The following is a 288,358-nucleotide window of genomic DNA, read 5'->3' as shown; positions in this document are numbered from 1 at the left end:
TGAGTGGCCCTGGCAGAACCCAAACTGAGCATCACTGAGCAGGTTATTGCTAAGCAAGTGCCACTTGATGGCACTGTTGATGACACCTTCCATCACTTTACTAATGATTGAGATTCGGCTGATGGGGCGGTAATTGGCCGGGTTGGACTTGTCCTGCTTTTTGTGTACAGGACATACCTGGGCAATTTTACACATTGCAGGGTAGATGCCAGTGTTGTAGCTGTTTTGGAACATCTTGGCTCGGGGCGCGGCAAGTTCTGGAGCACAGGTCTTCAGTACTATTGCCGGAATATTGTCAGGGCCCATAGCTTTTGCAGTATCCAGTGCCTTCAGTCGTTTCTTGATATCACGCGGAGTGAATCTAATTGGCTGAAGTCTGGCATCTGTGATGCTGGGGACTTCAGGAGGAGACCGAGATGGATCATCAACTCGGCACTTTTGGCTGCAGATTGTTGCAAATGCTTCAGCCTTATCTTTCGTACTGATGTCCTGGGCTCCCCCATCATTGAGGATGGCAATATTTGTGGAGCCACCTCCTCCAGTTAGTCGTTTAATTGTCCACCACCATTCACAGCTGGATGTGGCAAGACTGCAGAGCTTAGATCTTATCCATTGGTTATGGGATCGCTTAGCTCTGTCTATCACATGCTGCTTACGCAGTTTGGCATGCAAGTAGTTCTGGGTTGTAGCTTCACCAGGTTGACATCTCATTTTGAGGTCTGCCTGGTGCTGCTCCTGGCATGCCCTCCTGCACTCTTCATTGAACCAGGGTTGGTCTCCTGGCTTGATGGTAATGGTAGAGTGGGGGATATGCCGGGCCATGAGGTTACAGATTGTGGATGAGTACAATTCTGTTGCTGCTGATGGCCCACAGTGCCTCATGGATGCCCAGTTTTGCATTGCTAGATCTGTTCAAAATCTATCCCATTTAGCACGGTGATAATGCCACACAACACGATGGACGGGATCCTCGATGTGAAGGCGGGACTTCATTTCCACAAGTACTGTGCGGTGGTCACTCCTGCCAATGCTGTCATGGACAGAAGCGTCTTCGGCAGGCAGACTGGTGAGGACGAGGTCAAGTATGTTTTTCCCTCGTGTTGGTTTCCACACAACCTGCCACAGACCCAGTCTAGCAGCTATGTCCTTTAGGATTCGGTCGGCTCGGTCAGTAGTGGTGCTACCGAGCCATTCTTGGTGATGGACATTGAAGTCCCCCACCCAGAGTACATTTTGTGCCCTTGCCACCCTCAGTGCTTCCTCCAAGTTTGTTCAACATGGAGGAGTACTGAGTCATCAGCTGAGGGAGGGCGGTAGGTGGTAATCTGTAGGAGGTTACATTGCCCAGGTTTGACCTGATGCCATGAGACCTCATCGGGTCCAGAGTCGATGCTGAGGACTCCCAGGGAAACTCCCTCCCTACTGTATACCACTGTGCCACCACCTCTGGTGGGTCTGTCCTGCCGGTGGGACAGCACATACCCGGGGATGGTGATGGCAGTGTCTGGGACATTGTCTGTAATGTATGATTCCGTGAGTATATGTCAGGCTGTTGCTTGACTAGTCTGTGGGACAGCTCTCCCAACTTTGGCACAAGCCCCCAGATGTTAGTAAGGAGGACTTTGCAGGGTCGACAGGTGCCTAGGTCGCTGCCGGGTGGTCCGTCCAGTTTCATTCCTTTTTGTCGACTTTGCAGCGGTTAGGTACAACTGAGTGACTTGCTAGGCCATTTCAGAGGGCATGTAAGAGTTAACCACATTGCTGTGGGTCTGGAGTCACATGTAGGCCAGACCAGGTAAAGACAGCAGATTTCCTTCCCTAAAGGACATTAGTAAACCAGATGGGTTTTTACAACAATCGACAATGGTTTCATGGCCATCATTGGACTAGTTTTTAATTCCAGATTTATTAATTAAATTCAAATTCCACCTTCTGCTGTGGGATTCGAACCCATGTCCCCAGAGAAATACCCTGGGTCTCTGGGTTACTAGTCCAGGGCTAATACCACTACGCCACCGCCTACCCTATGCTGGGTCCCCTATTGTTTGTCATTATATAAACGACATAGATGACTATGTGGGAGGGTAGGATCAGTAAGTTCGCAGATGACACAAAGATTGGCCGAGTGGTTAACAGTGAGGTGGAGTGTCTTCAGTTACAGGAAGATGTAGACGGGATGATCAAATGGGCAGAAAAGTGGCAGATGGAATTTAACGCTGAAAAGTGAGGCGATACACTTTGGAAGGAGTAATGTGACACGGAAGTATTCAATGAATGGTCTAACACTGGGTAGTTCCAAGGAACCTTGGCCTGTTTGTCCATTGATCTCTAAATGCAGAAGGGCAGGTTAATAGGGTGGTGAAAAAGGCATATGGGGCACTTGCCTTTATCAATCGAGGCATGGATTACAAAAGCAGGGAGGTCATGTTGGAGTTGTGCAGAACTTTGGTAAGGTCACAGCTGGAGTACTGCGTGCAATTCTGGTCGCCACATTATCGGAAGGATGTGATTGCATTGGAGGGGGTGCAGAGGCGATTCACCAGGATGTTGCCTGGGATGGAACACTTATTCTATGAAGAGAGGTTGGATAGGCTTAGGTTGTTTTCACTGGAGCAGAGAAGACTGAGGGGTGACCTGATCGAGGTGTGCAAGATTGAGGGGCATGGACAGGGTGGATAGAGAGCAGCTGTTCCCCTTCGTTGAAGAGTCAGTTACGAGGGGTCACAAGTTTAAGGTGAGCGGCAGGAGGTTTAAGGGGGATTTGAGGAAGAACTTTTTTACCCAGAGGGTGGTGACGGTCTGGAATGCCCTGCCTGGGAGGGTGGTAGAGGCAGGTTGCCTCACATCCTTTAAAAAGTACCTGGATGGGCACTTGGCACGTCATAACATTCAAGGCTTTGGGCCAAGTGCTGGCAAATGGGATTAGGCAGACAGGTCAGGTGTTTTAATGCATCGGTGCAGACTCGATGGGCCGAAGGGCCTCTTCTGCACTGTATTCTGTTGCAGATAGTGACGAGGCTTGTCAGAGGATACAGCAGGATATAAATCGGTTGGAGACTTGGGCGGAGAAATGGCAGATGGAGTTTAATCCGGACAAATGTGAGGTAATGCATTTTGGAAGATCTAATACAGGTGGGAAGTATACAGTAAATGGCAGAACTCTTGGGAGTATTGACCAGCAGAGAGATGAGCGTACAGGTCCACAGGTCACTGAAAGTGGCAACGCAGGTGGATAAGGTAGTCAAGAAGGCATAGGGCATGCTTGCCTTCATCGGTTGGGGCATAGAGTATAAAAATTGGCAAGTCATGCTGCAGCTGTACAGAACCTTAGTTAGGCCACACTTGGAATATTGCGTGCAATTCTGGTCGCCACACTACCAGAAGGATGTGGAGGCTTTTGAGAGGGTACAGAAGAGGTTTATCAGGGTGTTTCCTGGTCTGGAGGGTATTAGCTATGAGGAGAGGTTGGATAAACTCGGATTGTTTTCACTGGAACGACGGAGGTAGAGGGGCGACATGATAAAGGTTCACAAAGTTATGAGTGGCATGGACAGAGTGGATCATCAGAAGATTTTTCCCAGGGTGGAAGAGTCAGTTACTCAGGGACTTTGGTTTAAGGTACAAGGGGAAAAGTTTAGAGGGGATGTGCGAGGCAGTTTTTTTTTTGCACCAAGGGTGGTGAGTGCCTGGAACATGCTGCCGGGGGAGGTGGTGGAAGCAGGTACGATAGCAACGTTTAAGAGGCATCTTGACAAATACATGAATAGGATGGGAATAGAGGGATATGGACCCTGGAAGTGCAGAAGGTTTTAGTTTAGACAGGCATCATGATCGACGTAGGCTTGGAGGGCTGAATGGCCTGTTCCTGTGCTGTACTGTTCTTTGTTCTTTGAGAGTTCGAACAGCACAGGAGGAGAGTCCTGACAGCATAGAAGGAGGCCATTCAGTCTATTGAGTCGATGCTGGCTCTCTGTGGAGCAATTCAGTCAGTCCCATTCACCCACTCGCTCTGGAGAGAGTACCGAGGAGATTACAAAAATGTTGCTAGGGCTCATAAGTTGCAGCTATGAGGAAAGATTGGATAGGCTAGGGTTGTTTTCCTTAGAACAGAGGAGACTGAGGGGTGACTTAATTGAGCTGTACAAAATTATGAGGGGCCTAGATAGAGTAGACAGTAAGGGCCTGTTTCCCCTAGTGGAGAGGTCAATTAGCAGGGGGCACAGATTTAAGGTGGCTGGTAGAAGAATTAGAGGGGACATGAGGAAAAACTTTTTCACCCAGAGGTTGGTGGGTGTCTGGAATTCACTGACATGAACGGTGGTGGAGGCAGAAACCCTCAATTCTTTTTAAAAGGTACCTGGAGATGCACCTCAAGTGCTGTAACCGGCAAGGCTATGGACCAGGTGCTGGAAGGTGGGATTAGATTGGGCAGTTAGTTTTTTTTTCCGGCTGGCATGGACACAATGGGCTGAACGGCCTCCTTCTGTGCCATAATTTTTCTATGGTTCTATCCCCAAAGCCCTCAAGTGCCTATCCAATTTCCTTTTGAAATCATTTCTTGTCTCCGCTTCCACCACCCTCATAGGCAGCAAATTCCAGATCATTGCCACCCACTGTTTAGTTTAGTTTAGTTTAGAGATACAGCACTGAAACAGGCCCTTCGGCCCACCAAGTCTGTGCCGACCATCAACCACCCGCTTATACTAATCCTACCCTAATTCCATATTCCTACCACATCCCCACCTGTCCCTATATTTCCCTACCACCTACCTATACTAGGGGCAATTTATAATGGCCAATTAACCTATCACCCTGCAAGTCTTTGGCATGTGGGAGGAAACCGGAGCACCCGGAGGAAACCCACGCAGACACAGGGAGAACTTGCAAACTCCACACAGGCAGTACCCAGATTTGAACCCGGGTCGCTGGAGCTGTGAGGCTGCGGTGCTAACCACTGCGCCACTGTGCCACTGTGTTCTTCCTCACATCCCCCTGCATCTCTTGCCCAAAATCTGCATTCCCTGGTCCTTGCACCATCAGCTAATGGGAACAGCTTCTCTTTGTTTGTCTTATCTAAACCTGTCATAATCTGCCCCGTTAAATCTCTCCTCAATCTCCTTTGCTCCAAGGAGAACAACCCCAACTCAACATTTAGCTAAAATCACTCATCCCTGGAACCATTCTGGTAAATCTCCTCTGCACCCTCTCATCCTTCCTAAAGTATAGTGACCAGAACTGGACGCAATACACTAGCTGTGGCCAAACCAGAGCTTTATAAAGGTTCAGCATAACTTCCCTAGTTGTACTCAATAGTTTATTTATGAAGCCCAACTACTCTCTCAATGTGTCTCGGCATCTTCACAGAGCTATGCACATGAACCCTCCCTCTGACCCCGCACACTCTAGGACTGTGCCATTAAGTCTAGTTTACCTCTCCCTGTCCTTTCTGCAAAAATATATCATCTCACACTTAAATGTATGAAATTCCACCTGCCACTTCTCTGTCCATTCTGCTAGCCTATATATGTCATGTTGCAGTCAATTGGTATCACCCTCACTTGCCACACCTCCAAGTTTGGTATCATTGCTAAATTTTGAACATTTACTCTGTATTCCAATATCCAAGTTATTTATATAGTCTGGGGCAGCGGCAGGCAGCGGTGGACCTGGAAGAAACCAGGACTGGAGGGGAGCTGTTAAATAAGAGTGGGGCTTGAGGCCCTTCACTAACCTGATGTCAGGGGCAGCGGCAGGCTCTCTGTCTGTCAGCGCGTGCTCTGTTTTGATAACTGGAAAAAAAACTAATAGTGACATAACTGTGGGCTGATTGGCCGGTGGGTGGTAGCTGTTATTGCCTGTGGATAGCAGAGATAAACCAGAGTTTTAAAAAAAAGTTCCTTTTAAAATAAAGCCCTAGGATAGTTACCTGTAAATTATTAGTAATTACTAACTGTACTTGTGCTGTTTGCACAGAGTGAGGCTGTAAGTCGAGTGTGGGTATTCTGGCTGGCTGGGGGCAGGGGTGGGAGGTAGGTGCTCTTCGGTCTCTTTCTTTTCTGCCTTCTCAGCCTCAAAGGTACAGGGGAAAGAACTGACTGCAAATCGCTGGTAAGTTATTACACTAGCAAAATTTCATTATAAAGTTTAGTAATGTCAAGGCAGCTTGGCCAGGCGGAATGTACCTCCTGTGCAATGTCGGAAGTCGTGGACGTGCCATGTGACCTTGGCGAACATGTCTACAGAAAGTGTCTCCGGTTGCAAAAGCCTGAGCTTTGAATTTCGGAGCTCAAACGGCGGCTGGAGTCACTGTGGCACATCGCGAGGTGGAAGACTATGTGGATGGCATATTTCAGGAGGTGGTCAACCCGGTGCCGAGACAAGCACAGTCAGGGGGTGACTGGATGGCTGCCAGATGGACAAAGAGGTTAGGGCAGGTAGCGCAGGAGTCCCCAGAGGACATCCCACTTTCTAACCAGTATTCAGTTCGGAGTACCGATGGGAATGAGGGTTCCTCTGGAGAATGCACTGAGAGTCATGACCGGAATGTCATGGTTGACTCAGCTGTGCTGTGATGGAGAAAAAGGGACAAGAGGGCAATAGTCATAGAGTCATAGAGAGATACAGCACTGAAACAGGCCCTTCAGCCCGCCGAGTCTGTGCCGACCATCAACCACCCATTTTTACTAATCCTACATGAATCCCATTTCCCTCTCGCATCCCCACCTTCCCTCAATTCTGCTATCACCTACCTACACTAGGGACAATTTATAATGGCCAATTTACCTATCAACCTGCAAGTCTTTGGCATGTGGGAGGAAACTGGAGCACCCAGAGGAAACCCACACAGGTCACAGGGAGAACTTGCAAACTCCGCACAGGCAGTACCCAGAACTGAACCCGGGTCGCTGGAGCTGTGAAGCTGTGATGCTAACCACTGCGCCACTGTGGTTGGGGATTCTATGGTTAGAGGAACAGATCGGTGTTTCCGTGGTTGCAGACGTGATTTAGAGGTTTAGAGGGGATTTGAGAAAAAAAAAATTCACCGAGGGTGGCTGGAATCTGGAACACACTGCCTAAAGGGGTGTTAGAGGCAGGAACCCTCACAACATTTAATGAAGTATTTAGATGAGAACTTGAAAACGCCATAGCATACAAGGCTACGGGCCAAGTGCAGGAAAATGGGATTAGATTGGATGGGTGTTTGATGGCCGGCGCAGGCGTGATGGGCCGAAGGGCCTATTTCTGTGCTGTATAACTCTGGCTCTATCTACCATCCTGCAGTCTGAAAGACAACCATTTACAAACAACCCATTGTTTTCTGTCCTGAAGCCAATTTTTTACCCAAGCTGACATTGACCCTCCTACTCAATGAGCCTCAATTTTGGTAACAGCTTTGAAGGAGGAATGGAAGAATTTGGCAAAGGGCTTTGCATAGTGGTTGGAGCCCGTTCTTTCCATTATGGAAGTGGTGGCTAACTTCATGACAGCACTTGGAAACCCAACCATGACGCAGTGTCTAATGGTCAATGATACAGCTTCCATTGCAGCACAAGCAGAAACCACCCAATGTCTGAATGCTGCAATGAAGCTCAGACTGAGGTTATAAAATCTCAGCTTGTTGCTACACAAGCACAACTTGCTGCCATCATGGGTGCAGATACCAGTGCTCAAGGGGTTTCCAGGGTCTCACAGTAGTCCAGTAATGTATCCTCCAGCAGATTACTAGGTTTGCTGAAATGCTGCCCTTAGCATTTATTAGCCAAGGCACAGCATTTATCCTCCTATCACTGCCACTGTACTAGTACCCTTGCTGTTGCCTGCCAGTCAGCCCAGACTACTGCCACCCATGGCGAGTTAGTGCAGGCCTTCTAGACCCAGAGGTGCTGCAGCCACTGGGGTAGCACTGCACAGCAGCACTAGGCCAGGCAAAGGCACTCACAAGGCAGGCACTAAAGGATTGCACAAGGGTGATTAGTTGACTTATATACAGAATATTGGACGGTTTGTTGGATAAAGTGGGTTTGGAATGGTTGTTTTGTGATGGCTTTTATTTCAGCATTGTGGTCAGGAGAATACTGTGATGGTCAATCAGAGGGAAGATTAAGACTGTAGCAGTATGGGATTTTAGGTTGTGCTCAGTGGAGATGTAGTCGAACGAGGTGATCAGACAGCCTGGCAGGAAAGGGGATGTGTTATTGCCTCCTCCCTGCCTCCTGCTTCTCTTCCTTCGCCCACTCCTCAGCTGCTCGATGTGTCCCAGGAGGCATGGGCTGTACCTCATGATGGTCTGTTAATGCAGAACACAACAGACCACGATAAATCAGGACACACACTCTGGCGAGTACTGCAGGGCTCCTCCAGAGTGGTTCATGCTTTCCTGTGGCAGCATGGCTCTCACTATACACATGCTGGCCACATATGGTTAGATTGCACAGAGCATGGTGGTCAACAGATAGAAAAGCAAAATACTGCAGATTCGGAATATATGAAATAAGAAAATAAATTTCTGGAAATACTCAGCAGGACTGGCAACATCTGTGGAGAGAGAGTTAACTTTTCAAGTCAATGACCTTTTATCAGATAGCCCTGGTCGCCCAGCAGCCATACTCTGGTTTGGTGTGGTGGCTCAATACGGAAAGAATAGCAGGCTGGCACAGAATAAGTACATCATGATTGGTGCCAGGATAGCGGGCCCACGCCTGCATGCTTTGCTGAACATTGTCCTGTACCAACTAAGCATTTGGAGAGTGAAACTCTGATACATCTCAACATTTAGATGCAACACCTGCAAAGCCACATGCATGCAGTTGATGGCCTGCTTTCCTGACAAAGCCACATGCACACTCCGTCTGCTTCTCTCTGGTCGGAAAGAAGGCAATGATCTCCCCTCTCCTGGCATCAAGAGCACCAGTCACCTCCTTAATGCCAGTGAACTGGAAGATATTAATATGTCTCCTCCTCCAGCCTGGAATGATCCTGACGCAAAGAAATTCAGGGCCATGGTCAAATTCACAGCTACTGGCAGCACCATCCTTGCTTTGAGGTTGCCAGTTTGCCTTCAAAAGGAAGCAGATTTCAGTGAACACTTCCTTTCTAAAACTGAATCGATAGACACACTGCTGCTGGTTTGGATAGAGGTCAGAGAAGTCCTCCTGGAAGATCCTGGGTGGGTACAGCCTCCTGCTCAAAGCCCTCCTTCTCCTCCCTCTGTGAGCAGTTTGCCCTCTTCTATGCTGCTTCAGCTCCATCTCTCTCATGCTGCAGGCTAAGAGATTGGTTACTGTAGAACCCTTGACTGGGAGCAAGTGGTTGGACGAGAACCCGTGAAGTCAAAATCAATGCCTTCTCCACCTGCAGTACCACTCCCTGTCAACTTTGCCAACTTTAAACAACTCTACAAATTACGAAGCACTTCTACAAACTCAGTCAGTGCCAGCAGAAATTAATCAGCAATTATCCTGAAGGGTCACTGACCTGAAACGTTAACTCTGCTTCTCTCTCCACAGATGCTGCCAGACCTGAGTATTTCCAGCATTTCTTGTTTTTATTTCAGGTTGCCAGCATTCGCAGTATTTTGCTTTTATTATCCAGAGTGCTTGATGATGCCTTTAAACAGCACTGGTGGTGGATGGCGGGGGGGTGGAGGGGTCAGGTCATTCCAGCTGGCCATGTGTAAGAGGAAAGATATTAGCTCTGATGTGGAATCTGTATGGGTAGAGCTGAAAAACACTAAGGGGCAAAAAACGTTAGTGTGGGGTTGTATATAGACCCCCAAACTGGAGCGGTGATGTTGGGAATGGCATTAAACAGGAAATTAGAGATGCACGCGATCAAGCAACATCTGTAATTATGGGTGACTTTAATCTGCATATTTGTTTATTTAGAGATACAGGGCAAATCAAATTAGTCACAATACCGTAGAGGAGGAATTCTTGAAGTGTATAATGGGATCACACGCAGCTTCCACAGTGCGGACTGTGACACCGACCACTCCCTGGTGTGCAGCAAGGTTAGCCTCAAACCAAAGAAGCTGCATCACTCCAAGCAGAAGGGCTGCCCGCGCATCAACACTAGCAGAATTTCTCGTCCACAGCTGTCACGCAAGTTTCTAAATTCACTTGAAAAAGCCCTCCTGCAGGTGATGCAGAGACCAAGTGGGCCCACATCAGAGACGCCATCTATGACTCAGCAATGACCACCTATGGAAATTGTGTGAAGCGGAATGCAGACTGGTTTCAATCTCACATTGAAGAGCTGGAACCTGTCATTGTCGCTAAGCGCATTGCACTGCTGAACTACAAGAAAGCCCCCAGCGAGTTAACATCCGTAGCACTTAAAGCAGCCAGAAGCACTGCACAAAGAACAGCCAGGCGCTGCGCAAATGACTACTGGCAACACATTTGCAGTCATATTCAGCTGGCCTCAGACACAGGAAATATCAGAGAAATGTATGATGGCATTAAGAGAGCTTTTGGGCCAACCATCAAGAAGATTGCCCCCCTCAAATCTAAATCAGGGGAAACAATCACTGACCAACGCAAGCAAATGGACCGCTGGTTGGAGCACTACCTAGAACTATACTCCAGGGAAAATGTTGTCACTGAGACCGCCCTCAATGCAACCCTGTCTCTGCCAGTCATGGATGAGCTGGACGGACAGCCAACAAAATCGGAACTCAGTGATGCCACTGATTCTCTAGCCAGCGGAAAAGCCCCTGGTAAGGACAGCATTATCCCTGAAATCATCAAGAGTGCCAAACCTGCTATACTTTCAGCTCTGCATGAACTGCTTTGCCTGTGCTGGGATGAGGGAGCAGTACCACAGGACATGCGCGATGCCAATATCATCACTCTCGATAAGAACAAGGGTGACCGCGGTGACTGCAACAACTACCGTGGAATCTCTCTGCTCAGCATTGTGGGGAAAGTCTTTGCTCGTGTTGCTTTAAACAGACTCCAGAAGCTGGCTGAGCGGGTCTATCCTGAGGCACAGTGTGGCGTTCGAGCAGAGAGATCCACCATTGACATGCTGTTCTCCCTTCGCCAGCGACAGGAGAAGTGCCGTGAACAGATGCCCCTCTATGTTGCTTTCATTGATCTCACCAAAGCCTTTGACCTCGTCAGCAGAAGTGGTCTCTTCAGACTACTAGAAAAGATTGGATGCCCACCAAAGCTACTAAGTATCATCACCTCATTCCATGACAATATGAAAGGCACAATTCAGCATAGCGGCACCTCATCAGACCCATTTCCAATCCTGAGCGGTGTGAAACAGGGCTGTGTTCTTGCACCTACACTGTTTGGGATCTTCTTCTCCTTGCTGCTCTCACATGCATTTAAGTCCTCAGAAGAAGGAATTTTCCTCCACACAAGATCAGGTGGCAGGTTGTTCAACCTTGCCCGTCTAAGAGCGAAGTCCAAAGTGCGGAAAGTCCTCATCAGGGAACTCCTCTTTGCTGACGATACTGCATTAACATCTCACACTGAAGAGTGTCTGCAGAGACTCATCAACAGGTTTGCAGCTGCCTGCAGTGAATTTGGCCTAACCATCAGCCTCAAGAAAACTATCATGTGACAGGACGTCAGAAATGCCCCATCTATCAATATCGGCGACCACACTCTCGAAGTGGTTCAAGAGTTCACCTACCTAGGCTCAACTATCACAAGTAACCTGTCTCTCGATGCAAAATTAAACAAGCGCATGGGAAAGGCTTCCTCTGCTATGACCAAACTGGCCAAGAAAGTGTGGAAAAATGGCGCACTGACACAGAACACAAAAGTCCAAATGTATCAAGCCTGTGTCCTCAGTACCTTGCTCTATGGCAGCGAGGCCTGGACAACGTACGTCAGCCAAGAGCGACGTCTCAATTCATTCCATCTTCTCTGCCTCCGGAGAATCCTTGGCATCAGGTGGCAGGACCGTATCTCCAACACAGAAGTCCTCGAGGCCAACATCCCCAGCATATACACCCTACTAAGCCAGCGGCGCCGGAGATGGCTTGGCCATGTGAGCCACATGGAAGATGGCAGGATCCCCAAGAACACACTGTACTGCGAGCTCGTCACTGGTACCAGATCCACCAGCCGTCCATGGCTCCGCTTTAAGGACGTCTGCAAACGCGACATGAAGTCCTGTGACATTGATCACAAGTCGTGGGAGTCAGTTGCCAGCGATCGCCAGAGCTGGCGGGCAACCATAAAGGCGGGGCTAAAGCGTGGCGAGTCGAAAAGACTTAGCAGTTGGCAGGAAAAAAGACAGAAGCGCAAGGAGAGAACCAACTGTGTAACAGCCCCGACAACCAATTTTATCTGCAGCACCTGTGGAAGAGTCGGTCACTCTAGAATTGGCCTTTATAGCCACTCCAGGCGCTGCTGCACAAACCACTGACCACCTCCAGGCGCTTACCATTGTCTCTCGAGACAAGGAGGCCAAAGAAGAAGAATAATGGGATGGTTTTCTGGACCAATACGTTGAGGAGCAAACTAGAGAACAGGCCATCCTAGACTGGGTATTGTGTCATGAGAGGGGAATAATTGACTATCTAGTGGTGAGAGACCCCTTGGGGACAAGCGACCATAATATGATAGAATTCTTCATCAAGATGGAGAGTGGCGTGTCGTTGATTCTGAGACAAGGGTCCTGAATCTTAGTAAAGGAAACTACGAAGGTATGATGTGCGAGTTGGCTATGATGGATTGGGAAATGTTACTTAAAGGGATGACGGTGGATAGGCAATGGCAAACATTTAAAAAGCGCATGGATAAACTGCAATAATTGTTTATCCCTGTCTGGCGCAAAAGTAAAACTGGAAAGGCAGCCAAACCATGGCTTACAAGGGAAATTCGAGATAGCATTAGATCCAAGGAAGAGGCATATAAATTTGCCAGAAAAAAAACGACAGACCTGAGGATTGGGAGCAGTTTAGAATTCAGCAAAGGAGGACAAAGGAATTGATTAAAAAGGGGAAAATAGAGTATGAGAGCAAACTTGCGGGGAACATAAAAACTGACTGTAAAAGCTTCTACAGTTATGTGAAGAAAAAAAAAGATTGGTGAAAACAAATGTAGGTCCCTTGCAGTCAGAAACAGGGGAATTTATTATGGGGAATAAAGAAATGGCTGACCAACTAAATGCATACTTTGGTTCAGTCTTCACAAAGGAAGACACAAATATCATACCAGAAATGTTGGGTAACACAGGGCTTAGTGAGAGAGAGGAACTGAAATAAATCAGTATTCGAGAAATAGTGTTGGGGAAATTGATGAGATTGAAGGCCGATAAATCCCCAGGGCCTGATGGTATGCATCCCAGAGTGGCCCTAGAAATAGTGGATGCATTGGTAGTCATCTTCCAAGATACTATAGACTCTGGAACAGTTCCTACAGATTGGAGGGTAGCTAATGTAACCCCACTATTTAAAAAGGGAGGTAGAGAGAAAGCCGGGAATTATAGACCAGTCAGCCTGACATCAGTAGTGGGGAAAGTTCTAGAATCCATAAAAGATTTTATAGCAGAGCACTTAGAACAGTGGTAGCATCAGATAGTCAGCATGGATTTACGAAAGGGAAATCACACTCGACAAATCTAGAATTTTTCAAGGATGTAACTAGTAGAGTTGATGAGGGCGAGCCAGTGGATGTGGTTTATTTGGACTTTCAGAAGGCTTTCGACAAAGTCCCACAAAAGAGATAATCGTGTAAAATTAAAGCGCATGGGATTGGGGGTAGTGTATTGCAATGGATAGAGAATTGGTTGGTTGGCGGACAGGAAACAGAGTAGGGATAAATAGGTCTTTTTCCGAATGGCAGGCAGTGACTCGTGGGGTACCGCAGGGATCGGTGCTAGGACCCCAGCAATTCACAATATACAGTCATGATTTAGATGAGGGAACTAAATGTAATATCTCCAAATTTGCAGATGACACAAAACTGGGTGGGAGGGTGAGTTGTGAAGAGGATGCAGAGAGGCTTCAGGGTGATTTGGAGAAGTTGAGTGAGTGGGCTAATGCATGGCAGATGCAGTATAATGTGGATAAATGTGAGGTTATCCACTTTGGTAGCAAAAACAGGAGGGCAAATTATCTGAACGGTATAAACAGAGGGGAATATGCAGTGAGACCTGGGTGTTCTCATACACCAGTCACTGAGGGTAAGCATGCAGGTGCAACAGGCAGTAAAAAAGGCAAATGGTATGTTGGCCTTCATAGAGAGAGGATTCGAGTACAGGAGCAGGGATGTCTTGCTGCAATGATACAGGGCCTTGGTGAGGCCACACCTGGAATATTGTGTGCAGTTTTGATCTCCTTATCTGAGGAAAGATATTCTTGCTTTCGAGAGTGCAGCGAAGGTTTACCAGACTGATTATTGGGATGTGGGACTGACGTATGAGGAGAGATTAAGTTGGTTAGGATTATATTCCCTGGAGTTGAGAAGAGTGAGGGGGGATCTCATAAAAACCTATAAAATTCTAACAGGACTTGACAGGGTAGATGCAGGAAGGATGTTCCTGATGGTGGGGGAGTCCAGAACCAGGGGTCATAGTCTAAGGATACGGGGTGAACCTTTCAGGACAGATATGAGGAGAAATTACTTCACCCAGAGAGTGGTGAGCCTGTGGAATTCGTTACCACAGAAAGCAGTTGAGGCTAAAACATTGTATGTTTTCAAGAAGGAATTAGATAAGCTCTTGGGGTGAAAGGGATCAAAGAATATGGGGGAAAGCAGGAACAGGTTACTGAGTTGAATGATCAGCCATGATCATAATGAATGGCAGAGCAGGTTTGAGGCCCAAGTGTCCTACTCCTGCTCCTATTTTCTATGTTTCTAAGAGGGAACATTAGTTGGAGTAGCAAGTTTGAAAACGGCAGTGCTAGCATTACAAGCTGGCTAACATCACAAATCTGCTTGCTCTGCATACTTCTGGCACATGCTCCTAACGCCCACACTACTGATCACACATACCTGATGGGCATGGACCACTTCATAACTGTGCATTGTACAGTGATTTGGGACCAAAATGGCATCAGTATCGCTGAAACAATAGCTGCTTCATGTTCTATTCCAGAAAGCCAGTTGGTATAAGATAAGATTAGAACTGGAGCCAATCTTGACACACTTTCACATTACAAGTGTATTCCTCCTTACCGAACAACTACAGTTTTAGTCAGTGTTTATTTTGACCTCATTTGGAGCAAACAGTAGGTTGTTAATAAGGAGGTACTAAGTGCCCTTTCTGAAAGAGGCACCACTAATATATTGCAACAAAAAACACCAAATTTTTTTCAAGGCAACTTAGCTAATCAAGCTAAAAAGTGACATTCCCAGGAGTGTTCCCTCTCCAGGGACACGCAGGCAGGGGATGCAGCTGCAGAAGAGGGGCACACAGACTGGTTGAACTGCCTGGACCAGTTGATGGCTCCCTTGGCCAGGCCCAGACCACACCAGGTGATCGACGATCAGGAACGTGAGACTGAAGTGCAGCCAGAACTTAAGGAGCAGCCCCCTCAAAATAGTCAAGCCCCCTCAAACATTACTGGCGGCCCTGGGATCTCTGAATTAACTTAACACCTTATTGCACAGGACGACTGCCTGCAACACCTTCCACAACAAATTCCCAATGGACAAAGGGAAGACTGCCACACAGAGTTCCTCCCACAAGGGGCTGCCTCCTCCTCTGGATAGCAGGACAGTGTGCCATGGCGTGTTTGGGCAGCCTGTACAGGAAACCCATCTGATTAGAGTGGAATGGCACAGAGGGGATTTCTGAGAGACAGCTTAGGTTGTGGGGCCAAAGTCCCCAAGGGAGATTTTGGGCCTGGCTCAACAAGGGTCAGCTCAGACAGGAGTGCTCCACACGCCTGAGCCATCTTGATACCATGAGTGCAGTCAGGGCTGAGTACTCTACATTTTTAAAACATTCTCAATGGCTTTGGCGCGAGCTGGATGGTACACAAGGACGCATGTCATGCCAGCTCTTCCAGCAACATCCAGCCCGTTCCTCCACCATCCACAACATCCCTGACTCTGGTCAACTTGGCAGCCACACCCTCTCCTCCGCCAGCCATGTGAACTCATACTGCTGGAGGTGCAGATTCCCGAGCACTGGCTCCTGGACGATCGCAGCCACTCCTGATGGGGAAGGACTCCGGCTGGAGGCAACCATGTTCCTGACCCTAATAACGGAGACCTCCCAGGTTTATAAACAGGATCTGCGTGTAGTAGTTGAGGCCATGCAACTGGCAGAAGAAATAATGTCGCCAGGACACACAATCTGGGAGGAAGCTCGACTTACAGTTTTCTCTGCGGGGTCTGAAGATGGAAAGTTGTCACCTGGGTGCAAAAACACACCAGCGCCTGACTGCCCTTGCTAAGCAGGAGACTCAGCACCGGGGCAGACAGCCAGTGCTGCTTTTTGTCCCAGAAGAAAATCAACTAGTTTCTTCTGTATGTTGGTGACAAACTCAGGGGGAGGGAACAAACTGACCAATCGGCACCACAGCATCACAGCCACCAGTTGTTGTGTAACCAACTGTAGGACAGCACTCGGAGTAGTCCTATCAAGCACCCAAGGGGAATGCTGATCTTGGCCTCTAGCTCTTGCCAGTTCATCAGCCAGTCTTCCTTGGCAGGGCTAAAATGGATTCCCTGGTAGAGGAGGTAGGTGGTGTCGCAAGCAAAAGGCCTGTGCTCCTCCAGCAGGGAGTCCAGCCGCAACTGCCCGCCAGGTGTCCAGAACATTTCTCCCAGTTGAATCTGGCAGAGGACGCTGACTGACACTCACGCATCCTCCACAGGTCACCAGCACGATGGAATCTTAGGATGCAGGGTGCAGTCCATACAGCTGACCTGTTGAAGGGACTGTTAGGTGCTATAACTTTGGAGTCAAAGCTTGTGCTTTTTTCGAAGACAGCCATTCACTCAAAATGAAACTGAAAGCTGGAGTTCTAGGAAAACAAGTCTGGTCCTAACCAGTTTGAAACACGATCAGAGGTATGCGACCGGAACTCAGGTTTCTGTTTAGAAGAACTCTGCACTGGATGGAAGTTCAAACAGCCAGCTGCTGTTTTAAATAGACAAGCTGGGAGCTGTTGATTTTAAAAACAAAGACTAATTCTGGAAGTAGGTCCTCGGATACGAGTTGCTAGAGCTGTTTTTGGTGACTTAAATAGTTACGTCAGGCAACACTGGTGGAGCTATGCTATCAGAACTGTTGTGGGAAACCATGCAATTTCCGGAAGGGTGCATGGAGACACTATCAATGGAGTTAGGATTGTAGGGCAACTGCCATTGAATGGAAATCGGCATTTGCATTTGAGAAAACAGGATTTGGAGATCTACTTGAGAAGTTCAAAGACATTAAGGACTTGGTGGTTGTAACTGGTGCTACATTTGCTGAGAGCAGTATCCAGAAAAATTGAGCATTATCTTTGTTGCATTTGATAATTAACGTATCATTAAGATATATATGTCAACTGTGATTTAACTGTTCATTCATGTTTGATTTATGTTGGTTTTGATTTGCATGTTGAAGTAAAATTTATAAAAGCACACTGGGAACTGATGACACACATCTCTCCCAAAGTGAAGTAGCACCATCAAAGACCTGTTAACCTTAATCGGACACACCGCTGCAACATACAGAAGTTGGAAAGCCCAAATAAGAGTTCTTTATACAAATGCACAGAGTGTAAGGAATAAACTAGATGAGCTACAGGTGCAAATTCAAATGGAAGATTATGATGTGGTGGCCATTGCCGAGACGTGGCTGCAGGATGGTCGGGACTGGGAACTAAATATACCTGGTTATAAAGTTTACAGGGAGGGACAGGGAAAATGGCAGATGTGTGGAGTAGCCTTACTGATTAGAAATAATATCACCTCATTGGTGAGGGAGGATATAATGAGGGGAAAGCATCCAGTGGAGACCTTATGGGTGGATTTGAGGAACAGAAAAGGAACTCAAACTGTAATAGGTGTTGTGTATAGACCCCCTGGTCGCAGTTCTGAGGTGTTAGATTGTATAACTGCACAAATTAGACAAGTATTTAAGAAAGGCAGAGTAGCATTAATGGGGGATTTTCACTCACACATAGGTGCTAGTCTGCCTCTTCCAATCTGTCAGAAAGGTAGTGAATTTCTGGAATGTGTCCGGGATAGTTTCCTACGGCAATATGTCCTAGATATAACAAGGGGACAGGCAATATTAGATTTAGTTATGAATAATGAGCCAAATTTAATTAGTAGCCTACTGTGCGTGAACATTTATCAAATAGTGATCATAACATGATCAAATTCAAGGTAGCGTCCGAAAGTGAAAAGCACAAATCAGCGACTGGAACTTTCGACTTGGGTAAGACTGACTTTACAGAGATGAGACAGAGACTGTCCACGGTAAACTGGGTAGATCTGTTAATGGGTCAAACGACTGAAGAACAGTGGAGAATATTTAAAGAAACATTTAACAAAATACAGAGCGAGTATATACCAGAGAGGAAAAAGCTCCACTTCACAGAAATAACAGCCATGGACAACTAAAGAGATTAGGGATGGCATAAAACAAAAAGGGCTTACAAAAATGCAAAACGCAACACAGATCCGGCTGAATGGGATCAATACAAAGACCAGCAAAGGGTCACAAAGCAGCTGAGAAGAGCCACTGAAAGAGATTAAGAAAGGAAACTTGCAAGGGACATCAAAATCAATAAGAAGAAATTTTATTTACATAAAGGAAAAGCGGATGGTCAAAAGCAATGTAGGCCCACTAAAAGCTGAAAATGGGGAAATGGCAGACATGTTGAACAATTACTTTACCTCAGTATTTACTGTTGAAAAGGAGGACAACTTGCCGGAAGTCGCGAGAAAATTAATAGCCGATAGGGGACAGGGACTTAATACAATTAACCAAACTAAAACATCAGTAACAGGAAATTAAAGGAACTAAAGAGTGAGAAAACCCCAGGACCTGACAGTTTCCATCCGAGGGTGTTAAAGGAAGTAGGGGAACACATTGTAGATGCCCTAACTATAGTCTTTCAGAGTTCCCTAGATTCAGGAGTGGTCCCTCTGGATTGGAAAGTTGCACATGTCACTCCACTTTTTAAGAAGGATGAAAGGGGGAACCAAGGAAATTACAGACCAGTTAGCCTGACATCTGTGGTGGGCAAGTTGCTGGAGTCTATAATCAAGGATAGGGTGACTGAACACCTAGAAAAATTTCAGCTAATCCGGGACAGACAGCCAGCATGGATTCATGACGGAAGGTCATGCCTGACAAATCTCATTGAATTTTTTGAAGCGGTGACTAAGGTAGTGGACAGGGGAGTATCAACGGATGTTATTTATATGGACTTCCAGAAGGCATTTGATGAAGTCCCACATGAGAGACTGTTAACTAAGGTAGAAGTCGATGGAGTTGAGGGCAAATTATTGACATGGTTCGGAAGTTTGCTGAGCGGTAGGCAACAGAGAGTGAGGATAATGGGTAAGTACTCCGATTGGCAGGATGTGATGAGTGGTGTCCCACAGGGATCGGTGTTGGGGCCTCAATTATTGACATTATTCATTAACGACTTGGATGATGGCATAGTAAGTCATATATCCAAATTTGCTGATGATACAAAGTTAGGCGGCATTGTAGATAGACAGTCTAGATGATAGCATAAAATTGCAAAGAGATATTGACAGACTAGGTGAGTGGGCAAAACTTTGGCAGGTGGATTTCAATGTGGGCAAGTGTGAGATTATCCATTTTGGACCAAAAAAGGATAGAGCAGGGTGCTTTCTAAATGGGAAGAGGTTAAGTACAGTGGATGTCCTAAGAGATTTGGGGGTTCAGGTGCATTGCTCTTTAAAATGCCACAAGCAAGTGCAGAAAATAATCAAAAAGATTAATGGAATGCAACCCTTTCTCTAGAGGATTGGAGTATAAAGACACAGAGGTTATGCTGCAGCTATACAAAACCCTGGTTAGACGCCACTTGGAGTACTGTGAGCAGTTCTGGGCACCACACCTTAGGAAGGAGGGAGTGCAACGTAGGTTTACAAGAATGATACCTGGACTACAGGGGTTAAGTTACGAGGAGAGATTACACAAATTAGGCCTGTTTTCGCTAGAATTTAGAAGGTTAAGGGGTGATCTGATTGAAGTCTTCAAGATATTAACAGGAAAAGACAGGCTAGATAAAGATAAACTATTTCCACTGGTTGAAGATTCTAAAACTAGGGGTCATAGTCTAAAAATTAGGACCAGACTGTTCAGGAGAGATGTTAGGAAGCACTTCTTCACGCAAACGGTGGTAGAGGTTTGGAACTCTCTCCCACAAACAGCAGTTGAAGCCAGAACAGTTGTTAATTTTAAATCGGAGATAGATAGATTTTTGTTAAGCAAAGATATTAAAGGGATATGGGCCAAAGGCAGGTACATGGAGTTAGCCGCGAATCAGCTGTGATCTCATTGAATGGCAGACAGGCTTGAGGGGCTGAATGGCCTACTCCTGTTCCTATCTTCCAATGTTCCTATGGATCAGAGTGACAAGACGCATCCCAAACAACTATTAGTGATCCAGGGAAAGGAAGGCAACCAACAGACCAGCCCTCTGGGAGTGGTGGATCAGGTCCCAGACCAGATGGATGTCGTCATGGATTGTCCAGCCCAGGACTGTGTAGAGTGGTCAGGATAGAATCATGTGGGCCAGAACAGTGCCAAGGCAAGCAGACATGGTCCTGGCAAAGATCTTGTGGTCCTTGCTGAGAAGGGACACCAGGCGCCAGGTCTTCAGCCAGCAGAGATCGCCCTTCTTGGGCAGCAGGGCAATGATGGCCCTGCGCCAAGAGAGGGGCATTCCCTCAGTTGCCAGACTTTCCCCCAGGACGCAGGCATAGTCGCCCACCAGGATGTCCCAGAACGGTTCCTGCACATTGGAAGGTAGCAAAAGCTGTGGAAGTGAGCAGAAAGGCATGGCACTATGCTTAATGGGAAATATAGCCAAGTTAGAAATAGTAGCTTTGCTGAGCTTTGATTTTAAGTGGCAGAAACCACAATGAAATAGTTAAAAGTAAAGGCAGAGCGTGTGAGACTGTAAAGACTAGCCGACACTGGTAATTGCAAGGACATCTGTTCTTTATGGCCTGATTGTGTGACTCCCTGTGGTTTGGAACAAATGGATTCCTGTGAATCAAATGATGTCCATCCCTGTGTGAGTGATAAGGAGTGCTAGGCCCCTCTTACCTTAGTGAGCTGCCACTACTTGTAGCTGCAGACTGCACGAAACACTCAGGAATGTAAACCTAATAGAGATAGCAGGATGCGCCGCAATTACTTGTCACAAGGTAGAAACAGAACTCATGATCCATGTAGGGAGTGAGACCAGAATGGTTATTGATAATTCCTATGCTCTTGCTAATTAGCTTGCTTGTCCGCTTTGTTTTACCTTGCTGGTACAAAACAATATTTTATTAGTAACAAGTATGTATTGAGAATGGAGTGTATTGTAACCTCAGTAACAGATGTACTGTATGTCACCACGTGGGTGAAGTCGAATTGTACCGCACTGATTGGTTAAACAAGGAGGTGTAGCATGAATCTTAATGTATAAACAGTAGTACCTGTATCAAAAAACTTCACTTACTCTAGTGGACCAGACAGACTCTGGGTGGAGTCAGCGTCGTTGCATTAGAGTAAGTCAGCCGGCTAAATGCGCAAATAAAGTAATTGATTTTACCTACACATCCGACTCGGTATATTTACTGAACCAGACTGAAGGCAAAAAGAACTCAGATTTACAAAGCCACACCACTACGAGGAAAGGCTGAGGGACTTGAGGTTGTTTTCGTTGGAGAGAAGGAGGAGGAGAGGTGACTTAATAGAGACATATAAGATAATCAGAGGGTTAGATAGGGTGGATAGTGAGAGTCTTTTTCCTCGGATGGTGATGGCAAACACGAGGGGACATAGCTTTAAGTTGAGGGATGATAGATATAGGACAGATGTCAGAGGTAGTTTCTTTACTCAGAGAGTAGTAGGGGCGTGGAACGCCCTGGCTGCAACAGTAGTAGACTCGCCAACTTTAAGGGCATTTAAGTGGTCATTGGATAGACATATGGATGAAAATGGAATAGTGTAGGTCAGATGGTTTCACAGGTCGGCGCAACATCGAGGGCCGAAGGGCCTGTACTGCGCTGTAATGTTCTAATTCTAATTCTAATAGTATACTTGGATTTTCAGAAGGCTTTTGATAAAGTCCCCCACAGGAGGTTGGTTAGCAAAATTAAAGCACATGGGATAGGAGGTAATATACTGGCATGGATTAAGGATTGGTTAACAGACAGAAAGCAGAGAGTAGGAATAAACGGGTCATTTTTGCATTGACAGGCTGTCACTAGTGGAGTACCGCAGGAATCAGTGCTTGGGCCCCAGCTGTTCACAATACATGTCAATGATTTGGATGTGGGGACCAAATGTAATATTACCAAGTTCGCAGTTGACACAAAACTAGGTGGGAATGAACGTTGTGAGGAAGGGCAAGAAAAATGTGAGGTTATCCACTTTGGTAAGAGGAACAGATGTGCAGAGTATTTCTTAAATGGAAAGAGATTAGAAAGAGTAGATGTACAAAGGGACCCGAGTGTCCTTGTTAAGAAATCACTGAAAGCCAACATGCAGATGCAGCAAGCACATACGAAGGCTAATGGTATGTTCGCCTTTATCACAAGAGAATTTGAGTACAGCAGTAGTGAAGTCTTGCTTCAATTGTATAGAATCTTCGTTAGACCACACCTGGAGTACTGTGTGCAGTTTTGATCCCCTTCCCTTCGGAAGGATATTATTGCCATAGAGGGAATGCAACGAAGGTTCACCAGACTTGTTCCCGGGATGGCGAGAAAGTCCTATGAAGAGAGATTGGGAAAACTGGGCCGGTCTTCTCTAGAGTTTCAAAGAATGAAACCTACAAAATACTTAAAGGGACAGACAGGGTAGATGCAGGTTAGATGTTTCCCCTGGTTTGGGAGTCTAGAACCAGAGGACACAATTTCAAAATAACAGAGAAATCACTTCGGACAGAGATGAAAAGAAATTTCTTTACTCAAAGGGTTGTGAATCTTTCAAATTCTCTACCCCAGAGGGCTGTGGAAGCTCAGTCATTGACAGAGATTGACAGATTTCTAAATGCCAAAGACATAAAAGGGATATGGGGATAGTGTGGGAAAATAGCACTGAAGTGGATGATCAGCCATGATCGTATTGAATGGCGGAGCAGGCTCGATGGGCTGAATGGCCTACTCACTAAGTTCGTAGACTCCCCGGGGAGTTGCCACTTAAGCTCCACTGAACTAAGCAGAGCATTGAGCCGCTCAGCATCCTCTTGGCTGACCTTCGGCAGGTCCTCCCACAAAACACTGTGAGCATCATCGCTGGACAGATCCGGAGAGAACAGAGCAGCAAAACAGGCATGGGCCTGAGTACCAATGCCTTTCGGATCCGAGACCAGGGATCCGTCAACAGCCAGCAGCCCAGGACTTATGGACCCCTGCCTTTCTCCAGCCAGTAGAAGAAAGGGATACCACATCCTGAAGGAACCAGATCTACAACCTCATGAACACACCTTGGGACCCAATAAGTTGCAGGTCCTTCAGTGCGCCCTTCTTCTCTTCGTACACTTCTGCAGGCCCTGGTCTTTGACAGCTTGACCGAGACAGGACTCCAGGTCAAGTACCTCCAGCTCCAACATCTTCACCCTGGTCGACCACCTTGCTGACACCTAACAGAAGAAGTGGACATGAGCCTCGCCCGCCAAGGTACGACAAAAGTTGGGCATGTGGGGGCAGCGATCTCTCTCCATTGTGGGGAAGAACCTGGTCATCAGGTGCGAGGCGCTCACGTTGTTGCTCTACGTGCCGCAGGTCTGGCCCATACCCCACTCCTGCGCCGTGGCAGTCACCCGAGCCATTTTCCGCTTCGTCTGGGGATCTAAAATGGACCGGGTCCGGAGGGACACGATGTTCAAATCTCTGGACATGGGCGGGAAAAATGTACCCAACGTGGCCCTCATCCTGATGACCACCTTCGTGTGCGGCTGCATCAAGCTATGTGTAGATCCCCAGTACGCAAACTCCAAGTGTCACTACGTGCTGAGGTTCTATCTGTCCCCGGTGTTGCGAAGGATGGGCCTGGTCACATTGCCGCGGAACGCACCATGCAGTTGGGCGGCGCCGTACCACCTATCCTTCGTGGAGCAGTTTCTGTGGAAAAACACCTTTGACCACCGGTCCATCAGGCAGTGGTCTGCACGGAATGTCCTCAAGGCCCTACGGGAAAAGGAAATGGTGGATCCTGTCGGATGGTTCCCCGAGCAGACCGTCAAAGTCATTTGGCGGAACGCCTCATCACCAGAACTTTCAAACAAGCACCAAGACGTAGCTTGGCTGGTGGTGAGAAGGGCCCTCCCCGTCAGATCCTTCATGCACACCCGAAGTCTCGCCCCCTCCGCACAGCGCCCCCGCGTTGGCTGTGGTGGGGAAGAGACGGTCGCCCACCTCCTCCTGGAATGTGCCTTTGCAAAGCAGGTGTGGAAAGAGATGCAGTGGTTTTTGTCAAGGTTCATCCCAAGCAGCTCTGTAACACAGGAGTCTGTGCTCTACGGGCTGTTCCCAGGGACGCACACCGAGACAAACATCAACTGCTGCTGGAGGACTATCAATTCGGTGAAAGACGCCCTTTGGTCTGCCCGAAACTTGCTGGTCTTCCAGCGCAAAGAGTTGTCCACCACCGAATGTTGCAGACTGGCACATTCCAAGGTCCAGGACTACGTGCTGAGGGACGCACTAAAGCTTGGGGCAGCCGCAGCAAAGGCTCAATGGGGAAAGACCACAGTGTAAGGTTCCCCCACCAAGCTGGACTGAGGGGCTGGATCCATGGGAAACCCCTCGAACTGTATCGTTAATATTCTCAATTGCTGTAAATGTAAAACTGTAATTGACATGACAATTGTGAAACGGAAGGGTTGGGAAGAAACTCATGACAGTATTGAAGGAAACTGATCTCCCTTGCAATGTTTGTATCTTTTGGTGCTGTTTGGAAACTGTCTGGCAATGTAAATTTTACAGATGTTTATGAATAAAGTATATTTTGGAAATAAAAAAAAAACATGAGCCTCACCCGCATCCCACCATAGCTTCAAGGAGTAGAAGACTCCTGCTTCCTTCTTCAGTCAGACCAGAGGCAACAGAACGAATCCCAAAACCCTTCATCTTCCAACAGCAGGTTGTTAAAATGCCAGTACGCAGATCCCACCCACACGCAGAATGGGGCTAGCTCCGTCCACACCAGGCACTGGAGCAAACGCGGCACCAGCCACACAGAAGACTCCAGGACACAGGAGGTGTACACCTGAGAAATGTAAAGGTGGTCGATTCTGGACACTCCTCCTCCAGACGTCACAAAGGTGAATAAAAGCAAAATACTGCGAAAGTCTGAAATTTGAAATAAAAACAAAGTGCTGGAAATACTCAGGTCGGCAGCATTTGCGGAGAAAGAAGCAGAGTTAACATTTCAGATCTGTGCCCTTTCATTAGAACACAAAGATGAACGTGCTGGAGTCGGGATGGAGATTTCACCAGATGTCCACCAAGCCTTACGACCCAACCAGATGTCTCAACTTCTCCATCGCAGCCTGGCAGTGCGGGGTCCAGGAGTGGTCCCTCGCTTCTGGGTACAATTGAAATCGCTGCCGAGGATAATGCACTCGCCAACTTCAATGGAGCCAAGATGAGCCGACACTTCTTCAACCTGGGATACAAACATGTTCCCGAAATGAAGCGACACATCCTCCACCAGACGGTAAGATGGAGCAAGCACATGAACAGGCTCCGTGCTTCCCACAATCTCCGGCTGAAAATGTAGGTCGAGAAGGTAGCTACCCAACCCGAATTCAGGCAAAGGTGGCTCATGCAGACCCCTCCGAGCTGCGTGGCTTTGTCTCCTGGAACAGTGTGGGTTACCTGCAGGAAGCACACTAAATACTTTCCCTCAAGGAGCAGGAAATTGAGAAATCTACGGTTTGCCTCTCTGCTGCTGTTGATGTTTTATTTATTTACTTCGAGATACAGCACTGAAACAGGCCCTTCGGCCCACCAAGTCTGTGCTGACCAACAACCACCCATTTATACTAACCCTACAGTAATCCCATATTCCCTGCACCTACCTACACGAGGGGCAATTTACAAAGCCAATTTACCTGTCACCTGCAAGTCTTTGGCTGTGGGAGGAAACCGGAGCACCCTGCGAAAACCCACACGGTCACAGGGAGAACTTGCAAACTCCGCACAGGCAGTACCCAGAAACGAACATGGGTTCCTGGAGCTGTGAGGCTACGGTGCTAACCACTGCGCCGCCCCATGGCTAGCTATGATTTTCTTCCTGGCAAGAGTTTGGTGCAACCATTCCTGACTCTCCACTCCCTCAGCAGCCCAGTGAGGAACGTCTTGAGTAGGCCCCACTTGAGTCAGTCCATGTCCTTCCTCATGTTCGCCGTCCGCTCTGTTGCGAAGCCGGACCCAACGAGCAGCGCCACCTCCAAGCATCGGTCAAGGGCCAGCTGGACTTTGGCACGGCGACCCAAATAGTCAGTTTGAAAATTCCAGAGATCCTCAAGGGTGTGGGAGTGGGAGGGGAATGAGGGGGACTCAGGAGGGGCGCAAGGCCATCCACGTCTCACAGGTGACAGACTTCAAATCATCTCCAGTGGCCCCACCCACCCAATCACCAAGTCACCGTCCTCCTCCAGGTCATCACCATTCATAACTGACACCCCCATCACACAGGGTGCAGCGGGCGGCTCAGCCATGCCAGCTGGCCCTACCTCTGCCACCATCTCCCCCCAGCATCTGTGGCAGCGGGGTCATCTTCGGGCTCCTCCAGGCCTTCTGGGCCAGGCACCAGGTTCTACGGAGATACTGCGATCAGCTCTCTCCAAAGCAACCCCAGCGTCAAAGTTAGAGACAGAGGGAGGGGGGCCTTCCCTCCCCCCCACTACCGCCCAGTGACCCAGGATGTGGGCTCTTTTTATCTGGATCCTCCACTGGGCTGAGCAAGTCCTGGAGGACTTCAGCATGTGGCTGGGCAGGTTCAATCTCATCGACTTCACTCGCGTCAGCCCCCGGGACACCCGACCTGGCAATAAGTGCTCAGTCTTTATTAATGGGATCATCACCCCATTCCCCAGGCAGGGGTCTCATCTCATCCCCAGGAGAGACAGGCTGGGCAGAAGCATCTGTCTCAGCCTTCTGACGGCCAGACAACTCCCACCCAAGGCATGTGCTGTACTCCCACCCAAGGCACACAGGGTTGCTCAGGATATCCGAGCTTGCGGGGAAGCTGGAGTCACTGTGGAGCATCAGGAAGGATGAGAGTTTCCTGGATCATAAGTTCCAGGAGGTGGCCACCTCCTGCAGTGAGAGTTCAGGACAGTAGGTAGGCCAGTCGGCATCTGTGTAGGAAGAGACCGGAAGTGCAGGAGTCTTTGAAGTATATGCCACTTCCAAACTCAGATTTGGAGACTGCTGGGACTGACGATACCCTGAAGGAGTGCAGTGTAGACCATGACACCAATGGGCAAGGGACTGTACAAGAGGGAACAGCAAAGTGTAGAAATGCATTTGTCAGGGGAACAAACAGGCATTTTTGTAACTGTTATCGCGAGTCCTACACGGTGTGTTGCCTCCCCAGTGCCAGAGTAAAGGACATCATGGAGAGGATGCAGAATATTCTGTAGGGGAAAAGGAGTGAGCCAGAAGTTGTGGTGCACATTGGTACCAACAAAATTGAGGGAGCAGCTATCGAGGTACAAAGGTCATATTTTCAGGAGCTAGGGAGGAAGTTAAAAACTTGGACCTCGAAGGTAGTAATCTCTGGATTACTCCAAATGCCATGTGCTAGCAAGAGTAGAAATAGGAAGATAGAGAGGATCAATGCATGACTTGAGGCATGGTGCAGGAAGGAGGGCTCAAGGTTTTGGGGCATTGGGACCAGTTCTGGGGCAGAAGGCCCCAATTCAAAAGGGACGGGTTGTACCTCAACAGGAACGAGATCAATGTCCTCTTAGGGAGATTCATTAGTGTGGGTGGGGGTTTAAACTGAATTTTCAGAGGGATGGGCACCAGCTTACAGAAGTAGAAAAGAGGTGCATAATGAGCGAGTGTTTTTACAGTACGAGAGAAGGAAGTAGTTCTATATTAGATAGCAGTGGACTGAGAAGGACGACACGGAATGCAAAGACAGGATTACATGTATATAAATGCAACAAGTATGGTTAATAACACTGGTGAGCTACAAGCACAAATAGCAGTATGGGAATATGACGTAGTGGCAATAACAGAAATCTGGTTTAAAAATGGTGAGGGAGAGAGCATACTATCCAAGTGATCAGAAAAGATACAGAAGGAAGAAAGGGAAGTAGGGTGGCAGTACTGATTCGGGAAGACATTATCGTGTTGGAAAGAGGGGAAGTCCTTGAGGGGGCAAGGACAGAATCCATTTGGTTAGAGTTGAGAAGCAAAATGGGTATGATCACGCTACTGGGGGTACTCTATAGGCCTCCAAATTGTGAGACACAGAAAAAAAAAAAGAGGAGCAAGTCTGCAGGGAAATCACAAAAATACTAATAGTGGTGATAATAAGGGACTTCAATTGCCCAAATATCGATTGGGATAATGTTAAAGGGTAAGGAGGGGGGAGGAATTTTTGAAATGTGTTCGAGGGAACATTCTTGACCAGCATGTTCTCAGTCCAACTAGAGACGGTGCTGGATCTGGTGTTCGAAATTGAGGTGGGTCAAGTGGACCACATGTCCATGGGGAGCACTTGGATAAGAGCGACCATCATATCATAAGATTTAGATTCGTAATGCAGAAAAGCAAAGAACGATAGAAGGTAGAATGTCTAGATTGAAAGAGGGCTAATTTCAATGTGATAAGAAGGGATCTAGCAGGGTAAAAGGGAAACATAAAAAAACTAACACAACAATGGGTTATCTTTAAGGAGCTGCTGCTTCAGATACAGGCTAAGTACATTCAAACATGGGCGAAAGGCAGTGGAAACAAAAAACAAGGCTCACTGGATGACAAGGGAGATAGAGATTATAATAAAACAAAACTGGAGGATGTTAGGCAGTGGTGTTCCCCAAGGGTCAGTCTGGGACCATTGCTTTTTTTGCTTTTTATAAATGATTTGGACCTTGGAAGACAGACAATAATAAAATTTGCCGATGACACCAAACTTGGAGGTGTGGTAGTGAGGATGATATGAACTGCCTGCAACAGGACATAGATAGGCCAGCAGAATGGGCAGAGAGATGGCAGATGAAATTTAATACTGATAAGTGTGAGGTGATGCATTTTGGCAGAAGGAATAGGGTGAGGTAATATATACTTAATGGCACAGTTCTAAAGAGTATGCAGGAACAGAAGGGTCTGGGAGTGCATGTGCAACAATCTTTGAAGGTGGCAGGACATATTGAGAGAGTGGTTAGTAAAACATATGGCATAGAGGCCCAGACTAGTGCTCTGGGGACGTAGGTTCAAATTCCAACATGGCAAATGGTGAAATTTGAACTCAATTAATAAATCTAGAATTAAAAAGCGAGTCGAACAGTCACCATGAAACCATTGAATTTTGTTGTAAAAACCCATCTGGTTCACTAATGTCCTTTACAAAGAACAGTACAGCACAGGAACAGGACATTCAGCCCTCCAAGCCTGCCTAAACTAAAACCTTCTGCACTTCCGGGGACCGTATCCCTCTATTCCCATCCTATTCATGTATTTGTCAAGATGCCTCTTAAACGTCGCTATTGTACCTGCTTCCACAACCTCCCCCGGCAGCAAGTTCCAGGCACTCACCACCCTCTGTGTAAAGAACTTGCCTCGCACATCTCCTCTAAACTTTGCCCCTCTCACCTTAAACCTATGTCCCCTAGTAACTGACTCTTCCACACTGGGAAAAAGCTTCTGACTATCCACTCTGTCCATGCCGCTCATAACTTTGTAAACCTCTATCATGTTGCCCCTCCACCTCCGTCGTTCCAGTGAAAACAATCCGAGTTTATCCAACCTCTCTTCATAACTAATGCCCTCCAGACCAGGCAACATCCTGGTAAACCTCTTCTGTACCCTCTCCAAAGCCTCCACATCCTTCTGGTCGTGTGGCGATCAGAATTGCACGCAATATTTTAAGTGTGGCCTAACTAAAGTTCTGTACAGCTGCAGCATGACTTGCAAATTTTTATACTCTATGCCCCGACCGATGAAGGCAAGCATGCCACATGCCTTCTTGACTACCTTATCCACCTGCGTTGCCACTTTCAGTGACCTGTGGACCTGTATGCCCAGATCTCTCTGCCTGTCAATACTCCTAAGGGTTCTGCCATTTCCTGTATACTTCCCACCTACATTAGACCTTCCAAAATGCATTATCTCACATTTGTCCGGATTAAACTCCATCTGCCATTTCCCCGCCCAAGTCTCCAACCGATCTATATCCTGCTGTATCCTCTGACAATCCTCAACACTATCCGCAACTCCACCAACCTTTGTGTCGTCCGCAAACTTACTGATCAGACCAGCTACATTTTCCTCCAAATCATTTATATATACTACAAACAGCAAAGGTCCCAGCACTGATCCCTGCGGAACACCACTAGTCACATCCCTCCATTCAGAAAAGCACCCTTCCACTGCTACCCTCTGTCTTCTATGACTGAGCTAGTTCTGTATCCATCTTGCCTGCTCGCCTCCGATCCCATGTGACTTCACCTTTTGTACCAGTCTGCCATGAGGGACCTTGTCAAAGGCTTTACTGAAGTCCATATAGACAACATCCACTGCCCTTCCTTCATCAATCATCTTTGTCACTTCCTCAAAAAACTCAATCAAATTCGTCAGACACGACCTCCCCTTCACAAAACCATGCTGTCTCTCGCTAATAAGTTTGTTTCCAAATGGGAGTAAATCCTGTCCCGAAGAATCCTCTCTAACAGTTTCCCTGCCACTGACGTAAGGCTCACCGGCCTATAATTTCCCGGATTATCCTTGCTACCCTTCTTAAACAAAGGAACAACATTGGCTATTCTCCAGTCCTCTGGGACCTCACCTGTAGCCAATGAGGATGCAAAGATTTCTGGCAAGGCCCCAGCAATTTCTTCCCTTGCCTCCATCAGTATTCTGGGGTAGATCCCATCAGGTCCTGGGGACTTATCTACCTTAATGCTTTGCAAGACACCCAACACCTCCTCCTTTTTGATAATGAGATGACTGAGACTATCTACACTCCCTTCCCTAGGCTCATCATCCACCAAGTCCTTCTCTTTGGTAAATACTGATGCAAAGTACTCATTTAGTACCTCACCCATTTCCTCTGGCTCCACACATAGATTCCCTTCTCTGTCCTTGAGTAGGCCAACCCTTTCCCTAGTTACCCTCTTGCTCTTTATATACGTAGAAAAAGCCTTGGGATTTTCCTTAATCCTGTTTGCCAATGACTTTTCATGACCGCTTTTAGCCCTCCTGACTCCTTGCTTAAGTTCCTTCCTACTGTCTTTCTATTCCTCAAAGGATTCGTCTGTCCCTAGACTTCCAGCCATTACGAATGCTTCCTTTCTCTTTTTGATTAGGCTCACAATATCCCGTGTTATCCAAGGTTCCCGAAACTTGCCAAACTTATCCTTCTTCCTCACAGGAACATGCTGGTCCTGGATTCTAATCAACTGACGTTTGAAAGACTCCCACATGTCAGATGTTGATTTACCCTCAAACAGCCGCCCCCAATCTAAATTCTTCAGTTCCTGCCTAATATTGTTATAATTTGCCTTCCCCCAATTTAGCACCTTCACCCGAGGACTACTCTTATCCTTATCCACAAGTACCTTAAAACTTACGGAATTATGGTCACTGTTCCACTTACGGAATTATGGTCACTCTCCATTTCTATTCTTCCTACCAAAGTGGATAACTTAACATTTTTCCACATTATATTACATCTGCCATGTTCTTGCCTACTCACTTAACCTGTCTAAATCCCCTTGAAGCCTCTTTGCATCCTCCTCACCACCTAGTTTTGTGTCATCAGCAAACTTTGAAATATTACATTTGGTCCCCACATCCAAATCATCGATATAGATTGTGACTAGCTGGGCTCAAGCACTGATCCTTCCGGTAGTCCGCTAGTCACAGGCTGCCAACATGAGAATGACCCATTTATTCCTATTACTCTGTTTTCTATCCGTTAACCAATCCGTAATCCATGCCAATATATTACCCCCAATCCCATGTGCTCTAATTCTGCTTACGAACCTCCTGTGTGGGAACTTATTGAATGCCTTCTGAAAATCCAAATACACCATACTCACTGGTTCCCCCTCTGTACTGTGCAAACATTCCAAAGCAGCTGAATTACTCATAGATAGATCCCATTGTAAATCAATAGTGTATAGATACCCCATTTAAACTTGATAGATCTTATCAGAAACTGTAGGTCAGATGGTTTCACAGGTCGGCGCAACATCGAGGGCCGAAGGGCCTGTACTGCGCTGTAGTGTTCTAATTCTAAAAAAAAAGCTGATTTTTTTTATAGAACAGGAAGGTGAAAAAAATGCTTTTTTCATCTTTGGGTGATAGGTCAACTTTCACATGTATGTTGACCACATGCAGCTTTACCCTTCCGCAACTGTCTTCACTCAATGACTATGATTATACTGTCTGACTGTCACTATTGCTGCATCCTTGGGTTAAAGCTCGTCCTCATCCATGGGATCCTTGCTGGTCTGTTAACTGGTGATAAATTGGTGAATGAGCCAGAACATTAGTAAATGCAATATTGATAAAACTGATGCCATCCTAATTAGATTCCACCCAAAATTCCAGCTTCTAGTCTCTACCACCACCCATTTCTTCTGCAGGCTGAACTGGACAGTATACAACCGTGGTATTCCATTTGGCCCAGGTTCCACATCTATCACAAAACAATCTACTTAGACTTCTGCAATATCACTTGCCTCTGACCTCACCTTACCTTCAGTGCTGCTGGGTTTCTGTCGTGGGGGTTGAACGCATGACCTTCTGACTCAGAAGTTAGAAGTGAGAATATTACCACTTAAGCAAGACTGACACCTATACAGACACACACACACACACACACACACACACACGTTGTCAGGGGTGGGGGGGGGGGTGGGGGGAGAGGTTAACACAACTATAGACTTTGCATGACTCATTTGCCATATAACTAGATTTCTAATAAATGTAAATTTACTTTGAGTTGTATTAATTTTTTTTTGGTTCTTGTTCTTTTAAAAATACAATGTCACATTATACCAGTGTTTTTCAGTAGTTGCATTGAAAAGGTCTTCAGAATTCAAATAAAGTAACAAAGTGGAAAAAAAACAAAGCTTGGATAAACTGCTGTTTCCATGGATACAGTTTTTTTCTGATGTGATGCCCTGCAGCAATAGCTTTCTGTTACGTTCATCTGCATTCTCACTGGACCATCCAAACTGCAAGTTTTGCAGATATATTGTGAACCTCCCAACACTGGATTAATTAGATCACAAGGAGAGATTCTTCTTATGTTCTTGACGGTACACGATTGTTGCACTTACAAATATTCTCCATGGATGCACCCGATTTGTATAGGAGATTTTTTGGAATGCTGGAGACCCACTGTGTTCTTACATCTACTCTGAAAGGCAGTAAGTACTACAATATCAGAGTGTTAAGTTCAAGCTCACAACAGTACTAAGATTTGTTTACATATAAGATTATTGCACAGAAGCAGTAATACACACAAGATACTGATGGTAAAAGCATTTAGAAAACAAAGAAGTAATAGCTCACAAAGGAGTTAAGTGCCTAGTCCAGAATGTAGTTTTTAGTCTGTTGCAATGGTAAGGCTTTAGGGTGAAAAATTTTCTGAGCACTCAACAGCATAATGTATTATATAATCAACAAATTCCTCATGCATCCTACAAAGTCCAAAGGCATTACTTCCTCTTCAGTTATTCCAGCATTATGTAGGCAGGAAATTGGATGGGCAACCATTCCACCAGATCCTTTTTCCTGTATTTGACACAAGAATCTTCTCGCGTTACTTCAGTGGATGCTTGAAGTGTCTTTCCAAATGTGGGTGGGTGCTTGCAACTGAGGCGGTAAGGATGGAGTGACATCCTGGGCAGAATTTTAACATGTGGAACCGTTTGCAGCGGGGGAGGCTGGTAGCAGATTTGGGAGGAGGCTTTGCCGTAGCTTTTTAAACTCAGCCCACGTATTAGCATCCCACCACCAGATTTCCCAACTAATCGGAGCGGGTGAGCGTGTTGACAACTCGCGCCTGACTGTCAAAGGATTTCTACTTAAAGGAACCCTGGCAGGGGTACAATTCAGCCATTCTCTAAGCGTCAGCACACAGGCAGGAACTTTGTTGATGATGTGCCAACATGGGAAGCTCACCACCAGCACCAATTTTCCCCCCCCCCCACCCCCACCTGCCACCACCCCACCCAGTTTTTGGACGCAACCCTGGGAGTAATGCTGCAGGCAATAAAGACCCACAGAGATGTGTTATTTCTGGCGGGTGGGAGGAAGAGGCCAGCATCGGCTAGCAAACAGACATGACTATTAAGTCGCGGAGGGGGTGAGCAGGAGCAGTGTGGTCCCATGATCCTGCATACAAAGCCGAAAGAGGTTCAATGATCTCATCAGGGTAGGAAAGGTGAGTGGCATCCACTTTCAAGAGCTAACCCCCTCACTCTGACATCCCCAGCCTTCTCCTGCACAGCACTCATCAGACCATCACACCTCGCAGGTTCACCCATTCCTCTTTCTCGAGGCATTTCTACACATTCCCATCTCAACAGCTACCACTGACGCTTACCCCCATTTTATTGACAGCTCACATCCAGCTTTCACCGTCACCCACCATAAATGATATCCTTCCATCCGCTCAACACATTCCTCATTTCTCACCTTCATGACTCCTTGCTCGAAGGTGGTAGAACTCCAGGGAGAGGCAGAGGCTCTCCTATCAGAGGAGGAGGATGCATTCGAAATCTTCCTAGTTGCAGAGTGCCTGGCCATTGGAGAGATGGGGGTCTCACACAGTAACCGAGGTCTGGAAATCTGCCGTCCTTACCTGGTCTGGCCAACATGTGACTCACAGCAATGTGGTCGACTCTCAAATTTCCTCTGAAATGGCCGAGCAAGCCTCTCAGTTCAAGGGCAGTTAGGGATGGGGAACAAATGCTGGCCTATACAGCGTGGCCCACATCCCATGAACGAATATTTTTTAAAAACTTGCATTTCATAAAGAGGTATTGAGTACAAAAACAGGGAAGTTATGCTGAACCTTTATGAAGCTCTGGTTAAGCCCCATCTAGAGTACTGCGTCTAGTTCTGGTCACCACACTTTAGAAAGGATGTGAGAATCCATGACAGGGTGCAGAGGAGATTTCCCCAAATAGTTCCTGGGATGAAGAATTTTAGTTACAAGGTTGGGCTGGAAAAACTGGGGTAGTTCTCCTTCGAAAAATGAGATTGAGGGGAGATTTAATAGAAGTGGCAGGCTTAGTTAAGTTCGACAAGGAAAAGCTGTTCCCATTCACTCATGATACAAAGACTAGGGAGCACCGATTGAAGGTTTTGGGCAAGAGACGCAGGGGGAATGTGAGGAAGAACCTTTTTTTAAAACGCAGCAGGTGGTGATGACCTGGAGCACGCTGCCCACGGGTGGTGGAAGTGGAGACAATCAATGACTTCAAAAGGAAATTGGATGGCCATTTGAAGGAGAGAGACTTGCAGGGCGACTGGGATCGAGCGGGGAGTGGGACTGATTGAATAGCTCCATAGACAGCCGTCATGGACTCAATGGGCCAAATGGCTGCCTTCTGTGCCATAAATGACTATGACTCTAATCTAAATCTGATCATACAATGATCTGACCCATGTGTTGTCCCACAGACACTTGGCCCACTTGGCCCACCTCATTCCCCAGCACCAGATCCAGCAATGCCTCCATCCTAGTTGTACCAAGTAGATACTGATCATGGAATTTCTCTTGTACACATTGCAGAAATTCCTTCCCCTCCTTTCCCTTTACTCTGTTGTTATCCCAATTGATATTTGGGTAACTGAAGTCCCCCAATATCACCATTCTCTATTATTCATTGCACATCTCTGATTTCTTTGTAGGTTTGTTCCTCTATCTCTCACGTACAATTTGGAGTCCCGTGGAATATCCCCAAGTCAGGTGATCATACCCTTTTTGCCTTTCAACTCTAACCAAATGGACCTTGTCTTTGCCTCTTTCCAACACTACAATGTCTTCCCTAATCAGTACTGCCAACCCAGCTCCCATTTTTCCTTCCTATCTTTTCTGAACACACAGTATCTGTGAATATTAAGAGCCCAATCCTCACCATTTTTAAGCCACATTTACGTTATTGCCATGACATCATATTCCCACGTCAATTTGTGCTTGCAGCTCATCAACCTTATTCACCACACTGTGTTTGCAATGCATGCATGCTAAACCTGTCTCCGCATTTGCTTTACTCGTACTATCCAACACACTCTCACTCCTTTATGCACCTTATTCCTTTTCTACTTCTATACGTTGGTGTCCATCCCCTTGCCAATTTACTTTAAACCCTCCCTCACCACACGAGTGAACCTCCCACGAGGTCATTGGACTCAGTCCTGTTAAAATACAGCCTGCCCCTTTTGATTAGGCGCCTCCTGCCCCAAAATTGGTCCCAATAATCTGAAATCCACTCTCCTGCCCATGCCTCAATCCACACATTGATCCTCCCTATCTTCCTATTTCTATTCTCACTACTGCATGGCAGTGGGAATAATCCAGAGATTACCACCTTCGAGATCCTACTTTTTACCTTCCTCCCTCGCTTCTGAAAATATGGCTTTTGAACTGCAATACCTGCCCTCTCAATGTCATTGGTACCAATGTGTATCAAAACTTCTGTCTCATTCCCTCCCCCCTGCAGAATATTCTGCACCCCCTCTGTGACGTCCTTTACCCTGGCACCAGAAAGCCAACACACCATGCAGGACTCACAACGATAGTTACAGAAGTGCCTGTCTGTCCCCCGAACTACAGAACCTCCTACAACAGCATTTCTACTCTTTGTGGTTTCCTCCTCTGCAATCCCTTGTCCATGGTCTGGACTGTATTCCTTCAAGGTGTTGTCACCCCTAGCAGTCTCCAATGCTGAGTACCGGTTTGAGTGTGGCACACCCCCTGAAGAATCCTGCACCGCCTGCCTCTTCCTATTCTTCCAGATGGCCACCATCGCTGCCTGTGATGTGATCACCTCCTGGAACATACAATCCAGGAAACTCTCATCCTCCTTGATGCTCTGCAATGACTTCAGCTGCCCCTCAAGCTCAGAAATCCTGAGCTCAAGCAGCTGGAGACACTTCCTACACATGTGGACCGGCAAGACACGTGAAGTGACCTGAAGTTCACACATGGCACAGGAATTGCAAACATCTCACTGTCCATCCAAGATCTAAATCATCTCTATTCTCTCTTTTAGAATCTAGTTAGTATCTTGTTGAAACTGTTAATTTTAATTAGTGTCTCTAGACCTGCCAATACTCTTATTATTAATTCTATTCCGGTCATACTTACCCTGCTTGTGCTGATAATACTTTTTTTTAAAAAAAAAAACCTTACTCCCTGCATTCACTCCACTCTGCTGCTCTGTCCCTGAAATAGAGCAATGCTACCCGACCCAAACCCGACAGGACCCAACGACGTGTCGGGTTCAGGTCAGGTCGCTCTTCCAGGTCCGGCATTCGGGCTCAGGTCGGACACACTGTCACCACCTCTGGTAAGTGGTTCCAATGATAATGTACTTTTTGGACTAGAAAGATTGTTTAGTTACAGTTTTTTAAAACTTGTGCAGGTAAGTAATAAAGTGAAAAACGGAAGCTTGGTCAACTGATGATAGGGTTGGGTTGGGTTGGGCGTGGGAAAAAAATTAAAGGACTCGGGCCGGGTCGGGTTTCATTTGCAGACCCGAGATGGCCTTTACCCTAAAATCCTTTAGCTACGCACACCTCACTTCCAGACTCTCTGAACAACCATCACCCACCTGCTGTCCTGTGATGTTACTATTGGTCTCTGTCTCTCCCCTACACTGCACTGCACTGCACCACCACCCCCCCACACCACTGCTGGCTCCCTGCTGCCACTTTCATTTGTGGGTCTCTAGCACTGTCTTTCTTCAGGGTCACTCTCTGACTCCTGCTGACTTTCTGCCACTATTTTTACTTGTGAGTTTCTGGCTGTGTTTCCCCTAAGGCTGTCACTTGCTCTGACTCCCGTTGACTCCCAGAGGCTCAATCTCTCTCACTTTGTGTAGGCATGGTTAGGCTTGAGATGATGAAATCTCATGCTCACATATCTAACCAACTATAACTGTCTGGTGAAGTTACTAAGCTGTCCTTACAAAATGTAGCAGAGGGGTAACCTCATGGGCAACAGGCTGGAATGGAAGTGGTAAACTTTGGGTAACTGTTCCTTGGTAATTGGACAGTAGAATGGGAAGATGTAATTCAATAAGTGATTAGCATGAGATACCCACCAGCCCCTAAAAATAAAGTATATGAATTGGCAACAAAGGAGGAAAAAAGCATCGAAGAAATCATTACTGCAGACAGCAGAAACCAAGCCATTCTCTTAGTCTAATCTGGGACAGATAAACCTTCTCTCCTGTCACGGGTCAGATCTCAACTATGTATATTCTGATATGGTGTTGCTTCTCAATGAAGCACTTGAAACTATACCGCTTGTAACTCCTCAACTATTTGAGTAACCTGTGATCCACGAACCAAATCTTACAGTAGTCTAATAGAGGCCTGCACTGAGTGTGAAGAAGGGAGCTTGGTAAGTGAGTGAATTTTAAGGGTTAATCTCTCAAGACTAGTTTTTGTTTTGTTTATATCTAGCAATTAATTGAAATTCCTGTTTCAGTTAAGAGGTAAGTTAGGTTTCTTGCAGTTTTAAACAGGGGCCTACTAACACTCTGAGAATAGCTGTAGCTAGTTAATTCAGCAGCTAGCTTAAACTGGTTTCTGAGCTGCAGCAGAGCTCTAGCAGAGCTGACACAGCATTGTTTTCAGAGTATAAATTCAGTGGACTCTCAGTGCTGCTTGTCTGCATTGAGTGCTGCTGGAGGGCACAGAATGTTAAGGGAGTTTGGTAATTAAGGGAGTTCAGTAAGGAGGGGATCATAATTAAGAAGAATATAAATTTGAGTGCACAAAGTATAAAGTGGGAGTTTGGTTTATAAGGGAGGGGCTCCTTTCTTTCTTCTACCTTTTTTCAGTCTCCAGAAGCTGCCTCTCTCTTTGGTACAGGGGAAGACGTTGATTGGTGAGTAACTGGCAAGTTATTTTACTTCTCATTGTAATAAAAAGTTTTTAAAGTTACGATATGGCAGGTCAGCTCAGCCAAGTGGAATGTACGTCCTGTTGTATGTGGGAAGTCATGGACACACCACGTGTCCTAGACGAACACATCTGCAGACTGTAGAAGCTCGAGCTCCGGATTTTGGAATTCGAGCAGAGGCTGGAGTCGCTGTTGTGCATCCGCGAGGCAGAGGACTACGTGGATAGCACGTTTAGGGAGGTGGTCACACCACAGGTTAGAAGCATGCAGGTGGAGAGGGAATGGGTGACCGCCAGGCAGTCTAAGAGAACCAGGCAGGCAATGCAGGAGTCCCCCGAGTCTATCTTGCTTGCTAATTGGTTTTCAATTTTGGATACTGGTGACAGCGATGGTTCCTCGAGGAGTGCAGCCAGAGCAAAGTCTGTGGCATGAGTGGCTCAGCTGCACAGGAGGGGAGGAAAAAGAGTGGAAGAGCAATAGTGATAGGGGATTTAATAGTCAGGGGATCAGACAGGCATTTCTGCAGCGGTAAACGTGACTCCAGGATGGTGTGTTGCCTCCCTGGTGCCAGAGTCAAGGATGACATGGAGTGACTGCAGGACATCCTCTGGGGGAGGGTGAACAGCCAGAGGTCATGGTCCACACTGACACAGCTAAGAAGGGGGATGAGGTCCTGAAAGCAGATTTTAGGGAGCTGGGAAGGAAATTGAAAAGCAGAACCTTTAAGCAGTAATCTCAGGATGACTCCCAGTGCCACGTGCTAGTGAGCATAGGAATAGGTGAATAGATCGATTGAACACGTACGTGGCTGGAGGACTGGTGCAGGAGGGAGGGCATCAGATTTCTGAGGCATTGGGACCAGTTTTGGGGCTGGTGTGACCTGGACAAGATGGATGGGCTACACCTTAACAGGACCAGAACTAAAATCCTTGCATGGAGATTTGTGAGTGCTGTTGGGGAGGGTTTAAACTAGCTCGTTGGGGAGATGGGAATCTGAGAGGTAGCTCAAACTGGAAGGAAGTAAGGCTGGTAACAGGAGGTAGAAAAGTAGCAGTGGCATTAGAAGGCAGGTGAAACAAAGGTGAGCATCAACTAGACTTAGAGCGCAGAATGTCAAGGCAAGGTGGTTCAGGGCACTCTACCTGAATGCACGCAGCCTTCCCAACAAGGTTGATGATTTAAAGGCCCAAATACATACGAACTAGGAACAGAGCATCAGGACCTGGGGAGTTGCAAACCCACAGCTCCAACAATTTGTTCATTACCACTTCCCTCGGGCCTGCTCCGCAATTCAATAGGCTTATGGCTGAACTGATATCTCCACATTACCACCTACCCCCGATAATCTTTTACCCCCTTGCTTATCAAGAATCGATGTACCTCTGCCTTAAACATATTCAAAGACTCTGCTTCCACCTGCTTTTGAGGAAGAAAGTTCCAAAGACACATGACTATTTCTTTCAGAGAAAGAATTTCTCCTCATCTCTGTCTGAAATGGGCGACCATTTTTAAACAATAACCCCTAGTACTAGATTCTCCCACAAGAGAAAACATCCTTTTCACATCCACCTTGTCAATACCCCTAAGAATCCTGTATGTTTCAATCAAGTTGCCGCTTACTCATCTAAATTCTAAAGCCTAGCCTATCCAATCCTTACTCATAAGATAGCTTGTCCATTCCAGGTATCGGTCCAGTAAACCTTCTTTGAACTGTATCCAACGCATTTACATCCTTCCTTAAATAAGGAGACCAGTACTGTGCACAGTACTTCAGATGTGGTTTCACCAATGCCCTGTATAACTGAAGCATAACCTCCCTACTTCTTCAATTCCCCTCGCGATAAACGATAACATTCGATTAGCTTTCCTAATTAAGTGCTGTACCTGCACACAAACCTTTTGCAATTCATGCAGGTCCCACCCCCCCCCAACACCCTGGAATTTTCCCTTCTCATTGGAGTGCATCTATTCTGTGTATTCTGAAATAACCCCTTAAATGTCTGCCACTGCATCTCTCCTGACCTATTCCTTAACCTAATTTGCCTGTTTACTTTAGCTAGCTCTGCTTTCATCCTATCATAATTGCCCTTATTTATGTTTAAAATACTCGTCTTGGACCCTCTCTTCTCTCCCTCAAACTGAATGTAAAATTCAACCATATTATGATCGCTGCTACCGAGGGGCACCTTAACTAAGAGGTCATTAAGTAATCCTATCTCATTGCACAATACCAGGTCTAGTATAGCCTGCTCTCTGGTTGGCTCCTGAACATACTGTTCCAAGAAATTATCCCGAAAACATTCTATGTACTCCTCATCTAGGCTACCTCAGCCCATCTGATTTTTCTAATCTATATGGTTAAAATCCCCCATGATTATCGGCATACCTTTCTGACAGGCTGCCATTATTTCTTCCTTTATACCCCATCCTACAGTGTGGTTAATGTTAGGTGGCCTGTACACGACTCCCACAAGTGACTTCTTGCCTTTGTGATTTATCATTTCTACCCAAACTGCTTCTATATCCTGGTTTCCTGAACTTAGGTCATCCCTCTCTATTGCACTAATACCGTCATTAATTAAGAGAGCTACCCCTCCACCTTTCCGAGCTTCCTGTCCTTTCTAAATGCCATGTACCCTTCAATATTCAGGTCTCAATCCATGTCATCCTGCAGCCATGTCTCTGTAATGGCTATCAGATCGTACGTATTTATTTCTATTTGCGCTCGCAGTTCGTCCGTTTTGTTGCAAATGCTACATGCATTCAATACAGATTCTTTAGTTTTGTCCTTCTACCATTTTTGTAATCTCTAGCCTTATCTGTTGATTTACTCTTAGATTTGTATGCTCTGTCCCTTCCTGTCATAGTCTGTTCATAATTTCCCATATTAATACCTTTCTCTCTTGCCTTGTCACTACTCCTCGATTTACCATATCTTCCCAAATTTGATCCCTTGGCCCCACTATTCAGTTTAAAAACCTCTCCACTTCCCTACTTATGCAGCTCACTAGAACTCCGGCCCCAGCAAGGTTCAGGTGTAGACCGCCCAACGGTACAGCCACCACGGTACAGTAGAAAAGTGTCAGTAGGGGAGCATTTCAGGGATAGTGACCATAGCTCTAAGATGTCAGGCAGTAATGGAAAAGGACAAAGATGGACCGGAAATAAAGGTACTGAATTGAGGGAAGGCCGATTTCAATGTGATCAAACAGGAACTGGCCAAAGTGGACTGGGAGCAGCTACTTGTAGGAAAGTCTACATCAGACCAGTGGGAGTCATTCAAAAAGGAAATAGTGAGGCTTCAGAACCAACACATTCCTGTAAAGGTGAAAGGTAGGACCAACAAGTCCAGGGAACCCTGGTTGTCAAGGGAGAAAGAAGATTGGATAAGGAAAAAAAAAAAAGAGGCTCATGGCAGATTCAGAGTGCTGTAAACAGCAGAGGTCCAAGAGGAGTATAGAAAGCGTTGGGGGGGCGGAGGGGGCGGGAGAGATACTTAAAAAAAGTAATTAGGAGAGCGAAGAAGGGGCATGAAAAAACACTGGCAGACAAGATAAAAGGAAAATCCCAAGGCGTTTAATAAGTATATTAAGGGAAAGTTGATAACGAGGGAAAGAGTAGGCCCCATTAGGGACCAAAGTGGCAATCGGTGTGTGGAGCCAGAGGACAAAGCTGAGGTTTTAAATGATTACTTTTCATTTGTGTTCACTATAGAGAAGGACAATGTAGGTGTAAACATCAGGGAGGGGGATTGTGATATATTTGAACAAATACGCATTGAAAGGGAGGAGGTATTAGCAGTTTTAGCGGGCTTAAAAGTGAATATATCCCCAGGCCCAATTGAGATGTATCCCAGGCTGTTATGTGAGGCAAGGGAGAAGATAGCAGGGGCTCTGACACAGATTTTCAAATCCTCTCTGGCCACAGGAGAGATGCTAGGGGACTAGAGGACAACGAATGTGGTACCAATATTCAAGAAGGGTAACAGGGATAAACCAGGTAATTACAGGCCAGTGAGTCTAACATCAGTGGAAGGGAAACGATTGGGAAAAATTCTGAGGGACAGGATTAATCTCCACTTGGAGGGGTAGGGATTTATCAAGGATAGTCAGCATGGCTTTGTTAGGGGGAAATCATATCTAACTAACTTGTTTGAATTTTTCGAGGAGGTGACTAGATGTGCAGATGAGGGTAAAGCAGTTGATGGACTTCAGTAAGATTTTTGATAAGGTCCCACATGGGAGATTGGTTAAGAAGGTAAGAGCCCATGGGATCCTGGGCAATTTGGATCCAAAATTGGCTTAGCGGCAGGAGGCAGAGGGTAATGGTCGAGGGTTGTTTTTGCGAGTGGAGGCCTGTGACCAGTGGTGTACAGCAGGGATCGGTGCTGGGACCCTCACTGTTTATAGTGTACATTAATGATTTAGACCTGAATATAGGAGGTATGATCAGTAAGTTCGCAGATGACACGAATTTAGTGGTGTCGTAAATAGTGAGGAGGAAAGCCTTAGATTACAAGACGATATAGATGAGCTGGTAAGATGGGCAGAGCAGTGGCAAATGGAATTTAATCCTGAGACGTGTGAGGTGATGCATTTTGGTAGGACTAACAAGGCAAGGGAATATACAGTGGATGGTAGAGCCCTAGGAAGGACCTTGGTGTACTTGTCCATAGATCACAGCAGCACAGGTAGATAAGGTGGTTAGAAAGGCATATGGGATACTTGCTTTTACAAGCCGAGGAACAGAATATAGGAGCAGGGAGGTTATGATGGAGCTGTATTAAACGCTAGTTAGGCCACAGTTGGAGTACTGTGTACAGTTCCGCCACACTATAGGAAGGATGTGATTGCACTGGAAAGGGTGCAGAAGAGATTCACCAGGATGTTGCCTGGGCTGGAGCATTTCAGCTATGAAAAGAGACTAGATAGGCTAGGGTTGTTTTCCTTAGAGCAGAGAAGGCTGAGGGGGGACCTGATTGAGGCATACAAAATTATGAGGGACATAGATAGTTTCTTAATTAAAAGCAAAATACTGCGGATGCTGGAAATCTGAAATAAAAACAAGTAAAGCTGGAACCACTCAGCAGGTCTGGCAGCATCTGTGAAAAGAGAAGCAGAGTTAACGTTTCGGGTCAGTGACCCTTCATCAGAACTGACAAATATTAGAAAAGTCACAGGTTATAAGCAAGTGAGGTGGGGGTGGGGCAAAAGATAACAAAGGAGAAGGTGTAGATTGGACAAGGCCACATAGCTGACCAAAAGGTCATGGAGCAAAGGCAAACAATATGTTAATGGTGTGTTGAAAGACAAAGCATTAGTACAGATTAGGTGTTAACGGACTGAATATTGAACAGCAGCAAGTGCAAACCTGAAAAAAAACAGTGGGTAAGCAAACTGAACAAACTAAGATGAAATGAAATAAATGCAATAAAAAAAATGGTAAAAAATGAAAAAAAGAAAAAAAGAAAAAGTAACGAAAAATGAAAGTAAAATGGTGGGCTGTCATGCCCTGAAATTATTGAACTCAATGTTCAGTCTGGCAGGCTGTAGTGTGCTTAATCGGTAGATGAGATGCTGTCCCTCGAGCTTGCGTTGATGTTCACTGGAACACTGCAGCAATCCCAGGACAGAGATGTGTGCAGGGGGGAGTGTTGAAATGGCAAGCAACCGAAAGCTCAGGGTCCTGCTTGCGGACTGAGCGGAGATGTTCCCCAAAGCGGTCACCCAGTCTGCGCTTGGTCTCCCCAGTGTAGAGGAGACCACATTGTGAGCAAAGAATACAGTATACTACATTGAAAGAAGTAAAAGTAAATCGCTGCTTCACCTGAAAGGAGTGTTTGGGGCCTGGGATAGTGAGGAGAGAGGAGGTAAATGGCCAGGTATTACACCTCCTGCGATTGCATAGATAGGTTCTTCCTATCTACCCTTTTTCGCTCAGTGGATAACCAGGGGACATAGATTTAAAGTAAAGGGAAGGAGGTTTCGAGGGAATTTGAGGAAAGACTTTTTCACCCAGAGGGTGGTTGGGGTCTGGAACACATTGCCTGAAGGGGTGTTAGAGGCAGGAACCCTCAACATTTAAGAAGTATTTAGATAAGAACTTGAAATTCTATAGCATACAGGCCACAGGCCAAGTGCTGGAAAATGGGATTAGAATAAAAGAACAAAGAACAGTACAGCACAGGAACAGGCCATTCAGCCCTCCAAGCCTGGGCCAATCTGGACGCCTGCCGAAACTAAAACCTTCTGCACTTCCGGGGTCCGTATCCCTCTATTCCCATCCTATTCATGTATTTGTCAAGATGCCTCTTAAAAGACTCGATGGTACCTGCTTCCACCACCTCCCCCGCAACATGTTCCAGGCACTCACCACCCTCTGTGTAAAGAGCTTGCCTCGCACATCCCCTCTAAACTTTGCCCCTCTCACCTTAAACCTATGTCCCTTTGTAACTGACTCTTCCACCCTGGGAAAAAGCTTCTGACTATCCACTCTGTCCATGCCGCTTATAACTTTGTAAACCTCTATCATGTCACCCCTCCACCTCCATCGTTCCAGTGAAAACAATCCCAGTTTATCCAACCTCTCCTCATAGCTAATACCCTCCAGACCAGGCAACATCCTGGTAAACCTCTTCTGTACCCTCTCCAAAGCCTCCACGTCCTTCTGGTAGTGTGGTGACCAGAATTGCATGCAATATTCTAAGTGTGGCCTAACTAAGGTTCTGTACAGCTGCAGCATGACTTGCAAATTTTTATACTCTATGCCCCGACCGATGAAGGCAAGCATGCCGTATGCCTTCTTCACTACCTTATCCACCTGCGTTGCCACTTGCAGTGACCTGTGGACCTGTTTGCCCAGATCTCTCTGCCTGTCAATACTCGTAAGGGTTTTGCCATTTACTGTATACTTACCACCTGCCTTAGACCTTCCAAAATGCATTACCTCACATTTGTCCGGATTAAACTCCATCTGCCATTTCTCCGCCCAAGTCTCCAACCGATCTATATCCTGCTGTATCCTCTGACAATCCTAATCACTGTCCGCAACTCCACCAACCTTTGTGTCGTCCGCAAACTTACTAATCAGACCAGCTACATTTTCCTCCAAATCATTTATATATACTACTAACAGCAAAAGTCCCAGCACTGATCCCTGCGAAACACCACTAGTCATATCCCTCCATTCAGAAAAGCACCCTTCCACTGCTACCCTCTGTCTTCTATGACTGAGCCAGTTCTATATCCACCTTGCCAGCTCCCCTCTGATCCCGTGTGACTTCATCTTTTGCAGCAGTCTGCCATGAGGAACCTTGTCAAAGACTTTACTGAAGCCCATATGGACAACATCCACTGCCCTTCCTTCATCAATCATCCTCGTCACTTCCTCAAAAAACTCAATCAAATTAGTCAGACACGACCTCACCTTCACAAAACCATGCTGCCTCTTGCTAATAAGTCCATTTGTTTCCAAATGGGAGTAAATCCTATCCCGAAGAATCCTCTCTAATAATTTCCCTACCACTGACGTAAGGCTCACCGGCCTATAATTTCCTGGATTATCCTTGCTACCCTTCTTAAACAAAGGAACAACATTGGCTATTCTCCAGTCCTCTGGGACCTCACCTGTAGCCAATGAGGATGCAAAGATTTCTGTCAAGGCCCCAGCAATTTCTTCCCTTGCCTCCCTCAGTAGTCTGGGGTAGATCCCATCAGGCCCTGGGGACTTATCTACCTTAATGCGTTGCAAGACATCCAACACCTCCTCCTTTTTAATAATGAGATAACTGAGACTATCTACCTCCCTTCCCTAGGCTCAACATCCACCAAGTCCTTCTCCTTGGTGAATACTGATGCAAAGTACTCATTTAGTACCTCGCCCATTTCCTCTGGCTCCACATATAGATTTTCTTCTCTGTCCTTGAGTGGGCCAACCCTTTCCCTGGTTACCCTCTTGCTCTTTATATACGTATAAAAAGCCTTGGGATTTTCCTTAATCCTGTTTGCCAATGACGTCTCATAACCTCTTTTCGCCCTCCTGACTCCTTGCTTAAGTTCCTTCCTACTGTCTTTATATTCCTCAAGGGATTCGTCTGTTCCTAGCCTTCCAGCCCTTATGAATGCTTCCTTTTTCTTTTTGACGAGGCTCACAATATCCCGCGTTATCCAAGGTACCCGAAACTTGCCAAACTTATCCTTCTTCCTCACAGGAACATGCCGGTCCTGGATTCTAATCAACTGACGTTTGAAAGACTCCCACATGTCAGATGTTGATTTACCCTCAAATAGCCGCCCCCAATCTCAATTCTTCAGATCCTGCCTAATATTGTTATAATTAGCCTTCCCCCAATTAAGCACCTTCACCCGAGGACTACTCTTTATCCTTATCCACAAGTACCTTAAAAACTTATGGAATTATGTTCACTGTTCCCGAAATGCTCCCCTACTGAAATTTCGACCACCTGGCCGGGCTCATTCCCCAATACCAGGTCCAGTACGGCCTCATCCCTAGTTGGACTATCTACGTATTGTTTCAAGAAGCCCTCCTGGATGCTCCTTACAAATTCTGCCCCATCCAAGCCCCTAGCACTAAGTGACTCCCAGTCAATATTGGGGAAGTTTAAAATCATCCACCACCACAACCCTGTTACCTTTACATCTTTCCAAAATCTGTCTACATATCTGCTCCTCTACCTCCCGCTGGCTGTTGGGAGGCCTGTAGAAAACCCCCAGCATCGTGACTGCACCCTTCCTATTCCTGAGCTCCACCCATATTGCCTCGCTGCATGACCCCTCCGAGGTGCCCTCCCGCTGTACAGCTGTGATATTCGCCTTAACCAGTAATGCAACACCCCCACCCCTTTTACAACCCCCTCTATCCCGCCTGAAGCTTCTAAATCCTGGAACATTTAGCTGCCAATCCTGTCCTTCCCTCAACCAAGTCTCTGTCATAGCAACCACATCATAGTTCCAAGTACTAATCCAAGCTCTAAGTTCATCTGCCTTACCTGTTATACTTCTCGCATTGAAACAAATGAACTTTAGACCACCAGTCCAGCTGTGCTCCGCAACATCTCCCTGCCTGCTCTTCCTCTTAGTCTTACTGGCCTTATTTACTAGTTCCCCCTCATTTATTTCACTTGCTGTCCTACTGCTCTGGTTCCCACCCCCCTGCCACACTAGTTTAAACCCTCCCAAGTGACGCTAGCAAACCTCACAGCCAGGATATTTGTGCCCCTCCAGTTTAGATGCAACCCGTCCTTCTTGTACAGGTCCCACCTGTCCCTGAAGAGAGCCCAATGGTCCAGATATCTGAAACCCTCCCTTCTACACCAGCTGTTCAGCCACGTGTTTAACTGCACTATCTTCCTATTTATAGCCGCACTGGCACGTGGCACAGGGAGTAATCCCGAGATTACAGCCCTAGAGGTCCTACCTTTTAACTTTCTATCTAACTCCCTAAACTCCCCCTGCAGGACCTCGTCACTCTTCCTGCCTATGTCGTTGGTACCGATGTGTACCACAACCTCTGGCTGTTCACCCTCCCCCTTCAGAACGCCCCCTGTCCGTTCAGAGACATTCTTGACTCTGGCACCAGGCAGGCAACATACCATCCTGGAGTCTCTTTCACGTCCACAGAGCGCCTATCTGTGCCTCTGACTATAGAGTCCCCTATAACACAGTGGCGCAGTGGTTAGCACCACAGCCTCACAGCTCCAGGGACCCGGGTTCAATTCTGGGTGCTGCCTGTGCGGAGTTTGCAAGTTCTCCCTGTGACTGCGTGGGTTTTCGCCGGATGCTCCGGTTTCCTCCCACAGCCAAAGGTAATAGGCAAATTAGCCATTGTAAATTGCCCATAGTGTAGGTAGGTGATAGGGAATATGGGATTACTGTAGGCTTAGTATATATGGGTGGTTGTTGGTCGGCACAGACTCGGTGGGCCGAAGGACCTGTTTCAGTGCTGTATCGCTAAATAAAAATAACTATTGCTCTTCTGCGCTTTGTCCTTCCCTGCTGAACAACAGTGCCAGCGTGGTGCCACTGCTCTGGCTGCTGCTGTTTTCCCCTGATAGGCCATCCCCCCCAACAGTATCCAAAACGGTATACTTGTTAGAGGGGGGGGGGGGGATAGCCACAGGGGATTTCTGCACTGACTGCCTGCCCGCCCCTTCGAGCAGTCACCCATCTATCTGCCTGCACCTTGGGTGTAACCACTTCTCTAAAACTCCTGTCTATGACACTCTCTGCCACCTACATGCTCCTAAGTGCATCCAGTTGCTGCTCCAATCCAGGTGATCTGCGAGGAGCTGCAACTGGGTACACTTCCTGCAGGTGTAGTCGGCCGGAACGCTGGAAGCGTCACGGACCTCCCACATCTCACAGGTGAAGAACCTCACCCCTCTGACTGACATTTCTAGCAGTATTTAATAAATAAAAATAAATACTTATTAAATCCTTACTAAAATTGTTATAATTAACGATATGGTCCCTAGTGCTAGATTCCTACTATAAATATTAAATGCTGACTAAATACAGTAATCTCCTCCCTCTGGTTTAGTTACTCTATTTATTTATTAATTAGTTAATTATGGTTTTAATCAATTTTTATTGATGTTTTATTTTCAAATTCAGTACAAATCCCCTACCAGCCAATCAGGTCACAGCTGATAGGTGCTTGACGGCCGGCACGGACACGATGGGTCGAACGACCTGCTTCTGTGCTATATAACTCTATGACTCTTTCCCCAGTACTGGTGCCATTTCCCCACGAAACAGAACCCACTTCTACCACACCAGTCTTTGAGCCATGCATTAATTTCTCTCATCTTATTTGCCCTAAGCCAATTTGCACGTGGCTCAGGTAATAATCCAGAGATTATTACCTTTGGAGGTTCTGTTCCTTAATTTAGTGCCTTATTCCACATACTGACTATGCAGAACCCCTTTCCTTGTCCTGCCTATGTCCTTGGTATCAACATAGACCACGACGACTGGATCCTCTCCCTCCCTCTCCAGCCTGGAGCAGATGTCCCGAAGCCTGGCAGTGGGCAGGGAACACAGTCGTCTGAACACTCGCTCTTTGCTGCAGAGAACAGTGTCAATCCCCCTAACTGTACTGTCGGCTACTACCACTACATTTCTTTTTTGTCCCTCCACTTAAATGGCTTCCTGTACCATGGTGCATGGTCAGGTTGCTGATCCGCCCTGCAGCCCCCACTCTCATCCAAACAAACTGAAAGAACCTCAAACCTGTTGGACAATCGCAAAGGCGGAGGCTCCTGCCCTCTGGGTCCCTTTACCTGCCTCAGCTGCAGCCACACTCACCTGTCCCTGACCACTGACAAAATCAGAAGATCCTATCCTCAGGGGTGTGACCATCTCCTGGTACAGTGTCCAGATAACTTTCTCCCTCCCTGATGTGTCGCAGTGTCTGCAGCTCAGCCTCCAGTTCAATGACTCTGAGCCGAAGCTCTTAGAACTGCAAATACTTCCGGCAGATGTGTTTGCCCTGGATCACACTGGCATCCAGGAGCTCCCACATGCTGCAGCCGTGACACATCACCTGTCCTGCCATCCTTAATGTGTTTCAATTAACTACTTATTTTTATTCAGTTATTTATTGAATTTTCCTTTTTTATATATTTTATTAAGTTTCTAGTTTCACTAATTTATAAATTTCTAAATTCACTTGAAAAAACCCTTCAAAACTCTCCCAAAGGGGATGCAGAGACCAAGTGGGCCCACATCAGAGACGCCATCTATGAGTCAGCCATGACCACCTATGGCAAACGTGTGAAGCAGGATGCAGACTGGTTTCAATCTCATTTTGAAGAGCTGGAACCTGTCTTTGCCGCTAAGCGCATTGCACTGCTGAACTGCAAAAAAGCCCCCAACGAGTTAACATCCGTAGCACTTAAAGCAGCCAGAAGCGCTGCACAAAGGACTACTGGCAACACCTATGCAGTCATATTCAGCTGGCCTCTGACACAGGAAAGAGGAATGTATGATGGCATGAAGAGAGCTTTTGGGCCAACCATCAAGAAGATTGCCCCCCTCAAATCTAAATCAGGGGACGCAATCACTGACCAACGCAAGCAAATGGACCGCTGGGTTGAGCACTACCTAGAACTGTACTCCTAAAACGGTCACTGAGACCGCCCTCAATGCAGCCCAGTCTCTGCCAGTCATGGTTGAGCTGAACATACAGCCAACAAAATCAGAACTCAGTGATGCCACTGATTCTCTAGCCAGCGGAAAAGGCCCTGGGGAGGACGGCATTACCCCTGAAATAATCAAGAGTGCTAAGCCTGCGATACTCTCAGCACTCTACGCACTGCTTTGCCTGTGCTGGGACGAGGGAGCAGTACCACAGGATATGCGCGATGCCAATATCATCATCCTCTCTAAAAACAAAGGTGACTGCGGTGACTGCAACAACTACCGTGGAATCTCCCTGCTCAGCATACTGGGGAAAGTCTTTGCTCGAGTCACTGTAAACAGGCTCCAAAAGCTGGCCAAGCATGTCTACCCTGAGGCACAGTGTGACTTTCGAGCAAAGAGATCGACCATTGATATGCTGTTCTCCCTTCGTCAGCTACAGGAGAAATGCCGCGAACAACAGAGACCCCTCTACGTTGCTTTAGTTGATCTCACCAAAGCCTTTGACCTAGTCAGCAGACGTGGTCTCTTCAGACTACTAGAAAAGATCGGATGTCCACCAAAGCTACTAAGTATCATCACCTCATTCCATGACAATATGAAAGGCACAATTCAGCATAGCGGCACCACATCAGACCCCTTTCCCATCCTGAGTGGCGTGAAACAGGGCTGTGTTCTCGCACCCACACTTTTTGGGATTTTCTTCTCCCTGCTGCTTTCACATGCGTTCAAGTCTTCAAAACAAGGAATTTTCCTCCACACAAGATCAGGTGGCAGGTTGTTCAACCTTGCCCGCCTAAGACGAAGACCAAAGTACGGAAAGTCCTCATCAGAGAACTCCTCTTTGCTGACGATGCTGCATTAACATCTCACACTGAAGAGTGTCTGCAGAGACTCATCAACAGGTTTGCAGCTGCCTGCAACGAATTTGGCCTAACCATCAGCCTCAAGAAAACGAACATCATGGGACAGGACGTCAGAAATGCTCCATCCGTCAATATCGGCGACCACGCTCTGGAAGTGGTTCAAGAGCTCACCTACCTAGGCTCAACTATCACAAGTAACCCATCTCTTGATGCTGAAATCAACAAGCGCATGGGAAAGGCTTCCACTGCTATGTCCAAACTGGCCAAGAGAGTGTGGGAAAATGGCACACTGACACAGAACACAAAAGTCTGAGTATATCAAGCCTGTGTCCTCAGTACCTTGCTCTACGGCAGCGAGGCCTGGACAACGTATGTCAGCCAACAGCGACGTCTCAATTCATTCCATCTTCGCTGCCTCCGGAGAATACTTGGCATCAGGTGGCAAGACCACATCTCCAACGCAGAAAACCTCGAGGCGGCCAACATCCCCAGCTTATACACACTACTGAGTCAGCGGCGCTTGAGATGGCTTGGCCATGTGAGCCGCATGGAAGATGGCAGGATCCCCAAGGACACATTGTACAGCGAGCTCACCACTGGTATCAGACCCACCGGCCGTCCATGTCTCCGCTTTAAAGACGTCTGCAAATGCGACATGAAGTCCTGTGACATTGATCACAAGTCATGGGAGTCAGTTGCCAGTGATCGCCAGAGCTGGCGGGCAGCCATAAAGAACAAAGAACAGTACAGCACAGGAACAGGCCATTCGGCCCTCCAAGCCTGCGCCGATCTTGATGCCTGCCTAAACTAACACATTCTGCACTTCCGGGGCCCATATCCCTCTATTCCCTTCCTATTCATGTATTTGTCTCTTAAACGTCGCTATCGTATCTGCTTCCACCACCTCCCGTGGCAGCAGGTTCCAGGCACTCACCACCCTCTGTGTAAAAAAAGGTGGAGCTAAAGTGTGGTGAGTCGAAGAGACTTAGAAGTTGGCAGGAAAAAAGACAGAAGCGCAAGGGGAGAGCCAACTGCATAACAGCCCCGACAACCAATTTTATCTGCAGCGCCTGTGGAAGAGTCTGTCACTCTAGTATTGGCCTTTACAGCCACTCCAGGCGCTGCTTCACAAACCACTGACCACCTCTAGGCACTTACCCATTGTCTCTCGAGACAAGGAGGCCAAAGAAGAAGACGACCACTAGTTCCTTTACTATTTTAAATGTTTGGTGAGGAGCTGTTCTAATCCTAACAGCTAGCTTCTTCCCCAACCAATCACCTACCTGCTTGCCTGTGATGTCACACTTGCTTTTCTTTGAAGGGCTCACTCCACTGAACTGGATAGACTTGAGGATCGGATAGAGGATAGGATATTGGATAAGCTCGTCTCTCCCACCACTCCACGCTCTTTTTGAACTGAAGCCTCTCCCAGCGTATCCGCTCTTTTTGAAGTGAAGCCTCTCACCGCACTCCCCGCTCTTTTTGAAGTGATGCCTCTCCCCGCACAAAGAGAGATAAATGGCTATGATCTAATTGCCATAACGGCCACATGGTGACCAAGACTGGGAACTGAATATTCAAGGATATTCAATATTTAGGAAGGAGAGGCAAAAAAGAAAAGGAGGTGGTGTTGCACTGATAATAAGGGATGGGATCCGAAGAACAAAAGGTGGAATCTGTTTTGGTGGAGCTAAGAAGCAGCAAGGGGCAGCAAACATTGGTAGGAGTTGTTTATAGGCCATCAAACAGTAGTGGTAGTATGGGGCATGGTATTAACCAGGAGATTAGAGAAGCATTTGGCATGGGTAATGTGAATTCAATGTGCCTATAGACTGGGTAAACCTAAAGAGCACTAATGCCGTGGAGGATGAGTTTCTGGAGTATGTTAGGGATGGGGGGTTTCTAGAGCAGTATGTTGAGGAACCAACTAGAGAACAGGCTATTTTAGATCAACTATTACGTAATGAGAAAGAGCCAATTAATAATCTTGTTGTAAAAGAACCTTTAGGGATCAGTGACCATAATATGATAGAATTTTACATTATATTTGAAAGTTTGTTGTTCAATCTGAAGCCAGGGTGTTAAATTTGAACAAAGGAAATTATGACGGTATGAGGGGCAAATTGGCTGAGGTGGATTGGGAAAATATACTAAAAAGTATGACTGTACATAGAAAATGGATAGTTTTTATTAATTACATAGTTTACAGCAACTATACATTCCTTCAAGGCACAAAAACCCCAAAAGTAAAGGCAGTCAACCATGGATAACAAAGGAAGTTAAGGATTGTACAAGATTAAAAGAAAAGGCCCATAAAGTTGCCAGAAATAGTAATAAACCTGAGGATAGGAAGGATTTTAGAATATAACAAAGGAGAACCAAGAAACTGATAAAGAAAGGGAGAATTGAATATGAATGTAAGCTAGCAAAAAATATAAAAAACGACTGTAAAAGCTTCGACAGGTAGGTAAAAAGGAAATGTTTGGCAAAGACAAATGTGGGCCCATTACAGGCAGAGTCAGGAGCAGTTATAATGGGGAATAGAGAAATGGCAGCAAAGCTAAATGATTACTTTGTGTCTGTCCTCACGGAGGAAGATACAAGAAATCTCCCAGAATTAGAGATCCAAGGGATTAGGAGGAATGATTAATTGAAGGAAATTAGTATTAGTAAGAAGGTTGTATTGGAGAAATTAATGAGACTGAAGGTTGATAAGTCCCAAGAACCTGATATTTTACATCCCAGAGTGTTGAAAGAGGTAGCTATGGAGATCGTGGATGGATCGGTGATGAGCTTCAAAGATTCTGGTGGTTCCTGCAGATTGGAAGGTAGCAAATGTCATCCCAATTTTTAAGGAGGGAGGGAGAGAGAAAACAGGGAATTTTAGACCTGTTCGCCTTACATCAGTCGTTGGGAAAATATGAGAATCTATTCTAAAGGATGTGATAAATGGATACTGGGATAATAATGATCTGATTGGGCATAGTCAACATGGATTTATGAATCGGAAATCATGTTGGAGTTTTTTTTGAGGATGTTACTCACAGAATTGATAAAGGGGAGTTGGTGGATGTCGTATATTTGGATTTTCAGAAGGCTTTTGATCAAGTCCCCCACAGGAGATTGGTTAGCAAAATTAAAGTATATGGGATAGGAGGTAATATGGGTTAAGGATTGACTAACAGGCAGAAAGCAGAGAGTAGGAATAAACGGGTCATTTTCACATTGGCAGGCTGTGACTAGTGGGGTACCGCAGGGATCAGTGCTTTGGCCCCAGTTGTTCACAATATATGTCTATGATTTGGATGTGGAGACCAAATGTAGTATTTCCACGTTCACGGATGACATAAAACTAGGTGGGAATGTGTGTTGCGAGGAAGATGCAAAGCGGCTTCAAGGGGATTTGGACAGACTTAGTGTGTGGGCAAAAACATGGCAGATGGAATATAATGTGGAAAATGTGAGGTTATCCACTTTGGTAGGAAGAACAGAGGTGCAGAGTATTTCTTAAATGCTAAGAGATTGGAAAGTGCAGATGTACAAAGGGACCAGAGTGTCCTTGTTAATGAGTCACTGAAAGCTAACATGCAGGTGCAGCAAGCAATTAGAAAGGCTTTATCACAAGAGGATGAGAGTACAGGAGTAGTGAAGTCTTGCTTCAATCGTATAGAGCCTTAGTTAGACTGCACCTGGAGTACTGCGTGCAGTTTTGGTCCCCTTACTTTAGGAAGGATATTATTGCCATAGAGGGAGTGCAACGAAGATTCACCAGACTTGTTCCCAGGATGGCGGGACTGTCCTATGAAGAGAGATTGGGGAAACTGGGCCTGTATTCTCTGGAGTGTCGAAGAATGAGGTGTGATCTCATTGAAACCCACAAAATATTTAAAGGGATAGACAGGGTAGATGCAGCCGAAGATGTTTCCCTTGGTTGGGGAGTCTAGAACCAGGGGACACAATTTCAAAATAAGGGGGAAGCTACTTAGGACCAAGACGAGGAGAAATTTTTTTAATCAGAGGGTTATAAATCTTTGGAATTCTCCACCCCAGAGGGCTGTGGAAGCTCAGTCATTGAGTATGTTTAAAGCAGAGATTGACAGATTTCTAAATACAAATGACATAAAGGAATATGGGGATAGTGTGGGAAAAAGGCATTGAAGTGGATGATCAGCCATGATCATATTGAGTGGCGGGGCAAGCTCGATGGGCTGAATGGTCAACCCCTGCTCCTATGTTCCTTGGCATGGATGGGCACCATAATCCCATCTAACGCACATCCTGTACCATGTGGGAACTCTAGGATGCTTCTTTGTCATAGACAAAAACATCGGCAGTAAGTGTCATAGTAACATACAAAATAGGAGCAAGAGTAGGCCATTCGGCCCTTCGAGCCTGCTCCACCATTCATTATGATCATGGCTGATCATCCAACTCAGTAACCTGTTCCAACCAAGCAGGTTGTACACGAGTCCCTGTAGTGCATCTAGCTGTCTAACTAGAATTCAATTCTGAATACTAGTGAGGGCGATGGTTCTGCTGGGGTGTACAGCTAGGTTCAAGTCCATGGCACCATGGGTGGTTCAACTGTATTGGGGAGGAGAAAAGGTCAGAAAAGCAATAGTGATAAGGGATTCTATAGTTAGGGGAACAGACAGGAATTTTTGCGACTGGAAGGCAGTTTCTAGTGGGGTTCCACAGGGCTCAGTACTAGGTCCCTTGCTTTTCCTGGTATATACCAATCATTTAGACTTGACATTAGACATATTAAGAAGTTTGCAAAGATACAAAAATTAAGCATGTGGTTGATAGTGAAGAACAAAGCTGTAGACTGCAGGAACATATCAAAGAACTAGCCAGGTGGGTAGAAAATTAGCAAATAAAAATTAAATTATGAAAAATGTGAGGTAACGCATTTGGGGAAGGCATCAAGGCCAGGGAATACACAATAAGTGATAGAATGCTGAGAAGTGTAGAGGAAAGAGAGACTATGGAATGCATGTCCAAAGATCCCTGAAGGTAGCAGGATGTGTAGATAAGGTGGTTAAGAAGGCATAAGGGATACTTTCCTTTATTAGCCTAAGTACAGAATACAAGAACAAGAATGTTACATTAGATCTGTATGAAAGCACTCATTTGACCAGCTTAGTGCATACCATTCTGGTCACATTATGGAAAGGACACGATTGCACTACAGAGTGCAGAGAAGATTTATGAGGATGTTTGCGATGACTGGAGAATTTTAGCTATGAGGAAAGATTGGATAGGTTGGGGTTGCTTTCTTTGGAACAGAGGAGACTGAGGGGAGATTTAATTGAAGTGTATAAAATTACCAGGAGCCTAGATAGAATGGATAGGAAAGCCCTATTTTCTTTAGTAGTGATATCAATAGCCTGGGTCATGGGTTTAACATTATTGCAGAAGGATTAGAAGGGAGTTGAGGAAAAATATTTTCATCAAAAGGGTGGTGGGAATCTAGAGCTCACTGCTGAAAAGGGTAGTAGAGGCAGAAACCAACACCATATTTAAAAAAGGTCTGCGTTTGCTGGCAACACAACTACGAGGTGGTGCAGCATTGGCACATGCACAAATGTTGTCTCATCAACAGAAACGTCACAGTCTGTGGCAGCTGCCAGTAATAAAGATGCTGCTGCTCAACTTAACACAAAAAATGATTTGGACCCAAACCATCAATGGCTGTGATCGCTGCCTCCACCCACCCCCAACATTCCCTTCTCGCGATCGCTGCTTCTGTTCCCCGTTCCCTCCTGCAAGCACCGCATTCAGTTTCCTGCTCCCTCCTGCGCCCACCTTCTTGCTGCTCCATCCTGCCATTCTCTCCCACGGCCAATTGGTCGCCATTCCCTCCAACGCTCACTGCCTGGAGAAGCAGCGGGTTGGGGGACAGAGGGAGCAGGGTGCTGGTGAGCAATGGGATGAAGCGGCGACCAGTCAGGAGCGGCAAAATGGAGCAGTGAGCAGACAGGCATGGGAGAGAACAGGAGGAGGGAGCGGAGAAGAGAAGCAGCGATTGAATCTGCTGTCCAAAACTCGCGCTTGAGGCTGATGTCCCTTTGCGTGATGAAGTATTTGTGTGCATTAGTCCTGGCAGGCTGGCAAAGCTCAGGTGCATTTTATGCACGCGCAAGGATGAATGCATTCTGCATGTGCGCGCAGTTTGGACCACAGTGATGACGTCTGTGCTTGCTGCGTTGTCAGAGACACTCCATAAAAAAAAAAATACTTGGATATGCACTTGGAGTGCTGTAACCTTCAAGGCTATGGACCAAGAGCTGAAAAGTGGGATTAGGCTAGACAGCTTTAATTTTTGGTCGGCACGGACACAATAAGTTTCCTTCTGTGCTCTAAGTTTCTATAATTCTATGATAAACTGCCAGTGCTTCTATAAGCAGAGCGAGTCGATGAAAATACAAATAGAATCCTTGTTTTTCTATCCAGAGGCATAGAGCACAAAAAGGTATAATGCATAGTTTTGGCTACTTTAGCATCAGAGGATATAGAAGCCATGGAAAAGGTGAGGTGTAGATTCACTATAATGTTACTGTTATGAACGCTGGATTTTACAGCACGATTACATTTTAAAAACTGATTTTTAGTGTTAGTTTAAGATGAAGTCAGAAAAGTCAGGTGACCTCACATCAACTCTGATTAAAGACAAGACAGAGATCTTGGTTACCAGAACAACAAAGAACCCAGATCAAAGACCTTTTTGAAAAGCAGAGATTGCAGGAGTATAAAGACCTGAACAACAATGGGTTTCACCCTCCCAGGTTTTCAGATTGTGAACAAGGAGTCAATGACTCAGAATGGCCATTGCTAAAACCTGGAAACAGTGGAAAACCCAGGTGGGTCTGCTGTAGCCAGACTTGTGGATTTTGCATATTGGAAATGGACAATTGGCTACTGACTTTTGATTTGAGATAAATTCAACAGATTTTCAGAATGCAAACAGGCTGTAAAGAAGACCAGCGGTGGCAGCCTCAGAGAGGAGAAAGAGGGAACACCTGCTATCAGAAGACTGATACAGCGAAAGTCTGCGAAAACTTGAACCTGTTCTGAAAGTTGAGGTTTGCAGAGAAGTAAAAGACCAACAGAATCACCAGAGATCGCCTTATTCACCAGAGTCTGGGTCAAAAGTACTCGGAAGAAATGAGCAAAGAGGGCACTGACTTTGAGAAAGGTCTGGGAGATCCAACCCATGGCAACTGGGAGGTTGGGACTTTTAGCTGCAAAGATTTCGCCATCAAGGAGAACTGTGTAACGTACAAGTGTGGTGTGTGGTTTGCAAGTGTTTTAATGAGTGAAGAAAATAACTTTCTCTGTAATTTGGGGTATCAGCTACTTACAAAGTTAATGGAGATTTCTTTTCATTTAGTGGTTATAATAAAAGTCTTAAAACATGAAATATGGTCATAGAATTCTTTAAATTGGTCTGGGGAGTACATACCTTGTGTTTTAATGTTAAAGGTCTCAATGAGGTCATAACAGTTACTAGTACTGAAGAAAACATGAGAAATTAGGGCTTATTACACCAGAGCTAAAAACATTAATAGTGACCCGATGGAGGTCTTCAAGATGAAGGGTTATGATTACCAATTAATGATTTAAGATAAACATAAAAACATCTAAATGAGGACATTAGAAAAAAAAAGGTATTTGCATAGAGGGTGGCTAAAATGTGGAATTCTCCACCAAAAAGTGCTCTTGAAGTAAAGTGCATAAATTATTTTGAAAAGGAAATTAATAGTTGCATTAAAAGGATATGACAGCGAGCAGGAGAATGGAATTAGACTCGCTGGCTCATGTGGAAATTGACACCAGTGCAAATCGGAGGACGAAATGAGATGTTTCTGTGCTGCAAGATTCTATAATTCTATTACTCATGCAATCAAACTAGGAACACTGGCATGGAGGTCAGCCAGCCACTTTTCAAAACACTAAAATTAGTTAACCAATTGCCAAATATCTTCAGCTGCTGCAATAATGACTTTGCGCAATAGAGGTCTTTAAAATTATGAAAGGTTTTGATAGTGTTTCCACTTGTGAGAAAGAGCAAACTAGAGGCCACCAATATCAAGATTATCACCAAGAAATCAAATACAGAATTCACAAGAAACTTCTTTAGCCAGAGAGCAGTGAGAATGTGGAGCTCGCTACCATTGGGATTGGTTGGGGCCACCAGTAAGGATGCATTTAAGGAGAGAGTAGATAACTATAAGAGAAGAGAAAAGGAGAAGTGGGGGGGTCATACTGATAGAGTTAGATGAGGAAGGATAGCAGGCATAGCAGAGTACAAACACCAGCATGGACTAGTTGAATTGAATGGTCTGTGCTGTATATTCTATGTAATCAATGACCTTCCCTCCATCATATGGTCAAAAGTGGAATGTCACAGACTCCAATACCCTTCTGTCCCTTGAGGTGCTCCCAGACCCACCATGAACATCACAGGGGTCGCCATTGACCAAAAACTGAACTGGATCAGCAACATAAATGCCATGGTCAGAGCAGGGTGTTCTGTAACAAGTGGCTCATCTCATAACTCCCCAAAATCTCTCCATCAAAGCACAGGTCAGGGGTGTGATGGAATACTGTCTGGATGCATGAAGCTGCAACAATACTCAAGAAGCTGGAGTGATCCAGCAGTCCACTCAACCAGCACTCCATCTGCCACCTTAAACATTCACTCACTCCAAGACTGGTGCACTATGGCTGCAGCGTTTACTATGTACAAGTTGCACTGTTCAAGAAGACCCACCACCACCTTTGCAAAGGAATCTACAGATATGCAATAAATGCTGTCATTGCTGGCAACAGTCACATCCTGAGCATGTTTTTTTTTAAATGTATTCTGGTCATGCAACATTTTATGCCAGGAGTGATAAATTGCAAAGTTTATGCCAATGAATAGGAACCTCATAAACACATTTGAGGTTTCCTCTATTAATTACTTCTAATGAATCTGAAAAACACATTTACAATTTCAATACATACAATTTTACCAGTCAGCACAGCTAGTGGAAAATGGTCAGAGATTGCATCCCTGAATTTCCCAATTGTGCTGCCGGCAGGTGAGATTCTCCAGGACAGCACAAGCTTGTAAAATTTCCCCATAGTGACCAAGGATTCTCCCCCAGAGGCTATAAACTGGAGCAAGATATTATTACACAAAGGTTTGAATCCTCATCATCACTATTTCTGAAACAGAGGGTAGGATTTCTTGGGGTGGGGGAGGCAGTGGAACAGTTAGATAACTCAACACATCATATCAGAATTTGAACTCACAATCAGAATTTCCCCTTTAAATTCAACATGTGGCATATAAATGAAAAGGCAATATATATTACACTATATGGAAATAAAATTAGCTATCACTGACAAAACTGGCCTGCTTCATTCTACATACTGGAATATGTAACCTGCCAGTTAGCTTTCAGTACCCTACTATCACAGTGTTTTCTAAATCCCACTGTTGTATAACAGGTTATTTCAAGTACACACAGTCACAAACAGAACCAAGCCAAATTACAGTAATACTGATTGTACAGATTTTCAAGGGATACCCTATTTTGTTATGTGACTATGTACATCCCATTTATTACTCTTTACACATGAAACAATAACTGATGCCAAGGAAAATTAATAGGTTAGAAAACAAAATCTAACCTTGATGTAGGCTGCACAGAATCCCTGAAATGCACCTGCATTCTCACAGGTCATTGGCTTTCACCTCAAGATTTTTTCCTTCTTCCCATTAAGATACTGCAATGGATGGAAGTTGAAAATGAACAGAGAATGACTCATCACACAGCTTATTGTGTTTATCCACCAGCACCAATGCTAAATGTATTTACAGATGTACACTAGCAGCAAAAAAGGACAAATCTTTCAAACAGATAATGACAGACACGCGCGCGTCTGGAGGATGCACTGCTCGAAATTAACTGCTGTATGGATGATAACACACCATAATCTCCTTGAAAGTTAAATATTTCTTGACATAATTTATTGGTACGTTTCCATTTTTTGTGAATTCCATCAAAACCGTAAAGGACTAATCTTCATAAAGGAGACAGACCGTATAAAGGCTGTGTCTCCGTCTCTTGAGAATAAATGATTTGCAGCCATTAAAAACCAAACTGTTGTGGAATAGAATTTGAAATGTTTAAGGATTGTTAGATGTTGCTTAATAGAAAAATCGAAAACCGTACCTCTCTGCAGGTGCACAATCTTCCTCGGAATTCTCTATAAAGAAGGATTCGTCTACACTGACGTTACTCCTAATTATTCTGCACCAGGCAGGCCAATGGCACATGTTGCCGAGCTTTGGTCACATGACAGCAGTGACCAATCACCATCATCTTTTCCGCAGTGGACCTCTCCAGGGAAGAGTTTAAATAGCTCCGTCTTGGTTCCAGGCAGACACAATAAAGAGAAGCTGTAGATTGGCTCGTCGACATCTTGATAAACTAACTTGGCCTGTTTCAGCTGCAGCCTTTTGCTCATCGGAGACTTGTATAGTACACAGGGTGAGCAATGGCTGAAAAGATGTTGGATGGGAAGCGTGTGCAGCAACAGAATGTAAATGAGCATTTCCTGTCGCAGTGAGGACAGTTTTCTTCTAAAGTTGCAGCTGGCTCAAAATGACAAGAATCCAATGATCGAGACCAACAACAGAGCAACAACAAATGCCTTATTCATCCGGTACCTTTAAGGAAAATATTGGGTTTTTTCAGTCTTCTATGGATGTATGGCGTTGTGTGTAGTATTGAGCCATAAAAATGTTAATTAGTAACTGAGAAAAGGATGAGACAAAGAATGTGTAAAGCTCAATATAGGTGCTTAATGGCTTGTATCAAATACATAGTCATAGAGATATACAGCACTGAAACAGGCCCTTTGGCCCACCAAGTCTGTGCCAACCATCAACCACCCATTTATACTGATCCTACATTAACCCCATGTCCCCTACCACATCCCCATCTTCCCACGACCTACCTACAGTAGGGTCAATTTACAATGGCCAATTTACCTATCAACCTGCAATTCTTTGGCTGTGGGAGGAAACCGGAGCACCTGACGGAAACTCACAGGGAGAACTTGCAAACTCTGCACAGGCAGTACCCAGAACTGAACTCAGGTCGCTGGAGCGGTGAGGTTGCAGTGCTAACCACTGTGCCACTGTTCCGCCGATGTTAAAACATGGGTTATGATCACTCGCTGGTCTTTTTTAAAAAATAAATAAACAAATTTGAAAGATCAGATCTGGCTCCAGTGTAATTTGCCATCTAAAGTCTGAAAAGCCACCTTTGTGGCTGCATCAAGCTCTGCGTAGGCATTCGATACACAGATACCAAGTGTCACTGCATGCTGAGGTTCTATCTGTCCTCGGTGTACAAAGGATGGATCTGGCCATGTTGCCGCTGAATGCTTCATTCAGTTGGACCGTGTATATCACCTGTACCTCGTGGAAAGATTTATACAGAAAACCACTTTTGACCACCAGTTCATCGAGCAGTGGCCCACACATTATGTCCTTGTGACGCTGTGGGAAAAGGAGATGGTGGATCCTGTTGGATGGTTCCCTGAGTAGACTCAAAATCTTTTACAGAATGCCTCATTGCCTGAAATTTCAAACAAGCACCAAGAACAAGCTTGGCTGGTGGTGAGATCCTTCCTGTATGCCCAGAGTCTCAGCACATATACACGCTGTCCTCGAGGTGCCTGCATTGGGGAAGAGACCATCGCCCAGCCACTTCTGGAATGCACCTTTGCAAAGAGATGTCGTGGTTCTTGTCGAGCTTCTTCCCAAGCAGCTTCATAACGCCAGACTCCGTGCTCTACGGCTTGTTCGCAGGGATGGATACCAAGATAAACAATAGCTGCTCCTGGAGGACCATCAACTTTTGTCTGCTCAAAACTTGCTGGTCTTCCAGTGCAAGGAGCTACCAACAAATGAGTGTTGCAGTCTGACACGTTCCAAGGTCCAGCACTACGTGCTGAGGGACACACAAAAGCTTGAGGCAGCTGCCGCAAAGACTCAATGGGGAAAGGCCACTGTCTATGCCATAGTATACCAAGCAGCTGGAAACCATGTAAAACCCCTTGGACTGTATGCACCAGAGGATATTTGACATCAAATGTATCTGTACATTGTAAATATAACCTGTAATGGCAAGAGTAATGAAGCACCTCATCATGTACTATATTGAAAGAGACTGATCAGTATTGTACTTTATGTAATGCCAAATTTGAACTGTTATATAATGTACTTTTACAAATTTTATGAATAAAGTATAGTTTGGGAAACAGAGTTTAAAATCTAAACAGTTTCAGATAATAGATAATGTTGAATGATAACGGCCTACTCTGGCTTCCACTACCAAAACTACTCTTGTCAAAGTCACAAATGATATCCGATGTGACTATGTCAAATGTAAACTATCCTTCCTTATCCTTCTCGACCTGTCTGCAGCCTTTGATATGGTTGACCACACCATCCTCCTCTAATGCCTCTCCACTGTCTTCGAGCTGGGTGGGTCTGTACTTGCCTGGTTCCATTCTTAGAACAAAAACAACTTGTATTTTATATTGTGCCTTTCACATAACAAAATGTCCAAAGGTGCATCACAGGAATGTTATGATCAAAATTTGACACTGAGCCACATAAGGCAATAAGAGAGCAGTGATCAAAAGCTTGGTCAAAGAGGTAGGTTTTAAGGAGCCTCTTAAAGAAGGAAAGAGAGGTGAGTTAGGGAAGGAATTCCAGAGCCTCGGGCCGAGGCAGCTGAAGGCATAGCCACCAATTAAAATTGTGGATGCCCAAGAGGCCAGAATTAGACAAGCGCAGATATCTTGGAGGGTTGTGAGACTGCAGGAGATAACAGAGCTAGGGAGTGGTGAGGCCATGGAGGGACTTTACACAAGATGAGAATTGCTTGACTGGGAGCCAATCTAGTTCAGTGAGCACAAGGGTGATGGACCTTGTCCTGAGTAAGGACACAGGCAGCAGAGTTTTAAATGACCTTAAGTTTACAGAGGGTAGAATGTGGGAGGCTGGCCAGGAGTACTTGGGAATAGTTAAGTCTTTGAGGACTTGTGTGTCCGCTTACAAGAAAGAAAGTTAGCATGTAGGTACAGCAAGCAATTAGGAAGGCAAATAGCATGTTGGCCTTTAATACAAAGGGGTGGAGTACAAGAGTAAGGAAGTTTCGCTGCGATCTGGTCATCTTTGGTCATAGCTAAGGAAGGATATACATGCAAAGGTTTACCAGGATGATTCCTGAAATAAGAAGGTTGTCCGATGTGAGGTTGAGTTGATTGGGCACATACTCTTTGAAGTTTCAAAGAATGAGAAGTGATCTTATTGAAACTTATGAGATTCTGAGGGGCTAAACAGTGTAGATGCTGAGAGGTGGTTCCCCCTGGCTGGAGAGTCTAGAGCTAGGAAGCATAGTCTAAGGGTAAGGGGTCAATCATTTAAGACTCAGATGAGGAGATGGTAGAAGCAATCGATGGAGTGTAAATTGATAGGCAGGATGTAATGGAAAGACTGGCTAGGCTTAGGGTGGATGTCCGAAGAAGGGTCACTGACCCGAAACGTTAACTCTGCTTCTCTTTCCACAGATGCTGCCAGACCTGCTGAGTGATTCCAGCATTTCTTGTTTTTGTGTTAGGGTGGATGTCGCCTGGTCTGGGTGGCTTGCCACCCAGGTCGCTAAGGGAAGTTGGGGTGAAGATAGCAGAAGAGCTTGCCATAATCTTCCAATCTTCCCTAGGTATGGGGGAGGTGCCAGAGGACTGGAAAGTGGCAAATGTGACAGCCTTGTTCAAGAAAGGGTGCAAGGACATTCGTATAACTACAGGTCAGTTAGCTTAACATCTGTGGTGGGTAAGGTTTTAGAAACAATATTCAAGGAAAAAAGTCTCCAGGCACTTGGAGAGGTTTGAGTTAATTAAGGAGAGCCAGCACAGATTTGTAAAAGACGGATTGTTTGAACAATCTAATTGAATGTTTTGATCAAAGTAACAGAGAAGGCTGATGAAGGGAATGCAGTGGATATTTTCTATTTGGATTTAAAGAAAGCCTTCGACACAACAACACATCAAAGGATGGTTAACAAAATTGAAGCTTATGGAATAAGAGGTCAGTGTCAGTTTGGATTTTAAAAAATTGGCTTAAAACAACAAGTCTTGGTAAATGTTTTTCAGCACGGAGGCTGGTAGACAGTCATGTTCTCCAAGGGTCAGTGCAGTGCTAGGACTACTGATGTTTTGATATATATAAATGACATGGAATACAGAATGAACTTTCAACATTTGCCAATGATACCAAACCTGGATGTGTGGCATACCATGAGGTTGATACCAATCGACTGCATCAGGGCATAGATAGGCTAGTAGAGTGGACAAACAAGTGGTAGATTGAATTTAACACAGAGAATTGTGAGGTGACAGAAGGGTTAGGGAGAGACAATATAGACTTAATGGCTCAGTTCTAAAGAATATGCATCAACAGAGAGACCGAGGGATTCATGCACATAGATCATTGAAGGACATGTTGAGAGAGCAGTGAGAAAAGCATATGGGATCTTGGGCTTCTTAAATAGAGGTATTGAGTACAAAAGCATGGATATTATGCTGAATTTTTCTAAAGCTCTGGTTAGGCCACAACTAGAGTATTGCGTTCAGTTCTGGCCACCAAATTTTAGGAAGGATGTGAAGGTCATTGAGAGGGTGCAGAGAAGATTTACTAGAATGGTTCCAGGGATGTGGAATTTTGCTACAAGGTTAGGCTGGAGAATTTGTTGTTGTTCTCTTTGGAGCAAGGGAGATTGAGTGGAGATCTGATGGAGGAGTACAAGATTATGACAGATTTAAATAAGGTAGACAAAGAAAAGCTGTTTGCATTAGCTGATGGTACAAACACTAGGGGACACTGACTTAAAGTTTTAGGCAAGAGATACGGGGTCGGAGGATGTAAGGAAGGCCTTTTTTATGCAGTGAGTGATATTGACCTGGAACTTACTGCCTACGGTGTGGTGGAAGCAAAGAGGATCAATAATTTGTCACGGAATTGTATTTTTTTCTCCTCTGTTTGAAACAGTGCACCTTTAAGACAGGGAGAGAAGTTTTAGATTTCTGAAACTTCTCTCAGCTGCAGCTGTATGTGTTACCTAGGCAACAGCAGGAGAGTGAGGAAGTCACATGGTATAATGCTACAATTTGACTGTGTAAAAACCAGCTAATACCGGTTTTGAGAGACACCAGCGAAGCATGCTTAGGAAAGAGCTGTCTATTTCTCTCAGCAGAAATTCTACCATGAGCTACAGGCCATGTTAATTGCATAAGGAGGATAAAAAAATGTTGAAGAGATCATTTGTATTGCTGGAGGTAGCAAAATTCCTTTTCTTTACTTCCAATCCAAGAGGTCTTTGCGTCAAGACTGAATCTCTCTTGACTGATTGTATTTTATGGAACTCGCAGTAAAGTTTTGACTGAGAGACTGTCGGTTTTAAAATCTGAGTGGACTCATTGTTTTACTCCTTGTTTAAAGAACTGTTTGATGCCTGCTGCAGCCAAAGTGCTTTAAATGCCGATCAAGAAAAGTCTGTTTCAACAAATCCGCACGGAGACTTCAAATGGCATTTGATTATTTTTACACTAGGATACCTCACCCATCAGGAACGGAACCCACAAAGATGATCAACCCAGTTATTTATTTATTCTTGAATAGCTCATTTTTAAAATATCATTTTTCTAAAAAGAAACCGGTTAACTGTTGATTTTTATGTGCATGTGTGTGCATGGGGGAGTTAGGTTAAAATAAGAAGTTCTAAGGTCTTGAGACATAGGTTTATATTAATAGTATTTAAGATTTAGTGTTTAATAATTTTTTTTATTTATTTAGAGATACAGCACTGAAACAGGCCCTTTGGCCCACCGAGTCTGTGCTGACCAACAACCACCAATTTATACTAATCCTACATTAACCCCATATTCTCTACCACATCCCCACCATTCTCCTACCACCTACCTACACTAGGGGCAATTTACAATGGCCAATTTACCTATAAACCTGGGAGGAATTGGCTGTGGGAGGAAACCGCAGCACCCAGCGGAAACCCACACAGACACAGGGAGGACTTACAAACTCTGCACAGGCAGGACCCAGAACTGAACTTGGGTCGCTGGAGCTGTGAGGCTGCAGTGCTAACCACTGCGCCACCCTAATAGGTAATTTGTTGTCTAAAGATACCTGGTTTGGTCTCTTTTATTCTGGGGGTTACTAGAGTGTTTAATTTGGCTATTTTCCGGTTGGGTGGGAAAACATTAATAATATGCTGCGACCTGTGGAGTGATGGGACTGAATTGACAGTACATTGTTCCCGCCTCGGTCGTAACAAATTTCAAAAGGAAATTGGATGGCCACTTGAGAGAAATAATCTTGCAGGGCTACGGGCACACAGCCAGGCAATGAGACTAACTGGATTGCTCTACAGAAAGCCAGCAAGGACTTGATGGGCCGAATAGCCTCCCACTGTGTCATAATATGACTAGATGAGGAGGAATTTCTTCACTCAGAGGGTTGTGAATCTTTGGAATTATCGACCCCAGAGGGTTGTGGATGCTCAGTCATTGAGTATATTCAAGGCTGAGAGAGAGAGAGAGATTTTTGGTTATGTACTCCACATGCAACTGAAGTTTCTCAACTCTGGTGCCATTCTAGTAAATCTCTCATGCACCCTCTCCAAGGCTTTGATATCATTCCTAAAGTCTGGTACCCCAAATTGGACACAAAATACTCCAGCTGGGGCTGAACCAATGTTTCATAAAGGTTCAGTAAAATTCTTTGCTTTTGGAATGTGTGCTTTTATTTATAAAGTCAATGATCCCATATGTGTTCTCAACATGGCCTGTCACCTTTAAAGATTTCTGTATGTAAATCCCTTGGTCTCTCTGTTCCTGTGCCTCCTATAAAATTGTACTAATTCTTATATTACCTTTCTTCATTCTTCCTAACAAAATGTGGCATATTTCAAACACTGAAAACACTTCAGAATAGGTACGAGGTTGTCACAGTATTTAAAATATTCCTTAACTCAGGATTACCCAAGCAGTATCTGTTGAACACCATCTAAAACTAAATGACCAACACTAAAGGAATTACCTCTAATCACTGTTAATTCTGTTTCGGGTTGACCTTGTCCAGAAAGGACATGTGGCACTCTCTGTCTATATAGGTGTATGTAAGAGAAATGTGAAACAATTGGCTGTCATTGAGCTCAGTAAACTTGTATGGGGTTATTTTGGCCAAAGTGGGGGAAACAAGCACTAAATGGGTCATAAATAAAAGCAAAATACTGTGGAAGCTGGAAATCTGAAATAAAAACAGAATGTGCTGGAAATACTCAGTAGGTCTGGCAGCATCTGTGGAGATAGAAACAGCTAGCATTTCAGGTCTGTGGCATTTCATCAGAACTAAATAGGTTCTGTGTTAATAAATGCCTGTTTAAAAGTATAGATGCAGCACAAATTTTAGGGCTAATTGATGACTATCATGATTTAAATGTGCCTGCAAGAGCTGAAACCAATAACTGCAGGTTTAGCTCTCAAGTACTGATTAGACACAATTTTCTCCAGCTGCACAGTCTGCACTCACCCACTTCCACTGATGAAATGGAGTACACTGGCTAGGAGAGAAATTAATGAAGGGCAGCACAGTGGCGCAGTGGTTAGCACCTGCAGCCTCACAGTTCCAGTGACCTGGGTTCAATTCTGGGTACTGCCTGTGTGGAGTTTGCAAGTTCTCCCTGTGTCTGCTTGGGTTTCCTCTGGGTGCTCTGGTTTCCTCCCATGTGCCAAAGACTTGCAGGTTGATAGGTAAATTGGCCATTATAAATTACCCCTAGGATAGGTAGGTGGTAGGGAAATATAGGGATTGGTGGGGATGTGGTAGGAATATGGAATTAGTATAGGATTAGTATAAATGGGTGGTTGATGGTCGGCACAGACTCGGTGGGCCGAAGGGCCTGTTTCAGTGCCGTATCTCTTTTTTAAAAAAAAAGAACGTTGCAGGGACCTAGATAGAGGGTGCTACTGGAACCTTCCAAGCTGCCTCGAGTGATATGTCATCTATCACAATCTCTCTGAACTTCTGATAAGGGAGGTATCTGCAGTTCTGAATATCAATTCCAATTGGCAGAAAAGAACATAGGTGGAGAGCTGCAGTAGTCAACAGAATTGTGGAATTCCACACATTACAGATCTCTGTGACGACCTCCTTGGGAAGCACAGACTCCTCATGCACAGGTCTTGGGTAATGTGAAGACTCTGAAGACCCAGGGTGGATAGGGCAGATGGTGATGCTCAGCTTGGCCTCATCTCCTTCTTCAATTCCTCATGCACTGGAAGGGGGATCCCCAGCAAGATGCCTATGATCAAGCACTCCCTTTCTCCTGACGTCTCATATAAAAGTAAAACAGTGGAGGTGTAGGGAGATTCAGAAAAGTTGAGTCAATAGAACAGTGTAGTGATTTGGGTAAAGGCAAGCAGAGTGGGACAGGAAGGGACAGAGAGTTTAATGGTAATTGTGCATCAGTGAATAAGGTCCATGTGAATAATAGCAATAAAAAAAATTAGAAGCTCTTTATATGAATGCAATAAGATTAATGAACTAGTCACACAAATAGAGATAAATGGTTTAGATATAATCGCCATTACAGAGACATGGTTACAGGGTGATCAAGGTTGGGAAATAAATATTCCAGGGCACACAACATTTTGAAAAGACAGGCAGAATGGAAAAGGAGGAGAAGTATTCCTGACAAAGAATGACATAAGGGCAGCAGTAAGAAAGCATCTTGGTTCAGAGGATCAGTAAGTAGAATCAGTATGTGTGGAGATTAGAAATAACAAGGGTCAGAAAGTGCTGGTGTGAGTAGTTATATTGTTAGATGGAGCATTTAGCAAGAAATAATTGCAGCTTGTAACACAAGCAATGTAGTAATTGTGGGGGACTTGATATTCATATAGACTGTACAAATCAAATTGGAAATGGTGATCTGGAAGATGAGTTCATAGAATGCTTTCATGACAGTTTCCTGGAACAATACATTGTGGAACTAAATAGGGATAAAGCTATTTTAGATCTAGTATTTTGAAATGCTGCGGGGTTAATTCGCAATTGCATAGTGAAAGATCCCCTGGGAAAAAGTGATCACAATACAACTGAACTCCATATTAAGTTTGAAAGCAACATATTCCATTCCCAAACAAAACCAAAAACACAGGTATGAGGTGAAAGCTGGCTAAGTTGATTGGGACTTATGGTATGGCAGTAAATAAACAGTGGGAAAGATTTAAAGAAACAATTCAAAACGTTCAACAAAAATATATTCCATGAAAAAACAACAGCTCTTGTTTACGAAGGAGGTTAAGGACAGTATTAGATTAAAAGAAGAGGCTTATAGTGTTGCAAAGAATAGTAGTAAGCCTGAAGATTGGAGTATTTTAGAAACCGGCAAAGGGTCACCGAAAAGTTGATAAAAAGGGAAAAAGAGAGTGAACTAGCTCGGACTATAAAAACAGAGTGTAAGAGCTTTTCCAAGACTGCAAAAGGGGAAGAGACCAGCTGAAGTAATCACTAGTCCCTGTTATGACCAGGTGAGAAAGGGGTCTAGGGTTCCCTTTCAGCCTTCAACTGGTCTTACTGTAACAGGGTTTAATTTTAAACACACTGTGTTTTCACACCCCCTTGGTGAATCTTGTTCACCCCTTTCCAATTATCAGGCAAAGAAACCAGCACTGACAGGTTTTCTCAGGTTTAAAGAAAAAAGATTGAAATTTAATTAAACTTAAAGTCTAATTCAGTTAATGCCTACGGATACACAACATGCCCACACTAGCATGCATATGCAATATACACATGCAAATAAAGACAGAAAAGAGCAGAAGAAAAATAAAGTGGAAAGGTTTGAGGCACTCTCTGAAGAGGGTTTTTGTTACTGTGCTTCGAGGTCGCTGTAGAGTCCTTGATTGTAGATAGATCTTGCTTTTCTTTGGGGCCCGGTATTCTTCTTAAACCTTGTTCACTGTTGGAGACTTTTATCTCATTTTCTGTCTTTTATTAAGCAGATCAACTTAACAGTTGCTGTTAGGGTTGGGGAAGGTGAGTTTTCGACCAGCTTTAAACAGGGTTCACTCAGGCTCTGCTTGCAGCTACACCTTGTTAATTAGAGAAATGGTTTAAACCAGTTTTCAGGGGGCTAAAGTGAGTCAATATAAAAGTGAGCCATCTTACAGTGCTGACTTTGTTTGCACTAGAGTGCTACAGTGGAAGTTTGGTAAGTGAGGAAGTTCGGGAAGGAGGGAGCGAGGAGCTCCTTTCATTTCCTACCTGTCCTCAGAATGAGGGGAGTCCAGAGCTTCCAAAGAGCACAGCTGACTGGGAGAAGACTCTGAGGGCAGAGTTCTGGACCAGTAAGTATAAAAAACTTACCTCTGGTAAAAAAAACTGAAAGTGACATCACAGGAAAGCTGTGACCTGATTGGCTGGTAGGGAATTTTTTAAATGAAAATAAAACATTGATAAAATTTGATTAAAACCCTAATTAACTAATTAATAAGTAGAGTAACTAAACCAGAGGGAGGAGATTACTGTATTTAGACAGCATTTAATATTTATAGTAGGAATTTAGCACTAAGGACCATATCGTTATAACAATTTAGTAAGGATTCAATAAGTATTTATTTATTTTAAATTAATTTAATTAGTGCTAGAAATGACAGTTAGAGGGGTGAAGTGCTTCACCTGTGAGATGTGGGAGGTCCGTGACATTTCCAGCGTTCCGGACTACTACATCTGCAGGAAGTGTACCCAGTTGCAGCTCCTCACAGACTGCATGGATCGGTTGGAGTGGCAACTGGATGCACTTAGGAGCATGCAGGTGGCAGAGAGCGTCATAGACAGGAGTTTTAGAGAAGTGGTTACACCCAAGGTGCAGGCAGATAGATGGATGACTGCTAGAAGGGGCAGGCAGTCAGTGCAGGAATCCCCTGTGGTTATCCCCCTCTCTAACAAGTATACCGTTTTGGATACTGTTGGGGGGGATGGCCTATCAGGGGAAAATAGTAGCAGCCAGAGCAGTGGCACCATGGCTGGCACAATTGTTCAACAGGGAGGGACAAAGCGCAGAAGAGCAATAGTTATAGGGGACTCTATAGTCAAGGGCACAGATAGGTGCTTCTGTGGACATGAAAGAGACTCCAGGATGGTATGTTGCCTCCCTGGTGCCAGGGTCAAGGATGTCTATGAACGGACAGGGGGCATTCTGAAGTAGGAGGGTGAACAGCCAGAGGTTGTGGTACACACCAGTACCAACGACACAGGCAGGAAGAGTGACGAGGTCCTGCAGGGGGAGTTTAGGGGGTTAGATAGAAAGTTAAAAGATAGGACCTCGAGGGTTGTAACCTCGGGATTACTCCCTGTGCCAAGTGCCAATGAGGCTAGAAATAGGAAGCTAGTGCAGTTAAACATGTGGCTGAACAGCTGGTGTAGAAGGGAGGGTTTCAGATATCTGGACCATTGGGATCTGTTCAGGGACAGATGGGACCTGTACAAGAAGGATGGGTTGCATCTAAACTGGAGGGGCACAAATATCCTAGCTGCGAGGTTTGCTAGCTTCAGTGTCCGGAGGGTTTAAACTAGTGTGGCCGGGGGGGGGTGGGAACCAGAGCAGTAGGACAGCAAGTGAAATATATGAGGGGGAACTAGTAAATAAGGCCAGTAAGACTAAGAGGAAGAGCAGACACGGAGATGTTGCGGAGCACAGCGGGATTGGTGGTCTGAAGTGCATTTGTTTCAATGCGAGAAGTACAACAGGTAAGGCAGATGAACTTAGAGCTTGGATTAGTACTTGGAACTATGATGTTGTTGCTATGACAGAGACTTGGTTGAGGGAAGGGCAGGATTGGCAGCTAAATGTTCCAGGATTTAGAAGCTTCAGGTGGGATAGAGGGGGATGTAAAAGGGGTGGGGGAGTTGCATTACTGGTTAAGGAGAATATCACAGCTGTACTGCGGGAGGACACCTCAGAGGGGTCATGCAGCAAGGCAATATGGGTGGAGCTCAGGAATAGGAAGGGTGCAGTCACGATGCTGGGGGTTTTCTACAGACCTCCCAACAGCCAGCGGGAGGTAGAGGAGCAGATATGTAGACAGATTTTGGAAAGATGTAAAGGTAACAGGGTTGTGGTGGTGGATGATTTTAAACTTCCCCAATATTGACTGGGAGTCACTTAGTGCTAGGGGCTTGGATGGGGCAGAATTTGTAAGGAGCATCCGGGAGGGCTTCTTGAAACAATATGTAGATAGTCCAACTAGGGATGGGGCCGTACTGGACCTGGTATTGGGGAATGAGCACGGCCAGGTGGTCAAAGTTTCAGTAGGGGAGCAATTCGGGAATAGTGACCATAATTCCATAAGTTTTAAGGTACTTGTGGATAAGGATAAGAGTAGTCCTCGGGTGAAGATGCGAAATTGGGGGAAGGCTAATTATAACAATATTAGGCAGGAACTGAATAATTGAGATAGGGGGCGGCTATTTGAGGGTAAATCAACATCTGACATGTGGGAGTCTTTCAAATGTTAGTTGATTAGAATCCTGGACCAGCATGTTCCTGTGAGGAAGATGGTTAAGTTTGTCAGGTTTCGGGAACCTTGGATAACGCGGGATATTGTGAGCCTAGTCAAAAAGAAAAAGGAAGCATTCGTAAGGGCTGGAAGGCTAGGAACAGACGAATCCCTTGAGGAATAAAAAGACAGTAGAAAGGAACTTAAGCAAGGAGCCAGGAGGGCTAAAAGGGGTCATGAAAAGTCATTGGCAAACAGGATTAAGGATAATCCCAAGGCTTTCGATACATAAATAAAGAGCAAGAGGGTAACTAGGCAAAGGCTTGACCCGCTCAAGGACAGAGGAGGGAATCTATGTGTGGAGCCAGAGGAAATGGGCGAGGTACTAAATGAGTACTTTGCATCAGTATTCACCAAAGAGAAGGACTTGGTGGATGTTGAGCCTAGGGAAGGGAGTGCAGATAGTCTCAGTCATCTCATTATCAAAAAGGAGGAGGTGTTGGGTGTCTTGCAAAACATTAAGGTAGATAAGTCCCCAGGGCCTGATGGGATCTACCCCAGAATACTGATGGAGGCAAGGGAAGAAATTGCTGGGGTCTTGACAGAAATCTTTGCATCCTCATTGGCTACAGGTGAGGTCCCAGAGGACTGGAGAATAGCCAATGTTGTTCCTTTGTTTAAGAAGGGTAGCAAGGATAATCCAGGAAATTATAGGCCGGTGAGCCTTACGTCAGTGGTAGGGAAATTATTAGAGAGGATTCGTCGAGACAGGTTTACTCCCATTTGGAAACAAACAAACTTATTCGCGAGAGGCAGCATGGTTTTGTGAAGGGGAGGTCATGTCTCACTAATTTGATTGAGTTTTTTGAGGAAGTGACAAAGATGATTGATGAAGGAAGGGCAGTGGATGTTATCCATATGGACTTCAGTAAAGCCTTTGACAAGGTCCCTCGTGGCAGACTGGTACAAAAGGTGAAGTCACACTGTATCAGAAGTGAGCTGGCAAAATGGATACAGAACTGGCTCTGTCATAAAAGACAGAGGGTAGCAGTGGAAGGGTGCTTTTCTGAATGGAGGGATGTGACTAGTGGTGTTCCACAGGGACCTTTGCTGTTTGTCGTACATATAAATGATTTGGAGGAAAATGTAGCTGGTCTGATTAGTAAGTTTGCGGACGACACAAAGGTTGGTGCAGTTGCGGAGACTGATGAGGATTGTCAGAGGATACAGATCGGTTGGAGACTTGGGCGGAGAAATTGTATTTTTATTTATTTAGAGATACAGCACTGAAACAGGCCCTTCTGCCCACCGAGCCTGTGCCGACCAACAACCACCCATTTATACTAACCCTGCAGTAATCCCATATTCCCTACCACCTACCTATACTAGGGGCAATTTATAATGGCCAATTTACCTATTAACCTGCAAGTCTTTGGCTGTGGGAGGAAACCGGAGCACCCGACGAAAACCCATGCGGTCACAGGGAGAACTTGCAAACTCCGCCCAGGCAGTACGCAGATTCAAACCCAGGTCCCGGGAGCTGTGAGGCTGCGGTGCTAACCACTGCGCCACTGTGCCGCCCATAGAGTTTAATCCGGACAAATGTGAGGTAATGCATTTTGGAAGATCTAATGCAGGTGGGAAGTATACAGTAAATGGCAGAACCCTCAGGAGTATTGACAGGCAGAGAGATCTGGGCGTACAGGTCCACAGGTCACTGAAAGTGGCAACTCAGGTGGATAAGGTAGTCAAGAAGGCATACAGCATGCTTGCCTTCATCGGTTGGGGCATAGAGTATAAAAATTGGCAAGTCATGCTGCAGCTGTACAGAACCTTAGTTAGGCCACACTTAGAATATTGCGTGCAATTCTGTTCGCCACACTATCAGAAGGACGTGGAGGCTTTGGAGAGGGTACAGAAGAGGTTTACCAGGATGTTGCCTGGTCTGGAGGGGATTAGTTTAGTTTAGTTTAGTTTTGTTTAGAGATACAGCACTGAAACAGGCCCTTCGGCCCACCGAGTCTGTGCCGACTATGAGGAGAGGTTGGATAAACTCGGATTGTTTTCACTGGAACGACGGAGGTGGAGGGGCGACATGATAGAGGTTTACAAAGTTATGAGTGGCATGGACAGAGTGGATAGTCAGAAGCTTTTTCCGAGGGTGGAAGAGTCAGTTACTAGGGGTCCTAGGTTTAAGGTGCGAGGGGCAAAGTTTAGAGGAGATGTGCGAGGCAAGTTCTTTACACAGAGGGTGGTGAGTTCCTGGAACTTGCTGCCAGGGGAGGTGGTGGAAGCAGGTATGATAGCGACGTTGAAGAGGCATCTTGACAAACACATGAATAGGATGGGAATAGAGGGATACGGTCCCCGGAAGTGCAGAAGGTTTTAGTTTAGGCAGGCATCAAGATCGGCGCAGGCTTAGAGGGCCGAATGGCCTGTTCCTGTGCTGTACTGTTCTTTGTTCTTTGTTCATGGGGTTAATGTATCTTCAGTGCGTTTTGAAGTTCCGTGAGAAAGAGATGGGTTTAGACAGGAGAGGCTGTGGCGAGCCAGCCAGGAGAGGTCCTTTCAATCCAGGAGGAAACAGCTTTCTGCAGACGTCTCAGTTCAAACTGTACAATTCAGAAACCCCCAGGTTGCCAAGGAGGTTAGTCATGTGACTAACTGGTCTGACCATGTCTTGGCTCTGTGTGTTGTATCATCTTAGCAGGGAATGGAATACACTTCCCTGCCTTCAATGTCTGTTAGTATTTAAATGTGTTTTTTTTCCAGCCGAGGTCTGGCATTCCTTGTAACAGGCCTTCTTTCCAGCAACAATTTGAAATTTAATGTCCGTGTGGTGAAATTAATATGCCTCATTCTTGGTAGGTGGGGGCTTGCATGACATCCCTTCGAGGCAGAGACAGGAGAAATTATTATGGGTAAATGAGGAAATGGCAGAGACATTGAACAAATATTTTGGGCTGAATTTTACCAGCCCCCTGCTATCGGGGGTTGTGGCAGGGAGGCCCAGAAAAATCCATCGGGATGAGGCCTGCCACGGGCTTCGACTCCGGGAAGGCCCTGCCCCATTTTACCAGCGGCAGCGAAGCCTCGGGGTGGTCCCCACCCCTGCTGCTCAGCAAAAAAACTTAATTTACATAAGTAACTAAATGCTAATAACATAATAATTACTTACCTCATCACGACGGCTGGCCAACGTTGATATTCTGGCCGGTTGCCGGATGTCCCACGCCTTCGGATCTCCGTTCGGAGGGGATGGCGGGAAGGGGTTGAAAGGCAAAGGTAATAAAGTTCGGGGAGGAAGTTCAGGAGGAGAACAAATCTTTTTTCGTGGGGTAAAGGCAATAAATGAAGTGTATGGTCATTTGCGGGGGGGGAGGGCATGAGAGAGGGCCTTTGATCTTTTATTAAATTTAGAAATGTAAATGTTATATCCATTTCACTTTAAAAATTTAAATTATCGGTCAGGATTTGAAGCCCTTTAAAAATGGCACCAGCGCTTGTGCGGTGGCACTGGACACCATTGCCGGGACAGAGCACCCGCCCCCTCTACGTCATTGGGAGTGGACATTCTGCGGCCTCCATGTTAATGAGCAGCTGCGTAAAATATTGCAGTGGCTCTGCGGTGCATGTCTTGCATATGCGCAGCGCCTTCTTGGAAGCTCGCAGTCGTTTATAAAAATTCAGCCCTTTGTGTCTGTCTTCACATTAGAAGACACAATTTATATACCTGAAATAGAGGGTAACCAAGGGGCTAATAAGAGTGAGGAACTTAAGGTAAGGTTTGTATAAGATTAAAAGATAAGGCCTATAAAGTTGTCAGAAATAGTAGTAAACCTGAGTATTGGGAGGATTTTAGAATATAGCAAAGGAGGACGAAGAAACTGATAAAGAAAGGGAGAATAGAATATGAATGTAAGCGAGCAAAAAACATAAAAACAGACTTTAAAAGTTTCGACAGGTACGTAAAAAGGAAATATTTGGCTAAGACAAATGTGGGTCCATTACAGGCAGAGTCAGGACAATTTATAATGGAAAATAGAGAAATGGCAGAGAAGCAAAATGATTACTTTGTGTCTGTCTTCACTGAGGAAGATACAAGAAATCTCCCAGAATTCTAGATGCAAGGGATTAGAGGGAATGAGGAATTGAATGAAATTAGTATTAGTAAGAAAGTTGTATTGGAGAAATTAATGGAGCTGCAGATTGATAAGTCCCCAGGACCTGATATTCTACATCCCAGAGTGTTGAAAGAGTTAGCTACGGCGATGGTCATAGAGTTATCCAGCACAGAAACAGGCCCTTCAGACCATCACGTCTGTGCCGGCCATCAAACACCAGCTATTCTAATCCCATTTTCCAGCACTTGGCCCATAGCCTTGTATGCTATGGCATTTCAAGTGCTCATCTAAATACTTCTTAAATGTTGTGGGGGTTCCTACCTCTACCACCCCTTCAGGAAGTGTGTTCCAGATACCAACCACCCTCTGGGTGAAAATGTTTTTCCTCAAACCCCTCTCAACCTTCTGCCTCTTCCCTTAAATCTATGCCCCCTGGTTATTAAACCCTCCGCTAAGGGAAAAGTTTCTTCCTATCTAACCTCTCAATTCCCCTCATAATTTTGTATACCTCAATTAGGTCCTCCCTCAGCCTTCTCTGCTCTAAGGAAAACAACCCTAGCCTTTTCAGTCTCTCTTCATAGCTGAAACGCTCCAGCCCAGGCAACATCTTGGTGAATCGCCTCTGCACCCTCTTCAGTGCAATCACATTCTTCCTATAGTGTGGTGCCTAGAACTGTACACAGTACTCCAGCTGTGGCCTAACTAGCGTTTTATACAGATCCATCATAACCTCCCTGCTCTTTTATTCTATGCCTCGGCTAATAAAGGCAAGTATCCCATATGCCTTCCTAACCACCTTATTTACCTGTGCCGCTGCCTTCAGTGAATTGTGGATAAGTACACTTGGGTCCCTCTGACCTTCTGTACCCAAGGGTCCTACCATCCATTGTATATTCCCTTGCCTTGTTAGTCCTCCGAAAATGCATCACCTCACACTTCTCAGGATTAAATTCCATTTGCTCCGCCATCTTACCAGACCATCTATATCATCTTGTAATCTAAGGCTTTCCTCCTCACTATTTACAACACCAATTTTCCTATCATCTGCGAGCTTACTGATCATACCTTCTATATTCACGTCTAAATCATTAATGTACACTACAAACAGCAAGGGTCCCAGCACTGATCCCTGTGGTACAGCACTGATCACAGGCTTCCACTCGCAAAAACAACCCTCAACCATCACCCTCTGCCTCCTGCCACTAAGCCAATTTTGGATCCAATTTGCCAAATTGCCCTGGTCCCATGGGCTCTTAACTTCTTCACCAATCTTCCATGTGGAACCTTATCAAAAGCCTTACTGAAGTCCATGTAGACTACAACAACAGCTTTACCCTCATCTACACATCTATTCATCTCCTTGAAAAATTCAATCAAGTTTGTTAGACAAAATTAGACATAGTGGATGCATTGATGACCATCTTCCAAAATTCTATAGATTCTGGAGTGGCTCCTCAGATAGGAAGGTTGCAAATGTCACCCCACTATTTAAGAAGAGAGTGAAGAGAGAAAACCGGGAATTACAGACCTGTTCACCTTACATCAGTCGTTGGGAAAATGCTAGAATCTGTTCTAAAGGATGTGATAAATGAACACTTGGATAATAATGATCTGATTGGACGTAGTCAACATGGATTTGTGAGTGGGAAATCACGTTTGACGAACCTGTTGGAGGTTTTTGAGGCTGTTCTTAACAGAATTGATAGAAGGGAGTTGTTGGACGTGGTATACTTGGCTTTTCAGATGGCTTTTGATAAAGTCCCCCATAAGATGTTGGTGAGCAAAATTAAAGCACATGGATAGGAGGTAATACATTGGCATGGATTAAGGATTGGTTAACAGACAGAAAGCAGAGAGTGGGAATAATCGGGTTATTCTTGTGTTGGCAGACTGTGACTAGTGGGGTACAGCAGACATCAGTGCTTGGGCCCCAGTTATTCACAATATATATCAATGATTTGGATGTGGGGACCAAATGTAGTATTTCCACGTTGGCGGATTACATAAAACTAGCTGGGAATGTGTTTTCGTTTTAGAGATACAGCACTGAAACAGGCCCTTCGGCCCATCGAGTCTATGCCGACCATCAACCACCCATTTATACTAATCCTATATTCCTACCACATCCCCACCTGTCCCTATATTTCCCTACCACCTACCTATACTCGGGGCAATTTATAATGGCCAATTTACCTACCAACCTGCAAGTCTTTTGGCTTGTGGGAGGAAACCGGAGCACCTGGAGAAAACCCACGCAGACACAGGGAGAACTTGCAAACTCCACACAGGCAGTACCCGGAATTGAACCCGGGTCGCTAGAGCTGTGAGGCTGCGGTGCTAACCACTGCGCCGCCCCGTGTGTTGTGAGGAAAGTGCAAAATGGCTTCAAGGGGATTTGGACAGACTTAGTGAATGGGCAAAAATGTGGCAGATGGAATATGATGCGGAAAAATGTGAGGTTATCCACTTTGGTAGGAGGAATAGATGTGCAGGGTATTTCTTAAATGGTAAGAGATTAGAAAATGTGGATGTACAAAGGGACCTCCTGGATATCCTTGTCAGGAAGTCACTGAAAGCTAACATGAAGGTGCAGCAAGCAATTAGGAAGGCTAATGGTACTTTAGCCTTTATCACAAGAGGATTTGAGTACAGGATTAGTGAAGTCTCGCTTCAATTGTATAGAACCTTGGTTAGACTGCACTTGGAGTACTGTGTGCAGTTTTAGTCCCCTTACTTTAGGAAAGATATTATTGCCATAGAGGGAGTGCAACGAAGATTCACCAGACTTGTTCCTGGATGGTGGGACTGTCCTACAAAGAGAGATTGGGGAAACTGAGGCTGTATTCCCTGGAGTTTCAAAGAATGAGAGGTGATCTCATTGAAACCTACAAAATACTTAAAGGGATAGACAGGGTAGATGCAGCTAAGATGTTTCACTTGGTTGGGAGTCTATAACCAGGGGCACAATTTCAAAGTAAGGGGGAAGTCACTTAGGACAGAGATGAAGCGAAATCTCTTTACTCAGAAGGTTGAGAATCTTTCGAATTATTGCCCCCCGAGGGCTCTGGAAGCTCAGTCATTGAGTATGTTTAAAGCAGAGATGGACAGATTTCTAAATACAAATGACCTAAGGGGAAATGGGGATAGTGTGGGGAAAAAGGCATTGAAGTGGATGATCAGCCATGATCGTATTGAATGGCAAGGAAGGCTCAATGGGCTGAATGGCCTACTCCTGATCCTATGGAATGAATAATAACAGGAAAAAAAAGTATTGGAGAAGCTTAAGGGGCTCACAAAATCAAACAAATCCCCAGGACCTGATGGCCTACATACTCGGGTTCTAAAAGAGGTGGCTGCAGAGATATGCTGGTTATGATTTTCCAAAATTCCCTCGGGTCTAGAATGGTCCCAGCAGATTGGAAGTTAGCAAATGTATCACTGCTATTGAAGAAAGGAGAGAGTAAACAGGGAACTACAGGCCAGTTAACCTGACTTCAGTCGTTTGGAAAATGCTGGAATCTTTTGTTAACATAAGAAATAGGAGCAGGAGTAGGCCATTCAGCCCCTCAAGCCTGCCCTGCCATTCAATAAGACCATGGCTGATCTGTCCCAGGCCTCAACTCCTCTTTCGGGCCTACTCCGCATACCCCTTGATTCCCCGAGATTTCAAAAATCTATCTACCTCCTCCTTCAATACATTTAGTAACCTAGCCACAAATCTCTGAGGTAGAGGATTCCAGAGATTCACCACTCTCTGAGAGAAGAAATTCCTTCGCATCTCAGTTTTAAATGTGTGCCTCCTTATTCTGTAACTATGTCCCTTCGTTCAAGATTCCCCCACCAGTGGAAACATATTCTCAACATCTACCCTGTTGAGCCCCCTTAAAATCTTATATGTTTCAATAAGATCACCTCTCATTCTTCTAAACTCCAATGAATAAAGGCCTAACCTGTTAAGCCGTTTTTGATAAGACAACCCCTTCATCCCAGGAATCAGTCTAGTGAACCTTTTCTGAACTGCCTCCAATGCTCGTATATCCTTCTTTAAATACGGGGACCAAAACTATATGCAGTACTCCAGGTGTGGTTTCACCAACACCCTGTACTGTTGTAACAAGACTTCCCTATTTTTAAACTCTAACCTCTTAGCAATAAAGGCCAAAATTCCATTTGCCTTCCTAATTACTTGCTGTACCAGCATGCAAACCTTTTGTGTTTCATGTACAAGAACACCCAGATCCCACTGTATTGCAGTATGTTGTCGGCTTTCTCCTTCTAAATAATAATCTGCCTTTTTATTCTTCCTACCAAAGTGGATGACCCCACACTTTCCCACATTGAACTCCATCTGCCAAGTTTTTGCCCACTCACTTAACCTATCTATATCCCTTTTCAGATTTTTTGTGTCCTCATCACAACATGCCTTCCCACCTATTTTTGTATCCTCAGCAAATTTGGATGGCCTACACTCTGTCCCTTCCTCCAAGTCATTAATATAGATAGTAAATAGATGAGGCCCAAGGACCGATCCTTGTGGCACCCCACTAGTTACGGCTTTCCAACCTGAAAACGACCCATTGATCCCGACTCTCTGCCTTCTGTGTGTTAGCCAATCCTCAATCCATGCCAACACATTACCCCCAATACTCTGAGCTCTTATTTAATGCAATAACCTTTTATGTGGCACCTTATCAAACGCTTTCTGAAAATCCAAATACACTGCATCTACCAGTTCCCCTTTATCCACTCTGCTTGTTATATCCTCAAAGAACTCTAACAAATTTGTCAAACATGATTTCCCTTTCATAAAACCATGTTGATTCTGTTTGATTGCATTATGTTTTTCTAAATGTCCCGCTATTTCTTTCTTAATAATGGACTCTAGCATTTTCCCAATGACAGATGTTAAGCTAACTGGTCTATAGTTTCCTGCTTTCTGTCTCCCTCCTTTCTTGAATAGGGGCGTCACGTTAGCGGTTTTCCAATCCTCTGGTACCCCACCGGAATCCAATGAGTTTTGGTATATTATTGGTATATTATGACTAATGCCTCCACCATCTCTGCAGCCACTTCTTTTAAAACCCTTGGATGCAGGCCATCAGATCCTGGCGACTTGTCTGCCCTTAGTCCCATCAGTTTGTCCAGCACCTTTTCCCTCATGTTAGAGATTGCTACAAGTTCCTCCTTCCCATTTACACCTTGCTCACTATTATTGTCGGGATATTTATAGTGCCCTCCACTGTGAAGACCAATGCAAAGTATTGGTTTAAATTATCTGCCATTTCCCTGTTCCCTGTTATTAATTCCCCAGTCTCATCCTCTCAGGGTCCCACACTTACTTGAGCTACTCTGTTCCTTTTTATAGACCCACAGAAGCTCTTACTGTTTGTTTTTATATTTCTTGCCAGTTTACTCTCATAATCAATTTTCTCCCTCATTATTCGTTTTTTAGTCATCCGCTGCTGGTTTCTAAAAAAATTCCCAATCCTCTGGCCTATCACCTGGCACAGTGGTGCAGTGGTTAGCACTGCAGCCTCACAGCTCCAGCGACCCGGGTTCGATTCTAGGTACTGCCTGTGCGGAGTTTGCAAGTTCTCCCTGTGACCGCGTGGGTTTTCGCCAGCTGCTCTGGTTTCCTCCCACAGCCAAAGACTTGCAGGTTGATAGGTAAATTGACCATTATAAATTGCCCCTAAAATAGGTAGGTGGTAGGTGAATTGAGGGAAGGTAGGGATGTGAGAGGGTAATGTGATTAATGTAGGATTAGTATAAATGGGTCGTTGATGGTCAGCACAGACTCTGTGGGCTGAAGGGCCTGTTTCAGTGCTGTATCTCTTAATAAATAAATAAAAACACTAGCTTTTGCCACTTTGTACGCCTTTGTTTTTTGATTTGATATTCTCCTCAACTTCCTTTGTTATCCACAGGTGGATCATCGTTCTCATCTTAAGGAAGTATTAGCAATGCACTTAGAAAATCATAGCATGATCAGAGAAAGTCAACTTGATTTTATGAAAGGGAAATTGTATTTCTCAAATTTATTAAAGCTTTGTGAGGATGTAACTAGTAGTATAGATAAAGGGGAACCAGTAGATGTAGTATACTTGGATTTCCAAAAGGCATTTGATAAGCTGCCACATGAAAGATAAGGGCTCATGGAGCTGGAGATAATATTTTAGTATGGATAGAAGATTGGTTAATGGACAGGAAGCAGAGAGAAGGGATAAACAGGGCATTTTAAAGTTGGCAGGCTGTGACTACAAGTGCCACAAGGATCAATGCTAGGACCTCAGCTTTTTACAATCTATATTAATGACTTAATCGAACAGACCGAGAATAATCTAAGTTTGCTGATGATACAAAGCTCAGTGGGAATTTAAGCTGTGAGAAGGACACAAAGAGGCTGAAAAAAGATATAAATAGGTTAAGTGAATGGGCAACAACATGACAGATGAAATATAATGTGAGAAAGTGAGAGGTTACTCACTTTGGCAGGAAGAATGGAAAACCAGATATTTTTTGGAAAGTGCAAAACTTGTAAATGTTCATATTCAGAGGTTTTTGGGTGTACTTGAATAAGGAACACAGAAAGTTAGCATGCAGGTACAGCAAACAATTAGGAACACAAATGGCATGTTGGCCTTTATTGCAAGGAGATCGGAGTACAAGAATAAGCAAGTCTTGCTACAGTTGTACAGGGTTTTGGTAAGATCACTCCTGGAGTATTGTGTGCAGTTTTGATCTCCATATTTATGGAAGACTATACTTGCATTGGAAGGCAGTACAGCAAAGATTCATGAGATTGGTTCCTGGGATGAGACGGTTGTCCTGTAATGAGAGGCTGAGTAAATTGAGTCTATATTCTCTGGTGTTTAGAAGAATGAGAGGTGATCTCATTGAAGCATACAAGAGTCTGAAGGGGCTTGATTAGGTAGACACTGAGAAGTTATTTCCCCTGGCTGGGGAATCTAGAACACAGGAGTCAGTCACCACATGGGGCTGATCATTTAGGGCTGAGATGAGGAGAAATTTCTTTACTCAAAAGTGTTGTGAAGCTTTGGAATTCTCTACCCAAGAGGGTTGTGGATGCTCCATTTTTGAGTATATTTAAGGTTGCACTAGACAAGTTGTTGGTATCTCAGAGGATCAAGGGATAATGGGAACGGGCAGGAAAGTGTTGTTGAGGCTGACCATCAACCAGATCATGTTGAATGGTGGAGCAGGCTTGAGGAGCCATTTACAATCTCAGCTATTTACTCCTGCTTCTATTTCTTATGTTCTTATGTTTTAAGTAGAGACCACAGCATTCACTCTTTTTAGATGAGGTCCTGAGCAACTTTCAAGAAACAGAGTGTTAGTGAAGTCTTGACAAAGTCTCCCAACATGTCTCAAATGCAGTTGAGTCAGTCAACCTCAAACAGAAAGTGAACATTGAAAGATGAGTATGGCTTTAGGTAGTGCTTGAAAACTTCAGCAACAACTTGTTTAATCCTTCTCAGCTGTTCACTGTTGGGATGGGTCATAAAATGAAGCATAATTCACCAGTGGGGCGGCGCAGTGGTTAGCACCGCAGCCTCACAGCTCCAGCGACCCGGGTTCAATTCTGGGTACTGCCTGTGTGGAGTTTGCAAGTTCTCCCTGTGTCTGCGTGGGTTTTCTCCGGGTGCTCTGGTTTCCTCCCACAAGCCAAAAGACTTGCAGGTTGGTAGGTAAATTGGCCATGATAAATTGTCCCTAGTATAGGTAGGTGGTAGGGAAATATAGGGACAGGTGGGGATGTGGTAGGAATATGGGATTAGTGTAGGATTAGTATCAATGGGTGATTGATGGTCGGCACAGACTCGGTGGGCCGAAGGGCCTGTTTCAGTGCTGTATCTCTAAACTAAACGAAAATCTAAACTAAAATGGTGTACATACACTTTAATGAACACTAGCAGACAATTTAATTGTCAATCAGTCCCTTAATGATCATCAGTCAGTAGTTCCGAGCATCTGCTTCAACTTATTTACCAAGATGGCGTCTTCTGCTAAATGTGGGCCAAACTAAGATTACAGCATATGACCCCATTTTGGCCACATCGCAAACTTTGTCGCACCTAAAGCATCTGGGGAAAATCATCCCTTATCATTTTGCATTGCATTGTGCCTTCTTAAATCCTGTTTCCATATACTTGTACACTTCTTCAATGAGTCAGCAGCCACAGGGAAATGTAATTCAATGTCTGAGTAAGAGGCACATTTATATAATTTGTGACACTGAAATTACACATTTTCTAGAAGGGTAAGTGCTGTCTGTTGGAATGAAACAGGCCCTACCAAATTCATGATCAAATCTTACACATTTCACAGTCACGGCATTTTAAGAATCATGAATTTCAAAATTTCATGTATTTAAATTGTAAATTTCACAGTATCGCACCAAACCATGAAAATTATTTATTTAAAACAAAAAAAAAACAAGGAAGGTTTTTGGTTTCAAATGACATTTATTGTACACTCAAAAACTATTGTAAAATTCCAACTATAAACAGGTCACATTCTTTACTCACTTAAGTCAGCGGTTTAACGTGAACATGGAGAAACCTGCAACTAGTTCTTTCTCCATTTCCTGTCTCTGCACTGTGAACACCTATCCCTGTTTAACCGTCCACGGAATTGTTGGAATAGTCAGACAGCACCGTGCTAGCCTTGCAAGATGGGGGATTCTGCATTCCACAGAGTTCCAAAACTGCAGCACAGGCCAAGTATAATCTGCTTCTTTTGCAATGCTTTTGTGAACAGGGATCTCCAGCCTACAGTTCTTGTCAAAGCCGAGAATCACACCAAATGAGTTTAAATCCACCATCAACAGATGCATTTGTGCAGGGTCACACAGCTTTCAGGAACACCACAGAAGGATGTTGAAACCTCTGAGCCATTTTATTTCTCATGACTTGACTCTTCCCCATAGCAGTAATATTGTTTGAGCTTCTTTGCCATGCAAGAAAACACCTGTTGAGCACAGGCATTTAATTTAGCATCAACAGAGTGTAGTTCATCTGACTGTGCTTCAGCCCAGAACATCCATTACTTTATTGTCAGCTTTGTGGATTGTGAAGTATCAAGATTCAAACCAAGTAATTAAATCCATCCTGAAGCTGTGCATCATTTAGAAGGGTTACAAGGTCTAATAAAATCTGTATTTTCCATGTCAGCTCTTCTGAGACAAAGTCTGAGTAATATTTCAGGTGAGTTGCATGAGTTGCAGGTGAGTTGTACTTCCCGAAACCAAGAATTTCAATCACTGGATCTGGAGGAGGTTTGTTCCCCAATTTCAGCCATTTCAGCCGCATTTGCAATGTGTTGCCTGTATCGAAGCTTGTGGCTAGGACAGTGTTTGAAGATTTTTTTAATGTAGTTGAACACTTTGTCAACTTTACCAAACTCGCTTTTCCAGAGCTCACTGACAAGTAATTTTGGGTGGTATTTTATGCTCTCCCACATAGCAAGTTTGTAGGAGGTGGAGGGGCGACATGATAGAGGAGACACTACCAGAAGGACATGGAGGCTTTGGAGAGGGTACAGAAGAGGTTTACCAGGATGTTGCCTGATCTGGAGGGCATTAGCTATGAGGAGCGGTTGGATATACTTGGATTGTTTTCACTGGAACGACGGAGGTGGCGGGGCAACATGATAGAGGTTTACAAAGTTATGAGCGGCATGGACAGAGTGGATAGTCAGAAGATTTTTCCCAGGGTGGAAGAGTCAGTTACTAGGGGACATAGATTTAAGGTGAGAGGGGCAAAGTTCAGAGGGGATGTGCGAGGCAAGTTCTTTACACAGAGGGTGGTGAGTGCCTGGAACTTGCTGCCAGGGGAGGTGGTGGAAGCAGGTACGATAATGATGTTTAAGAGGCATCTTGACAAATACATGAATAGGATGGGAATAGAAGGATATGGTCCCCAGAAGTGCAGAAGGTTTTAGTTTAGGCAGGCATCAAGATCGGCACAGGCTTGGAGGGCCGAATGGCCTGTTCCTGTGCAGTACTGTTCTTTGTTCTTTGTTCTTTGTTGTGATCTGTGGAGAAGTAGGACTGAATGAACAGTGCACTCCTCCTGCCTCGTTCGTAACAACATGTGTAGGAAGTATCTCCAGCTGCTTGAGCTTAAGGTCAGGGTTTCCAAGCCTGCAGAATTGCGGGACATCAGGGAGCAGAAGAGTTTCCTGGATCGCATGTTCCAGGAGATGGTCACCCCAAATACACTGAGAGTTCAGGAGAACAGATCGGTGGCCATTGGGAAGAGTAGGAAGAGGCAGGAAGTGCAGGATTCTTCGGGGTGCATGCCACACTCAAACTGCTACGCAACTTTGGAGACTGCTGGGAGTGACAACACCTTGAAGGACTCTGGTCGAGATGGTGGCACCAATGGGCAAGGGGCTGTACATCAAAGAGAATAAATGCAGTCATTGTAGGACATTCTATCGTTCGGGAAGCATTTCTGATAGGGTCATCGTGAGTCCCGTATAGTGCACTGCCTCCATGGTGCCAGGGTAAAGGAGAGGGGTTAGAATATTCTGCAGGGGGGAACGGAGTGAGCCAGAGTTGTGGTACACATCAGTACCAATGACAATACAGCGAGCAGGTATTGAGATCCTACGGTCAGATTTTCAGGAGCTAAGGAGAAAGTTTAAAAACCAGGACCTCAAAGGTTGTAATCTCTGGATTACTCCCAGTGCCACGTGCTGGCACGAGTAGAAATAGGAAGATAGGGAGGATCAATGCATGTCTTGAGACCTGCTGCAGGAGGAAGGGCTTCAGATTCTAGGGACGTTGGGATCAGTTCTAGGGCAGGAGGCACATATTCCAAAGGGAAGGGTTGCACCTCAACAGGACTGGGACCAATGTCCTTGCTGGGATGTTCACGAGTGTGCTTGGGAAAGGTTTAAATTAAATTGGCAAGGGGATGTGCAAACAGAAGTGGAACAGTGGAATAAGGTACATAAAGGAGTGACAATGTTAGATAGTACCAGAGAAGGAAGAAGAATTGATAGGAGCAGACTGAGAAGGACTACGAGGAATACAAAGACAGGCTTACATGTATGTCATAGTTTCATTTATGGCACAGAAGAAGGCCATTCAGACCATTACATCCATGCTGGCTCTCCATGCAGCTATCCAGTCAGTCCTACTACCCCACTCAATCCCTGTAGCCCTGCAAGTCTACTTCCCTCAAGTGGCCATCCGACGTCCTCTTGAAGTCATTGATTGTCTCTGATTCCCTTGTGGGCAGTGAGTTCCAGGTAAATACAACCCGCTGCATAAAAAAGTGCTTCCTCATATTCCCCCTGCATCTCTTGCTCAAAACTTTCAATGCAACCCTTGTTCCATTAGTTCTTTTTTATTCTTTCATGGGATGTGGGTGTCGCTGGCAAAGCCAGCACTTTTTGTCCATCCTTAAATTGCCCTTGACAACTGAGAGGGTTGCTTGGCCATTTCAGAGGGCAGTTAAGAGTCAACCATATTGCTCTGGGTCTGGAGCCACATGTAGGCCAAACCAGGTAAGGATGGTAGATTTCCTTCCCGAAAGGACATTAGTGAACCAGATGGGTTTTGATGACAATTGACGATAGTTTCATGGCACCATTACTTTCAAATCCAGATTTTTATTAATTATTTGAATTTATTAATTTAAATTCCACCAGCTGCCATGGTGGGATTTGAATCCTTGTTCCCGGGACATTTAGTCTGGACCTTGTGACATTATCACTGCACCACCATCTCCCTTGTTAATGGGATCAGCTTTTCCTTGTCTAATTTACCTAAGTCTGTCATAATCTAGTATAATTCTATTAAATCTCCCCTCAATCTCCTTTGTTCTAAGGAGAATAAACACAGCTTTTCCAGATCCTCTGCATCCTCCCAAGGACCCTCACGTCCTTACTGAAGTGTAGTGACCAGAACTGGATGCAATACTGCAGTTGGGGCCTAACCAAAGTTTTATAAAGATTCAGCATAACTTCTCTGCTTTTGTACTCAATGCTTCTATTTATAAAACCCAAGATCCCATATGCTTTACTAACCACTTTCTCAATATGTCCTGCAACCTTCAAAGATCGATGCACATGCACCCCCAGATCCCTCTATTCTTGCAGAGTCTTTAGAACTGTGCCATTAATTATATATTGCCTCCCCCTATTCCTTCTGCCAAAATGCATCACCTCACACTTTTCAATATTTAATTCCATCTGCCACCTGTCTTCCCGCTCTGCTAGCCGATCTATGTACTATTGCAGGTGAGTCATATCATCCTCACTGTTTGCCACACCTCCAAGTTTGGTGTCATTGGCAAATTTTGAGATTTTACTCTGTATTCCAAGATCCAAGTCATTTATACAAAGCAAAAAAAGAGGTGGTCCCAGCACTGATTCTTGGGGAACACCACTGTCTACCATCCTCCAGTCTGAAAAGCAACTATTTCCTATGACTTTCGGTTTTCTTTCCTTAAGCCAATTTTTAAAATCCAATTAGACATTGACCCTCCTATTCCATGAGCCTTAATTTTGTTAACCAACCTTTCATGTGCCACCTTACCAAACGCTTTCTTAAAATCCATATAAGCAACATCCACCACATTCCCTTCATCAACCTTTGTCATGGAGTCATAGAGAGATACAGCACCGAAACAGGCCCTTCAGCCCACCGAAGCCGTGCCGACCATCAACCACCCATTTGTACTAATCCTACATTAATCCCATTTTTCCCTCTCCCATCGCCACCTTCCCTCAATTCTCCTACCACCTACCTACATTAGGGGCAATTTTTACAATGGCCAATTTACCTATCAACCTGCAAGTCTTTGGCATGTGGGAAGAAACCAGAGCACCCGGAGGAAACCCATGCGGTCACAGGGAGAAATTGCAAACTCCGCACAGGTAGTACCCAAAACCGAACCCAGGTCACTGGAGCTATGAGGCTGTGGTGTTAGCCACTGCGCCGCCCAACCGTCTCTGTTACTTCATCAAAAAATTCAATTAGATTAGTCAAGCATGATCTACCTTTTCCAAATCTGTGCTGCCTATTCTTAATTAACTCGAACCTCTTTAAGTGTCTGTTGATATTGTCCCTAATTTTTGTTTCTAAAACCTCACCCACGACTGATGTTAAACTAACCGGCCTGTAGTTGCTAGGAATGTCCTTATACCCTTTCTTGAATAAGGGTGTCACATTTGCCACTCTCCAATCCTCTGGCACTTCTCCCATAACCAGGGAAGATTGGCAAATTATGGAAGCGCTATCTCTCTCCCAACTTCCTTGAGCAACCTGGATGCAAGCCATCCAGACAAGATAACTTATGGACAATGATGCATTAAGTATATTAGCCTTGCTCTGCACCTCTCAGCATATATTACCCACTTTGTCCCTAATAGGCCCCACTCCACCTCTTACTCCATGCTTACATGGGTTCCCTTTTATGTTGACTGCCATTCATTCTCATATTATTTGTTTGACAGTTTTATTTTCCTCCTCACCTCTCCTCTCAACTTATTGTATATGGCTTAGATTGCACTTCATACACCCTCTTTTTTTGTTTCATCATAAGCTCTATCTCCCTTGTCATCCAAGGAGCCCTGTTATTGGTTCCCAACCTTTCGCCCTTGTTGGAATGCTCCTAGCCTGTACCTCAAGCATCTCTTCCTTAAAGATAACTCATTGTTATGATACAGTTTTTCCTGTCAGTCTTTGGTTCCATTCTACTCTGGCTAGATCCCTTCTCATTGTGTTGAAATTAAACCCACTCAGTGTGGTGATAAGATTGGTGAGTTACAAGACACAAATAACCATGTGTGAATATGATGCATGGGCAACAACAGAAACGTGGCTTTAAAATGGTGAGGACTGGGCACTTAATATTCAAGGATTAAAAAGTATTCAGAAAAAATAGGGAAGGTAAAAAGGGGGTGGGGGGTGACAGTACTGATTAGGGAAGACATTGTAGTGTTGGAAAGAGAGGGTGTCCTTGAGGGGACAAGGACAGAATCCATTTGGTGACAGTTGAGCAGCAAAAAAGGTATGATCACTCGACTGGAGATATTCTATATGCCTCCAAATAGTGAGAGAGAGAGAGGAGTAAATCTACAGCAATGTACAAAGATTAGATTAGATTAGATTAGAGATACAGCACTGAAACAGGCCCTTCGGCCCACCGAGTCTGTGCCGAACATCAACCACCCATTGATACTAATCCTGTACTAATCCCATATTCCTACCAAACATCCCCACAAGAACTGTAGGGTGGTGATATTAGGGATCTTTAATAACCCAAATATCAATTGGGATAATGTTGGAGTAAAGAGAAAGGAGGGGAAGGAATTTCTGAGATGTGTTCAGGAGAACTTCCTTGACAAGTATGTTCTTGATGCAACTAGGAAGAATGCGTTGCTGGATCTAGTGTTGGGGAAAGAGGTGGGCCAAGTGGGCCAGGTGCCTGTGGGGGAACACTTGGTTAAGAGTGATCATTATATCATAAGGTTTAGATCAGCAACAGAGAAGTGCAAGGAACAATCTAAAGCAGAACTTGTAAATTGGAAGAGGACTAACTTAAATGGAATAAGAGGGGATCTAGTCAGGGTGAAATGGAACCAGGGATTGACAAGAAAATCTATAATGCAGCAGTGGGTGATCTTTAAGGGGGAGATGTTTCAGGTACAGGTTAAGTACAATCCAGCAAGGACTAAGGGTAAGGGAACCAAAGCCAGGCTCTTTGGATGGTTAGGGAGATCGAGAATATGATGAAACAAAAAAAAGAGGCTGTATGGTGCATGTCAGGTGAATTCTTCAAGCAAGAGCCAAGCCAAATAAAATAAGTTGAGAGGGGAATTCAAGAGGAAAATAAGACTGGGAAAGAGAGAATATGAGAATAGAATGGCAGTTAACAGACAAAAGAACCCAAAATCTTCTACCTGTAGGTAAACAGAGGTAATGGGGCCTATTAGGGACAAACAGGATAATATATGCTTAGAGGCGCAGGGTAAGGCTAGAATACCTAATGTGTGCTTTGCAACCGTGTTTATGAAGGAAGAAAATGCTGACAAAATATCGGTAGAAGCATGGACGTGGAGGCAATGGATGAGGTGAAAATTGATAGGCAGCTGTACTGCAAAGGCTGGCTATGCTTAGAGTCGATAAGTCAGCTGGTCTGAATGGCTTTCATTCAGGTTGCTAAAGGAAGTGGGAGTGGAGATAGCAGAAGGACTTGCCATAATCTTCCAATCTTCCCTCTTCCCTAGATATGGGTGAGGTGCCAGCTGGTCAGTCTGGTGAGTAAGGTTTTAGAAACAATAATCAGGGATAAAATGATCAGGCACTTGGAAAGGTTTGAGTTAATAAGGGAGAACCAGCATAGATTTGTAACAATGAGATCATGTTTGACTAATCTAATCTATTTTTTTGATGAAGTAACAGAGAATGTTGATGAAGTGAAAGCAGTGGATTTTGTCCACATGGATTTTAAGAAAGCCTTTGACAAAGTATCATATAAAAGGCTGGTTAACAAAATCAAGGCTCATGTAAACAGGAGGGTCAGTGTCAGCTGATAAAAAATTGGCTTAAGGACATCAAACAGTGAGTTGTGGTAAATGAAACAAAAACAAGAAATGCTGGAGTCACTCAGCAGGTCTGGCAGCATCTGTGGAAAGAGAAGCAGAGTTAACGTTTCGGGTCAGTGACCCTTCTTCGGAACTGACAAATATTAGAAAAGTCACAGATTATAAACAAGTGAGGTAGGGGTGGGGCAAGAGATAACAAAGGAGAAGGTGCAGATTGGACCAGGCCACATAGCTGACCAAAAGGTCACGGAGCAAAGGCAAACAATATGTTAATGGTGTGTTGAAAGACAAAGCATTAGTACAGATTAGGTGTGAATACACTGAATATTGAACAGCAGCAAGTGCAAACCTGAAGAAAAACAACCTGAAAAAAACAGTGGGTAAGCAAACTGAACAAACTAAGATGAAATGAAATAAATGCAAAAAAAGATTGTAAAAAATGTAAAAAGGAATGTAAAAAAAAATGAAGAAAAAATAACTAAAAATGAAAGTAAAATGGGGGGCTGTCATGCTCTGAAATTATTGAACTCAATGTTCAGTCCGGCAGGCTGTAGTGTGCCTAATCGGTAGATGAGATGCTGTTCCTCAAGCTTGCGTTGATGTTCACTGGAACACTGCAGCAATCCCAGGACAGAGATGTGAGCATGAGAGCAGGGGGGAGTGTTGAAATGGCAAGCAACCGGAAGCTCAGGGTCCTGCTTGCGGACTGAGCGGAGATGTTCTGCAAAGCGGTCACCCAGTCTGCGCTTGGTCTCCCCAATGTACAGGAGACCACACTGTGAGCAGCGAATACAGTATACTACATTGAAAGAAGTACAAGTAAATCGCTGCTTCACCTGAAAGGAGTGTTTGGGGCCTGGGATAGTGAGGAGAGAGGAGGTAAATGGGCAGGTATTACACCTCCTGCGATTGCAGGGGAAGGTGCCCTGGGACAGGGACGAGGTGGTGGGGGTAATGGAGGGGTGGACCAGGGTGTCGCGGAGGGAACGATCCCTTCGGAATGCTGACAGGGGAAGGGAGGGGAAGATGCGACTGGTAGTGGCATCACGCTGGAGGTGGCGAAAATGGCGGAGGATGATCCTTTGGATATGGAGGCTGGTGGGATGAAAAGTGAGGACATGGGGAACCCTGTCACGGTTCTGGGAGGGAGGGGAAGGGGTGAGGGTAGAGGTGCGGGGAATGGGTCGGACATGGTTGAGGGCCCTGTCAACCACAGTGGGGGGAAATCCTCGGTTGAGGAAAAAGGAGGTCATATCAGAAGCACCGTCATGGAAGGTAGCATCATCAGAGCAGATGCGTCGGAGACGGAGAAACTGGGAGAATGGAATGGAGTCCTTACAGGAGGTAGGGTGTGAAGAAGTGTAGTTGAGGTAGCTGTGGGAGTCAGTGAGCTTATAATGGATATTGGTAGACAACCTATCCCTAGAGATGGAGACAGAGAAGTCGAGGAAGGGAAGGGAAGTGTCAGAGATGGACCATGTAAAGGTGAGAGAAGGATGAAAATTGGAAGCAAAGTTGATAAAGTTTTCTAGTTCGGGGCGGGAGCAGGAAACGGCACCAATACAGTCATCAATGTACCGGAAAAAGAGTTGGGGGAGGGGGCCTGAGTAGGACTGGAACAAAGAATGCTCGACATATCCCACAAAAAGACAGGCATAACTAGGACCCATGCGGGTACCCATAGCGACACCTTTTACTTGAAGGAAGTGCATGGAGTTGAAGGAGAAGTTGTTCAATGTGAGAACAAGTTCAGCCAGGCGGAGGAGGGTGGCGGTGGATGGGGACTGGTTTGGCCTCCGTTCCAGGAAGAAGCGGAGAGCCCTCAAACCATCCTGGTGGGGGATGGAGGTGTAGAGCGATTGGACGTCCATAGTGAAGAGGAGGCGGTTGGGACCAGGAAACTGGAAATTGTCAAAATGACGTAGGGTGTCAGAAGAATCACGGATGTAGGTGGGAAGAGACTGGACCAGCGGAGAAAAGATAGAGTCTGGATAGGAAGAAATAAGTTCAGTGGGGCAGGAGCAGGCTGACACAATGGGTCTGCCGGGACAGTCCCGTTTGTGGATTTTGGGAAGGAGGTAGAAGCGGGCTGTCCGGGGTTGTGGGACTATGAGGTTGGAAGCCGTAGAGGGAAGATCTCCAGAGGAGATCAGGTCAGTGACAGTCCTTTGGACGGTGGCTTGATGTTCGGTGGTGGGGTCATGGTCCAGAGGGAGGTAGGAAGAGGTGTCTGTGAGTTGGCGTTGAGCTTCTGCAAGGTAGAGGTCGGTACGCCATACGACAACAGCACCACCCTTGTCTGCAGGTTTGATGACCATGTCGGGGTTAGACCTGAGAGAACGGAGTGCCTCAAGTTCAGAGGGGGACAGGTTAGAGTGAGTGAGGGAGGCAGAGAAATTGAGACGACCGATGTCTCGCCGACAGTTTTCAATGAAGAGATCAAGAGCGGGTAAGAGGCCAGGGGGAGGGGTCCAGGTAGAGGGAGAATGCTGGAGGCGGGTGAATGGGTCTGCTGGTCGGGGGGAGGACTCCTGGTCGAAGAAGTGAGCCCGGAGGCGGAGGCGACGGAAGAAGAGCTCAACGTCATGCCGAGCGCGAAATTCATTGAGGTGGGGGCGTAAGGGGATAAAACTGAGACCTTTGCTGAGTACAGAACGCTCAGCATCAGAGAGGGGGAGGTCAGAGGGTATAGTGAATACACGGCAAGGGGTCAGATCAGAAGGGGTGGGGTCAGAGGGAAGTGAAGCGGAAGGAGGATCTGGAGGGGCATTAGTCCCCATCAGCTGCTGGAGCTTGCGTTCCTTAACACCTGAAAGGAAGAAAAAAAGTTTTTTGTTAATGCGTCGGATGAGACGTAAGATGAGATGAAACTGCGGAATAGAACAGCTTTGAGATAAGGTGAGACGGTGCTGCTGGAGAGAGAGGTCCAGTGTGTGCATGTGGCGGCGCATAGCACTGAGTGAGGATCTCAGGATGCGGCGAGAGTAGCAGTCCGAGGAACGTTGTATTTCTCGGAGATACCTGTGATCCTGGGTGGTTTCAAAGCATGATGGGTGAAACTGCAGTTGGAATCCACGTGGAATAAGTCGGAGCTGGAGACAGTCACTGAGGAAGGAGATGTGGCTGTGAAAACGAGTTTTGGTAGATACCTGATCAAACACCAGGAGGGAAATAGAAAGCAATGAAGGTGAACAAGGTGAAAGAGACAAACGAAAATCCCTTCGAAGAGAAGAGCAGAACTTCTTCAAGGTAAGCATTCCTGGAAGAGAAGTGGCAGTGAATTAAACACTAAAATAAAAGCAAAATACTGCGGATGCTGGAAATCTGAAACAAAAACAAGAAATGCTGGAGTCACTCAGCAGGTCTGGCAGCATCTGTGGAAAGAGAAGCAGAGTTAACGTTTCGGGTCAGTGACCCTTCTTCGGAACTGACAAATATTAGAAAAGTCACAGATTATAAACAAGTGAGGTAGGGGTGGGGCAAGAGATAACAAAGGAGAAGGTGCAGATTGGACCAGGCCACATAGCTGACCAAAAGGTCACGGAGCAAAGGCAAACAATATGTTAATGGTGTGTTGAAAGACAAAGCATTAGTACAGATTAGGTGTGAATACACTGAATATTGAACAGCAGCAAGTGCAAACCTGAAGAAAAACAACCTGAAAAAAACAGTGGGTAAGTTGTGGTAAATGGTTGTTTTTCAGACTGGAGGATGGTATACGGTTGTCATAGAGCCATAGAGTCATTACGGTGTAGAAGGAGGCCCCAAGCTTCAGTGCTGGGACCACTGCTTTTTTAATATACATGATATGACTTGGATCAGAGAAACATTTCAAAATTTGTCAATGATATGAAACTTGGAGGTGTGGCAGACAGTGAGAATGATAACAATCAACTGCAGCAGGACACAGATAGGCTAGCAGAATGGGCAGACAACTGTCAGATGGAATTTAGTACAGAGAAATGTAAGGTGATGCATTTTGGCAAAAGGGATAGGGAGAGGCAATATAGAGGTAATGGCACAATTCTTAACAATGTACAGGGACAGAAGGACCCTGGAGGTTCAATAGATCTTTCAAGGTGGCAGAACATATTGAGACAGTGGTCAGCAGAGCATATGGGATCTTGGGCTTTATAAATAGAGGTATTCAGTACAAATGCAGGGAAGTTATGCTGAACCTTTATAAGTTAGGCAGAGCAACTAGAGTATTGTATGCAGTTCTGGTCACCACACTTTAGGAAGGATGTGAGGGTCCTTGAAAGGGTGCAGACTGAGTGTAGAGGAGATTTACCAGAATGGGTCCACGGATGAGGGATTTTAGCGACAAAGTTAGGTTGGAGAAGCTGGGGTTGTTCTCCTTGGAGCAAAGGAGATTTGAGGATAGATTTGATAGAGGTATAAAAGATTATGACAGGTTTGCAGCAGGTACACAAAGAAAAGTTCTTCCCATTAGCTGATGGTACAAGGACTAAGGAACTCAGATTTAAGGTTTTGGGCAGGAATTGCAGGGAGGATGAGAGGTAGCACTTCTTTTTTTGCACAGCAAATGATAATGACCTGGAACTCTCTGCCCACGAGGTTGGTGGAAGCAGAGGCGATGAATGATTTCAAAAGGAATTTGGATGGGCACTTGAGGGAAATAAACTTACAGGGCTATAGGGATAAAGCCAGAGAATGGGACTGATTGGTTTTGATGGGCCAAACAGCCTCTTTCAGCGTCATTATGACTTTATGACTATGACTTAATAAAAAAAAAATACATGGATCCTGGGGTTTAACAGCCTTATCAACTTACTCTTCAAAGATTTGTGCACATAATCCCTCAAGTCTCTCTGTTCCTGCACTCACTTTAAAATTGTACCAATCTCTTTATTCTTCTAAAATACATCACTTCACTTCATTTCTCGACATTACATGTTGTCTGTCATGTGAATGCCCATTTCACCAGTGTATATATGTCCTCCTGAAGTCTGCTACTATACTCTTTGCTCTTTACTTCATTTATGAGTTTCGTGTCATTTGCAAACTTTAAAATGCAACCCATATATCCAAGAAAGATTATTAATATACATCAAAAAGAGCAGTGGTCCTGGTGTGATGGAATATAGGTATAATAAGCTTAATTAGGTAGCATTTAGATGTAGTTAATATATTATATCTTTTAGAATTAAAGATTGAATAAATGGCCAGTTTTCAGAACTCACTGAAATTCCTCTTTAAGAAGGTAGAGTTAAATATTTCAAGGTCCTATTGGAATAAAATTTCTTTTGCCAGGGAATTGGAAGATAAACATACACATTGAAATATCCTGTGGATATCAGTAAGAGATAGCAATAAACTTAATTAATTTATGGGGTTATTGATGCAGACAAATCGGATCAAGAGGTTGCTGTTTGATTACTCTAGATCAAGTCGGCATAAGGAGGGAGGAAGTGTTGGGTATTCTAAAAGGCATTAAGGTGGACAAGTCCCCAGGTCCGGATGGGATCTATCCCAGGTTACTGAGGGAGGCGAGAGAGGAAATAGCTGGGGCCTTAACAGATATCTTTGCAGCATCCTTAAACACGGGTGAGGTCCCGGAGGACTGGAGAATTGCTAATGTTGTCCCCTTGTTTAAGAAGGGTAGCAGGGATAATCCAGGTAATTATAGACCGGTGAGCCTGATGTCAGTGTTAGGGAAGCTGCTGGAGAAGTTACTGAGGGATAGGATCTATTCCCATTTGGAAGAAAATGGGCTTATCAGTGATAGGCAACATGGTTTTGTGCAGGGAAGGTCATGTCTTACCAACTAAATAGAATTCTTTGAGGAAGTGACAAAGTTGATTGATGAGGGAAGGGCTGTAGATGTCATATACATGGACTTCAGTAAGGCGTTTGATTAGGTTCCCCATGGTAGGCTGATGGAGAAAGTGAAGTCGCATGGGATCCAGGGTGTACTAGCTAGATGGATAAAGAACTGGCTGGGCAACAGGAGACAGAGAGTAGCAGTGGAAGGGAGTTTCTCAAAATGGAGACGTGTGACCAGTGGTGTTCCACAGGGATCCGTGCTGGGACCACTGTTGTTTGTGATATACATAAATGATTTGGAGGAAAGTATAGGTGGTCTGATTAGCAAGTTTGCAGACGACACTAAGATTGGTGGAGTAGCAGATAGTGAAGGGGACTGTCAGAGAATACAGCAGAATATAAATTGATTGGAGAGTTGGGCAGAGAAATGGCAGATGGAATTCAATCAGGGTAAATGCGAGGTGATGCATTTTGGAAGATCCAATTCAAGAGTGAACTATACAGTAAATGGAAAAGTCCTGGGGAAAATTGATGTACAGAGAGATTTGGGTGTTCAGGTCCACTGTTCCCTGAAGGTGGCAACGCAGTTAAATAGAGTGGTCAAGAAGGCATACGGCATGCTTTCATTCATCGGGCAGGGTATTGAGTACAAGAGTTGGCAGGTCATGTTACAGTTGTATAGGACTTTGGTTCGGCCACATTTGGAATACTGCGTGCAGTTCTGGTCGCCACATTACCAAAAGGATGTGGATGCTTTGGAGAGGGTGCAGAGGAGGTTCACCAGGATGTTGCCTGTTATGGAGGGCGCTAGCTATGAAGAGAGGTTGAGTAGATTAGGATTATTTTCATTAGAAAGACGGAGGTTGAGGGGGGACCTGATTGAGGTGTACAAAATCATGAGAGGTATAGACAGGGTGGATAGCAAGAAGCTTTTTCCCAGAGTGGGGGATTCAAATACTAGGGGTCACGAGTTCAAAGTGAGAGGGGAAAAGTTTAGGGGGGCTATGCGTGGAAAGTTCTTTACGCAGAGGGTGGTGGGTGCCTGGAACGCGTTGCCAGCGGAGGTGGTAGATGCGAACACGATAGCGTCTTTTAAGATGTATCTAGACAGATACATGAATGGGCAGGAAGCAAAGAGATACAGACCCTTAGAAAATAGGCGACATGTTAAGGTAGAGGATCTGGATCGGCGCAGGCTTGGAGGGCCGAAGGGCCTGTTCCTGTGATGTAATTTTCTTTGTTCTTTGTTCTAAACATTTTGACCAGATAAAGGCTCACAACTTCAAAAAACAGCAAAGGGTTTCCAGTAAAACATTAAGTGGAGAGTTAGATTAGATTAGATTAGATTAGAGATACAGCACTGAAACAGGCCCTTCGGCCCACCGAGTCTGTGCCGAACATCAACCACCCATTTATACTAATCCTACACTAATCCCCTATTCTTACCAAACATCCCCACCTGTCCCTATATTTCCCTACCACCTACCTATACTAGTGACAATTTTATAATGGCCAATTTACCTATCAACCTGCAAGTCTTTTGGCTTGTGGGAGGAAACCGGAGCACCCGGAGAAAACCCACGCAGACACAGGGAGAACTTGCAAACTCCAGTTAGTTAATGATACTATCAAATATGGATTTTAAAAGGAACACAGGAAGGTCACATTTAAATGCAGAAGTCAGATGACACTTCAGAAATAGTATAAAAATGAGAGGTTTTGAAAGCAAAATTTAGAGGCGTTGTATCCTCAAACAACACTTCTCATCCCATGCCTTACTCGAGGGATTTAAGGTAAAAGTTTACTTTAAATTTTAATGGATATTCTTATTTATTTTATTTAGAGATACAACAGGCCCTCCAGCCCACCGAGTCTGTGCCGACCAACAACCACCCATTTATACTAACCCTACAGTAATCCCATATTCCCTATCACCTACCTACACTAGGGGCAATTTACAATGGCCAATTTACCTATCAACCTGCAAGTTTTTGGCTGTGGGAGGAAACCAGAGCACCCGGCAAAAACCCACGCAGTCACAGGGAGAACTTGCAAACTCCGCACATGCAGTATCCAGAATCGAACCCAGGTCCCTGGAGCTGTGAGGCTGCAGTGCTAACCACTGTGCCGCCCTTTTCTAGATAGTCTAAGATAATTTTGCTGTCACATTAGCAAGGTTAAACTTTTGGATTCTATGTTAGAAATAAGAATTTGTGTTACATCTCTCAGTAATATTTGATATTGTGATATACTTATCCACTTAAGAAGTTTATTGCATGTTAAATTCTTTAATAAATATATAAAAGTTAATAAATCATCTCATGTAGTATTCTGTATATAGTTACAAGGGCCCCTCTTTGTGTCTCTTTAAGTGGAGAGATACATATTGAAGAGAGTTTCCCAGACCCTTATAATATCTGGGATATTTATGACATAGCCATAAAAATTAAAAATAGGCTATCCGAAAGATGGTAATATTCTCTGTTGGTTTTCTTTCTTTGAGGGAAAGCTAGTCCAATTCTTTGGACCCAAATAAGTGTCTGAGAATTTGTCTGGTTTGAACTTGATTTAAAGGAGATTCATAGGGATTTACTCCTGATTTGGTTTAGTCTCTATAAGGGGTTGAAGTCATAAATCACTTTACTGGTATTGACCCCTGGGATACACAGCTGTATTCTTACATACAGTCTGAAAACAAGTCATCACATTACCCCAGAGCATCAGCTTACACCAGAGCTGCTGGGTACACCTGAGAAGACTCCTCCGATACAGAAGCAGTCCGTGTAGAAATGCAACTCACCCTTTTTCTTTGTGGGAACATGTTTACTCTGAACCCCTTGAATCTCCCCTTTAAATACCTCCCATTGCTTTAATACAGATTTATCTTCAAGGAGCTGTTTCCAGTCCACTTTTGCTAAATCATTCCTCAGCTTACTAAAATTGTCCTTACCCCAATTTAGAACTTTAATTCCTTCCATGTTGACTTTACCTGCCAAGGCACCCCGGTACCCCAGCTCCCCTCCTCACGCTGCCCCCTCCAGGCTCTTCCCTGTTCTCCTCCTCACTTTTACCCCCCTCCCTGTTCCCCCACTCCCCCCACCTCCCCGTTCCCCCGACCCCTTTACCTCCCCCACCTCCCCATTCCCTACTCCCACCCTCCCTGTTCCTCGCTCCCGCCCTCCCCGTCCCCCCACATTCCCCCGTCTCCCACTCCCCTCACCCTCCTCCTCACTCCTAATCCCTCCCCCTTCCTTTCCTCCCCTTCCCCCTCATCCCCCTCCCTGCTCCCCTCCCCTCCCCCCTCTCCCGTTCCTTCCCACTGCCCCTCACCTCCAATTCCCCACCCCCTCCCTCCTTCCTCTTCCTCCCTGCCCCCGCCCCCCCACCCACCTCCCTCCCAGCCCCTCCGTTGGCATTGGGTAGGCAACAGAACCTTTGGAAATGCCGGTCACAGCTGCAGAGAACAGTATCCATCCTCCTAACTATATTGTCCCCTATCACGACCACACTGCACCCCCCCCCAACTCCCCACCTGAATGGTGTGCTGCACCATGGTGCTATGGTCAGTTTGCCCAGACACCGTACAGTCCTTGTTCTTATTCACACAGGTGGCAAGTATCTCATAACTCTTGGTCAAAGTCCAGGGCTGAGGCTCATCCATCACTACATCCTAAATCCCCATACCTGCCTGACATGCAGCCATATACTCCTATCCCTCACCTTTGACTAACTCTAAAGTTCTACTTAACCTAAGGGGTGTGACTGCCTCCTGGAACAAAGAGTCCAGAAAACTCTTCCCTTCTCTGTTGCCCCACAATGTCTGCAGCTCAGACTCCAGCTCAACAACTCTGAGCTGAAGTTGCTCGAGCTGCAGACAACTACAACAACTTATAGAAAAATAAAAACATAGAAAATAGGAGCAGGAGTAGGCAATTTGGCCCTTTGAGCCTGCAGCGCCATTCAATACGATCATGGCTGATCATCCAAACTCAGTACCCTGTTCCCACTTTCTCGCCGTATCTCTTGATTCCTTTAGCCCTAAGAACTCTATCTAACTCTTCCCTGAATATATTTAATGATTTGGCCTCAACTACTTTCTGTGGGAGAGAATTCCACAGGTTCACCACTCTCTGGGTGAAGAAATCCCTCCACATCTCAGTCCTAAATGGCTTACTCCTTATCCTTAGATTGTGACCCCTGGTCCTGGACTCCCCTGCAATCGGTAACATCCTTCCTGCACCTAGTCTGTCCAGTCCTGTTAGAATTTTGTAGGTTTCTATGTGATCCCCTCTCATTCTTTTAAACTCCAGCGAATACAAGCCTAATTGACCGAATCTCTCTTCATACGTCAGTCCTGCCATCCCAGGAATCAGTCTGGTGAACCTTTGCTGCACTCCCTCCATAGCAAGAACATCTTTCCTCAGATAAGGAGACCAAAACTGCACACAATACTCCAGATGTGGTCTCACCAAGGCCTTGTATAATTGCAGCAAGACATCCTTGCTCCTGTACTCAAATCATCTCGCTATGAAGGCCAACGTACCATTTGCCTTCTTAACTGCATGCTGCACCTGCATGCTTACTTTCAGCGACTGGTGCACATGGACACCCAGGTCTTGCTGCACCTCCCCCTTTCCCAATCTATCAACGTTCAGATAATAATCTGCCTTTCTGTTTTTGCCACCAAAGTGGATAACCTCCCATTTATCCACATTATACTACATCTGCCATGTATTTTCCCACTCATTCAACCCTGTCCAAATCACCCTGGAATATATTTATATTTATATAGCACCTTTAACATTGTAAAATATCACATGACACTTCATAGGAGGCTTATAAAAGAAAATAAGGAGATATTAGGTCAAAAAGGTAGGTTTTAAGAAGTATCTTAAAGGAGGAAAGTAAGTTATGGAGGTGGAGAGGTGTACGGAAGGAATTCTGGAGCTTAGTGCCTCGGCAACTGAAGATGCGGCCACCAATGGTGGAACAATTAAAATTGGGGATGCTGAAGAGGTCAGAATTAGATGAGCACAGATCTCTCAGAGGATCTAGAGGAGATTGCAGAGATAGGGAGGGGTGAGACCATGGAGGGATTAGAAAACAAGGATGAGAATTTTAAAATCAAGACGTTGCTTGACTGGGAGCCAATGTAGGTCAGCGAGCACTGGGGTGATAGGTGAGAGGGACCTGGTGTGAGTTAAGACACAGGCAGCAGATATTTGGATGACCTCAAGTTTACGGAGAGTAGAATGTGGGAGATCAGCCAGGACTGTGTTGGAATAGTCAGATCTCGAGGTAACAAAGGCATGAATGAAAGTTTCAGCAGCAAATGAGCTGAGACAGAGTGAAGTTGAGTGATGGAAATAGGTGGTCTTAGTGATTGGGGTGATTGGGCGAATATGTAGTCGGAAGCTCATATCAGGTCAAATATGACACAAATGTTGCAAACTGACTAGCTTAAACTCACACTGTTGCCAGACAGAGGGAACGAAAAGCAATGGCTTCTGTCTTCCCAATATTTAATTGGAGGAAGTTTCTGCTCATCGAGCACTGGATGTCAGACAAGCAGTTTGATAAATTAGCAACAGTGGAGGAGTCGAGAGATGTGGTGAGATAGAGCTGAGTGTCCTCAGTGTACATGTGAAAAGTAACACTGTGCTTTTGAATCATGTTGCCAAGGGGCAACATGTAGATGAGAAATAGGAGGGGGCCAAGGATAGATCTTTGGGAGATGTCAGAAGTAACAGTGTGGGAGCAGAAGAGAAGCCATTGCAAGTGATACTCTGGCTATGATTAGACAGATAGCAATTGGAACCAGGTGAGAGCAGCCCCATCCAGCTATACGACAGTGGAAAGGCATTAGAGGAGGATGGTGGTGACCGTGTCAAAGACTGCAGACAGATCGAGAAGGAGGAAAAGTTTACCTTTGTCACAGTCACATTTGTGACTTTGATAAGAGCTGTTTTGGTTCTGTGGCAGGGGCGGAAACCTGATTGGAGGGATTCAAACATGGTGTTCTGGGAAAGATGGGCACAGATTTGGGAGGTACCAACATGTTCAAGGACTTGGAAAGGAAAGGGAGGTTGGAGTTAGGATGGTAGTTTGCAAGGATGGTGGGTTCAAGGGTTGTTTTTCTGAGGAGAGAGGTGATGATGGCAAATTTAAAGGGGAGAGGGACCATGCCTGAAGAGAGAGAACTGTTAACAATATCAGCTAATATGGGGACCAGGAGGGGTAGTTGGGCTGTCAACAGTTTAATGGAACTAGGGCTGAGGAAGCAGGACAAGATGAGCTCAGAGGGGGCATCACAATACCTCATTGCCTCAGTGTACACCAGAGCAGCATGGTATGCCAAAGTGCCATGAAACATTACCAGACGATAGGGCATCACACCATATGTTAAAAGATCACCATGTTCTAAAGCAACACGGTACACTGGAGTAGCATAGTACACAAGGGCATCATCATACACAATTGTATCACAGTATAAAAACAAGAAATGCTGGAAATACTCAGCAGGTCTGGCAGCATCTGTGGAGAGAGAAGCAGAGTTAACATTCCGGGTCAGTGACCCTTCTTCGGGTCACTGAACAGTAAACCAGATCAGCACAGCACAACAGGATATCACAGTAAAAACCAGAGTATCACAGTAAATCAAAAGCATCATGGTATGCCAGAGCATAACGTGTCCCAGAGCAGCACAGTACAGCAGGGCATCAAGGTACACCAGAGCATCACAATACACCACAGCATCAATGTACACCACAGCAGAACAGCACATTGGAGTATCACAATACCCCAGAGCATCAAGGTACACCAGAACATTATGGGAACACCAGATCATAAGCGTACACATAAGCAATGATTTAGATCATGTTCAAGTTTACCAATGGCACAGACATCGGTGGCATTGTAAGCAGTGTAGACAGAAGTGAATGGGCAAAACTATGACAAATGGATTTCAATATAGGTAAATGTGTGGTCATCCACTTTGAATCTAAAAAGGATAGAACAGGGTACTTTGCAAATGGTGAAAAGCGTGAAACAGTGGAGTCAAAAGAGATGTGTGGGTCCAGGTACCTATCGTGAATCTTTGGAACTCTTCCTCAAAAGATGGTGGAAGCAGAATCTTTGAATATTTTTAAGGCAATGTAGATAGATTCTTGATAAGCAAGGGGGTGAAAGGTTATTGAGGGTAGGCTGGAATGTGGAGTTGAGGTTAAAATCAGATCAGCCACGATCTTGTTGAATAGCAGAGCAGGCTTGAGGGGCCGAGTGGTCTACTCCTGCTCCTAATGTAAAATGTCATAAACAGGTATAGAAAATAATCAAAAAGCTTTTAGTGGATTGAATAAAAGTGGGTAGAAGTCAGGCTTCAGCTGCACAAAGCCCTGGTTCAACCATACCTGGAGTACTGTGAGCAGTTCTGGGCATAACACCTTTGGAAGGATGAATTGTCCTTAGAAGGAGTGCAGCTTAGATATACCAGAGTGATACCTGAAAGGTTAAATTACAAAGAGAGATTACACAAACTGCGGCTGTGTTAACTGGAATTTGGAAGGTCTTAACTGAAGTTTTCAAGATATTAAGGGGAGCAGATAGGGTAGATAGAGAGAAACTGTTTCCATTGGTTAGGAAGTCTAGGATTAGGGGCATAGTCTATAAATTAGAGCCAGACCTTTCAAGAGTGACATTTGGAAACGCTTCTACACTCAAAGGGTAGTAGAAGTTTGCAACTCGCTTATTTCGATCAAATGTTAATTTTAAATCTGAGATTGATAGATTTTTGTCAACTAAAGGTACGGGAAAAAATTGAGAAAATGTGGGTACGTGGAGTTAGGTCGCAGATCAGCCATGATCTCAACGAAGGGGCTAAAAAAAGCCAAAAAAAGGGCTAAATGGACTGCTTCTGTTCCTATGTTACTATGTACCAGAACCACAAAAACCAGAGGAACACAGTACACTGGAGTGGCATGGTTCACCACAGCAGCATGGTGCACCAGGCCAGCATATCACGTCACGACAGCACAGTACAACCAGAGCATCAGGAAACACAAGTTCATAAGTGTATGCATGACTATCACAGTACATGACAATATCATGTCATCCAGAACATCACCATACACTGAGCAGAGGGTATGCCAGAGGATCATGGTACCCCACAGTAACACAACGCAACAGGGATCACAACACACCAGAGTATTATGTTTAACCCAAATGCATCCACAGTACACCAGGTCATCATGGTGCACCAGAACAATACAGTATGCCAGAACAGCACAGTACACCAGATCATGAGTGCGCACATCACGGTACACAAAAAGATCATGATATACCAGAGCAGCACGGTACATCTCATAGATAACATTCATTATTAATGAATTAGATGATAGGTTAGAGAGCATCACAATATGCCAGAGAATAACCATAAAACAAAGCTAAACAGTACAGTACAACAGGTTATCACAGTAAACCAGATCCTCATAGAATGCCAGAGCATAACCATGTACCAGAGCAACACAGTACACCAAGGCATCAAGTATACCAGAGCACCATGGTATACTAGAGGTTCACTGTACAGCAGCATGGTACACCACACCATTAATGTGGGAATCACAATACACGGGAGCATTATGGAATACCAGATCATAAGTGTACACATAAGCATCACGGTACACGAATACAGCACAATACACTAGAGTAGCACAGTACATCTCATAGATAACATTTATTATTAATGATTCAGCCAAAGACTTGCAGGTTGATAGGTAAATTGGCCATTGTAAATTGCCCTTAGTATAGGTATGTGGTAGGAGAATTGAGGGAAGGTGGGGATGTAAGGGAATATGGGATTAATGTAGGATTAGTATAAATGGGTGGTTGTTGGTCGGCACAGATTCGGTGGGCCAAAGGGCCTGTTTCAGTGCTGTATTTCTCTATGATTCTATGATTTAGGTGATGGGAGAGACAAACACATATCCAAGCTTGCCAATGGCACAAAGAGAGGCAGCATTTTAAGCAGTGTTGATGAAAGAATAAAATTACAAAGAGATACTAATAGATTAAGTGAATGGGTAAAATAAAAAAATGGATTTCAATTTTGGCAAATGAGTGGCCATCCACTTTGGACCTTAAAAAGATAGATCAGGGTACTTTATAAATGGTGAAAAGCTAGAAACAGTGGACTTCAGAGAGACCTGGAGGGTCCAGGTACATAGATCATTAAAATATCATGAACAGCTACAGAAAATAACCAAAAATAATGGAATGCTGGCTTTTATAGGTGGAGGACTAAAATGTAGTGGGTATAAGTTAGAATAAAGTTAGACAAAGCCCTGGTTAGACCACACCTGGAGTACTGTGAGCAGTTTCTGGGCATCACAGCTGAGGAAGGATATACACCTGAGGTTCACTGTACAGCAGAACAGTGTGGGACACCAGAGCACCATGGTACATATAGCACTGAGGGAGGAGCCCAGCAACTTTGTTCCAGGAGACAGATTAAATAGAACTTTAGAATTGGTCAATGGTCAGGAATAGGATTGTCTGACTGCAGGTATGGGGATCCAAGTTTTAGTGACGGAGTAGCCTCAGCGCTTGAACTTGACCAACAGATATGAAATACTTGCTGTCAGCGTGGATGAGAGTAAGGGCTGCAGGGTGGATGGATAAGCTGACCATAGCACCATGATGCAGGAGGATATTCAAGTGAGGGAAGTGAAAAAGAATTTGGTAGTAATAGGAGACAGTATAGTCAGGGGGAAATATGTTGTCTGCAGCTGCGACCAGGAATTCCGAAGGTTGCGTTCCCTGCCTGGTGGCTGTGTTAAAGACCTCTCCTCTTGGCTGAAGAAGAACTTGAAGTAAGAAGGGGAGGATCCAGTTGTTGTGGTCTACGTAGGAAAAAAAATGACATAGGTAGAATTGGAATGACATTCTGAGTGAGTTTGAGGATTTGGGGACCAAATTAAAAAGCAACACCTAAAATGTAATAATCTTTGGATTGCTGCCTGAGCTACCTGCCAATTGGCATAGGGATAAACAGATTAGAAGGATTAATGCATGTTTAAAAGAGTGGTGGGGAAGGCAGGGGTTTCGTTTCATGGTCCACTGGGAAAAGAGGGAGCTTTTTTTGAAATGCATCCTTGGGATGTGGGCATTGCTCACAAGGTCAGCAGTTATTGCCCAACCTTAATTGCCTTTAAGAAGGTGGGGCGAGCCACCTTCTTGAACCACTGCAGGCCATGTAGTGTAGATACACCCATATTGCTGTTAGGGAGGGAGTTCCAGGATATTGACCCAATGATGGTGAAGTAACGAAGATATCGTTCCAAACCAGGATGGTGCATGACTCGGAAGGGAACTTGCAAGTAGTGGTGCTCCAATGCATTTTCTGCCCTTGTCCTTTTAGGTGGGAGAAGTCGCGAGTTTGGAATACTGTCGAAGGAGCCTTGACGAGTTGCTGCAGTGCACCTTGTAGATGGTACCACACTGCTGCCACTGTACACCGGAGGCGGAGGGAGTGAATGTTTAATAAGATGGTGGATGGGGTGCCGATCAAGCAGACTGCTTTGTCTTGGATGGTGTCAAGCTTCTTGAGGGTTGTTTGAGCTGCACCCATCCAGGCAAGTGGAGAGTATTCCATCACCATTCTGACTTGTGACTTGTTGATGGTGGGCAGTGTTTGGGGAGTCAGGAGGTGAGTTACGTGCCACTAAATACCCAGACACTACCTGCTCTTATAGCCACAGTAATTATATGCTGCTCCAGTTTAGTTTCTCATCAATGGTAACTCCCAGGATGTTGATGGTGGGGATTCAACAATCGTAGTGCTGTTAAATTTCAAGGGAAGGTAGTTAGTTTCTGTCTTGTTGGAGATGGTCATTGCCTGGCACTTGTGTAGTGTGAATGTTACTTGCCATTTATCAGCCCAAACCTGAATGTTGACCAGATCTTGCTGCATGTGAGTACAGACTGCTTCAGTATCTAAGGAGTTGTGAATGGTACTCAATGGTACAATCATCAGCCATGGTGGTGCACATGAGCCCATGACTCCACATTGTCTCAGGGAATATGTGGGCATACATCTCACTCTACTAGTACTCAAAAGTACAGGGGATAAAAGTTGATTGTAAATAGCTGGTAAGTTATTACACTAGCAAGTATTTTTTCATTGAAAAAGTAAAAGGGTGGCACAGTGGTTAGCACCGCAGCCTCACAGCTCCAGGGACCCGGGTTCAATCCTGGGTACTGCCTGTGCGGAGTTTACAAGTTCTCCCTGTGACCGCGTGGGTTTTCGCCGGGTGCTCCGGTTTCCTCCCACAGCCAAAGACTTGCGGGTTGATAGATAAATTGGCCATTGTAAATTGCCCCTAGTGTAGGTAGGTGGTGGGGAATATGGGATTACTGCAGGGTTAGTATAAATGGGTGGTTGTTGGTCGGCACAGACTCAGTGGGCCGAAGGGCCTGTTTCAGTGCTGCATCTCTAAATATAATAAATAATAGCAGGGCAGCTTGGCCAAGCGGAATGTACCTCCTGTGTAATGTGGGAAGTTGTGGACGTGCCATGTGGCTTTGGCGAAAACGTCTGCAGCAAGTGTCTCCGGTTGCAAAAGCTTGAGCTTTGGGTCTCGGAGCTCGAGCGGCGGCTGGAGTCACTGTGGCGCATCGCGAGGTGGAGGACTACCAGGATGGCATGTTTTAGGAGGGAGTCAAGCTGGTGCCTAGGCGAGCACAGTCAGGGGGGTAACTGGGTGGCTGCCGGACGGACAAAGACGTCAGGGCAGGTAGTGCAGGAGTCCCCACTTTTTAACCGATATTCAGTTCTGAGTACCGATAAGAGAGAGGGTTCCTCTGGAGAATGTACTGGTAGTCATGACCGGAATGTCATGCTGATTCAGCTGTGCTACAAGAGGGCAATACTGGTAGGGGATTCGATGGTTAAAAGAACACATTGGTGTTTTAGTGGTCACAGACGTGATTCCAGGATGGTATGTTGTCTCCCTGGTACAAGGGTCTTGGATATTACAGAGCGGCTTCAAAGTATTCTGGAGGGTGAGGGTGCATAGCCGGAGGTCGTGGTCCATGTTGGTACCAATGACATAGGTAGAAAGAGGGATGAGGTCCTGCAAAAAAAATTTAGGGAGCAAGGTAGCAGATTAAAAAGCAGGACCTCAAAAGGTTGGAATCTCTGGGTTTCTGAGAGATAGGATAAATGGTCACTTAGAAAGGCACGGATTAATCAGGGATGGTCAGCATGGATTTGTTAAGGGAAGGCTCTGTCTGACCAACTTAATTGAACGTTTTGAGGAAGAAATATGGAGGACTGATGAGGGTAGTGCAGTGGATGTTTTGTACACGGATTTTAGTAAGGCATTTTAACAAGGTCCCACATGGCAGACTGGTCAGAAAAGTAAAAGCCTATGGGCTACAGGGGAATGTAGCAAGTTGGAAACAAACGGTTGACAGATGTTTTTGTGAATGAAAAGCAGTTTCCAGTGGTATTCCACAGGGCTGCTTATGGGACATGTTAATGATCTGGACTTAAAGTGAGAGGAATGATTGGGAAATTTGCAAATGACACAAAAATTGTGCATTTAGTTGACAGTGAAAAGGATAGCTGTAGACTCCAGAATATCAATGGTTTGGTTGAATGGAAAGTAAATGGAATTAAATCTGAGGTACTGCATTTGGGATGGCAAACAAAGCAAGGAAATACACAATAGAGTCATAGAGAGATACAGCGCCAAAACAGGTCCTTTGGCCCGCGTCCGTGCCGACCATCAACCATCCATTTATACCAATCCTACATTAATCCCATTTGCTTCTCACATCCCCGCCTTCCCTCAATTCTCACATTGAGAAGGGTAGAGGAAGTGAGAAACCTTAGAGTGTATGCCCACAGCTCCCTGAAGGTGACAGGACAGGTGAAGTGAAGGTGGCATATGGAATGCTTTCCTTTATTGGCTGACATAGGTACAGAAACAGGAATGTAATGCTGGAACTGTATAAAATGTTGATTAGGCCACAGCTGGAGTACTGCTTACAGTTCTGGTCACATTACAAAGACATAATTGTTCTGGAGAGAGGACAGAGGAGATTTACAAGAAGGTTGCCAAGGCTTGAAAATTGCAACTTTGAGGAAAGATTTGATAGCCTAGGGTTATTTTCCTTAGAACATAGGAGGCTGAGGAGTGACTTAATAGAGACATACAAAATTATGAGGAGCCTAAGTAGACAGGAAGGACCAGTTTCCCCTTGAGGAGAGGTCAATTAGCAAGGGGCACAGATTTAAGGAGATTGGTGAGGGATTAGAGGAGACATGAGGAAAAACTTTTTCCATCCAGAGGGTGGTGGGTCTCTGGCATTTACTGCCTGGATTCAGTGGTAGAAGCAGAAACACTCATCTCATTTAAAAAGGTAGCTGGACCGACACCTGAAGTGCTGTAACCTGCAAGGCACTGGAAGGTGGGCAGCTAGTTTTTTCAGCTTGCGCAGATACAATGGGCTGAATGAGCCTCTTTCTATACCATAATTTTTCTATGGCTCAATGACATGACCCTGAGCCTCTGGTCACCTTTCCTTTCAACTCTTCGCTTCACTCCCACTCAGTCCTTTCTGTCCTTGGCATTGTACCCTGTTCCAACGAAGCTTGGTGTAACCTCAGGGAACACACCTCATCAATCCTTGTTCCACTTGACTTTTGAACAGCAACTGTTGATGGTGATTCTACCTTTCTATTTGCACCACGTCACAATTTTTTTTTCCTTTCTTTACTTTTCCCTTTACTAAACACTGTTTACATTTCACAATCATCCCGGTTGTCATCCAAATCACCTCGACCTTCCTTCCCTCAATCTCTTCCAGACTCCCCAGCCAGGCAAAACATCTTACCTGCATTTACCCTGTCTATCCATTGAAGTATTTTGTAGGTTGCAGTGAGAGCACCCGTCATTCATTGAAACTCTAGAGAATACAGGCCCTGTTTCCCCAATCTCTCTTCATAGGACAGTCCTGCCACCCCAGGAACCTTCGTTGCACTTCCTCGATGGCAGTAATATCCTTCCGAAGGTAAAGGGACCAAAACTGCACAGTACTCCAGGTGCAGTCAAACCAAGGTTCCATCTCTCCACTGACATTACCAAACCTGAGTATTACCAGCATTTTCTGTTTTTATTCTATGCTTAGCAATCCAGTCACAGCCAGAGAATCTCTTGCAATGGCTTCTCTGCCCACTCCTGCACCATTAACTCTGAAGTCCCCTAAGAATCTAACTTGCACCTGCAAGGGAGAGGAACTGGATTATCCTTCTAAGACAATTTTAGTGTGGTATGAAAATGTTAGGTAATATTAGCACAAATGAGGAAGCGCAGTGCAGTCTTATAAATGGTAATAGCATATAGTGTTGGGAAAAAGTTTCTAACATAGTTACCCTTATTCAGTAATCACACATCTTGCCATTCAGCTATGTTGAAGCCATTGAGACTCAGCTACTCAACCTACAGATACTTCAGTCAATAAAAGCAAAACACATGTAGACAGAAGATAACTTTATTCAGCAGGGCAAAGCAAGATGAAACAACTGCTCGAAGATCCAAACTAAACTAATTTAAACAGAAAAATGTAGGTGAAAATAAGTTGCAATAAGAAATCAGATAATTTAAGACTTGAGATATCTGTAGCTTGATATTTCAGAAGTCAGACAACTCGACATACATTGGAAATCAAAAGAGCCCTATTTTAACAAGACACTTTCAGGAATTAGCATTTACAAAAATATACTTCAAACTGTTTTATACTGCAGTCGGAATCTCTGATGTGATTGTATCCAGGGGTTGCCAGTGGCAATTCATTAAGGAGTCATATAGTTCTTCACTTTGTTCCATAAATTGTTTGTTAGCTTCATCAATATCCAACTTTGGATCTGGATCTTAAAGAAAAAGATATTCAGTCACTTCACTAAATTTCAAATTACCTTGCACAATCTGATGAATTTTCAGATCACAAGTTCCACAAACCAGTTTTGTACTTGTAAAAAAATGTTTCATCAGGATCCCAAAATTCTAAAGCAACTCCAATCAAGCAGTGAAGCAGACTGCCTGCCAAACATTCTCTTCAAAAATAATTCAGTGAACAAAACATCAGTAGCTCATTAAAGCAAAATCTGACTAATCATGCTATTAGTATAGAAACTGTTCTTGCTACAGAAAAGAAAGTGACAGGGAAAATAACAATGCATAGCTACAGAAGAGTTAACAGCACACAAGCATGGACTACATCATACTGATTGCACTATGCACTACATACAAACATGGACTGCAGTCCTTAGCGACTGAGAAGCGTTTTAGAATATTTAAGAGCAAGGATATGACAGCACTTGAGCATTTCTCCAGAACCAAGGAGTCCTTTCTTACTTTATTACCCACTGATTCCAGCCAGTTGAGTACATTGTGATACAAGGACTAGGGGACACATACTGAAGGTTTTGGGCAAGAGATGCAAGTGGAATGTGGAAGAATTTTTTTTTTTTTTCCCCCCCCAAACACAGCAAGTGGTAATGACCTGGAACTCAATGCCCATGAGGGTGTTGGAAGCAGAGACGATGGATGATTTAAAAAATAAAAAATAAATTGGATGGGCATTTGAGAAGAAATTTGCAGGGCTACGGTGATCGAGTGGGGAAGTGGGATTGACTGGATTGCTCTGTGGAGAGCTGGCATGGACTCATTGGGTCTAATGGCATCCTTCGATGCCATAAATGACTGACTAACGAGTTACCTTTGATCTGTTTGCAGGACAGAATGGTCAGAGGGATCTGAAATTGTCAGTTAGTCCTGTGGTTAAGATAAATGATCTCCTATAATGAACCCTATAGTCTTATGTTTGCTAAGCTGGTGCTTTAACGATTATTCAGCAGTCATGCCTCTATCTCCAAGTGACTCAAATTGTTTGAATTATATAAAAAAAATTCGAACTTCAAAAATTAATTAGGACCTAAAATAGAATGCCAAGCTGCTGGCAGCTAGTTTTGGGCAAGGGCACTGCTCATTGCAAAAGGCACATCTGAATCCTTTGCATCAGCCCAAAGTTATAGATACAATATATCAAAACAGTCCCACAAACCACCACTCGGAGCAATTAACCAATTTAATACATGAATACTACCATTCTCCATCTAGCAATGCTTAAAGTCACTAAATTAATTCTCAAAATGTTTAAGAAAAGGTGACTAAATGAAAATAATCCATTTTCTCCAACATTTGAACCAAGTTAATGCAGTATATCAGAATATACTTCCAGCCTATTCAATTATGCTTTCACAGTTGTACTTGAGTCCCACATTAAAGTCAAACAAATGTTATAACATGTGAACACATGCACACATCCCTCATCCCAGTCCTAAATGACTGGCCCCTTATTCTGGAACTGTGACCCAGTGTTCCAACATTCCTCAGCCAGGGGAAACATCTTAGCATCTATCTTGTCAAAGAACAAAGAAGAGTACAGCACAGGAACAGGCCATTTGGCCCTCCAAGCCTGCGCCCATCATGATGCTGGTCTAAACTAAAACCTTCTGCACTTCAGGGTTCCGTATCCCTCTATTCCCATCCCATTCATGTATTTGTCAAGATGCCTCTTCAACGACGTTATCGTACCTGCGTCCACCACCTCCTCCAGCAGCAAGTTCCAGGCACTCACCACCATCTGTGTAAAGAACTTGCCTCGCAGATCCCCTCTAAACTTTGCCCCTCGCACCTTAAACTTATGTCCCCTAGTAACTGACTCTTCCACCCTGGGAAAAAGCTTCTGACTATCCACTCTGTCCATGGCACTCATAACTTTGTAAACCTCTATCATGTTGCCCCTCCACCTCCGTCGTTCCAGTGAAAACAATCCAAGTATATCCAACCGCTCCTCATAGCTAATGCCCTCCAGATCAGGCAACATCCTGGTAAACCTCTTCTGTACCCTCTCCAAAGCCTCCACATCCTTCTGGTAGTGTGGCAACCAGAATTGCACGCAATATTTTAAGTGTGGCCTAACTAAAGTTCTGTACAGCTGCAGCATGACTTGCCAATTTTTATACTCTATGCCACGACCGATGAAGGCAAGCATGTCGTATGCCTTCTTGATGACCTTATCCACCTGTGTAGCCACTTGCAGTGATCTGTGGACCTGTACACCCAGATCTCTCTGCCTGTCAATACTCCTAAGGGTTCTGCCATTTACTGTATACTTCCCACCTGTATTAGACCTTCCAAAATGCATTACCTCACATTTGTCCGGATTAAAATCCATCTGCCAGTTCTCCGCCCAAGTCTCCAACCTATCTATATTCTGCTGTATCCTGACAATCATCACTATCCACAACTCCACCAATCTTTGTGTCGTCTGCAAACTTACTAATTAGACCAGCGACATTTTCCTCCAAATCATTTATATATAATAAAACAGCAAAGGTCCCAGCACCGATCCCTGCGGAACACCACTAGTCACAGCCCTCCATTCAGAAAAGCACCCTTCCACTGCTACCCTCTGTCTATGACAGAGCCAGTTCTGTATGCATCTTGCCAGCTCACCTCTGATCCCATGTGACTTCACCTTTTGTACCAGTCCGCCATGAGGGACCTTGTCAAAGGCTTTACTGAAGTCCATGTAGATAACATCCACTGCCCTTCCTTCAATCATCTTCGTCACTTCCTCAAAAAAACTCGATCAAGTTACTGAGACACGACCTCCCCTTCACAAAACCGTGCTGCCTCTCACTAATAAGTTCACTTGTTTCCAAATGGGAGTAAATCCTGTCCCGAAGAATCCTCTCTAATAATTTCCCTACCACTGACGTAAAGCTCACCGGCCTATAATTTCCTGGATTATCCTTGCTATCTTTCTTAAACAAAAGGAACAACATTGGCTATTCTCCAGTCCTCTGGGACCTCACCTGTAGCCAATGAGGCCCCAGCCTCCCTCAATATTCTGGGGTAGATCCCATCAGGCCCTGAGGAGTCATCTACCTTAATGTTTTTCAAGACGCCCAACACCTCCTCCTTTTTGATATCGACATGACCCAGACTACCTACACACCCTTCCCTAGACTCATCATCCACCAAGTCCTTCTCTTTGGTGAATACTGATGCAAAGTACTCATTTAGTACCTCGCCCATTTCCTCTGGCTTCACGCATAGATTCCCTCCTCTGTCCTTGAGTAGGCCAACCCTTTCCCTGGCTACCCTCTTGCTCTTTATATATGTATAAAAAGCCTTGGGATTCTCCTTAATCCTGTTTGCCAATGACTTTTCATGACCCTTTTAGCCCTTCTGACTCCTTGCTCAAGTTCCTTCCTACTTTCTTTATATTCAAGGGCTTCGTCTGTTCCCAGCCTTCTTTATGTCGTCATTGTCGACAGGAATAGTGCCGGAAGACTGGAGGATAGCAAATGGTGTCCCCTTGTTCAAGAAGGGGAGTAGAGATAGACCTGTGAGCCTTACTTCGGTTGTGGGTAAAAAGTTGGAAAAGGTTATAAGAGACAGGATTTATAATCATCTTGAAAAGAATAAGTTCATCAGCGATAGTCAGCACGGTTTTGTGACGGGTAGGTCGTGCCTCACAAACCTTATTGAGTTTTTCGAGAAGGTGACCAAACAGGTGGATGAGGGCAAAGCAGTGGATGTGGTGTATATGGATTTCAGTAAGGCGTTTGATAAGGTTCCCCACGGTAGGCTATTGCAGAAAATACGGAAGTATGGGGTTGAAGGTGATTTAGAGCTTTGGATCAGAAATTGGCTAGCTGAAAGACAGAGGGTGGTGGTTGATGGCAAATGTTCATCCTGGAGTTTAGTTACTAGTGGTGTACCGCAAGGATCTGTTTTGGGGCCACTGCTGTTTGTCATTTTTATAAATGACCTGGAAGAGGGTGTAGAAGGGTGGGTTAGTAAATTTGCGGATGACACTAAGGTCGGTGGAGTTGTGGATAGTGCCGAAGGATGTTGTAGGGTACAGAGAGACATAGATAGGCTGCAGAGCTGGGCTGAGAGATGGCAAATGGAGTTTAATGCGGAAAAGTGTGAGGTGATTCACTTTGGAAGGAGTAACAGGAATGCAGAGTACTGGGCGAATGGGAAGATTCTTGGTAGTGTAGATGAACAGAGAGATCTTGGTGTCCAGGTACATAAATCCCTGAAGGTTGCTACCCAGGTTAATAGGGCTGTCAAGAAGGCATATGGTGTGTTAGCGTTTATTAGTAGGGGGAATCGAGTTTCGGAGCCACGAGGTCATGCTGCAGCTGTACAAAACTCTGGTGAGACCGCACCTGGAGTATTGCGTGCAGTTCTGGTCACCGCATTATAGGAAGGATGTGGAAGCTTTGGAAAGGGTGCAGAGGAGATTTACTAGGATGTTGCCTGGTATGGAGGGAAGGTCTTACGAGGAAAGGCTGAGGGACTTGAGGTTGTTTTCGTTGGAGAGGAGGAGGAGAGGTGACTTAATAGAGACATACAAGATAATCAGAGGGTTAGATAGGGTGGATAGTGAGAGTCTTTTTCCTCGGATGGTGATGGCAAACACGAGGGGACATAGCTTTAAGTTGAGGGGTGATAGATATAGGACAGATGTTAGAGGTAGTTTCTTTACACAGAGAGTAGTAGGGGCGTGGAACGCCCTGCCTGCAACAGTAGTAGACTCTCCAACTTTAAGGGCATTTAAGTGGTCATTGGATAGACATATGGATGAAAATGGAATAGTGTAGGTCAGATGGTTTCACAGGTCGGCGCAACATCAAGGGCCGAAGGGCCTGTACTGCGCTGTAATGTTCTAATTCTAATTCTAACCCTTACGAGTGCTTCCTTTCTCTTTTTGAAAAGGCTCACAATATGCCTAGTTATCCAAGGTTCCCAAAACATGCCAAACTTATCCTTCATCCTCACAGGAACATGCTGGTTCTGGATTCTAATCAACTGACTTTTGAAAGATTCCCACGTCAGATGTTGATCTACCCTCAAACAGCCGCCCCCAATCTAAATTCTTCAGTTCCTGCCTAATATTGTTATAATTAGCCTTCCCCCAATTTAGCATCTTCACCCGAGGACTACTCTTATCCTTATCCACAAGTACCTTCAAACTTACGGAATTATTGTCCTTCCAATTAAGAATTTTATAGGTTTTCAATTAATTTACCTTTCAGTCCAAGGTCCAGGGAACATCGGCCGAACTATTCCCTCATTCCAGGAACCATTCTGGTGAACTTTCATTGCACTCCCTCTAGAGAGAACATAGTCTCCCAATCTAAGGAAGAGTAAAACTGTACAAAGCACTCCAGGTGTCACCTTATCAATGCCCTGTACGTTGCAGCAAGACTTCTTTACTCTTACCCAAAAAAAGACTTTTATAGAACACCTTACACGAGCAGTTTAAAAAAGTTCTTTACAGCCAATGAAGTATCTCCAAAATGTAGTCACTGTTGTAGTGTAGGAAATGTGGCAGTCAACTTGCACACAGCAAGCTCCCACAAATGCCAATGCAATAATGAGCAAATTTTTTGTGATGTTGATTGTGGAATAAATATTGGCTTGGACACTGGGGTAATTCCTCTGCTCTTCTTCATAACAGTGCATCTTGGGTTCTTGGTGCATCCACTCAAGGGGGCAGATGGGGCCTCAGTTTAATGTCTTCTACTGAGGGTCTTTCGTATTGTACTTGAATGCCAGTCTTGATTTTTGTGTTGAAGTCCGGAGTGCGACTTGAACCCACAACCTTCTGACTCAGGTGACTGTGCTACCAACTGAGCCACAGCTCACATCCCTATACTCTAATCCCTTTATAAACAAAAGCTAACACACCATTTGCTTCCTGTACTTGTACATGAATCACAAGGTCAACATACAAGGACATTCAGTTCCGTCTGAATGCAAACACTTGCAAAGCTGAGGATCTCTCATATGGATTTTAAGGAAGTGTTTTACAAAGTACCACATAAAAGACTGGTTAATAAAATTAAGGCTCATGGAAAAGGAGGGTCAGTGCCAGCTAGGACAAAAAAAAAAAAAAAAAACAGAAAATTGAATCATTGTAAATGCTCAATTTCCAGATTGGAGGATAGTAGACAGTGGTGTTCCCCAAGGGTCAGTGCTGGGACCACTGTTTTTTTTTGATATAAATGTTTTAGATATTGGAATAGAGAATAACATTTCGAAATTTGCTGATGATAGCAAACTTGCAGGTGTGACAAAGTGAGAACGATACCAATTTACTGCAACAGGACTCGCCAAGACTTTCCAACCTGCAACCTCTATCACCTAGAAGGACAAGGGAAGTAGACACATGGGAACACCACCATCTACAGGTTCCCCTCCAAGTCACACACAATTCTAACGTAGAACTGCTGTTCCTTCACTCACACTGGGTCAAAATCCTGGAACTACTTCCCCAACAGAACTGTGGGTGGACCTACACCACGTGGACTGCAGTGGTTCAAGGCAGCAGCTCACCACCACCTTCTCGAGGGCAATTAGGGATGGACAATAAATGCTGGCCGAGCCAGCAATGCCCACATTCCCAAAAAAAAAAAAAATAGGCTAGCAGAATGGGCAGACAAGTGGCAGATGGAATGTAATACAGAGAATTGAGGCGCGAGAAGGGATAGGATGAAGCAATATAGACTTAATGGCACAGTTCGAAAGAGTGTGCAGGGACTGAGGGACCTGGGGGTTTACGTGCATACATCTTGCACATGGTATCTTGGGCTACATAAGGTTTTGAATATAAAAGCAGGGAAGTTATGCACAACCTTTATAAAGCTCTGGTTAGGCCACAGTTAAGAGTATTGTGTCCAGTTCTGGTCAACACACTTCAGGAAGGATGTGAGGGTCCTTGACAGAGGAGATTTACCAGAATGGTTCCAGGGATGAGTGATTTTCACGACAACGTTAGGTTGGAAAAGCTGGATTTGTTCTCCTTGGAGTAAAGGAGATGGGGAGGAAATTTGAATAGGTGTACAATTTTATGGACAGGCAAAGAAAGGCTGTTCCCATTAGCTGATGGTACCAGAACTAGGGACATAGATTTATGGTTTTAGGCAAGAGATTCGGGCGGGAGGGGGGTCAGGGAAAATGTGAGCAAGAACTTTGAAAAAAAAAAATGCAGCAAATCGTAATGACCTGGAACACTGCCTACGATTGTGCTGGAAAAGGAAAGCGAATAGAATGTTATCGTTTATCATGAGGGGAACGGAATACAAAAGTAGAGAGGTTATGCTTCAGTGAGACAGGGCATTGGTGAGACCACATCTGGAGTACTGTGAACAGTACTGGTCTCATTTAAGGAAGGATGCAGTACAGAGAAGGTTTACTAGACTAACACCTGGAATGGGTGGGCTGTCTTACGAGGAAAGAAATATTGGACAGGCTAGGCTTGTATCTGCTGGAATTTAGAAGAGCAAGAGGCGATTTGATTGAAACATACGATCTTGAGGGGTCTTGACAGGTTGGATGTGGAAAGGATGTTTCCCCTTGTGGGAGAATCAAGAACTAGGAGTTACTGTTTAAAAATTAGGGACACCAATTTAAGACAGATGGAGACATTTTTTTCTGAGGGTCGTGAGTTTTTGTAATTCTCTTCCTCAAAAGGCGCTGGAAGCAGAGTCTTCGAATATTTTTAAGGCAGAGGTAGATAGATTCTTGATAAGCAAGGAGGTAGGAGGTTATCGGGGGTCGGCGGAAATGTGGAGTCATCAGTTCAGTCATGAACTTATTGAATGGTGGTGCAGGCTCGAAGGGCTGAGTGGCCTACTCCTGCTCCTAATTTGTTCGTATGGAAGCAAAGATGATTAGTGATTTCAAAAGGAAATTTGATGGGCATTGGAGGGAAATAAACATGCAGGGCTTTGGGGATAGAGCCAGAGAATGGGACTGAGCTGGCATGGACTCTACAGGCTCAAAGGTCTCCATCTGCACTGTAAAGGCTGACTCATTTCTCAGTCTCACCATTCAAAAAAAGATTCTGTTTGTTAATTTTTTCCTACCAAAGGTGAATCACATCACATTATATTCCATCTGGCATGTTATTGCCCACTCCCCTGTCTAGATCTCTCTGCAGCCTCTTTGCATCCTTCTCACCACCTACTTTGCAACTTAACTTTTATCATTTGCAAACTTGGATACCTTACACTCAGTGCCCTCATCTAAGCCTTTAATATAGAACTGTAAGTAGCTGAGGCCCAAGTATTGATCCTTGTAGTAGTAAGTGATTTAATAAGAATAAGCACAGAGCAGGTCTTGAGGTATAACAAAGGTACTAACTAGATTCTTAGAGGGAATAGAGGGTTCCCCCCTAACCCCCCCATCATGGATGGGCAACGGAATTGTTGCTTGCAATTCATGCGCCATGTGTGAACTTTAGGACATTTCATGTGCTTTGGGGGACCACCTGTGCAGGAAATGTCTCCAGCTGCTTCAGCTCGAGCTCTGGATTTGCAACCTCAAAGGGCAGCTGAGGTAACTGTGGAGCATCAGGGAGCAGGAGAGTTTCCTGGATCGTATGTTCCAGGAGGTGACCATCCTAGAGGCAGATGGTGTTCAGGATAGTAGGTGGATGGCCAGCAGGAACAGTAGGAAGAGGCAGAAAGTGCAGATGTCTTTGGGGTGTGTTCCCCTCTCAAACTGGTACTCAGCATTGGAGTCTGTTGGAGTGACGATACCCTGAAAGCATGCAGTCCAGACCATGGCACCAATGGGCATGGGACTGTACAGGAGGGAACAGCAAAAGTGTCGAAATGCAGTTGTTGCAGGAGATTCCATAGTCAAGGGGATTTCTGTAGTGGTCATAGTGAGTCCCACATGGTGTTGCCTTCCTGGTGCCAGGATAAAAGATCAGGGAGGATGCAAAATATTCTGCAGGGGGAAGGAAGTGAGCCAGAAGTTGTGGTACACGTTGATACCAAAGACATTGAGAGGACAGGTATTGAGGTCCTCTGGTCAGATTTTCAGGAGCTAGGCAGGAAGGTAAAGAGTAGGACTTCGTAGGTAGTAATCTCTGGATTACTCCCAGGGCCATGTGCAAGCACAGGTAGAAACAGGAAAATAGGAAGGATCAATGCGTGGCTTGAAGCCTGGTGCAGGAGGGTGGGCTTCAGGTTCTTGGGGCATTGGAACTAGTTTGGGGCAGAAGGGGCAGGTTCTATCTCAACAGGACAGGACCAATGGCCTAGTGGGGAGGTTCAATAGTGTGCGCGGGGAGGATTTAAATTAAATTAGCAGGGGTAAGAATACCAGAATATAGATGTAGAAAAGAGGAATATTGAGCTATAAAAATAGAGCTCCAGTCTCTTAACTTCTGGGAGTGGAGCAGAGCTCTTCCAGCGCGCCCGAGTTTTGGGAAAAAAAGCCAACGGTGACGTCAGGAGAGCTGCAAGGTGATTGGTTGGGTGAGTCACTTTTAAAAAAAAAGATATTTAAATGCACTAAGGGGAAAGTTTTTTTGTTGGAAAAAACCTCTGATAAGGTGAGCACTACTAAAGTGTTTTTTTTCAAAAGTTCAGTGTAGCTTATTAAGGACTTTAGGTTGGAGTGGGTAGAACAAGGCCCCTTGTGTAATTAGTATTTTTTAATTAAGGGAGTAACTAATTAATTTAAGGGCAAGTCATGGCAGGAGAGCTCAGCCCCGTGATATGCTCCTCCTGCACTATGTGGGAAATCAGGGATGCTTCCAGTGTCCATGATAACCACGTGTGCAGGAAGTGTCTCCATCTGCAGCTACTGGCTACCCACATTACGGAGCTGGAGCTGCGGGTGGATTCACTGTGGAGCATTCACGATGCTGAGGACGTCATGGATAGCATGTTTAGTGAGGTGGTCACACCGCAGGTAATGGCTGCCCAGGCAGAAAGGCATGGGTGAACACCAGACTGAGTTGTAGGCGCAGAAGTCCCCTGTGGCCAGCCCCTTCTCAAACAAATATATCGCTTTGGATACTGTTGTGGGGTGGGGGGGGGGGGAAAAATGACCTCCCAGGGGAAAGCAGCAACAGCCAAGTTCGTGGCACCACAGAGGGCTCTGCTGCACAGCAGGGGAGGAAAAGGGGTGGAAGAGCTACAGTGACAGGGGATTCTATCGTAAGGGGTGCAAATAGGCATTTCTGTGGCCGCAAACGAGACTCCAGGAGGGTATGTTGCCTTCCTGGTGCTAGGGTCAAGGATGTCTCGGAGCAGCTGCAGGACATTCTGAAAGGGGAGATTGAGCAGCCAGAGGTCGTGGTCCGTATTGGTACTAACGACATAGGCAGGAAGAGAGATGAGGTCCTGCAAAGTGGAGTTTGGTAGAAGGTTAAAAGCAAGACCTCTAGGGTTGTAATCTCAGGATTATTCCCTGTGCCACATGCTAGTGAGGGTAGGAATAGGAGCATAAGGCAAATGAATCTTTACACAGAGGGTGGGGAGTGCCTGGAACTTGCTGCCAGGGAAGGTGGTCGAAGCAAGTACGATAGCGATGTTTAAGAGGCATCTTGACAAATACATGAATAGGATGGGAATAGAGGGATATGGTCCCCGGAAGTGCAGAAGGTTTTAGTTTAGACAGGCATCAAGATCAGCGCAAGCTTGGAGGGCCGCATGGCCTGTTCCTGTGCTGTACTGTTCTTGGTTCTTTGAATGTGTGGCTGAAGAACTGGTGTAGGCGGAAGGGCTTCAGCTACTAGAGCATTGGAATCTCTTCTGGTGCAGAGGTGACCTGTACAAGAGGGACAGGTTGCATCTGAACTGGAAGGGGACCAATACCCTTGCAGGAAGGTTTGCTTGTACTACTCGGGAGGGTTTAAACTAGTCTTGCGGGGGGTGGGACCCAAAGTAGTAGTCTCTCCGATGAGATAGTTGAGGCAAATGTAGGAGGTTAAAGCAAGCAAGTCCAGTAGGCAGGCCGGGCAGGCGTAGGACAGGGAGCATGGAAGGTCTGGTAGGCAAAACTGCATTTACTTTAATGCAAGAAGCCTTACAGGTAAGGCAGATGAACTCAGAGCATGGATCGGTACATGGGAATGTGATATTATAGCTATTACGGAAACGTGGTTGAGGGACGGGCAGGACTGGCAGCTCAATGTTCCGGGGTATCGATGCTTCCAGCGTGATAGTGGTGGAGGTAAGAGAGGAGGGGGGAGTTGCACTATTGATTAGGGAGGACATCACAGCAGTACTTAGAGAGGATATCCTGGTCTGGGGGCAGGGAGGATGTCCAGCAAGGCCATATGGGTAGAACTTAGAAATAAGAGGTGATCACTTAACTTCCCTAATGTTGACTGAGATTGCCTTAGCACCAAGGGATCAGATGGGGAAGGATTTGTTAAATGTGTCCAGGATAGTTTTCTGAAGCAGTATGTGGATGTTACGACCAGAGAAGGGGCTACACTCGACCTCCTCTTAGGAAATGAGGCTGGGCAGGTAGTTGATGTGTCAGTGGGGGAGCACTTTGGGACCAGTGACCATAACTCTATTCGCTTCAAGATAGTTATGGAAAAGGAAAGGACTGGTTCTCAGGTTGAAGTCCTAAATTGGGGGAAGGCTAATTTTGATGGAATCAGGCAGGAACTCTCAAACGTTGAATGGGAGATGCTGTTTACAGGTAAAGGGACGTCTGGCAAGTGGGAGGCTTTTAAAAGTGAGATAGGAAGAGTTCAGGGCCAGCATATTCCTGTTAGATGGAAGGGCAAGGCTGGCAAGTTTAGGGAACCTTGGTTGACTAGGGATAGAGGGTCTGGTCAGGACAAAGAAGGAGGCATATGTCAGGTATAGGCAGCTGGGATCAAGCAAGTCCCTCAGAGTATAGGGGATGGAGGACTACACCTGAGGAAATTAGGAGGGCGAAAGGGGCCATGAGATTTCTCTGGCAGATAAGATAAAGGATAATCCTAAAAGATTCTATAGGTATATTAAGAGTAAAAGGGTAACTAGGGAGAGAGTAAGTCCCCTTGAGGATCAGTGTGGTAATCTATGTGTGGAACCATGGAAAATGGGCGAGTTCTTAAATGAATACTTCTCATCTGTATTTACCGTGGAGGTGGTCATGGAAGCTAGTGAGTTCAAGGGAGGGAACACAGATATCCTGGAGCATATCAACATTACAAAGGAGGTGGTGTTGGAGGTTTTGAAGCTTATGAAGGGCCTGACCAGGTGTATCCTAGGATGCTATGAGAAGCAAGGGAGGAGATTGCTGGGGCCCTGGCAGAGATTTTTGTATCATCGTTAGCCACGGGTGAGGTACCGGAAGACTGGAGGATAGCTAATGTTGTGCCTTTATTTAAGAAGGGCAGCAGGGATAAGCCAGGGAACTACAGGCCAGTGAGCCTTACGTCAGTGGTAGGAAAGTTATTGGAAGGGATTCTGAGAGACAGGATTTATATGCATCTCAAAAGGCATGGTCTGATTAGGGATAGTCAGCAAGGCTTTGTGCGTGGGAAATCATGTCTCATGAATTTGATTGAGTTTTTAGAGGAGGTGACCAAGAGGATTGATGAGGACAGGGTGGTGGACGTTGTCTACATGGACATTAGCAAGGCCTTTGACAAGGTCCTGCATGCGAGGCTGGTCTGGAAGGTTCGAACACATGGGATCCAGGGTGAGCTAGCCAATTGGGTACAAAATTGGCTTGGTGATGATAGGAGGCAGAGGGTGATAGTGGAGGTTTGTTTTCAGATTGGAGGCCCGTGACCAGTGGTGTGCCGCAGGGATCGGTGCTGGGCCCTCTGTTGTTTGTCATTAATGACTTGGATGTGAATGTAGGGGGCATGATTAGTAAGTTTGCAGATGACACCAAAATTGGTGGTATAGTGGACAGTGAAGAAGGTTGTCTAAGGTTACAACAGGATATAGATCAACTGGGAAAGTGGGCAAGGGAGTGGCAAATGGAATTTAACGCAGACAAGTGCAAAGTGATGCATTTTGGGAATTTAAACCAGGGCAGGACATATACAGTGAACGGCAATACCCTGGGGAGTGTTGTTGAGCAGAGACACCTTGGGGTGCAAGTACATAGTTCCCTGAAAGTGGCAACACAGGTAGACCGGGTGGTGAAGAAGGCTTATGGCATGCTTGCCTTCATTGGCCGAGGCATTGAGTACAAGAGTTGGGACGTCATGTTAGTTATACATAACGTTGGTTAGGCTGCATTTGGAGTAGTGTGTGCAGTTCTGGTCGCCGCACTACAGGAAAGTTGTGATTAAGCTAGAGGGTGCAGAAAAGATTCACAAGGATGTTGCCTGGTTTGGAGGGCTTGAGTTCACAGGAGAGATTGGATAGGCTGGGTCTGTTTTCCCTGGAGTGAAGGAGGCTGAGAGGGGACATGATACAGGCCTCCCAACAGCGAGCGTGAGATAGAGGTACAAATATGTAAACAGATTATGGAAAGATGTAGGAGCAACAGGGTGGTGGTGATGGGAGATTTTAATTTTCCCAACATTGACTGGGATTCACTTAGTGTTAGAGGTCTAGATGGAGCAGAATTTGTAAGGAGCATCCAGGAGGGTTTTCTAGAGCAGTATGTAAATAATCCAACTCGGGAAGGGGCCATACTGGACCTGGTGTTGGGGAATGAGCCCGGCCAGGTGGTTGAAGTTTCAGTAGGGGACTACTTTGGGAATAGTGATCACAATTCCGTAAGCTTTAAAATACTCATGGACAAAGATGAGAGTGGTCCTAAAGGAAGAGTGCTAAATTGGGGGAAGGCCAACTATACCAAAATTCGGCAGGAGCCGGGGAATGTAAATTGGGAGCAGCTGTTTGAAGGTAAATCCACATGTGATATGTTGGAGGCTTTTAAAGAGAGGTTGATTCGCATGCAGGAGAGACATGTTCCTGTGAAAATGAGGGATAGAAATGGCAAGATTAGGGAACCATGGATGACAGGTGAAATTTGAACATGCGTTCAAATCCTCTGAAGAAGGAATTTTCCTCCACACAAGATCAGGGGGCAGGTTGTTCAACCTTGCCCGTCTAAGAGCGAAGTCCAAAGTACGGAAAGTCCTCATCAGAGAACTCCTCTTTGCTGACGATGCTGCTTTAACATCTCACACTGAAGAATGCCTGCAGAGTCTCATCGACAGGTTTGCGTCTGCCTGTAATGAATTTGGCCTAACCATCAGCCTCAAGAAAACGAACATCATGGGGCAGGATGTCAGAAATGCTCCATCCATCAATATTGGCGACCACGCTCTGGAAGTGGTTCAAGAGTTCACCTACCTAGGCTCAACTATCACCAGTAACCTGTCTCTAGATGCAGAAATCAACAAGCGCATGGGTAAGGCTTCCACTGCTATGTTCAGACTGGCCAAGAGAGTGTGGGAAAATGGCGCACTGATACACTCGGACTTTTGTGTTCCGTATCAGGCCTGTGTCCTCAGTACCTTGCTCTACGGCAGCGAGGCCTGGACAACGTATGCCAGCCAAGAGCGACGTCTCAATTCATTCCAGCTTCGCTGCCTTCGGAGAATACTTGGCATCAGGTGGCAGGACTATATCTCCAACACAGAAGTCCTTGAAGCGGCCAACATCCCCAGCTTATACACACTACTGAGTCAGCGGCGCTTGAGATGGCTTGGCCATGTGAGCCGCATGGAAGATGGCAGGATCCCCAAAGACACATTGTACAGTGAGCTCGCCACTGGTATCAGACCCACCGGCCGTCCATGTCTCCGTTATAAAGACGTCTGCAAACGCGACATGAAATCGTGTGACATTGATCACAAGTCGTGGGAGTCAGTTGCCAGCATTCGCCAGAGCTGGCGGGCAGCCATAAAGACAGGGCTAAATTGTGGCGAGTCGAAGAGACTTAGTAGTTGGCAGGAAAAAAGACAGAGGCGCAAGGGGAGAGCCAACTGTGCAACAGCCCCAACAAACAAATTTCTCTGCAGCACCTGTGGAAGAGCCTGTCACTCCAGAATTGGCCTTTATAGCCACTCCAGGCGCTGCTTCACAAACCACTGACCACCTCCAGGCGCGTATCCATTGTCTCTCGAGATAAGGAGGCCCAAAAGAAGCTAAGAGGAAAAAGGAAGCATACATAAGGTCTAGGCGACTGAAGAAAGATGAAGCTTTGAAAGAATATCGGGAATGTAGGACCAATCTGAAACAAGGAATTAAGAGGGCTAAAAGGGGTCATGAAATATCTTTAGCAAACAGGGTTAAGGAAAATCCCAAAGCCTTTTATTCATATATAAAGGAGGAAGAGGGTAACTGGAGAAAAAGGATTGGCCCACTCAAGGACAAAGGAGGAAAGTTATGCGTGGAGTCAGAGAAAATGGGTGAGATTCGAAACGAGTACTTTGCATCGGTATTCACCGAGGAGAGGGACATGAAGGATGTTGAGGTTAGGAACAGATGTTTGACTACTCTCGGTCAAGTCGACATAAGGAGGGAGGAAGTGTTGGGTATTCTAAAAGGCATTAAGGTGGACAAGTCCCCAGGTCCGGATGGGATCTATCCCAGGTTACTGAGGGAAGCGAGAGGAAATAGCTGGGGCCTTAACAGATATCTTTGCAGCATCCTTAAACACGGGTGAGGTCCCGGAGGACTGGAGAATTGCTAATGTTGTCCCCTTGTTTAAGAAGGGTAGCAGGGATAATCCAGGTAATTATAGACCGGTGAGCCTGACGTCAGTGGTAGGGAAGCTGCTGGAGAAGATACTGAGGGATAGGATCTATTCCCATTTGGAAGAAAATGGGAATATCAGTGATAGGCAACATGGTTTTGTGCAGGGAAGGTCATGTCTTACCAACTTAATAGAATTCTTTGAGGAAGTGACAAAGTTGATTGATGAGGGAAGGGCTGTAGATGTCATATACATGGACTTCAGTAAGGCGTTTGATAAGGTTCCCCATGGTAGGCTGATGGAGAAAGTGAAGGCGCATGGGATCCAGGGTGTACTAGCTAGATGGATAAAGAACTGGCTGGGCAACAGGAGACAGAGAGTAGCAGTGGAAGGGAGTTTCTCAAAATGGAGACGTGTGACCAGTGGTGTTCCACAGGGATCCGTGCTGGGACCACTGTTGTTTGTGATATACATAAATGATTTGGAGGAAAGTATAGGTGGTCTGATTAGCAAGTTTGCAGACGACACTAAGATTGGTGGAGTAGCAGATAGTGAAGGGGACTGTCAGAGAATACAGCAGAATATAGATAGATTGGAGAGTTGGGCAGAGAAATGGCAGATGGAGTTCAATCAGGGCAAATGCGAGGTGATGCATTTTGGAAGATCCAATTCAAGAGTGAACTATACAGTAAATGGAAAAGTCCTGGGGAAAATTGATGTACAGAGAGATTTGGGTGTTCAGGTCCACTGTTCCCTGAAGGTGGCAACGCAGGTCAATAGAGTGGTCAAGAAGGCATACGGCATGCTTTCCTTCATCGGACGGGGTATTGAGTACAAGAGTTGGCAGGTCATGTTACAGTTGTATAGGACTTTGGTTCGGCCACATTTGGAATACTGCGTGCAGTTCTGGTCGCCACATTATCAAAAGGATGTGGATGCTTTGGAGAGGGTGCAGAGGAGGTTCACCAGGATGTTGCCTGGTATGGAGGGCGCTAGCTATGAAGAGAGGTTGAGTAGATTAGGATTATTTTCATTAGAAAGACGGAGGTTGAGGGGGGACCTGATTGAGGTGTACAAAATCATGAGAGGTATAGACAGGTTGGACAGCAAGAAGCTTTTTCCCGGAGTGGGGGATTCAATTACTAGGGGTCACGAGTTCAAAGTGAGAGGGGAAAAGTTTAGGGGGGATATGCGTGGAAAGTTCTTTACGCAGAGGGTGGTGGGTGCCTGGAACGCGTTGCCAGCGGAGGTGGTAGACACGGGCACGATAACGTCTTTTAAGATGTATCTAGACAGATACATGAACGGGCAGGAAGTAAAGAGATACAGACCCTTAGAAAATAGGCGACATGTTTAGATAGAGGATCTGGATCGGCGCAGGCTTGGAGGGCCGAAGGGCCTGTTCCTGTGCTGTAATTTTCTTTGTTCTTTGTATGATGAGATATATAAAATTATGAGAGGCATAGATAGGGTAGATAGCCAGAGGCCGTTTCCCATGGTAGGGGTGACTAAAACTAGAGGGCATAGATTTAAGGTGAGATGGAGAAGGTTTAAAGGGGATCAAAGGGTAAATTTTTCACACAAAGAATAGTGGGCATCTGGAATGAGCTGCCAGAGGAGGTGGTGGAGGCAGGAACAGTTGCGACATTTAAGAGGCATCTGGACAGGTACCTGAATGAGCAAGGCACAGAGGGATATGGAATTAATGCAGGAAGGTGGGATCAGTATAGATAGGCATTATGGTTGGCATGGACACAGTGGGCCAAAGGGTCTGTTTCTATGCTGTACGACCGACTATGAATAAGGTGCATAATATGAGTGTTGGAGAGTACTAGAAAAAGGTACTGTTTTCATATTAGATAGGAGCGGATGGAGAAGGACTACTAGGAGTGTAAAGACAGGGCTACAATGCTTGAATGAATGTAAATACACAAAGTGTGTTGAATAAGGTTGTTGAGCTACAAGCAGAAATAACAGCACAGGAATATGATGTCGTGGCAATAATGGAAACATGGCTTAAAATTGGTGAGGACTGGGCACTTAATATACAAAGATAAAACATACAGAAAAGATAAAAGGGGAAAAAAGGAGCAGGATGGCAATACCGATTAGTGAAGACATTGTAATGTTGGAAAGAGGGGGTGTCCTTGAGGTGGTAAGGACAGAATCCATTTGGTTGGAGTTGAGAGGCAAAAAAGGGTGTGATCATACTACTTGGGCATCGTATAGGCATCGCGAAAGAAGCAAATCTGCAGGGAAATTGCAGAGATGTGCAAGAACTATAGTGTGGCAATATTGGGAGACTTTAATCACCCAAATATCGATTGGGTTAACATTAGAGTAAAGGGCAAGGCGGGGAGGGATTTCTGAAATGCGTTCAGAACTTCCTTGATCAGCATGTTCTTAGCCCAACTGGAAAGGAGGTACTGCTGGATCTGGCGCTGGGAATGAGGTGAACCAAGTGGACCAAATGTCTTTGGGGGAGCACTTGATAAGAGGTTTAGTGTAAGGTTTAGACAAGTAATGCATCAGGGCAAGGAATGACACAAGGTAGAATGTCTAGATTGGAAGAGGGCTAATTTCAATGCGATCAGAAGAGATCTAGCCAAGGTATAATGGAACCAAAGATAGACAGGAAAAATTAAACAGACAATGGGTTATCTTTAAGAAAGAGACGCTTCAGATACAGGCTAGGCACATTCCAACAAGGGCGAAAGATATGGAAACTTAAAACAAGGCTCCTTAAATGATGAGGGAGATAGAGATTATGATTAAACAAAAAAGGCATATGACACATGTCAGGTGTATTATTTCAAGTGAGAACCAGGCCAAATACAAATTGGGGAAAGAGAGGAGAAGAAAATACGATTGGCAAAGCGAATATGAAAATAGAATGCCTTGCATGCCTTCCAGATTACTAAAAGTGGGGCTGGACATAGAGGAAAGGCTTCCCATAATTTACCAACCTTCCCTCGATATGTGGGAGGTGCCAGATGACTGGAGAGTGGCAAATGTGACACCCTTATTCAAGAAAGGGTGCAAGGGCAGTCCTTGCAACTGCAGGCCAGCTAGTTTAAAATCAGTGATGGGTAAGGTTTTAGAAACAGTAATCGGAAAAAAAATAGGCACTTCAAGAGGTTTGAATTAATCCAGGACAGGATAGCCAGCATGCATTTGTAAAAAGGCAGATCATGCTTGACCACTTGACTTGAATTTTTTTGATGAAGTAAAGGTTGATGAAGGGAATGTGGTGGATGTTGCCAAATGGATTTTAAGAAAGCTTTTGATAAAGTACCACATAAAAAGGCTGGCTAACAAAACTGAGGCTCATGGAGGTCAGTGTCCAGTTGGATAAAAAAATTAATGTATAAAAATGACTTGGATCTTGGAATAAAGAGTAGGATTTCAAAATTTGCCAATGATACCAAACCTGGAGAAGTGGTAAACAGTGAGGACGATACAAATAGCCTACAACAGAACACAGATAGGCTAGCAGAATGGGCAGACAAGTGGCAGATGGAATTTAATACAAAGAAATGTGAAATAATGCATTTTGGCAGAAGGAAGGGATAGAGTGAGACAATATTGACTAACTGACAGTTCTAAAGAGTGTGCAGGGATAAGGAAAAACTGTTCATTAACTATTAGGGAACTATTAGGATTAGGGAACACAGATTTAAGGTTTGGGCAAGAGATGCAGGGGAAAGACGAGGAAGGACATTTTATGTAGCGAGTGACAGTGACCTGGAACTCGTTGCCCACCAGGATGGTGGAAGTGGAAACAATCAATGATTTCAAAAGGAAATTGGATGCACAGTTGAAGGAAATAAACTTGCAGAGCTACAGAGATTGAGCAGGAGTGGAACTGACTGGATTGTTCCCTGGAGAGCAGGCATGGAATTGATGGGCTGAATGGCCTCTTTCTGTGCCATAATTGACTAAGACTACAATACTAGTTACAGCTTGGAAACTTGATGTCCTTTTTATTCCTGCTCCCTTTCTGTCCATTAGCCAATCCTCAATCCCTGGGTTTGAAATTTTGTTTAATAACCTGGCACTTCATTGAATACCTTTTGAAAATTCAAATTCACTGCATTTATTCTTTTCTCTGTCTACCCACCTTACTGGTTACATCCTAAAAACACTCAAAACAGATTTGCCAAACGCAATTTGTTTCAAAAATCCATTTTACTCTGTTCAGATCATATTTTTGAAGTGTTCTGTTACTGGTGTTCATAATAGCCCAATGTCAGTAGTAGTCAAAAATGCTGGAATCTAACTGGCCTATAATTCCCCATTTTCTCTCTCCCTCTTTTCTTAAATAGCAGGGTTATATGGAAACTGTTCTCGAATCTAAAGGAATTCTGGAAGATCAAAACCATCTCTTTGAAACCCTAGGATGCAGGGTCGTCAGCTCCAGCAAATTTGCTATCGCTTAGTCTCATTAATTTGTTCTGTACTATTTCTCTACTTATACAGATTGCTTTTAAGTTCTTGCTAGACTCTTGGTTTCCCATTATTTTTGGAATTTTTTTGTACCTTTTACCGTGGAGACTGAAACGAGGTATTTACTTAACGTCTATACCATTTCTTTACTCCCCATTGCAATATACACCTGCCTCCAATAAGTCCACATTTACTTTCACAAAACTCTTCCTATTTACATATCTATAGGTATGAGCGAGTGCAAAACTGTCAGAGGTATCATTAAACAGAGGCCCCATCTGCCCTTTCAGGTGGGTGTGAAAGCTTCCGTGACACTATTTTGAAGAACAGGGGAGTTATCTCTGGTGTCCTGGCCAATATCTTTCAATCAGCATCACGTTGCTGTTTGTGGGAGCTTGCTTTGTGCAAACTGGCTGCCTCACTTTCTATATTACAACAGTGACTACACTTCAGGAGTACTTCATTGGCTGTAAAGTGCTTTGGAATGTCCTGTGGTTATGAAAAGGTGCTGAATAAATGCAAGTCTTTCTTTCATGACAGTTAGTGCATTCACACAAGTGGTAGTAGATAAAAATACTGACCCACTCTCCCAATAGCCACATGATTTGAATAAATACACAATCACACACCCCAGGATCCATCTTGGAAACTGTCTTCTATTATTTAAAAATTACACAAGCTACAAAAGCACATCGACATTTAGAAGTCACATTTACTATCAATGGGATTATCAAGTATTTCCATCCTTGTGAGGGACCCTATATTCTAGGTTACAAAATCAACACTAAAATAGACAAGAATATGTTTTTACCTTCCACAGACTCCTCTTCAGTTTCCTCAGTAACTGTGGAATTTTGCTGAAACTGAAAATGTATTTTTCAGTAAAATCAAGCAGACAAACAACCTTTTCAGTGTCAATACTCATCAAAGAAATAGGAGGGAAGATGGAGCGCAAGGTGAGAAAGGAAGGAAGGAAGAGAAAAGGGATACAAAAGCAGGGGGTAAAAAGAGGGGGAGAAAAATCCATGAGCGAGAAGACTTTACCTCAGACAGTTGTGTCATTTCTGAGATCAGGGAAGAGGTTATTGCTGGTGTCTCTGTAGCACCATACTGTGGGTATCCATAACTGTATCCAGCATAAGGATCATATCCCCACTGCGAGTAATACTGCTGATAGTACTGTGTATAGTTGTAGGTGGCAGTTGGTTGGTATTCTGGTTTGGTTTTTGCACTGAAATTACACACAGTACCAAAATTAGACAGTCACATCCCTTAATTACAATCCAGTAAATGACAAAAGGAGCAATCACCTCTAAATCAATCATTTGATTTTGCAGCACATGACCACAGCTTTCCAAAAACTAGATTAGCATCTCAGTCATGTACTCCAATAGCACAAAGCTAGGAACACTAATTTGGAAAAGAAACATGTCCTCACCATTAGCTAGAGAGCAGGCACAGAGGTAACCAAACTGACTTTCACCATTCAAATTCTAACTTACCTCTGCCAATACCAGCACACATTGTGAAAGGTTCCTGCAAACTCTGCCTGATTACTGTAAGAAGCCATGCTTGACTCTCAAATGAAACTCAGCCCCCTCAACTAGTTAAATCTGACCAGCTGTAATCCCTTAACTTTTAATGAACCTTAAACAATTCACTAACAACCTTTTTTTTATCAACTGCAGCTGTGAATTATTTGAAATGCACAGACTATCAATCTAAATTGGGAATTATAATAAACTAATTAAAATCGGCAGAGTTGTTTAAAAGAACTGCTTATGCAAGCCCAATGTCAGTGGAGATTCCTAGATATCAACAGATGATCAAAGGTAGCACAAATTATCTTCAACAATTTTTTTCATGAACACAAATAACGACTTTACATGTGTCAAATAATCATTACACTGTTGGGGCATCACATCATTGTGGCAAATACTAAACTGCTGTGGTTCTTTCTCCTCCAACAAAAAGTTCACCAAACGCATTAACTTGCAAACAAGCTTGTGTTCAATCAAGCCAACTAACATGGAGATTTGGGCATTGAATAGCCACAAACAAATTCACTACAGCAGCTGACATTTTCAAAAAGGCAAGGAAGGATTATTTACAAACCAGAAACATCTGAGCTGTAAGTTCTTCATGTGTGTAAGGGGTCAGGACAAAGGCAATGCTGATTGTTGTTTAGTTAGGAACTCATTAAATCTTCCAAATTATAAAATTATTTGCCTGGAATTTGCTGTGGTAATGACGACAAACCTGTCAGGGCCATCTTATCATTACTCCACTGAAACTGACAGCGAGTTTGGACATGAGCAGAATAACATGGAAATCCAAAAGCCATCTTAGTACAGTCATATATTTATTTCATTATTTAAAAAGTTAAATAAGAGTGAAGGATTTGAAGTGCTTTTATTTCCTAATTTTCTGTATGTGAATACTTCAATATGCCAACCTCCTTGACGACATCACTGCTGCTGCACACCAAAACATTTGGCGCCAGATTTAAACTGCTGTGGGAAATGGGAAATTCCTTCCAGAGGTCACCAGAGCTTTGTCGGCAATTTTTTTCGAGGTCAACAGCAAGTGCCCTTGCTTTGTTGCTGTTCACGCCACACAAGTGCCAGGCAATGACCATCTCCAACAAGAGAGAATCTAACCATCTCCCCTTGACATTCAATGGCATTACCATCGCTGAATCCCCCACTATCAACATCATAAGGGCTACCATTGACCAGAAACTGAACTGGAATAGCCATATAAATACCGTGGCTACAAGAGCAGGTCACAGGCTAGGAATCCTGCGGCGACTAACTCACCTCCTGACTCCCCAAAGCCTGTCCACCATCTACAAGGCACAAGTCAGGAGTGTGATGGAATACTCTCCACTTGCCTGGATGGGTGCAGCTCCAACAACGCTCAAGAAGCTCGACACCATCCAGGACAAAGCAGCCCGCTTGATTGGCACCCCATCCACTAACATTCACTCCCTCCACCACCGACGCACAGTGGCAGCAGTGTGCATCATCCACAAGATGCACTGCAGCAACGCACCAAGGTCCCTGGACAGCACCTTCCAAACCCACGACCTCTACCAACTAAAAGGACAAGGGCAGCAAATGCATGGGAACACCACCATCTGCAAGTTCCCCTCCAAGTCGCACACCGTCCTGATTTGGAACTATATTGCCATTCATTCACAGTCGCTGGGTCAAAATCCTGGAACTCCCTACCTCACATGGACTGCCGCGGTTCAAGAAGGCAGCTCACCACCACCTTCTCAAAGGCAATCTGGGATGGACAATAAATGCTGGCCTAGATGGCGAAGCCCACATCCCATGACTGAACAAAAAAAAACAACAAAATCCAGACCATTATAATGATTACAATTCTAGCTACTCTGTGAAATATTTCTTTTATAAACCCGTTCTACTTTACTCTCCAAATTTTTAAATGGGTTTGCAATATCTCTACTTGATTCAGAGTATTCGAGGACACAGGACACAAAACGTCTTCTCATCCTTCAGTACAAATTGGTGCCAACCTGTTATTTTTACTCAGAAGACATCATTTGGTGAAAGCAATGGAAACGTCTTATCTGTTCTACTGGGATTCCCTTCTGGAACTGGAATTACGAGACATATTTGTTTAGGCAGATTCCAAGATGTTAACATAAAAGCAAAATACTGCACATGCTGGAGATCTGAAATAAAAACAAGAAATGCTGGAAATACGCAACAGGTCTCGCAGCATTTGTGGAGAGAGAAGCAGAGTTAACGTTTCAGGTCAGTTCTGATGAAAGGTCACTGATCTGAAACGTTAACTCTACTTCTCTCGCCACAGATGCTGCCAGACCTGCTGAGTCTATCATTTCTTGTTTTTATCCAAGATGTTAACCTTGCATTCCAACCCTGACCTGAGAATAATAGAGATGGACATTGAGTACAAAAAGCTAAAAAAAAGTGGGTTTGAATTTTATAGGATCTGATTAGGTCTCAAAGCACTTCATGCATAATAGAAGAGCAGATATTGTTATTATTTAAGTAAACACATCAATCAACTTGCATGCAGTTAAATCCCCAAAACAGCAAATTAATGCACGATCAGATAATGTGTCTTTGATGGTTCTGGCTGAAGGCTGAATGTTGGCCTGGACATTAGAAAAGTTCCTTGCTCTACTTTGAATAGTGTCTTCGGATCTTTCTTGTCCATTTGAGCAGGTATGCAGGGCCTTCGTTTAATATCATAAGTGTTACGACCAGGTGAGCAAGGTGTCTAGGTGTTCCTTTTAGCTTTCACCTGGTTTTACTGCAACAGGATTTAATGTTAAATAAACCATGTTTTGAACTCGGTGAATCCTTGTTCACCGCTTTCCAATTACAAGGCAAAGAAATGAGCACAAACAGGCTTTCTTAGGTTTAAAGAAGAAAAGTGAAATTTATTAAAACTTCAACTCTAATTTGGTTAACGCCTACAGATACATGCCATGCCCGATGCTCGCATGCATATGCAATACGTACATGCAAATAGAGACAGAAAAGAGAAGAAAAACAAAGTGGAGATGTTTGAGGCAATATCTGAAGAGTTTCTTGTTACTGTGCTTCGAGTTCACTGTGGAGTCCTTTTGTAGGTAGTTCTTTCTTGTAGATAATTCTTGCTTTTTGTTGGGGTCCAGTATTTTTCTTACACCTTGTTCACTGTAGGAGACTTTTCTCTTTTGGGGTTCCTGTGTCTTCAATGGATTCCAAAGCTGGTGAGAAAGAGATGAGAGCAGACAGGAGAGAGATGTTCTCAATCCAGGAGCTTTCTGCCAGTTCAAAACACTGTGGCAAGCTCAAATTTAAAAAAACTCAGGTGGCCCAGTAGGTTAGTCATGTGACTAACTGGTGTGACCATGTCCGTTTGTGTATTCGGCCATTTTAGCAGTTAATTTGGAATGTGAGCTCCTCCACCCTCAAAGTCTGGTAATCAAAAGTCCATTGTGGAGTAAATTGGAGCAGGGAGAAGTCCCTTTGTCCTTTCTAAGTACTGTCTGTTAATATGCAAAAATGTCTCTCCAGCCAAGGATCCATTGTGCGTTTTTTTAACCAGTTCTTTCTTCATTTCACTAACAGTTTAAAATTAATGTTCATGTGGGGAAATTAATATTCCTTATTCTTGGCAGGTGGGGGCCTGCATGACAATCAGTAAGACAACAACTTTACCAATGTAGCACTTCTTCAATAGTGCACTATGTGCTCAAGTTCTGGAGTGGGAATTGATTGCAAATCTTTCTGACACAGGAGAGTGCGACCAACTCTTTAGTGTGAGATCATGCAATCCACAATAAACAATGAGATAAATTACCAGTTAATCTATTTTGGTTGAGGGATGAATGTTGGTTAGGATACCAGGAGAATCTATGCTCTTCTAATAGTGCGTTAGGATCTATAACATCCACCTGAATAGAAACCTGGAAACAGAAGTAGATTATTCACTCCTCTGCCATTTAATTCGACAATGGCCAAACTGTACTTCAACTTCACTGAACTAACTTTGTTCTATATCCCTTGACAGAGCCAGCATGGATTTGTAAAGGGTAGGTCATGCTTGACAAACCTGATTAATTCTTTTGAAGAGCTGACTAAAGTAGTGGACAGGGGAATGTTATTTAAATGGACTTCCAGAAAACATGTGATAAAGTCTCTCATAAAAGACTGTTAGCTAAAGCTCAAGCTTTGGAATTGAAGACAATATAAAGCCACATAGCCAAATTTGCTGATGACACAAAGATAGGTAGCAGTGTAAGCAATATAGATGGAAGTGCAACATTACAAATTGATAGATTAAGTAAATATGCAATACTATGGCAGATGGATTTCAATGTAGGCAAATGTGAGGCCATCCACTTGGAACTAAGCAGGATAGAACAGGGCACTTTCTATATGGTGAAAAGCTAGAAATAGGGGAGGCTCAAAAAGAATTCTGGTCCAGGTACATCGATTGTTAAAATGTCATTTATGGGTCCTGAAAATAATCAAAAAGGCTAATGAAATGCTGGTCTTTTTATCTGGAATGGAATGGAAGTGGGTTAGAAGTCACGCTTCAGCGACACAGAGCCCTGATTAAACCACACCTGGAATACTGTGAGCATTTCTGGGAGCGACACTGGCCTTGGAAGAAGTGCAGGAATTTACCAGAATGATACCTCGTCTCTAAGGGTGAGGTTACAAGAAGATGTTAAACAAACTGGGCAACATTTGCCAGTTCTGAGGAAGGGTCACTGCCCTGAAACGTTAACTGTGCTTCTCTCTTCTCCACAGATGCTGCCAGACCTGCTGAGTATTTCCAGCATTTCTTGTTTTTATTAACAAACTAGGGTTGTATTGCCTGGAATTTAGAAGGTTATGGGGTGATATCCTGAGGTTATATCCTGAGTGGTGTGAAACAGGGCTGTGTTCTCGCACCCACACTTTTTGGGATTTTCTTCTCCCTGCTGCTTTCACATGCGTTCAAATCCTCTGAAGAAGGAATTTTCCTCCACACAAGATCAGGGGGCAGGTTGTTCAACCTTGCCCGTCTAAGAGCGAAGTCCAAAGTACGGAAAGTCCTCATCAGAGAACTCCTCTTTGCTGACGATGCTGCTTTAACATCTCATACTGAAGAATGCCTGCAGAGTCTCATCGACAGGTTTGCGTCTGCCTGCAATGAATTTGGCCTAACCATCAGCCTCAAGAAAACGAACATCATGGGGCAGGATGTCAGAAATGCTCCATCCATCAATATTGGCGACCACGCTCTGGAAGTGGTTCAAGAGTTCACCTACCTAGGCTCAACTATCACCAGTAACCTGTCTCTAGATGCAGAAATCAACAAGCGCATGGGTAAGGCTTCCACTGCTATGTCCAGACTGGCCAAGAGAGTGTGGGAAAATGGCGCACTGACACGGAACACAAAAGTCCGAGTGTATCAGGCCTGTGTCCTCAGTACCTTGCTCTACGGCAGCGAGGCCTGGACAACGTATGCCAGCCAAGAGCGACGTCTCAATTCATTCCAGCTTCGCTGCCTTCGGAGAATACTTGGCATCAGGTGGCAGGACTATATCTCCAACAGAGAAGTCCTTGAAGCGGCCAACACCCCCAGCTTATACACACTACTGAGTCAGCGGCGCTTGAGATGGCTTGGCCATGTGAGCCGCATGGAAGATGGCAGGATCCCCAAAGACACATTGTACAGCGAGCTCGCCACTGGTATCAGACCCACCAGCCGTCCATGTCTCCGTTATAAAGACGTCTGCAAACGCGACATGAAATCGTGTGACATTGATCACAAGTCGTGGGAGTCAGTTGCCAGCATTCGCCAGAGCTGGCGGGCAGCCATAAAGACAGGGCTAAATTGTGGCGAGTCGAAGAGACTTAGTAGTTGGCAGGAAAAAAGACAGAGGCGCAAGGGGAGAGCCAACTGTGCAACAGCCCCAACAAACAAATTTCTCTGCAGCACCTGTGGAAGAGCCTGTCACTCCAGAATTGGCCTTTATAGCCACTCCAGGCGCTGCTTCACAAACCACTGACCACCTCCAGGCGCGTATCCATTGTCTCTCGAGATAAGGAGGCCCAAAAGAAAAAAGAAAAAAAAAGAATGGGGTGATTTGATTTAAGTTATCACAATATTACGGAAACAGAAAGGCTGGACAGAAAGAACCTATTTCCACGAGTCGGGGAGTCCAGGACTGGGGGAGGATAATCTAAAAATTAGCGCCAGACCTTTCAAAACTGAAATTAGAATATGTTTCTTCATGCAACTGGTGGTAGAAGTTTGGAACTCTCTTCTGCAATCGGCAGCTGATGTTAGATCAATTATTAGATTTAAAACTGAGATTGATAGATTTTTGTTATCATAAGATCTAGGAGCAGGAGTAGGCCATCCGGCCCCTCGAGCCTGCTCCGCCATTCAATAAGATCATGGCTGATCTTTTCGTGGACTCAGATCCACTTACCCGCGCTCTCACCGTATCCCTTAATTCCTTTATTGTTCAAAAAGATATCTACCTTAGCTTTAAAAACGTTTACTGAAGAAGCGTCAACTACTTCACTGGGCAAGGAATTCCATAGATTAACAACCCTCTGGGTGAAGAAGTTCCTTCTTAATTCACTCCTAAATCTGCTCCCTCTAATCTTGAGGCTATGCCCTCTTGTCCTAGCTTCACCTGCCAGTGGAAACATCCTCTCTACTTGTATCTTATCTATTCCCTTCATAATTTTATATGTTTCTATAAGATCCCCCCTCATTCTTCTGAATTCCAATGAATATAATCCCAATCTACTCAATCTCTCCTCATAAACCAACACCCTCAACTCCGGAATCAACCTAGTGAATCTCCTCTGCACCCTCTCCAGTGCCAGTACATCCTTTCTCAAGTAAGGAGACCAAAACTGCACACAGTACTCCAGGTGCGGCCTCACCAGTACCTTATACAGCTGCAACATAACCTCTCTGCTTTTAAACTCAATCCCTTTAGCAATGAAGGACAAAATTCCATTTGCCTTCCTAATTACTTGCTGTACCTGCAGACCAACCTTCTGCGATTCATGCACAAGGACACCCAGGTCCCTCTGCATAGCAGCATGCTGCAACTTTTTACCATTCAAGTAATAATCCTTTTTACTGTTACTCCTACCGAAATGAATGACTTCACATTTATTAACATTGTATTCCATCTGCCAGACCTTCGCCCACTCACTCAATGTATCTATGTTCCTCTGCAAAGTTTCACAGTCATCTGCACACTTTGCTCTGCCACTCATCTTAGTGTCATCTGCAAACTTTGACACCCTACACGTGGTCCCCAACTCCAAATCATCTATATAAATTGTAAATAATTGCGGTCCCAACACCGATCCCTGAGGCACACCACTAGTGACTGATTGCCAACCAGAATAGCACTCATTCATCCCCACTCTCTGCTTCCTGTTAGTCAACCAATCCTCTATCCATGCTAATACTTTACCCCTAACGCCATACATCCATATCGTATGCAGCAGCCTCTTGTGCGGCACCTTGTCGAAGGCCTTTTGGAAATCTAGGTACACCACATTCACTGGGTCCCCATTGTCCACCTTGCTCGTAATATCATCATAGAATTCCAAATCGAAGGTATTAACAGATATGGGGCAAAGTCAGGTATACGAGTTAGATCGCAGATCAGCCATGATCTCACTGAATAGTGGAACAGGCTCGAGTGGCTAAATGGCCTGTTCGTATGTTCCTATTGAGAGTAGACTGATAGAATAATTGGCCAGATTGGATTTGTCTTGCTTTTTATGGACAGGACACAACTGGGCAATTTTCCATTTTGGCAGGTAGCCCCCAATGTTTTAGTTGTACTGGAGCAGCTTGGCTGGAGGCGTGGCCAGTTCTGGAGCACATCCTCAGTATTACCATTGACTAAAAGCTTAACTGGACCAGCCATATAAATACTGTGGCAAGTCAGAAGCTGTGAATTCTGTGCAAGTAACTCACCTCCTGAATCCCTAAAGCTTGTTCACCATCTAAAGGTCAGGAGTGTGATGGAATACTCTCTACTTGCCTGGATGAGTGCAGCTCCAACAACACTCAAGAAGCTCGACATCATCCAGGACAAAAGCAGTCCACTTGATTGGCACCCTATCCACCACTTTAAACATTCACTCCCTCCACCACCAATGCACAGTGGCAGCAGTGTGTACCATATACGATATACATATGAATTAAGAGCAGGTGTGGGCCCTTTGGCCCCTCGAGCCCGCTCTGCCATTTGATAAGATCATGGCTGATCTGACTGTGGCCTCAACTCCACTTTCCTGTCTACCCCCTATACCCTTTGACTCCCTTGTCAATCTAGAATCTATCTAACTCAGCCTTAAAAATATTCAATGACCCTGCCTCAACTGCTCTCTGGGGAAGAGAATTCCACAGACTAAGGACCATCTGAGAGAGAAAAAAAATTCTTATCTCCGCCTTAAATGGGAGACGCCTTATTTTTAAACAGTGTCCCCTAGTTCTAGTCTCTCCCACAAGGGAAAACATCCTTTCAGCATCCACCCTGTGAAATCCTTCAGGATCTTAAATGTTTCAATAAGATCACCTCTCATTCATTTAAACTCCAATGGATACAGGCCCAACCTGTTCAACTGTTCTTCATAAGATAATCCCTTCATCCCAGGAATCAGTTGCGTGAACCTTCTCTGAACTGCTTCTAACGTAATTATATCCTTTCTTAAGTAAGGAGACCAAAACACTACACAGTACTCCAGATGTGGTCTCACCAATGCCCTGTACAACTGGAACAAAACTTCCCTACTTCTATATTTCATTCCCTTTGCAATAAATGACAACATTCAATTTGCCTTCTGTATCCCATATGCTAACATTTTGTGATTCATGTACCAGGACACCCAGATTCCTCTGTATTGCAGCGTTCTGCAAACTCCCTCCAATTAATATACTACTTTTCTCACATTAAACCCCATCTGCCAAATTTTTGCCCACTCATTTAACCTATCTATATCCTTTTGCAGACTCCTTATGTTCTCTTCACAACTTACTCATCTACCTATCTTTGTGACAGCAGCAAATTTAGCAACCATACATTTTGTCCCTTTATCCAAGTCATTGATATAAATTGTAAATGGTTGAAGCCCCAGCACTGATCCCTGCGGCACTCCACTAGTTACAGCTTTCCAACCCGAAAATGACCCATTTATCCCTACTCTCGGTTAGCTAACCAACCCGCTATCCAGGCTAATATGTAACTCCCTACACCATTAGCTCTTATTTAGTGTAATAACCTTTGATGTGGTACCTTATCAAATGCCTTTTGGAAATCCAAGTACACCACACCTACAGATTCCCCTTTATCCACGTTGCTTGTTACTTCCTCAAAGAACTCTAATAAATTAGTCAAACATGATTTCCCTTTCACAAAACCAAGTTGACTTTGCCTGATTGTATTAAGATTTACTAAGTGCCCTGCTAAAACCTCCTTAAGAATGGATTATCATTTTCCCCATGACATATGTTAAGCAAACTGGCCTGTAGTTTCGGCAGCAACTCGCCAAGCCTTCTTCGACAGCACCTTCCAAACCCGCAACCGCCACCGCCGAGAAGGACAAGAGCAGCAGATGCAGAGGAACACCAGCATCTGCAAGTTGCCCTCCAAGTGACACACCATCCAGACTTGGAACTATGTTCCTTTGCTGTTGCCGGGTCAAAAACCTGGAACTCCCTTCCCACAGCACTGTGGGTATACCTACACCAGATGGACTGCAGTGGTTCAAGGCGGTGGCTCACCACCATCTTCTCAAGGGCAATTAGGGATGGGCAATAAATGCTGGCTTTGCCAGCGATGCTCACATCCCATGAAAGAATAAAAAATGTCACAGCCTGCCAATTAGAGTAACTGCTCATTATCCCGAATCTCTGTATCCTGTTGCACAGCCAATTTCCTAACCAGGTCAATAATCTGCCTTCAATTCCATGGAATTCAACTTTAGCTAAGTCTCTTATGAGGAACATTATCTATTGCCTTCTGAAAGTCCATGTAAACATCATCCGTAGACATACCCCTGTGGACTACTTAAGTCACTTCTTTAAAAAATTGAATCAGGTTTGTCAGGCATGACCTACGTTTTACAAATCCGTGCTGGCTCCCTATGATCAGCTGAAAATTTTCAAGGTGTATAGTCACCCGATCATTATTACAGAACAAAGAACAGTACAGCAAAGGAACAGGCCATTCGGCCCTCCAAGCCTGCGCCGATCATGATGCCTGTCTGCACTTCCGGGGACCGCATCCCTCTATTCCCATCCTATTCATGTATTTGTCAAGATGCCTCTTAAACGTCGCTATCGTACCTGCTTCCACCACCTCCCCCGGCAGCAGGTTCCAGGCACTCACCACCCTCTGTGTAAAGAACTTGCCTCGCACATCCCCTCTAAACTTTGCCCCTCGCACCTTAAACCTAGTCCCCTAGTAACTGACTCTTCCGTCCTGGGACAAAACTTCTGACTATCCACTCTGTCCATGCCACTCATAACTTTGTAAGCCTCTATCATGTTGCCCCTCCACCTCCGTCGTTCCAGGGAAAACAATCCGAGTTTATCCAACCTCTCCTCCAGACCAGGAAACATCCTGGTAAACCTCTTCTGTACCCTCTCCAAAGCCTCCACATCCTTCTGGAAGTGTGGCAACCAGAATTGCACGCAATATTCTAAGTGTGGCCTAACTAAGGTTCTGTACAGCTGCAGCATGACTTGCCAATTGTTATACTCTATGCCCCGACCGATGAAGGCAAGCATGCCGTATGCCTTCTTGAATACCTTATCCACCTGCGTTGCCACTTTCAGTGACCTGTGGACCTGTACGCTCACATCTCTCTGCCTGTCAATACTCTGAAGGGTTCTGCCATTTACTGTATACTTCCCACCTGTATTAGATCTTCCGAAATGCATTACCTCACAATTGTCCGGATTAAACTCCATCTGCCATTTCTCCGCCCAAGTCTCCAACCGATCTATATCCTGCTGTATCCTCTGACAATCCTCATCACTATCCGCAACTCCACCAACCTTTGTGTCGTCCGCAAACTTACTAATCAGACCAGCTACATTTTCCTCCAAATCATTTACATATAATGCAAACAGCAAAGGTCCCAGCACTGATATCTGCGGAACACCACTAGTCACAGCCCTCCATTCAGAAAAGCACCCTTCCACTGCTACCCTCTGTCTTCTATGACAGAGCCAGTTCTGTATCCACCATGCCAGCTCACCTCTGATCCCGTGTGACTTCACCTTTTGTACCAGACTGCCATGAAGGACCTTGTCAAAGGCTTTACTAAAGTCCATATAGATAACATCCAATGTCCTTCCTTCATCAATCATCTTCGTCACTTCCTCAAAAAACTCGATCAAATTAGTGAGACACAACCTCCCCTTCACAAAACCATGCTGCCTCTCGCTAATAAGTTCATTTGTTTCCAAATGGGAGTAAATCCTGTCCCGAAGAATCCTCTCTAACAATTTCCCTACCACTGACGTAAGGCTCACCGGCCGACAATTTCCTGGATTATCCTTGCTACCCTTCTTAAACAAAGGAACAACATTGGCTATTCTCCAGTCCTCTGGGACCTCACCTGCAGCCAATGAGGATACAAAGATTTCTGTCAAAGCCCCAGCAATTTCTTCCTTTGCCTCCCTCAGTATTCTGGGGTAGATCCCATCAGGCCCTGGGGACTTATCTACCTTAATGCTTTGCAAGACGTCCAACACCTCCTCCTTTTTGATAACGACATGACCCAGACTATCTACACTCCCTTCCCTCGACTCATCATCCACCAAGTCCTTCTCTTTGGTGAATACTGATGCAAAGTACTCATTTAGTACCTCGCCCATTTCCTCTGGCTCCACACATAGATTCCCTCCTCTATCCTTCAGTGGGCCAACCTGGTTACCCTCTTGTTCTTTATGTACGTCTAAAAAGCCTTGGAATTCTCCTTAATCCTGTTTGCCAATGACTTTTCATTACCCCTTTTAGCCCTCCTGACTCCTTGCTTAAGTTCCCTCCTACTTTCTTTATATTCCTCAAGGGTTTCGTCGACTCTAGTAATTTCCCAACAACAAATGTTATTGCTCACAAATCCTCTCTCACCTTTCTTAAATAACGGAGTGACATGCACAATCTTCCAATCTAATAGAACGGTTCCTGAATCGAGAGAATTTTGGAAGATTATAGTTAGGGCATCTGCAATATTCTCAACTACTTCCTTGAAAACCCTTGGTGGAAAACATGGTCCTGGGAACTTGTTACTCTTTAGTGCCATTATTTTCTTCATTGTTGTTATTTTGCTTATGTTAATTTTGGTGAGTCACGTCCCTGACTCAATATTAGTTTCCTTGGGATTTGTGGCAAGCTGACCTCTACCTCTGCTGTATATACTAATGCAAAGTGATTACTCAGCCTGTCTACCATTTCCTTACTTTCATTGACAATATCACCATTATAATTTTTCATGGATCTCACAGTGCTCTTGATCACCCTCTTTTACCTAATGTAAAAAATTTGAGTTCATTTTGATATCCCTTGTAAGTTTCTTCCCATAATCCATTTTTGTAGCTCTTACTCTGTTTTGTCACTCTTTGGTGTTCTTTATATCTTTCCCATTCGCTCCGATTTGCACTATTTTTTGCATTTTTTGAGTCATTATGGCACAGAAGGAGGTCACTTGGCCTTTTAGTTTTCTGTTGTCTCTTAACTCTTCAGTTTTGCATTTATTTGCCAGTATACTGTTGGGGGTATAAACTGGTTCTGATTCATATTGCATTCTTTTTCAAACAACTCCCATTGATCTTCTGTCATTTTACCCATTACTAGACTTGTTTGGTTTACTGTGGACAGTCTCTGTCTCATCATACTGAAGTCAGCCTGGCCTAAACCTAAAATCTTGCTAACTGTTTCAGTTTCTCCCTTTCAAACACTATGGCTAGAATTTGATGCACCCCACCTCCCCACCGAGAACGGACTGAGAGCTGGTTGGGGGGGGAGCGGGGGTGCCGTGTCCGTTGCCTACTGGCCCCGCTGCTACTTTACCAGCCGTGGGGAAGGTGGCAAATGGTCTGCCTGCCCAGGACAATTGAGGCCCTTAAGTGGCCAATTAATTGCCACTTAAGGGCCTCCTCACGCCATTGCTCATATCTTACCAGCAGTGGACAGGCACTTCAGCACCTGAGGAGGCCACCCAGTACTACTGATAGCACGGGCTGCCCCTGCTAAAGCTACACCTCACCGCTCTAGACTCCGACCCCCACCCCCAGCTGATTGTCCCAGGCAAGGCCTGACCCCCACTTACCTCTTTGAATGGCAGCATCCATCAATCCTTCCACTTCAAGTTGGGTGCAGTCCCAGCAGTGGCCACCACTCCTGGTAGCACCGCTGGGACTGAAGAGCTGCTGGCCCTCTGACCAACCGGCAGCTCTTGGAGGCGAGATTTCCTGCCTCAGAGGGCCAGAAGTCCCAACCGAGGCCAATTAAAGGCCACACAAAATTGCAGTGTGGCTTCCAAGGCTGTCGGAGGCGGGTTGGCCCCAAACCTTTGAGCCGAGGGCGGAGCCATCGCCTCAAGGTAAAATTCCGTCCTTTTTTTGAATGCTATATTATGATCGCTATTACGCACTGTCAACTAAATCTGGCTCATTACCCATTACTAAATCAAATATGGCATGGCCCTTATGATTGCTTTCCTTCAACCATGCTAGAACCAGAGTTTTTGGAGAATTGTCAAGCTGGAAGAGGTTATAGAGGTAGGGAGGGGTAAAGCCATGTTGGGATTTGAACTCAAGGATCAGAATTTTAAATTTGGAGGGTTGCTGGACTGGGAGCCACTGTAGGTCAGCAAGCATAGGGTTGATAGGTGAATGGGACTTGCTGCAAATCATAAGATGGGCAGCAGAGATTTAGAGGAGCTGATGGTTATGGAAGGTGGAAGATGAGAGGTCGGCCAGGAGAGCACTGCAGTAGTCGAGGTTGCAGGTACAGAAAGCAAGGATGAAGGTTTTAACATATGACTGATTGAGCCAGGGGCAGAGACGGGCGATATTAGAGATTACAGCAGGTGGTTTTGTGGATAAGCGATGAGGTCAGAAGCTCAGCACAGGGTCAAATGTGATGCTAAGTTTGTGAACAGTCTGGTTCAGCCTGAGGCAGTGGCCAGAACGCGGGATGGAATTGGAGATAATGCAATGGAGGTGTGATGGGGACTGAAGACAATGGCTTCAGTCTTCTCAATATTTAACTGGAGAATATATCTGCTCATCCAATTTTGGATGTGAGACAAGAAAAATCAGATGCTGTGGAAGGGCTAAGAGAGGTGGTGGTCAGATAGAGCTGGTTTCACCAATGCACATGTGGTATCTGACATGTTTATTAATGATTCTGCTGAGGAGTAGCATGTAGATGAGGAACAGAAGACCAAGGATAAATCCTTGGGGACCTCCAGAGGTAATGGTGCAGGAATGGAAGCCATTGCAAGAGAAATCCTAAATACAGCACCACCAACTATACAAAACACACTTAGCACTGCACTGAAGTGCCAAGCTAAACTGTGTGCTCATGAGCTGGAATGGGGCTTGAGCCCACAACATTCTGAATTAGAGCTGAATGTGCTGCAAACTGACACAATGCTACTATAAAACCCATTAGTAAATATTGTGGCTACTATATTTGGCATGCAATATCTACTCACCATAGCTACCCATTAAAGTTGTTACCAAAGTTTCATCAACCCTCCAAAAACTGAAATAGTTTGTGAATTATTCCTTGACTTGCACTAATTGCTCTGGAATTGATCAGTTTGTAAAATTTTCCAATATTTCTTCCCATTTCTTCCAAAGGGTCAATTTTACAAACACACATTCCTCGCACACTCACCCTCCGAGAGCAGGAATCTGTAAAATGTAATCTTAACTATCAACCTTTATTTTCCAGAATCATGTTTCACCTGTCTTCTCAAACAGGCCCCTGGGGAGTGTTGTTGAGCAGAGACACCTTGAGGTGCAAGTACATAGTTCCCTGAAAGTGGCAACACAGGTAGACAGGGTGGTGAAGGCGGCGAATGGCATGCTTGCCTTCATTGGCCGAGGCACTGAGTACAAGAGTTGGGACGTCATGTTACAGTTGCACATAACGTTGGTTAGGCCGCATTTGGAGTACTGTGTGCGGTTCTGGTCACCGCACTACAGGAAAGATGTGATTAAGCTAGAGAGGGTGCAAAAAAGATTCACAAGGATGATGCCTGGTTTGGAGGGCTTGAGTTACAAAGAGAGATTGGATAGGCTGGGTCTGTTTTCCCTGGAGCGAAGGAGGCTGAGAGGGGATATGATAGAGGTATATAAAATTATGAGAGGCATAGATAGGGTAGATAGCCAGAATCTGTTTCCCATGGAAGGGGTGACTACAACTAGAGGGCATAGATTTAAGGTGAGAAGGAGGAGGTTTAAAGGGAATCAAAGGGGTAAATTTTAACACAAAGTATAGTGAGTATCTGGAATGAGCTGCCAGAGGAGGTCGTGGAGGCAGGAACAGTAGCGACATTTAAGAGGCATCAGGACAGGTACGTGAATGAGCAAGGCATAGAGGGATATGGAATTAATGCAGGCAGTTGGGATTAGTACAGATAGGTATTATGGTCGGCATGGACGCGATGGGCCGAAGGGCCTGTTTCTATGCTGTACGACTCTATGACTATGACTCTATGACTACACTGGAATTACGCAGTAATTTCCCAGTTCTCCAGTACTACACTTATGACCAGAGATTACTTATCTATCTATTAGAGCAGCTCCTTTTTATTTATTTATTTATTTAGAGATACAGCACTGGAACAGGCCCTTCGGCCCACCGAGTCTGTGCCGACCAACAACCACCCATTTATACTAATCCTACATTAATCCCATATTTTTTCCCTTTAAAAAAGATGCAGTTTTCACTTACATGTTTCTTTCATGTCCTACTGCCCACTTTAAGGACATGAAAATGAAACATTTCTGATTGGCTGAAACCAACTCCAAATAAACCTTTCAGTGGACTGAGGCTTAGAGCTCAAGATTGTCCTGGTTATTCACGATGCAGATGCATTTCAAATAATCTGAATTTCATTTGTTGACCAGAATCTGTTAGTTCTCTTCTTGAAACCCATAAGGTTTGTTATTCCGCTTCCCATGCCAGGAAGGTACAAGCTTACCTTTTTGGCACTGCTATACTTATTCGAATGGGTTTTCCTCCTAATCCTTTGCTGTTCTGACATTCTTCCAAGGCCTTTTTCTGTTCTGCTTCATCAGAAAACCTGACAAACCCAAAACCTCTAACAAAAGAAAAAGAACAAAGCACTGTTTACATTGCAGCCCATCTCATGGTATGAACTGGCTTGAATCAACAGATTGTAAATAGTTTGAACCACATAATATTAGAATTATTACTTTACATCTGAGGTACCATCAGTCCAAGTATTTGGTGTCCTTGTTAATCCTAGCTGGGACAGAAAGAATGTTCTTATTCAATGTGTGGCACGATTTTCATTAGCCATTGTGGTTTATAAATAAAGGGCTGTTTCATAGCACATGATAAAATGGCTATTTAGTAATCATGAAGTTACTACTAAATTTCACAATCCTTAATACTAAGACATATATAAATTACATATAATTGCAGTTTTCTGAGAAGTCTTTCTTGCTAAGGTTTCTGTAGAAGTGTACAAGAGCTTTGAGCATTGATATCACAAAGCAGTTACAGTACCTCGAGTTCCCTGATGTGTCTGTCACCACTTTTCCACCTCTACAAGATGGATATTTTTTCACAAAGTAATCATACAGATGAAAATCATCAACTTCAGAAGAGAGATCGCCCACAAATATGGAATATTCCTGGCTGTTGAATAAGACATATTGCAGTAAAAATGCAACTGGAGTCAAGGGCAACAGAAGCAATAGATTTTGTATTCCAACAATAGACCTTAGAAAAATGATGCACTTTGGAAGTTAAAAGTGTAACTATAAACATTGTATATAAAAAAAACTCTCTAATCCACAACGCTTTCTGCACAGTGTTATGAAAGTGATTCTCTTTTCTGTTAAAAATATTTTTTCAAGGAATTTATAGTTATACGTAATAAATGTTGGACCAGGTTTATTTTTAAAAGACAGCCATCAAGAGGACACTGAAGGAGCCAGATTGGCAACAATGTTACTGGCCATCACATGACTCAAGTTAAAGATATAACAGAAACCTTGCAAACAGGGGCAGAGAAGTGACAAGCATTTCCTTGATTGGACAAGCCCAATAGCAGCAGAGCATTCTGAGAGACAGGATAAACTGCCACTTAGAAAGGCATGGATTAATCAGGGATAGTCAGCATGGATAACTTGATTGAATTTTTTGAGGAAGTAACAAGGAGGATGGATGAGGGTAGTGCAGTGGATGTGGTCCACATGGATTTTAGTAAGGCATTTGGCATGGTTCCACATGGCAGACTGGTCAGAAAAATGAAAGCCCATGGTATACATTGAGCATTACGGGCCGGCACAGTGGTTAGCACTGCAGCTTCGCAGCTCCAGGGACCCGGGTTCGATTCTGGGTACTGCCTGTGTGGAGTTTGCAAGTTCTCCCTGTGTCTGCGTGGGTTTTCTCCGGGTGCTCCGGTTTCCTCCCACAAGCCAAAAGACTTGCAGGTTGGCAGGTAAATTGGCCATTATAAATTGTCACTAGTATAGGTAGGTGGTAGGGAAATATAGGGACAGGTGGGGATGTGGTAGGAATATGGGATTAGTGTAGGATTAGTATAAATGGGTGGTTGATGGTCGGCACAGACTCGGTGGGCCGAAGGGCCTGTTTCAGTGCTGTATCTCTAATCTAAAAAACAGGGGAAAGTGGCAAGTTGGATGCAAATTTTTTTTTATTCATGTCGCTGGCCAGGCCAGCATTTATTGCCCATCCCTAATTGCCCTTGAGAAGGTGGTGGTGAGCTGCTTTCTTGAACCGCTGCAGTCCATTTGGGGTAGGTATACCCACAGTGCTGTTAGGAAGGGAGTTCCAGGATTTTGGCCCAGCGACAGTGAAGGAACGGCGATATAGTTCCAAGTCAGGATGGTGTGTGATTTGGAGGGGAACTTGCAGGTGGTGGTGTTCCCATGCATTTGCTGCCCTTGTCATTCAAGTTGGTAGAGGTTGTGGGTTTCGTAAGTGCTGTCTAAGGAGCCTTGGTGCATTGCTGCAGTGCATCTTGTAGATGGTACACACTGCTGCCATTGTGCGTCGGTGGTGGAGGGAGTGAATGTTTGTAGATGATGTGCCAATCAAGCGGGCTGCTTTGTCCTGGATGGGGACGAGCTTCTTGAGTGTTGTTGGAGCTGCACCCATCCAGGCAAGTGGACAGTATTCAATCACACTCCTGACTTGTGCCTTGTTGATGGTGGACAGGCTTTGGAGAGTTAGGAGGTGAGCTACTCGCCTCAGGATTCCTAGCCTCTGACCTGCTCTTGTAGCCACGGTATTTATATGGCTACTCCAGTTCAGTTTCTGGTCAATGGTAGCCCCTAGAATGTTGATAGTGGGGGATTCAGCGATGGTAATGCCATTGAATGTCAAGGGGAGATGGTTAGATTCTCTCTTGGTGATGGTCATTGCCCAACACTTGTGTGGCGCGAATGTTACTTGCCACTTATCAGCCCAAGCCTGGATACTGTCCAGGTCTTGCTGCATTTCTACACGGACTGCTTCAGTATCTGAGGAGTCACGAATCGTGCTGAACATTGATGATTGCACAATGAACATCCCCACTTCTGACCTTATGATTGAAGGAAGGTCATTGATGAAGCAGCCGAAGATGGTTGGGCCTAGGCCACTACCCTGAAGAATTCCTGCAGTGATGGCCTGGAGCTCAGATGATTGATCGCCAACAACCACAACCATCTTCCTTTGCGCTAGGTATGACTCCAGCCAGGAGGGTTTTCCCCCTGATTCACATTGACTTCAGTTTTGCTAGGGCTCCTTGATGCCATACTCGGTCAAATGCTGCCTTGATGTCAAGGGCAGTCACTCTCACCTCACCTCGAGTTCAGCTCTTTTGTCCATGTTTGAACCAAGGCTGTAATCAGGTCAGGAGCTGAGTGGCCTGGCGGAATCCAAACTGAGCATCACTGAGCAGGTTATTGCTCAGCAAGTGCCGCTTGATGGCACTGTTGATGACACCTTCCATCACTTTACTGATGATTGAGAGTAGGCTGATGGGGCGGTTATTGGCCGGGTTGGACTTGTCCTGCTTTTTGTGTACAGGACATACCTGGGCAATTTTCCACATTGCAGGGTAGATGCCAGTGTTGTAGTTGTACTGGAACAGCTTGGCTAGGGGCGCGGCAGGTTCTGGAGCACAGGTCTTCAGTGCTATTGCCGGAATATTGTCAGGGCCCATAGCTTTTGCAGTATCCAGTGCCTTCAGTCGTTTCTTGATATCACGTGGAGTGAATTGAATTGGCTGAAGTCTGGCATCTGTGATACTGGGGACTTCAGGAGGAGGCCGAGATGGATCATCAACTCGGCACTTCTGGCTGAAGATTGTTGCAAATGCTTCAGCCTTATCTTTCGCACTGATGTGCTGGGCTCCCCCATCATTGAGGATGGGGATATTTGTGGAGCCACCTCCTCCAGTTAGTTGTTTAATTGTCCACCACCATTCACGGCTGGATGTGTCAGGACTGCAGAGCTTAGATCTGATCCGTTGGTTATGGGATCGCTTAGCTCTGTCTATCGCATGCTGCTTACGCAGTTTGTCACGCAGATAGTCCTGTGCTGTAGCTTCACCAGGTTGACATCTCATTTTGAGGTATGCCTGGTGCTGCTCCTGGCATGCCCTCCTGCAGTCTTCATTGAACCAGGGTTGGTCTCCTGGCTTGATGGTAATGGTAGAGTAGGGGATATGCTGGGCCATTAGGTTACAGATTGTGGTTGAGTACAATTCTGCTGCTTCTGATGGCCCACAGCGCCTCATGGACGCTCAGTTCTGCATTGTTAGTTCTGTTCGAAATCTATCCCATTTAGCACGGTGGTAGTGCCATACAACACGATGGAGGGTATCCTCAATGTGAAAGCGGGACTTCGTCTCCACAAGGACTGTGCGGTGGTCACTTCTACCAATACTATCATGGACAGATTGGTGAGAACGAGGTCAAGTATGTTTTCCCCTCTTGTTGGTTCCCTCACCACCTGCCGCATACACAGTCTAGCAGATATCTCCTTTAGTACTCGGCCAGCTCGGTCAGTAGTGGTGCTACCGAGCCACTCTTGGTGATGGACATTGAAGTCCCTCACCCAGAGTACACTTTGTGCCCTCGCCACCCTCGGTGCTTCCTCCAAGTGGTGTTCAACATGGAGGAGTACTGACTCATCAGCTGAGGGAGGGCGGTAGGTGGTAATCAGCAGGAGGTTTCCTTGCCCATGTTTGATCTGATGCCATGAGACTTCATGGGGTCCAGAGTCGATGTCGAGGACTGCCAGGGCAACTCCCACCCTACTGTATACCACTGTGCCACCACCTCTGGTGGGTCTGTCCTGCCAGTGGGACAGGACATACCCGGGGATGGTGATGACAGTGTCTGGGACATTGTCTGTAAGGTATGATTCAGTGAGTATGACTATGTCAGGCTGTTGCTTGACTCGTCTGTGGGACAGCTCTCCCAACTTTGGCACAAGCCCCCAGATGTTAGTAAGGAGGACTTTGCAGGGTCGACAGGGCTGGGTTTGCCGTTGTCGTTTCCGGTGCCTAGGTCGATGCCGGGTGGTCCGTCCGGTTTCATTCCTTTTTATTGACTTTGTAGCGGTTAGATACAACTGAGTGGCTTGCTCGGCCATTTCAGAGGGCATGTAAGAGTCAAGCACATTGCTGTGGGTCTGGAGTCACATGTAGGCCAGACCAGGTAAGGACAGCAGATTTCCTTCCCTGAAGGACATTAGTGAACCAGATGGGTTTTTACAACAATCGACAATGGTTTCATGGCCATCATTAGACGAGCTTTTAATTCCAGATTTATTAATTGAATTCAAATTCCACCTTCTGCTGTGGTGGGATTTGAACCCATGTCCTCAGAGCAATACCCTGGGTCTCTGGGTTACGAGTCCAGTGACAATACCAGTACGCCACCGAAAATTGGCTCACTGACAGGAAACAAAGGTCGACGGATGTTTTTGCCTACGGAAAACGGTTTCCAGTGGCATTCCACAGGGCTCAGTGTTGGATGCCTTGCTGTTTGTGGTATATATTAATGATTTGGACTTAAATGTGGGAGGCATGATTGGGAAATTTGCAGATGACACAAAAATCAGCCATGTAGTTGATAGTGAAGAGGATAGCCGTAGACTCCAGAATGGCTTGGTTGAGTGGGCAGAAAAATGGCAAATGGAATTCAATCTGGAGAAGTGTGAGGTAATGCATTTGGGGAGGGCAAACAAAGCAAGGCAATACACAATAAACAGAAGGATGTTGAGATGGGTAGAAGTTCACATCCACAGATCCCTGGAGGTGGAAGGACAAGTAGATAGAGTGAATGCAGCAGAGGGAATGCTTTCCTTTATTGGCCGAGGTATAGCATACTTTTGTATTTTTTGTATATTTTGCAGGGATGTAATGCTGGAACTGTATAAAATGCTGGTTCGGCCACAGCTGGAGTATTGCATACAGTTCTGGTCACCACATTACAAGAAGGACATAATTGCTCTGGAGAGAGTACAGTGGAGATTTACAAGAATTTTGCTAGGGCATGAAAGTTGCAGCTATGAAGAAAGATTGGATCAGCTAGGAACGTTTTCCTTCAAACAGAGGAGGCTGAGGGGTGACTTAATTGAGGTCTCCAAAATTATGAGGGGCCAAGATAGAGTAGACAGGAAGGATCTGGTTCCCCTCGCGGAGAGGTCAATTACAAGGGGGCACAGATTTAAGGTGATTGGTAGAAGTATTAGAGGGGGCATGAGGATAAACTTTTTTACCCAGAAGGTGGTGGGTGTCTGGAATTCACTGCCTCGATCGGTGGTGGAGGCAGAAACCCTCAACTCTTTTAAAAGGCACCTGGAAATGCACCTGAAGTGCTGCAACCTGCAAGGCTACAGACTGGGTGCTGGAAGGTGGGATTAGATTGGGAGGTTAGGTTTTTCAGCCGACGCAGACACAATGGGCTGAAAGGCCTCTTTCTGTGCTGTAACTTTTCTATGGTTAGTCTCAGGGGTAGGGAACTCAACCAATGCTTGTACTTTAGCGGTTCTTGGTGACATTTGTCCTTGTCCTACTTCATGCCTGAGGTAGTTCACTCTAGCTTACACAAATTCACTTTTGGCAAGGTTTATTACTAAATCAGCCGATTGTAATGTTCTAAACAGAACTTCAAGTTGTTCCAAGTGTCACTGTATACCAGCACATCATCAAGGTAAACTACACAGTTCGGAACACTGGCTACCACTTGGTTCATTAGTCTCTGAAAGGTTGCTGGGGCATTTTTTAGTCCATACGATATCACTCGGCACTGGAAAAGACCGTCTGGTTTGACAAAAGCCAATATTTCTTTAGCTCGGGGTGTTAAAGGAATATGCCAGTATCCCTTTCACAAATCTACTTTTGTAAGAAACATGGCACTGGCTACTCTGTAAATAGTGTCTTTCAAGTGAGGGATTGGGTAGGAGTCTGCCTTCGTTACTGTATTAACTTTTCTGTCTCTATGCAAAGTCTGACTGAACCATCAGGTTCAGGCATGAATGCTACTGGTGAACTCCAGCTGCTTTGACTGGGTTTGATTAGGTGGTTCTCCAACATGTATTGGATTTCTGCTTTTACCTGGGCCTGTTTCTCTGGACTTGAGCAGTAAGGATACTGTTTTATAGGAACAGATTCCCCTACATCCACATCATGTGTGGCTAAGGTTGTACATCCTGGCTTATCGCTACAGACTCTTATAAATGCTGTGAATAGCCTTGTTAGGTCTTCTCGTTGGTCTGCATGTAAATATGAAAGCATAGTGTCAAATCTCCCTAGCAATTCAGTATTATCTAATGGGATAGTAGGAGGTTCAGTTTGAGAATTGTCTAGGCCTCCTTCTGCCTCATCCTCACTATCCCTTTCATCTTTCGCTGTCCCTACCCGAGTGCTTATCCTCCTCCCGGCAATAATAATGTTTTAACATATTGGTATGATGCAGCCGATTCTTTTTCCGGCGATCTGGGGGTTTCAAATAATTTACTTCACCAATTCTCGCCCACTTTATATGGACCACTGAACCTGGCTTTCAACAGCTCACCCTGTCCAGGCAGATTTCAAACATCCCCTGGTTGAAATGTTCAGGTCTTTGCATGCTTGTCTGCCCATTTCTTCAAAGCTGTTTGAGAAGTTTTAAGGTGTTCCGAAGCCACTTTGCAGACTCTCGTGAGCTGTTCCCGGAACATGGATACATAATCTAGCACAGAAGATCCATCGCTCTGTTCTAAATACCTTCCTTTAATTAGTTTTAGAGGACCTCTTATCTCATGTTCATAAACTAATTCAAAAGGACTAAAACCTATGGATTCATTAGGTGAATCCCGAGTGGCAAACAAAAGAAATTCTAGCCCTTGATCCCAATCATGGGGACATTCATGACAGTATACCCTGATCATTGTTTGAGGGTCTGATTGTACCTTTCTGAAGCTCCCTGTGTCTGTGGGTGGTATGCTGAAGGCTTTAACTATGCTATACCCAAGTTACCCCTAATTTCCAAAAACATTTTTCGATATAAAATTGGAACCTTAATCCGACTGAATTTCAATCGGTAATCCATATCCAACGAAGAACTGGGTTAACTTCTCTACTACTACCCTAGCAGAAATGATTCTCAAGGGAATGGCCTCTGGAAACAGAATAGCCATATCCATGATAGTGAGTATACATTGGTTACCTACACTTTTGTTTTCTGTAAAAGTCCGACAAAGTCTACCAACACCCTACTAAATGGTTCCCCAATAATTGCTAAGGAATTAGAAGTGTTGGTTTTATGGCAGGTTGCGGTTTTCCCACAGTCTGGTATGTTTTACAAAACTGCACCACATCCTTAGGAAGACCTGGCCAGTAAAAAAAATCTCCAAAGAAATTGAATATCTGACAGTGCAGCCAATTTTACCTCCGACAATGGAACTTGTTTAGTCATTGCTTGGGTTACTACACATGAAGGAAAAATTCCTGGAACTTTAACATCACTTGGTTTTTCCATGACTACTGGAGAGGCTACTACTTTTGCTCCGGCCAAATCATTCCCCAAGAGTAAGTCAAATCCGTATCCTGGCAAACTATGGACAACTCCTACAGTTACCGTTCCAGACATTAGGTCATACTCTAGGTGCACCCGATACAACGGTACGGGTCTTTACTCCCCACCGATCCCACCCATTAAAAACTTGGCATTCAGTGCGCTCTCTGGTGGAAATGTTATGTCTAGCAAAAGAGTTTGCATGGCTCCTGTATCCCCAAATACAACTATAGGTTTACATGCCTCACTTGAGGGATAAGGAATTACTTCTCCTTTCGACAAGAATTCCCGATAACTCTCGAGTACCTTATTCACAATCCCTGCACTCAGTGGTTTTTGTACTTGGCCTGACAGCTGCAGTCAGAGCTACAGCCTGATCTGTTGTACTCTCGGGTTGGGCCCCTTTCTCTGCATTGGCTTTGTGCACCCCAGTAAGTCCCATGGGTTTACCCCGACACTTCCAGCATTCTGCACGAAGATGTCCCACCTTGTGACAATGGTAACATTTAGGCTCGCGGACCTTACTTCCACCCTCAGCACCTTCCCTTCTGGCCTGAAGAGGAGATCCTGGGGCATTCCCAGGTGTCCCTTCTTGTCCCCTGCTCCTGTCACCAACAGTTCTGCCAAATCCTTTAGTTCAGAACAAAGAACAATACAGCACAGGAACAGGCCATTCGGCTCTCTAAGCCTGTGCTGACCTCGATGCCTGTCTAAACTAAAACCTTCCGCACTTCCAGCGACCATAGTCATCCATTCCCATCCTATTCATGTATTTGTCAAGATGCCTCTTAAACTTCGCTATCGTACCTGCTTCCACAACCTCCCCCGGCAGCAATTTCCAGGCACTCATCACCCTCTGTGTAAAGAACTTGCCTCGCACATTCCCTCTAAACTTTGCCCCTCTCACCTTAAACCTATGTCCCCTAGTAACTGACTCTTCCACCCTGGGAAAAAGCTTCTGGCTATCCACTCTGTCCATGCAACTCATAACTTTGTAAACCTCTATCGTATCGCCCCTCCACCTCCGTCGTTCCAGTGAAAACAATCCCAGTTTATCCAACCTCTCCTCATTGCTAATGCCCTCCAGACCAGGCAACATCCTGGTAAACCTCTTTTGTACCCTCTCCAAAGCCTCCACATCCTTCCGGTAGTGTGGCGACCAGAATTGCACGTAATATTCTAAGTGTGGCCGAACTAAGGTTCTGTACAGCTGCAGCATGACTTGCCAATTATTATACTCTACGCTCTGACCGATGAAGGCAAGCATGCCGTATGCTTTCTTGACTACCTTATCCACCTGCGTTGCCACTTACAGTGATCTGTGAACCTGTACGCTCACATCTCTCTGCCTGTCAATACTCCCAAGGGTTTTGCCATTTACTGTATACTTCCCACCTGTATTAGATCTTCCGAAATGCATTACCTCACATTTGTCCGGATTAAACTCCATCTGCCATTTCTCCGCCCAAGTCTCCAACCGATCTATATCCTGCTGTATCCTCTGACAATCCTCATCACTATCCGCAACTCCACCAACCTTTGTGTCGTCCGCAAACTTACTAAATCAGACCAGCTACATTTTCCTCCAAATCATTTATATATACTACAAAGAGCAAAGGTCCCAGTACTGATCCCTGCGGAACACCACTAGTCACATCCCTCCATTCAGAAAAGCACCCTTCCACTGCTATCCTCTGTCTTATATGACCGAGCCAGTTCTGTTTCCATCTTAATAAAAGCAAAATACTGCGGATGCTGGAAATCTGAAATAAAAACAAGAAATGCTGGAACCACTCAGCAGGTCTGGCAGCATCTGTGAAAAGAGAAGCAGAGTTAACGTTTCGGATCAGTGACCCGAACGTTCCGACAGGTCAGTGACCTGAACGTTCCGAAGGGTCAGTGACCCGAAACCTTAACTCTGCTTCTCTTTCCACAGATGCTGCCAGACCTGCTGAGTGGTTCCAGCATTTCTTGTTTATATTTCTGTATCCATCTTGCTAGCTCACCTCTGATCTCGTGTGACTTCACCTTTTCTACCAGACTGCCGTGAGGGACCTTGTCAAAGGCTTTACTGAAGTCCATATAGACAGCATCCACTGCCCTTCCTTCATCAATCATCTTTGTCACTTCCTCAAAAAACTCAATCAAATTAGTGAGACACGACCTCCCCTTCACAAAACCATGCTGCCTCTCGCTAATAAGTTAATTTGTTTCCAAATGGGAGTAAATCCTGTCCTGAGGAATACTCTCTAATAATTAGGGTGGCGCAGTAGTTAGCACCACAGTCTCACAGCTCCAGCGACCCGGGTTCGATTCTGCGTACTGCCTGTGCGGAGTTTGCAGGTTCTCCCTGTGACCACGTGGGTTTTCGCCGGGTGCTCCGGTTTCCATAGCCAAAGAGTTGCAGGTTGATAGGTAAATTGGCCATTATAAATTGCCCCTAGTATAGGTAGGTGGTAGGGGAATTGAGGGAAGGTGGGGATGTGGTAGGAATATGGGATTAATGTAGGATTAGTATAAATGGGTGGTTGATGGTCAGCATAGATTCGGTGGGCTGAAGGGCCTGTTTCAGTGCTGTACCTCGAAATAAAATAAATAAAATTTCCCTACCACTGACGTAAGGCTCACTGGCCTATAATTTCCTGGATTATCCTTGCTACCCTTCTTAAACAAAAAGGAACAACATTGGCTATTCTCCAGTCCTCTGGGACCTCACCTGTAGCCAATGAGGATACAAAGATTTCTGTCAAAGCCCCAGCAATTTCTTCCCTTGCCTCCCTCAGTATTCTGGGGTAGTTCCCATCAGGCCCTGGGGACTTATCTACCTTAATGCTTTGCAAGACACCCAACACCTCCTCCTTTTTGATAACGACATGACCCAGACTATCTACACTCCCTTCCCTAGACTCATCATCCACCAAGTCCTTCTCTTTGGTGAATACTGATGCAAAGTACTCATTTAGTACCTCGCCCATTTCCTCTGGCTCCATGCATAGATTCCCTCCTCTGTCCTTGAGTGGGCCAACCCTTTCCCTGGTTACCCTCTTGTTCTTTATATATGTCTAAAAAGCCTTGGGATTTTCCTTAATCCTGTTTGCCAATGATTTTTCATGACCCCTTTTAGCCCTCCTGACTGCTTGCTCAAGTTCCTTCCTACTTTCTTTATATTCCTCAAGGGCTTCGTCTGTTCCCAGCCTTCTAGCCCTTACGAATGCTTCCTTTTTCTTTTTGACTAGGCTCACAATATCCCTCGTTATCCAAGGTTCCCGAAACCTGCCAAACCTATCTTTCCTCCTCACAGGAACATGCCGGTCCTGGATTCTAATCAACTGACGTTTGAAAGACTCCCACATGTCAGATGTTGATTTACCCTCAAACAGGCACCCCCAATCTAAATTCTTCAGTTCCTGCCTAATATTGTTATAATTTGCCTTCCCCCAATTTAGCACCTTCACCCGAGGACTACTCTTATCCTTATCCACAGGTACCTTCAAACGTCCGGAATTAAGGTCACTGTTCCCGAAATGCTCCCCTACTGAGACTTCGACCACTTGGCCGGGCTCATTCCCCAATACCAGGTCCAGTATGGCCCCTTCCCTAGTTGGACTATCTACATATTGTTTCAAGAAGCTCTCCTGGATTCTCCTTACAAATTCTGCCCCATCCAAGCCCCGAGCACTAAGTGAGTCCCAGTCCATATAGGGGAAGTTAAAATCACCCACCACTACAACCCTGTTACCTTTGCATCTTTCCAAAATCTGTCCGCATATCTGCTCCTCTACCTCCCGCTGGCTGCTGGGAGGCCTGTAATAAACCCCCAACATCGTGACTGCACCCTTCCTATTCCTGAGCTCCACCCATATTGCCTCGCTGCACGACCCCTCCGAGGTGTCCTCCCGCTGTACAGCTGAGATATTCTCCTTAACAAGCAATGCAACTCCCCTACCCCTTTTACATCCCCCTCTATCCCGCCTGAAGCTTCTAAATCCTGGAACATTTAGCTGCCAATCCTGTCCTTTCCTCAACCAAGTCTCTGTCATAGCAACCACATCATAGTTCCAAGTACTAATCCAAGCTCCAAGTTCATCTGCCTTACCTGTTATACTTCTTGCATTGAAACAAATGCACTTCAGACCACCAGTCCCACTGTGAATGCACTTCAGACCACCAGTCCCGCTTTAACCTTGGTTAAGTTCCTCAAATCACTCAGGGATACATCCTCCTTCCCCCAAAAAGTCGCAGCAACTGTTAAAGACATTCCAGTGGTGTAAACTTTACTCTATTACACAAGAAACCTGGTTCTTTTATCCTTTTTCAATTATTATTACTCCACTTACAATTGTACATCATCGGCGTTGGGTTTATCCTGGCAAGGAAGCCCCCAATTATATGTTACAACCAAGGTGGGAGGAGTGCACTGCTTATTCTAGTCCCATTTCTCCACAGGTCACAATACACATATTTTAAATTTTCCCACTTACCGACTATGGTCTATTAAATACTCTATTTTTCCCAGAATAAAACACGCTAACCAGGTTTCTTTAATGAACAACAAAATTATCAGTTTATGATGAAACAAGTCTTTGCTCGTAATGAAGTAAAGTACAAACACACAGACTGAAATTTTAAAGTCCCCTTTTTACTTTAGCCCCTGACACTCACACACACATACATACATACATACATCAGTTAACCGGAAAAAATAAAAGGGATTTTGGTTCAGAGCTCTGTTAGACAAGAAAAAAAACACTTGGTGGGGGTGGGGGGGGGGGGGGGGGGGAGGGGCCGAATACTTGCTCATTCCTGAAGAAAACAGCACATAAGACATGCTGTGTTTCCAAACTGGAACACAGAATAACTTCTGAGTACCCGTAGACAGGTTACTGATCTTGTAGAACAGTTCTTTTCAGGTGGTGTTGAGAACCAATCTAGCAGGCTTTTCCTCAAAGACAGGAGAGGAGATGAATTGACACAGTGGACTTCTCAGGGTCTTTTTAGAGATGTGCCGGAAAGCAAGCTGGGTTGTGGTCTTCTCTCCTTCCTTCACTTCTTCAGCAGCAAAAGCTAACTTTTTCTAGCAGCACACCACTGACCTTGCTGCCCACATTTTCCCGTTACCAGAGTTTCTGTTCTAGTTTTAACTTGAATCAGATGACAACTAGTAAAAACATTGTTGCCAAACTAGTTCTTTCAGTGTCTTAAAAAAAACTGTTCCAACATTTATTCAGTTTGACTATGAATTTCTCAAAAAATATTTTAACTAAAAAACAGAATCACTTCCATAACAATAGACACCCTAGTTTTTAATATCTCCATTGGCTTACACCTTCCACTGGCATTACATTTCAAATTTTGGCCTTATGAGTTGTCTGAACTGGGTCAGATAAAAACTCACCTGTTAAGATACCAGTTCAAGTGAATAAATACAGAAAGATCAAAAATAGCACAAAGTACCAATGAGGAATGAGTAAAAAGCAGAAAATCAAGCAATCAAATCCGTCAATTGTTTGACTGAAAGCTACTGCTCATGAACCAGCAAGTGCAATTGAACCATTCAATTGAATTTACCAAATAATGTTAAAGTTTTTAGTCAACATTTTATTATTTCCATCAGGTCATCATATAGAGCTAGAAATAACATCTGTAACACAGTAAAACACCAAAATAACAAAATTCTAAAGATATAAACGTAAAAGAAATTACAAAAATAAAATACTGCAGATGCTGGAAATCTGAAATAAACAGAGAAAATGCTGGAAATACAGATCAAGCAGCATCTGTGCAGAGAGAAGTTGATGACCTTTCACTAGAACAGGAAAAAGTTAGAAATGCAACAGTTTTTAATGAAGTACATTTAACCACTCCGGCCTTTCACCCTATCATCAACCTTCCCTTTTGTTTTTTCCTCATCTCCCTCTGTACCTGCTTTTTGAAATCACTGACTTTTTCCAGTTCTGACAAAAGGGCATCAAAGGTTAACCATGTTTCTCTCCATGGATCCTACCTGACCTGAGTATTTCAAGAATTATTTATCTATCGTGTAAAAATTTAGCTATATACCGCTAGGCCTGCAAGATGTTTTCCCTACAAAGAACAAAGAAAATTACAGCGCAGGAACAGGCCCTTCGGCCCTCCAAGCCTGCGCCGATCCTGATCCTCAATCTCAACATGTCGCCTATTTTCTAAGGGTCTGTATCTCTTTGTTTCCTGCCCATTCATGTATCTGTCTAGATACATCTTAAAAGACGCTATCGTGCCCGCATCTACCACCTCCGCTGGCAACGCGTTCCAGGCACCCACCACCCTCTGCGTAAAGAACTTTCCACGCATAGCCCCCCTAAACTTTTCCCCTCTCACTTTGAACTCGTGACCCCTAGTAATTGAATCCCCACTCTGGGAAAAAGCTTCTTGCTATCCACCCTGTCTATACCTCTCATGATTTCGTACACCTCAATCAGGTCCCCCCTCAACCTCCGTCTTTCTAATGAAAATAATCCTAATCTGCTCAACCTCTCTTCATAGCTAGCGCCCTCCATACCAGGCAACATCCTGGTGAACCTCCTCTGCACCCTCTCCAAAGCATCTACATCCTTTTGGTACCGTGGCGACCAGAATTGCACGCAGTATTCCAAATGTGGCCGAAACAAAGTCTTATACAACTGTAACATGACCTGCCAACCCTTGTACTCAATACCCCGTCCGATGAAGGAAAGCATGCCGTATGCCTTCTTGACCACTCTGTTGACCTGCGTTGCCACCTTCAGGGAACAATGGACCTGAACACCCAAATCTCTCTGTACATCAATTTTCCCCAGGACTTTTCCATTTACTGTATAGTTCACTCTTGAATTGGATCTTCCAAAATGCATCACCTCGCATTTGCCCTGATTGAACTCCATCTGCCATTTCTCTGCCCAACTCTCCAGTCTATCTATATTCTGCTGTATTCTCTGACAGTCCCCTTCACTATCTGCTACTCCACCAATCTTAGTGTCGTCTGCAAACTTGCTAATCAGACCACCTATACTTTCCTCCAAATCATTTATGTATATCATAAACAACAATGGTCCCAGCACAGATCCCTGCGGAACACCACTGGTCACACGTCTCCATTTTGAGAAACTCCCTTCCACTGCTACTCTCTGTCTCCTGTTGCCCAGCCAGTTCTTTATCCATCTAGCTAGTACACCCTGGACCCCATGTGACTTCACTTTCTCCATCAGCCTACCATCGGGAACTTTATCAAACGCCTTACTGAAGTCCATGTATATGACATCTACAGCCCTTCCCTCATCAATCAACTTTGTCACTTCCTCAAAGAATTCTATTAAGTTGGTAAGACATGACCTTCCCTGCACAAAACCATGTTGCCTATCACTGATAAGCCCATTTTCTTCCAAATGGGAATCGATCCTATCCCTCAGTATCTTCTCCAGCAGCTTCCCTACCACTGACGTCAGGCTCACCGGTCTATAATTACCTGGATTATCCCTGCTACCCTTCTTAAACAAGGGGACAACATTAGCAATTCTCCAGTCCTCCGGGACCTCACCCGTGTTTAAGGATGCTGCAAAGATATCTGTTAAGGCCCCAGCTATTTCCTCTCTCGCTTCCCTCAGTAACCTGGGATAGATCCCATCCGGACCTGGGGACTTGTCCACCTTAATGCCTTTTAGAATACCCAACACTTCCTCCCTCCTTATGCCGACTTGACCTAGAGTAATCAAACATCTGTCCCTAACCTCAACATCCGTCATGTCCCTCTCCTCGGTGAATACCGATGCAAAGTACTCGTTTAGAATCTCACCCATTTTCTCTGACTCCACACATAACTATCCTCCTTTGTCCTTGAGTGGGCCAATCCTTTCTCCAGTTACCCTCTTCCTCCTTATATATGAATAAAATGCTTTGGGATTTTCCTTAACCCTGTTTGCTAAAGATATTTCATGACCCCTTTTAGCCCTCTTAATTCCTTGTTTCAGATTGGTCTGACATTCCCGATATTCTTTCAAAGCTTCGTCTTTCTTCAGCCTCCTAGACCTTATGTATGATTCCTTTTTCCTCTTAGCTAGTCTCACAATTTCACCTGTCATCCACGGTTCCCTAATCTTGCCATTTCTATCCCTCATTTTCACAGGAACATGTCTCTCCTGCACGCTAATCAACCTCTCTTTAAAAGCCTCCCACATACCTCTTTTATCTAAAGAATGAAGTATGATTTGAAGACTTCAACTGGGCCTAGCTGCTAAGGATTTGGAAACGCTGTGGACAAAATCTGAGGGGTGCATCATGGGAGGTGTAGTTTTCATTTCGCTGCTGTGGAACTACAATATTTAGAGGGCATAACAACCCACTGTCACTGACAGCCAGAAAAGCAGGACTGTTCGAGCACTGACAGAAAGATAGAAAATAGGAGCAGGAGTAGGCCATTTGGCCCTTCGAGCCTGCTCCGCCATTCATTATGATCATGGCTGATCATCCAACCTGTTCCTGCTTTCGCCCCAAACCCTTTGATCCTTGTAGACCGAAGAGCTATATCTACCTCCTTCTTGAAAATATACAATGTTTTGGCCTCAACTGCTTTCTGTGGTAGCGAATTCCACAGGCTCACCACTCTCTGGGTGAAGAAATTTCTCCTCATCTCGGTCCTGAAAGGTTTGCCCCGGATACCTAGACTATGACCCCAGGTTCTGGACTCCCCCACCATCGGGACCATCCTTCCTGCATCTACCCTGTCAAGTCCTGTTAGAATTTTATAGGTTTCTATGAGATCCCCCCTCACTCTTCTGAACTCCAGCGAATATAATCCTAACCGACTTAATCTCTCCTCATACGTCAGTCCCGCCATCCCAAGAATCAGTCTGGTAAACCTTTGCTGCACTCCCTCTTTAGCAAGAGCATCCTTCCTCAGATAAGGAGACCAAAACTGCACACAATATTCCAGAGTTCTGAAGAATGGTCTCTGACCTGAAACGTTAACTCTGCTTCTCTCTGCACAGATGCTGCCAGACCTGCTGAGTATTTCCAGCATTTCTTGTTTGTATTTCAGACTTCCAGCATCTGCAGTATTTTGCTTTTATTACAATATTCCAGGTGTGGCCACACCAAGGCCCTGTATAAGTGCAGCAAGACATCTCTGCTCCTGTACTCGAATCTTCTCGCTACGAAGGCCAACATACCATTTGCCTTTTTACCGCCTGTTGCACCTGCATGCTTACCTTCATCGACTGGTGTAGAAGAACACCAAGGTCTTGCTGCATACTCTTCTCTCTCAGTTTATAGCCGTTCAGATAATAACCTGCCTTCCTCTTTTTGCTACCAAAGTGGATAACCTCACATTTATCCACATTATACTGCATCTGCCATGCATGAGCCCACTCACTCAACTTGTCCAAATCACCCTGAAGCCTCTGCATCCTTCTCACAACTCACCTCCCACCCAGTTTTATGTCATCTGCAAATTTGGAGATATTACATTTAGTTCCCTCATCTAAATCATTAATATATATTGTGAATAGCTGCGGTCCTAGCATCGATCCCTGCGGTACCCCACTAGTCACTGCCTGCCATTTATCCCTACCCTTTGTCTCCTGTCTGCCAACCAATTTTTTATCCATCGCAATACACTACCGCCAATCCCATGCGCTTTAATTTTACACACTAATCTCTTATGTGGGACATTGTCGAAAGCCTTCTGAAAGTCATAATGAACCACATCCACTGGCTCCCCCTCATCAACCCTACGAGTCAAATCCTCGAAGAATTTTAATAGATTTGTCATGCATGATTTCCCTTTTGTAAATCCATGCTGACTCTGCCCGATTCTACCACTGTTCTCCAAGTGCTCTGCTATAAAATCTTTGATAATGGACTCTAGAATTTTCCTCACTACTGACGGCAGGCTGACAGGTCTATAATTCCCTGCTTTCTCTCTACCTCCATTTTTAAATAGTGGGGTCACATTAGCTACCCTCCAATCTGTAGAAACTGTTCCAGAGTCAATAGAATCTTGGAAGATGACCAATGCACCCACTATTTCTAGGGCCACTTCCTTAAGTATTCTGGGATGCATACCATCAGGCCCTGGGGATTTATCGGCCTTTAATCCTATCAATTTCCCCAACACCATTTCTCTATTAATACTGAATTCCTTCAGTTCCTCTCTCTCACTAAGCCCTGTGTTACCCAACATTTCTGGTATGATATTTTTGTCCTCCTTTGTGAAGACGGAACCAAAGTAGGCATTTAGTTGGTCAGCCATTTCTTTGTTCCCCATAATAAATTCCCCTGTTTCTGACTGTAAGGGACCTACACTTGTCTTCAACAATCTTTTTCTCATCATACACCTATAGAAACTTTTACAGTCAGTTTTTATGTTCCCTGCAAACGTGCTCTCGTACTCTATTTTCCCCTTCTTAATTAGTCCCCCTTTGCTGAATTCTAAGCTGCTCTCAATCCTCAGGTCTGTTGTTTTTTCTGACAAATTTATATGCCTCTTTCCTGGATCTAATGCTATGTTTAACTTCCCTTCTGAGCCATGGTTTGGCTACCTTTCCCGTTTTACTTTTTCGCCAGACAGGGATAAACAATTGTTGCAGTTCATCCATGCGCTCTTTAAATGTTTGCCATTGCCTATCCACCGTCATCCTTTTAAGTAACGTTTCCCAATCCATCATAGCCAACTCGCGCCTCATACCTTCGTAGTTTCCTTTACTAAGATTCAGGACCCTAGTCTCAAAATCAACTATGTCACTCTCCATCTTGATGAAGAATTCTATCATATTATGGTCGCTCGTCCGCCACTTATTCCTCTCTCATTACACAATACCCAGTCGAGGATGGCTTGTTCTCCAGTTGGTTCAACGTAGTGGTCCAGAAAACCATCTCGTTATACACTTCAAGAATTCTATAATTCCTCCTCTCCGGTATTGTGACTAATTTGATTTGCCCAATATATATGCAGATTAACGTCATAATTACAGATGTTCCTTTATCGCATGCATCTCTAATTTCCTGTTTAATGCCATTCCCAACATCACCACTACAGTTTGGGGGTCTATATACAACCACCACTAACGTTTTTGCCCCTTAGTGTTTCTCAGCTCTACCCCGACAGATTCCACATCGTCAGAGCCAATATCTTTCCTCACTATTGCGTTAATTAATTAAAATATGTAGTGTCAGTCTGTAGTTGGTATCATGTGCAGTAGCTTGTATGGCATGTATATTGTGTAATGCTAGTTTATATAGTACCGGTTTGCAAAATGCAAAAAACTATAAATTAGTACTATAAAGTGCACAGTGCTAGTCGACAGTTTATAAAGTGTACAGTTCTGGTCTATAGTTTAGAGCACGTTAGTATATTTGGTAGTACATTGTAGTGAATGGATATCATAAAACTCATTTTAAACATAAAAAAACTTTGCCATCATGCTGGACGCCTGCATCATAGGTACAGCTCAATTAAAAATATTTAAAAGGGTTGTTGTTTTACGATTACTTGAACTAGAACTTTAACTTCCATTATTTGATAAGGTTCCCCATGGTCGGCTGATGGAGAAAGTGAAGTCGCATGGGGTCCAGGGTGTACTAGCTAGATGGATAAAGAACTGGCTGGGCAACAGGAGACAGAGAGTAGCAGTGGAAGGGAGTTTCTCAAAATGGAGACGTGTGACCAGTGGTGTTCCACAGGGATCCGTGCTGGGACCACTGTTGTTTGTGATATACATAAATGATTTGGAGGAAAGTATAGGTGGTCTGATTAGCAAGTTTGCAGACGACACTAAGATTGGTGGAGTAGCAGATAGTGAAGGGGACTGTCAGAGAATACAGCAGAATATAAATCGATTGGAGAGTTGGGCAGAAAAATGGCTGATGGAGTTCAATCAGGGTAAATGCGAGGTGATGCATTTTGGAAGATCCAATTCAAGAGTGAATTATACAGTAAATGGAAAAGTCCTGGGGAAAATTGATATACAGAGAGATTTGGGTGCTCAGGTCCATTGTTCCCTGAAGGTGGCAACGCAGGTCAATAGAGTGGTCAAGAAAGCATACGGCATACTTTCCTTCATCGGACGGGGTATTGAGTACAAGGGTTGGCAGGTCAAGTTACAGTTGTATAAGACTTTGTTTCGGCCACATTTGGAATACTGCGTGCAGTTCTGGTCGCCACATTACCAAAAGGATGTAGATGCTTTGGAGAGGGTGCAGAGGAGGTTCACCAGGATGTTGCCTGGTATGGAGGGTGCTAGCTATGAAGAGAGGTTGAGTAGATGAGGATTATTTTCATTAGAAAGACGGAGATTGAGGTGGACAAAATCATGAGAGGTATAGACAGGGTGGATATCAAGAAGCTTTTTCCCAAGAGTGGGGGATTCAATTACTAGGGGTCACGAGTTCAAAGTGAGAGGGGAAAAGTTTAGGGGGCATATGCGTGGAAAGTTCTTTACGCAGAGGGTGGTGGGTGCCTGGAACGCGTTGCCAGCGGAGGTGGTAGATGCGGGCACGATAGCGTCTTTTAAGATGTATCTAGACAGATACATGAATGGGCAGGAAGCAAAGAGATACAGACCCTTAGAAAATAGGCGACATGTTTAGATAGAGGATCAGGATCGGCGCAGGCTTGGAGGGCCGAAGGGCCTGTTCCTGTGCTGTAATTTTATTTGTTCTTGTTCTATTAGAATTATTTTTTCTCATTAAGGTGTGTTAGTCATTGAGTCGTACAGCATAGAAACAGGCCCTTCGGCCCACCGCGTCCATGCCGACCATAATGCCTATCTATACTAATCCCATCTGCCTGCATTAATTCCATATCCCTCTATGCCTTGCTCATTCAAGTACCTGTCCAGTTGCCTCTTAAATGTCGCTACTGTTCCTGCCTCCACCACTTCCTCAGGCAGCTCATTCCAGATACCCACTATTCTTTGTGTGAATAATTTACCCCTTTGATCCCCTTTAAACCTCCTCCCTCTCACCTTGAACCTATGCCCTCTAGTTTTAGTCACCCCTACCAGGAGAAACAGACTTTGGCTATCTACCCTATCTATGCCTCTCATAATTTTATATACCTCTATCATGTCCCCTCTCAGCCTCCTTCACTCCAGGGAAAACAGACCCAGCCTATCCAATCTCTCCTGAGAACTCAAGCCCTCCAAACCAGGCAACATCCTTGTGAATCTTTTCTGCACCCTCTCTAGCTTAATCACATCTTTCCAATAGTGTGGCAACCAGAACTGCACACAGTACTCCAAATGCAGCCTAACCAACGTCACGTACAACTGTAACATGACGTCCCAACTCTTGTACTCAATGCCTTGGCCAATGAAGGCAAGCATGCCATAAGCCTTCTTCACCACCCTGTCGACCCGTGTTGCCACTTTCAGGGAACTATGTACTTGCACCCCAAGGTCTCTCTGCTCAACAACACTCCCCAGGGCCCTGCCGTTCACTGTATATGTCCTGCCCTGGTTTAAATTCCCAAAATGCATCACTTCGCACTTGTCTGCATTAAATTCCATTTGCTAATCCCTTGCCCACTTTCCCAGTTGATCTATATCCTGTTGTAACCTTAGACAACCTTCTTCACTGTCCACTATACCACCAATTTTGGTGTCATCTGCAAACTTACTAATCATGCCCCCTACATTCACATCCAAGTCATTAATATATGACAAACAACAGAGCGCCCAGCACTGATCCCTGCGGCACATCACTGGTCATCGGTCTCCAATCTGAAAAACAACCCTCCACTACCACCCTCTGCCTCCTATCACCAAGCCAATTTTGTATCCAATTTGAGAGCTCACCCTGGATCCCATGTGTTCGAACCTTCTGGACCAGCCTACCATGCGGGACCTTGTCAAAGGCCTTGCTAAGGTCCATGTAGACAACGTCCATCGCCCGGCCCTCATCAATCCTCTCGGTCACCTCCTCGAAAAACTCAATCAAATTCATGAGACATGATTTCCCATGCACAAAGCCACGCTGACTATCCCTAATCAGACCATGCCTTTCCAGATGCATATAAATCCTGTCTCTCAGAATCCCTTCCAATAACTTTCCCATCACTGATGTAAGGCTCACCAGCCTGTAGTTCCCTGGCTTATCCCTGCTGCCCTTCTGAAATAAAGGCACAACATTAGCTATCTTCCAGTCTTCCGGTACCTCACCCGTGGCTAACGATGATACAAAAATCTCTGCCAGGGTCCCAGCAATCTCCTCCCTTGCTTCCCATAGCATCCTAGTATACACCTGGTCAGGCCCTGGGTATTTATCCACCTTTATGCGCTTCAAAACCTCCAATACCTCCTCCTTTGTCATGTTGATATGCTCCAGGATATCGGTGTTCCATCCCTTGAACTCACTGGCTTCCATGACCTTCTCCACGGTAAATACGGACGAGAAATATTCATTTAAGACCTCGCCCATTTCCTGTGGCTCCACACATAGATTGCCACATTGATCCTTAAGGGCACCTACTCTCTCCCTAGCTACCCTTTTACTCTTAATATACCTATAGAATCTTTTAGGCTTTTCCTTTATCTTATCTGCCAGGGAAATCTCATGGCCCCTTTTTGCCCTCCTAATTTCCATCTTAAGTGTAGTCCTACATCCCCTATACTCCTCGAGGGACTTGCTCGATCCCAGCTGCCTATACCTGACATATGCCTCCTTCTTTGTCCTGACCAGACCCTCAATATCCCTCATCAACCAAGGCTCCCTAAAATTGCCAGCCTTGCCCTTCCATCTAACAGTAACATTCTGGCCCTGAACTCTTCTTATCACACTTTTAAAAGCCTCCCACTTGCCAGATGTCCCTTTACTTGTAAACAGCGTCTCCCATTCAACGTTTGAGAGTTCCTGCCTGATGCCATCGAAATTAGCCTTCCTCCATTTTAGGACTTCAACCTGAGGACCAGTCCTATCCTTTTCCATAACTATCTTGAAGCTAATAGAGTTATGGTCACTGGTCCCAAAGTGCTCCCCCCACTGACACATCAACCTCATTTCCTAAGGAGGAGGTCAAGTGTAGCCCCTTCTCTAGTAGGGCTATCCACATACTGCTTCAGAAAACTATCCTGGACACACATAAAAATTCTTCCCCATCTGATCCCTTAGCACTAAGGCAGTCCCAGTCAATATTAGGGAAGTAAAAAATCACCTACTATTTCAACCCTATAATTCCTACACCTATCTGTGGTTTCCCTACATATATGCTCCTCCACTTCCCTCTGACTAGTCTCTCTAACTAGTCTCTCTAACTAGTCTGCTCTTACGTCTGATGAAACTTTGTGCAAATGAAAAATAATGGAATAAGGAGAAAAAAAAGAGAACGTTAAAATGGACAAAAAAATTACGTACCCTGCATCTGGTTTTTTCCCGTAGGTTGCATAATTTAACTTGAATTTCTTGGGCTGCACATTTAAAACAAGGGAAATTAGGATTATACCGCTATTAGTTTAAAAAAGCAATGAAAAGACTTGCATTTATATAGCGTCTTTCACAATCACAGGACATCCCGAAGCATTTTTACATCCACATTCAATGAAGAACTTCTTAAGTGTAGTCACTGTTGTAAGGTAGAAAATGCAGCAGCCAATTTGCGTGCAGCAAGCTCCCACAAACAGCGATGTGATAATAATCAGATAATCTGTTTCAGTGATCTTGCTTGAGGGATAAATAATGGCCTGGACACCAGGGATAACTCCCTGGCTCTTCTTTGAAATAGTGCCATGGAATTTTTTTTACATGCACCTGAGAGGGTAGATGGCTTCAGTTTAACATCTCATCCAAAAGACGGCACCTCCAACAGTGCAGTACACGCTCGGTACTGCACTGCAGTGTCATACTTCACTTTTATGCTCAAGTCCTGGAGTGGGACTTCAGCCCAAAACCTTCTGACTCAGAGGTGAGAGTCCTACCAACTGAACCACAGCTCCATACAACAATGATAAATGTCTATTGAAGAGGTTTACCGGATTTGAACCTGGCAAAGGCTTCCCATTCAGTTTATGGAGACAACGATCAGCACTGGTTTGGTCAGCTAACTCCACAAAGCAATAGCCTGCAAGTGTTCTGAAACCAAACCAAACATGAATGTACAGGGTACCAACATCTACTGGATCATGGAGAGCAATACAATCATAACATCTCTTTTACTGCAATACCTAGAAAGTCTTCAAGGTAAAGTCACTGAACGTTACTTGAACTGTAAAGCAATTTCAACTTATGGTGTGTAGTAGTTTTAATAACAGCATTTAGCAAAGTCCTTCCAAACTGAATCTACCAATAAATATTTTGCTATGGTACTATTTCACAGGTGCCAAGACACTATCCACTAACTTGACCAACTAGCTATTCATCACTGAGTGTTGACAGGCTACTTAAACATAGATGCTAAGCTGATCATGGCTGCACTTGACATCCACATGCACACATTGTCTAGCAATGAGATCCCCAGCACAAATTCCACAAGAGGGGTGCAGATGAAATTGAATGCCCCATGTGCTAGTCTGGCTGAGTGCGGTCAATTCAGCACATGTGGGGGTTATTTTCTTGGGGCATTCCTGGTCTACATGGCTCAGTATTGGATACACTCCAAACTAGTACCATCCTTTCAAGGATTCCATTAAGCTACGTTGGAGGAACATCTTCTATTGCATATTGAAGCATAATAAATGCACTGAGGAACTTCATTGTTGGCAGGACGTGAGTTGTAGTGAGGAATTCCGATCCTTTGAATTATTTATAATTCCCTTTTGGAATTTACAGTTATTACCTATTTCTTCATCTGTGCAACACTCCCTAACCAAAAGGGCAGGCCATCACTTCCACGCCTCAACCAACTGTAGGGAAATGCACAGGAGAGGTGTGAGATAGGTCAGCTTGTAATTTTTGCTTCTCCTTCAGGAACAACTAAAGAGTCACTCAATGTACAGCTCAGATGGCACAGCACATCTCTGGTATGAGGTTTTTGAAATTTATGTTTCAGCAAAGCCTTCAATTGATGGAGACAGCACACTCAGGAAAATTGACAAAAAGTAAGGTATTAGAGGTTTACCATGCATGATAGTGGCCAATATCTCAGTCATTGGAAATGGAAGGGTAGCCCTTCCTGGGAACGTTGTCCTGGCATTGGACAGGAGCAGTGAACCCAATTGCTGGTATTTCTGTTCAATGCCATTAACCTGGCCCAAAGGCACCAAGGCCTAGACCAACCTCCAGCCAGGCCTAACTCTGGCAGTAGGGATATGAAATTTAAGTAAAGCTACAGGCCTGTCAGTCTGGAGACTTCTGGCTACTGCTGGAGATCAGCAGCCAAGAAACCCCAGTTGCCAAAAGACAAGATCACAACTTATCCTATGTCTAGGCCTTGCCAACCAGTCTGGAGGAACACAACAGCATCATGCTTCACTAGGTGCCCCATTGTAGGAGCACTCAGCAAATATTACTTCAAGTAAACAAAATGGGACAATGGAAATGCCCCCAGCCCACCAGACTGCTGCTCCACCCCTTAAAACATTGGAAATCATGGGACAATTTAAAATATGGTAAAACAGGTCGCCACCACTGTTTTCTGTTCTTGTTCTCCAGGTAACATCATTACAGAGGGGAGCAGGCAAATATCAGGAAAATCAGCCTTGAAATTTTTAACTTCACAGAATGAAAATAAGAAACAGCAATTTGGGCTTCATTATGAGTATTTTAAGACTTTTACCCATCAAATATCTGATGCATTTAACAAACTGAACAGCTGCAAATGCACTGCATATTGCAACATGTGTCATAAGAAATTTGTCTCTTCAGGACTCTAGGTTGAATTCTGCAACAGGCATGCAAAAAAAACCAAAATCGCTATATAATTATTCTGCTTTAAATTAGGAATGGAGAAGGCATCAAGACAGTGATAGTGCTGGATGTTAGACCTCTGGGACTCTTTGCTCCAATACATTAAACAACATTTTATAATTTTTTCTTACCCAGTCATTCTGTTGCTAATGATTTTCACATTAACAGTTGGCTCACCCATAGCAGAAAAGGCTTGCTTGATAAAACTCTCATCCATGTACTGTTCCAGCTAAAATGGAGGAAAGAAAAGTGAAAAATTCATTGCCTAATGTCCACAAGAGCCTGAGGTATGTACCAGTAACAGCTGTTGTAAAGTAATATTTTTAAAAAATACACTAAAGAGCTGCTAAGTTCCAGAAGTCAATAAGTGTGGCATATTTAACCACTGAATTAAAGTAACTACCTGTGTTTCCCTTTCAAAGATATTTGGACAAATTTAATGCACGATTACCTAAACCTTCTCGAGATGAGAGGAAACGGGATTTATGGAAACTGCATGGATTGTTACAGCATTTTTATAGGACTCCTCACATTTGGCACTTCAGACCATTTTACAAGGACAGCCAGATGTTGAGCAAGTTCTAAGAAAGATTTGGGGAAGGAAGGGAAATCAAACACACAAAGAAATAGGATTTGAAGAGGCTTTACAATGAAGGAAGAAATAGACAACCAAGTTGATTATGCAGAGTTACAAACAATGGTGACATACATACAAAAAGGGTGTTGAGTAAAAGATAAGTACAAATGTGTCAATGACATACAGCTAGGCAAGTTTGTTCAGATTGGATGTTGCTACAGCATTTGAGTGAACTGGGGAGATGGCGGCATAGTGATAATGTCACTGAACTGGTAATCTAGAGGCCCAGGTGAATGCCCTGGGTGCACAGTTTCAAATCCTACCATGGCAGCTGGCAGAATTTAAATTCAATTAATTAATTTAAAAAATCTGGATTTGAAAGCTAGTCTCAGTAATGGTGCCATGAAACTATCATTGATTGTTGTTAAAAATCCCGAATGTCCTTTAGGGAAGGAAATCTGCTGTCCTTACCTGGTCTGGCCTACATATGACTCAGACCCACAGTAATGTAGTAGTTGACTTGTACATGCCCTCTGAAATGGCCGAGCAAGCCACTCAGTTGTCAAGGGCAATTAGGATGGGCAACAAATGCTGCCCTTGCCAGCAATGTCCACATCCCATGAAAAAAATAAAAAAGATACTGAACATGCAGATAAGGAACTTTAAATTCAATCTGCTGGTGACTAGAGAACCAGTGGAGTGATGATGAGATGGACTTTGTGTGAGACATGACTGAACAATCAAGGTTTGCATTCACTGGAGTTTATGAACTCAGTGGAATATTAATACTACCCTCAAGTTGGTTCAACCTGGGTGGGAAACCAGGCCGAATGATGCCACCAGAGGCAAGTAGGTGGGAATGAAAGAGGAAGGCTTTGATTTTCCCAAAAACGAACTAAAGGAAATTTGTACTGATCCATGACTTGATGTTGCACAGACATGCAGCCTTGCTGATGACAAAAAAGTTAAGAGGATATTATGTATGTTTCAAAACATACAGATGCTGTTACTTAATGGCAGTATGTAAACAAGAGGTCAACAAGGGTAGAACCTTGGGGCAATCTATAAATGATTGTCCAAATATAGAAGAAGCCCTTCAAGATGTAGTAATGGTTGAATTGAAAAGATAGGAATGGAGTCAGGACAGAATATAAACATTGGAGGTCTGGCGGAGGAGACAAAAAAAAAACGACAAAGACGGTCTTGTTTATGACCTTACTGGAGCAAACTAGAGGGACTTAAAAAAAATACTCAAATTGGTCGTAAGCTGAGAGGCAATGCCCATACAAGGATCTTTGAGAAAAAGGACAGATTAGAGATAAAAGGACTGAAGAAGAATAGAGGGTGTTTTTTTTAAAAGAAAAAGCCAGTTTTGAAAGAAATGAGAACTGTATCAGAGGACGGCGAGAGGAAAACAATATTGGTGATCATAACATCACATTAGTAAGGACCGTAAAAATTCAAATTAATGGAAAAGAACTTGTATTTAGCATCTTTCATGAGTTCAGGACTTCCCATAACACCTCACAGCCAATGAAGTATTTTGAAAATGCAATGTAGGGAAATGTGCAGCAAGGTTCTATAAGCAGCTGTGAGATAAATTATCACAATCAGTTTTGATGGTGTGGATTGGAGGATAAAGTTTCAACAGAACACAGAACTTCCTGCTCTTCTTTAAATAGTGCCATAGAATCATTTTGCCCACCCGAGAGGGTGGCTGCGGTCTTGCATTCATGTTTAATTGGAAAAATGGCACCTACAACAATGCAGAAACCACTCCCCGCCCCGCCCCTCAGTACTGAACTGTATCTTCATAGAATCATGGAAATTTATGGCGCAGAAGGAGGGTATTCAGCCCATCGTGTCTGTGCCAGCCATAAAAGAGCTATTCAGCCAAATCCCAGTTTCCAGCTCTTGGTCCGTAGGTTATGGCACTTCAAGTACATATCCAAGTGCTTTTTAAATGCGAGAGGTTTTCTGCCTCCACCACCCTTTCACCAGTGCATCCAGACCCCTACCAACATCTGGGTTAAAAATTTGCTCAACTTCCCTCTAATCTTTCGACCAATTACTTTAACTCTATGCCCCAATAAATCACCTCTCTGCTAAGGGAACATATGAATTAGCAGCAGAAGTAGGCCATTTGGCCCCTTGAGCCTGCTCCGCCATTCAATAAGATCATGGCTGATCGGTTTTGTGTTTCAAATTCCACACTCCCACCTACCCCCGATAATCATAGGATTCCCTTGCCTAACAAGAATCTATCTACCTCCGCCTTAATAATATTCAATGACCTTGCCTCCACCACCTTCTGAGGCAGAGAGTTCCAAAGTCGCACAAACCCTGAGAGAAAAAATTTCTCCTTATCTCTGTCCTAAAAGGGCAACCCCAAATTTTAAAACAGTACCCCCTATTTCTGGACTCACCCACAAGAGAAAACATCCTCTCCACAGCCACCTTGTCTAGACCATTCAGGATCTTATAAACTTCAATCAAGTCTCCCCTCACTCTTCTAAACTCCAGTGAAATCAAGCCCAGTCTGTCCAACCTTTCCTCATAAGACAACCAGCTCATTCCAGGTATCAATCTCTGAACTGCCTCCAACGCATTTACATCCTTCCTTAAATAAGGAGACCAAAACTGCACACAGTATTTGAGATGTGATCTCACCAATGCCTTATATAACTGAAGCATAACATCCTTACATTTATTGTCAATTGCTCTTGTAAAAAAGGATAGAATTCCATTAGCCTTCTTTATTACCTGCTGGACCTGTATACTAACTTTTTGTGATTCCTGTACTAGAACACCTAGATCCCTCTGCACTTTGGAATTCTGCAGTCATTCTCCATTTCAGTTTTTTAAAATTTCTCCTGCCAATGTGAACAACTTCACATTTTCCCACATTATACCCCAATCGCCAGACTTTTGCCCACTCACTCAACCTATCTATAAATCAGTCTGCAACCTCCTTATGTCCTCTTCACAACATACTTTCCCACCTATTTTTGTGTCATCTGCAATTTTAGCTACCATGCCATCGCTCCCCTCATCCAACTCATTGATATAAATTGTATAAAGTTGAGGCCCCAGCACAGACACCTGTGGGACCCCACTTGTCACATCCTGCCAATCAGAAAAGGAGCCATTTATGCAAACTCAGTTTTCTGCCAGCCATCCAATCTACTATCCATGCCAATATGTTAACCCCAACACCATGAGCTCCTACTTTGCGCAATATCCTTTCATGTGGCACCTTGTCAAATGCCTTCTGGAAATCCAAGTACAGTACATCAACGGGCTCCCCTTTATCCACAGCACATGTCACTCTTTCAAAGAACGCCAACAAATTGGTTAAACATGATTTCCCTTTTTCAAAACCATGCTGTCTATCCCCGATTACTTTGAGTTTTTCTAAGTGCCCAGCTACAACCTCCTTAATGATCGTTTCTAACACCTTTCTCACGACAGACGTCAAGCTAACTGGCCTATAGTTACCCATTTTCTGCCTCCCCCTTCTTGAATAGAGGGGTTATATTTGCTACATTCCAGTCTGATGGAACCTTACCAGAAACTCAAATTTTGAAAAATTAGCACCAACGTTATCTACTATTGTAAATCTGAGTTCTTTTTGCCTTCAGTCTGGTTCAGTAAATATACCGAGTCGGATGTGTAGGTAAAATCAATTACTTTATTTGCGCAGTCGCCAGCGGACTTACTCTGAGAACAGCGGCACTGACTCCACCAGAGTCTGTCGGGTCCCCCCCCAGAGTAAGTGAAGTTTGTGATACAGGTACTACTGTTTATACATTAAGATTCATGCTACACCTCCTTGCTTAACCAATCAGTGCGGTACAATTCGACTTCACCCACGTGGTGACATGCAGTACATCTGTTACTGAGGTTACAATACACTCCATTCTCAATACATACTTGTTACTAATAAAATATTGTTTTGTACCAGCAAGATTAAAAGAAAACAGACATTAAGACAATTAGCAAAGGAAGAGGAGTTAGAAACAAGATACTGATTTTGATTCCCACAGATACTGCTTTTGCTTCCCACAATTGTCATAAGTTCTGGGATCCTGTAATCTCTATCAAGTCACATCATGAAGTAACACCAAGCAGCAACAGTATACAGTGATAATGTGGCCTTTCATTCCTTATCATCACTCACACAGGGATGGCCAGCATGTCTCACAGGAATCCATTTGTTCCAAACCACAAGGAGTCACACAATCAAGTCATGAAAGAACAAATGTCCTTGCAATTACCAGTGCCTGCAAGTTTATACGATCTCACATTCTCAGCCTTTACTTTTAACTATTTCATTGCAGTTTCTCAAGCTTTAAATCATTTCATCAGAGCTCAGCAAAGTGACTACTCCTAACTTGGCTATATTTCCCATCAAGCATAGTGCCATGCCTTTCTGCTCACTTCCACACTACCTCATTAGGCACATCTTAGGCTAATCGGTTTGGTCAGTACTGCATCCCTGGTGATTATAATTTCACCAAGTTCCTCTCATCCTCCACCTCCTGATTTACAGCTATTGCTGGAATGTTTTTTGTATCCTCTATAGTGAAGACAGAAGAAAAATATTTGTTCATTGCATCCGCCATTTCCTTATTATCTACTATTAGCTCCCCATTCTCACTCTCTGGAGGACCAACACTCACTTTACTTACTCTTTTCCTATATAAATACCAGTCGAAACTCTTGCTATCTGTTTTTACATTTCTAGCTAGCTTCCTCTCATACTCTAATTTCTTTCTCCTGATTAACCTTTTAGTCATTCTCTGCCGTTCTTTATATTCTGATCAACCATCTGAACTGCCACTCACCTTTGCGCAAATATATGCCTTTTCCTTAACTTCTTTAGTTAACCACAGATGGTGGGTCCTCCCCTTAGCATTTTTCTTTCTAGTAGGAATATACTTACTCTGAGTATTCTGAAATATCCCCTTAAATGTCTGCCACTGCTTCTCTATTGATCTATCGCCAAGCCGAGTAACCCAGTTCACTTCAGCTAGCTCAGCTTTCATGCCCACATTGTTGCCTTTATGGTGGTGTTGTGGTAGTGTCACTGGACTAGTAATCCAGAGCCCCAGCCTAATGCTCTGGGGACATGGGTTTGAATCCCACCATGGCAGATGGTGAAATTTGAACTCAATTAATAAATCTGGAATGAAAGGCTAGTCCAATGGTAATCATGAAACCATTGTCAATTGTTGTAAAAATCCATCTGGTTCACTAATGTCCTTTAGGGAAGGAAATCTGCCATCCTCATTTGGTCAGGCCTACATGTGATTCCAGACCCACAGCAATGTGGTTGACTCTTAAATGTCCTCTGTTCAAGGGCAATTAGGAATGGACAACAAATGCTGGTCTAGCCAGCAATGCCCATATCCCATGAACGAATGAAAAAAAAAGTTTAATATACTAGTCTTAGACCCACTCTTCTCTCTTTCAAACTGGATGCAAAATTCAATCATATTGTAGTTGCTGCTACCGAGAGGTGCCTTTACTTTGAGGTCATTAATTAATTCTGTCACATTACACAATATCAAGTCGAATATCACCTGCTCTCTGGTTGATTCCAGAATATGCTGCTCGAAGAAACTATTTTGAAAGTATTCCATGAAATTCTAGGAAACAGGTATTTCCTCTCCAATCTATCCATGTCCCTCACAATTTAATACACCTAAATTAAATCTTTCAGCTTCCTCTGTTCCAAAACAACAACCCAGCCTATCCAATCTTTCCTCACAACTAAAATGTTCCATTACTGGCAACATCCTCGTAAATCTCTTCTGTGTCCTCTCCACTGCAATCACATCCTTCCTGTACTGTACATAGTACTCCAGTTGAGGCTTAATTATTATTTTATACAATTCTAATATAAATTCATATATTCACTGCTTCAGCTCATAAAAGGAAAGTACCCCTTATCCTTTAGAAGGATATGAGAGTCCTTGAGAGAGTGCAGAGGAGATTTCCCAGAATAGTTCCAGGGATGACAGACTTTAGCTATGAAGGTTAGATTGAAGAAGCTGACGTTATTCTCCTTACAGCAAAGGAGATTGGGGAGATTTGATAAAGGTGCACAAGAGTATGACAGATTTACATAAGGTACACACAGAAAAGCTGTTCCCATTAGCGGAGATGCAAGGGCGATGTGAAAAATTTTTTTTATGCAGCAAGTGGTAACAACCTGGAATTCGCTGCCTATGAGGGTGGCGGGAGCGGAGACGATGAATGATTTCAAAAGGAAATTGGATGGCAACTTGAGGGAAATAATTTGCAGGGCGATGGGGATAGAGCAAGGGAATAGGATAGATGGGATTGCTGTACAGAGATCTGCCACAGACTCGATGGGCTAAATAACCTCCTATTGTGCCGATAATGACCCTGTGACTCTATATACCTTCTTAACTATCTTATCACCCTGCTACCTTCAGGGATCTGTGAAAATGCACTCCAAGGTCCCTCTGCTCCACTACACTTCTCAGTATCCTAATATTTATTGTGTGTTCCCTTGCCTTGTTCACCTTCCCCAAAAGCATTACCTCACAATTCTCCGGACTGAATTCCGTTTGCCACTTTTCTGCCCACCTGTATAGTCCATAGATAGCTGCCTGCAGTCTTCAGCTTCCTTCCTCAAGATCAACTGCGCAGCCAATTTTTGTATTATCTATAAACTTTTTAATCATGCCCCCTACATTTAGGTCTAAATCACTGATAAAAACACAACAACAAATTGTATTTATACAGCACCTTTAACATAATAAACCATTCAAGGCATTTCATAGAAGCATTATAAAACAAAATATGACACTGAGCCACATAAGATGTTGTTTGCAGGTCATAGAACTAAAATGTTAACTGTTTTTCTCTCTACAGATGTTGCCCGACTTTGAGTATTTCCAGCATTTTCTATTTTTCTTTCATATTTCCAACATTCGCAGTATCAAACTTTTCTAAGTAGATATTAGGTCAGATGGCTAAAAGCTTGGTCAAAAGAGGTAGTTTTAAGGAGTGTCTTAAAGGAGGAAAGCAAGAGAGCAGAGAGGTATAGACAGGGTGTTCCAGAGCTTAGGGCCTAGGCAACTGAAGGCACAGCCACCAATGGTGGAGTGATTAAAATCGGGGATACTCAAGAGGCCAGAATTAGAAGAGCTCAGATATCCTGGAGGGTTATGGGACAGGAGGAAGTTACAGAGATAGGAAGGGGTGAGGCCATGGAGAGATTTGAAAATCAGGATGAGAATGTTAAAATCAAGACACTGTTTGACCAGGAGCCAGTGTAGGTCAGCAAGCACTGGGGTTAGAGGTGAATGTGACTTGGTATAAGGTAAGACATTGGCAACAGAGCTTTGAATGACCTTATGTTTATGGAAAGTAGATTATGGGAGACTAGCCATGGGTGCGTTGGAATAGTCAGGTCTGGAGGTAACAAAGACATGAAAGAGGCTTTCAACAGCAGATGAGCTGAGACAGGGACAAAGTTGGGCAAGTTGCAGAGGTGGAAATAGGCAGTCTTGGTGATGGCGTGAATATGTGGTCAGAAGCTCATCTCAGGGTCAAATGTGACACAAGGACGCGAACGTACTGGTTTAATCTCAGACTGTTGCCAAGGAGAGGAATGGAATCAGTAGCTAAGGAGCGTAATTTGGAGCAGGGACCGAAAACAATTGCTTGTCGTCCCAGTTGGAGGAAATTTCTGCTCATCCAGTACTGGATGTCAGATTTATTAAAAGTGGAGGAATTGAGAGAGGTAATGGTGAAGTAGAGTTGGGTGTCATTAGCGTACATGTAAAAATTAAAGCTGCGCTTTTGGATGATGTCACTGAGGGGAGCATGTAGTTTTTTTTATTTATTCTTTCATGGGATGTGGACGTCGCTGGCAACGCCAGCATCTGTTGCCCATCCTAAATTGCCCTTGATAACTGAGTGGCTTACGAGGCCATTTCATTGGGCAGTTAAGAGTCAATCACATTACTGTGGGTCTGGAGTCACATGGAGGCCAGACCAGGTAAGGATGGCAGATTTTCTTCCCGAAAGAACATTCGTGAACCTGATGGGTTTTTACGACAATCGACGATAGTTTCATGGCACCATTACTGAGACTAGCTTTCAATTCCAGATTTTTAAAATATAATTAATTAAATTTTACATTCCACCAGCTGCCATGGTGGGATTTGAACCCATGCCTCCAGAGCATTAGCCTGGGCCTCTGGATTATTAGTTCAGTGACATTACCACGATGCCATCACCCCTGTAGATGAGAAATAGGAGGGGATCAAGGATAGATCCTTGGGGGATACCAAAGGTAATAGTGTGGGAGCAGGAAGAGAAGCCATTGCAAGTGATACTTGGAATACGATGAGATGGAATCAGGTGAGAGCAGTCCCACCCAGCTACACAACAGTGGAGAGGCGTTGGAAAAGGGTGATGTGGTCAACCGTGTCAAAGGTGCAGACAGGTTGAGAAGGAAGAGGAGGGAAAGTTTACCCACTGTTTTTTTCAGGTTGTTTTTCTTCAGGTTTGCACTTGCTGCTGTTCAATATTCAGCATATTCACACCTAATCTGTACTAATGCTTTGTCTTTCAACACACCATTAACATATTGTTTGCCTTTGCTCCGTGACCTTTTGGTCAGCTATGTGACCTGGTCCAATCTGCACCTTCTCCTTTGTTATCTCTTGCCCAACCCCCACCTCACTTGTTTATAATCTGTGACTTTTCTAATATTTGTCAGTTCCGAAGAAGGGTCGCTGACCCGAAACGTTAACTCTGCTTCTCTTTCCACAGATGCTGCCAGACCTGCTGAGTGATTCCAGCATTTCTTGTTTTTGTGTGAGGGAAAGTTTACCTTTGTCACAGTCACATAGAATGTCATTTATGACCTTGATAAGAGTGATTTTGTAACTGTGGCAGGGGCGGAAATCTGATTGGACGGATTCAAACATGAAGGTCCAGAAAAGATTGAGAGGCGACAACACAGTCAAGGACTTTGGAGAGGAAAGATAGGTGAGAGATGGTTCAGTAGTTTGTTAGGACTGTGGGGTCAAGGCTTGGTTTCATACCACAAAAAGCAAGGGATCCAATACTGAGTCCTGCAAAACCCGACAGGAAACAGCCTTCCAGTCACAAAAACACTTGTCAACTACTACCCTTTGCTTAGTGCCACTGAGCCAATTCCGGATCCAACACGCCACTTTCCTTTCGATCCCATGGACTTTCATTTTTATGACCAGTCTGCCATATTGAACCTTTTCAAAAGCATTTCTAAAATCCATGTAGATGACATCAAATGCACTTGCCCTCATTGATCCTCTTGGTTACCTCGTCAAAAAATTCAATCAAGTTAGTCAGACACAACCTTCCCATAACAAATCCATGCCGACTGTCCCTGATTAATTTGTGCCTTTCTAACCAAAGATTCATCCTGTCTCTAAGAACTTTTCCAATAATTTTCCCAAGGTTAGGCTGACTGGCTTGTAATTACTTAGTCCATCCCATTCTCCCTGTTTAAACAACACAAACAGTCCTCCAGTCTTTTGGAATCACACCTGTTGCCAGAAAAAACTTGAAAATGATGGTCAGAGACTCCTCTACGTTTCTCCCTTGCTTCTCTTAACAGCCCAGGATACATTTCATCCACCCTAGTGATTTATCTACTTTTAAAGATGCTAAACCCTGTCCTGTCTCACTACGGTTATCCCATCAGATGTTTTGCACACATCCTTAACGACAATGACTGCATCATCCTCCTCTTTTGTGAAGACAGATGCAGAATATTCATTAAGAACCATGCCACATCTTCCACTTCCATACACAGGCTGCTACCTCTTTGGTCTCTAATAGGCCCTACATTTTCCTTACTAATTCTCAAGCTTTTTATGTACTTAGAAAACATCTTTGAGTTTCAAGAACAAAGAACAGAACAGCACAGGAACAGGACATTTGGTCCTCTAAGCCCGCGCCGATCTTGATGCCTGTCTAAACTAAAACCTTCTGCACTTCTGGGGTCCGTATCCCTCTATTCCTATCCTATTCATGTATTTGTCAAGATGCCTCTTAAACGTCGCTATCGTACCTGCTTCCACCACCTCCCCTGGCAGCAGGTTCCAGGCACTCACCACCCTCTGTGTAAAGAACTTGCCTCGCACATCCCCTCTAAACTTTGCCCATCGCACCTTAAACCTATGTCCCCTGGTAACTGACTCTTCCACACTGGGAAAATGCTTCTGACTATCCACTCTGTCCATGGCACTCATAACTTTGTAAACCTCTATCATGTCGCCCCTCCACCTCCGTCGTTCCAGTGAAAACAATCCGAGTTTATCCAACCTCTCCTCATAGCTAATGCCCTCCAGACCAGGCAACATCCTGGTAAACCTCTTCTCTACCCTCTCCAAAGCCTCCACATCCTTTTGGTAACTGTGGCGACCAGAATTGCATGCAATACCCTAAGTGTGGCCTAACTAAAGTTGTGTACAGCTGCAACATGACTTGCCAATTTTTATACTCTATGCCCCGACCAATGAAGGCAAGCATGCCGTATGCCTTCTTGACTACCTTATCCACCTGCGTTGCCACTTTCAGTGATCTGTGGACCTGTACGCCCAGATCTCTCTGCCTGTCAATACTCTGAAGGGTTCTGCCATTTACTGTATACCTCCCACCTGTATTAGATCTTCCAAAATGCATTACCTCACATTTGTCCGGATTAAACTCCATCTGCCATTTCTCCACCCAAGTCTCCAACCGATCTATATCCTGCTGTATCCTCTGACAATCCTCATCACTATCCGCAACTCCACCAACCTTTGTGTCGTCCGCAAACTTACTAATCAGACCAGCTACATTTTCCTCCAAATCATTTACATATAATACAAAGAGCAAAGGTCCCAGCACTGATCCCTGCAGAACACCACTAGTCACAGCCCTCCATTCAGAAAAGCACCCTTCCACTGCTACCCTCTGTCTTCTATGATCGAGCCAGTTCTGTATCCATCTTGCCAGCTTACCTCTGATCCAGTGTGACTTCACCTTTTGTACCAGTCTGCCATGAGGGACCTTGTCAAAGGCTTTACTAAAGTCCATATGGACAACATCCACTGCTCTTCCTTCATCAATCATCTTCATCACTTCCTCAAAAAACTCGATCAAGTTAGTGAGACACGACCTCCCCTTCAAAAAACCATGCTGTCTCTCGCTAATAAATTCATTTGTTTCCAAATGGGATTAAATCCTGTCCCGAAGAATCCTCTCTAATAAGGTCCCTACCACTGACGTAAAACTCACCGGCCGATAATTTCCTGGATTATTCTTGCTACCCATCTTAAACAAAGGAACAACACTGGCTATTCTCCAGTCCTCTGGGACCTCACCTGTAGCCAATGAGGATACAAAGATTTCTGTCAAGGCCCCAGCAATTTCTTCCCTGGCCTCCCTCAGTATTCTGGGGTAGATCCCATCAGGCCCTGGGGACTTATTTTATTTTGAGATACAGCACTGAAACAGGCCCTTCGGCCCACCGAGTCTGTGCCGACCATCAACCACCCATTTATACTAATCCTACATTGATCCCATATTCTTACCCCATCCCCACCTTTCTTCAATTTCCCTACCACCTACCTATACTAGGGGCAATTTATAATGGCCAATTTACCTATCAACCTGCAAGTCTTTGGCTGTGGGAGGAAACTGGAGCACCCGGCGAAAACCCACGCGGTCACAGGGAGAACTTGCAAACTCCGCACAGGCAGTACCCAGAATTGAACCCGGGTCGCTGGAGCTGTGAGGCTGCGGTGCTAACCACTGCGCCACCCTAATCTACCTTAATACTTTGCAAGACGCCCAACACCTCCTCCTTTTTGATAACGACATGACCCAGACTATCTACACTCCCTTCCCTAGATTCATCATCCACCAAGTCCTTCTCTTTGGTGAATACTGATGCAAAGTACTCATTTAGTACCGCGCCCATTTCCTCTGGCTCCACACATAGATTCCCTCCTCTGTCCTTGATTTTTTTTGTCAATATTTTTTCATATGTTCTCTTTGTTTTCCTAATTTTGTTTTGGCATTATTGAGCTCTCAGTTTTTGATATAAGCTTCCCTTTTTTGTCTTATCCTACTCTGTATGCTCCTTGACATTCAAGGTGCTCTGGATTTGTAGGAAGGTTGTTTTCTGAACTCTCACTATCTCTTCCTTGAATGCGTCCCACTGCTCTGACACTAATTTACCTTCAAGTAGTTATTCCCGTCCACTTTTGCCAAATCACATTTCAGTTTTGGCTTTTCCCCCAATGAGAACATTTTAACTCCTGGTCTATCTTTATCCTTTTCCATAACTACCCTGAATCTAACTGAATTATGATCACTTCCACCAAAGTACTCCCCACCTTATACCCTTTCCCCCTACCCAGCTTCATTCCCTGAAACGAAGAGCAGAACTGCCCCTTCTCATGTTGAGCTTCCGAAATACTGGCTAAAAAAAATTCTCCTGAATATACTTTAGGAATTCTGCACCCTCTATACATTTTACACTAATTCTATCCCAGCTAATACTAGAGGAGTTGAAATCCCAAACTATTACAGTCCTATTGATTTACACTTTTAGAAATTTAGATACATATTTGATCATATCTTCCTCTGACTGTCAGGGGGCCTATAGCACATGCCAGCAGTGACTGCCTCTTTTCTGTTATTTAGTTCAATCCATATGGCCATATTTTATGATCCTTCCAGCATATCATCTCTCCACACAGCTGTAATTGTTTCTTTAACCAATATTGCTATTCCCCTTTTTTATCCCCCATTTTTCTTGTTTGAAAACCCTTCACACCCAGGGATGTTGAGCTGCCATTCCAGTTCTTCTTGAAGCCATGTTTCAGTTAGTTACATCATATTCCAAGTATTTGCCTGTGCCCTCAGCTCATCAGCCTTACTGACTAGTCGTTGCATTGACACATATATGATTAAGCATGGTCAAACTCCATTGTTACCTTTGTGGAAGGCAGAGAAAACACTCACTCACTTTCTGCCTTCCATTTCCAGCTGTGTTTATCTCCCTTTTGAATCTATGCTGAAGTTCCAAAGCTTCTCCTTCCAAGCTAGTTCAGCTGGTACCAATATGGACCACGAGCTATGGCTATTCACCCTCCTGCCTCCAAATGTTCTAAATTCTTCTGACATCCATCACCCTGAAATCAAGGAAGCAACATGCCCTCCAGGAATTACATCTGTGGCCGCAGAAATGCCCGTCCGTTCCTTAACTATTGAATCTATTGCTTTTCTGACCTTCCTCCTCAACCTTCCCTGGCTTGGCTCTGGTTGCACTCTCCAGAGAAACCATCACCCTCTCCGGAATTCAGAACACTGGTTAGAGAGCAAGATGCACTCAGGGAACTATTGCACTACTTGCCCAGTCTTCCTGAATAGATCTAAAAACTCCAGTTTCAGACCTTGCCAAAAGACAGCACCTTCAACAGTGTCAGATGTGCCTCAGCTGGCCGCTCATTCATCCGAGTCAGAAAGTGCAGGTTGTGCTGAGATTTGAGCAAGGAAATCTAGGATGACACTCCAGTGCGGTACTGAGAAAGTGTTGCACTATCGGAGGTGCTGTCTTTTGAATAAGACGTTAAAACGAGGCCCCGTCTGCCCTCCCACAGCACAATTTCAAAGAAGAGCAGGGCAGTTCTCCCTACTGTCTTGCCAATATTTATCCCTCAATTAACATTCCCAAAATAAACAGATTATCTGGTCACGAACATATTGCTGGTTGTCTGAGCTTGCTGTGTGTAAATTTTCTGACATCTTTCCTGCATTACAAAAGTGATGGTACTTCGAAAGTGCTTCATTACCTGTAAAAGCACTTTGGCATGTCCCAAGGTCGTGAAAGGTGATATATAAATAAATTAATAATTAACAGATATTAATAAATTAATTTATATAAATAGAAGCCTTTTTTTCAATGGTGCAGTGCTGCTTAAACACTGCACTCAAGTATCAGCCTGGATCATGTAGAGAAACATTATTATCTGAATGGCTATAAACTGAGCGAGGGGAATATGCAGCGAGACCTGGGTGCCCTCGTACACCAGTCGCTGAAGGTAAGCATGCAGGTGCAACAAGCGGTAAAAAGGCAAATGGTATGTTTGCCTTCATAGCGAGAGGATTTGAGTACAGAAGCAGGGATGTCTTGCGGCAATTATACAGGGCCTCGGTAAGGCCACACCTGGAATATTGTATGCAGTTATGGTCTCCTTATCTGAGGAAGGACGTTCTTGCTATCGAGGGAGTGCAGCGAAGGTTTATCAGACTGATTCCTGGGAAGGCAGGACCGACTTATGAGGAGAGATTGAGTCAGTTAGGATTTTATTCGCTGGAGTTCGGGGGGGGATCTCATAAAAACCTATAAAATTCTAACAGGACTTGACAGGGTAGATGCAGGAAGGATGTTCCCGATGGTGGGGGAGTCCAGAACCAGGGATCACAGTCTAAGGATACGGGGTAAACCTTTCAGGACTGAGAAGAGGAAACTTTTCTTCACCCAGAGAGTGGTGAACCTGTGGAATTCGCTACCACAGAAAGCAGCTGAGGCCAAAACATTGTATGTTTTCAAAAAGTAGTTAGATATAGCTCTTGGGTCCAAAGGGATCAAAGGGTATGGGACAAAAGCCGGAACAGGCTACTGAGTTGGATGATCTGCCATGATCATAATGAATGGAGGAGCAGTCTCGAAGGGCCTACTCCTGCTCCTATTTTCTCTGTACAGCGAGGTGGAATTTGGATCCAACATTCTTCGGATAGAGGTGGAACTACTACGACTGAGCCAAAGGACAGAGGAGCCTAGGCCTTATTGCCACTACTGCACCTGCTCGACTTACACTCGACTGTGACATACTCCCAGCCCCAACCTTCACTTTCGATGCATTTCCTTTCGCCCGCCACACCTGCCAGTTAAAGGGAGAAATGACACTCACGTCGCCCATCCATAGGGTGGCCATGCCCCCGCCCGGCTGTCCCGAAGTGTCCCGAATCCGGCCGCACATCCGATCAAACGAATCTTCCGCACTCCTTCCGAGGGAGGACCGATATTCCGTCCTCCGCGACCGCCTGAACGCAGTCTGACCCTTCCTCGCTCATAGACCGGTCGAAGCAGAGGTAACTCCACTATATCACCCTAATTACACGACATCTGCAGTGGGCAGAGCAGTTGCTCATCCTGTAAAATGTCAAATAAACATTCAGGATAAGCAACTGGGATTGGGCAGCCACTGACGTCATTTATCCAGCACCGACGAAACGCTATAGGACCCTGATCTTCACCAGCGTGCCAAAAGTAGCGAGAAGATGGAAGTTGAGGGCATGTCTGGTTGTGAAGTGGTGCTGATCGGCGGTTGTTACGAACAGATTATATTCGGTTATCGAATAAAGAGGCCGGGACAGGTGAGAATGCGTCAGTCGTTAATGTCGAAGCGTACTTGACAGATGGTAAGGTTGGATTTGTCCAGCGTTAATGTTTATTTGAATACCGTTGTATGGTCATACCGGAGACGCCACCTGTTGTGGGGCTCCGATTCTGAAACTGATCGTCTTGGATTCCTTTTGGTGTTACCCCAAGAAAGAGCTTTAGATCCAAGTGTACGTAGAAAGATAGATTCAGTCTGGAATCCATTCTACTGATAATGCAGAGTTTAATTGTCTTTCGCTGTCTTTCTAAGTTTTGTTAATTTAAAATAGTATCTATTTAAAGGCTTGCCGCTGTCAAAGCATTTTGGCAATATCGATTTATCTCTCCTGGATGGCAATGCGATGTTAACGAATGGACCATTGTTTTGGGAACTCTGACTGTCGGCTGGATTTTTTGGTCAGCGGTGGAACCTTTCGTTTCAATTGCACTGCCATACAGGCTTTTGCATTGTAAGTTCCTGTCAGCCGAAAAGCACAGTATCGACGACAGAGCATGTGGGAACTGTGCAAACGGGACAAGTATCTTTAACCAATCAGATTGAAGAATCGGTTACGGGTCGCGCAGTCTGAACCAGGAAGTATTAGTTGTAATGAAAACTGGAGGCTGAAAATACTCAGCAGGTCTGGCATCATCTGTGGAGAGAGTTAACGTTTCAGCTCCCAGCCCCTTTGTGTTAATTGTAATATTGAGTTCAATTTCAAATCAGGTAGAGAAAGCAAAATAAAGCGTGTGAAAGAAAGATTGAATTGAGAGAGATAAAAGAGACAGAAAAAACAAAACAAAATCTCCAATAATTAAGATCTGAAGGAATGGGACACAACACCTGTTAATTAATTTTCAGTGCCAGACCAGTTGTTTAACAGTAATTAAGACTGCAAAAAGGGTACTTACTCTGGACGAGGCAACCCCTAACAGTTTCTGGCAAGTTTAGTAAGTCTTTTTTGGGCCTCCTTATCTCGAGAGACAATGGATACGCGCCTGGAGGTGGTCAGTGGTTTGTGAAGCAGCGCCTGGAGTGGCTATAAAGGCCAATTCTGGAGTGACAGGCTCTTCCACAGGTGCTGCAGAGAAATTTGTTTGTTGGGGCTGTTGCACAGTTGGCTCTCCCCTTGCGCCTCTGTCTTTTTTCCTGCCAACTACTAAGTCTCTTCGACTCGCCACAATTTAGCCCTGTCTTTATGGCTGCCCGCCAGCTCTGGCGAATGCTGGCAACTGACTCCCACGACTTGTGATCAATGTCACACGATTTCATGTCGCGTTTGCAGACGTCTTTATAACGGAGACATGGACGGCCGGTGGGTCTGATACCAGTGGCGAGCTCGCTGTACAATGTGTCTTTGGGGATCCTGCCATCTTCCATGCGGCTCACATGGCCAAGCCATCTCAAGCGCCGCTGACTCAGTAGTCTGTATAAGCTGGGGATGTTGGCCGCTTCAAGGACTTCTGTGTTGGAGATATAGTCCTGCCACCTGATGCCAAGTATTCTCCGAAGGCAGCGAAGATGGAATGAATTGAGACGTCGCTCTTGGCTGGCATACGTTGTCCAGGCCTCGCTGCCGTAGAGCAAGGTACTGAGGACACAGGCCTGATACACTCGGACTTTTGTGTTCCGTGTCAGTGCGCCATTTTCCCACACTCTCTTGGCCAGTCTGAACATAGCAGTGGAAGCCTTACCCATGCGCTTGTTGATTTCTGCATCTAGAGACAGGTTACTGGTGATAGTTGAGCCTAGGTAGGTGAACTCTTGAACCACTTCCAGAGCGTGGTCGCCAATATTGATGGATGGAGCATTTCTGACATCCTGCCCCATGATGTTCGTTTTCTTGAGGCTGATGGTTAGGCCAAATTCATTGCAGGCAGACGCAAACCTGTCGATGAGACTCTGCAGGCATTCTTCAGTGTGAGATGTTAAAGCAGCATCGTCAGCAAAGAGGAGTTCTCTGATGAGGACTTTCCGTACTTTGGACTTCGCTCTTAGACGGGCAAGGTTGAACAACCTGCCCCCTGATCTTGTGTGGAGGAAAATTCCTTCTTCAGAGGATTTGAACGCATGTGAAAGCAGCAGGGAGAAGAAAATCCCAAAAAGTGTGGGTGCGAGAACACAGCCCTGTTTCACACCACTCAGGATAGGAAAGGGCTCTGATGAGGAGCCACCATGTTGAATTGTGCCTTTCATATTGTCATGGAATGAGGTGATGATACTTAGTAGCTTTGGTGGACATCCGATCTTTTCTAGTAGTCTGAAGAGACCACGTCTGCTGACGAGGTCAAAGGCTTTGGTGAGATCAATGAAAGCAATGTAGAGGGGCATCTGTTGTTCACGGCATTTCTCCTGTATCTGACGAAGGGAGAACAGCATGTCGATAGTCGATCTCTCTGCACGAAAGCCACACTGTGTCTCAGGGTAGATGCGCTCGGCCAGCTTCTGGAGCCTGTTCAGAGCGACTCGAGCAAAGACTTTCCCCACTATGCTGAGCAGGGAGATTCCACGGTAGTTGTTGCAGTCACCGCGGTCACCTTTGTTTTTATAGAGGGTGATGATGTTGGCATCGCGCATGTCCTGGGGTACTGCTCCCTCGTCCCAGCACAGGCATAGCAGTTCATGTAGTGCTGAGAGTATAGCAGGCTTGGCACTCTTGATTATTTCAGGGGTAATGCTGTCCTTCCCAGGGGCTTTTCCGCTGGCTAGGGAATCAATGGCATCACTGAGGTCCGATTTGGTTGGCTGTATGTCCAGCTCATCCATGACTGGTAGAGGCTGGGCTGCATTGAGGGCAGTCTCAGTGACAGCATTCTCCCTGGAGTACAGTTCTAGGTAGTGCTCAACCCAGCGGTCCATCTGTTTGCGTTGGTCAGTGATTATGTCCCCCGATTTAGATTTGAGGGGGGTGATCTTCTTGATGGTTGGCCCAAGAGCTCTCTTCATGCCATCATACATTCCTCTGATGTTTCCGGTGTCTGAGGCCAGCTGAATATGACTGCATAGGTGTTGCCAGTAGTCGTTTGCGCAACGCCTAGCTGTTCTTTGTGCAGTACTTCTGGCTGCTTTAAGTGCTGCGGATGTTAAATCGCTGGGGGCTTTCTTGTAGTTCAAAAGTGCAATGCGCTTAGCGGCTATGACAGGTTCCAGCTCTTCATTATGAGATTGAAACCAGTCTGCATTTCTCTTCGCACTTTTGCCGTAGGTGGTCAAAGCTGACTCATAGATGGCGTCTCTGATGTGGGCCCACTTGGTCTCAGCATCCCCTGTGGGAGTGTTTTGAAGGGCTGTTGCAAGTGAATTTAGAAATTTTTGTAACAGCTGTGGGTGAGAAATTCTGCTCGTGTTGATGCGCGGGTGGCCCTTCTGCTTGGAATGATGCAACTTCTTTGGTCTGAGTCTAACCTTGCTGCACACCAGGGAGTGGTCGGTGTCGCAGTCCGCACTGTGGAAGCTGCGTGTGATTTGAACACTGTTTAAGGCGGCTCACCTTGTGACAATGAGGTCTAGCTGGTGCCAACGACGTGATCTTGGGTGCCTCCATGAAACCTGGTGACAGGGTTTAGTGTGAAAGAACGAGTTGGTGATGCAGAGGTTATGATAGGTACACAACTCAAGCAGTCTCTGCCCGTTCTCATTCATCCTTCCAACGCCATAGCGCCCAAGGCAGGAGGGCCATGAGTCATGGTCGGCCCCAACCCTGGCATTAAAGTCCCCCAGCAGGAATAGGTGTTCGGTGTTGGGGATGCTGCTAATGATGTTATGGAGTTGTTCATAGAACTGGTCTTTAGCTTCAGGTGCGGAACAGAGTGTTGGAGCATAGATGCTGAGTAGGTGTACTGGACCAGAGTTGGTGAGCAGTCGGATGGACAGTATGCGTTCCGAGCCATTTGAGGGAGGCTCTATCATGCTGAGCAAGGAGTTTCTGATGGCGAAGCCCACTCCATGCTGTCTTGGTTCTTCAGGATCCCTGCCCTGCCAGAAGAAGGTGTAGTCTTGCTCTGCTAGAGAGCCACTCGCGGGGAGGCGAGTCTCCTGAAGTGCTGCAATGTCCACATTGAGTCTACTGAGCTCGTTGTTAATGATGGCGGTCTTCCGAGAATCGTTGATTTGTGTAAGGTCTTCCGACAGGCCAGGACACATAGTTCTGACGTTCCAGCTTGCAAAGCGAAGGGCTGGTACCTTCTTTCCTTTTAGTAAGTATGTATCAAGTAAAAGATGTTCTTTGTTCAGTGTTAAATGCAACAACTTCATGCTGTTCCATGTATTTCAATGATGAGTCAGACAGCGAGATACAGTTCTCACAGATTCTGGAGGAACAAGTAGTCTCAGACAGCAGCTTCCTAGTTTACACACATAACTGTGCATTTTGCTGTCCAATTTACGTTAATAATGGTGTCCACTGTTGGACTCTATTATTTTTTACTGCATTTAAAGCGCTACTGCAACTCAAGTAACAACTCAGTATGGGGAGAACCTCTTTTGGCCAAGTCTCTACTTGAATTACATTTTAGACTGCTTACGCCTGGGTAACATTCATGGAAAAAATAGCCACGGAATCATAAATTATGACAGTTTACTGACTTTGTATTCTTCGCTTACAACAGGATATAGATCAACTGGGAAAGTGTGCAAATGGAATTTAACGCAGACAAGTGCGAAGTGATGCATTTTGGGAAGTTAAACCAGGGCAGGACATATACAGTGAATGGCAGGCCCCTGGGGAGTGTTGTTGAGCAGAGACACCTTGAGGTGCAAGTACATGGTTTCCTGAAAGTGGCAACACAGGTAGACAGGGTGGTGAAGGCGGCGTATGGCATGCTTGCCTTCATTGGCCGAGGCATTGAGTACAAGAGTTGGGACGTCATGTCACAGTAACGTTGGTTAGGCCGCATTTGAAGTACTGTGTGCAGTTCTGGTCACCGCACTACAGGAAAGATGTGATTAAGCTAGAGAGGGTGCAGAAAAGATTCACAAGGATGATGCCTGGTTTGGAGGGCTTGAGTTACAAAGAGAGATTGGATAGGCTGGGTCTGTTTTCCCTGGAGCGAAGGAGGCTGAGAGGGGACATGATAGAGGTATATAAAATTATGAGAGGCATAGATAGGGTAGATAGCCAGAATCTGTTTCCCATGGAAGGGGTGACTACAACTAGAGGGCATAGATTTAAGGTGAGAGGGAGGAGGATCAAAGGGGTAAATTTTAACGCAAAGTATAGTGGGTATCTGGACTGAGCTGCCAGAGGAGGTCGTGGAGGCAGGAACAGTAGTGACATTTAAGAGGCATCAGGACAGGTACTTGAATGAGCAAGGCACAGAGGGATATGGAATTAATGCAGGCAGTTGGGATTAGTATAGATAGGCATTATGGTCGGCATGGACGCGATGGGCCGAAGGGCCTGTTTCTATGCTGTACGACTCTATGACTACAATTTCTTTGTGTGTTTTTTCGTATTTTATTAATCTGTTTGATTACTCTATTATCTTATGCACGTTATTGCCTTAAAGCTGCCTCATTTTTTACTCTACAATCATAGAATGATACAATGCAGAAGGTGGCCATTCAGCCAATTGTGTTGTGCCAGCTCTTTTGAAAGGCTTAATCCCACACCCTTGCTCTTTCCTCATAACCCTGAAAATTCTCCCCCTTCTATTTCTTTTTGAAACTTAGTATTGAATGTTTCAGACAGTGCATTCCAGACCATCATAACTAGCTGTGTAAAATGCATCACTACCAGAATGCAACACTTCACATTGCTGTGTTAAATTTCACCTGCCATTCAGATGCTCATTGTTCTCCTGAAGTCTGTTACTCTCCCTCTCACTGTTACTATCTTTGAGTTTTGTATCATCTGCAAACTTTGAAATTATGCCCTATGTTACCAAGGCCAGGCAATGTATATGTTTAAAAAAAGCAGTGGTTCTACTCACCACTACTTTCTGCACTCTGCCCTTCAGCCAATTTTGTCTCCACACTGCCACTGCCCCCTTAAACCCATGGGCTTCAATTTAGCTAACATGTCTATTATGTGCAACTTTATCAAACATCTTTGGAAGTCCATATGCACAACATCAACCACACTACATAGATGTGGATGTATGTATTAAATAACTCCAAGAACTTTGATCTGGAAATGCCTGCTGCTGTTGAGAAGTAAACAGTACTCTTGTAAGTTGCTGACTGAAACTGTGCTATTTGCTCTTTTTAGAGCTGGGATCTTGAACCTGACTTTACCCATCATGCTCATACAGCATCTTTAACCATTGTGGCTGTAAGTGATCAGTATGTGGCAACGGGCAGTAAAGATGAAACGATTCAGCTGTATAACATGAAAAAGAAAATTGATCAGGGATCATTATTGTACCATAATGGTGAGTAAAAATATGTTTTCACACTTTATTACACTGATCTTCTTGTAGGCTGGCATAGTGTAATGGGTGGTACAGGTTATTTTTTAAGAGCTGTGTCTAACCCGAGGTAACTCGAGTTGATCATTAAGGTTATTGACAGCACAACATAGAACTTTTACAGCACAGAAGAGGCTATTAGAACCATTGCCTCTCTGCCTGGAGAAATAGTACTGGATTGAAAGCCTGTACCAGCAGCCTTGGATCAGCAAATTATGGTTATCTTTCGGTCTTGATTTCTTTATGAAAGGGTCAGAATTCCAGATGATGATGATGCCTCGGAGATTCTACAAGCTCGAGAAGTATTATATAAAGCTAAAAACAGAAAATGCTGGAAACGCTCAGCTGGTTAGGTAGTGGAGAGAGAAACCAAGTTAACGTTTCAGACCACTGACCTTTCATTTGAGCATGTATATGAAGCTTCTCTACTGGTATTTGCTTCTGACTTTCATTTTGATACAGAATATAGGTGCAAGTTGGAGCACCTCTTATGTTCCTGGAGTAAATAATGGTGTGGTCTCAGTGTTTGCAACTTTTGTGGTGCTTATTTACCCTTGTTCTTATCGTGTCAAAGTGTCATTTATGGTATAGAATGAGGTCATTTGGCCCATCAAGTCTATGCTGGCTCTCCACGGAGCAATCCAGTCAGTCCCACTCCCCTGCAAGTTTATTTCTCTCAAATGCCCATCCAGTTTCCTTTTGAATCATTGTCTCTGCGTCCACCACCCTCATGGGCAGTGAATTCCAAGTCATTACAACTCACTGCGTAAAAAATGTTCTTCCTCACATTCTCCTTGTATCTCTTGCCCAAAACCTTCAATCTGTGTCCTAGTCCTTGTACTATCAGTGAATGGGAATAGTTTTTCTTATCTAACTTAGCTAAGCCTATTATTTTGGATATCTTTATCAAATCTCCTTTGCTGCAGGGAGAACAATCCCAGCTTCTCCAACCTAACCTTGCAACTAAAATCCCTCTGCAACCTCATGAGGACCCTTGCATCCTTCAAGTGTGGTAACCAGAATTGGATGCAGTACTCTAGTTGGGGCCTAACCAGAGCTTTAGAAAGGGTCAGCATAACTTCCCTGCTTTTGTACTCAATGCCTCTATTTATGAAGCCCACGATCCCATACGCTTTGTTAACCACTCTCTCAATGTGTCCTGCCACCTTCAAAAAACAAAGCACATACGCCCCTAGGTCCTTCTGTTCCTGTACACTTAGAAGTGTAGATGACTGGTACATTTATTTGATATTGTAGCAGATGGACACTAATACAGAGTAAACCAACTTTAGAAATCTGCATAACTTTGGATTTTGCCGAGTCCAGGAATCAGACAAAGGTGTTCTTTGAAGCTTGGTGAAATAATATTCCTTCACTGGCTCCAATATTGTTGCACAGTTGACAGATGTTTAGCGATTCCTATTTGTTGAATATCTTTTTCCACCATTTTTACCACTTTTTATATCCCAGTATATTTTGGGTGAAAATACACTTTGAATACAAACCTTTCAACTTTGGAAATTGGGCTTCAATCCAACTTTGGTAATGGAATAAAAAGATCCGTAAAATTATCATCGGTCGGGGCATAGAGTATAAAAATTGGCAAGTCATGCTGTAGCTGTACAGAACCTTAGTTAGGTCACACTTGGAATATTGCATGCAATTCTGGACGCCACACTACCAGAAGGATGTGGAGGCTTTGGAGAGGGTACAGAAGAGGTTTACCAGGATGTTGCCTTGTCTGGAGGGTATTGGCTATGAGGAGAGGTTGGATAAATTTGAATTGTTTTCTCTGGAACGACGGAGGTGGAGGGACGACATGATAGAGGTTTACAAAGTTATGAGCGGCATGGACAGAGTGGATAGTCAGAAGCTTTTTCTCGGTGTGGAAGAGTCAGTTACTAGGGGACATAAGTTTAAGGTGCAAGGGGCAAAGTTTAGAGGGGATGTGCGAGGCAAGTTCTTTACACAGAGGGTGGTGAGTGCCTGGAACTTGTTGCCGGGGGAGGTGGTGGAAGCAGGTACAATAGCGACGTTTAAGAGGTATCTTGACAAATACATGAATAGTTTGGGAATAGAGGGATACGGACCCCGAAAGTGCAGAAGGTTTTAGTTTCGACAGGCATCATGATCGGCGCAGGCTTGGAGGGCCGAATGGCCTGTTCCTGTCCTGGTCTTTGTTCAGTGCCAGTCCCATTCCCAATGGATAGGAGCTCAACTCCTGGCTATCTGTAACTTATCACTGAATTAGTCTTCAGAAAGCAATGAAATACTTCATTTATGTACTTGGTGACACTTGGACTAAAATGCCAATTGCCCCTGAAAATAGGCCCAGGAATCACGATGCATGATTAACCAGCACCTGTTCAAAGTAATGCAGGCAACATGCATGCCTCAGCAGGGGGCCCATGTTTGTGCAAGACCAGCACCGCTTAAAGCAAGCCTGCACTACCTAAAGCCAGCTTGCACCTCTTAAAGGCAAGGTGAATTCTGGCTGCAAAGGTTGGTGGAAGTCGCTGTAGAAGAGTTTGCATTTATACAGCACTTTATATGACCACTGGATGTCTCAAAGCACTTGACAGCCACAAAAGTACTTTTGAAGAAATGTAGGAAATGCGGCAGCCAGATTTACGCACAGAAACTCCCACAAAACAGTGGTGAGATAATGAGCAAAAAGAGGAGCAACTGACCAGAAAGCATGCATTGGAGCCTATGGTGCAGGAGGAGGAGGAGAGGGGTCCTCTAACCTCAGGGGATGAGGAGGCCTGGCAGACAGATACTATGAAGGCAGCAGAAGCAGATGGATGTTGCAGTCAATCCCAACAGTTTACCTCTGAGGACCTGCAAAAAAGTCAGTGACCTCACATAAGTGGGCAAGGTCAGTGAATGCATCTTCAAATGTCATATCTTCACAAATGAGCCACCTGCCTCACACACTGCTCAATTTGTGTTGGACACCACCTTAGTGAGGGCATTGTAAGCGTGCGCGGGAAGTATGCAGAGTGGGCAGATGAGGAAGTCAGTCAGTGTGCAACACTGCACTGAAGCGACTTTTTTTTTTCAATCATGCCACTCTAGTTAACAGCCTCTCAAACACGCACAGCTGAACATTCATTCAGCAGCAGGAAGGATCCCCCACCAGCACTATTTAAAAGGATCATCTTGCAACAACTTGAAGGTTAATTGCTGATTAATCTCAACTCACTCTTTTTTTAAGTTTATGAAAGTGCTTGATGTTTTGAAGAGGTGATGAAGTCTCCATGGAGTGTTGCTGCACACAGCAAAAACCTTGGCTGTGAATGCATGGGTCATGGCAGACTACTTACTCCCAGACATTGGTGCTATAGTCACAATTTCCCTTGGCCTGCAGCATAAGATGGAGCAGAAGCAGCAAAGAGGAAAACGAGGTGTGGGGTAGATGAAAGGGCTCTCAGCAGGAGGCTTTGTCCATCTAGGCTCTTCCGGGAGCCCTTCTCTTACTTTCACTCAAGCCAGTAGCAGTGTGCGCGTTGTTTATGCTTTACGAAAGAGATGCTTACAGAACCCTGCCACCTCTTGCAACCAGACTTACAACCTCAGAATGAGCAAGGACGGCACTGCCATAAACTGTGAAGATGACTGTAGCATTGAATTTCTTCACAACAGAATGTTTCCAGGTTGGAGCAGGTGATATCTATAACATAGAATCATACCATTATTACGGTACAGAAGGGAGCTATTCACCCCATTGAGTCCACTCCAGCTCTCCGTAGAGCAATCCAGTCAGTCCCAATCCTCTGCTCTATCCTCGTAGCCCTGCAAGTTTATTTCCATGAAGTGCCTATCCAATTTCCTTTTGAAATCGTTGATCGTGCCCACTTCCAACACCCATGTCGGCAGCGAATTCCAGGTCATTACCACTTGCTGTGTGTACGATTAAAAAAAAAACTTCTTCCTCGCATTATCCCTGAATCTCTTGCCCAAACCCTTAAATCAGTGTTCCCCTAATCCTTGCACCATCAGCTAATGGTAACAGTTTTTCTACCTTATTTAAACCTGTCATGATGTGGTTGTACACCTCTGTCAGATCTCCCCTCAACCTCATTCACTCCGAGAACAACTCCAGCTTTTCTAACCTAACCTTGTAGCTAAATTGCCTCCTTCATGGAACCATTCTAGTAAATCTCCTCTGCACCCTCTCCAGGATCTTCACATCCTTCCTAAAGTGAGGTGAATGAACTGGAGGCAGTATTCTAGTTGTGGCCTAGCTTTATAAAATTTCAGCATAACTTCCTGCTTTTGTACTCAGTACCTTTATTTATGAAGCCCAAGATCCCAAATTCTTTTCAAATTACTCTTTCAATATATCCTGCCACCTTCAAAGATCTATGCACATGAACCCCCCCCGCCCCAGTCCCTCTGTCCCTGTGGACGCTCTTCAGAACTGTGCCATTTAGGTTTAGAGATACAGCACTGAAACAGGCCCTTCGGCCCACCGAGTCTGTGCCGACCATCAACCACCCATTTATACTAAAGCTACACTAATCCCATATTCCTACCACATCGCCACCTGTCCCTATATTTCCCTACCACCTACCTATACTAGGGGCAATTTATAATGGCCAATTAACCTATCAACCAGCAAGTCTTTGGCATGTGGGAGGAAACCGGAGCACCCGGAGGAAACCCACACAGACACAGGGAGAACTTGCAAACTCCACGCAGGCAGTACCCAGAATTGAACCCGGGTCGCTGGAGCTGTGAGGCTGCGGTGCTAATCACTGCGCCACTGTGCCATTAAGTCTATATTGCCTCTCCCTATCCCTTCTGCCAAAATGCAGTACCTTACACTTCTCACGAAGTCTACATATCATCAAAAAAGCAGTGTTTCTTGCACTGACCCTTGTGAAACAGCACGAACAGTCTCCAGTCTGAAAAACTATTTTACCACAACTCTATTTTCTGTCCTTGCGTCAATTTTTTATCCAAGCTGACACTGTCCCTCCTATTCCATGAAGGTCAACAATCTGAAACAAAGAATTAAGAGGGCTAAAAGGGGTCATGAAATATCTTTAGCAAACAGGGTTAAGGAAAATCCCAAAGCCTTTTATTCATATATAAGGAGCAAGAGGGTAACTAGAGAAAGGATTGGCCCACTCAAGGACAAAGGAGGAAAGTTATGCGTGGAGTCAGAGAAAATGGGTGAGATTCTAACCGAGGAGAGGGACATGACGGATAGAACATAGAACATAGAACATACAGCACAGAACAGGCCCTTCGGCCCACAATGTTGTGCCGATCCTTTGTCCTCTGTCAAGGACAATTTAATCTATACCCCATCATTCTCCTTTATCCATATACCTATCCAAAAGCCTTTTGAAAGTCCCTAAAGTTTCTGACTCAACAACTTCCCCGGGCAAGGCATTCCATGCCTCGACCACTCTCTGGGTAAAGAACCTTCCCCTGACATCCCCCTTATATCTCCCACCCTTCACCTTAAATTTATGACCCCTTGTAACGCTTTGCTCCACCCGGGGAAAAAGTTTCTGACTGTCTACCCTATCTATTCCCCTGATCATCTTATAAACCTCTATCATGTCACCCCTCATCCTTCTCCTTTCTAATGAGAAGAGGCCTAGAATGTTCAGCCTTTCCTCGTAAGACTTATTCTCCATTCCAGGCAACATCCTGGTAAATCTCCTCTGCACCCTCTCCAAGGCTTCCACATCCTTCCTAAAATGAGGCGACCAGAACTGCACACAGTACTCCAAATGAGGCCTTACCAAGGTCCTGTACAGCTGCATCATCACCTCACGGCTCTTAAATTCAATCCCTCTGCTAATGAACGCTAACACCCCATATGCCTTCTTCACAGCCCTATCCACTTGAGTTGCAACTTTCAATGATCTATGCACATAGACCCCAAGGTCTCTCTGCTCCTCCACATGCCCAAGAACCCTACCGTTAACCCAGTATTTTGCATTCCTGTTTGTCCTTCCAAAATGGACGACCTCACACTTTTCAGGGTTAAACTCCATCTGCCACTTTTCAGCCCAGCACTGCAACCTATCCAAGTCCCTTTGCAGACGACAATAGCCCTCCTCGGTATCCACAACTCCACCAACCTTTGTATCATCTGCAAATTTACTGACCCACCCTTCGACTTCCTCATCCAAGTCGTTAATAAAAATCACAAACAGGAGAGGACCCAGAACTGATCCCTGCGGCACGCCACTGGTAACTGGGCTCCAGGCTGAGTATTTACCATCTAAGACCACTCTCTGCCTTCTATCAGTTAGCCAATTCTTAATCCAACTGGCCACATTCCCCACTATCCCATGCCTCCTGACTTTCTCCATAAGTCTACCATGGGGGACCTTATCAAATGCCTTACTAAAATCCATGTACACCACATCCACTGGTTTACCCTCATCCACTTGCTTGGTCACCTGCTCAAAGAATTCAATCAGGCTTGTGAGGCAAGACCTACCCCTCACAAAACCGTGCTGACTGTCCCGAATCAAGCAGTGTCTTTCCAGATGCTCAGAAATCCTATCCCTCAGCACCTTTTCCATCAACTTGCCTACCACTGAAGTAAGACTAACTGGCCTGTAATTCCCAGGGTTGTTCCTATTCCCTTTCTTGAACAGGGGCACAACATTTGCCACCCTCCAATCACCTGGTACCACCCCCGTCAGCAGAGAAGATGAAAAGATCATTGCCAGCGGCTCTGCAATTTCATCCCTTGCTTCCCATAACATCCTTGGATATACCCCGTCAGGCCCGGGAGACTTGTCTATCTTCAAGTTATTCAAAAACCCCAACACATCTTCCCTCCTAACGAGCACTTCCTCGAGCTTACCAGTCTGCTTCCCACCGTCCTCTTCAGTAATACACCCCTTCTCATTCGTAAATACCGAAGAGAAGTACTCATTCAAAACCTCACTTATCTCTTCCGGCTCAACACACAGTCTCCCGCTATTGTCCTTGACCGGACCTACGGTCCCCCTAGTCATCCTCATATTTCTGACATACGCATAAAAGGCCTTGGGGTTTTCTTTTATCCTACCCGCCAAGCATTTTTCATGCCCTCTCTTAGCTCTCCTAATCCCTTTCTTCAGATCCTTCCTGGCCATCTTGTATCCCTCCAGAGCTATGCCTATGCCCTTTTTCCTCAACTTTATATACGCATCCTTCTTCTTCCTAACAAGACTCTCAACCTCTCTTGTCAACCACGGTTCCCTCACATGACCATCCCTTCCCTGTCTGACAGGGACATGCTTATCAATGGCCCCTACTATCTGCTCCTTGAAAAAGTTCCACATTTCGACCGTGCCCTTCCCTGCCAGCATATGCTCCCAACTTATGCTCCTCAGTTCCTGCCTGACAGCATCATATCTACCCTTCCCCCAATTGTAAACCTTGCCCTGTTGCACATACCTATCCCTCTCCATTACCACAGTGAATGCTACAGAATTGTGATCACTATCTCCAAAGTGCTCGCCCACCAACAGCTCTATCACTTGCCCTGGTTCATTACCTAGTACCAAATCCAATATTGCCTCCCCTCTGGTCGGGCAGTCTACATACTGAGTCAGAAAAGCTTCCTGGACATACTGCACAAACACTACCCCATCCAAACTATTCGATCTAAAGAGTTGCCAATCAATATTTGGGAAGTTGAAATCCCCCATAATTACTACCCTGTGACTTCTGCTCCTTTCCAAAATCTGTTTCCCAATCTGCTCTTCCACCTCCCTGCTGCTATTGGGGGGCCTATAGAAAACTCCCATCAAGGTGACTGCTCCTTTCCTGTTCCTGACCTCAACCCACAGTGCCTCAGTCGGCAGATCCTCCTCGAAAATTCTTTCAGCAGTTGTTACACTATTTCTAACTAACAATGCCACCCCCCCACCTCTTTTACCACCATTCCTAATCTTATGAAAACATCTATAACCAGGTACCTCCAAAAACCATTCCTCCCCCTCACCTATCCACGTTTCAGTGATGGCCACAACATCGTAGTCCCAAGTGCCCATCCACGCCTTCAATTCACTCACCTTATTCCTGATGCTTCTTGCGTTGAAGTATACGCACTTTAACCCTTCTCCGTGCCCATCTGTCCTCTGTGACAGTGCTACCTTCCCCAATACCTCACTACACTCTTTGTCTTTCTGAGTGGACCCACTGGTCCCTGGATTACAAGTCCGGTTCCCATCCCCCTCCCAAACTAGTTTAAACCCTCCCGAACAGTACTAGCAAACCTCCCTCCCAGGATATTGGTGCCCCTCTGGTTCAGATGCAGCCCGTCCTGTTTGAACAGGTCCCATCTTCCCCAGAATGCAGTCCAATTATCCAAGAACTGGAAGCCCTCCCTCCTACACCATTCCTGCAGCCACGTGTTCAGCTGTGCTCTCTCCCTATTCCTAGCCTCACTATCACGTGGCGCCGGCAACAAACCAGAGATAACAACTCTGTCCGTCCGAGCTTTCAGCTTCCAGCCTAACTCCCTAAACTCACTTCTAACATCTGTGCCACCCTTCCTTCCTACGTCGTTGGTGCCAATGTGCACCACGACCTCTGGCTGCTCCCCCTCCCCTTTAAGGATCCTGAAGACGCGATCACAAACATCACGGACCCTGGCACCAGGGAGGCAACAAACCATCCGTGCGTCTCGCCTGCGCCCACAGAACCGCCTGTCCGTACTCCTCACCATCGAGTCCCCGATGACTAGTGCTCTCCCATTCTCCCTCCTTCCCTTCTGAGCCACAGTGCAGGACCCCGTGCCAGAGGCCCGGTCACTGCAGCCTGCCCCCGATAGGCCGTCCCCCCCAACAGTATCTAAAACTGTATACTTGTTGTTGAGGGGAACGACCACAGGAGATCCCTGCACTGACCTCTTCCCACCTCTAACTGTTACCCAGCTGCCTTTGATTTGTGGAGTAACGACCTCCGTGTAGCTTCTATCTATCAACCCCTCAGCTTCCCGAATGATCCTCAGTTCATCCAGCTCCAGCTCCAATTCCCTAACACGGTCTGATAGGAGCTGGAGACGGATGCACTTCCAGCAGGTGAAGTCGGCAGGGCCACCGGAGGTTTCCCTCACCTCGAACATTCTGCAGGAGGAGCAAGACACTACACTGGCTGCCATTTCTTTTATTCAATTACCCCTTAGTTAAGTACAACTATAGATATTAACAAAAACAGTAAATAGCTTACCTGTTCAGTCCTTTTTGGCTAGAGGAGGAGGGTAAAAAGGGTCTTATTATTAGGTTAGAGGAGGAGGATGGGTGGGAGACACTACATGTGTAGTGGCTCGGGTTTACTCAGCTCCGCACCTTTAAGGAAAATACCCACCCAGGAGTCCTCGCTGCCGACCAGCTTCCGGTTCCTCCGGCGCCAAAAGAAACTCAAAGACAAGGAAAACAGTAAGTAAAACAGTAAGTACTTACTTTTAAAACACAGCTCCTGATGCCTTCACTCACCCACCGAAGAGTCGCTACCTTCTCCTGCTGCTCCGCCGGGAAATGAGGATGTTGAGGTTAGGGACAGATGTTTGATTACTCTAGGTCAAGTCGGCATAAGGAGGGAGGAAGTGTTGTGTATTCTAAAAGGCATTAAGGTGAACAAGTCTCCAGGTCCGGATGGGATCTATCCCAGGTTACTGAGGGAAGCAAGAGAGGAAATAGCTGGGGCCTTAACAGATAGCTTTGCAGCATCCTTAAACATGGGTGAGGTCCCGGAGGACTGGAGAATTGCTAATGTTGTCCCCTTGTTTAAGAAGGGTAGCAGGGATAATCCAGGTAATTATAGACCGGTGAGCCTGACGTCAGTGGTAGGGAAGCTGCTGGAGAAGATACTGAGGGATAGGATCTATTCCCATTTGGAAGAAAATGGGCTTATCGGTGATAGGCAACATGGTTTTGTGCAGGGAAGGTCATGTCTTACCAACTTAATAGAATTCTTTGAGGAAGTGACAAAGTTGATTGATGAGGGAAGGGCTGTAGATGTCATATACATGGACTTCAGTAAGGCGTTTGATAAGGTTCCCCATGGCAGGCTGATGGAGAAAGTGAAGTCACACGGGATCCAGGGTGTACTAGCTAGATGGATAAAGAACTGGCTGGGCAACAGGAGACAGAGAGTAGCAGTGGATGGGAGTTTCTCAAAATGGAGACGTGTGACCAGTGGTGTTCCACAGGGATCCGTGCTGGGACCACTGTTGTTTGTGATATACATAAATGATTTGGAGGAAAGTATAGGTGGTCTGATTAGCAAGTTTGCAGACGACACTAAGATTGGTGGAGTAGCAGATAGTGAAGGGGACTGTCAGAGAATACAGCAGAATATAAATAGATTGGAGAGTTGGGCAGAGAAATGGCAGATGGAGTTCAATCAGGGTAAATGCGAGGTGATGCATTTTGGAAGATCCAATTCAAGAGTGAACTATACAGTAAATGGAAAAGTCCTGGGGAAAATTGATGAGAGAGATTTGGGTGTTCAGGTCCATTGTTCCCTGAAGGTGGCAACGCAGGTAAATGGAGTGGTCAAGGCAACATACGGCATGCTTTCCTTCATCGAACGGGGTATTGAGTACAAGAGTTGGCAGGTCATGTTACAGTTGTATAAGACTTTGGTTCGGCCACATTTGGAATACTGCGTGCAGTTCTGGTCGCCACATTACCAAAAGGATGTAGATGCTTTGGAGAGGGTGCAGAGGAGGTTCACCAGGATGTTGCCTGGTATGGAGGGCGCTAGCTATGAAGAGAGGTTGAGTAGATTAGGATTATTTTCATTAGAAAGGCGGAGGTTGAGGGGACCTGATTGAGGTGTACAAAATCGTGAGAGGTATCGACAGGGTGGATAGCAAGAAGCTTTTTCCCCCCCAGAGTGGGGGATTCAAATACTAGGGGTCACAAGTTCAAAGTGAGAGGGGAAAAGTTTAGGGGGGATATGCGTGGAAAGTTCTTTACGCAGAGGGTGGTGGGTGCCTGGAACGCATTGCCAGCGGAGGTGGTAGATGCGAATACGATAGCGTCTTTTAAGATGTATCTGGACAGATACATGAATGGGCAGGAAGCAGAGAGATACAGACCCTTAGAAAATAGGCGACATGTTGAGATTGAGGATCTGGATCGGCGCAGCTTTGGAGGGCCAAAGGGCCTGTTCCTGTGCTGTAATTTTCTTGGTTCTTCGTTCAATTTTTGTTAACCAGCCTTTTATGTAGTACTTTGTCAAACGGTTTCTTTTCCATATAGACAACATCCACTTCAGTAACCTTCTCTGTTGCTTCAAAAAAAATTCAATTAAATTAGTCAAACATGATCAGCCTTATACAAATCACTACTGCTCTCTTTAACTAACTCAAACCTATCTAAGTGCGTGTTAAAAAGCAACAAAATTATTGCTTCTAAAACCATACCTACCACTGATGTAAACTGGCTTGTAGTTACTAGGAAATGTCTTTATACCCTTTCTTGAATAAGCGTGTCACATTTGCCACTCTTCAATCCTCTGGCACCTGCCCTGCATATAGGGAAGATTGGAAGATGATGGCAAGCCCTTCCAGTATCCCCACCTCCATTTCCCTTCGCAAACTGGGATGCAAGCCATCTGGATTGGGCGTCTTATCCACCCTAAGCATAACCAGCCTTTCCAGTACATTCTGCCTATCAATTTACGCCCCATCTTTCTCCCAGTTCGTTCTCCACTGCTGCATCAGAACGGTGATAGAGGTTCTTTATGTCTGGAGAGGGGGTGTTCATCGTGTTCTCTTTGAACAGAGAGAAGCAGATGTAGCATGCAGGTAACTTTCAGTGTAGTGGGTTTCCTCATGGTGCAGGGTGCCATCAACTGCACACACCTAGCTTTTTTTTTTTGAGATACAGCACTGAAACAGGCCCTTTGGCCCACCGAGTCTGTGCCGACCATCAACCACCCATATATACTAATCCTACACTAATCCCATATTCCTACCACATCCCCACCTGTCCCTATATTTCCCTACCACCTACCTATACTAGGGGCAATTTATAATGGCCAATTTACCTATCAACCTGCAAGTCTTTGGCTTGTGGGAGGAAACCGGAGCACCCGGAGAAAACCCACGCAGACACAGGGAGAACTTGCAAACTCCACACAGGCAGTACCCAGAATTGAACCCGGGTCGCTGGAGCTGTGAGGCTGCGGTGCTAACCACTGCGCCACCCCTTTGTGGATGTTGCATTTCAATGCTGAGATGTACCACAGCCACAAATGTTACCATCTGCTGAATGCGCAGTTTTTGTACAAGCGTGCTCAGTACATTATGTTGGTCAATGCCTGCTATCCTGGCAGCAGTCATTTTTTCATTCTGTGCCAGTCCACTCTCCCCACAGTCTTTCTGCCACCACACCAAACCTGTGGCTGCTGGACGACAAGGGCTACCCGCTTTACACCTGGGTCATGATTTCACTCCGCAGGCCAACTACATGTGGCCAGCATGTGTACAATGAGAGCCATGTTTATTTTTTATTATTTAGAGATACAGCACTGAAACAGGCCCTTCGGCCCACTGAATCTGTGCCGACCAACAACCACCCATTTATACTAATCCTACATTAATCCCATATTCCCTACCACATCCCCACCATTCTCCTACCACCTACCTACACTCAGGTAAATTGGCCATTGTAAATTGTCCCAACAACCTGCAAGTCTTTGGCTGTGGGAGGAAACCGGAGTACCTGGCGAAAACCCACGCGGTCACAGGGTGAACTTGCAAACTCCGCACAGGCAGTACCCAGAATTGAAACAGAGTCCCTGGAGCTGTGAGGCTGCGGTGCTAACCACTGCGCCACTGTGCCGCCATGACCTGCAATTCACTGCCTCAGAGTGAGGTGGAAGCAGAGACAATGAATGTTTGGTTTCAAAAGGATATCGGATGGGAACTTAGGAAATGAACTTGCAGGGCTATGGGGATAGAGCAGGGGAATGGGACAGATTGGATTAGAGAGCAGCATGGGCTCGATGGGCCAAATGGCCTCCTGTGTCATAATGATTCTATGACTCCATGACTCACCTAAATCTATCTCAGATAATTTTGCAGACCCATCCATGATCATCTCTGGGTATATCTTGACCCCCCCCCCCCCGGCACAACAGACCCACCAGAGCGAGCAGCACAGGGGTGTGCAGTCGGGAGAAAGTGGTCCTAGGAGTCTTCAACCTTGACTCCGGACCCCATGATGTCTCACGGCATAAGGTCAAACATGGGCAAGGAAACCTGCTGTTGATTACCACCTACTGCCCTCCTTCAGCTGATGAATCAGTACCTCTCCATTGTTGAACACCACTCAGAAGCAGCATGGAGGGTAACAAGGGCACAGAATGAACTCTGGGTGAGGGACTTCAATGTTCATCACCAAGAGTGGCCAGGTGCCACCACGACTGATCGAGCGGGCCAAGTCCTGAAAGACCGGGCCTGTGACAGATGGTCAGAAAGCCAACAAGGTGGGAAGAACCTACTTGACCTCACCTTCACCTCACAGATGGATCTGTCCACAATGGTGTTACTATGAGTCCTGATATCCTCCACTGTGTTGTGTGCCACTAAGTGGGATAGATTCAGAACAGATATAGCAACTCAAAACTGGACAGCTGTGAGGGGCTGTGGACCATCAGCAGCAGCAGAACTGTATTCAATCACACTCTGTAATCCCATGGTCTGACATATCCCTCATTCTACCATTACAATCCACCCAGGGGTTCAGCCCTGGTTCAAAGAAGAGTGCAGGAGAGCAGCACCAGGTATACTTTAAAAAAAAACAATGTGCCAATCTGGTGAAGCTTCAACACATGCACACTAAACAGCAGAAGCAACATGCAGAGCAATTCCAACACTGATCAGATCAAAGCTCTGTAGTCCTACCACATCCAGTCGTGAAAGATGGTGGACAGTTAAACAACTAACCAGAGGAGGAGGCTTCATAAACCTCCCCATCCTCAATGATGGCAGAGCCAAGCACATCATTGCAAAAGACAGGCTGAAACATTCGCAATTATCTTTAGCCAGAAATGCTAAGTGAATGATCCATCTCGACCTCATCCCGAGGTCCCCAGCATCACAAATGCCAATCTTCAGATAATTCGATTCACTCCATGTGATATCAAGAAATGGCTGAAGGCACTGGATACTGCAAAGGCTATGGGCCCCAACAAGATCCCAGCTGTATTACTGAAGACTTGTGCTCCAGAACTGGCTGCACCCTTAGTCAAGCTGTTCCAATACAACTACAACATTAGCATCTACACAACAATGTGGAAAATTGGCCAGATGTGTCCTGTCCACAAAAAGCAGGACAAATCCAATCTGACCACTCACCGCCCCATCAGTCCAGCCTTGATCATCAGCAAAGTGTTAGAAGGTGGCGTTGACTGTGCTATCAAGTGGCAGCATTACACAGCAATAACCTGCTCACTGATGCTCAGTTTCGGTTTTGCCAGGGCCACTCTGCTCCAGACCTCATCAGAGCCTTGGTTCAAATGTGGACTGAAGATCTGAACACCAAAGGTGAGGTGACAGACTACCCTTGACATCAAGGCAGCATTTGAGTGTGGCATCAGGAGCATTTGAGTGTTGGACCGGAGCGGTGGTGTCGGCAGGCGGACCTGGGATGATGCAGATCCGGAGCGCGATCTGTGAAAAGAAGAGCGGGGCTTGAGGCTTACTCTTACCTTGGACCGGAGCGGCAGCGGCAGTCGGCAGGCTCTCTCTCTGTTCCGGCGCTCGCTGAGTTTCAAAGGAGTGGGGGGAGAAAAGACTTGGTGACATCACGGGAAATCTGTAAGCTGATTGATTGGGTAAGGAGCAGCTGTTCGTGCCTGTAAGTAGATTTAAAAAAAAAAAAAATCAGGTGACAGTTTTTTTAAAAAACTTCAAAACCCTAGGTTAGTACGACAAAAGTGTGTTTTTTGTTTTTAATTCGTGTAATTTCTGAATAATTACAAGCAAATTTTTTATGTAATTAGTGGTTTTGCAGGAATCAAGGTCCCTAGTGTAAATAATCTAAATTATTTTTTGAGTTAATTAAGGCTAAGACATGGCAGGGTAGCTCGGCAACGTAGAGTACTCCTCCTGTGCAATGTGGGAAGTCAGGGACACTTCCAGTGTCCAAGGCGAACACATGTGCAGGAAGTGTCTCCAGTTGCGGCTACTCGAAATCTGCGTTTTGGATCTGGAGAAGTGGCTGGGTACACTGTGGAGCATCCGCGAGGCTGAGATCTCCGTGGACAGCACGTACAGGGAGGTGGTCACACCACAGGTCAAGACTGCTCAGGCAGAAAGGCAATGGGTGACCACCAGGCAGAGTAGACGAACTAGGCTGGTAGTGCAGGAGTCCCCTGGGTCCATCTCCCTCTCTAACAGATATTCAGCTTTGAGTACTGTTGGAGATAGCTTCTCGGGAATGCACAAGAGCCAAGTCTGTGGCATCACGGGTAGCTCAGCTGCACAAGAGGGGAGGAAAAGAGTGGGAGAGCTATCGTGATAGAATCCCCTATCGTAATGGGTACAGATAGGTGTTTCTGTGGCCGCAAATGTGACTCCAGGATGGTGTGTTACCTCCCTGGTGCTCCGGTCAAGGATGTCATGGAGCAGCTGCAGGACATTCTGAAGGGGGAGGGTGAACAGTCAGAGGTTGTGGTTTACATTGGTACCAATGACATAGGTAGTAGAAAGAAGGATGAGGTCCTGCAACAAGAATATAGGGAGCTTGGTAGCAGATTAAAAAGCAGGGTCTTGAAGGTTGTAATCTCTGGATTACTCCCGGTGCCACATGCTAGTGAGTATAGGAATAGGAGGATAGAGCAGATGAATGCGTGGCTGAAGAGATGGTGCAGGAGGGAGGGCTTAGGTTTCCTGGATCACTGGGTCCATTTCTGGCTAAGGTGGGACCTGTGCAAATCAGACAGGTTGCAGCTGAACCGGAACGGGACCAACACCCTTGCTGGGAGGTTTTCTAGTGCTGTTGGGGGGAGGGGATTAAACTAATTTGGCAGGGGGATGGGATACAGAGTGGAGGTACAGTAGGGGGTGATGCATAGCCAAATATAGAAGAGAAATTACTGCCAGATGCTGCCAGACCTGCTGAGTGGTTTCAGATTTCCAGCATCTGCAGTATTTTGCTTTTATTATAGAAGAAAAATTCAGTCAGTCTGGAAGGCAGAGCAGTTATAGACCTGTTAAGGCACAAACGAATAATGCAAGGCTGGATTGCATCTATTTTAATGCAAGGAATCTTACAAGTAAGGCAGATGAATTGAGGGTGTTGATTAACACATGGGAATATGATATTATTGCTATCACAGACATGGTTGAGGGAAGGACAGGACTGGCAGCTCTATATTCCAGGATGTAGAATCTTCAGGTGTGACGGGGGGTGGGGTGTAAAAGAGGAGGTGGCATTGCACTATTGATCAAGGAGTCAATTATTGCAGTAAGGAGGGATGATATCTTAGAAGGTTCCTCAAATGAGGCCTTTTGAGTAGAACTTAAAAGCAAAAAGGGGCAATCACTTTGCTGGGACTGTACTACAGGCCTCCAAATAGTCAGGGAGAGATAGAGGAACAGATATGGAGGCAAATCTCAGAGAAGTGTAAAAATAATAGGGGATTTCAACTTCCCCAATATTAAATGGGATAGTCTTAGTGCAAAAGGCTTAAAGGGGACAGACTTCTTAAAGTGTATCCAGGAGATCTTTTTGAGCCAGCACGAAGAAAGTCCTACAAGAGAAGGGGTGGTACTGGACCTAATCCTAGGTAATGAAGCTGGACAAGTGGTAGAAGTGTCAGTGGGGGAGCATTTTGGGGGTAGCGACCATAACTAAGATTTAAGGTAGTTATGGAAAAGGACAAAGATGGACCAGAAATAAAGGTACTGAATTGGCGGAAGGCCGATTTCAATTTGATAAAACAGAATCTGACCAAAGTGGACCGGGAACAGCAATTTGTAGGAAAGTCTACATCAGACCAGTGGGAGTCATTCAAAAAGGAAATAGAGTTCAAGGCCGACATGTTCCCATAATGGTGAAGGGTAGGACCAACAAGTCCAGGGATGTAGAAGATTGGATAAGGGGGAAAAAAAAAAAAAAAGAGGGTTATGGCAGATTCAGGGGGCTGAAAACAGTGGAGGCCCTAGAGGAGTATAGAAAGTGTAGGGGGGTACTTAAAAAGGTAATTAGGAGAGCAAAGAGGGGGGCATGAAAAAACACTGGCGAGCAAGATAAAAGGAAAATGCCAAGGCATTTTAAGTATATTAAGGGCAAGAGGATAACTTGGGGACCAAAGTGGCAATTTGTATGTGGAGCCGGAGGACGTAGGTGAGGTTTTAAATGATTACTTTTCATCCGTGTTCACTATAGAGAAGGACAAAGTAGGTGTAGAGATCAGGGAGGGGGATTAGAACATAAGAACTAGGAGCAGGAGCAGGCAAATCAGCCCCTCAAACCTGCTCCACCATTCAATACGATCATGGCTGATCTCATCTGCTTTCCTGCCTGTTCTCCATAACCCTTCAACCCATTACTAATTAAAAATCGGTCTATCTCCTCCTTAAATTTGCTCAATGTCCCGACATCCACCGCACTCTGGGGCAGTGAATTCCACAGACTCACGACCCTTTGAGAGAAGTAATTTCGCCTCATCTGTTTTAAATTTGCTATCCCTGATCCTAAAACTATGACGTCTCGTTGTAGATTGCCCCACAGGAGGAAACATCCTCTGTCTACTTTGTCAATCCCCTTAATCATGTTATATACCTCAATTAGATCTCCTCTCATTCTTCTAAACTCGAGTGTAAAGGCCTAAACTGCTCAATCTCTCTTCATAAGACAAACCTCTCATCTCTGGAATCAATCTAGTGCACCTCCTCTGAACTGCCTCCAATGCAACTACATCCCTGCTCAAGTAAGGGGACCAAAACTGGACGCATTACTCCAGGTGCAGTCTCACTAATGCCTTGTGCAATTGCAGCAACACTTCCCTACTTTTACACTCTTTCTTTAGCAATAAATGCCAAAATTCCATTTGCCTTCCTTATTACCTCCTGTGCCTGCATACTAGTTTTCGGCAATTCATGCACGAGGACACCCAGATCCCTCTGCACTGAAGCACTCTGAAGTTTCTCTCCATTTAGATAATAATTTGCCTTGCTATTCTTCCGACCAAAATGGATAACCTCACACTTATCCACGTTAAACTCCACCTGCCAAATTTTGGCCCATTCACCTAACCTATCCATATCCATTTGCAAATTTTTTATTTCTTTATGCAACTTACTATCCCACCTATTTTAGTGTCATCTGCAAATTTGGCTATGGTACCTTCTATCCCTGCATCCAAGTCATTAATATAGATTGTAAATAGTTGGGGCCCCAAGGACCAAACCCTGTGGCACCCCACGTCTTGCCAACCAGAAAAAGACCCATTTATCCCGACTCGGTTTTCTGTTGGTTAGCCAATCCTCTATTCAAGCTAATAAATTGCCCCTAACCCCATGTGATATACAAATTAGCAGTTTTAGTGGGCTTGAAAGTGGATAAATCCCCAGGCCGAGATGAGATGTATCCCAGGCTGTGAGGTGAGGCAAGGGAGGAGATAGCAGGAGCTCTGACACAATTTTCAAATCCTCTCTGGCCACAGGAGAGGTGCCAGAGGGCTGGAGGACAGCGAATGTAGTACCATTATTCAAGAAGGGTAGCGGGGATAAGCCAGCTAATTACGGGCCAGTGAGTCTAACATCAGTGGTAGGAAAACTTTTGGATAAAATTCTGAGAGACAGGATTAATCTCCACTTGGAGAGGCAGGGATTAATCAAGGAGATTAGGGGCAAAATCATGTCTAACAAACTTGATTGAATTTTTCGAGGTGACTAAATGTGTGGATGAGGGTAAAGCATTTGATGTCATCTACATGGACTACAGTAAGGCTTTTGATAAGGTCCTGCATGGGGGATTGGTTAAGAAGGTAAGAGTCCATGAAATCCAGGGCAATTTGGCAAATTGGATCCAAAATTGGCTTAGTGGAAGGAGGCAGAGGGTGATGGTCAAGGGTTGTTTTTACAATTGGAAGGCTGTACATTAATGATTTAGACGTGAATATAGGAGGTATGATCAGTAAGTTTACAGATGACTCGAAAATTGGTGGTGTCATGAATAGTGAGGAGGAAAGCCTTAGATTACAGGACGATATAGATGGGCTGGTAAGATGGGCAGAGCAGTGGCAAATGGAATTTAATCCTGAGAAGTGTGAGGTGATACATTTTGGAAGGACTAACAAGGCAAGGGAATATACAATGGGTGGTAGGACCCTAGGAAGTACAGAGGGTCAGGGTGACCTTGATCACTGAAGGCAGCAGCACAGGTAGATAAGCTGGTTAGGAAGGCAAATGGGATACTTGCCTTTATTAGCTGATGCAAAGAATATAAGAGCAGGGAGGTTATGATGGAGCTGTGTAAAATGTTAGTTAAGCCACAACTGGAGTACTGTGTACAGTTCTGGTCACCACACTATAGGAAGGATGTGATTGCACTGGAGAGGGTGCAGAGGAGATTCACCAGGATGTTGCCTGGCCTGGAGCATTTCAGCTATGAAGAGAGACTGGATAGGCTAGGGTTGTTTTCCTTAGAGCAGAGAAGGGGCGGCACAGTGGCGCAGTGGTTAGCACCGCAGCCTCACAGCTCCTGGGACCCGGGTTCAATTCTGGGTACTGCCTGTGCGGAGTTTGCAAGTTCTCCCTGTGACCGCGTGGGTTTTCGCCGGGTGCTCCGGTTTCCCCCCACCGCCAAAGACTTGCAGGTGATAGGTAAATTGGCCATTGTAAATTGCCCCTAGTGTAGGGAGGTGATCGGGAATATGGGATTACTGTAGGGTTAGTATAAATGGGTGGTTGTTGGTCGGCACAGACTTGGTGGTGTATCTCTAAATAAGGCTGAGGAGAGACCTGATTGAGGAATATGAAATTATGAGGGGCATTGATAGGGTCGATAGAAGAAACTTTTTTCTCTTAGCGGAGGTGTCAATAACCAGGGGGCATAGATTTAAGGTAAGGGGCAGGAGGTTTAGAGGGGATTTGAGGAAAAATTTTTCACCCAGAGAGTGGTTGGAGTCTGGAACACACTGCCTGAAGGGTTGGTAGAGGCAGGAACCCTCACAACATTTTAATAGTATCTAGATAAGCACTTGAAATGCCATAGCAGACAAAGCTACGGGCCAAGTGCCGGAAAATAGGATTAGAATAGATAGGCTTGATGGCTGGTGCAGACATGGTGGGCCGAAGGGCCTGTTTCTGTGCTGTATAACTGACTCTAACCCTAGCAAAATTGAGGTTAATGGGAGTCTGAGGAAAAGTCTGTACTATTGGAGTCACACCTAGGACAAAGGAAGATGGTTGTGGTTGTTGGAGGCCAATCATCTCGGCCTTAGGACATAGCTGCAGGGGTTGCTCAGGGTAGTGTCCTAAGGCCTAACCATCTTCAGCTGCTTCAATGACCTTCCCCTCTCCCCCATCATAAGCTCAGAAGTGGGGGATGTTTGCTAATGATTGTACAGTGTTCAGTACCATTTGCAACTCCTCAGGTACTAAAGCAGTCTGCGCTCATGTGCAGCAAGATCTGGACCACGTTCTGGCTTGGGCTGATAAGTGGCAAGAAGCACTCACCATACAAGTGCCAGGCAATGACCATCTCCAAGAAGAGAGAATCTAACCATCTCCCCTTGACATTCAACAGCAGTGCCATCACTGAAAGCCCCACCATTGACCAGAAACTTAACTGGACCAGCCATACTGTGACAACAAGAGCAGATCAGAGGCTGGTCCAGTTAAATGGTGTGTTCGGAAATCCTTTCAGAACAGCACTGGGTGTGTACCTACACTACATGGACTGCTGCGATTCAAGAAGGCGGCTCACCACTACCACCTTGAGTCCAGTTAGGGATACACAACAAATCCTGGACTTGTCAATGACACTCAAATCCCAAGAATGAGTTTTTTTAAAATTAAAAACTGCAGATCGCCTTGCAGGTTACCCTCGAACAGCTCTGGGCTTTAGACTGCACCATCTCGGCATGGACAACGGGCAACAGTAGAGGCACTAGCAGTGATGGGAGGATGAATGCTGTCATAGTGATGCCCCTGTGCTACTCTCTAAAGTATGTACACTGTCAGTATGTGAGTTTTGTGGTTGCGATGGTACCAATGACATAGGCAGGAAGAGTGATGAGGTCCTGCAGGGGGGGTTTAAGGGAGTTAGGTAGTAAGTTTTAAAAAAAACAGGACCTCTAGGGTTGCAATCTCTGGATTACTCCCTGTGCCACGTGCCAGTGAGGCTAGAAATAGGAAGATAGTGCAGCTAAACACGTGGCTGAGCAGCTGGTGTAGAAGGGAGGGTTTCAGATATCTGGACCATTGGGCTGTCTTTAGGGACAGATGGGACCTGTACAAGAAGGATGGGTTGCATCTAAACTGGAAGGGCACTAATATCCTGGCTGCAAGGTTTGCTAGCGTCAGTCAGGAGGGTTTAAACTAGTGTGGCAGGGGGGTGGGAACCAGAGCAGTAGGACAGCTAGTGAAGTAAATGAGGAGGACATAGTAAATAAGGCCAGTAGGACTAAGAGGAAGAGCAGGCAGGGAGATGTTGCTGAGTACAGCGGGACTGGTGGTCTGAAGTGCATTTGTTTCAATGCGAGAAGTAGAACAGGTAAGGCAGATGAACTTAGAGCTTGGATTAGTACTTGGAAATATGATGTTGTTGCTATTAGAGACTTGGTTGAGGGAAGGGCAGGATTGGCAGCTAAATGTTCCAGGATTTAGAAGCTTCAGGCGGGATAGAGGGGGATGTAAAAGGGGTGGGGGGAGTTGCATTAATGGTTAAGGAGAATATCACAGCTGCGAGGCAATATGGGTGGAGCTCAGGAATAGGAAGGGTGCAGTCACGATGTTGGGAGTTTACTACAGGCCTCCCAACAGCCAGCAGGAGGTAGAGGAGCAGATATGTAGACAGATTTTGGAAAGATGTAAAGGTAACAGGGTTGTAGTGCTGGGTGATTTTAACTTCCCCAATGTTGACTGGGACTCACTTAGTGCTAGGGGCTTGGATGGGGCAGAATTTGTAAGGAGCATCCAGGAGGGCTTCTTGAAACAGTATGTAGATAGTCCAACTAGGGATGGGGCCGTTCTGGACCTGGTATTGGGGAATGAGCCCGGCCAGGTGGTCAAAGTTTCAGTGGGGGAGCATTTCGGGAGCAGTGACCATAATTCCATAAGTTTTAAGGTACTTGTGGATAAGGATAAGAGTAGTCCTCGGGTGAAGGTGCTAAATTTGGGGAAGGCTAATTATAACAATATTAGGGAGGAACTGAAGAATTTAGATTGGGGGCGGCTGTTTGAGGGTAAATTGACATCTGACATGTGGGAGTCTTTCAAACGTCAGCTGATTAGAATCTAGGACCAGCATGTTCCTGTGAGGAAGAAGGATAAGTTTGGCAAGTTTCAGGAAGCTTGCATAACACTGGATATTGTGAGCCTAGTCAAAAAGAAAAAGGAAGCATTTGTAAGGGCTGGAAGGCTAGGAACAGATGAAGCACTTGAGGAATATCAAGACAGTAGGAAGGAACTTAAGCAAGGAGTCAGGAGGGTTAAAAGGGGTCATGAAAAGTCATTGGCAAACAGGATTAAGGAAAATCCCAAGGCTTTTTATACATATATAAAGAGCAAGAGGGTAACCAGGGAAAGGGTTGGCCCACTCAAGGACAGAGATGGGAATCTATGCGTGGAGCCAGAGGAAATGGGCGAGGTGCTAAATGAGTACTTTGCATCAGTATTCACCAAGGAGAAAGACTTGGTGGATGATGAGCCTAGGGAAGGGAGTGCAGATAGTCTCAGTCATCTCATTATCAAAAAGGAGGAGGTGTTGGGTGTCTTGCAAAGCATTAAGGTAGATAAGTCCCCAGGGCCTGATGGGATCCACCCTAGAATACTGAGGGAGGCAAGGGAAGAAATAGCTGGGGCCTTGCCAGAAATCTTTGCATCTCATTGGCTACAGGTGAGGTCCCAGAGGACTGGAGAATAGCCAATGTTGTTACTTTGTTTAAGAAGGGAGGCAAGGATAATCCAGGAAATTATCGGCCAGTGAGCCTTATGTCAGTGGTTGAGAAACTATTAGAGAAGATTCTTCGGGACAGGATTTACTCCCATTTGGAAACAAATGGACTTATTAGCGAGAGACAGCATGGTTTTGTGAAGGGGAGGTCGTGTCTTACTAATTTGATTGAGTTTTTTGAGGCAGTGACGAAGATGATTGATGAGGGAAGGGCGGTGGATGTTGTCTATATGGACTTGAGTAAAGCCTTTGACAAGGTCCCGCATGGCAGACTGGTGCAAAAGGTGAAGTCACACGGGATCAGAGGTGAGCTGGCAAGATGGATACAGAACTGGCTCGGTCACAGAAGACAGAGGGTAACAGTGGAAGGGTGCTTTTCTGAATGGAGGGATGTGACTAGTAGTGTTCCGCAGGGATCAGTGCTGGGACCTTTGCTGTTTGTCGTATATATAAATGATTTGGAGGAAAATGTACTGGTCTGATTAGTAAGTTTGTGGACGACAAAGGTTGGTGGAGTTGCAGATAATGATGAGCATCGTCAGAGGATGCAGCAGGATATAGATCAGTTGGAGACTTGGGCGGAGAAATGGCAGATGGTGTTTAATCCGGACAAATGTGAGGTAATGTATTTTGGAAGATCTAATGCAGGTGGGAAGTATACAGTAAATGGCAGAACCCTTAGGAGTATTGACAGGCAGAGAGATCTGGGCGTACAGGTCCACAGGTCACTGAAAGTGGCAACGCAGGTGGATAAGGTAGTCAAGAAGGCATTCGGCATGCTTGTCTTCATCGGTCGGGGCATAGAGTATAAAAATTGGCAAGTCGTGTTGCAGCTGTACAGAACCTTAGTTAGGACACACTTAGGGTATTGCGTGCAATTCTGGTTGCCACACTACCAGAAGGATGTGGAGGCTTTGGAGAGGGTACAGAGGAGGTTTACCAGGATGTTGCCTTGTCTGGAGGGCATTAGCTACGAGGAGAGGTTGGAAAAACTTGGATTGTTTTCACTGGAACGACGGAGGTGGAGGGGCAACATGATAGAGGTTTACAAAGTTATGAGCGGCATGGACAAAGTGGATAGTCAGAAGCTTTTTCCTAGGGTGGAAGAGTCAGTTACGAGAGGACATAGGTTTAAGGTGCGAGAGACAAAGTTTAGAGGAGATGTGCGAGGCAAGTTTTTTTTTTTTTTTTTTTTTATACACAGAGGGTGGTGAGTGCCTGGAACTTGCTGCCAGGGGAGGTGGTGGAAGCAGATACAATCGCAACGTTTGAGAGACATCTTGACAAATATATGAATAGGAAGGGAATAGAGGGATATGGGCCCCGGAAGTGCAGAAGGGGTTAGTTTCGGCAGGCATCAAGATTGGCGTAGGCTTGGAGGGCCGAATGGCCTGTTCCTGTGCTGTACTGTTATTTGTTCTTTGAGTGTCAAATCAAGTGACGGTCTTTATTTTTTTAGGCTCAAATACCCAAGGTTGGGGTCGCGGGGGGAAGAGGGGGAAATGAGAGGTGCATGCTTACACCATCCGCAGCTTGTAAATCAGAAGTGATTGTGGGATGAGTGGGAAGTAGGATGTGAGAAGGTGGATTAGGTAGGAACATACCTTTATCCTTTTATGGTTTCAGCCATGCCACTCTTCGACCTCAGCTGTAGCCACACGAACGATTGAAGCGCTATCTGCAGCATGGGGGTAAGGGTGTGCAGCCATGCCTGTCCGTGGCTAGTTAGGTGCTGCTGCCTCCGATTATGGGATACCTTGTCCTGAAAGAGAAAGCAACAGTATCAGTGAATGTGGTACAATGTTTGCCTGCCCCAGTTGAGTACGCACGAAAGGAGCAGCCGGCAAACGGAGCCTGCAAGGAACGAGTGGACGGCTGTAAATCTAAACCAAGCAGGAGAAAAAAAAATAGCAAAAGGACATCACAACTCAAGGAGTCAGTGTGAATATACTGGTAAACTTTAAATCCAATTAAAATGAAATTTAATCAATTATGAAGTAGGACCAGTTCTGATGAAACGTTAGAACCGAAAATGTTAACTGTTTCTCTCCTCTCCACAGAAGCTGCCAGACTTGCTGGCATTTCCAGCATTTTCCGGTTTTATTTTAGATTTGCTGCATTGGCAGTATTTTGCTTTTTGTGCTGATAAAGCAAGACTAAATCAATTAATTGGTGTAAAGCTAAAGCCAATTTGATTATGTAATTACGGACATACAAATTAGGAGCAGGAGCAGGTCACTTGGCCCGTTGAGCCTGCTCCACCATTCAATAAGATCATGGCTGATCTGATTGTAACCTCAACTCCACATTCCTGCCTCCCCCCCCAATAACCTTCCACCCCCTTGCTAATCAAGAATCTGTGCAATTCTGCCTTAAAAATATTCAAAGACTCTGCTTCCACTACCTTTTGAGGGAGAGAGTTCCCAAAGACTCTCAACCCTCTGAGAAAAAAATTTCTCCTCATCTGTCTTAAGTGGGTGACCCTTTATTTTATTCCCACAACAGGAAACATACTTTCCACATCCATCCTGTCAAGACCCCTCAGGATCTTGTATGTTTCAATTAAGTCACCTCTTACTCTTCTGAACTCCAGCAGATACAAACCTAGCCTGTCCAGCCTTGTTTCATAAGACAACCCACCCATTCCAGTTATTAGTCAAGTGAACTTTTTCTGAACTGCTTCCAAAGCATTTACATCCCTGCTAGACTAAGGAGACCAATACTGTAAACAATATTCCAGATGTGGTCTCACCAATGCCCTGTATAACTGAAGCATAACCTCCCTACTGTTGTATTCAATTCCCCTTGTAATAAACAGTAACATTCAATTAGCTTTCCGAATGACTTGCTGTACCTGCATACTAACCTTTTGCAATTCATGCACAAGGACACCCAGATCCCTCTGCATCTCAGAGCTCTACAATCTCTCACCATTTAGATAATATGCTTCTGAGAGAGATACGGCACTGAAACAGTCCCTTAGGCCCACCGAGTCTGTGCCAACCATCAATACTAATCCTACAATAATCCCATATTGCCTACCACATCCCCTCCTACATTAATCCCATATTCCCTACCACCTACCTACACTAGGGACAATTTACAATGGTCAATTTACCTATCAACCTGCAAATCTTTGGCGGTGGGAGGAAACAGGAGCACCCGGCGGAAACCCACGCTGTCACAGGGAGAACTTGCAAAGTCCACACAGGGAGTTCCCAGAACTGAACCCGGGTCGCTGGAGCTGTGAGGCTGCAGTGCTAACCACTGCGCCGCCCTCTTTGTCCATTTTTGGCAGGAAAAATAAAAAATTCAGATTTTTCCACATGATGCTCTCTTTGCCAGATCTTTGCCCACTCACCTAACCTATCGATATCCCTTTGTAGCCTCCTTCAGAACTTACTTTCTGATCTATCTTTGTCATCAGCAAATTTAGCAACCTTAAGCCCCTTCATCCAAGTCATTTCTATTAATTGTAATAAGTTGAGGCCCCAGTCCTGCTCCCTGTGGCATCTTGCCAACCAGAAAATGACCTGTTTATGCCTACTGTCTCTTTCCTGTTAGCTAGCCAATCTTCTGTCCATGCCAAAATGTTACACCCGACACCAAGACCTTTTATTTTCTGCAATAATCTTCAATGTGGCACCTTACCAAATGCTTTCTGGAAATCTAAGTATAGTACATTCACTAATATCCCCTTTATCCACAGCACATGGTACTTCTTCAAAGAACTCCAACAAATTGGTTAAACATCATTTCCCTTTCACAAAACCATGTTGATTCTGCCTGATTACCTTGAATTTTTCTAAGTGCCCTGCTGTAATGTCTTTAATTATGGCTTCGAACGTTTTCCCTCTGACAGATGTTAAACTAACTGGCCTGTAGTTTTCTGCTTTCTGTCTCCCTCCCTTTTTTGAATAAAGGAGTTACATTGGTTATTTTCCAATCTCATGGAACCTTCCCTGAATCTTGGGAATTATGGAATAACAAACCAACGCGTGAACTATCTCACAAGCCACTTCTTTTAAGGCCGTAGGATGAGGTCCATCAGGACCCAGGGACTTATCAGTCCGCAGCTCCAACAATTTTCTCAGTACTACTTCCCAGGTGATTGTAATTTTCTTGAGTTCTTCCCTCCTTTCCATTTCCTGATTGACAGCTATTTCTAGGATGTTAACTGTATCCTCTATTGTGAAGACCGATGCAGAAGACATGTTCAATTCATCTGTTGTCTCCTTATTTTCCCTTATTAATTCCCCAGACTCACTTTGTATAAGACCAATGTTCACTTTGTTAATACTTTTCTTTTTAAAATATCTATAGAAATGCTTACTATCTGTCTTTGTATTTCTCGCCAGCTTTCTCTCGTACTCTAATTTTTCCTTCCTTATCAATCTTTGTCATTCTTTGCTTTTTAATATTTTGTCCAAATTTCTGACCTGCCACCCACCTCTGCGTAATTATGATTTTTCTTTAAGTTTGATACTATCTTTAACTTTTTTGTTAACCATGGATGGTGTGTCCTCCCCTTGGAATGTTTCTCATTGGAATGTATCTATTCTGTTTATTCTGAAATATCCCCTTAAATGTCTGCTACTGCTTCTCTATTGACCCATCCCTTAACCTACTTCGCGAGTTCACTTTTGTTAGCTCTGTTTTCATGCCATCATAATTGCCATTATTTAAGTTTAAAATACTAGTCTCTCCCTCCAAACTGAATGTAAAGTTCAATCATACTATGAATGCTGCTGCCTAGGGCCACCTTCACTATGAGGTCATTAATTAATGCTATCTCAGTACCTTAATGTCCTCAGTACCTTGCTCTATGGCAGCGAGGCCTGGACAACGTATGCCAGCCAAGAGCGACGTCTCAATTCATTGCATTTTCGCTGCCTCCGGAGAATATTTGGAATCAGGTGGCAGGACCGTATCTCCAACACAGAAGTCCTCGAAGCGGCCAACACCCCCAGCTTATACACACTACTGAGTCAGCGGCGCTTGAGATGGCTTGGCCATGTGAGCCGCATGGAAGATGGCAGGATCCCCAAAGACACATTGTACAGCGAGCTCGCCACTGGTATCAGACCCACCGGCCGTCCATGTCTCCACTATAAAGACGTCTGCAAACGCGACATGAAATCCTGTGACATTGATCACAAGTCGTGGGAGTCAGTTGCCAGCGTTCGTCAGAGCTGGCGGGCAGCCATAAAGACAGGGCTAAAATGTGGCGAGTCGAAGAGACTTAGTAGTTGGCAGGAAAAAAGACAGAGGCACAAGGGGAGAGCCAACTGTGCAACAGCCCCGACAAACAAATTTCTCTGCAGCACCTGTGAAAGAGCCTGTCACTCTAGAATTGGCCTTTATAGCCACTCCAGGCGCTGCTTCACAAACCACTGACCACCTCCAGGCGCGTATCCATTGTCTCTCGAGATAAGGAGGCCCAAAAGAATCTCATTGCACAATACCAGGTCTAAGATAGCCTGCTGTCTGGCTCCACACACGCTGTTCTAAGAAACTATCCCGAAAACATCTATGCACTCCTCATCTGGGCAACCTTTGCTCATCTGATTTTTCCAATCTATATGTTGATTAAATCCCCCAAGTTTATCGCTGTACCTTTCTGACAAGCGGCCATTATTTCTTCCTTTATATCCTATCCTACTGTGTGGTTCCTGTTACATTCGCACCACACAAGTGCCAGGCAATGACCATCTCTAACAAGAGAGAATCTAACCATCTCGCTTTGACATTCAGTGTCATTACGATTGCTGAATCCCCCACTATCAACATCCTCGGGGCTGCCATTGACCAGAAACTTGACTGGAGTAGCCATGTAAATACCATGGCTCCAAGAGCAGGTCAGAGGTTAGGAATCCTGCAGTGAGTAACTCCTCTCCTGATTCCCCAAAGCCTGTTCACCATCTACAAGGCACAAGTCAGGAGTGTGATGGAATACTCTGCACGTGCCTGGATGGGTGCAGCTCCAACAACACTCAAGAAGCTCGACACCATCCAGGACAAATCAGCCCACTTGATTGGCACCCCATCCACTAACGTTCACTCCCTCCACCACCAACACACAGTGGCAGCAGTGTTTACCATCTACAAGATGCAATGCACCAAGGCTCCTTAGACAGCACCTTCCAAACCCATGACCTCTACCAACTAGAAGGACAAGGGCAGCAGATGCATGGGAATGCAAGTTCCCCTCCGAGTCACACACCATCCTGACTTGGAACTATATTGCCGTTCCTGCACTGTCGCTGGGTCAAAATCCTTGAACTCCCTTCCTGACAGCACTGTGGGTGTACCTACCCCACATGGACTGCAGTGGTTCAAGAAGGCAGCTCACCAGCGCCTTTTCAAGGGCAATTAGGAATGGGCAATAAATGCTGGCCTAGCCAGCGATGCCCACATCCATGAATGAATTAAAAAAAAAAAAAATCACTCCCACATGTGACTTATTGCCTTTATTATTTTTCATCTCGACCCAAACTGCTTCTACATCTTGGTTTCCTGAACTTAGGTCATCTCTCTGTATTGTGCTAATACTACTATTAATTAACAGTGCCACCTCTCCACATTTTCCTAGCTTCCTGTCCTTCCTAAATGCCATGTACCGTTCAATATTCAGGTCCCAATCTATGCCATCCTGCAGCCATGTCTTTAATGACTATCAGATTGTACTTACTTATTTCTATTTGCGCTGTCAGTTTATCTGTTTTTTGAATGCTAAATGTATTTAGATACAGAGCCTTTAGTTTTGTCCTTATTTTTGTAACCTCTAGCCTTGACTGCTGATTTACTCTTAGATTTGTACTCTTTATCCCTTCCTGTCATGGTCTGTTTATCATTTCCCATACTAATACCTTTCTCTCTTGCCATGTCTCTACTCTTTTATTTACCACATCTTCCCAAATTTGATCCCTTGCCCCCACTATTTAGTTTAAAACCCTCTCTACTTCCCTTGTTATACAACTCGCTAGAACACAGGTCCCAGCACTGTTCAGGTGTAGACTGCCCAACGGTACAGACCCCATTTTCCCCAGTACTGGTGCCAGTGTCCTACGACCAGAACCCACTTCTACCACATCGGTCTTTCAGCCACGCATTCATTTCTCCAATCTTATGTGCCCAACTCCAATTTGCACGTGGCTCAGGTAATAATCCAGAGATTATTACCTTTTGAGGTTCTGCTTCTTAATTTGGTCCTAGCTCTGCATACTGACTGTGCAACACCTCTTTCCTTGTCCTGCCTATGTCGTTGGTACCTACATGGACCACGACAACTGGATCCTCTCCCTGCCTCTCCCAAGTTCCTCTCCAGCCCTGAGCAGATGTCCTGAACCCTGGCAGGCAATACAAGCTTCTGGACTCTTGCTCTTGGCTGCACAGAACAGTGTCAATCGCCCTCATCATACTGTCCCCTACTACCTTTTTGCTCCCCCCAATTGAACGGCTTCCTGTACTACCATGTCATGGTCAGTCTGCTCATCCACATGTCAACCCTTGCTCTTGTCCATACAAGCTGCAAAAACCTCAAACTTGTTGCTCAATTGCAAGGGCTGAGGCTCTTCCACTCCTACCTTCTCGATGCTTTTACCTCCCTGACTCTCAGTCATACCCTCCTGCCCCTGACCACTGGCCAACTCGGACGACCCTATCGTAAGGGGTGTGACTACCTTCTGGAACAAAGTGTCCAGATAACTTTCCCCCTCCCTGATGCAGTGCAGTGTCTGCAGCTTGGCCTCCAGCTCAATGACTGAGCTGAAGCTCCTCAAGCTGCAGATACTTACTACAGATGTGGTTGCCATGGATTGCCGTGACATCCAGGAGCTCCCATATACTGCAGCTGCGACACATCACTTGTTGTGCCATCTTTATTGTGTTAATTTAATTACATTTATTTTCTCTATTAATTTATAGTTCCCCTCCTTACTGAACTCCCTCACGTACCAAACCACCTTCTTCACACTTGCAGACAAGCACTACTGAGAGTCCCTTGAATTTATACTGTCTGAAAACAATGCTGTGTCAGCTTTGCTGGAGCTCTGCCAGAGCTCAGAAACCAGTTTAAGCTAGCTATGTAGTAAACTAGCTACAACTACTCAGAGCTTGTATACCCCTGTTTAAAACTGTAGGAAACCCAACTTGCCTCTTAACTAAAAGAATAAATTCAATGAATTGAGCAGATCAAGGATATAAAATTAAAACAATAAGCGATAGCAACATTAAAAGGGTCTGAATTTTTCAGAATTAAAACTGGGGTATATAGATAACAAGTTTAAAAACACTTGTTATCCTATTTTAAAAAGTGACGTCAGCAGAAGCGAAGCAACTGATTGAGTCTTTATTTACTTACTTAAGTTTATTTCTGTCAAGTCAGTAATAGTCTAATAAATAGAGGCATGTCAAAGAAAAGAACAGTACAGCACAGGAACAGGCCATTCGGCCCTCCAAGCCTGCGCCGATCTTGATGCCTGTCTAAACTAAAACCTTCTGCACTTCCGGGGTCCATATCCCCCTATTCCCATCCTATTCATGCATTTGTCAAGATACCTCTTAAACTTCGCTATCGTACCTGTTTCCACCACCTCCCCTGGCAGCAAGTTCCAGGCACTCACCACCCTCTGTAAAGAACTTGCCTCGAACAGCCCCTCTAAACTTTGCCCCTCGCACCTTAAACCTATGTCCTCCAGCGACAGACTCTTCCACCCTTGGAAAAAGCTTCTGACTATCCACTCTGTCCATGCCACTCATAACTTTGTAAACCTCTATCATGTCTCCCCTCCATCTCCGTCGTTCCAGTGAAAACAATCTGAGTTTAACCATCCTCTCCTCAGCTCATAACCTCCAGACCAGGCAACATCCTGATAAACCTCTTGTGTACCCTCTCCAAAGCCTCCGCGTCCTTCTGGTAGTGTGGCGACCAGAATTGTATGCAATATTCAGAGTGTGGCCTAACTAAGGTTCTATACAGCTGCAGCATGACTTGCCAATTTTTATACTCTATGCCCCGACCAATGAAGGCAAGCATGCCGTATGCCTTCTTGACTACCTTATCCACCCGCGTTGCCACTTTCAGTGATCTGTGGACCTGTAAGCCCAGATCTCTCTGCCTGTCAGTACTCCTAAGGATTCTGCCATTTACTATATACTTCCCACCTGCATTAGACCTTCCAAAATGCATTACCTCGTATTTGTCCAGATTAAACTCCATCTGCCATTTCTCCACCCAAGTCTCCAACCGATCTATATCCTGCTGTATCCTCTGACAATCCTCATCACTGTCCGCAACTCTACCAACCTTTGTGTCGTCTGCAAACTTACTATTCAGACCAACTACATTTTCCTCCAAATCATTTATATATACTACAAATAGTAAAGGTCCCAGCATTGATCCCTGCGGAACACCACTAGTCACATACCTCCATTCAGAAAACCACCCTTCCACTGCTACCCTCTGGGCATTTCCGTCTGGTGGAGCATCCATGTGCAGGAGGTGCCATCAGCTGGAGCAGCTCAAACTCTGGGTTTCCGAGCTTGAGCAGCAGCTGCTGTTGCTGCCATATTTCATGGATAGCATGCTTCTGGAGGTGATCACCCTGCAGCTGAAGGGTATACAGGCAGAGAGTGACTAAGTGACTACCAAACAAGTCGTGGAGGAGTCACCTGAGTGCATCTTGCTCGCCAACGAGTATTCAGTTCTAAATACTGGCGAGAGTGATGCTCCCTCTGGGGAGTGCAGCCAGAGCCAAATCCACACACTACAGATGGCTCAGCTCTACTGAGGGGGAAGTGGGGGTAGTGGAGGAGAGGAAGATTGGTAAAGTAATAGTGTTAGGGGAACAGACAGGTGTTTTTATGGCCACAGATGGTCTGTTACCTCCCTGGTGCCAGGGTCAACTATGTCACTGAGCGGCTGCAGAGCACTGAGGGGGGAGAGTGAATGGCCAGTGGTCGTGGTCCATATAGATAACAACGGCATAGGTAGAAAGAGGGATGACGTCTGCAGTCAGATTTTGGGGAGCTGGGAAGGAGACTAGCAAGCAGGACCTCAAAGGTAGTAATCTCCATATTACTCCCGGTGTCACACGCTAGTGAGTATAGAAATATGATAGAGCAGAAGTATACGTGGCTGGAAAGGTCATACAGGAGGGAGGGTTTTCAATTCCTGAGGTAGAGGAACTGGTTTTGGGATTTATCCAGGCTGGAGGGATTGCACTTCAACAGCTGGGGCCAATATCTTTGCTGTGTGGTTTGCTAGTGCTGTTAGGGAGGGTTTAAACAAACTTGGCAGTGGGATGGGAACTAGGATATAACAATAGAAAGGAGAAGCAAGTTACAGAAAGGACTGGGGAAAAGCATAGCAGTAGATTAAGAAACAGTAAGGTGGGGTCGGAGTAAGAGGGAATATAAAAAAGGTCTAAATTAAGTTTACAGTGCATGGAGAATGGTAAATAAGGATGATGTGCTGCAGGTGCCAATAGCCATGTGAGAACATGGTGTTGTGGCGATAACGAAAAGCTGGCTCAAAAAAAGCAGGACTGGGTACAAAATATTCTTGGATACAAAGTGTTCTGTAAAGATGGGAACGAAAAGAAAGGAGAAGTGGCAGTATTAATCAAGGAGAATATTACAGTGCTGGAGAGAGAAGATGTCCAGCAGCATCGAGGACAGAATCTATTTGGGTAGAGGTGCCATTACACCACTGGATGTATTCTATAGGCCACCAACCAGTGAAAAGATAGAGCAACAAATTTGCAAGGAAATTACAGAGAGGTGCAAGAACTTATAAAGTAGTTATACTGGGGAACTTTAATTATTCTAAAATAAACTGCAATAGTTATACTGTAAAGGGCAGAGAGGGAGGAGAAGAGTTTTTCTAGTGTGTTCAGGAGAATTTTCTCTCTCAGTATGTTTCCAGCTCAACGAAGGCGGCGGCATTGCTGGATTCGGTTCTGGAGAAAGGGGTGGGGCAATTGGATCATGTGCCAGCAGGGGAACATTAATGGGACGCTGATCATAGTATCATAAGGCTTAGATTAGCTATGGGAAAGAGCAAGAAGAAATTCGAAGTAAAAATAATAAACTGGGGAGAAGGTCAATTTCAATGGGGTGAGAACGGATCTTGCCCAGGTAAATTGGAATCCAAGATTGGCAGACAAAACTGTCATTGAACAATGGGCTGCCTTTGAAGAGGAGATGGTTCGAGTACATTTGAGGTACATTCCCATGAGTGAAGGGTAGGACACAAAGCCAGACCTCCCTGGATGACGAAAGAGATTGTGAAGATAGATGGTGAAGCAGAAAAAGGGTGCATATGACTGATGTCAGGTTGATAATTCAAGTGTGAACCGAGCTGAGTATAGAATGTTCAGAGGGGAAGTGAAGAAAAGAATAAGACATGGAAAGAGAGTATGAAAAGAGACTGACGGCTAACACGAAAAGGAATTCAAAAGTCTTCCATAAATGGTAAAAGAGGGGTGAGGCTGATCAGGGACCAAAAAGAGGATTTATGCATGGAGGCCGAGGGCATGGCTGAAGAACTAAATCCGCATCTGGCTTTACCAAGGAAGAAGATGCTGCCAAAGTCATAGTGAAAGAGGAGGCAGCTGAGACACTGGCTTGGCTAAAAATGGTCTAAGAGGAGATATTAGAAAGGCTGGCGTACTTAAAATTGAAAAGTTGACCAGATGAAATGCATCTGAGTCTACTGAGGGAAGTAAACATGAGTTGTGGAGGCACTGGCGATAATCATCCAATCCTCCTTAGATACAGGGGCAGTGCTAGAGGACTGGGGAATTGCTAATCTTCCATCCTTGTTCAAAAAAGGGTGTAAAGATAAACCCAGCAACGACAGGCTGGTCAGTTTAACCTTGATGCTGGGAAAACTTTTAGAAAAGATAATCTTGGACAAAATTAAAAGAGGAGGGGTTGGATAAACTCGGATTGTTTTCACTGGAACAACGGAGGTGGAGGGGCGACATGATAGCGGTTTACAAAGTTATGAGCGGCATGGACAGAGTGGATAGTCAGAAGCTTTTTCTCAGGGTGGAAGAGTCAGTTACTAGGGGACATAGGTTTAAAGTGCGAGGGGCAAAGTTTAGAGGGGATGTGCGAGGCAAGTTCTTTACACAGAGTGCCTGGAACTTGCTGCTGGGGGAGATGGTGGAAGCAGGTACGATAATGACATTTAAGAGGCATCTTGACAAATACATGAATAGGATGGGAATAGAGGGATACGGTCCCCAGAAGTGCAGAAGGTTTTAGTTTAAACAGGCATCAAGATCGGCGCAGGTTTGGAGGGCCGAATGGCCTGTTCCTGTGCTGTACTGTTCTTTGTTCTTTGCCTGGACAAAAGTGGATTAAATAAAGATAGCCAGCATGGATTTGGTAAAGGCAAATAGTGTTTAACTAATTTGATTGAATTTTTGGTGAGGTAATAGAGAGGGTTGATGATAATTCTTAATGTGGTGTACATAGACTTCCAAATGGTGTTTGATAAAATGCCACATATGTTTGCCAGCCAAGTTGAAGCCCATGGAATAAAATGGACAGTGGCAGCATGGATACTAAGTTGGCTGAGTAACAGGAAACAGTAGTAGTGAACGGTGACTTTTCTCCAGTCCAAAAATAATACAGGTTGGGTTCCCCAGCAGTCTGTACTAGGACAGCTGCTTTTCTTGATCTATATTCATGACCTAGACGTGGGGTGTGCATGGCACAATTTCAAAATTTGCAGATGACAGAAAACTTGGAAGTATTGTGAACTGTGAGAAGGACAGTGATAGACTTCCAAGAGGACAGAGACAAGCTAGGGAATGGGGAGACATGTGGCAGATGCAATTTGTTGCTGCAAAGTGATAGGTTTTGGTAGAAAGAACGAGGAGAGGCAATATAAAATGAAGGATACAATTCTAAAGGCTGTGCAGGAGCTGAGGGACCGAGGGGTATATGTGCACAAATTGTTGAAGGATGCAGGGCAGGTTGAGAAAACGGTTAAGAAGGCATATGGGATCCTGGGCTCTATAAATAGAGGCATAGAGGACAAAAACAAGGAAGTTATAAATAGAACACTATTTAGGCCACAGCTGGAGTATTATGTCCAATTTCTAGGTACCACACTTTAGGAAAGTCGTGACGGCATTAGAGAGGGTGCAAAAAAAATTACAAGAGTGGTTCCAGAACATAAGAATGATGAGCAGGAGTAGGCCACTCAGCCCCTTGAGTCTGCTCCGCCATTCAATAAGGTCATGGCTGATCTGATTGTCATCTCGACTCCACATTCCTGCCTACCCCCAGTAACCTTTCACCTCCTTGCTCATCAAGAATCTATGCACCTCTGTCTTAAAAATATTCAAAGACTCTGCTCACACCGCCTTTTGAGGCAGAGAGTTCCAAAGACTCACGACCCTCTGAGAAAAGATTTCTCCTCAATCTGTCTTAAATGGGTGACCCTTATTTTTAAATAGTGACCCCTGGTTCTAGATTCTCCCACAAGGGGAAACATCCTTTCCATATCCATCCTGTCAATACCTCTCAGGATCTTGTATGTTTCAATCAAGTTGCCTCTTACTCTTCTAAACTTCAGCAGATACAAGCTGAGCCTGTCCAACCTTTCCTCATAAGACAACCCATCGATTCCAGGTGTTAGACTAGTAAACCACCTCTGAACTGCTTCCAACACACTTGCATCCTTCCTTAAATAAGGAGGCCAATACTGTACACAGTACTCCAGATGTGGTCTCACCAATACCCTGTAGAACTGAAGTATAACCTGCCTACTTTTGTATTCAATTCTCCTCACAATAAATGATAACATCCTATTAGGTTTCCTAATTACTTGCTGTACCTGCATACTAACGTTCTGCAATTTATGCACTAGGATGCCTTGATCCCTTTTTATCTCAGAGCTCTGCAATCTCCCACCATTTCGGTAATATGCTTTTTCAATTTTCCTGCCAAAATAGACAATTCCACATTTTCCCACATTCTGCTCCATTTGCCAGATCTTTGCCCACTTACAACCTATCTATATCCCTTTGTAGCCTCCTGATGTCCTCTTCACAACTTACTTTCTTACCTATCTTTGTATCATCAGCAAATTTAGCGACCATACCTTCAGTCCCTTCATCCAAATCATTTATATCAATTGTAACAATTTGAGACTCAGCACGGATCCCTATGGCACACCACTCTTCCCATCTTGCCAACCAGAAAATGACCCATTTATGTCTACTGTTTCCTGTTAGCTAGCCATTTTTCTATCCATGCCAAAATGTTACCCTGTACACCATGAGCTTTTATTTTCCACAATAACCTTTGATGTGGCACCTTATTAAATGCTTTCTGACAATCTAAGTGCAGTACATCCACCAGTTCTCCTTTATCCACAGCACATGTTCCTTCAAAGAACTCCAATATATTGGTTAAACGTCATTTCCCTGTCACAAAACCATGTTGACTCTGCCTGATTACCCAGCCAAATTGTACAATTTATTAACCCCTGAATGAGGCTCACCAGACCAGGTGGCTTTAGATCAACAAATTTCATTAGAAAAACTAAATTCTTAAACTCTACTAAGAGAGAAACAACATTTAAAATAGAAAAATATGTGTCCTTGCATATTTACGCTCTTGTCAAATTGAAATCTTCCAATGTGGAACTGTCCAAGGTTGCTTGAAGTCCTCACAGCCATTCAATGGGGGGGGAAAAAAGGTTCAACAGTCGAACAGTCCGTAGTCTAATTCAACAGTTGAACTAATGCTCTTTTCCAGCGATGATTTTCAGCAATTACTGTTCAGTAGTCAAAGGAATTTGGTTATTTTCTTTTAAGAAATTAATCTGGCTTGACATGAGAATTCTGAGTGTATAATAAATAGGGTTTAAATAAACCAAGAGAGAGCTCTCATTTCCTTCAGTATATGCTGGCTGACAGTCTCTGTTAACTGTATCTCAAAATCGGAAACAATGTATCTCTCAATCAGTCTGAGGGCAACGAGAATGCATTCTTTGACTCAGTCTCTGGAGCTTGTTTCCTTCAAGCAGTACTGCTCCTTTCCCGGCCTTAAAGTCACACTGCATTCTTCCCGGAAAAAACTACAGGATCAAAACAATGGCTTCTGACATTTTCCCTAAGACAGATGTTAAGCTAACTGGCCTTTAGTTTCCTTCTTTCTGTCTCCCTCCCTTTTTGAATGAAAGAGTTACATTCGTTATTTTCCAATCTAATGGAACCTTCCCCGAATCTAGGGAAATTTGGAAAAGGTGTACAACTATCTCACGAGCCACTTCTTTTAGGACCCAAGGATCAAGTCCATCAGGACCCGGGGACTTGTCAGCCTGCAGCTCCAACAATTTGCTCAGTACTACTTTCCTGGTGACTGTAATTTTCTTGAGTTCCTCCCTCATTTTCTATTTCCTGATTTACAGCTATTTCTGGGATGTTACTTGTATACGTTCAATTTATCTGGCATCTCTATTTTCCGTTATCAAATCACCAGACTCACTTTCTTCACTGTTTTTTTATATATCGATAGAAACTCATTCTGTTTTTATATTTCTTGCTAGCTTTCTCTCATTCTAATTTTTCCCTCCTTATCAATCTTCCAGTCATTCTTTGCTTTTTTTCATATGTCAAATTTTCTGACCTGCCACCCATCTTTGAGTAATTATGCACTTTATTTCAAGCTTGATACTATCTTTTTTAGTTAACCACAGGTAGTGGGTCATCTCCTTGGAATTTTTCTTTCTCATTGGAATTTATTCTGAAATATCCCTTTAAACGTCTGCCGTTGCATCTCTATTGACCTATCCCTTTACTTACTTCGCCAGTTCACTTTTGCTGGCTCTGCTTTCATGCCCTCATAATTGCCCTTATTTAAGTTTAAAATACGCGTTTTGGACCCATTCTTCTCTCCCTCCAAACTGAATGTAAAATTCAATCATATTATGATCGCTGCTGCCTCGGGCCACCTTCACTATGAGGTCAATTAATCCCATCTCGTTGCACAATATCAAATCTAGTATAGCCTGCTCTCTGGCTCCAGAACGTGCTATTCTAAGAAACTATGTCAAACATTTTATGCACTCCACATCTCGGCTACCTTTGTCCATCTGATTTTTCCAATCTTTATGTAGATTAAACTCCCCCACGATTAATGCTCCCATTATTTTTTCCTTTTATACGCTCTCCTACTGTGTGGTTACTGTTATGGAGCCTGTACACCACTCCCACGAGTGACTCCTTGCCTTTATCTCCACCCAAAGCACTTCTACATCCTGGTTTTCTGAACTTAGGTCATCCCTCTGTAATGTGCTAATACCATCATTAATTAACAGAGCCACCTCTCCATCTTTTCCTAGCTTCCTGTCCTTCCTAAATGTCATAGACCCTTCAGTATTCACGTCCCAATCTACGCATGCAGCCATTTCTCTGTAGTTGCTATCAAGTCGTACTTACTTATTTCTATTTGTGCTTTCAGTTCATCTGTTTTGTTTTGAATGCTACGTATATTCAGATGCAGAGCTTTTAGTTTTGTCCTTTTATTATTTTTGTTACGTCTAACCTTGACTGCTGATTTACTCTTAGATTAGTCCTCTCTATCCCTTCCTTTAATGGTCTGTTTATCATTTCCCATATTAATACCTTCCTCTCTTGCCTTGTCTCTACTCTTTGATTTACCACATCTTCCCAAATTTGATCCCTTGCCCCCACTAGTTTAAAACCCTCTGTATTTCCCTAGGGCTTTAAACAGAGATGATGGGATTCAGTTACTTGGATAAAACGGAGATGCTAGGGCTCTTCAAAGAACCAAGAGAACAAAGAACAGTACAGCACAGGAACAGGCCATTCGGCCCTCCAAGCCTGCGCCGATCTTGATGCCTGCCTAAACTAAAACCTTCTGCGTTCCGGGGTCCGTATCCCTCTATTCATGTATTTGTCAAGATGCCTCTTAAACGTCTCCATGGTACCTGCTTCCACCACCTCCCCCGGCAACAAGTTCCAGGCACTCACCACCCTTTGTGTAAAGAACTTGCCTCACACATCCCCTCTAAACTTTGCCCCCTCACCTTAAACCTATGTCCCCTAGTAACTGACTCTTCCACTCTGGGGAAAAAAGCTTCTGACTATCCACTCTGTCCATGCCGCTTATACCTTTGTAAACCTCTATCATGTCGCCCCTCCACCTCTGTCGTTCCAGTGAAAACAATCCGAGTTTATCCAACCTCTCCTCAAAGCTAATGCCCTCCAGACCAGGCAACATCCTGGTAAACCTCTTCCGTACCCTCTCCAAAGCCTCCATGTCTTTCTGGTAGTGTGGCGACCAGAATTGCACGCAATATTCTAAGTGTGGCCTAACTAAGGTTCTGTACAGCTGCAGCATGACTTGCAAATTTTTATAGTCTATGCCCCGACCGATGAAGGCAAGCATGCCGTATGCCTTCTTCACTACCTTATCCACCTGCGTTGCCACTTGCAGTGACCTGTGGACCCGTTTGCCCAGATCTCTCTGCCTGTCAATACTCCTAAGGGTTCTGCCATTTACTGTATACTTCCCACCTGCATTAGATCTTCCAAAATGCATTACCTCACATTTGTCCGGATTAAACTCCATCTGCCATTTCTCTGCCCAAGTCTCCAACCGATCTATATCCTTCTGTATCCTCTGACAATCCTCATCATTATCCGCAACTCCACCAACCTTTGTGTCGTCCGCAAACTTACTAATCAGACCAGTTACATTTTCTTCCAAATCATGTATATATACCACAAAGAGCAAAGGTCCCAGCACTGATCCCTGCGGCACAGTGGCGCAGTGGTTCGCACCGCAGCCTCACAGCTCCAGCGACCTGGGTTAAATCCTGGGTACTGCCTGTGTGGAGTTTGCAAGTTCTCCCTGTGTCTGCGTGGGTTTCCTCCTGCTGCTCCGGTTTCCTGCCACACGCCAAAGACTTGCTGGTTGATCGTTTAATTGGCCATTCTAAATTGCCCCTAGTGTAGTTAAGTGGTAGGGAAATATAGGGACAGGTGGGGACGTGCTAAGAATATGGTAGTGTAGGATTAGTATAAATGGGTGGTTGATGGTCGGCACAGACTCGGTGGGCCGAAGGGCATGTTTCAGTGCTGTATCTCTAAACTAAACTAAACAAAACACCGCTAGTCACATCCCTCCATTCAGAAAAGCACCCTTCCACTGCTACCCTCTGTCTTCACCTTAGAGAAGAGAAGGTGAAGAGGAGATTTGATAGTGGTGTTCAAAATCATGAGGAGTCTGGACAGCGTAGATAGGGAAAAAACAGTTCCCACTGGCACAGGAACATAGGAGCTAGATTAGGCCATTCAGCCCATCGAGGCTGCCCCGCCATTCAATATGATCATCCACTTCAATGCCTTTTCCCCACACTTTCCTTATATTCTCTTATGTCATTTGTATTTAGAAATCTGTCATTCTCTGCTTTAAACATACTGAATGACTGAGCTTCCATAGCCCTCTGGGGGACGAGAATTCCAAAGATTCACAACCCTCTGAGTAAAGAGATTGCTCTTCATCTCTGTCTTAAGTGGCTTCCCACTTATTTTGAAATTGTGTCCCCAGGTTCTAGGCTCCCCAACTAGGGGAAACATCTTAGCTGCATCTACCCTGTCTATCCCTTTAAGTATTTTGTCGGTTTCAATGTAATCACCTCTCATTCTTGGAAACTCTAGAGAATACAGGCCCAGTTTCCCTTATCACTCTTCACAGGACAGTCCCGCCATCTCGGAAACAGGTCTGGTGAACCTTCATTGCACTCCCTTTATGGCAATAATATCCTTCCGAAAGGTATGGGGATCAAAACTGCACAAAGTACTGCAAGTGTGGTCTAACCAAGGTTCTATACAAATGAAGCAAGACTTCACTACTTGTACTCATCTGCTTGCGACAAAGGCTAACGAACCTTTAGCCTTCCTGATTGCTTGCTGCACCTGCATTGTAGCTTTCAGTGACTTTTGTACATCTACACTTTCCAATCTCTTACCATTTAATAAATACTCTGCACATCTATTCCTCCTACTACATTATATTCCGTCTGCCACGTTTTTGCCCACTCACTAAGTCTGTCCAAATCCCCTTGAAGCTGCTTTGCATTTTCCGCACAACACACATTCCCGCCTAGATTTGTGTCATACTCGAACTTGGAAATGTTACATTTGGTCCCCACATCCAAATCATTGATGTAGATGTGAGCAGCTGGGGCCCAAGCACTGATCCCTGTGGTACCTGACTAGTCACAGCCAGCCAACACGAGAGTGACCCGATTATTCTGACTCTCTGCTTTCTGCCTGTTAACCAATCCTTAATCCATGCCAGTATATTGCCTCCATGTGCTTTAATTTTGCTAACCAACCTCCTGTTGGGGGGGGGGGGGGGGGGGGGCTTGTCTAAAGCCGTCTGAAAATCCACGTATACTACATCCCTTTATCAATTCTGTTAGTAACATCCTCAAAAAGCTCCCAACAAGTTCATCAAACATGATTTCCCATTCATACATCCATGTTGACTGTGCTCAAGCATTATTATCCAAGTGTCCATTTATCACATCCTTTAGAATAGATTCCAGCATTTTCCCTATGACTGATGTAAGGCGAACAGGTCTGTAATTCCTTGTTTCCTGTCTCCCTCCCTTCTTAAATAGTGGGGTGACATTTGCAACCTTCCAATCTGCAGCAACCGCTCCAGAATCTATAGCATTTTGGAGGATGATCACCAATCCATCCACTATCTCCATAGCTACCTCTTTCAACACTCTGGCTTGCAGAATATCAGGCCCTGGGAACTTATCAACCTTCAGCCCCATTAATTTTTCCAATACAACCTTTTTACTCGTGCTAATTTTCTTCAATTCCTTATTCCCCCAGTCCCTGGGATCTCGAATTCTGGGAGCTTTCTTGTGTCTCCTTCAATGAAAACAGACAGAAAGTAATCATTCAGCTTCTCTGCCATTTCTCTATTCCCTATTATAAATTCTCCTGACTCTGCCTGTAATGGACCCTCATTTGTCTTAGTCAAACATTTCCTTAGTCAACCTGCAGAAGCGTTTAGTCAGTTTTTATATTTTTTACTAGCTTACCTTCATATTCTATTCTCCCTTTTCTTTATCCTTTGTTGTATTCCAAAATCTTCACAATCCTAAGCTTTACTACTATTTCTGGCAACTTTATAGGCCTTTTTCTATTAATTTTATACAATCCTTAACTTCCTTTGTTATCCACAGTTGACTGCCTTTACTTTTGGGGGTTTTTGTGCTTTGAAGGAATGGAAAGTTGCTGTAAACTATAATATTTCTAAAAAGACTATCCATTGCCCATGTACTGTCATCAGTTTTAATGTATTTTCCCAATCCACCTCAGCCAGTTTGCCCCTCATACCTTCATAATTTCCTTTGTTCAAATTTAACACCCTCGCTTCAGATTGAACAACCTCACTTTCAAACAGAAAATTCTATCATAATGTTTTGTTTGCACTGGAGTGCTGACTTTGGTTGCATTTGAGTGCTACAGTGGAAGTTTGGTAACTGAGGATGTTCGGTAAGGAGGGAGTGAGGAGCTCCTTTATTTCCTACCTGTCCTCAGTGAGGGGAGCCGAGAGCTTCCAAAGAGCACAGCTGACTGGGAGAAGAATCGGAGGGCAGAGTTCCAGACTGATGAGTATAAAATAAAACTTGCCTCTGGGGAAAAAAAATGTGTAAGTGACATCACAGGAAAGCTGTGACCTGATTGGCTGGTAGGGATTTTTTTTTTTAAAAACTGAATTTGAAAATAAAACATTGATTAAAAATTGATTAAAACCCTAATTAACTAACTAATAAGTAGAGTAACCAAACCAGAGGGAGGAGATTACTATATTTACTTAGCATTTAATATTTATAGTAGGAATCTAGCACTAGGGACCATATCGGTAATTATAACAATTTAGTAAGGATTTACTAAGTATTTATTTTAAATTAATTTATTAATTAGTGCTAGAAATGTCAGTTAGAGGGGTGAAGTGCTTCACCTTTGAGATGTGGGAGGTCAGTGAGGCTTCCAGCGTTCTGGACAACTCCGTCTGCAGGAAGTGTACCCAGTTACAGCTCCTCACAGACCGCATGGATCGGTTGGAGCGGCACTGGATGCACTTAGGAGCATGCAGGTGGCAGAAAGTGTCAGACAGGAGTTTTAGAGAAGTGGTTTAGAGAACTGCCAAGGTGCAGGCAGATAGATGGGTGACCGCTAGAACGGGCAGGCAGTCAGTGCAGGAATCCCCAGTGGCTATCCCCCTCTCTAACAAATATACCGTTTTGGATACTGTTGGGGGGGATGGCCTATCAGGGGGAAACAGCAGCAGCCAGAGCAGTGGCACCACAGCTGGCACTGTTGAGCAGGGAGGGACAAAGTGCAGAAGAGCAATAGTTATAGGGGACGCTATAGTCAGGGGCACAGATAGGCACTTCTGTGGACGTGAAAGAGACTCTAGGATGGTATGTTGCATCCCTGGTGCCAGGGTCAAGGATGTCTCTGAACGGACAGGGGGAATTCTGAAGGGGGAGGGTGAACAGCCAGAGGTTGTGGTACACATCGGTACCAATGACATAGGCAGGAAGAGTGATGAGGTCCTGCAGGGGGAGTTTAGGGAGTTAGGTAGAAAGTTAAAAGACGGGACCTCTAGGGTTGTAATCTCGGGATTACTCCCTGTGCCACGTGCCAGTGAGGCTACAAACAGGTGGATAGTGCAGCTAAACACGTGGCTGAACAGCTGGTGTGGAAGGGAGGGTTTCAGATATCTGGACCATTGGGATCTCTTCAGGGACAGATGGGACTGCATCTAAACTGGAAGGGTACAAATATCCTGGCTGTGAGGTTTGCTAGCGTCAGTCGGGAGGGTTTAAACTCGTGTGGCAGGGGGGTGGGAACCAGAGCAGTAGGACAGCAAGGGAAATAAATGAGGGGGAACTAGTCGATAATGCAGTAAGACTGAGAGGAAGAGCAGGCAGGGAGATGTTGCGGAGCACAGCGGGACTGGTGGTCTGAAGTGCATTTGTTTCAATGCGAGAAGTATAACAGGTAAGGCAGATGAACTTAGAGCTTGGATTAGTACTTGGAACTATGATGTTGTTGCTATTACAGAGACTTGGTTGAGGGAAGGACAGGATTGGCGGCTAAATGTTCCGGGATTTAGAAGCTTCAGGCGGGACAGAGGGGGATGTAAAATGGTTGGGGGTGTTGCATTCCTTGTTGAGAATATCGCAGCTGTACTGCGGGAGGACACCTCGGAGGGGTCGTGCAGCGAGGCAATATGGGTGGAACACAGGAATAGGAAGGGTGCAATCACAATGTTGGGGGTTTACTACAGGCCTCCCGACAGCCAGCGGGAGGTAGAGGAGCAGATATGTAGACAGATTTTGGAAAGATGTAAAGGTAACAGGGTTGTAGTGGTGGGTGATTTTAACTTCCCCTATATGGACTGGGACTCACTTAGTGCTCGGGGCTTGGATGGGGCAGAATTTGTAAGGAGCATCCAGGAGGGCTTCTTGAAACAATATGTAGATAGTTCCGAAGAAGGGTCACTGACCCGAAACGTTAACTCTGCTTCTTTTCCACAGATGCTGCCAGACCTGCTGAGTGATTCCAGCATTTCTTGTTTTTGTTTCAGATTTCCAGCATCCGCAGTATTTTGCTTTTATATTATGTAGATAGTCCAACTAGGGATGGGGCTGTACTGGACCTGGTATTGGGGAATGAGCCCGGCCAGGCGGTCGAAGTTTCAGTAGGGGAGCATTTCGGGAACAGTGACCATAATTCCATAAATTTTAAGGTACTCGTGGATAAAGATAAGAGTAGTCCTCGGGTGAAGGTGCTAAATTGGGGGAAGGCTAATTATAACAATATTAGGCAGGAACTGAAGAATTTAGATTGGGGGCGGCTCTTTGAGGGTAAATCAACATCTGACATGTGGGAGTCTTTAAAACGTCAGTTGATTAGAATCCAGGACCAGCATGTTCCTGTGAGTAAGAAGGATAAGTTTGGCAAGTTTAGGGAACCTTGGATAACGTGGGATATTGTGAGCCTAGTCAAAAAGAAAAAGGAAGCATTCGTAAGGGCTGCAAGGCTAGGAACATATGAATCCCTTGAGGAATATAAAGACAGTAGAAAGGAACTTAAAGAGCAAGAGGGTAACTCAGGAAAGGGTTGGCCCACTCAAGGACAGAGAAGGGAATCTACGTGTGGAGCCAGAGGAAATGGGTGAAGTACTAAATGAGCACTTTGCATCAGTATTTACCAAAGAGAAGGACTTGGTGGATGATGAGCCTCGGGAAGGGAGTGTAGATAGTCTCAGTCATCTCATTATGAAAAAGGAGGTGGTGTTGGGTGTCTTGCAAAGCATTAAGGTAGATAAGTCCCCAGGGCCTGACGGGATCTACCTCAGAATACTGAGGGAGGCAAGGGAAGAAATTGCTGGGGCCTTGCCAGAAATCTTTGCATCCTCATTGGCTACAGGTGAGGTCCCAGAGGACTGGAGAATAGCCAATGTTGTTCCTTTGTTTAAGAAGGGTAGCAAGGATAATCCAGGAAATTATAGGCCGGTGAGCCTTACCTTACGTCAGTGGTAGGGAAATTATTAGAGAGGATTCTTCGGGACAGAATTTACTCCCATTTGGAAACAAATGAACTTATTAGTGAGAGGCAGCATGGTTTTGTGAAGGGGCGGTCATGTCTCACTAACTTGATTGAGTTTTTTGAGGAAGTGACACAGCTGATTGATGAAGGAAGGGCAGTGGATGTTATCTATATGGACTTCAGTAAAGCCTTTGACAAGGTCCCTCATGGCAGACTGGGACAAAAGGTGAAGTCACATGGGATCAGAGGTGAGCTGGCAAGATGGATACAGAACTGGCTCAGTCATAGAAGACAGAGGGTAGCAGTGGAAGGGTGCTTTTCTGAATGGAGGGATGTGACTAGTGGTGTTCTGCAGGTATAGCGATCTGGGCGTACAGGTCCACAGGTTACTGAAAGTGGCAACGCAGGTGGATAAGGTAGTCAAGAAGGCATACGGCATGCTTGCCTTCATCGGTCGGGGCACAGAATATAAAAATTGGCAAGTAATGCTGCAGCTGTGCAGAACTTTAGTTTGGCCACACTTGGAATATTTCCTGCAATTCTGGTCACCACACTACCAGAAGGATGTGGAGGCTTTGGAGAGGGTACAGAAGAGGTTTACCAGGATGTTGCCTGGTCTGGAGGGCATTAGCTATGAGGAGAGGTTGGGTAAACTTGGATTGTTTTCACTGGAATGACAGAGGTGGAGGGGCGACATGATAGATGTTTACAAAGTTATGAGCAGCATGGACAGAGTGGATCGTCAGAAGCTTTTTCCCAGGGTGGAAGAGTCAGTTACTAGGGGACATAGGTTTAAGGTGCAAGGTACAAAGTTTAGAGGGGATGTGCGAGGCAAGTTCTTTACACAGAGGGTGGTGAGTGCCTGGAACTTGCTGCCGGGGGAGGTGGTGGAAGCAGGTACAATAGTGACGTTTAAGAGGCATCTTGACAAATACATGAATAGGATGGGAATAGAGGGATGCGGTCCCCCGGAAGTGCAGAATGTTTTAATTTAGGCAGGCATCAGGATCGGTGCAGTCTTGGAGGGCCGAATGGCCTGTTCCTGTGCTGTACTGTTCTTTGTTCTTGTTCTAATGTGGTCACTAATCCCTAAAGGTTCTTTTGCAACAAGATTATTAATTAGCCCTTTCTAATTACATAAAACTAGATCTAAGATAGCCTGTTCTCTGGCTGGTTCCTCAACATACTGCTCTAGAAAACCATCCCTAACACTCCAAAAACTCGTCCTCCACAGTGTTAGTGCTCATGAGGTTTTCCCAGTCTATATGCACACTGACGTCACCCATGATTACTGTATTACCCATGCCGCATGCTGTTCTAGTCTCCTGATTAATATCATGCTCCACACTACCATTACTGTTTGGTGGCCTATAAAACAATTCCTACCAATGTTTGCTGACCATTGCTGTTTCCTCGCTCCGCCCAAACAGATTCCACATTTTGTTCTTCCGATCTGAGATCCTCCCTTGCTAATGTATTGATCCCATTCCTTATCAGCCCAACACCACCTCCTTTTCCTTTTTGCCTATCCTTCCTAAATGTGGAATATCCTTGAATATTCAGTTCCCAGTCTTGATCACCCTGTAGCCACATTTCCATTATGGCAATTAGATCATACCCATTTCCCTCTCTTTGGCCCATTAAGTCAGCTACCTTGTTGCGAATACTGCGTGCATTCAGGTAGAGTGCCCTTAACCTTGTTAGCTTGATATTATTCTGCATTCTAAGCCGAGTTGATGCTCACCTTTGTTGATGCTAGTCTTCTAATATCACTTGCGACTTTTCTATCTCCTTCCATTTTGAAGTACCCCTCAGGTTCCCATACCCCTGATAAGCTGGTTTAAACCCTCCCCAACAGCACAAGTAAATCTCTATGCAAGGATATTAGATTTGGTCCTGTTAAGGTGTAGCCTGTCCATCTTGTACAGGTCCTACCTGCCCCAGAACCAGTCCCAATGCCTCAGAAATCTGAGGTTTTCCCTCCTACACTAATTCTCCAGCTACATGTTAAATCGATCAATCTTCCTATTCCTATGCTCACTAGCATGTGACAATCCTGAGATTACTGCTTAAAAGGTCTTGCTTTTTAATTTCCTTCCTAACATCTGCTTTCAGGACCTCATCCTTCTTCCTACCTATGTCATTGGTACCAATGTGGATCACGACCTCTTGCTCCCCAGAAGGATGTCCTGCAGCTGCTCCGTGACATCCTTGACCCTGGCACCAGGGAGGCAATACACCATCCTGGAGTCACATTTACTGCCACAGAAATGCCTGTATGGTCCCCAACTATCAAATCCCCTATCACTATTGCTCTTCCACTCTTCTTCCTCTCTTCCTGTGCAGCTGAGCCAGCCACGGTGCCACAGACTTTGCTCTGGTTGCACTCCCCCAAGGAACCATCGTTCTCACCAGTATCCAAAATGGAAAACCGATTCACAAGCAAGATAGACTCAGGGGACTCCTGCAGTGTCTGCCTGGTTCTCTTAGACTGCCTGGTGGTCACCCATTCCCTTTCTGCCTGTATGCTCCTAACCTGTGGTGTGATCATCTCTCTAAATATGATATCCACGTAGTCCTCTGCCTCGCAGATGCACAACAGTGACTCCAGCCTCTTCTCAAATTATGAAACCTGGAGCTCAGACTACTGAAGCCGATGACACTTCCTGCAATGTGTTCGTCTAGGACACGTGGTGCATCCATGACTTGATTATGATTAGATTAGAGATACAGCACTGAAACAGGCCCTTCGGCCCACCGAGTCTGTGCCGAACATCAACCACCCATTTAGACTAATCCTACACTAATCCCATATTCCCACCAAACATCCCCACCCATCCCTATATTTCCCTATCACCTACCTATACTAGTGACAATTTATAATGGCCAATTTACCTATCAACCTGCAAGTCTTTTGGCTTGTGGGAGGAAACCGGAGCACCCAGAGAAAACCCACGCAGACACAGGGAGAACTTGCAAACTCCACACAGGCAGTACTCAGAATCGAACCCGGGTCCCTGGAGCTGTGAGGCTGCGGTGCTAACCACTGCGCCACTGTGCCGCCCACATACCACAGGACGTACATTCCACTTGGCCAAGCTGACCTACCATAACATAACTTTTCAAAACTTTTTATTACAATGAGAAGTAAAATACTTACTCACCAATTAACTTCTTCCCCTGTACTGAAGAGAGAGGCAGCAACTGGAGGTTGAAAAAAGGTAGAAGGAAAGGAGCCCCTCCCTCACACACCAAACTCCCACTTTGCACTCTGTGCACTCAATTTATGTTCCTCTCATTACCAAACTCCCTCCTTAACATTCTGTAATCTCCAGCAACACTCAATGGAGACCAGCAGCACTGAGAGCCCCCAGAATTTATACTCGGAAAACAATGCTGTGTCAGTTCTGCTACAGCTCAGAAACCAATTTAAGCTCGCTACCTAGTCAACTATCTACAGCTGTTCTCGGAGTGTTAAGTGTATCCCTGTTTAAAACTGCAAGGAACCTAACTTATCTCTTAACTGGAAAAGGAATTTCAATTCACTGCTAGATGTAAACAAAACAAAAACTAGTCTTGAGAGATTAACCCTTAAAATTCACTCACTTACCAAACTCCGTTCTTCACACTCAGTGCAGCAGGGCCGAGAATCATGGGACACTGATTTAAGATGAATGGAAAGAAAACCAAAGGCGACGTGGAAAAACCCTTTTCACACAGCGTGTGGGAGGATCTGGAATGCACTGCCTGAGAGTTTGGTGGAGGCAGAGTCAATTGTGGCTTTCACAAGGGAATTGGATAATTATCTGAAGAGAAAAAATTTGCAGGGTGATGGGGTAAGGGCTGGGGAGTGAGACTAGCTGAGCTGCTTTTGCAGAGAGTCTGCATGGAAATGACAGGCTTTCTGTAGTGTAATCATTCTCTGATTCTGTTCTATGAATATTTGGCAGTGTGTGTGCGCATATTGTGAGATTTGAGTGTGAGGCTTGTAGCAGTGCTAAGTGTTGAGTTTGACTCTTGCTTAAATGTTGGGAGGTGAATGAAGGGGTGGGTGGTGAATTGATCAGTTTGGTTCCAAAACGGCACCAAAAGCCCTGAAACTGTGGGCACTACAATCCGAGTTTTGCAGCCTCTTAAGTTTTGAATAAATCATTTGGTTGGGCGGAGTATAGTGGATTTTGACATGTCTTCCAATGATGTACTCACGTGGTGTGGGTGCACGTTGCACACTTGTCATTTCTGAACAGATCTCCCACTTGCTTGAGGTGCTTACTAGGGACCATTTCAGAGGCACTGTCTGCCATTCTGTAACTTGTCCAAATGGCTATTCATCAGATGTGAGCTTAACAGTGTCAGTGTTAATGACCATGAGGGCCATCACAGCTGAGCTGATCCTGCCTTCACTGATTTTCCCAACAGAAGTCACTCCATAGCAATCAGAAGCTCCAACACTGGCTAACCTTTTCCTTTGTAGCCTAGAGATACGGAGGGAAATTAGAGCCTCCTTCCCCTGCCATCCCCACCCAGCCTCAGGAACCTTTGTTGCTCTCGATGGGATCAACTAGCTGTGCACCTGGGATCTTATTAGTGTACCCAATTCAGTTCCACATTGGGAAGAAAACTAAGATTATGTGGGGCCGCATAATTACATTTTGAAAATATTAGGCATTACACGATTTGCTTCCTTTTGATGATTTTGCTGCCAAAGTGCTTTTGCTTCTGTCTGGGACTGATAAGTGATCAATGTTAGATGTTGATAATCGGCATCTATTTGTGATATGTCACCTCTGTATTGTATGTGCTTTAGTGTTGATCTAATCTTGGCCTACCTTTTCTGAAGGTACAATAACCTGCCTGGAATTTTATGGAAATACACATTTACTCAGTGGAGCAGAAGATGGACTCATCTGTGTGTGGAACACAAAAAAATGGGAGTGCCTGAAGTCTATTCAAGCTCATAAGTAAGAATCATTCCTGCAGTTTAGGATTGATGATTTTCTTATGCATGTGACAGAGAGGAAGATCTCTCACATTTCATCTTTTCATCTTCTCTGCTGACGGGGGTGGTACCAGGTGATTGGAGGGTGGCAAATGTTGTGCCCCTGTTCAAGAAAGGGAATAGGAACAACCCTGGGAATTACAGGCCAGTTAGTCTTACTTCGGTGGTAGGCAAGTTGATGGAAAAGGTGCTGAGGGATAGGATTTCTGAGCATCTGGAAAGACACTGCTTGATTCGGGACAGTCAGCACGGTTTTGTGAGGGGTAGGTCTTGCCTCACAAGCCTGATTGAATTCTTTGAGCAGGTGACCAAGCAAGTGGATGAGGGTAAACCAGTGGATGTGGTGTACATGGATTTTAGTAAGGCATTTGATAAGGTCCCCCATGGTAGACTTATGGAGAAAGTCAGGAGGCATGGGATAGTGGGGAATGTGGCCAGTTGGATTAAGAATTGGCTAACTGATAGAAGGCAGAGAGTGGTCTTAGATGGTAAATACTCAGCCTGGAGCCCAGTTACCAGTGGCGTGCCGCAGGGATCAGTTCTGGGTCCTCTCCTGTTTGTGATTTTTATTAACGACTTGGATGAGGAAGTCGAAGGGTGGGTCAGTAAATTTGCAGATGATACAAAGGTTGGTGGAGTTGTGGATACCGAGGAGGGCTATTGTCGTCTGCAAAGGGACTTGGATAGGTTGCAGTGCTGGGCTGAAAAGTGGCAGATGGAGTTTAACCCTGAAAAGTGTGAGGTCGTCCATTTTGGAAGGACAAACATGAATGCAAAATACTGGGTTAACGGTAGGGTTCTTGGGCATGTGGAGGAGCAGAGAGACCTTGGGGTCTATGTGCATAGATCATTGAAAGTTGCAACTCAAGTGGATAGGGCTGTGAAGAAGGCATATGGGGTGTTAGCGTTCATTAGCAGAGGGATTGAATTTAAGAGCCGTGAGGTGATGATGCAGCTGTACAGGACCTTGGTAAGGCCTCATTTGGAGTACTGTGTGCAGTTCTGGTCGCCTCATTTTAGGAAGGATGTGGAAGCCTTGGAGAGGGTGCAGAGGAGATTTACCAGGATGTTGCCTGGAATGGAGAATAAGTCTTACGAGGAAAGGCTGAACATTCTAGGCCTCTTCTCATTAGAAAGGAGAAGGATGAGGGGTGACATGATAGAGGTTTATAAGATGATCAGGGGAATAGATAGGGTAGACAGTCAGAAACTTTTTCCCCGGGTGGAGCAAAGCGTTACAAGGGGTCATAAATTTAAGGTGAAGGGTGGGAGATATAAGGGGGATGTCAGGGGAAGGTTCTTTACCCAGAGAGTGGTCGAGGCATGGAATGCCTTGCCCGGGGAAGTTGTTGAGTCAGAAACTTTAGGGACTTTCAAAAGGCTTTTGGATAGGTATATGGATAAAGGAGAATGATGGGGTATAGATTAAATTGTCCTTGACAGAGGACAAAGGATCGGCACAACATTGTGGGCCGAAGGGCCTGTTCTGTGCTGTATGTTCTATGTTCTATGTTCTATTTCAAATTTTGCCATCTACGAGTCAATCTCCCATAGTGTTGCAATTGGAGAGTCAAGTCCAAGTACAGTCATTTGGTGAAGTGGGAAAACAGTGTACAACTTTAATTTTTATTTGGAGTGCAAGGGCAACTTGTTTAAATGCATGGCCCCTTTAAATTATCTTGTGCAGCCACACACACGCAGTAACTTAAAGAGGCTGACCTGTGTGCTGCCTGCATGGGAAGTTTCAGGTTGCTGCGCAGCTTAGGGGAAATACTGGTTGTATAATTCACTCCCCATTTTGAAGTTAACACATTCTGTCTTTTATTTGAATATTTTCAGCATAATTTCCTGTGTTCACACATGCTTTCTGCCCAATGAGGAAAGAGACACTGCTGGATCTAGTGAAGTGGCGTATGTCACGGTGTTACGACTGCGGCGGGAGCAACGCACTGTTAATTTGGACCTGTCAGTCCACAGGTTGCAGCAGATTTACTAATTTTTATCCAAATCAGAAAAACTGCCAAATCAAACACTCCAGCATCCCCAGAATGAAACAGACCAAACCAGGTTTCTCTAGACAACAACAAATTAACTATTTAAAAAAATAATCCTAGACACTATTAAGATAAACCTATGTCTAAAGATTTTATAACTGCTTAAGTTCATCTAACTCCTGCACTCATGCACATACATTAAAAAAGAAGTGGTCTGGTTTTACAGGTAGAGTTTTAAAAAATTAGCTGTCCTTGAGAGTAAAATAAATAATTAAGTTCTTGCGTTTTACGTTCCTGGTGACAGGTCTTCTGGTGTGAAGATAATCAAAGTTCACTTGAAGTCTTCACTTGGATTTGATGAAAAACACTCTTCTTGATCGGCAGGCAGATCGGCTGCAATAGCACTAACAGTTCCTTCCATGATAAGCACAGCAATACAAGTAATTTGTTAAGAAAGAAAAGGTCTTATTAGGGAGTTAATTTGGTTTGTAGCCTTATAGAATTTTTCTTGAGAGAGAGAACACAACAACTCCTTTCTGCAGATTGCCTCGCTGGAAAAAACTCACAGAACCAACTGCTTCAAACTGGTTACTGCCAGCTACACACACAGGCAAAAGGGAAACATCATACCATGTGACCTCTCTCGCTGTTGCTTGGTAACCAAAATGCAGCTGTGGGACACTGTCTCTCCAGAATGTTCTCCTCCCTTAAAGGTGCACCGCTTTTTAACAGTCTTAAAGGTGTACACACATTTTTTAATTCAGGGAGAAAAGAATAATCCAGGTCTGTGACAACAGTCAGAGAAGTACCTCAGGAATATTTATTACAGTATTGGAAGGTTTAGATTAGTGATGGTGAAGGACAAGGAGTGATCCAGAATAACTATTACTTAAATGGCGGAGGGCTAATTTTAGCGAATTGAGGAGACATCTGGGCTAGTAAATTAGAATTGAAATGAAAAGAAGAAATGCTGGAAATAGCAGGTCTGGCAGCATCTGTGGAGAGAGAAGCAGAGTTAACGTTTCAGGTCAGTGACCCTTTTATTTCAGATTTCCAGCATCCGCAGTATTTTGCTTTTAAATTAGAATTGAAGACTGGCAGCCAAGGATGTGATGGTGTAATGGGCGGTTTTTAAAAAGGAAATGCTGCTGGTGCAGTCTCGGTACATTCCCCCAAGGGGGAAAGGAAGGGCAACCAAAACCTGAGCTCCCTGAAGAAGTTAGAGTGTAGGATGAAGCTGTAAAATATGACACATGTCAGCTTGACAAATACAAGGGAGAGCCAGGTTGAATATATAAAGTGCAGAGGGCGAATGAAAAAGACAATAAGCCAGATGGAGACAATACGAGAATAGATTGGTGGCGAACATGAAAGAGAATCCAAAGGTCTTCTGTAGGTGTATTAACAGTAAACCTGTCAGACAAGTAGTGTCATGGCTTTTTAAAACATTCTTTTATGAGTTGTGTGCATCGTTGGCGAGGACAGCATTTGCTGCCCATTGCTAATTGTCCTTGAGAAGCTGGTGGTGAGCCACCGCTGCAGTCCATCTGGTCTAGGGACACCCACACTGTTAGGAAGGGAGTTCCAGGTTTTGGATCCAGTGACAGTGAAGGAACGGCGATATAGTTCCAAGTTAAAAGGTGTGTGGCTTGGAGGGGAACTTACAGGTGGTTATGTTTCCATGTGGCTGCTGCACTTGTTTCTCTCGGTGGCAGAGGTTGCAGGTTTGGAAGTTGCTGTCGAAAAAGGTTTGGTGAGTTGCTGCAGTGCACTTGTCTTTGGTACACACTGCTGCCGCTGTGTGCCGGTGGTGGAGGGAGTGAATGTTTAAGGTGGTGGATGGCGTGCCAGTCAGGCAGGCTGCTTTGTCCTGGATGGAGGCGAGTTACTCGTTGCAGAATTCCCAGCCTCTGACCTGCTCTTGCAGCCACAGTATTTATATGGCTGGTCCAGTTTAAAGTAGAGAAGTCTTGTTCTATCTGTTGTGTCAGGCAAGCGGCCCCCCCCACCCCCCCCCCCCCCCCACCACATGCCAAGAATGAGGAAAATTAATTTCTCCACATTGATTTTAAACTATTGATGGTGAAGAAAGAACTTGCTTTAAAAAATAGTTGGAAACAGTTTGGAGGCTGGAGAGGGATATTAGCATATCAACAGACAAGTACTTCAAACGACAAAGGAGCTGTTCCCTGCTCCAATTTAATTTACAATGGATTTTTGTTAACTGGACGTTGAAGCATTCCAGTTAACTACTAAGATGGCCGAATACACAAACTGCTGATGTCAGGCCAGTTTGGTCACATGACTGACTATTGGAGTTTTTTGAATTTGAACTTCCAACAGGGAATTTGAACTCAGTAGGCTGTTAGCTCCTGGACTGAGAACACCTCTCTCCTGTCTGCTCTCATATCGTTCTCACCAGCTTCAGAAACCATTGAAGACATATGAACCCCAGAGAGAAAAGTCTCCTGCAGTGAACAGGGTTTAAGAAAAATACTGGGCCCCAACAAGAAGTAAGAGTTGTCTACAATCAAGGGCTCTACGGTGAGCTGGAAACACAGAAAGAGTGACAAGAAACTCCTTTTAGAGACTGCCTCAAACTTCTCCATTTTATTTTTCTTCTCTTTTCTGCCCCTATTTGCATGTGTGCATCGCATGTGCATGCTAGCGTGGGCGCGTCGTATATCCGTAGGCATTAACTGTATTAGAGTTAAAGTTTAAGGTTTAATAAATTTCACTTTTCTTCTTTAAACCTAAAGAAAATCTGTTGGGCTCATTTCTTTGCCTTATAATTGGAAAGCTGTGAACAAGGATTCACAAAGGCGGAGCTCAAAACAGTGTGTTTAAAATTAAACCCGGTTACAATAAGACCAGGTGAAGACAGTAAAAGATCCCTAAACACCTTTCTCGCCTGGTCGTAACAGATGTTACTGAACTTCTATTTTTTTTTGTTAAAACTTGGAATCTATTTTTAAACTGAGGAGGCTGACCTTTGGCATTTTTGTTAAAGAAGGTTGAGCTGTAAACAAGTTTTTTCTGGAAAGCATGTGATTTCCAGTAAACATAGCAGAGGGTTTTGACGTAAGAGTTGCCCTTTGTTGTGACGAGAGAGAATTTATGACTTATCATGAGACTTGCTTGGAAAAGGTTAGTTTCACTTTGAACTGTTAAAAGATGCTGGTTTTTGGACTAAAAGCAGGCAGTTAGAATCTGCATATGGACCTGCCAGGAGATCAGAAGGAAAAGCAGATAACTATTACCTCTCTTTGAAGAATCCCTGCTCATGAAAAGCAAAAGTCTGTATGAAGTGGTACTCTTGCCTCCTGCATTTTTAAGAAACCCTGAATGCTTGCAGAAACCTTGCATCTTTAAAAAGGAATTTTGTGTGGAATGTATGTGAGAGCTGACACCTGTTGCTGCATACTTGATGGAAGACCTATGTGAAGCTTCTGCAGTTGAATTTCTTTGAACGCCTACCCAAAACCGACTGTTCATCAGCCTGGCCTGGAAAGACTCAGAGTTGCATTCAACCATTCGACTTTGGGACACCTCGCCAAACCAAAGGACTTCCATCTCTTTGCTTCAGTACAAGTTTTTTTTTTATTCCTTTCATTCCTTTGAAACAGCTGTAAACAAAAATCCCTTTTTTCCTGGTTAACCAGTTTTTTGGATGTGTGTGAGGGCTAGGATAATGATACTGGGCTTCGCGTATATATTTACTTCATTATTGGTTAAGATTTGGTTTTATAATAAATGAATTTTTTTTTATTAAAGAAACCTGTTGGTGTGCTTTATTTAGGGACAAATAGAGTGTCCAATTGGCTGTTCCGCTAAGTGGGAAAATTTGATGTACTGTGACCGGTGGAGAAGTGGGACTGAATTAACAGTGCACTCCATCTGCCTCGGTCGTAACACTGTGCAGGACTTTAGTGCGACCACACCTAGAGTGCTGCATACAGTTTTGGCCTCCTTATTTAAGGAGGGATATACTTGCATTGGAGGCAGTTCAAAGAAAGTTTCCTGGGGTGAAGGTGTTGTCTTATGAGGAAAGGTTGTGCAGGTTAGGCCTGTACTCATTGGAATTTAGAAGAATGAGAGGTGATCTCATTGAAGCGTACACGATTTTGAAAGGGCTTGACAGGGTCGCCCCTGAGAGGTTGTTTCCCCTAGCTGGGGACTCTAAAACCCAGAGGCACAGTGTCAGGATAAGGCATCAATCATTTAGCATTGCTGAGAAATTCCTTCACTCAAGGTTGTGAATGTTTGGAATTCTCTATCCCAGAGTGTTGTGGATGCTCCATTATTGAGTATATTTAAGACTGAGCTAGATCATAACAAGAACATAAGAACTAGGAGCAGGAGTAGGCAATTCAGCCCCTCGAGCCTGCTGCGCCATTCAATACTATCATGGCTGATCTCATCTTGGCCTCAAATCGACTTTCCTGCCTGTTCTCCATAACCCTTCAACCCATTACTAATTAAAAATCTGTCTATCTCCTCCTTAAATTTGCTCAATGTCCCGACATCCACCGCACTCTGGGGTAGTGAATTCCACAGACTCACGACCCTTTGAGAAAAATAATTTCTCCCCATCTCTGTTTTAAATTTGCTACCCCTTACCCTAAAACTATGATCTCATTATTATCCAAGTGTCCATTTATCACATCCTTTAGAATGGATTCTAGTTTCATGAGCATAAGAACTAGGAGCAGGAGCAGGAGTAGGCAATTCAGCCCCTCGAGCCTGCTCCACCATTCAATACGATCATGGCTGATCTCATCTTGGCCTCAACTCCAAATTCCTGCCTGTTCTCCATAACCCTTCAAAACATTTCTAATTAAAAATCTGTCTGTCTATCTCCTCCTTAAATTTACCCACTGTCCGCCGCACTCTGGCGTAGTGAATTCCACAGACTCACGACCCTTTGAGAGAAGTAATTTCTCCCCATTTCTGTTTTAAATCTGCTACCCCTTACCCTAAAACTATGATCTCTCGTTCTAGATTGCCCCACAAGAGGAAACATCCTCTCTATGTCTACTTTGTCAATCCCCTTAATCATCTTATGTACCTCAATTAGATCTCCACTCATTCTGCTAAACTCCAGACAGTAAAGGCCGAAACTGCTCAATCTCTCTTCATAAGGCAAACCCCTCATCTCTGGAATCAATCCAGTGAACCTCCTCTGAACTGCCTCCAATGTAACTACATCCCTCCTCAAGTAAGGGGACCAATACTGTACGCAATACTCCAGGTGCAGTCTCAGTTGCACAGTTGCAGCAACTTCCCTACTCTTATACTCTATTCCTTTAGCAATAAATGCCAAAGTTCCATTTGCCTTCCTTATTACCTGCTGTACCTGCATACTAGTTTTCGGCAATTCATGCACGAGGACACCCAGATCCCTCTGCACTGAAGCACTCTGAAGTTTCTCTCCATTTAGATAATAATTTGCCTTGCTATTCTTCCGACCAAAATGGATAACCTCTCACTTATCCACGTTAAACTCCATCTGCCAAATTATGAAAGAAAACTAGCGCAAAATATCAAAAATGGATAGCAAAACCTTCTATAAGTATACAAAAGGGAATTTGTAAATTTCTATTTCTTTATTACAACTTACTATTCCTCCTACTTTAGTGTCATCTGCAAATTTGTCTATAGTACCTTCTATCCCTGCATTCAAGTCATTAATATAGATTGTAAATAGTTGGGGCCCGAGGACCGAACCCTGTGGCACCCCACCAGTTACATCTTGCCAACCAGAAAAAGACCCAATTATCCCGACTCTATGTTTTCTGTTGGTTAGCCAATCCTCTATCCAAGCTAATAAACTGCCCCTAACCCCATGTGATCTTGCCTTGTGTATTAACCTTTTGTGTGGCACCTGATCAAATGCCTTCTGGAAGTCCAAATATACGACATCTACAGGATCCCCTTTATCTACTTTGCTTGTTACATCTTCGAAGAACTCTAGCAAATTAGACAAACATGATTTACCCTTCATAAAACCATGCTGACTCTGATGGATTGCGTTTTGACTTTCTAATTGTCCTGTTATTACTTCCTTAATAATGGAGTCTAACAATTTCCCAACGACAGATATTAAACTAACTGGTCTACATTTCCTACTTTCTGCCTCCCTCCTTTTTTGAATAAAGGCATTATATTAGCATTTTTCCAATCAACTGGAACCTTTCCTGCATCCAGGGAATTTTGGGATATTATAACCAATGGATCCACTCTCTCCGCTGTCACTTTAAGACCCTAGGATGTAGGCCATCAGGCCCTGGGGACTTGTCTGCCTTCAATCTGAATAGTTTGCTCAGTACTTTTTCCCTAGTGATGATGATTGTTCTAAGTTGCTCCCTATCTATAACCTTTGCATTACCTGTTACTATTGGGATGGTACTCGTGTCCTCCACCGTGAAAACTGAGGCAAGATACTAATTTAGTGTCTCCGCCATTTCAGTGTTCCCCTCTATTAACTCCCCAGACTCATCCTCCAAGGGACCAACATTCACTTTAGCTACTCTCTTCCCTTTTGTATACTTATAGAAGGTTTTGCTATCCGTTTTTGATATTTTGCGCTAGTTTTCTTTCATAATTTACCTTTGCTCTTTTTATTACTTTTTTAGTAACCCTTTGTTGATCTTTAAAAGTTTCCCAATCTTCCATTCTGCCACTGGCGTTTGTAATATGGTATGCCTTAGTTTCTGTCTTTGTTATCCTCAACTTCCTTGCTTAGCCACGGATGTTTTTTCCCCCTTTTAAAATCTTTCTTTCTCTCTGGAATATAATTTCGTTGGGAGGAACTGAATATCTCCTTAAATATCTGTCACTGTTCATCAATTTTCCTACCTTTTAGTCTTCCTGCCCAGTCCACTAGGGCCAAATCTGTCCTCAAGCCTATGTAATTACCTTTATTTAACTGCAGAACGCTAGTGTGGGACTCCAGTTTCTCGCCCTCAAACTGAACTTGAACTTCTAACATGCGATGATCACACTTCCCGAGAGGATCCTTAACTATTCTTGGTATCCTGTGGAATCCAGGGATAATGGGAGCGTGCGACAAGTGGAATTGAGACAGAAGATCAGCCAATATTGTATTGAATGGTGGAGCAGGCTTGAAGGGCTATACTTTTGCTCCGATTTCTTTATGGTCTTACAAAGGGCAGTAGAAGTGTGGTACACACTCCCATTAAAAAGCAGTAGATGCTAACTCAAGTCATAATTTAAAGTCTGATAAATTTTTTTGCTAGCCAAGGGCATCAAGGACATTTAAAAAAGAATCTTTCATTGGCGTTGCTGGCAAGGTCAACATTTGTTGCAAATCCTGAATTGCCCTTGACAACTGAATGGCTTGCTAGGCCATTTGAGAGGGCAGTTAAGAGTCAAGCACATTGCTGTGGGTCTGGAGTCACCATGTCGGCCAGACCGGGTAAGGACAGCAGATTTCCTTCCATAAGGAACATTAGTGAACCAGATGGGGTTTTACGACAATTGATGACAGCTTCATGGTACCATTATTGAGACTAACTTTTTTAACATTCCAGATTTTTAAAATTAATTAATTGAATTTAAATTCCGCCAGCTGCCATGGTGCAATTAGAACCCGTGAACCCAGGGCATTTACCTGGGCCTCTGGATTGCTTATTCAGTGATATTACTACAACGCCACCGTTTTCCCTTATGAGTTGGAGCAAAGGTGGGTCGATGGAGTTAGGCTACAGATCAGCCCTGATCTCATTGAATGGCAGTGGAACAGGTTCGAGGGACTGAATAGCTCCTGTGCTCCTGTTTCTATGTTCCTATTTACAAATGGATTTGTATCTAGCGTCTGGAAGAGATTCAGAAAGCTGCACTTCAATTTGATAGGTTTGTACAAGTGTGAATAGCACCATCTGTTCCATTGAAATGGAGATGAATTCTTGAAGAATCCTGAAGATAGACTAATCCTTGTGTATAAGTTTATTATGGATGCTGCTCCAAGTTTATTACTAAGACAGTTAGCGGAGGGTCACTTATTATTTTTGCATGCGAGGAGGTGGCATTTAAAATTTCTCTAGTTAAATAAAATCTGTTGTATTGACTTTCTGCCCCTATTTAGTTTTTGCTTTTAACATACCTGCTTTCTGGTACATTGCGAAAGTCTGCTGTCCAAGGACAAAGACACACAAGTCTGCTAGCAATTCAGTGAGCTAATTGGAATAACAAAGATGTTCTGTTTGACCCACTGGACTAAGGTATACTACAGGTATTGTGTATATAAAGTCAGATTTTGGGCTCTGAACTCGAGCTCTGATAAGATCGAATAGCATAACAGTACATTTCTGCAGATTGTTGATTTCATAACGACCTGCCAGTAGAGTATTTTTGTTTTTTTTTTCTTTCTCGGGATACAATCATTGCTAGCAAGACATCCCTAGTTGCTCTTGAGAAGGTGGTGGAGAGCCGCTGTCTTGAATCGCAGCTGTCCATGTGTGAAGGTGCTTCCATAGTGCTGTTAGCTAAGATGTTCCAGGATATTGACCCAGTAACGATAAAGCAGCAGTGATATCTACCCAAGTTAAGATGGTTTGTAACTTGATTCTGGTGATATCCTATGCACCTGCGCACCTTGTCTTTCTAGATGCTGGAGGTACTGTCAAAGAAGCCTTGGCAGGTAGCTGCAGTACATCCAGTAGATGTTACACACTAGAGCCACAGTATGTCTATAGTGGAGGCAGTAGATGTTTATGGTGGCGGATAGGGTGTCGATCAAGTAGACATTTGTAGGAATCTAAATCTGGAGGATTATGTGATGTTAAGCGGTTGCTTTGTTTGACCAGAGGCCAAGTATCATCACTGTCGGTGCATCCATCTGGAAAGCTGGCCTTATCAGTAGGAACGGACAAAACATTAAGGTATGTGGATATTATTAGGATAAAGCAGATCTGATTAAAGTTTAGTTTAGAGATACAGCACTGAAACAGGCCCTTCGGCCCACCGAGTCTGTGCCAACCATCAACCACCCATTTATACTAATCCTACACTAATCCCATATTCCTACCACATCCCCACCTGTCCCTATATTTCCCTACCAACTACCTATACTAGGGGCAATTGCTAATGGCCAATTTACCTATCAACCTGCAAGTCTTTTGGCATGTGGGAGGAAACCGGAGCACCCGGAGGAAACCCACGCAAACACAGGGAGAACTTGCAAACTCCACACAGGCAGTACCCAGAATTGAACCCGGGTGACTGGAGCTGTGAGGCTGCGGTGCTAACCACTGCGCCACTGTGCCGCCTAAAGACACGTAAATGGCAACTGCTCCACCATATGCATATGCAAGGTAACCAAGACTCTAATTTTAATTTTTTTTTGTCTTCAGGAGGTAAATATAGTTGAATTTAAAAAAAATATATAAATGCTGATAGCTAAGTAATTCTGGAACATTATAATGAGATGAATCCTCCTGTGTGAGCAGATTTGAAATTCATTATAAGCAATTTGTTGTGATGGTGTGCTACCAAGGGAGTAATTTTCTATTTTTGTATTCCCAATATGAAGTCTTGCCTGCCTAACTTCCATGTTTGGATATTGTACATGCACAGCTTACTTTCTTGTAATGGACAAAAACTCTGGGGCTGTGCATTTTGCGACTACCCAAAATGTACTCTGTCAAGATTTTGTAATGGAATAGTGGAAAATTTATTCTTAAATCTGCATCATGGCTGTAATAAGCTGCAGCTCTTATGTAAGTGTTTTAGTGTTCTGGCTGATTTAGCTAAATGAGTAAGTAAGGTTCCATGTTTTGCTTGCAAACTGCGAAACACTAAACCTGCTCAGACCTGAGCCAGGTCAGTTTCCAGTCCTGTGCTGTACTTGGGTTACGTGTTCCATGTTTTTTTTTAATAAAACAAGAAGTTTCCTGCCTTCTTACTAAGCTGCTTTTGCTCCTATATGCATAGAATGATGGTGTGTACAGATCATTTATCTCCCAGCTGTTATTTACCTGTTTTGTGAAACAATTGCGACTGGAAGTGACATGGCGGGTTAAACCACTGCAGTGGTTATCTGATCCATCATAATGGACAGTCATACTCTCTTTTCTAACACATAGGCTGATGTAGTACAGATTCACTATGGATCTAGCGCTTTTTGTTCTTCAGTTAGAACACCCATGTTCGGTTACATAGAGTAAAAAGGAGGAGGTGTTGGGCATCTTGAAAAACATTAAGGTAGATAAGTCCCCAGGGCCTGATGGGATCTACCCCAGAATACTGAGGGAGGCAAGGGAGGAAATTGCTGGGGCCTTGACAGAAATCTTTGTATCCTCATTGGCTACAGGTGAGGTCCTAGAGGACTGGAGAATAGCCAATGTTGCTCCTTTGTTTAAGAAGGGTAGCAAGGATAATCCAGGAAATTACAGGAAATTATTGTAGACGATTCTTTGGGACAGGATTTACTCCCATTTGGAAACAAATGGACTTATTAGCGAGAGGCAGCATGGTTTTGTGAAGGGGAGGTCGTGCCTCACTAACTTGATGGAGTTTTTTGAGGAAATGACGAAGATGATTGATGAAGGAAGAGCAGTGGATGTTGTCTACATGGACTTCAGTAAAGCCTTTGACAAGGTCCCTCATGGCAGACTGGTACAAAAGGTGAGTCACACGGGATCAGAGGTGAGCTGGCAAGATGGATACAGAACTGGCTTGGTCATAGAAGACAGAGGGTAGCAGTGGAAGGGTGCTATTCTGAATGGAGGGCTGTGACTAGTGGTGTTCCACAGGGATCAGTGCTGGGACCTTTGCTGTTTGTAGTAGATATAAATGATTTGGAGGAAAATGTAGTTGGTCTGATTCGTAAGTTTGCTGATGACACAAAGGTTAGTGGAGTTGCGCATAGTGATGAGGATTGTCAGAGGATACAGCAGGATATTGATAGGTTGGAGACTTGGGCGGAGAAATGGCAGATGGAGTTTAATCTGGACAAATGTGAGGTAATGCATTTCGGAAGATCTAATAGAGATGGGAAGTATACAGTAAATGGCAGAACCCTTAGGAGTATTGACAGGCAGAGAGACCTGGTCGTACAGGTCCACAGATCACTGAAAATGGCAACTCAGGTGGATCAGGTAGTCAAGAAGGCATACGGCATGCTTACCTTCATCGGTCGGGGCATTGAGTATAAAAATTGGCAAGTAATGCTGCAGCTGTACAGAACCTTAGTTAGGCCACACTTGGAATATTGTGTACAATTCTGGTCGCCACACTGCCAGAAGGACATGGAGACTTTAGAGAGGTTACAGGAGAGGTTTATCAGGATGTTGCCTGGTCTGGAGGATATTAGCTATGAGGAGAGATTGGAGAAACTTGGATTGTTTTTACTGGAACGACGGAGGTGGAGGGGCGACATGATAGAGGTTTACAAAGTTATGAGTTGCATGGACAGAGTGGATAGTCAGAAGCTTTTTCCGAGGGTGGAAGAGTCTGTTACTAGAGGACATAGGTTTAACGTGCGAGGGGCAAAGTTTAGAGGGGATGTGCGAGGCAAGTTTTTTACACAGAGGGTGGTGAGTGGCTGGAACTTGCTGCCCGGGGAGGTGGTGGAAGCAGGTACAATAGCAATGTTTAAGAGGGCATCTTGACAAATACATGAATAGGATGGGAATAGAGGGATACGGACCCCGGAAGCGCAGAAAGTTTTAGTTTAGACAGGCATCATGATCGGCACAGGCTTGGAGGGCCGAATGACCTGTTCCTGTGCTGTTCTGTTCTTTGTTCTCTTTGTTCTTTGAGTGTGTATCGCTTCAGAGTTATTTTCTGATGCAATGAACAAATTAACCATCTCAATTTAGGGTAAGGTAGCTTTCCACTTCACTGTTTTTAATGAATGATATCGTGTCAGCTGTTACAAGAGGTACTGGGTAAAGTAACTGAATTCAGTGTTCATTCTGTGGGGTAATGGTATGTTTACTGAATTCTCAAGGATTGCATTCTGCGTTTCCATTCCTTTTGGAGGGAATACTCTCCAGCTCTTGTTCATGAATAGCTTCATGCACTGCATGACAAAGTGCACAGGTTCTCTTACCCACAGTTTCACCTGGGCTGTTTGGAGGACATGCTTCCTTCCATGTGACCTGGACACCCCTTCAGAACTAGCTCAAGTTAAGTTGTCAGGAACCCATTACTAGCCTGTAGTTGATTGGATGGAAATGTGGGGACTGAAGGCGTAGGCAGGGTGAGTGGGCTAGCAAGTCATTTCATGCCATGGTAGTACAGGAAGCTTTTAGAAATGGTGAATGCTTGTTTCTGTTTTAGACTACTTGTGAATTTATCTGTGGGTTGCGACTGTTACTGTGCTCTGTAGTTTCTTGACAGACTTTTGGAGCATTTGTCCACAAAAATGACTTTGTCACCTTGTGGCTGTTTTGGGGAAAAAAAGTGTAGATAGGATACTTGTCAGCTGTGGATGTTTTGGCTGGTGTTCCACTAATGTACTCCAATGGCCGAGGTGTAAGTTGACGTTGCCTGGTCTCTAAAGCAACATAGTACTATAACTTCCATATATTTACTGCCAAGATACATGGTAACTGTATCAATATACCAGAGCAGACTCAATAGTTAAAGCTTATCCCACACTTTGCATAACTGTTTGGCAAAAGATGAAGTAGTTCTAGGGACGCAGATGTAACCTATCTAACTTGCCTTTTTATTTCTACAGGACATGGAATCTGATTGATGGAAAATCTGCATTCATCAAAAATATAAAGCAGAGTAAGTTTATTCAATTCATTTAAAATATTTTTATGGCCATGAAGATGAAGAAGCTGGGAATGGGATGGAATGCATTTTTATAATTTATGTCCAGTGTTGTACAGGTCCAGCTCTGATACAAGCATAGAACAGTAAACCTTGGCTTAGTGCTCGACAGAATTTGATCTTTTTTAATATCTTGTACAGGGCATGCACTTCCCATCTGCAGGCATTACTTCCTGTTATCACAATATTTGGTTGTACTTTTGTTCTGACATTTACCATTGTAAATGGCTGTGCTCTCAGTTCCCATTCCATTTTGTTATGTCAACTGTCACAATGTAGTTACAGGCTCTTTTCACTAAGTGGATTGTGATGTCAGCTTTTGAAGTCTTTTCCTCAACTCCGTTTTCATCTTGTGTATAAAATAACCTATATTCGTTGATTACCATGGACAAATGCATGAGGGTCAGTTGGGGGGGTTTGTTCTTCATAAAAGTGAAGGAGCACCAGTGTGAAATGCCTCCATTTCCCATATCGGTCATACTTATGGGAAAAAAGTTTGTTTGCTACTTGCATGGCCCGTGGGTTTCCTCATTAATGTCATTGAAGAACACTGCATGGGCAGCGCAGGTAGCGGCCACTGACGCTGTCTGCCCCAGGGGAATTGACATAGTTTGCATAGTGCTGCTTAAAGCATTGTGAATTGAGCAGCCGAAAGAGATTTGGGATGAGATTGCCCATACATATTTCCTATAGAACCCTTAACTGTTCCAGTTTTCTCTCTCTCCTGCCTTGTTTAGCTTCCTTGAAAGTAAGGTACAGTTTGAAGGATAGCAGCAATCCTTCGATATCTTGAAATGGTCGTTCTTCATGTCAGCAGGCCAATTCGTCAAGGATCGTATTGTTATCTTCGTGTAACATACCCTTTCCTGCAGTACTCACTGGATAGCAATGATTGTGCTGTTCCCACTTCTCCTCTAAAGCCTTGAGCCAATTCTAATGCATCTATTGTTGCCCATCTGACATCAGCATGCTCAGCATAGACCAGAAATCATATATGTGATCTGTGTCACTGATGTGGTATTATAACAGGGGAGTGAAGAGGAAGAGTGAGAGACACTCAGACAAACAGGCGAGACGGGCAGACAGACCACAACAGACAGAAAGAAGAACATCCAGACAAAAGAGAGGGAGATACTTGGGTGGAATAGTGAGTGAGAGAGAGAAGTAGAGACAAACTAAAGAGATGGAGAGAACCACGTGGCTGGACTGAACAAGAGACAAATACACAGGAGAGAGAGACACACAGATTGAACAGACAATAAACACAGATGGCGAGAACAGAGAGGCACACGTGCAGACTAAAAGAAAACCAAGAAATTTTCATCCCAATAATCTGGAAATATTTCAAGCCAATATTTCAGAACTGAAATGCTGTACTTGTACACTGCAGACTACACCATCCAATCCTTCATCTTCCACTGCCTGAAGTTATTAATTATATACACAAGTGCAATTATGGCTAATAATTTTGGATACGTACATGGATGATAGTAGAATGAAGGGTAGGTAGTTACTTAGATCTTAGAGTAGGTTAAAGGTTTGGCACAACATCGTGTGCTGTACTGTTCTATGTTCTATGTTCTAATTTTGACTGACATCAGTATATTGTCATATTTCAGAGCTCATCGGTAGCATTGATTTCTGTTACAAATGCCAGTGGGTGAATGTTCAGGAACTTTATTTTTGTTTTGCTTTCTTAGATGCTCACATTGTTCAGTGGTCCCCAGGTGGAGACAATTATCTTGTGGTTTTAAATAACCAGGTGGACATTTACACTCTGAAGACAGCCTCCATCAGTGGTACTATCATGTGCGAAAAGAGGATCTCATCAGTGAAATTTATAACAGTAAGTTCACATTGGTGTTCAATCTTCCATGATTTAAGTATAATATTTGAAACTGATTAGAACCAAACTCAAACGGTGAACAGCTTATTTTTTGATCTTGCTCTTTTCACCTCATTTTTAAAATAAGAGTGAATAAAGGCTCATTTGAATTTGCAATCCATACTCTATTGACAAGTGGATGTAAAATGTTTTCCTTCCGCTTAGTCTGGCCTCTCTTTTTTTGTTACTTCTGTTTCTTTCTTTGTAGTTCAGTCTAAAGTAATGGAATTAATGGTGACTTGGAAATAACAAGTGCTATCACTTTCAGTGCCAGCTGATGTAACTGAGCAAATGAAACAGCTGATGGAATGTTACGATTTATACACAGAGCAGTAAAAAATGGTCTGGATTTTCCTTGGTAAAAGTTCCCATTTTTATGCTTTATTACGGACAGTTGGTAAGTGGTATGGATGGCTTTCACTTTTCTCCTCCCAACTGACCGCAGAATGTGTATTGTTAAAAATTATGCCTTAGTCCCTGAGTGTTTTTAGGGTCAAATAAACAGACAAATGACAGCTTTTGTTTTTTTAAGCTACGAAAAAAACTATCTATTTTTAAACAATTCCCGAAATGGTTGCAAACTCACCCACCCACACATTATTCCACACAAGAATAGATAGAGAGAAAAAGGGTGGGTTGCAATTTAAGTCCAAATTCCTGTACAAGAGTGTTGGTTAAAGAAACTTCAGAGTTTCTTTTGGGAGGAAATTTTATAACGGTGTTGCAGGTCTCAACGATCCTTGTCTTGGAGTTGCTGAAGTGTTGTAGTCTTCTGTGGTTAAAACGCAGCCCAAAGTTGGTGGTGCGAATCTGGTTTTCTTTCACAGCTGGAGCGTCTCAAAGTCACCTTGCAATTTCAGTGCTGCAGTGGTTGTTCAATTTGTTATTCTGCAGGGTTCTGCGTAGCTGGACCGTATCTCTCATCCTCTGGCTAGAAATGGCTTTTTATGGTCTTTGTTTGATCTCCCTTCTCTCTCCAGACATTCACACCCACTTGCCTTTTAAGGTAAAAATCCATCACTTTTGAGTTTCTGCCAGGTGGCCAAGGGCCCTCTCCCCTGATGTAGCCACACCATGGTCCAGGATATGGAAACCATTGCTATCTGTTGGCGTCTGGATAGGGACCATTCTGTTCCAATGGAGCTACTTCATGCCTGTTCCTCTTGGTTTGGGCTATAGAGTCAGATTGTCTACAGAACCTTTGTTAGTTCATTCCTGTAGATCGGAGTCATCAATATGTAATGGGCTCCTTTCAATTCCAATGGGTTCTCCCAAAGCTAATTCAGACGAGGTTAACGATTTTCATCCTCAACAGACGGATATGTTTATTGACAGTACTGGACGGGTCACCTGATTGCTAGTCCATTTTGTCTGTGGCACAAATGTGCCCATTTTCTTGTGGTTCAGTTCAACAGTTGACTTTTATTTCATAATTCCTCCAGTTCATTGTTTTTTCAATCACGGCTCCTTCTGAGCGTGACAGCAGCGTAGTGACATTAATTTAAGCGAAATAGGATCATGAGGCATACTGCCAAAGCTCTTGCCCAAGAAGAGCCCTTCAAAATTTTCCTCCCGTAAACCTGCCAGTTGATGAAGGTCTGTCTCACCATATGTAAAGGGCAGAAGGTGAACCTGGCTTACCATATCCTGCTATTTTCCTTGGTTTCTGTCTCCATTAACCATACCACCACAAAAGTGGTATTATAAAGGGCAGTGCAGTCGAGAAGGTGAAGGCCAGAGCTTCAAGCAATGATTTTAAACTGCAGGATACTTACAGACTGTGACTGTGTATGTATTAGAAAATCTGATTGGTTCCTGTTGAAGCCCAATGTGGTTTTAATAGGCATTTTTTAATATCCAGAATGTTTAATGCAAACTGAATTGACTTTGGGTTGTACCTGTATCTGATGGCTGGATGAGAGAAATGTTAAGCTCCAGCTATCTCAGATGTTTCAAATTGGGGACAAACATCCTAATGCAATTAACAAAGAATGGCTAAACATCTAATGTTTATTGGAAATGCAGTTTTGTGAATGGACTTCAGTTCAGTATACTGATTTGGAATACTTCTGTGGGTCAGTTTGCCCCATAAGTCAGGTCTAAACTCTGTGGTCAAGAGAGAAACTGAATTGGTATGACTCTTTGGCAAGATTCTACCATGTAAATGAACATCCATTTTCAAGATTCTGTGTTTGTTGAGAGATGGCCAAGGGAAAGTGTATTAGTGTGTTTATTGTTTACAATACGTAACTATACATAACTACAATACATAGCTAATGTTGTGCCTTTATTTAAGAAGGGCAGCAGGGATAAGCCAGGGAACTACAGGTCGGTGAGCCTTACATCAGTGGTGGGAAGGTTATTGGAAGGGATTCTGAGAGACAGGATTTATATGCATTTGGAAAGACATGGTCTGATTAGGGATAGGCAGCATGGCTTTGTGCATGGGAAATCATGTCTCATGAATTTGATTGAGTTTTCCGAAGAAGTGACCAAGAGGATTGACGAGGGCTGGGCGATGGACGTTCTCTACATGGTCTTTAGCAAGGCCTTTGACCAGGCCCGCATGGTAGGCTGGTCCAGAAGGTTCGAACACATGGGATCCAGGGTGAGCTCTCAAATTGGGTACAAAATTGGCTTGGTGATAGGAGGCAGAGGGTGATGGTGGAGGGTTGTTTTTCAGATTGGAGGCCGGTGACCAGTGGTGTGCCACAGGGATCGGTGCTGGACCCTCTGTTGTTTGTCATATATATTAATGACTTGGATGTGAATGTAAGGGGCATGATTAGTAAGTTTGCAGATGACACTAAAATTGGTGGTATAGTGGACAGTGAAGAAGGTTGTCTAAGGTTACAACAGGATATAGATCAACTGGGAAAGTGGGCAAGGGAGTGGCAAATGGAATTTAATGCAGACAAGTGCGAAGTGATGCATTTTGGGAAGTTAAACCAGGGCAGGACATATACAGTGAATGGCAGGCCCCTGGGGAATGTTGTTGAGCAGAGAGACCTTGGGGTGCAAGTACATAGTTCCCTGAAAGTGGCAACACAAGTAGACAGGGTGGTGAAGAAGGCGTATGGCATGCTTGCCTTCATCGGCCAAGGCATTGAGTACAAGAGTTGGGACGTTGGTTAGGTCGCATTTGGAGTACTGTGTGCAGTTCTGGTCGCTGCACTACAGGAAAGATGTGATTAAGCATGAGAGGGTACAGAAAAGATTCACAAGGATGTTGCCTGGTTTGGAGGGCCTGAGTTATAAAGAGAGATTGGATAGGCTGGGTCTGTTTTCCCTGGGGCGCGAAGGAGGCTGAGAGGGGACATGATAGAGGTATATAAAATTATGAGAGGCATAGATAGGGTAGATAGCCGGAGTCTGTTTCCCATGGAAGGGGTGACTAAATCTAGAGGGCATAGATTTAAGGTGAGAGGGAGGAGGTTTAAAGGGGATCAAAGGGGTAAATTTTTCACACAAAGAATAGTGGGTATCTGGAATGAGCTGCCTGAGGAGATGGTGGAGGCAGGAACAGTAGTGACATTTAAGAGGCATCTGGACAGGTATTTGAATGAGAAAGGCATATGGAATTAATGCAGGCAGTTGGGATTAGTATAGATGGGCACTATGGTCGGCATGGACGTGGTGGGCCGAAGGGCCTGTTTTTATGCTCTATGACTATAATGTGAAGGATAACTAGATTTAAAATGAACTGTGAATGCACTGATTTGTACTAATTAGTGTTTGGTACTGGTCTCTTTGTAAATACTAATAAGTTATGAAGTGATCATAATATGATAGAATTTTATATTGAGTTCGAGAATGATTTAGTTAAGTATAAAACTAGGGTCTTAAAGATGAACAAAGCAAACTAAGTAGGTATGAGGGGAAAGTTAGCTAAGTATTGAAAAACTAGATTAAAACTTAGGGCAGTAGATGAGCAATGACAAACATTTGAAGAGTTAATCCAAATTCGCACAAATATATGTTAGCTTAAGGATTAATAACCCCCATGAGAATAGTGGTCCAGCCGTGGCAAATAAGAAGTTAAAGTTAGTATTGGGCTAAAGGAAGAGGCTTATGCTGCCAAAAGGACTAGTAAATCTGAGGTTTAGGAGGATTTTAGAATTCAGCAATGCATAACCAAGAAATTGGAAAAGGAAAGAAAATATGACAGTAAACTACAAGAGACATTAAAATACATTTTAAAAAGCATCTATAGGTATGCAGAAAGGAAAAGGTTATCCAAAATAAGCATGGGCCAGAGACAGGGAAATTATAATCGGGATTAAGGAAATGGCAGAGACATTAAACAAAAACAATGCATTGGTCTTCACTGCAGAAGACACAAAAGAAATTCTGAAAATAGTGAGGACCAAGGATCTAGTGGGAATAATTATCAGTAAATTAGTATTAGTAAAGAGATAGTACAGGAGAAATTAATGGGGCTAATCGTTGACAAGTCACCTGGACCCAAAGGGCTACATCCTAGGATTTTAAAAGCAATAGCTACAGAGATAGTGGATGCATTGGTTTTGCTCTTCCCTAGAATTCCCTAGATTCTAGAACGGTTCTAAGTGGATCAGAAGGTGGAAAGCGTAACCCGGCTATTCAAGAAAGAAAGGAACATAGAACATAGAACAGTACAGCACAGTGCAGGCCCTTCGGCCCACGATGTTGTGCTAAACCTTTAACCTACTCTAAGATCTAAGTAACTACCTACCCTTCATTCTACTATCATCCATGTACCTATCCAAGAGTCGCTTAAATGCCCCTAATGCATCTGCTTCTACTACCACCGCTGGCAGTGCATTCCACGCACCCACCACTCTCTGTGTAAAGAACCTATCTCTGACATCTCCCCGAAACCTTCCTCCAATCACCTTAAAATTATGCCCCCTGGTGATAGCCCTTTCCACCCTGGGGAAAAAGTCTCTGACTATCCACTCTATCTATGCCTCTCATCATCTTGTACCCCTCTATCAAGTCACCTCTCATCCTTCTTCGCTCCAATGAGAAAAGCCCTAGCTCCCTCAATCTTTCTTCGTAGGACATGCCCTCCAGTCCAGGCAGCATCCTGGTAAATCCCCTCTGCACCCTCTCTAAAGCTTCCACATCCTTCCTATAATGAGGCGACCAGAACTGAACACAATATTCCAAGTGTGGTCGAACCAGGGCCTTATAGAGCTGCAGCATAACCTCGCGGCTCTTAAACTCAATCCTCCTGTTAATGAAAGCCAACACAACATACGCCTTCTTAACAACCCTATCAACTTGGGTGGCAACTTTGAGCGATCTATGGACATGGACCCCAAGATCCCTCTGTTCCTCCACACTACCAAGAATCCTGTCTTTAAGCCTGTATTCCGCATTCAAATTTGACCTTCCAAAATGAATCACTTCACACTTTTCCAGGTTGAACTCCATCTGCCACTTCTCAGCCCAGCTCTGCATCCTGTCAATGTCCCGTTGCAACCTACAACAGCCTTCCACACTATCCACAACTCCAGCGACCTTCGTGTCATCGGCAAACTTGCTAACCCAGCCTTCCACTTCCTCATCCAAGTCATTTATAAAAATCACAAAGACCAGAGGTCCCAGAACAGATCCTTGTGGAACACCACTGGTCACCGAGCTCCATGCTGAATACTTTCCATTTACTACCACCCTCTGACTTCTATGGGCCAGCCAATTCTGTATCCAGACAGCCAAATTTCTCTGTATCCCATGCCTCCTTACTTTCTGAATGAGCCTACCATGGGGAACCTTATCAAACGCCTTGCTAAAATCCATATACACCACATCCACTGCTCTTCCTTCATCAACGTGCTTTGTCACATCCTCAAAGAATTCAATAAGGCTTGTGAGGCATGACCTGCCCCTCACAAAGCCATGCTGACTGTCTCTAATCAAACCATGCTTTTCCAAGTAATCATAAATCCTGTCTCTCAGAATCCTCTCCAGTAATTTGCCCACTACTGACGTAAGGCTGACTGGTCTATAATTCCCAGGGTTATCCCTATTTCCTTTCTTGAACAAGGGAACAACATTTGCCACCCTCCAATCATCTGGTATTACTCCAGTGGACAGTGAAGAGGCAAAGATCATCGCCAAAGGCGCGGCAATCTCTTCCCTCGCTTCCCATAATATCCTTGGGTATATCCCGTCTGGCCCCAGGGACTTATCTGTCCTCATATCATTCAAAATTTCCAGCACATCCTCCCTCTTAACCTCAACCTGTTCAAGCATATCAGCCTGTTCCACGCTGTCCTCACAAACGACCAGGTTCCTCTCACTAGTGAATACTGAAGCAAAGTATTCATTTAGGACCTCCCCTACCTCCTCCGACTCCAGGCACAAGTTCCCTCCGCTATCCCTGATCGACCCTACCCTCACTCTGCCCTTCCTCTTGTTCCTCACATAAGTGTAGAACGCCTTGGGATTTTCCTTAATCCTACCCGCCAAGACTTTTTCATGTCCCCTTCTAGCTCTCCTAAGTCCATTCTTCAGTTCCTTCCTGGCTACCTTGTAACCCTCTAGAGCCCTGTCTGATCCTTGCTTCCTCAACCTTAAGTAAGCTTCCTTCTTCCTCTTGACTAGCTGTTCCACATCTCTTGTCATCCAAGGTTCCTTCACCCTACCATCCCTTCCCTGCCTCATCGGGACAAACCGATCCAGCAGTCGCAGCAAGTGCTCCCTAAACAACCTCCACATTTCTGTCGTGCATTTCCCTGAGAACATCTGTTCCCGATTTATGCTCCCCAGTTCCTGCCTAATAGCATTGTAATTCCCCTTCCCCCAATTAAATATTTTCCCATCCCGTCTGCTCCTGTCCCTCTCCATGACTGTAGTAAAGGTCAGGGAGTTGTGATCACTATCACCGAAATGCTCTCCCAGCGAGAGATCTGCCACCTGGCCTGGTTCGTTGCCAAGCACCAAGTCCAACATAGCCTCCTCAGGAAGCAGAGAGAAAACTGGGAACTCTAGGCCAGTGACATCAGTGGAAGGGAAAATGCTAGTATCTATTAGGGACATAAAAACAGGACACTTAAAATATGATCAGGCAGAGCCAACACTGCTTTATGAGAGGGAACTTGTGTTTGACAAATCTCCGAGGGTTTTTGAGGTTGTAATTAGCAGGGGAGATAAGGGAGAACCAGTGCTTGTACTTCAAAAGGTTTTGGTAAAGTGCCACACAAAATTAGGGCACAAAGGATTGGGGATAATGGCATAAATTGAGGTTTGAGGGACAGAAAACAGATTAGGAATAAACAGGTCATTTTCGGGTTGGCAGGCTGTAACTACTGGGATACTACAAAGATCAGTGCTTTGGGCCTCAGCTGTTTATAATCGATATATCAATCACTTATTTATTTTTATTTATTTAGAGATACAGCACTGAAACAGGCCCTTCGGCCCACCGAGTCTGTGCCGACCAACAACCAGCCATTTATACTAACCCTACAGTAATCCTATATTCCCTACCACCTCCCTACACTAGGGGCAATTTACAACGGCCAATTTACCTATCACCTGCAAGTCTTTGGCTGTGGGAGGAAACCGGAGTACCTGGCGAAAACCCACGCGGTCACAGGGAGAACTTGCAAACTCCGCACAGGCAGTACCCGGAATCGAACCCGGGTCCCTGAAGCTGTGAGGCTGCGGTGCTAACCACTGCGCCACTGTGAGGAGACCAAGCGTAATGTATCCAAGTTTGCTGACAATACAAAGGTAGGTGGGAAAATAAGCTATGAGAAGGATGCAAAAGGCTGCAAAGGGATATAGACAGGTTAATTGGGCGTGCAAGGACATGGCAGAAGGAGTACAATGTAGAGAAGTGTGAAGTTTTCCACTTTGGTAGGAAAAATAGAAAACCAGAATATTTTTTAAGTGTGGGACACTGGAAAATGTTGGTATTCAGAGCGACCCAAGTATCCAAGGCCACAAATCACCTAAAGCTAACGTGCAGGTGCAGCAAACAATTAGGAACGCAAATGTCATGGTGCCCTTTTACAAAGGGATTGTAGTGCAAGAGTAAAGAGGTCTTACTGCAATTATACAGGGCCTTAGTGGGACCACACCTGGAAGTACCATGTACAGTTTTGGTCTCCTTATGTAAGGAAGGTTTTGTTTGTCTCAGAGAGAGCACAACAAAGGTTCACTAGGCTGATTCCTGAGATGAAGGGATTGTTTTGTGTGGAGAGATTGAGTAGACTAAGCCTATGTTCCCTGGAGGTTAGAGAATGAGAGGTGATCTCATTGAATCATGTAAAACTCTTCAGAGGCTCGACAGGTTAGATACTGGGAGGATGTTTCCCCTGGCTAGGGAATTCAGACTGGGTCACAGTAGCAGAATAAGGGGTCAGCCGTTTAGGGCTGAGTGAGGAGAAATTTCTTCACTCAAAGAGCTGTGAATCTTTGGAATTCTTTACCCCCAAATGGACAGATTTTTGGATACTAAGGGAATCAAGGAATATGGTGATAGTGCAGGAAGGTGGAGTTCATGTAGCAGATCAGCCATGATCTAATCGAATGGTGGAGTAGGCTTGAAGGGCCAAATAGCCTACTCCTCCTATTTCTTATGTTCTTATAACTTCTTCGTTCAAAGCCTGGCCCTCTATAGGATAGGAGAATCACATGGTGGCATGGGGACTTGTCATATTTGGAAGTATTGGGCCATTAAAGACACACATCGGATCATAGGGAATGTGAGGTTGGCTTACAGGCATAGCCAGTGACCATGAACTGAATATAATGCCTACTTTAAAACCTAAATATGTAATAATTATGGCAAGTTAAATAGTGATGTATCGTTTCCACTGGCTGGTGAAACAGTAAACTTTAACGACAAAAAGAATTAGTGAGCAGAAAAATTCCTTATATTTATGGTTCTTTGCCATCAGCTGCTGTTGAAGCAAGTGCCCATAAAAAGGGAAAAGGACTGTTGCTTGAAAAAAAATGAAAGACTTTCGAAGCAATCAGGAGTGACACTAGAGTCATGGAGTCGTACAGCATAGAAACAGGCCCTTCAGCCCACCGCGTCCATGCTGACCATAATGCCTATCTTTTCTAATCCCACCTGCCTGCATTGATTCTATATCCCTCTATGCCTTTCTCACCTGTCCAGATGCCTCTTAAATGTCGCTACTGTTCCTGCCTCCACCACCTCCTCAGGCAGCTCATTCCAGATACCCACTATTCTTTGTGTGAAAAATTTACCCCTTTGATCCCCTTTAAACCTCCTCCCTCTCACCTTAAATCTATGCCCTCTAGTTTTAGTCACCCCTACCATGGGAAACAGACTCTGGCTATCTACCCTATCTATGCCTCTCATAATTTTATATACCTCTATCATGTCCCCTCTCAGCCTCCTTCGCTCCAGGGAAAACAGACCCAGCCTATCCAATCTCTCTTTATAACTCAAGCCCTCCAAACCAGGCAACATCATTCTGAATCTTTTCTGCACCCTTTCTAGCTTAATCACATCTTTCCTTTAGTGCGGCGACCAGAACTGCACACAGTACTCCAAGTGCGACCTAACCAACCTGATGTACAACTGTAACATGACGTCCCAACTCTTGCACTCAATACCTCGGCCGATGAAGGCAAGCATGCCATACACCACCTTCTCCACCCTGTCTATCTGTGTTGCCACTTTCAGGGAACTGTGTACTTGCACCCCAAGGTGTCTCTGCTCAACAACACTCCCCAGGGCCCTGCCATTCACTGTATATGTCCTGCCCTGGTTTAACTTCCCAAAATGCATCACTTCACACTTGTCTGCATTAAATTCCATTTGCCAGTCCCTTACCCACTTTCCCAGTTGATCTATATCCTGTTGTAACCTTAGACAACCTTCCTCACTGTCCACTATACCACTAATTTTAGTGTCATCTGCAAACTTACTAATCATGCCCCCTACATTCACATCCAAGTCATTAATATATATGACAAACAACAGAGGGTCCAGCACCGATCCCTGTGGCACACCACTGGTCACCGGCCTCCAATCTGAAAAACAACCCTCCACTACCACCCTCTGCCTCCTATCACCAAGCCAATTTTGTATCCAATTTGCTAGCTCACCCTGGATCCCATGTGCTCGAACCTTCTGGACCAGCCTACCATGCGGGACCTTGTCAAAGGCCTTAGTAAAGTTCATGTAGACAACGTCCATCGCCCTGCCCTCTTCAATCCTCTTGGTCACCTCCTCAAAAAAACTCAATCAAATTTGTGAGACATGATTTCCCACGCGCAAAGCCATGCTGACGATCCCTAATCAGACCATGCCTTTCCAGATGCATATAAATCCTGTCTCTCGGAATCCCTTCCAATAACTTTCCCACCACTGATGTAAGGCTCACCGACCTGTAGTTCCCTGGCTTATCCCTGCTGCCCTCCTTAAATAAAGGCACAACATTAGCTATCCTCCAGTCTTCCGGTACCTCACCCGTGTCTAACGATGATACAAAAATCTCTGCAGGGGCCCCAGCAATCTCCTCCCTTGCTTGCCATAGCATCCTAGAATACACCTGGGTACATCCTAGGATACACTAATAGGAGAAATTTCAGGTAATACATATTCAGTTGTTCGCGGCATTTCTCCTGCATCTGACGAAGGGAGAACAGCATATCAACGGTCGATCTCTCTGCACGAAAGCCACACATTGCCTCAGGGTAGACGCACTCGGCCAGCTTCTGGAGCCTGTTTAGAGCGACTCGAGCAAAGACTTTCCCCACTATGCTGAGCAGGGAGATTCCACGGTAGTTGTTGCAGTCACCGCGGTCACCTTTGTTTTTATAGAGGGTGATGATATTGGCATCGCGCATGTCCTGAGGTACTGCTCCCTCGTCCCAGCACAAGCATAGCAGTTCATGTAGTGCTGAGGGTGTAGCATGCTTGGCACTCTTGATTATTTCAGGGGTAATGCTGTCCTTCCCAGGGGCTTTTCTGCTGGCTAGAGAATCAATGGCATCACTGAGTTCCGATTTTGTTGGCTGTATGTCCAGCTCATCCATGACTGGTAGAGGCTGGGCTGCATTGAGAGCAGTCTCAGTGATAACATTCTCCCTGGAGTACAGTTCTAGGTAGTGCTCAACCCAGCGGTCCATTTGTTTGCGTTGGTCAGTGATTATGGCCCCTGATTTAGATTTGAGGGGGGCGATCTTCTTGATGGTTGGCCCAAAAGCTCCCAATGCCATCATACATTCCTCTGATGTTTCTGGTGTCTGAGGCCAGCTGAATATGACTGCATAGGTGCTGCCAGTAGTCATTTGCGCAACGCCTGGCTGTTCTTTGTGCAGTGCTTCTGGCTGCTTTAAGTGCCACGGATGTTAACTCGTTGGGGGCTTTCTTGTAGTTAAACAGCGCTGTGCGCTTAGCGGCTATGACAGGTTCTAGCTCTTCTTTATGAGATTGAAACCAGTCTGCGTTTCTCTTCACACGTTTGCCGTAGGTAATCAAAGCTGACTCATAGATGGCGCCTCTGATGTGGGCCCACTTGGTCTCAGCATCCCCTGTGGGAGTGTTTTGAAGGGCTGTTCCAAGTGAATTTAGATATTTTTCTAACAGCTGTGGATGAGAAATTCTGCTCGTGTTGATGCGCGGGTGGCCCTTCTGCTTGGAATGATGCAACTTCTTTGGTCTGACTCTCACCTTGCTGCACACCAGGGAGTGGTCGGTGTCGCAGTCTGCACTGTGGAAGTTGTGTGTGATTTGAACACTGTTTCAGGAGGCTCTCCTTGTGACGATGAGGTCTAGCTGGTGCCAACGACGCGATCTTGGGTGCCTCCATGAAACCTGGTGACAGGGTTTAGTGTGAAAGAATGAGTTGGTAATGCAGAGGTTATGATAGGTACACAACTCAAGCAGTCTCTGCCCGTTCTCATTCATCCTTCCAACGCCATAGCGCCCAAGGCAGGAGGGCCATGAGTCATGGTCGGCCCCAACCCTGGCATTAAAGTCCCCCAGCAGGAACAGGTGTTTGGTGTTGGGGATGCTGCTAATGATATGGAGTTCCTCGTAGAATTGGTCTTTAGCTTCAGGTGCGGAACAGAGTGTTGGAGCATAGATGCTGAGTAGGTGTACTGGACCAGAGTTGGTGAGCAGTCGGATGGACAGTATGCGTTCCGAGCCATTTGAGGGAGGCTCTATCATGCTGAGCAAGGAGTTTCTGATGGCGAAGCCCACTCCATGCTGTCTTGGTTCTTCAGGATCCCTGCCCTGCCAGAAGAAGGTGTAGTCTTGCTCTGCTAGAGAACCACTCGCGGGGAGGCATGTCTCCTGAAGGGCGGCACAGTGGCGCAGTGGTTAGCACCGCAGCCTCACAGCTCCAGGGACCTGGGTTCGATTCCGGGTACTGTCTGTGTGGAGTTTGCAAGTTCTCCCTGTGTCTGCGTGGGTTTTCTCCGGGTGCTCCGGTTTCCTCCCACAAGCCAAAAGACTTGCAGGTTGATAGGTAAATTGGCCATTATAAATTGTCACTAGTATAGGTAGGTGGTAGGGAAATATAGGGACAGGTGGGGATGTTTGGTAGGAATATGGGATTAGTGTAGGATTAGTATAAATGGGTGGTTGATGTTCGGCACAGACTCGGTGGGCCGAAGGGCCTGTTTCAATGCTGTATCTCTAATCTAATCTAATCTAAAGTCTACATTGAGTCTACTGAGCTCGTTAATGATGGCGGTCTTCCGAGAATCGTTGATTTCTGTAAGGTGTTCCGACAGGCCAGGACACACGGTTCTGACGTTGCAGCTTGCAAAGCGAATTCAACATGGCGGCACCTTATCAGACCCCTTTCCTATCCTGAGTGGCGTGAAACAGGGCTGTGTTCTCGCACCCACACTCTTTGGAATTTTCTTCTCCCTGCTGCTTTCACACGCGTTCAAGTCTTCTGAAGAAGGAATTTTCCTCCACACAAGATCAGGGGGCAGGTTGTTCAACTTTGCCCGTCTAAGAGCGAAGTCCAAAGTACGGAAAGTCCTCATCAGGGAACTCGTCTTTGCTGACGATGCTGCTTTAACATCTCACACTGAAGAGTGCCTGCAGAGTCTCATCGACAGGTTTGCGGTTGCCTGCAATGAATTTGGCCTAACCATCAGCCTCAAGAAAACAAACATCATGGGGCAGGACGTCAGAAATGCTCCATCCATCAATATTGGCGACCACGCTCTGGAAATGGTTCAAGAGTTCACCTACCTAGGCTCAACCATCACCAGTAACCTGTCTCTCGATGCAGAAATCCACAAGCGTATGGGAAAGGCTTCCACTGCTATGTCCAGACTGGCCAAGAGAGTGTGGGAAAATGGCGCACTGACACGGAACACAGAAGTCCGAGTGTATCAAGCCTGTGTCCTCAGTACCTTGCTCTATGGCAGCGAGGCCTGGACAACGTATGTCAGCCAAGAGCGACGTCTCAATTCATTCCATCTTCGCTGCCTCCGGAGAATACTTGGCATCAGGTGGCAGGACCGTATCTCCAACACAGAAGTCCTCGAGGCGGCCAACATCCCCAGCTTATACACACTACTGAGTCAGCGGCGCTTGAGATGGCTTGGCCATGTGAGCCGCATGGAAGATGGCAGGATCCCCAAAGACACATTGTACAGCGAGCTCGCCACTGGTATCAGACCCACCAGCCGTCCATGTCTCCGCTTCAAAGACGTCTGCAAACGCGACATGAAGTCCTGTGACATTGGTCACAAGTCGTGGGAGTCAGTTGCCAGACAAAAGCGCAAGGGGAGAGCCAATAGCCCCGACAAACAAATTTTTCTGCAGCACCTGTGGAAGAGCCTGTCACTCTAGAATTGGCCTTTATAGCCACTCCAGGCGCTGCTCCACACACCACTGACCACCCATTGTCTCGAGATCAGGAGGCCAAAGAAGAAGAAGACATATTCAGGTATTATGATTAAGTTCAATACAGCTGAATAGAATCTATATCCACATCATAAAACATTGGGAAAGCAGATTAGAATTTAAAACATAAGGGGTTAGAGCCAAGTATACCAGCTGGTATTTCCTACAAACCACATCCACTTGAAGTGATGGAAAGTTCATTAAAATCATTCCAGTAAACATTCACATCTGGTATTTTGGAATGGCCTCATTTTCACTCCCAGCAGGGGGAGATGTTGGGTCAGGGAGATTTCTGTTTCTCGGTTGTAAGTTTGGTAGCTATACTAGCCAATCCCCAGACATGGGGAGCTGTGAGAGGATTAATAACCAAGCTGTTGGCTTCCTATCCAGCTGAGAAAGGGCACAAAGACAGCTTGCAGATATCTGGTAAGGGGTGGAGGGTGTTGGGTGACGACCCATTGCTCAGTGAATTCTCCTTAGTTTAAGCTTAGTGTTAACTTTTCAGAAAAATCCCAGAAACATATATTTAATCCACTAACAGCAATAATGAGGCATGCTTTGTTATTTTCTATATTATAATGGACATGGACATTTGTTAAAATTTACTGTAAACGTTACCCTGCTCATTCACCTATTGTAGTCTTGATTTTATGATTGCCCTTGTCCAACTGGATTGTTCATCAGTCCATTTTCTGGAAGAAAAGAGAAATTCATGCACTTTGGACTGTAATGGTAAACCTATGATAGTAAGGGATGTGGATCCTGCTTATGGCAAAGGCCACTGATATCTAATGTAGATATGAAATTTCTAACAATATGATTAGACTGGCTCATGTAGAGGAAAACACTGTCGCAAACCTGGACTGAAAGACCTGTTTCTTGACTGAAATATTTTGGCTCCGATTTAGTGTAGCTAATAATGGTGGAGTCAACAGTGCTAACAGTTATAATGGAGAATATTTGTCAGCAACTTCTGGTGTCCACAAACACACAGTTAAACGTGGCGCAGTGGTTATAGCACCGTAGCCTCACAGCTCCAGGGACCCGGGTTCGATTCTTGGTACTGCCTCTACGGAGTTTGCAAGTTCTCCCTGTGACCGCGTGGGTTTTTGCCGGGTGCTCCGGTTTCCTCCCACAGCCAAAGACATGCAGGTTGATAGGTAAATTGGCCATTGTAAATTGCCCCTAGTGGAGGGAGGTGGTAGGGAATATAGGATTACTGCAGTGTTAGTAGAAATGGGTGGTTGTTGGTTGGCACAGACTCGGTGGGCCGAAGGGCCTGTTTCAGTGCTGTATCTCTAAATAAATAAATAAATCTAGAAGTTGTTGTCAGAGGAATCCTGCACCTCCACAGAGTGCACTATAATAGCCCTTGCCGATAAATTCAACACTGAAATCAATGCAATGGAGTGAACTTGGGGTACTTACCCACTGATTCCCCACTAAAGACACCATAAAAAGATGGCACTGGTGCATTCAGAAGTAAGTGAATTTTTAATGGTTTGATAATTGTCAACCTCTGTGGCCCTGAAAATGTAATTTTCCAAGTGTGGATGGAGTCTTCTTCCTTCACAAGTTAATTAGTATTGGAGATTTAATGAAAAACAAAATTACATATCTCTCTCTCTCAATCCTGTCTGTCTTTTCCTATCTTTATTCCGCTTTCTGTACATGATTTAAGTCTAATTTATACTTCTTGTTCTATGCTTCCTGGTTTAGACTGTGTCTCTCATTCTGATTGGTTGAAGAGTCTTGCTGTTGCTTAGAGAGATACAGCACCGAAACAGGCCCTTCGGCCCACCGAGTCCGTGCCGACCATCAACCATCCATTTATACTAATCCTATATTAACCTCATTTTTCCCTCTCGCATCCCCACATTCCCTGAATTCACCTACCACCTAACTACACTAGGGGCGATTTTTACAATGGCCAATTTACCAATCACCCGTCAAGTTTTTGGCATGCTTGCCTTGCTCACATATGCCTTGTAGAGGGCAGTGGGCTGGATTAGACAGTAAATTAAAGAAAGTCTCAGCTCAAAAGCCTGCAAAAAAACTTTTCGGGCAGCTATCATAGAGGTGAATGCCATTCCTTCTCCGCTGACCCTGGCCAATAGGAATGGTTACAGATAAATAGTTCTATGCAATTCCAATAAATTTCAGCCAATGGAGCATCTATTTGAAACTGTAAATTGCAATGTAAGCAATATTATTCTTAGTGCCATAGAGGGTAGTCATGGTTTTATTGTAACATGATGGATAATAGGCATTATTTTAGAATCCTACAATGAAATTGTATTGACTGATTTCAGTGTTACTAAAATTAAGCATGTTTTGTTTGTCTTTAGGAGTCTATCATTGGTATAGCTGGGGAGGAAGAACATGTCAGACTGTATGATACAAACTCAAAAAGGTGTCTTTCTGAGTTCAAGGCTCACGACACCAGGTACAATGTGAATTTTTGTTGGACTTAAAGTTCATTGGTGTTATTTATTAGCTTTTAAACTGAGCATACCCTATCTGGCTATACATTCCCCGATTGCCCATCCTCTAATTTCTCTGCACTTTTGTCCTCGCTGAATCTCATGAGGTTTACAGAACTTTCCCAACCACAGCCACCTGCTAAACATCTCACATGAGGTTTCCATTGTCGACAAGGCGCCTCTGATCATTTTCTCATATCCTGCAAATTCCACATCTGCTGCCCATCTCCAATCTCTTTACCACTATCTTCTGCCCTGGGAAAATCTACTGATTCAACACCTTTTAAAACTCTAAATGTCCTCTCCTATGGCCCTCCAGTCACCATGACTGCTGCTGCTGTTAAACATCTCAATCACACTAATAAAAGCAAAGTACTGCGGATGCTGGAAATCTGAAATAAAAAGAAGAAATGCTGGAACCACTCAGCAGGTCTGGCAGCATCTGTGGAAAGACAAGCAGAGTTAATGTTTCGGGTCAGTGACCCTTCTTCGGAGCTGACAAATATTAGAAATGTCAAAGGTTAAAACCAAGTGAGGCAGGGGTGGGGCAAGAGATAACAAAGGAGAAGATGTAGATTGGACAAGGCACCCCCCCCCCCTCCCCCCCCCCCGTCCTTCGCCCCCTCTCCCCCCCCCCGTCCTTCTCTTTCCCCCCCCCCCTGTCCTTCTCTTTCCCCCCCCCCCCGTCCTTCTCTTTCCCCCCCCCCCCGTCCTTCTCTTTCCCCCCCCCCCCCGTCCTTCTCTTTCCCCCCCCCCCGTCCTTCTCTTTCCCCCCCCCCCGTCCTTCTCTTTCCCCCCCCCCCGTCCTTCTCTTTCCCCCCCCCCCCCCCCCCCCGTCCTTCTCTTCACCCCCCCCCCCCCCGTCCTTCTCTTCACCCCCCCCCCCCCCCCGTCCCTTCTCTTCACCCCCCCCCCCCCCCCCCCCCCCGTCCTTCTCTTCCCCCCCCCCCCCCCGTCCTTCTCTTCCCCCCCCCCCCCGTCCTTCTCTCCCCCCCCCCCCCCCCGTCCTTCTCTTCCCCCCCCCCGTCCTTCTCTTCCCCCCCCCCCGTCCTTCTCTACCCCCCCCCCCCCCCCCGTCCTTCTCTTCCCCCCCCCCCCCCCGTCCTTCTCTTCCCCCCCCGTCCTTCTCTTCCCCCCCCCCCCCCCCGTCCTTCTCTTCCCCCCCCCCCCCCCCCGTCCTTCTCTTCCCCCCCCCCCCCCCCCCCGTCCTTCTCTTCCCCCCCCCCCCCGTCCTTCTCTTCCCCCCCCCCCCCCCCGTCCTTCTCTTCCCCCCCCCCCCCCCCCCTCTCTTCCCCCCCCCCCGTCCTTCTCTTCCCCCCCCCCCCGTCCTTCTCTTCTCACCCCCCCCCCGTCCTTCTCTTCTCACCCCCCCCCCCGTCCTTCTCTTCACCCCCCCCCCGTCCTTCTCTTTCCACCCCCCCCCCCCCCCCCCGTCCTTCTTTTCCCCCCCCCCCGTCCTTCTTTTCTCACCCCCCCCCGTCCTTCTCTTCTCACCCCCCCCCCCGTCCTTCTCTTCACCCCCCCCCGTCCTTCTCTTTCCACCCCCCCCCCCCCCGTCCTTCTTTTTCCCCCCCCCCCGTCCTTCTTTTCCCCCCCCCCCCCGTCCTTCTTTTTCCCCCCCCCCGTCCTTCTTTTTCCCCCCCCCCCCGTCCTTCTTTTTCCCCCCCCCCCGTCCTTTTTCCCCCCCCCCCCGTCCTTCTTTTTCCCCCCCCCCCGTCCTTCTTTTCCCCCCCCCCCCGTCCTTCTTTTCCCCCCCCCCCCCCGTCCTTCTTTTTCCCCCGCCCCCCCGTCCTTCTTTTCCCCCCCCCCCGTCCTTCTTTTTTCCCCCCCA

General features: G+C 44.8%; 2 protein-coding genes across 3 annotated transcripts; one reads left to right on the top strand and one right to left on the bottom strand.

The window, feature by feature from the left end:
• Positions 1–115,164: 115,164 nt before the first annotated feature.
• LOC137361881 (tRNA selenocysteine 1-associated protein 1-like) lies at positions 115,165–195,002 on the bottom strand. Of its 2 annotated transcripts, XM_068026483.1 has the most exons (9): positions 194,877–195,002; positions 179,429–179,526; positions 177,425–177,524; positions 176,811–176,863; positions 153,934–154,065; positions 153,383–153,502; positions 136,674–136,860; positions 136,441–136,492; positions 115,165–115,552 (listed from the first exon to the last, which is right to left on the bottom strand). In XM_068026483.1, exons 1-9 carry the CDS (start codon positions 194,943–194,945, stop codon positions 115,416–115,418), a joined length of 948 nt encoding a protein of 315 aa, XP_067882584.1. In that variant the 5' UTR covers positions 194,946–195,002; the 3' UTR covers positions 115,165–115,415. The 2 variants fall into 2 exon arrangements, with proteins under 2 accessions (XP_067882584.1, XP_067882585.1); XM_068026484.1 differs by lacking the exon at positions 153,934–154,065 and having other exon boundaries at positions 194,877–195,001.
• A 189-nt stretch (positions 195,003–195,191) lies between these two features.
• pak1ip1 (PAK1 interacting protein 1) lies at positions 195,192–286,518 on the top strand. The gene is made up of 7 exons (XM_068026485.1): positions 195,192–195,342; positions 201,556–201,718; positions 253,351–253,471; positions 264,332–264,406; positions 268,213–268,265; positions 270,011–270,156; positions 286,393–286,518. Exons 1-7 carry the CDS (start codon positions 195,247–195,249, stop codon positions 286,516–286,518), a joined length of 780 nt encoding a protein of 259 aa, XP_067882586.1. The 5' UTR covers positions 195,192–195,246.
• Positions 286,519–288,358: the final 1,840 nt, after the last annotated feature.

Source organism: Heterodontus francisci, unplaced genomic scaffold (assembly GCF_036365525.1).
Source record: "Heterodontus francisci isolate sHetFra1 unplaced genomic scaffold, sHetFra1.hap1 HAP1_SCAFFOLD_842, whole genome shotgun sequence".
Taxonomy (NCBI): Eukaryota; Metazoa; Chordata; class Chondrichthyes; order Heterodontiformes; family Heterodontidae; genus Heterodontus; species Heterodontus francisci.
Note: the sequence above shows the minus strand (reverse complement) of the source record. Positions and strands in the feature narration are given on the sequence as shown.

What these genes read in the sequence shown, in the direction of transcription:
- LOC137361881 (XM_068026483.1), bottom strand. Translation starts at nt 194,945, where the DNA reads ATGTGCGGCCGGATTCGGGACACTTCGGGACAGCCGGGCGGGGGCATG. An exon ending in ATTAGCAACAGAATGACTGG is followed by an intron (nt 177,525 to 179,428) that starts GTAAGAAAAAAT and finishes GTTTGGTTTCAG; the next exon opens with AACACTTGCAGGCTATTGCT. An exon ending in AAATGACACAACTGTCTGAG is followed by an intron (nt 136,493 to 136,673) that starts GTAAAGTCTTCT and finishes ATACATTTTCAG; the next exon opens with TTTCAGCAAAATTCCACAGT.
- pak1ip1 (XM_068026485.1), top strand. Translation starts at nt 195,247, where the DNA reads ATGGAAGTTGAGGGCATGTCTGGTTGTGAAGTGGTGCTGATCGGCGGT. An exon ending in GAATAAAGAGGCCGGGACAG is followed by an intron (nt 195,343 to 201,555) that starts GTGAGAATGCGT and finishes TGCTCTTTTTAG; the next exon opens with AGCTGGGATCTTGAACCTGA. An exon ending in GGAACGGACAAAACATTAAG is followed by an intron (nt 264,407 to 268,212) that starts GTATGTGGATAT and finishes TTATTTCTACAG; the next exon opens with GACATGGAATCTGATTGATG.